This window comes from Heliconius melpomene, chromosome 6 (genome assembly GCF_056956725.1).
Source record: "Heliconius melpomene rosina isolate 202511_hmr_F chromosome 6, ASM5695672v1, whole genome shotgun sequence".
NCBI classification, from domain to species: domain Eukaryota; kingdom Metazoa; phylum Arthropoda; class Insecta; order Lepidoptera; family Nymphalidae; genus Heliconius; species Heliconius melpomene.
The window spans coordinates 3,484,124-3,725,454 of NC_140394.1; the positions used below are offsets into that span (position 1 = coordinate 3,484,124).

Consider the following 241,331-nt stretch of genomic DNA (forward strand, 5'->3'; position numbering starts at 1 on the left):
AAGAAACTTTACAATAAAATCTTATTATTTATATCTTAAAAAATAAGTTTATATACATTAATAATCCTTATGTTTATTATTTACATATAAAATGTGACTTACACGAAAATAATTTATGAAGTGATATTAAAGCTTTACGAATGGCATACACTCAATATTACAATGCAATGCTTAAATAACTAAATTATTATAACATCTAATTCATATGTTTATAGAGGCCGCCGGAGGCCATCATGGCGCAGAGGCTCGCGAGGGTACGTCTGTAACACGACGGTCGCGGGTTTATCTCCATTCGGTGGAATTATTATTTATTAATATTTTCATCGCGGCGTTGGGTTCCGCCACTCAATACGTAATGCCTCGACAAATTCGGCGGAAAGTGCAACGGAGGGAACAGAGTGTCATAACACTAGGTTCCCTCTGCTTACACTGCTACGGAACACAGCGTGAACCTAATTTGATTTGATAATATTATACGTATATACGTATTATATGCTGTTATTTCATTATTATATCGAATTTTTTATTATTTTTTATCGGTCTATTCTTATAAGTATCTAATGTTATATAAGCTTTAGAATTGGTCGTCATTATAATTTACGAGATTTATATTCATAATTGTTACGTTTCTTCTGGTGTTTACATATTTTTTTCTACGTTAATTGTTGGTTAGGTGTCATTTAATGATCGATTCTATTGTCTTAAGGTATTATGGTTATATAACAGGCAGGTAGGTAGTACTTTATAAGGAATATAATCAGCATTTATATAAATACAATTTAATAGTTTTCTTCTATATTAATATTACGAAGAAAAGAAAATGTGTATGAATTCTTAGTTCACAGATTTATAATACAAAATTAATTTTGTCTATTTCTAACATTTTCTAATCTAATGAATACATAATCATAATAAACTATGTATGTAATCTTAGAGTATTTCCATGCTTGTAAATTACATCTTAAACTTCTCAAATTAATTTTAAATACTGAATACTTTAATTCGTTTTAAATACCTAAACAAAAATTTCTTAAAACTAACTTTAAGATGACTGATTGACACACTGTTTGTCAAATTTATTTATAAAAAAAAAAAAACTCTATAGACCACGCAAAAAAGAGAATGAAGTTTCTCAGTAGGTAGTTTCATAATTAAGAATAATTATAAAACACCCTAAGGTTCATATTACAGTAGATAATTATATTATAACCTAGCCTATTCATGCTATTAATATAATTATAAAGATTATCGAACATTATAAATTAAATGTAAAGGAACAATAGTATATAATGAGGTGCGTGTTATTATTTCATAACCGTTAGACATCTGTGTGAACTTCTATTTTAATAAAGGATCTACTTGTATAAAAATGTAATTATAATTATAAAATATAAATAGTTTATTTTGCTTTTCTAATATATACGTAAAACAATTAATGTATATTACAGTATTCGATTCCTTCACTAGTAGAGCCATATATATATACAATTAAATATTTATTTTTATGTATAAATACTAAAACAGCAATACACAAATTATTGGTAACTGTAACGACTGAGCACGCGATATACTAAATTGCTTCCGTTTTCATATCAAAATCGCATTTACAAAGATTTGGAGCACTGGGTTTTTACCCAAGGTGAAGTCCCTTACAATTTTCGATTCAATCATAAGTTTGGCCAAATTGGGTGATTCTGGTGTTCCACTTCCATTCATTCTTACCGTTAGGCTCTCACGAGTGCATCTCACAAACACCAGGGTCAATGTCCCGTTGATACGTGATATGTCACCTTTGTACGACCAGTAAAGCATTTTGTGTACCTGCAAAAGATAAGAAAAAAAAATTAAATCAGCTTCCCGCTGTATTCCGCTCACAGCAGGGTAGGCAGAGGGAACATAGTGTTAAGACACTCCTTTCTCTATCGAAACTCAACGCTGCGCTTTGCCTCGACACCAGAGCGAAGAAATGGTTGTAATTTAAATAAATATTTCATTTATTTTTATTTCCCCTTGGATAGAATTCCCCTTTTACAGTTACACTTTTTACGCCACGACTAGCCTCAGAATGTTTAAAAAATAATTGTTTAAAATTGTATGGGAATGTTAAAAGATTAAGTAATTTAACTGTTTACAAATAAGTAGGTTACCAATACTGTTAGTTATTATTGGATTGAGACCTAATGATACAATTTTTTATGAGTACATATTTAATCCTTTATGCAGTGAGTCATAATAACTGTGAACATTTAAAACCAAAGGGTTATAATTTTTTTTTACAATTAAAATATAATTTTCGGTATGAGAAATGGCAATACTGTGTTGTTCCAGTGGTCGACTCAAATGCAATGGTTCTGGATACAAATTCCAATTAGGGACATTATTATTTTAGATATTTCGTAGGTGAAATTAAACAATACATATTAGCAACAACGCTCAGTTTTTGGTTGTTTTACGTTTGTAGAAATTTTAACAAATATTTGAAAAAATTTTAACGGCAATTCCGTTATTTCATTATGGCGTACTTCGCGTACCAGTAGTATTTATTTTGTTATTAATAAAAAGACCATAACATGTTTTTATTACAAACAAATAAAATTTATACAATCATAAGCGAAGTTCAATATTGAATGAACGTTCTTGATGTCACATACAAAGAAACGGATCCACTCAGAAATATTTTCTCGAAATAGTGAAGAAAAGAAAATATTAAATAATTAATTCCCCTAATAGAATAGAATTAATGAAAGAAAATTCTCCATACCAAGATATATTATTTATGAATAATAAAAAAAATAAAGGCAAAAGCAGACAAAGTCAATGGCAACTCATCAAACCACATAGATATAACAAGTAATGTGAACCGGCCCTAAATCTCAAGGACAGACCTTCCGGCCCGCACTGCTCCGTTACGTAACGTTAGAAAGTGATAATATGACGTTTCTATTATACCTAGTCGGCCTCTATGATTGCACGCTAAATTATAATAGGCATATGTATATGTAGGTTCATATGTATTATTGATAGTTTAACCAGACAGATTTTTTTAGCTTGATTTTTAGATGTATACCTCACATAGCAAGGAAGGCAGAGGGAACCTGGGAACCTATTGCTAAGACACTCCATTCTCATTAAAAGGTTTCCATTCCATTTTTTTATTTTCTCGCAATGGTAACGCAAAGCGTAGGGTTAAGTTCGATGGTACACGCTCGATGGTAATTGGGCGCTATTATTCCTGTACCTAGACTACATAATACAGGAGCAGCGTAGAGAAAAAAAATTAAACGATGTTTTGCTAAACCCTATTAGCTAGTGAGTCTAGCGGTTTTCAATATAAGAAAAGACATGAAAATTCATATATTTTCATGATCGCTCTACTATACCCATTTTGGATCAGTAAATTTATTTCAGCTTTACGCTGAAGAATTTAGAGGGAACCTAGTGTTAAGACGCTCCGTTACCCACCTTCTGCCGAATTTTTAAGGCATAAGGGGTTGAATAGAGTGAATCAGTAATTAAATAGTAAATGCTTGTTCGGTGTTTACTCTTCTTAGTTCAGATTGTAGTATTAATTTTTCTTATAAAATGCTTTTGCTTAAGTAGATTAGGAGTATAGAGGCATAGAAAAAAGTCTTTAAATATAATTAGTCATCCACTAATGTTATAGATACTAAAGTTCATTTAAAATATAATAAGTGCAAAAATAGATTTCAAAATCTGTTAATATTTTTCTTTTCATTCTTCTAAGTATATGTACTGTAACTGTAACTTCTACGTTGTTTTCTTTTGATAAACTATAAAATAGAAACAAAAAAAAACCTAATAACAATAAAAATAAAAAAGAAAAACACAAACAGAATTTCTAATAAAAAAATCCCTTTGTGACTTTGTGACGAGAAAGTAAAATTTCGACAAGCGGCCTCTGCGATTGCATACGGCTTCGTTTCAACCAGTTATCGATGCAACTGAGCAATCGCTTAGGAGTTCAATGCCCTGTGAAACTTGTTTTGAATTAAATTTGCGTTCAGTGAAAAATGGCTTTGATTTATTTTAAAGAGGGGAATTCGGAGGATTCCACCATCCACCACCATTAGAAATTTAACTGGACCACCATCAAAAACTGCATCACAATCACAACCTGAGTTAACTCAATTGAAAGAAGATATGGATATCATAAAACCAACCACCACTAAACGTTTTTCCTTTTTCCAACTTTCCAAATTCCTTGAAAACCGTCAAAATATTGCTTTGCCGGTTATGGTTCCACTAGTGCTACAAATGTTCATGGGCGGCTGCTACAGGTGGTTACCGCTGCCCAAGAAAAATCCGCGGATTCAAATCTCGTTACGTTCTTATTTTTATACGTTTTCTTAATAAATATTTTTCTTTCCTAACTGTGAAAGAACACTTTAAAAATGTTAAAAAAAATACATATAGTCCACAATTTTAGTAAAGAATAATTTCCTAAATATCAATTACAATATTAGGACGAGAATGAGAAATGGAAACAGATAGACATCTTCGTCCTTATGAATCCCGTAATATTTTTTTAGCGTCACACTGTATCTTGAACACAGAATAGGAAGGAGCCTAGTTCCCATAACATGTCAGAGATGAGTAAATAAAAACAAGAAATCAGAAGAACACAATGGAGGTCAAGAGGTAGTTTATAGTATGAGACGATAATATATTTTATTGAACCTGATAAAATTTTAAATATAATAAATTATACGAAGGTCGGTTTGTACATGGATAATGGACATACTACAACTTAATGTTTTATTGTGAAGATTGCGGCATGCCTTTGGCGTATGACAATTATTGACAAGGATAGTATTTGTAAATGTTTTTTATCTGAACTTTTAAAGGTTATCGGTGAAAATTTATACCGATAAGCTCATCACTTGCTAACCTTAACTACTTTATACTTGGTTTCGAAAATTGGTTAAAAATTAACAAGATATATATAGATATTATATTATAGATAATTGCATCCATTTGTCAGAAAATTTATTACCCTGAGGTACGTATGGATGATTATTGGCATCACATACCCTTTCAATAAAACCTTAATACGCTCTTAAGACAAAATGGATCTCTTAGTTCAGTTTTTCAAAAGACAGTATTTAGAAATCAGGCGAAAAATAAAACCCCCGTGCACCACGACTGGTCTCAATAATATTATTCTCAATATTATATTTTAAATGAATTAGTTAAATTATGTCTGTTTTTTCGTTTTGTGTTTTAGTTAATTAATATCAATTATGGTGTAAGAAAGTATTAAAATAATAAATAATATTCTAATATTATCATCATAACATCCAGAACAAATATATTTTTATTTTGCATGAATTTCATACTAAACATAAACCTATATTATAATTTGTGTATTACTCGAATTCGTTAACTGGAGCGTAAACGAATTCATTACCACGTTTCAAGAATATTCTTTGTGTCTTAACTCGAATTAACAATTATTTAAATATGGCAGTTAAATGTTTGTTAAAATTAGTATATTTATTATGTAGTAGTAGTTGCTATAGAAAAAGTAAATAAAAAAATCTTAAACAGATTTTGATTGAGTTTAGTAGACCGATAGTTTATTACTATAATTTTAAAGATCATTTCTAAATAAATATTTATAAATATGAATTTGTAACATATAAGAAATCAATAATAATAGAAATGTTCTCGATCAATTAGATACTTTCAACTTAAAATGAAATGAAATACTCGATTTTCTCCAAAAAAAATAATATACTATATATTATAAGTATATTCCAGAAGACTTAGTAGAAAATTTAATTCACTATTGACCGGATATTGGCAAACTTCCCTTTAATTGCTCTACGGTAGACTGATTTATATCACGGATATTCCAGAAGCTATTACTAGTACAAGGACTACTTCTATTACCATTATGAAATTTGATCTAGATTTCTTGGAGTACACATTAAAAGTTTTTTTTTCAGTTTCATACTGTATTGCGCATATTGCAGAGAAGGCAGAAGGAACATAGTATTGAAACACTTTGTTCCCCACTTTCTGTCAAATTTTCGAAGTATTTTGTGTTGAGTGGCGGATCTCAACGTCGCGCTTTTGCCTCCTTGATACCAGAGCGAAGAAATGTAAATATTAAGAAATAATAATTCATTTTTCCGAGTGGGAATCGAACTAACAACCATCACGTTGTACGCTTGTGTCTGTAATAAAACCTATCACAAAATTGTAACTAATCTCAGTCTCTACACGAAAGATACATGAGAATATCAACTTCTGGAGACATTTTATTAATTAGGCTGAAATTTTAGTTACAAAAGTAATTCAGATGTGAAAATAAATAAGTGTACAGTACATACGAGACAAGCCGCAAGCGGGTCGCTAGTCAATAAATAATAATATATAGCGGACAAAACCACGAGCGGGTTACTAGTGTGAAATATAAATAATAAATCATATATAATGTATAGTCCTTCCACGTCTCACTAGCACGACAAATTTGGTTTAAAATAATCGTGTTATACAACAATATAGCGTACAGTTAATGACTCTAGCTCAGCTTATATAAGGATATACCTTTTAGTCATGCAATTTAACTAGTATATTTTATTCCTAAGGCAGTTACTTATATTTATTATTAGTTATAATTATAGGCCATTAATGTGAATTTTACGTGAGATCGTTTAAATCGAGTTGACTGGGAAACAGTAGTGGTCAGATGTGAAAAGGTCATATACAAAGTGGGTTCTGTATTATTTTATTACTTGGCATTTTGATAGACGGATCATTTCTTATATCTGTGTCGAAGGAATTCTTAAAAGCTAAATATATGTATGGCAATAATATTATGTATGTAGGTAGATAACCGAAGGTTTGTTATAAAGTATTTACCCGGATTTTCTTTCGATTTTTTAATGTGTTTAATATAATTTTTTTTACGATTATATATTATGATTATACGATTTATTTAGTAATAATATCTAGCAAGTAATTTCAAATAATTATTATTTTATAATTAAAAAATTATAATTATTAACTTAGATATGCTTATTATTTTTCATATTGACAAATTGCATCATTATGTACAATAAAGTTAATTTTACAGAAATTATACTTCCTTTATGTATGGAATTGAAGCATTTAAACGTATAATTTTTCAGTAAATTTAAAGGTTGAACACTTATTGAACTTGAGGTTAGTCTTAAAATAAAGACAATACAAACAAAAAATTTACATCGCCTTTTAAACAATAGTCGATGTAAAAATAGCAAAAACGTTGTTCCGAATCAACTTTAATATGCATTACAGTTTTTAAGCTGTTGGAATTTCGTTGGAATCGACGAAAAATAAACAAGTGGCAAAAAAATGTTTTAAAAGGTTATGAAACAAAAATATAGCAACAATTATTGTAAAAAAGATAAAATATTTTAAATATTATGTTCCTGATACACCAGTCTGGTACCGAAGCCAGTTTTTATTTGATTTACAAATTAATTATTTAATTTTGTGCATCATTAACCGTCAGTGATATTTAATCAAAATATGTCATGGTGACCAAGTTTTTTGCAAACATTGGCTACTTGTATGTTAAACAATAAATTACCGAATTCTTTCATTATAATGAATAAGTCAGTCAGTTTTTTTAATGATAAACGAATACAAGAAACTAACTATTACCGTTTCGCTCAAAAGCAGATGAGTTACACAGTAGTAGGTAATTGGTAAACAAAAAAAAGAATCGTTTCATAAATACCAAAAGGGGTCAATTCGATTCGCACTCGTTGGATTAAATTATTCCGAATTGGCGCTCTTATAAAACAAATCACGGTGTTAAGTTCCGCCAGTCAACATACAATGTCTCGAATTCGGGCATTAAACGTCGTAGAGTGTCTTAACACTAGGTTCACTCTGCCTATCCTGTAATACGGGTAAGCGGGTAGGTTTTATGAAGTTGAAACTTGTTATCATTTATAATTATTATCTAATATTTATAATTTTTTTTGTTTATCCCGCATAAAAAGTGCGATGTATAGCTATATAATGATAATAAAAGAGTTTTTGATGTTTTAATGTCAAATCCATTTTAGAGATCGTGACCTGAGACTACTTTATCTGCATTTACATTCTATACTAGCGACCCCGATCGGGGTTTGGCTCGCTTGAAGCACAAAATTATTAATTAATCTGGATTATTTTCTAATAATATTATCAGCTTAAAGAAAATAAAAAGCAGTTTCATGCTGTATCCCGCTCACAGCAGGGTAGGGGAATTCTGAAGGCATTGGGTATTGAGTGGTGGAACTCAACACCGCGATTTGTCTCAACACCAGAGCAATAAAATGAAAATATAAATTTAAATAAGATATATAGATAGATAGATAGATATAGATAGATTTTGTCATATATCTTCTATGTACAGATGGCCATCAGTTTCAATTTTATTATATGTATAGATAGATATCTTTAAATAGAGGGCTTATTTGTTTATTGTAGCATCTTTAAACATGTGTCATAAATTTAAGTTAGTATGTTAGTGGCATTGTAGTTCTATCTATTAAACTCATGTCAAAGATTAAAGATTGTTTTGTTCTAAATAAAATAAATTATAATATTTACATTAAACTACAAATAACGAATAAACGGTATAAAAATAATTAACTGAACTAGTGAGGGTGCCTTGATAACAAGTTACTTAGGTAGGTGATCTAAATCAATATTGCCTTAAAAAGATTAAATAATACTGAAAGGTTTACGGAACCTAATATCGTGGTGGCTTAGTGAATGAATGATGAATGGCGACAATGAAAAATAAAGTAGATTAGTTAAAAAAAAACAACTGTGCCATAATCAACAAAAATGTCGACATTTCTTTGTTTTATTTTTGAAATTATATATATTATATTACGTCATAGAGCAGCGGCACAAGGGTGTGACTGTAACGCGACGTTTGTGGGTTCGATTCCCACTCGAGGAAGTGAAATATTTATTTACGTTTATATTCTCATTTCCTCGCTCTGGTGTCGAATGCGGGATAAAGCGTAAAGCTGATTTTAATTTTGAATTTTTATTACTTGGGTTGACCACCAAAACGATATACGAATGATATGTATATTCTATTTAATATTTAGCAAATTCATTCATATCTACTAACTCGCTAACTACATACGTTGGAGCAAATGTTGTTCTTACAAAATCACGTTGAAATACGAGAGCCAGGTTTTATTTGAAAAATCGTTGCTAAATTTGAGCTTGAGGATGTTGCAACCGCTACGAAACTGTCTTGAGTTTAGACATAGAGAAAACTGATCGCTTTCTTTATGGTGTTTGTTATATAAGATGAATTATCAACAACATAATATGCATGCATAGTTTCTGTGTCTTTAGGATCTTTTCGTTCCCCACTTTTTGTTAAGTTTTTAAGTGATGAGTGGCGGAACTTAATGCTTAGCCTTGACGTCCGTGCGAAGAAATGAGAATATTAAATATTTCATTTCCTCGAGAGAGAATCGAACCCACAACCTGTCGCGTTTACAGTTACACGCTTGTGCAGGGACGCTACGACAGCCTCAAAATTATTTAAATTATTATTTTATTTCTCCGTTCTGGCAAATCAGAGATCGGCATTCTGCTACTTAAAACATTAAGTTCTCTACTTTTCTCTGTTTACCGCTATACGTCGAATAAAATGTGCAAGTGTAAAAAAAATGCTTTAAGTTATGGGCAGGTGGAATATCTTTTCAATTAGTATCTATATATTTTTGATTAAAAAATTGTAATTAAAAAAAAAAATCTAATTTCTGTTAAGTATATGTAATTTAAGAAAGGTCCTCGAATGGCGACCCCGTCTCGGCAAAAGGAGCACAGGCCGCCCTCCAACCAGGTGGACTTACGACCTTAAAAAGACAGCGGGAATCCGCTGGATTCAAAGGGTGCAGGACCGGACGGAGTGGCGAGAATTAGGGGAGGCCTATGTCCAGCAGTGGACGTTGAAAGGCTGATGGATGGATGGATATGTAATTTTTGTCTTGTTTGTTACTGACTCCAAAAAAACGTTAACACAGTTATGGGTGATACACGAGCTTTAAAGTAGGCGATGCGTGAACTTGTTGTAGATAAGAGGAAACATTACATCCGCGTGAATAAGTCAAGAAGATTCGCTTGAGAAAATTCTTAGATTTCATACCCTTTTATGTAGAGGGTTGTATGATAAAATACCAGAAATATATGTTTATAGGTATTTTACGAATATAATTGTATGTTATAAAGTAGAGGTAGTTTAAGATGACTCTCTAATATTCCATACAATTTAGAGATATATCGTGAAACTAAAAAGAAATAATAAAAAAAGAAATACAATAAAAAAAATTAAGGAACATCGTGACAATAAAATAATAAACAATAACAATAAGAGATCACTCAATTCACTATAGCATATCTAAATCTGAATTTAAATAAGTAAACTATAATTTAATTTAGCATAGAATAGAGTTTTGAACGAGCCATAATAAGTAGCTTTAAGTAAATACATTTCTAATTAATCTAAATTTAATGATATACACACAAGGTCAAGTACATGTTAGAGGGCGCCATGGTAATGACATAAACATTTAATTACATATTGCAAAGCTTAAGCTGAAATATGCGTTTGTGTGATCTCTAAAAGCAGAGCTAGAAAGAAACAACAAGTATAAGTTTATTATTAAATATAAATAAATAATTCCAACAATTAAAAAATATCTCGTTACATTTCAGTCTCGTCTCTGTCGTTTGACTTAATAATAAATCATTCCATTGCATTGTCAAAAGTAGAAAGAAGAGAGAAGAGAGATTTTTGTTCTACTTCTGTACCGCGATTGGCCTTTACATTTCACTTTTAATAAATCGAACATAAAAATAAAATACTTATATACAAATTCATAGCTCAGCTTAGACCTCGCGAACTGTACTTCGTAATATAGATAAAGTATGAAAAAGAACTAATATTCATTTATTTTGCTTCACTCTGTATCCCATACATAATGGGGTAGGCAGAGGGAACTTTTATTAACCGGTTTATTATAATTCATAAGAAACAAAACTATTATATACGATCTAAGTAATAAATTAGAATTTAGCAAATAAAATTAAAATACTTGTATAAATTAATTTAATATTATCTTCTTTTTAATTTATAATTATAATTATCTTGTAATAAAAATTACTGATAATACGAATATAACTTTGAGCTTGGCGAGGAGGAGTAGGTACCTATCGTTCATATATTTTGAATGTTCACCAATAAAAATTCATAATATTCTAATCTACATTTATAATGTATGTACATCTAATGTACAAAACTAGGAAATAATTGCTAAGGAAGACAAAAAAATATTGTTTTTCATATAAATTACAATAATTACATTTATATTATAAAACAAACAGGAAGGATTTACGACGATTTATTCCAAAATAGTTTTTTTTATATTGTTTGATTTTTATTAAATAATGTTATGTAACATATATATTTAAATTAGGTTAATTATGCTAACATCATTACCATTTCTGTATTATTTTAAATTTTTTAAACATATATTTTGTGCAGAATAAAACGAGTTGTGATAATATAAGATAACATTTTAAGTATTAGGTAGGTATATGGAATAGAAAATAAATATACATTTCAATACTATAATCTAATGATTTATAACAATATAGTCTATTGTGTCAAGAAAAACATTAAAAGAGACGAGAGAGAGACAGAAAGAGGTCTAAATAGCAAGAATTTTGATTTTCGCCATTAAATAATATTTATTGGAATATTCGGGCCGTCGTCGTCGTAGATTTGATTTCCATTCGATGGATTGAAATGTTTAATATTTTTATTTTCTATATAAAACAAAATCAATTATTTTTCAGCTTCAGCTTCAGCTTCTTTCTGTATCCCGTATATATGAAAGAAAATATTTTAAGTAGCAACTATTTCACTTGTAAGTCACTAGTCATTTAATTGACATCACAACGATTAAATCCTGCAATGTCATTTTCTAGGTTATATTCTAAGTTCTTACTTAGATTACCGTACTTCACTTAGATATTGTATAATTACCGTTATCCTGCCGCATATGGAATGTGGCCAAGACGTATGCTTATTAAACATTCTAACATCTGTTATAGAAGGTTTGACCAAGAAATAAGCCCTATTAGGTAAGTATTACTAGACAGTAAATGAAGTGGTTATCTTATCTACTGTCTACTAAAGTTTACGTTTTTCGTTTTTCAAATGAGCAGTAGGTATGCCGCGGCCGTGCCAAGTCCCTGAGGCTGTACAGCATCACCGGGTTTTGGGAAGAGTTTTGGAAGAGTTCTGATCTTTACTAAGTAAACTATGTATGTAGACTGTTGTGGATTTAAATTTTTCCTAAGTATATTATACACAGTCCTGGCGCAGGGGTAGGTGATGGTGTAACTATAAACCCGACTGGTGATGATTTATATTTAATTTCTTCGCTTTAGTATCAAGGGAAAGCGCGGGGTTGAGTTCCGCCACTCAACACGCAATGGTTCCAGAATTTGGCGGAAAGTGGGGAACGGAGTGTCTTAATACTAGGTTCCCTCTGCCTACCGTGCTCTTTGAGGGATGCATCGTCAAGCTGATTTAATTATTTTTCATATTCTATTAAGTTGCTGCCCTTATCTTTGCAAGTGATATTCAACTTCAATTGTTAGTACTGAAAACTGAGAACTGAAAGAAGTCGCTTTTGGACATATTTCTGTGCTAATTGCAACTCAATTATACATCAATAAGGCAGGATCACTGACATTGTAAAGCTACAAATTAATAGACTACGACAGACATTCCGACATAAACGACACTTGTATACATTTTTCTTAGTAGTGTGACTTGTTGATTGCACTAATCATGTGAGAAAACAAAAAAAAACATTTTTTTAATAATTATAATAATTTTCTTATATACTATGTTAAGTTAACAAGAAGTTGTAGCATGGTCATTGTTTACTCCAGTGCCCTTAATATAGTTAAAACGAGGAAGTTGTAAATGATATTTTTACAAATTACTTTATATTCAAAGTCACCTACTTATTTCGAACTATATACGTATTCGACTTTGATATTTAAGTTGAAAATACACAATTACTTAAATAACCTTTACAAATTTTATCTAAAGCGGAAAATTAGTTGTATTATTTACTTAATTATAAAAAAACACAAAAAAAAAAAACAAATACTCAACGTTGAAATGTCGAAACTAACATCAATATTATAAAAATTAACTATTTAAAAAAAATGCTAGTTGCTATATTACGAAAGAGCAAGTCCATAATTTTATTCTCGTATTTCAACATAATATCATAATTAAAATTTTTGATATCAAATTTCCCTTTGTCATTGTTTATACTAATCATATTTTAAACAAATAGATTTTAAAATTAAAAACGTTTAATTTGCAAAATATGTAGGTAGTGTTGAAGATGGACAATAAAAGTCTACTCACGTTTAGCACTGAGTTTAATTAACATTTAAATTAGTAAACCACAATTTAACATAGTACACTATACAACAAAGTCAACCACAAACATATATATAAAAGAAAACACAATAATTACAATAATATTAACAAATAGCTGAGAAAACAATGGAACGTATATAAAGCGCATCAAGTGGCAAGGATTGACTCTGTTAATAAAATATACCGTTGACTAGAGGGTAGGCGTAGATGTTAGGACACCGTATCGGTTTGGTCGACGGTAGCGAGCAATAAATTAGGATATTGAAATATATAAATGACACCTATTAAATAAACTATAAATATAAATAGTACTTCCCTACAGTTATTATAATTTCCTAATCAAACATCTACTTATTACAAGTATACACATTTGTAGCTGTTATTATATCAATTAAGCTTTAATTTAAATCTCTGAGAGCGAATATATGATTTAGAACGTATTAGCAAAACTACTCGCCAATCATCGTATATATTACAACTATCGCAAATAACCTTGCTTATAGTAAAAAAATATATATTTATATTAGTATTTCCAAATAACTTAATCGTTTCGCATATTCAATATATCTTGAAATAATGCTATCTTTGATTATTTATTAGTGAAGTTAAAATGAATATTTAAAAAGTTTAGGAGCTGTAAAACACGTCGATTTATAAGCATTCATTTTAATTTTATTTTCAGCTTCGCATTGTATTCCGCTTGTAGCATCGTAGGCAGAGGGAGCCTAGTGTAAAGACACTCCACTTCCCACTCTGCCGAATTATGGATTTTTCGTCGTTTGCCGCTCTTTGCCTCATCATTAGAGTGAAGAAATGAAAAGATTGAATAATTCATTTCCTCGAGTGTGAATCGAACCCACAACCGTCATGCATCATAATTAAAAAAAAACTAGTGATAAATCTCTACGCTTTTCAATTTCTTCTACTCAAACTTCAAACTTGTTTCGAGCTCAGATCTGTAACGTTCATGGTAAATTGTATAGAAAACTATCTGTATAGGAGGAGGGTAGCTCCTTATTAAACATATTTTTTTTATGCGCAGAAACATAAATATCGCCATTTACTTTCGTGTCCATATAGTGTATATTATATATACATATATATCGATTAAACGAATTCGTAATTAGTTAATTTAAATTAAAAATGTAATACGTATGTATATTAATTATTTTGTTTTTTGCGTAGTTGGCACATTCTTGATAGTATGTGGTGGAAGTGAGTTCAAGGTCAGTTGAATAATATTCATATTTATAATAGAAACATCTACCCAATACAAGAAACTGCTTCGTTTAATCCCATGATAACATTAAAATAGACTAGAACTGAGAGAAGAATTGATGTAAAAAAGTGCAATAGGGGGCATGAAGATAATTCGTTATTCGTTCAGTTGCTTTCCGCAATCTCCGCCTTCCGCAGTCTTAATAAAACGAAATGTTTTAACACTATGATCCTAGGTTCTTTCCACTTACCTTGCAATATAAAAAAAATAACAAATCCCTTGTATTGATAAAATAAATGTAATATAAACTATATACTTACAAATCTATTCAGTACAAAAAACCAGCTGATCCAGGTTAAAAAGGCAACACAATATATCAGGAACGTATCGTGAACCCGAAGAGTTTCCGACTGGACGTCGACGAGCTCGAGCACGAGGAACTATTGCTGCACTTGCTGTTCTTCCTCGAGAGTACATTTTTTCGCGCACTTTTGTCTAAGAATCTGTCAAACACTTGTCTGATCGTCGAATGTTTTCTGTTGAACGGATTTGGGAACATTTTTCGTGCGCACTGTACGATGTGGTGTTGGTGAGTGTGGTACGATCAGCCGATAGTGGGGCGGGGGGGCGGTTGCAAAATTATAAGGTCAAGTTCAGATGTGGCCAGCTACTTGCTTGCTCAATACAGCTTGTATGCATTTACAAAAGTGTTGAGCCGTTTATATTTACATTTAATTGCATGGTCTATAGGTGTTTTCTTTATTTTTGCGGCGTTTCTTAATGAATATAAAATTATTTTGCTTTATTTTAAAATAGGATAAATATAATGTACCTACTAAAAGTGTTCTGTTTTTAGTTTGTAGTTCGGTAAAGTACTGACAAGGTCACCATTTGTTATTTATGGACTTTTGCTAAAATGTGGCTTGATCAGGTTTTCGAACACTGTGAAAGTGTAAAGCATTGGAATCATTTGTTGTGTCGTTATATCCCGCATTACTATAAGCATATAGAGAACGTAGGGCTACGACACTCCTATGCAACAAGTATGAAAAACGGCAAGAATGGTGGTTAAAAGAACTTATATACATACATAAATTCAGCAAAAGAGCTTTAGTGAATAATAATTATTAGATAGAATATTTGTTTCAGTGTAAATAGTTTATAATATTCATATCTTTTAAAGTTGCTATTAATTCAACACGTTACAATTCAACACCCAATGCCTCCCGAATTCGGTAGAAAGTGGGGAACAGAAGTGTCTTAATAAGAACGAAGTGTCTTAGCATTGGGTGCCCAGGTTCCCTCTGGTTTCCCTGCTATGTGCAAGATACAGCGTGAAGATAAACAAATTTTTTATAATATTTTCTTTAACATAAATAATTAAAATTTCTTACTGAAAGTACTACAACTGGAATTTCAAATGTAGTACTAGCTTAAAGTGACTAAGTGTAAGAGATTTACTTATAAATGAGCTGGACTTTATCCCTCATTTACAAAGAGATATTTAGAATCATTTTGGTGGATAAGTGTGATCCCCTAAATTGTCCCCAATTCCATATAAATTGCTTTTATATAATAGGCCCTCGTCTCATCAAGTTAACCAACAGATTTACTTGAAAACTCTATGAATATTTAATAAGTGATCTTTTCGACACTGAGAATATTATACTTAATTTTAAATACAAGTTAATTTTACTGTGTAAAGTCATACGCCATACTTTTCTCAGCTTCGTGATCTATCCAGCATACAGCAGGGTAGGAAAGCTGCCACAATGGGGTCATCCTCCTGGGTGACCCTAGTGTTAAGACATTCCGTTTCTCACTTTCCGCTGAAGTTTCGAGGCATTGCGCGCTACACCCAATGCCTCAAAACTCTCTGCATTCTCTGCGCTATGTTTCGTTACTAGAGCAAAGAAATCAAAATATTTATGAATAATAATTTATTCCTCCGAGTGCACACCAAATCAACAACCGTCGCGTTTACAGTCACATACACAGTTCATTTTGCAATGCCTTGCAAAATTCAGAGGAATGGAGTGTCTCAACACTAGGTTCCTCCTACCGTCAGCGTGAAGCTCCTACCTACTAGGAATAACTCGTGAAATTCATTTATTCACTTTTACAATAGGATTTACAGTTAAGCGCCCTCTCATCACGCCAAAATGGGCTCATATTTGCAATACTAACAAGACAATTAGCAACTTGGCTTCTCAGCGTATCAAGATTTTCTTGTTTTTATTAATAGCTTGAATTTATTAATAGCTTCTAGGCGACATATGCAGAAGGAAACCAGATTTGTATCAGACCTTCAGTAATGCAATTGCAAAACCAGTATTCACTTTAGTGTAGTAGTTGTTCAAATATCTATAAACAAATTGGAAGGGAGACGACTAGACATTATTTTAAGTTCATTAACTTTAATTGTTCCCGACTGCTAAGGGAGGGTTATGTTTTTCATGCTTATCTTGTATGTGCATATGTAATATTCTTTATTACCTCATATCTCCAAAACCACTGAACGGATTTACATAACTGAGGTTGCGTTAGTTTTGTCTCAGTAGGCCAAGTGCTTTTTTTTTCGAATATCGGTATCAAATTCAAGAGCTCAATAAAGGGATTTCAATATTCATATATGATGATATCATGATTATCATTATCATAATATTAATAAATATAATACAATGACTTTTTTTTAAATATTTATACTCGGTGATACTAGCAATCATAGCCTAAGTTTGTGGATGGTAAAAGCTGGTTCTAATCCTCACGATATTAACCTTAAAGGAAATTTTTCATTTCATAATCCTAATGAATCTTAACAAAAAAGTGAAAAAAAATATAAATAAAAACCCCGACTGCATAAAACTAAAAAGAAAAAAAACAACACCAATATTTTATTATCATTAACAGTCGGGACCTACAAGTAATTCTTCAACCAATTAAAACTTTACCAATTAAATCTTTTTTTATAATATTTAGCAAATTAGTGCAGTTTGTTGTAAAAATACAGTCGAATTGATTACCTCCTTTTCTTACAGAAGTCGGTTAAAAATACCTCGCCTACCTAATGTAAATAACTTCGAACACATCCTTGAACTTAGGAACTAATAACTTAAATAGCATATCCGTTAATGTGTTTACTCAAATGGTCAGTCTCGAGAAAATAATAATTATCGTAGGAAAATCCATATTTGTCACTTTTTTACCTGTTCATCATAGAAATATATACCGTTTATTTTTAATAATAAGGTAGAAATTAATATAGCAGAATGTCAAGATCATCACGTAGATTCCTTCGTCATCATCAGTTGAGTAAAGACGTCACAGCATTCTTGTTAGCTTCTGGCCAATTATGTTGCCCCCATTGACGCTAGTATGTACAATTAAGTAGAATTATAAAATTAATAAAATTTACAATCAAAGATAAGGAAAAGGGAATATATCGAAGTTGTAGAACATTGTTATCGTTTTTAATACCACGATTAATGATACAACGAATTGTTTGATAAATAAAATAAATTATTTCTAATGAAATGATTTTCAACGAAAATTGTTTATATTGCATATATTTTACATTTTAAATCTTTGTTATTTTCAATTTTTATAATTTTTTCAAAATATTTTTTATAAATCTTTTTAGTTTGAATTAACAGATTAAATGCAATGAAATCATATATTTTTAGTATACTTTTATGAATTGTAAGAAAAAAAAGTCATTTATACAGTTAATTTGAGTTAAATGAAATATTTTATAATTAATCTTTTTGAAATACTGGCAGCAACATAACTGTTTTAAAACGAATTTTATTATAAAAAAATAATAAAAGTGGTTGACATCTATGTCTTACAATAATTTGTTGTAAAAAAAATAATTAAAATACTTAAATAGGATAATCGTGTATATTGTAATATATACCCAGTGTACTTAAAATCTGCTAAAATCGCGAAGACTTTATCTCAATTTCTAAGTTGAGATAAACTTTCATGAGGGATGTCCGAACACCTAAATTTAACTTTTATGAGGTAAATAGGTACGGACATTCCTTAAAAATGATTGTTAAGATCGATGTTGTAACAAAACTCCTTAGAATATCTTTGCTTTTAGGTTCCCTCAGGCTACCCTGCTGTGTGCGGGATATAGCGTGATGCTAAAAAACTATTTGTTACGTAAAATTTAGTTGAAAATTCAACTAATACAGATGGTATTAGTTGAATTTTCAACTAAATTATGTCGCATTACTGAAAATTTATTGTTATTGGTTGTAATCCGCAATTATTCTGTGCTGGTTTTGAAACGAATATATGAATAACGTACATAGTATAATTTGTGATACGTATTATTCAAAATTTTGCTATTTCAGTTTTAGTCAATTTTGAATTCTGATGAGAATATTCCCATGTCAGGTAACTAGAGCAGGAAATTCGTTAATGATAAATGCAATAAATAGTTTTTGTATATAACCGCTCCTCTCAATATTTAAATGTATAGAAAAAAATAAGACTTTTTTTATTTAAAAAACTGGGCAAAGAGCTGTAATAGAACATTCTTAATTTGTTTTATATACAGGATGTCCCAGGAGTCAACGATAAAACGAAAACAGGTGATAGACCAAGTCGTGACAGTTATCAGAAAAATATAAAAAAAAATGTGTGTCATGTATTTTTCATATTATATTGATTTAAAAAAATATCGGAAGAACCGACACCCTGTGATGATTTTTCAAGTCCTAAGACTATAAATATTACTCTTTTTTCATTTTTTTTTCTGTAATGTAATCATGAGTAACCCTTCTGTGAATTACAGTTTAAGATTGAAACATACCTGCATCGGTTTTCAATAAAATACCGTGTTTTTGCCAAACATTAAATTCAAAATATTTAGTACACCCAACTTTAACCGACTGTACTATAAAAAAAATATACTACACTGTTTTTGCAAGTAACTTTAAAAGTTGGCGCATTTAATCTGGATTCCGAAATGGTACGATACTTGCTGGATTACTTCTTTGTTGAAGAGAGAAAAATCTAAATACACGATAATCGGGATGACGTTCAACGTTTTGGTATCTTTTCCGATACATTCTAAATGCAGCATTAGCATTACATAACCATTCTCCATGAATGAAATGTATATTGGCAATGTGTCAAAGACCGAGCATATGGCCTGCGAGAGCCCGGACTCGAGCACTATCCTTATAAGTCCTGGGCCAGCCCCTAAGTCGAAAAAGGTTTGGACAGTATCCTGCGATCATATACCACACCAGTGACCTCCCGCCACTTAGCCCAGGCAACGCTTATCCGACCATGGAGATCGTGATCGATGCCTCCAGACTCGTGCATGACGGATACCCGATACCCGAACTTTTTCGACTTAGGGGCTAGGGGGGGAAAAAAAATGAAAAAAGAGTAATATTTGTAGTCTTAGGACTTGAAAAATCATCACAGGGTGTCGGTTCTTCCGATATTTTTTTAAATCAATATAATATGAAAAATACATGACACAGATTTTTTTTATATTTTTCTGATAACTGTCACGACTTGGTCTATCACCTGTTTTCGTTTTATCGTTGACTCCTGGGACACCCTGTATATATTTTTTTAAAAAATGAAGGCAGTTTGCCCTAAAAATGTTAAATTTTTACGAATGAAAGTCATATGACACGAAAGGAAATTAAAAATATATTATTAATTAATTAATTAATTCTTACTGTATAAATAAAACGTGTGTTTGTACTACTGTTTGTACTTTTATCTCAAATAATTATAAAAGACTTACATAAGATGACATAATTTTACACATAATTGTCTTTGACCTTTCAAGATGATATTTCTTTTTAATTACTGTTATATTCCATGGATGAAGTAATAAACGTGAATAAAAACATGGTTTTTACAAGTAACTTAATTGCTTTGGTAATTTAGTTCAATTATTCAGTAGTTAGTGGTTAGTGTTTATCACTCCATATAATTTAACATGTCAAGATATTTATTAAGTTTTTTTTGTTTATTCTGTTAAAGATGAACGAGTGCCTCGACTGGTTCATACTACCGCAAAGAGGAAGAAGTATCCGGTGTAAAGGCTGTAAGCAAATATATTACAAAAAAATGACGATAAATATTAATATAGATATTTTAAAAATTACTAACTGTAATAAATATCTTAATATTAGGTTGAAAAATGCATCTAAAACCTCTGTAGTTTTGTATTTAAGTAGAACATTTAATATAAAATCACAACAGCTTTTCGGGATAAATTGTGAACAATGAATGGGGTATTTCCGGTTAGAAGTTTCCGACACTCCTATCCCGGTTTCAAAATTCTAATGCTCTTTAATTAAAACTTTCGCAATCTTCAATAATAATGTTCGTATCTTAGGAATGCGTGAGATTCGGCCGAATTACTATAAAGCTTTAAGTTCCCGTTTTAAAAGAAGACCTTTTAAAGGGAACTTGAGAACCTACTGTTAAGACACTCTGTTCCCATTAAGATTCTTCTGTTTCTCCCCTTTCGCCGAATCCTAGAGACATTGCGGGAGTGGGTGGCGGAGCGGCTCCATTGAACTAAGCCTTTACAAAGATCTGCATCAATCAATATTAGCCTACAATTAGTGATCGTAAAAATGTAATTTTGTTTATTTATACAATAAAATGCAAACCGCGGCGTTGAGTTCTGTGTCTCAACACGCAATGCCTCCAGAATTCGACAGAAAGGGGGGAACGGAGTGTCTCAACACTAGGTTCCCTCTACCTACCCAGCTGTGTGCAGGATACAGCGTGAAGCCGATTTATTTATTTATTTATTTATTTTTAACCTAATAATAATAAAATACCTATAAATTTTTACATGTATAGGTATTTTAACTTAACGTTATATTTACATCAAAATTAAACCATAAGATAAGTACGTTATTTGAGTAGTATATTTATTTTACGTACAACACGCGATACTGACGTATTTTTTAGATACAGTACTCTAAATTAAGATAGACGCCACTCACTCACTTCCAGAATTTGACTAAAAGTGGAGAGGGGAGTGCCATAACACTAAGCTACCCTTGGCTTTACTGCTGCATGCGGGATACAGCGTGAACCTGAAAAAAAATTGAGATAGAAAACGAATAACTATATGTACATAAGTATATATAAATATACTTAAGTATATAATATTAAGTATGAGTGCGAAATGACACTCAACTAATACATACATCGTGATAATCATGAAACAAATTTAAAAATACTCGTGAGAAATGCTAAATATAGTGACGCAAATATGGTTTTTTTCCAGTCTCATATTTATAAGATTTAAATCGTAAATTGCAAGTTCACAGCAAACATTTTATTTGGCTTACAGCAGGCGCCAAACAGTAAATATTGGTGATAATTTTAATACCTTTGTAGTTTCGATGTCGTGGTCTTGATAAATGTTGACTATCTTATATAGTTGTAAGCTGTTTTAGCTTAGAAATTCGTTATTAGTTTTTATATTTTTAAAGAAAAGAAAAATAGTTTTAAGAAAATTCAAAAATTGGAACGTAGCGGGATTTGAACCTGCTCCTCTTAGAGACCGTTCCAGTAGAAGTCCAAAATTAAATAACATGGTTATTCCCTTAAATGATTCTCAGATTTACTTATCACTGATATCTTTGTATGATAAAAGTTATCGTATGACAAAAATCAATGCGAATTAACATTATCTTAATACTGAAAATAGATTTTAGTACTTCCCCGTACAAACTGGTGTAATGTAGAATATTATAATCCCACCAAAACAAATTGATTTTGCAGGCAACATGAATACTTACTTTATTTAGGTAATTTTTAATTATCTATATCTTTCATGTTTTAGATAAAACAATAAATTTTTTATATCCTAATTTATCTATTTTTTTAATTTATACATCAAAGAAAATTAACTGATAACTTATTTAGATTTAATATTACAAAGGAACATACAAGAAAAGTTTATAAGTATAACAATGTGTGGCGGTTATTGAACACAACTTGCTCGAAAGTATTCATAAAGTTTCCCAAGTTAATATCCGAGATCCGAACGATTATTGACTTTTGAAGAAATTTTAATTATTCCTTAGATAAATATTAAAATAGAGTTACAAAATATGAAGAAGTAGCGTTTGATAGGCGAGAATTTTTCATTTCAAAAACTGGTGTATATAGCAATAAATTATATAGTTTTTTATATATAAAGAAATTCCAATATTGCAAATATACATAAATGTAGCAAAAATTTGAGCAAAAAAAATAGAACCGTTGCGTTTACAGTCACTTCCATGATTTAGAAGTGCAAAAATGCGAATTAAAAAAAATATGTAAGAACTTCAGATTAAACATGACGAGTTTGGAGTAAAAAAATAAATAATTTAAAGTGTAAATTTGCGAATTATAAGCGAAAATATTAGCGTATGAATTTGGAGTGAAAAACCTATAGACGTTAAACAATTAACACCTACGATGTAATGTATGTATTTCGTGAACATTATTCGTGTTTGATGAGGTCATGGATATTTTCCATTCAAATGGGTTAAATTGTTCGATATACATTTTGGAGTTAGTTGGAAATGTAATAGTAAAAAGATATTTTTTTATATTCATGCTGTTTCCAGCTTATACGGAGGTACGGAGGGATACGGAGAGGCAACCTAATGTTAAGAAATTCCGTTCTCCATATACCACCTAACTTTCGGTATGTTTGCAGAGTTTACAAATCAGCGTAGGCAATAGAATCATGGAAACCTAGTGTGCCCATTAAGACACTTCTGTTCCCCCTTCTGTTCCGTTACCAGAACGAGCCTCCGTATCTGATGAATGTAAGTGACGACAGATGATTCAATGATGTACCGTTTATTTATTTTGGCACGTTACGGTAGATCAGTAAAGGTCGAACGTAGATACGTTGTTATATTACAGTGACTTAATTGTTGTTAATGAATATATTTGTATTAAGGATAAGACATTTTGACTACCCTTACTTATTTTTGAATACAGTATTTTTGTGGATAAATTTTATGTTATTACTAGTGGACCCGAAAGCGGCTACGCCCGCTTGAACTATACGAATATTTATTAAATATATTTATGAAATTATTTTTAGTTTTCAATAGAGAGATGCGTTAAGCAAGCTCAATTTGGGTAACGTTGTCTAACAACAAACTTTGCAAATCGTTGCTTTGCAACGACGGTTGTTATTAACATGGCGGAATAAATTGTATTTCAAATTAATAAACATTGTAATATATTGGTATATATAGAAAATATTACAAATATGAGAAAAAAAGTGTCCTATGTTCATCCCGAGACCCTCAAGTAACTCTATATGAGTATTTTATCACAATTAAATTAGCGGTTTGGCCCTGATTGCGTATAAGACAGACAGACAGAGTTACTTTCGAATTTATAATATAGGTATGGATATACTTAAAATTTAAACCTAAATCCTAGAAATTTGGTAAAAGTAAGAATATTGCTTCTACCATTTCTCATTATAGAGATGCTCAAGCGTCCGAAATATGACTTAACTTACCTTCACGCTTTATCTCTAGCGGGAGAGTCAGAGAGAATGGAGCGCCAAACGCTACGGTCCCAACATACCCCGAAATGTGTATGGTACTATATTTTACGTATACATGGATAGGCAGAGGAAGTATTAAAACTTTAACCATTACAACTTTATTCCAATGATTTTTTGAGACATTGCGTGATGAGTGGCGTTTCTCTGTGCCGTGCTTTGTCAAGATAAATTAGTAACAAGTTACTAGAGCGAGAAAATGAAAATAATTCATTCCCATAATTTGGAATTGAACTCACAACCATTGCCTTTACAATCAGAGGTATTCGAAAATTAATATCAACACATAATAAGCTACAGAATGAAAGAATATCTACGTATATTTAAGTCCCGACATTGAATCGAAATCCAAGGAGTGCTTATTTTTATTATCCAACTGTCTCATGTCGTAGGAGGGTTCATAAAATAGTCTTATATAGTGAAGAAGATCCTCTTCGATGTTCGTACAGAATATGTGTACGTTTCAACCGGATATGAGCTAGGTTGTTCCTTTAACAATAGTCTATTCTATTTTGTTTTTGAAATTTCTCTTTATTTGTATGATATATTCTTTTTTTTAGAGAAACAAACATTAAACAATGAGCCCACAATATTTTTAATAACTCTATAAACAATTATGTTAAAAATTAAAGAAATTTGTAAAAAAATATGATATGTTAGGAAGAAAACGTATAAATTACAAGAAATACTGTAAGGAATATCTCTAAAGACAAAAGAATAAAAATAGAATACATAATAATCGTGTATTGTTTAGTTTTGTAGAAAAAGCCAAAAAAATATACAATTGTTCTGCTGTTTTTTTTCAATTGTGACGAATGCATCTTGACATAATTATTATATTATTAATGAAAATATTTCTCCGGCATACCTACATAACTTAAGTAGAGCTAATCACAAAGAAATAAGTGTAAATTGGAAAACCTAGAAGGTACCTGGGAACCTAGAGTTTAGACTCTCCGTTCCCATCAATACTTACTTTTAACCTGTTAAATAGAAAAAAACTTTATACAGTTATTCACTTATAGATGTCATGTCTTCGGTTCAAGGCTATTTCAGCTTTCGCAGTAAACGACCTTGCTAAGGTCAATATAAAATTCCAACTAAATTATTACACGTATCGTACGACATTTTTCTAGAATATTAAAAAATATTCTTTTTATTTATTTCCATTCAGCATTCTAATGCGGGTTGCTATTTAAATCTCATAAAACGTTCATTAATAAATGGTTGAAGGTATTATAAGAAACAAATAACGATCTGAGAGTCTTTGTTTATGTAAACATAATTATGGAAAATTTCAAATAAAATTGTTTTGTAAATATTTTATAAATAGATGGATTCTAATGTGAAGTTCTAATTGAATTTCTTTTTTTTAACGTAAATAAGACAAGTTAGGTAATTTTTTGCCTTATACTACAAATTCGAGCCAAGTTCACCAACACCACCACCATATGCAAGTATATGCAAGTATGCTAACAAAGAGTTATAAACATAAATTACATTGTAAATACTGCCTCTTTACAGAAGCTAAAAAAAAAAGCAAGTAATAAAAAATAAATTATCGTTAGAAGTTTCTTAGAAACATTACCACGGAAAACTAATATTATAATTATACGCATATTTTTTATAGTAAATAAACTTACAAAATAATTACTTCAATTACCGTTTTTTTCTTAGATGTAAGAAAAAAATCTAAATTATTTATTTTATCATGTACTAGCGACTCTCGTCCTCTTATACTAATACTTATACAACTTTTATTAACTAATCTGAATATTTTTTGTGTTTAAATATAATTTTAAAAATTAAAGTTTTCGAGTACGTAGAATTGCTTTTTTTTCAATTCATTGAAAACAAAGCAATTTGATCAAAAAAGCAATATTTTATTTATGAACTGATTAAAATTTAACTGATTAAACCGATTTAAATAAAACAAACTACATATTAAAGCAAGCTTGCAAAAAATATTATAGTGAAAATTGCGTTCAAATTCTTTCCCCTTAAGTCGTTTCTGAGATTAGCGTTCACAAGCGCACATACATATTTTACAAGCTAGTGATTGTCAATACGACAGGTTGTGTGTGCGGCGGGGAACGGTAGTGTTTCAATGGTTCCTAAAATCCCTCTGTCTACGTGCGGGATTCAGCGTGAAGCAAAAAAAAAAAAGATCTAGAGCTTTAGCCTTGTCATTTAAAATCATAGTAACTTAACCGGTATTCTGGCGTGCATGCGTTCACATCATTTGAATAATTTTACTCGTAAATAAATTATCATATCACTTTATTTTTATTTATGAATTCTAAGAATTTTAAGTTATAAATGTTTGGAATTAAATTATTACAATTTTACTCGACTGAATTAAAATAAAAAAGTTTATAAAATCTATAGATATGAAATAGGTGAACATTAAATCTATAACTACATATGTTAAAATAAAGTTTTGTTGTTGTTATAAAGTTTGTTATTATAAAGTTTTTATATAAATTATAAATTAATACCACGTTTCGTGTACACGAGATTAAAATTATTGTTTACAAGACAGATTATGGTGTTGTAATTGTAGAGACGTAAATATTAATGGCGCAGTTCATTTGGCAATTCATCTCAATGTGGAATGAAGAATAGGACAATTACTGCATTCATACGAGTATCATATGTAGATCAGTTAAATTATTTAGAATGGTAGAGCTCGATTCTGGCTCCTGTAGTACCATTTACATTTATTATACTTTAAAAAAAACATCGAAATTGGTTGAGTCCAAAGTTACATTCCATTGAATCTTGGCTTTAATGGTTCAAGATATATTTCAATTGTTTTACTAGAATTAAAGGTTAAAAAAAGGTAGGTAAAAAAAAATAAGGTTATTTGCTTTAAATTTATTCTTATTCAGAACTTATATATTTTTCTAAGCTATTTTTTGGCTACGAAATATTATAAACAATAAAAGCAGAATGATACGTTTTTTTCCTCCATTTTCACACTTTTTGCCGCTTAGACACTTTTAGTTTATGTTGTTATCAATGAGGGTTAATAATGTATTTGACTACCTAATGTACGAGGGAATTGAACCCATAACCGTTGTGTTTGCACTTTTACACGACACATCAACATACATGTATTACATATATACCACAAAATGGATGCTGCCTTATATTTAGATGTGCATATCTACGTATGCTAACAAAGCTATCATAGAATATACTTTTATTAAATAAGCGAATCAATTTTACATTTTTAAATACAAATTATTATAAAAAAGATACATTTAAAAATATAAAAAACCACACTTCCGAGGGCGGGACAAGGGTCCAAGCCATCGGTGGCTAGGGCTCCAGAGAGAGGAACCTCCGCACAATACGCGCCGTCTCAAGTAATACTGCCTTCTGTATCCGGTTCTTGATCCAACAGCTAAGCGATAGCCTCTTAAGGTGTTGGTCGAGGCTTTTCGCTATTAGACCGTTAACCGAAACCACTATCGGCACAATGATAGTCGCATTGACATCCCACATGGCGGTAATCTCATGGGCTAGGTCCAAATATTTAGATTGTTTTTCTTTTTCGGCCTTCACGAGATTTTCATCATGTGGGATAGTAACGTCAACAATCACTGCGCGGCGCGCCGCTCGGTGATAATAATAATAATAATATCATATAATTATTATCTGGTAAAAATCAAAGCTCTCACGAATCAGACAAGAATCTGACTATAATTTGCCTTTATAGGTTCAATTTAGGTAAACAATAAAGATAATGTATTTATTTCTTATATAACACTGAGATAATCGATCTAATAATAGATTAAAAATGTTTGTGTATAATATATATGTATACAATAGTAGTTGTTTGTCTGTCTTTCTACAAGTCTGTCCGTCTGTCAAGACTATTTATCTCACGATCGCGAGGAGGAGGAGGTATCCTGCTAAATGCGATTGTCAAATATGCTGATTTAGGGTATCTTGGATCACAGAATAAAAAGTTTAGCGTGAAGAATGAAAACTTGTAGTCAAGTTCCCGTTGAAATATAATCATAAAATTGGTACGGAACTGTCAGTGGACGACACCGACTACCACTTGACCGGTTTTTAAAATTAAACAATAAATATATTGTAAAAAATATTCTTGCCCGAGATTTTTTCTTACAATATAACAGTCGATAACAATGGATTTAGTACGAAAAGAATTTTCATATATTTTAATTTTGTATATTTTGATTTCCTTAAGCATTTTCATACTGTTTAGATTTTTAAGAACTAACGAAGAAGTAGGTTTAATTTCAATTATTTTATCTAATTCTGTTATAACTTCTTTTTCAGAATTGAGAAGTAACGTGTTTATTGTGTAACAAGTTATTTGTGATTTATTTTAATGGATTTTAATTTATATGATTCAAATACAATGTAAGAATAAAAATGAAAATATATTTAATACCAGTAGAGACTTTAATAAAATAGTTGCAATTGTAATTTTAAGGTATTTTTTCAATATTTCATATATATATTTGTAGTTAATTTCAATTTTAATGTACTAAATTAACAATTGTGCAAAAGATACAAGTACAGATTATACCTATAGGTGTTAATCCGTACTATTCACTAAGTAGGCCTTCTTTAACGTAGATAGGTAACATTTATCTCGACATTATGGTAAATTATTTTCACAATTAATTAGTTACAAACTATATATATCCAAACTATATGTTATATGATATGAAAAATCAATATTTCAATTTACTTTGAATTAAAAAAATCGCAATACATTTGCGTCTCATAAATGAACATGTGCAGTATATAAAAAAAAATCTGCAATTATATGGGGAACACAGATCAGGTTTATTTGTGATTAGAAAGGCAAAAAAAACAAGGAAATCTAAAGGTAGAACTAAATCATTTAAATATGAATTTATCATAACTGTATAGAAATTAAATAAAAAACAAAATTTATATGAACGTCTGTTTAATCGATTGATTCATTACATCTTAAGTTTCCACCACCCAATGACAATGGCTTGATGTACTGACGTCAAGGAACCAGTTCCATGGCATGACCCGACTCGATCTGCAACAAAAAAACGCAAAGTTCAAACAAACTGTTTTTTTTCGTTATACCGGTATACCCAAGTTTGTTGAGAAATATTCATTATAGTATCTGCACAACCATTCTAATTATAATAATTGTATTTGTTTCATTCAAAAAATATTTAGTAAATCTTAAGTAAGAGTTATAATCCAATAAGTATATTAATAAAGCCAATATCTAAAGTATAATATATATGTTCAAAGTACAATAGAACAATCAAAAATGATTAAATTGACCTAGAATTCAATCAGTAGCGAAGGAACTTGGTATATCATAATATACGCATACACTATGAATACAATGCTTTTACGATTAGATAAAATAAATGAATAGAGAAGAAAAAAGTTTTACAAATATTTGCTTTAATATTTAAATATAAAAAAAGTAGAATAAGACCATTTAAAGTAATAATTAATTATTTTGAATATCTAATAAAGAAATAAAAAAAAAATAGGTACCGACCTTTTTCATGAGCGGTTCACAGCGTAAATTATCACATACACATCACGACACACATTTCATCTTTTGAAGCTGAATTTTTGCGAACTTTCTGTGCTGCTCGAAGACATTGAGGAATCACTGCTGATCCGTTTTGATAGATTACTTTTCTTCCTAAAGCTCAGCCGGGTTTCGCCTTTTATTAACTTATCCAAGGCTTGCCTTAGCGCTGAGTGTTTCCTCTCAAAAGGGTTTGTATACATTTTCACGAATTAATTTTTCTTAATATTTTTTTAAAACGCGTGCGTTCCACACGAGAGTCAGCGTTGTTATGACGGTTGCCGGCGCGGCCCCCTCCTAATATAATACGAGATGACGCGTGCGCGTGCGCAGGTCAATTGACTGTCTTCCTACGTCAATGTTTTTTGCTCAAAGTATCGGTGCTTTGATTAACCCTTTTATTATTTTTCTAATTCATTAGATTTACATGATATGTATGATATGTTTATATTTACGAGCTCTAGTAAGTGTAAATGTGAGTAGATTTTTTTCACGCTTTTTTCAATATACAGTGGAGTAGGCGGAGGGAACCTGGGAGCCTAGTGTTAAGATACTCCGTTCTCATTAAGACACTTCCGTTCCTCACTTTTCACCTAATTCTCGAAGCACTGATTGTTGAGTGGCAAATCATCGCCTTTGCCTCTGATCCAGATTATTATATATATTATGATATGTTATGATATGTTATATGATATATTAGGAAATTAAAATATTTTGTTCTCTATAGAGGGAATCAAATCCACAACCGTCGTGTTTATCGTGCTGAGACGGTCTCTTTATCTATAATTAGATTTAATATTAAGAAATACGTTATTTTAGGTTAGGAAATGATAAACAGATTTAGTAGGCGGATTTAGAACTAAATGAATTGACGTTTATTAATGTTTTTGGACATTAAGGTTTCTATAAATAAACAAAATTGTCAATAATAGGATGTTTCTTTGTTCTAAATACTATTTGAGTGATTTTTATTGGTATGTAATTATATTGTCATTGTGACATTTTCTTATGGTCACCTAATATTTTATATGGCCAGTTTTATGAGGCCAACCGTGGCGCAGGAGCACGAGTATGCGACTGTAAACGACGTTGTGGGTTCAATTCCCGCTCGAGGAAATGCAATATTTAACATTTTCACTATCTCGCCCTAAAAAGGCGAATGAAAGTATACAGTAAATATAGTTTATACAGTATTTTTTTTTATAACAAAGTACATTAAAATTAATTATTCTTCGCGGTCTTAAGCCAATAGAATAACACATAGACTATTTTTCTATTTTATGTACAGATTTTGTAGGTATACTTAATGAAGAAATGAAAGTATTAATAAAAAACTAAGTCCCCTGAGAAGAGATTGAATCCACGACCACTGTATTACAGCTAGGACGGCTTTGTAATAACATGACAATGATCCTAATTTAATAAATTTCCAAGTAATACATTTCAAATACATAAATTCGATCTAAAGAGGATATGCATATAATCAGTACACCGATACAATGACAGGAAGATGCATTTCATTAACATGCAGTCTAAAGTTCAAAAGGAAATTATTGATAAGATATCGTAAGAGATTTTGTTATGAAATTTAATTGTAATTGCATAATTTTAATATTATCTTTGTCTATATATATATATATATATATATATATATATATTTATGTAGTATATGTACCTACATATGAATTTAGTTTTTTTCTACTTCTCTAAACATGAGTTATAAGGACCTCTATAACAATATTATCATCATATTTTATTCATAAATGCGAATGTTAGTTTGTTTGTTAAGATTTCACGCCAGAACTACTTGACCAATTACGATAAAACTTAGTTCACATATTCTTAGAGGTAATATAATAAAAAAATTATTGGTTGTAGTAGTTATGATATAAATTATGAATTAAATAATATAGAATAGTAATATAGCTGTGATTTTTAAAATCCCGAAATAATATAAGTAGATAACTTACATAAAAAATAGACAAAAAAATCAAAATATCTTGCTAGTAGCAAGTATAAATACAAAATTTCAAAATAGAAATGAGCTTTATTGTATTCAATTCCTAGTCCTGTAAACATAGTCACATAACTGTGAATGAAGAAGAGCTGGCTGGTCACGGCTAAAGGCACAATAAAGTGATAACCCCTAGATAACACTCATTTTTGATTTCATATTCAAAGTAGCCTTGTACAAGTTATAAACTGAGTTTATTTTCCACCACAATCTAATAAAATTCAAAATGTGACAATTGAATTGAAATTGAATTGAATTAATTGAATAAAAAACTCTATGACGCGTCGGTCTTATTTTAATTATTTTTGCATATTAATAATATAAATTTGCATATAACATAGTAAAACACTAAAATTGCACACATTTCTGATTATTGACACGTGCAGTTACAGGTGTTGTAACACGTGTCAATAATCTACAGTAAAATATTATTATACGTGATATTTTGTTGAGGCAAAAGCACTTTAAATATTTTTAGAAATTGCAAACTTATTATGTTGAAAAAAATATTTTTTTACGTAGATATTAACCAAAATATTTTTTCACCGTAGTTAGTAGTCAGTAGTCAGTAGTCTAGATATTATTAAAAATCTCTTCTATAGACAACTTGATAGTTTTTTAATATGAAAAATAAAAGATAGCGTGAAAGCTTTGAGTTCAATGTTTCCATTATTTTATATCCAATCGGTATATACTAGTAATTATGATTAAATTGTGTTGGAAATAATTATATCTAAATGATATATTCAGCATAAACAAATTTAATTATAATTATATAGAAGTATTTTTTCATTTAGAGACATCATGGCATAAGTTACACATTAGTAAGTTTTCAATTTTCTTTTTAATAAGACTATATTTATGGTAATTTCAATTGTTCCATAAAAAAGAGACGATGCAATATATGACTAATATCATAAATCGAAAAATATAAAATTAAAACAATATTATTCCTTTGAAGCAAGTAATTATAATAAAAGTATTCAGTGTGACTTCAAAAATTAAAACAAAATATCTTTAACTAACCATGTACACATCCCTGGTGGGGATCGAACCCACGACCTTTGGATTAGAAGTCCAACGCGCTATCCTCTGCGCCACAGGGACTCAATATTTTTATACTAATTTATGTATATAAGTGTGCTATCGTTTGTATTTTATACACTATAGAGATAATAGAAAAATTATGAAAGTGAGATTTACCAGTACGATTAATTAATCTATATATATAAAAGGACTTGTCCTCACTGACTGAGGTAAGACGCACGCACAGCCGTAACCGCTGATGGTAGAAACGTTAAATTTGGACAAAAGTTTACTTTCGTAATCTGGACATCCACTAAGAAGGGATTTCGAAAAATTTTAACCTTAAAGAGATGAAATAGCGGTTCAAAGTTTTTATGGAAAAAAATTTAAATCGGCACCGATTTTTATAAAATTTGAAATTTAGATTTTTAAAGGTATTTAATTGAACACGTGTTTCATCGTTTTCTAGAATTCTCCCCTCTTATTATTCCCCCCCTAGAGAGAACCTTTAGGGGTGCAAATATTCATAAATATTCATAAAACTTGAAATTCAGACTCTTAAACGTATATAATTAAACATATGTTGTATGGTTTTCTAGAATTCACACCCTAAGGGTGCAAATAAGGGGTTGAAAGTTTATATGGAAAAATATTTAAAACGCCACCGATTATTATAAAATTTGAAATTTAGACTTAAAAATATTTCATTGAACACATGTTTTATGGGTTATTAGAATTCACCCTTAAATAGGCAAGCGAAGCTGCGCGCGTCCGCTAGTCTATATATATAAAAGGACTTGTCCTCACTGATTGAGGTAAGACGCACGCACAGCCGTAACCGCTGATGGTAGAAACGTGAAATTTGGACAAAAGTTTACTTTCGTAATTTGGACATCCACTAAGAAGGGGTTTTGAAAAATTTTAACCCTAAAGGGGTGAAATAGGGGTTCAAAGTTTGTATGGAAAAAAAATTAAATCGGCACCGATTTTTATAAAATTTGAAATTTAGATTTTAAAAAGTATTTAATTGAATACGTGTTTCATCATTTTCTAGAATTCTCCCCCTAAGGGTGCAAATAAGGGGTTGAAAGTGTGTATGGAAAAATCTTTAAATCGCCACCGATTTTTATAAAATTTGAAACTTAGACTCTTAAAAATATTTCATTAAACACATGTTTCGTGGTTGATTTAAATTCATCCCCTATTGGTGCAAATAGAGGGTTAAATGTTCGTATGGAAAAATCTTTAAATCGCCATCGATTTTTATAAAATTTGAAACTTAGACTCTTAAAAATATTTCATTGAACACATGTTTCATGATTGATTTTAATTGATCCCCTAGGTGTGTAAATAAGGGGTTGAAAGTTTGTATGGAAAAATCTTTAAATCGCCACTGATTTTTATAAGATTTAAAATTGAGACTTAAAAATATTTCATTGAAAACGTGTTTCATGATTTATTAGAATTCACCCGTAAGGGTGCAAATAAGCATGCGAAGCTGCGCGCGTCCGCTAGTTATTTATATTTTTGAAGAGATACAGTTATATAGTTCAGTATTATTGCATACTTATGGACGATATTTAATAGCTAATATGGCCTCAACTTGACTGGCTTCCATTTTTTTCTTTTGAGATATGGAACCCTATAACGCTTTTATTTTATTCCACATAGCGGGGTACATACACATGGGAAATATAGCGTTAAGACATTTGGTTCGCCAAAATTTGGAGAACTTGTTGATAAGTGGAACTGATGTGGAACTGCTCCTTCACTTATAAGCATGACGAGGAAAAGAAAATAATTTATTTCTCCGAATGGGAATCAAACCCCCAACCGCCGCGTTTACAATCAGACGCCGTGCCGGTACGCAACGACGGTCTCGCATTCCAACTATCTCGAAATGTGCAATCATGTTTTTTTTAAATGTGATAAAGAATTCATTAGTTTCCTTATTTATTAATCTCATATAGTAAGAATTATTAGAAACGTAACAACTGTTTACAAAATATTATTATTTAAGTCACAAAAATATGAGAAAACAGAAAATAAACAGAAGTTATCATGGGTTTTATAATATCTGTACTATACTTGAAAACTAAAATAGAAGACACAATACTTTTAGTACAAAAATAAAATAATCGTCTATATTAGATTTCAATCCATGACCTACTCAGCATAACGGATGTGATAACGCATCAATGTTTCATCTATCCCAATGCCGCGTTTTCGTATCAATAATAAACATATATATAATGTATATATATATGTATAGAATATAGATTATATGAAAATGTTTATTTAAGCTCTAGTCTTAATATACATTATTTTTATACTACAATATTGTCTAAAAGAAAGTAAGTTCACAGAGTATAAAAAACTATACAAATGTGAGTATTTGTTTACTTTTCTATGGTTCTGCACTTAAATAAGAAATCTACTTCATTTATGTTATTGCGGCGTTGAGTTTTGCCACTCAACACACAATGCCTCCAGAATTTGGCAGAAAGTGGGGAACGGAGTGTTTTAACACTAGATTCCCTCTGCATACCCTGCTGCGTGCGGGATACACCGTGAAGCTGTATTAATTTATTTATTATTTATATTATAAAATATTCGTGAATCCATTTGAACCCTATAAACAAATAATGAACTTTACATGTAATCCATTGTATTATACAGGGTGAGTCATATTGAACTTTCCGGTTTTGGAAGGACGTTGCACGAAGAAGGGAAGGAGTAGAAGGGTGGGGATGGTGTCATTAGACGCGCCATGACATGCAGTTTTAGTGTGAGCAATGGCTTGGTCGGGACAACATCGTGCGTTCGTAGTTGAAGAGTTTATTAAAAATGGCGGCTCCGTGATCACAACACAGCGTGCGTTCCGTTTACATTTTGCTATTGGTCGACGTGATCCCATTCCCACTGGACCAACAATCAGAAATTGGGTATCAAATTTTAGAGCAACATCATCAGCATTAAAAACAAGACCACAAGGCCGAATTAGGACGTCAACGTCAGCGGAAAACGTGGATAGAGTGCGGGCTTCAATTCAACAATCCCCTCGGCGTTCTGTTCGGAAACATGCCGCTTCACTAGGATTATCTTTCAGTAGTGTCCGCAGAATACTGCATAGAGACCTTAAATTTCACCCATACAAGATTCAGGTAGTGCAAGAATTAACAGTTAGAGACTTAGACACACGAACAAATTTATGCCGCGACATTCAGCAGATCCCCCGCACTGCTGTTTTGATCTTCAGTGATGAGGCACATTTTCACCTCGCCGGAACTGTCAACAAACAGAATTTTCGATACTGGGCTGAGAATAACCCACGAAACCTACACGAACGACCACTTCACAGCCCTCGAGTGACAGTGTGGTGCGCTATTGCAGAGTTTGGTGTGTGGGGTCCCTATTTTTTTGAAGAAGATGGTCAAGTCGTCACAGTTACCTCTGCTCGGTATTGCGACATGCTTGAAACTTTTCTGAAACCGAAATTGGAGGAATTAACGCAGAATCATGACAACGATAACATCTGGTTCCAACAAGATGGTGCTACAGCCCATACATCCAGGCGTTCAATGGAAATCCTGCGACAAATGTTTCCCGGTCATCTCATTTCTTTGCGAGGTGACGTGGGGTGGCCGCCGAGATCACCTGATTTAACCCCCTGCGATTTCTTTCTCTGGGGTTACCTGAAGGAAAGTTGTACACGCATCGTCCCCGAACCATCGATGAACTGAAGGCTGCAATCACGGAAGAAATCAATGCTATTCCGCTGAATATGACTCGACGAGTAATGGACAACTTCCGGGAAAGGCTTCAGCAGTGTGTGGTCAATGGAGGTAGACATTTACAGGATATCATTTTTAAAACCAACTAAATTAAAACTGCATGTTATATGCTTTCAAACAATAAAATAATTTTTACTGCATGTCGCTTTGTTTTTAATACACACCTTATTGAAATCGGAAAGTTCAATATGACTCACCCTGTATTATTAGAGTACATTGGCCTTAATGTACCACATAAAATAATTATAGCAGCTATGTAACTATTTTAAACTTTTTTCCCGCAAATATCTATTGTATATGGAGAAAATAAAATGTTAGTAATTTCCGAGTCATTATTGACATTTTTAAAATTTTTTTATCGCGTGACTTTTTTAGTTAAAAACGTAGTCAACGTTTATAAATCATAAAATATTTAATAAATTTGATAAAAAATGTGTCTTTTTCATTTATAGTTCTATCCTAAATTTACAATAAAGTTAATGGTTCTTTTAATTATATATATATAATATATAGAACTTATTTTAAATAATATAAAATACTAACTTAATGTTTAAAAAATATGAAATATTCTTAAATATTTCAACAAATGTTTTATTTACAAAAAAGCTTTACATATTTTTGCATTTAAAAAAATAACATAAATTAATAATTTCTTGGTAACTAAAGTTAAATCCTATTATATGGTTTCGTAATAAATGTTCGGTCATTTATAACGCAGCTTGAAATAAATTACCTACATATTGAATCTAATAAAAAAATCTGTCAAGTGGGAATTTTCCTTACTAACAATTCAGTACCGTACGTATAAATTTACATAATATAAAAGTTCACAAACTCTAAAATAAAGTTGCTTTATATAAACTTATGCCTATAAAATTTCTTTCATTGTATTGTAAGTTCTCATTTCTTGCCAAATTTCATAATTGTAGGTCCACAGGACCTTACTCAAAGGTTTAGAATACAAAATTTAAAGCAAAACGATGCAAACATGATTTTGCTCCGTCCCATATTTATTTAGTTGTTCTTACAGTCAATGAATTAATTATATTATATTTATGATTTATTAATAAATTATAAATTATAAGTCTTGGGGAGCGGGCGGTAAAGCAAAAAGCGTGTGCGTAGGCAAGAGTCGTTTATTACCAGGTACGCTATCAAATATGTTATAAAAACTTTGTTAATTTATTACCTGTTTCTGAATCTAACACAAAAAATAACTTGAAATTATACGTTTTTATGGCTTTTTTTTACTTTTTTATGTTTAAGCCCTGGGTTCCCACTGCACTTGTGCGAGATATAGCAAGAAGAATATATTTTTTTAAATACTTGTCAGTAAAAATGCCTAATTTTACCCGCAGTGGCTGTGGCCTCTATATTATTTTATTTGCGTTTTCCTGCTTTGGTAGCACAAAGTGCGACGTTGGGCTCCACCGTACATTATTCAATTAAATTCTACTCTGTATTAAATATAAAATACAGAACAAAGTGTCTTGACACTAAAGACATATAAATTTGCAATTATTATTTTCTATGAAAGTATAGGGTATAGATTTGGAAAACAAAGTGATCCTATACAGGTTCCGTTCTTACTTTTTGAATTACGGAACCCTAAAAAAACTTAGAGGCTTATATGCTTGGGCCAACTAATTTCTGGGTATTATCGGTCAAACACTACACTCTAAAAGATTTGTGGCTACAATGTTTGCCGTATCATTAAGATGCTTTTACATTTACGTTGCTTAGACGTCATAATATTAGTGACATAGTTAATTTAAAAAACCCAAATTGTTTGAATTCTGTTCTAAATATTAAAGAAAACCTACCCAGTGGATCTCTATTGTGGCCTGGTTACTAATAACTATAACTTATTTATTACCAGCCAGGCCAGTCATGGCACAGTGACACAAGTGTGTGAATATTCAGCCAGCCTTCGCTTCCGTCTTTACGTAAGGGGAATGACATCTTGGTCCATACGGCGAAAGAGAAAGCCGATCTCCTGGGCGCTCTCTTTGCCTCGAACTCGACTTTGGATGACCAAGGATCAACGCCACCGACCATCCCGCGGTGCCAGAGCTCAATGCCTGAGGTTAAGTTCAGCCAAAAAGCTGTAAGGCGAGCTCTGTCCTCTTTGGACATCCATAAGTCGAGCGGGCCAGATGGCATCTCCCCCTTAGTGCTTCGTTCTTGTGCTCCTGAGCTGACACCGGTGCTAACGCGTTTGTTTCGGCACTCTTACTCAGTCGGCGTAGTCCCAGATTCATGGAAGAGCGCTCTTATCCACCCGATCCCGAAGAAGGGCGATGGTTCCGATCCATCTAACTACAGGCCTATTGCCATCACCTCCCTACTCTCAAAAGTCATGGAGAGCATCATCAATAGCCAGCTCTTGGTTTATCTAGAGGATCACCGATTGATTAATGACCGTCAATATGGCTTCCGCCATGGTCGCTCAACCGGTGATCTTCTGGTTTACCTTACCCACCGTTGGGCTGCGGCTATTGAAAGCAAGGGAGAGGGCCTGGCAGTTAGTTTGGACATGGCGAAGGCCTTTGATCGAGTGTGGCATGGGGCGCTCCTTGCTAAACTTCCATCCTATGGGCTTCCCGAGAACTTATGCAGGTGGATCGCCAGCTTTCTCACTGGGCGCAGCATCAAGGTCGCTGTCGACGGTTTTTGCTCCAAACACATGCCCGTGAACGCTGGCGTTCCCCAAGGCTGCGTGCTGTCCCCCACGCTGTTTCTTCTGCATATCAATGATATGCTGGAAGATTCTAGCATTCATTGCTATGCAGATGACAGCACGGTGGACGCTGTTTACTCCGGCCGCGCAAGTCTTTCTCGGGAAAACGCTGAACAGTGCCGAAATAAACTTGTGTCTTCTGTTGAGGCATCCCTCGAGAATGTCTCTTCATGGGGTGAGAAGAACCTGGTCCAATTTAACCCCCTGAAGACACAGGTTTGCGCGTTAACCACTAAAAAAACCCCATTTATCGTATCGACAGTCTTTCAGAACACTCCCCTTTCAGCCGCGCCCAGTATCAGTATATTGGGCCTTAATGTTTCGAGTGACTGCCAGTATCGCGATCATCTGGAAAGCAAGGCCAAGTTGGCCTCGAAGAAACTGGGGGTCATCAATAGAGCGAGACGGTACTTCACGCCAAAACACCGATTGGCCCTATATAGGGCCCAGGTTCGGCCACACATGGAGTACTGTTCTCATCTCTGGGCTGGTGCACCCCAGTATCAGCTTGACCCATTTGATCGCATACAACGTAGAGCTGTTCGAATCATTAAGGACCCAGTAAGCTGTGAAAGGCTTGACACTTTGGCTCTGCGTAGAGACGTCTCCTCGCTGTGCGTTCTCTATCGCATTTATCATGGTGAGTGTTCTGAAGAACTGTTTGAACTGTTACCTGCCGCCGAATTTTCTAACCGCACAGCACGTCACAAACTTAAATATCATCCACACCATCTGGATACGTGGCACTCCACTACTGTGCGGTTTCGTAGAAATTTCCTTCCACGCGCCACCGAACTGTGGAACGGTCTACCCGCGGCAGTATTTCCAGGTTGGTACGATATGGGTACCTTTAAAAAGCGCGTCTATCTCCACCTCAAAGGCCGGCAACGCACCTGTAGCTCCTCTGGTGCTGCACGGGGTCGTGGGCGGCGGTGATCACCATCAGGTGACCCTAACGCTCGTTTGCCTTGTCCTTTTACCATAAAAAAAAAAAAAAAAAAAAATATAAACGCGACTGGTTGTGGGTTCCATCTCCACTCGAGGAAATGAAGTATTTATTTAAATGTATATTTTCATTTCTTCGAAGCGCGTCGAGGCAAATATAATAATTTCATAAATAAAATATAAAATTCATGAATTCTTATAAAATTATTATAAGTAAAAATATTTAATGTTACAAAGTGCCAACAAAGTTTTCCCTTTTTTTTCACCGGAATATATTTCGCATGAATGTTCGTATTTCCAAGTATAAATTTGAATTTATAATATTTCAAGCTAGTATTCACATTAAGGTAGCTAGGTACCAGCTAATCTATTCTTATTTTGCGATGTTTACAATTTTTGGCTGTATCCCGCGCATCACATAGCAGAGTAGGTAGAGAGAACCTGGGAACCCAGTGTTGAGATACTCAGTGTATCATAAAATACTTCCACTCCTCACTTAACTATACAGTCTAGAGGTGTCTTGAAATCAACACAGCGTTTTGCTTACCAGGGCGAGAAAACGAAAATATTAAATTATTTTTTTCTTGCGCGGGAATCGAAACCACCACCTGTCGTACAGTCGTACGCTTGTGATCCTATGCGAGCACTGGCCTGTGGTTTTTAAATATTATAATGAATTAAAAAAACTGTAAATTAATACAATACGGTAGCTTTTATTTAAAAAAAAAATTATAGTATCTTTTTAAAGTAGTCAACAACTGTATTTAGTTGATAAGGCATCGGTGATAAAATATAGAAATATCTAAGAAACTCCATTTGTAATTGTATTATCTGAATACAAATAAAAACATTATCGTGGCGCCGTCGAGACACGTATGGTTGTACAGCATCATTGTTTTTAGTCTCATGTACCTTCTGATGTCTGAAATCACCGCATTTGAACCTGTATAAAAATAGTAGTAGTTAATACCTTCAGTAAGAGGGCACTTAACATTAGGCTCCCAGTTTCCCTCTGCCTATCCAGCTTTGTGTAGGATACGGAGTGAGGTTCATCGAGTGGCGCTTTGCCTCATTTACCAGAGCGAGGAATTGAAAATATTAAATATTTAATTTCGTCGAGCGGGAATCGAATCTACAACTTGTTTATTGCATTTACAATCACCCCTGTGCCCCCTGCGCCACAATTGACTTCATAAATTATATATTTTAACGATCCCAGGGAAATAAAATTGAATATCTTTGGGGCCAATCTTAAGAGATGTTAGGTCTCTTTCAAAAGAATTTGTCAGATAACAAAAGAGCCAATTTCTATGAATAACCTACATAATGGACTTAAGCTAAAAGGAGAACAGTTCAGTATTGTTAGCCAATATTCACCATCTATAAGGGAAATAACTTAAAATATAAATCTTTCATCCACTCAAGTTAATAGAAGCAAAATAGAATTATAAAGTCAAGCATTAAAAAAGTTTTTTTATTTAGTTTCACCTATCTATAATGAAATTAAGATAAATTAGAACTACGTACGGGTTACCGATTGAGCTCAAATTTTGCATGCATGTGTAAATGGGATGACAATACAAAATTATTATGATAAGCTGACCTGATGATGAAATTGGGAGGAGGCCATGGAAATTTTGCACAACCCCATCACGCCTTCGGTGATGCTTAGATGGTAACTAGGATCCGATGATGGACCAGAGAAAATGACTATAGGAACTCATTAATTAAACAAAAGAGTCTTACATATAGAACGTGTTCTATGTTCCTAGGTTCCTTCTGCAATGTACGAAATACAGCGTGAAGCAAAAGATGCAAATAAAAGTAAATAATATATAGAAGAAGATGGAAAAATAATATTAAAAGCGTAAAACGAATTCAAAACCTATTTTACCAATATAATAGGCAACTATAGCTAAGCATCATAAACTTCACATTAAATCGTTAAACGCTAACACTTTCGATACTAGCACGTCAATCCGTTCAACGGTATATCAGCCTTATATTTTTTATATTAATAACGATAAACCAGTCAAGACGCATGCGCACGAAGTGTGTAAATGTGACAGGTTGTGAATTCAGAATTCAGAAATGGGGACGGAGTGTCCTAGCACTAATATTCCTCTTTTTTTTAAATAAATAACAAAAATATATAAAAACAAACTATATCGATTCCTCTACGCCTACATTGCACCCTCATATTTTTTACTGTCATATGTGTGTTATTGGATTTAATAATTAAACTTTCCGTTAGGTACTCGTAAGTCATTAAGAACAGCTTTTTGTCCATAATTTTTTTTACTGCTTAGTCACATACATTTTTCTAATCTTGTATCCCTATTACTAGAATGTCAACTTTATTTTTCATTTCTAATAAATAAGACACAATAATAAAATATTAAGAATTAAACGTTAGGTTGGCTGTCGAAAAGCAGTACAAAACGCTTTATGCCAAGCAAATTTTATGTTACATATAACTTATATATGAAAGAAAAATACAAACCTCAGCTTAGCTTCACCGACTATACTATATATACCTTAATAATTAAAGTAAGATATGAAACTGAAATCACCGCATTTACTCACAAATACCAACTGCACCATGAATGGGTCAAAATTATGTTATTATACCAGAAGGTGAAATAAGTAAAAAAAAGGTTTTTTGTAAAATATTTAAATGAAAAAGAACCATTGCCGTTAAATAAACACTTCTATAAGTAGTGTACCTTTTTCAACTCTATGAGCTCAGTTCACTTTTAAATATTTCATATATTCAAAAGCCTATTTGCATGATTAATTAACGAAGTCACGAAAATGACAAATATTTTTGAAGCTAAGTATTTTCGATTAATTTAAAAACGTATTCTAATATTCTTTTAGAAACCGTTGAAAAAACATAAACAGGTATATTTAGATGATTATGTCATTCTAAATAACTTGTTACTTTAAAATTGTCTTTTCTAGAATCTAACATATATTTTGTATACATTTTTTAGCATAATGCTGTATAACACATGAACTGTTGCCTCTATTGGTCTATATTTTTATTATTACCCAAATAGACAAAGATATTAATAGCATTTGTAAGTTATTAAAATTTAACAAGTCTATGAAAATAACCAAAATAAGTCACAAGTATTAAGTAAGTAAGTTTAGTATAAGTATAAGTTTTTTACAGTATAATGTTTATAGTCAAATTGTTTATTAATAGTTTAAAGATCATATAACCAATTAGGAACTTTGGTTTGTATAGATACTTCATTCACTTAACTACTAAGAAGTGAAATTCCAAATTGAGTGGTGATTGAAAGTGTTTAATTTTAGAATCTGTGTCATTATTAATTGGAAATTACCTTTGCTTAGATATGATAACTAACTATTAGTTCAATAATTGTGTTTAAACTTAATTAAATGCTTGATTAATTGGGTAATATCATCGTTATGTTAAAATGTAGGTGAAATATAACATATTTTCAATTCTCTACAGTCTTCATAAAAATATATTTTTTAAATATAAATATTAGAAAAACCCAATACTTAACATTTTGTGAAGAATAATTCTGATCAAGTACCATTGATATAATTTCATAATTGATACAAGCATAAGAAGAATAATAAATTTTGTCCAACAATATACTCGTAATATGCATCATTTATTAAAACTTCAGTAAGCTTAGTAATAAGACTTTATTGTTATTAAAATTTAATAATCTTAACGCTCGTCTGCACTATTCCAGTTCTTCCTAGAGAGGTGATGATGAGGAAATGATTTATGTATCTGTTAAAATTATGAAAATAGGCAAAAAAATAGTTTAAATAATTTTAAATAGATATCATAAACTATCACATACTAATAAAAGGAAAGGAATTAGAGAATTATACATTGTCGATTTTAATTTTATGATTGACAATATGGTCTAGTTGTCGCAATGGTAAATTTTAACTATTATCATTTACTGGCAAGGTTGAGAGGAATCATCAAAATCGGTCAACTCGTTTGGCCTCAACGCCGCATAGGAACAAACATTTATATGTACATACGCTGATAAAACAATACGCTGATAATACATACGCTGTAGTTTCAATAAGGATTTTCCAATTGTTTAACACAGCAAGGATTTTTAGTAGGTACCGTAATTTTAAATTTGCGCTACTAATCTTTTCAAGTACTTATTAAAATATATTTAAATGACTATTTTTAAACGGAAGAAATTATAAACAAAAACCTACCTACTACTAACTACTACAAAAAATGTGAAACCAAATATATCGCGCTGAAATAATACATTCAACTCCAATTATCCAATACGTGCAAACGCATCTAACTAAATCTTCGTTGCTATAGAGGCAGCCGGGTTTTTTTTTTGAGCTTGTGGTTAATGCTGAAGGGGGTATTCTGTCCCTGATGAAAAGCAAGCACGATGTAGCTGACTGTGAGGAAAATTAAATAGAATACGTGGGCCGGGAATCGAACCCGGGCCGCCCGCGTGGCTGGCGAGCATTCTACCACTGAACCACCGATGCGTGTAAGGCAAGCGGGCACTAAAGTTCTAAAGTACTTATTAAAATGAAAAACAGTAAAAGACAGTTTTGGTCTACATTAAATGGCCAACGTAACTAATGTACTTATTTATATGCTGAGAGTAAGGGATAAGTGAAACTTGAGTAACATACGCCGTTGACACATCAACGACGGGATGTGTCAACAATTAAATGCGTTTTTCTGTAAAACTATTCGCAATTTCGAAATATTGTAAAAAGCAAATTTTATCTTCGTTTAACGTAGAAAATTAGTAAAGTATTTTAAAGGATAAGGATTAAAACCATTATGGAAAAATCTCCGTCACAATAAAAAATATATTGAAATTACTATTTTTAGACAGAAATATGATCACTACACGTTATCCTTAAAAGATAAAAATATGCTCTCGCGGACTTTTTTATAGATCTTATTAAGAGGAACAATACTCCAGTACATTTTTTTCATGTAGTACTTACCATTAAAGCAGCGCATGCGCGAAAGTGTCTCAACGGGTAGGACTTTAGACACATTTATCGTATTTATGTTAATTTACATAAGAATGTACAAATAAAAAACTATATATAAACCTTCTACGAAAAATACTCGACCTAATGGTGAAAACCGCATTATAATCCGTTGGGTGGTTTAGAAGAAGAATAGTTAGAAACAACAGACAGACACGAAAAGCGACTTTGTTTTATAAGATATAGGATAGGATGATTATAAGAAACCAAAAACCCGAGAAACCTAAAAATGGAAAAGCAGATAATAACATAGAAGAAAAGAATTTATGTTTTAAAATATTTTTATTATATTTATAATAGAAATACATATAATTATGGAGATGCGAATTCATAAGGATATGTTAAATTAATTGAATTAATTTTATTATTAATAAATTACCAAAACATAACTCAATGTTTGGTATATCTATTAAATGGAAATAAATGATATTAAGCTCACTGATTCCGTTAAATTACAAAAATATTCAACCAGGAACTTCTGGTTAAAATATCTAACAAATTAAATATTATATTTTATTTTGGATTTTCATATTGTTTTTTTTTTATTATTGCAATAGGCAAACAGTTAATTATATATTTTAAAACCTAGACCTAAAATTGCCTTTAATAAGAGCTAATAAAGTTTTAAAATATCAACCGTTATAAAACACAAGGCATTTTATTTAAACGAAAATTAAAAAAATATTTTTAAATTAATAGAAACTGTGATTTACGTCAAGATACGACCTCAATGATCTCCACGCGCGTCAAGAGTTTTCAGTAAACAAGAAGGTGTAAGTAACTATAATTAATTATAATTACACCATTATCTTAGTAAATAACTAACGCGTATAATAAACAACTTATTAGTATGAAATTTTCATAGCTGAAAGTATTTCCTTTAATTTAATTAATTGAATATTAAAGCAATAATAATTACTTACTATGTTTTTATTTGTATCATATAAGTAGAATAAATGTATGAACTATAATTAGGCGATTTTTTAAGTATTACTGATTTTTAAATTTTTAACTTTAAATTTTAAACAATATTAGGAACAATATCAATATTATAAAGTGCTATACTTTTTGTAACATGAACGATGATTTTTAAATATTAAAAATATTTTGTAAATTATAGCGATAAATCAAAAAAAAAATAACTAAAATAATAGCTATAAATAACATCCTTTTAGGTTCACGCTTTATCCGCTGGTGGGATAGCTAGTGAGATGGGATGCCTCGTTGACTGTCATCAGCGTCTCCATGAATCACCTTCCTTTAGTATCATTAATATTGTTTTCTCGCAGGTTAACTGACGTCTTTCTTTGCTTCTATTGGAAGTGAAAAAATTGATCGGACCTTAAATATAAAGATGCTGTAATTGCATACCATATTTTTCATGTCATGACTGACTATTTAAATAAGTAAAGAAAAAGTATGAAACTTTTAAAAATCGACCAAACAAAAAAGTCTATCAGATCGTGAAGCGACGACAGCAGGTTATTTAATAAAATGTGTCAATATATTAATAGGATACAACCAGATGATGTCATGAAATTAGCCTATTAGCTTGATATACGATGTAAGACATTTAAGGAAAAGAGACAGAAAGTCTTAAAATTATTGGTTTTATTAGGAACCGTGTGGCCACCAGCTCAGACAAGGCAACAAGAATACCATAATATTTTAGATCCCATCATAAAAACTGTTTGTTAATATTTTTGATAGAATTTTAGTATCTATTAATTATTCTTCGAGTCCATCTATCACTTAACGATCAATACAAAATATACTAATTTATGGAAGATTTTTTTTATTGGGTCTGTCTATCCATGTAATGTATCCCTAACTAAATAAATCAATGACATTGACCGAAAATGGTAAACGGAGTTTTCTAAATTACATAAAGAGGAAAAAAAACAATAATGACACAACTAATATGACATAATTTAATGCATAATGTTAAAATGATTCATCCAAAACATTTAATATTATGTTATATATGTAGTCCCTATTCCATATGAACGATAGAGGGGCAAATTAAAAATAAGGAAAAGGGGAATAACAATGCAAGTATCTTACATATATGGAATGAAGATATGAATCAAATATATGTACGCTTGTACGATTTAAATCATAGTATATGAGAAGTGATTAGATAACAGGTTTCTTATAAAAAATTGGGCGCGGTTATTATAGCCACAAAATATATTAATCTTATATTTATGAAAGTAAAAAAGTCCTTAGAAATTAATTAATTAAGCGTAAAGCTATTTTATTCTTAAATTGGTATATTTAGAAACCTTTGTTAAATATTTCATTCAACAAGTGGAAATAGAACCCACAACGATCGCGTTTAGAGATTTCCCAGATTTTGTACCTAAGCTACCATCTTTGATGTTCAAAGTGAATTCTCGTTTGAATAATGTGTTATCTTATCTATAGATACATAGTTCTAGTCTAGAAATTTGTCTTTTCTGTGGACTTTTCTTTAAATGGACGACAAGAGGAGAGCAGAGTGATACTTCTCTAGAGAATCTCGGAGTCGTGTAAAAATAAATAAATTAAGCTAGTTTTGATAAAAATATATTTTTTTTATTTATTTTAAAATCAAGGCCAGTCCTAGCGCAGGAGCAGGAGGCACGAGACCTTTTATTACATAAACTGAAAACTATAAAAATATTTTTTATATATGTTACCGCATTAAGGAAAATCTTATATGTCTGCTATGACCTAAGGACGTCTTGAACATTCACTAGGGGGATGTACCTTATCCTATCTCTTGTATACAAATACGAGTAACGTTCGATTGTATTTATCATTATTTACTGAGAACTGCTGAAGTATTCACTGAAAGTGGTATAACGTAAAAGTAATATAAATTTACAATGAAAATAAAACTGTTCGTTTGTTTAACGTTGACTGTAATTATATCTTCATGTATTGCTGCCATAGGTAAGTAATATTTATGATATATTATATTATAATATATTCTTAGTTGCACTAGAAATAAAATAAACAAAGAAATAAGAGTTACAGAAATAAGATTAACACTTTTCTCTCTGACATTTATTCCAGCCAGCATATGAGTGAAAGAAATATATACAAAGGAGTAAATATTTTTATTGTCACATAATTGATAATGTTTGATACTATTATTAAAAAAATAATTGGAATAGGTCGTCGTTGGCAGTATAATTCCTCCACTCAAACTAATGTCTATTCTCCATTTCACAGTAGGTTGGACTTCTCTATGCTACTATAGATAAAAAAAATATATTATCATAGTTTCATATTTTTTGTCTAAAGTTCTTAGTTAATCTGAGGAGTTTTAATAGGGATAGGAACGTTGCCTCTAAATCATTTTTTTTCAGATCGAAGGAAGACTTTGATTATATATTTTTTATTATATAGGGTAAATAAAATCTCAACTTCACTCTACTATTCAGAAACATTGTAGACTTATAAAATCTAAATAATTAAATTCGTATCGACATGAATAATAATTATTTTATTTGAATACAAGTAATATGTATGTCCAATCCCATACAGTACGATTGTTTGAAATAAAATTATTCCTCTTTTTGCGGTGTATTTTTTTGGACTGTTAAATTATTATCATAATTCATTCAGATATGGATACCAGCAGGTACACGAGTTTTTAGGTTGAGCATTTAACTTTTAACCTTCAAAAAGATGTTTCGGTGGTAATTATTAATCTCTTGCGTTATTTTTTATGTTATATAATAATATTATCTCTGGGAGTACAATGACCCATTGGATAACGATAGCTCCTTTGTTTAACCTTCCGTATACTTGTATATGTACCTAGTAATAAGTTCCCCATTTTCCGCCAATTTTTGGAGGTATTGTGTGCTGAGTGGAGCCCCTGCACCACAACTTACCTCTATAAAAATAATAAAAAGCCAATAGTAGTTTCTTAGAGGCCAGTCGTGGAACTGTGGGGAATGGACGTATCTTGACTAGAACGGATAATTAACACTAGGTCCCCAGGTTCCCTGTAACTACCTTTCTATGTGCGGAATACGGCACGAAGTTATTAAAAACCTACTTTAACCATGGGAGATTTTCAAGAATGCTCAGCTGGAGCACAGGTACTAAATGAAGTACACATTTTATATTATAATAGTTTTGTTTTCTTCAGCGGCGACTCCAGATTGCGATGAGGTACCTATAGAAAAATGGGGTGGCTCTCCTTCCAAAAGGAAAACTTATTTGGAGAAACCTGTAAAAATGGCAGTCGTTCAACATACTGTAACTCAAGAGTGCGCAAGCGACGATGAATGCGAAAAAATTGTAAATAATATAAGAAAGTTTCAAACACAACATTCTCACTTTGAAGATATCGCACAATCGTAAGCTTTTTTTTCTTTTTTAAAATAACGCTATATCGTAAGATAAATGAAAATTGTAGGGTAGAAAAAATATATCGTAGTATAAAGTAGGCTAGCATAAAAATTACGGCAGAATCTAGAGTAGATCTCAAGATGACCTTCCGTTCTTCGCTTTCCGTTATCAAGACGTCGAAGGGAACTCAACTGCATTTTGCCTTCTAGACCGGAAATATGAAAATAATTCATCTCCCCGGATATAGACCGAAACTAAAACTATCGAATTAGTAGATAGATTGAGGCAGGGTTGGCAGAGGGTATCAAGGAACGTAGGTTTATGACACTCCGTGACCAATGTGTCGAAATATTCATACAATTATCAAATAATTTCAGTTTCCTTGTTGGTGGAAATGGAAAAATTTACGAAGGCGCTGGATGGCGAGTTGGAGCTCATACCATGGGGTTCAATGACAAGTCTATAAGCATCTCATTTTTGGGTGATTTTAGAGGTATCTAAACTTTAGCTATATTTGTGAGTTAGTCCTATTTCTTCCATTCCATTATTATATTTTTAAACAAAAATATTACTCTTTCAATATGATAATATACTCGTTAATATTAATTACACCATTGTAATACAATTGTGTCATTAATATTGACTTGGACCGCGCAGAACTAAACGTGATGAGAATATTTTAGTTTTAAGCATAAGTCCCCCATATCCAATTCGAATCGTCTTGTTTGGCTTACCTCGGAGTTTCAGACTATTTTTTAGTTTGCCATAGAGTTTTGTGTTCCTCTCCAGATCTAAAGAAGAGAAGAACTGAGTGATTTATCACTAGATGTTACTGTTTACTTCTTAAGATGGATAAGGTATAATAAATATAGTCATAGAGAAGTCTATTTCTTGCAATACAAAAAACTTTTTTTTTACATTTAACTTGACACATACTAGGAAAACCTGTGAAATTCTTACGTATTTTATCTCATACGTTCCTCTTTCAGAAAAACTACCTGCCCCGCAAGCACTTCAGGCCGCTAAAAACTTTTTGAGCTGTTCTGCTGAAAACGAAAATTTAGACAACGACTACCAGTTAGTTGGTCATATGCAGCTAACGCCCACTTTAAGTCCAGGCGCCACTTTACAGCGCGAAATCGAAACATGGCAACACTGGTACAATATTAGTAGGAATTAATAAAATATTATAATTTTTAGTTGCATCTTTTAGTTAATTTATTTTTATTGAATATAAGATTAGAAATAAAATATTTACAACGATAAGTTTGTAGAAAGTATTAAAAATATAAAAACTTATTCTTGTAGTTTTATTTCTGTTGACCATTTTACAAATATTGTGCTAATTTGCAAATCTAAAGAATCTAAGGATCTGTGGACACAGTCTAGTTAAAATATATTGTGCCTGGGAAGACAAGGTTCGATGAAGCATCAACATCAGATGAAAGCAGGATAATGAAATGTTTATATATAATTTCTCTTTTCTTACTCCAGATTCAGGACGTAATAATTATATTATAATATTGTTATATTATATTATATATTATAATATTGTAGGATTAGAAGAACATGTAATTTAGATTCTTATATCTTATTAGATATTTACAGCTCGACCTTATAAAAGCTTTAAAGAGATCTTTTCATTTCAAAGCACGTAAGAGTAAGAGATAAAATTATAAATATAGTAATTTAAAACGTCGCGTGCTGCTACACGTGAGTGACCTGCGATAAAAGTGGTCGTTTAATGCATGTGTTTGACAATTATTTATTTTTTAAAAAATAAAAAAAATATTTATTTTATTTGTATAAAATAAATAAGGTAGAAAGAATCTATTATTAGGTATTGGCCAGTTCTAAATTAATAAATTAATATTTTTTTACTATTATTATTTTCTATATTTAAACAATGTGAAGAAAACTAATCGTTCTTATAATTATTGAATATTTTTATATATTTTGTTACACATTAAAAACTCTTTCAATTAATATTGTTTCAGTATATTTGATTGAAATAAAATCAGTCTTCTAAATCATCACACATTTCACATCTTAATTTTTAACGATTTTATTGATGACATGAAATTGTTCTTGTTTTAGTGTTAGTATTTTAAAATGTGTTAATATTTTAAATTTTCATAAATATTATGACATAAATTAATTGAGTTTATGTAAATTAGACCCAGGTCGAAGAAGAAGATAATGACGACCCCGTCGATGCTTTGGACAGTGGTAAAAAAGAGAGTGATAGATTGCACGTTCGGTGGAAGTTGGATAGTAGAAAAAAATATTGAAAGTAAGATATAGAAGCCTACTGAATTTCCCAATTCTAGAACCATCGTATTTCGATAGGGTTATCTTAATGGAGGCTACCGTTTTTGATAAAAAAAAACTATAGATTTAAAATTGAAATATTTCGCACAGAGTAAAATAATTAATTTCTATATAAAAGAAATAATATCATTACTTGAAGAGTATAAAAAAAATACAAAGAATTAGTTAGAAAATAAATTAATTTACAGTAATAATTAATGAAGTATGGCAACATATTCATATAACAAATATTAATTTGACACTTCATTCTTCAATTTCCGCCCAGTACACATCGGATATTGATTTGCTTAATTTTAACCGCGATGGATTCCGCCGCTCACGCAATACCTTAAGAATTTAATAGAAAATGGGGAATGAAAGAGTCTTAATGGAGAACGGAGTGTCTTGATAATCTTAAATCAAAAAATAACGAGGAAAAAACGGAGAAAATGAAAATCATTCCTCCGACCTAGCATCGAATCCACAACTAACTCGTTGACAGACTGTTCCACTACTCTACGCTGTTCTCACGTTGTTTTCATAATTAATTCAATTACTATATTTATACTTAACAAGATGTCAGCCTCGTGTTCTTTAGTTCAGAGGTGCAAGTTTCTGTTTAATATCCTATTGTATGGTAATGTATTCTGAAATAAATAATTTCATAGGTATTTTGAATTTAATTAAAAGTATTAACGACTATAGGTATACTTATATTTTTATATTGTTATTTTACCTATATAACATATAATTATATATGATTTATATATTATTCATAGAAATATATCACAATAGCTAAGCAAGTAATCTTCATTTTTCTTATAGAATATTGAAATTGAAGTATTATATCAATTTATTTAATTATCTGCTTATTTACTGTAGCTTGTTATATTAAAGTTCTGATTTTTTTTACAACATCAATATCATAATAATATAATTACTTATAATGTTACGTTTTTATGTTTATATAGGTACGACTATTCAATTTTTTTAGAGTTACCTCAGTGAAATATACAAAAATAAAATGTAATGATAATTATTATACAATACATTTACGTAGATTCTAATTAAAAATAACTCTTTCTAAGCACTTTTGAACCGTCTAATAAAAGTACGCTACTAAACTACCTCCGCCGCTTCGCAAGGCAGTCCTTCTCAGAAGAGTTCACAAGAAACTACCGTTACATACGGCTAATAACATATTAAATATGTATATCTAATATATCAATTTTTTTAGACACTGTACTGTGTCTAAAATATTTGTTGAATGCAAATTAAATATGACAATTTAAATTTAAATACTTTCCTTAATTAAGTTAAGCATTCTTTAATAATATATCTCATAATATTAAAGACCGTCAGTAGTTTAGTCTTTGGAAGGTCGAGCACGTTCTCTCGTGATTGCATTTGGCAAGCAATTCTGAATCCCTTGTTAATTTCTTTGATTAGTAGAGAATATACAGTGTGGAATAAATTATGATAACGATTTTTTTTCATTTCTTATATCGGGTCGTGAAGGTCGTGCTTTGTGTCATTACAACGGAGAAATGTAAGTAATTTAAGTCCAAAAATTACCTCGGGTGAAATTCAAATTCATACCCTTAATGTGTACTTAGTGTCAAAACACTCTGTTCCCTACTCTCCACTTAATTTTTGAGAAATTGAGAGTTGAACGGCAGTACCCAACGCCGCGGTTCATTTGTTACCAGAACGAATATGTAGTATATAGTTCATTTCCTTGAGTATGAGTCGGACCCACAACGGATGCGTTTACAGTAACACCTTCTCCTCTATCTATAATATTTTCGTATTTATAGTTTGAATTCTTTTGAATTCCATAGATTCATGGAAAATCAGTTTTTGACAACCAGCCTACACCTCTTACATATATTTTTTTTATATTTTTATTTTATTTTCAGTTGCTTGCCAATTTATAAAAGTGAAAGACAAAATTAGCTCTATTATTGTACCAGATTCAGAAATATATAACTGAAAAAGTAGTAAAAAAAGGATGAAAAATCATGGGCACAATGGTGTTCTTTTTGTTATCGGAACGTTTCATTATTAACTCAAACTATATATTAGACGAGAGCGAAAATTACTAAGATGCTATGTCTGGTGCCTCTTAAAGATACTTAAAAAACCTTTTATTGGCTATATTATTAGAGGGACTCAAATAAATGCAACACCTCGTGAACTGCATATCAATTTACATAAATATTTATTATTTTACAGTGATTAAACACTATTTCACTTAATTAATCTCCCTGGTCACGGTCAGGTCAGGTATCAATATTTAATATTATTTATATGAAAAGTACCACGAGTTGAGATAATGAATTGGTTTATTTCAATGAAGCAATTTGCTCTAGGAATATATTTTTTATATTATAGATATCTATAATAATAGAGTATAACGGAAACACATTAAATATTATCTATATTTGTCACAGCTGGCGTACGGCTTTATCATTTTATTTTTTTAAGAAGTGATAGATAATGGCTAATCGTGCAAAGTGGAGTAGGTTGAGTAGGAAGGCAGACCCTGGTAATAGCCGGGATTATGCCAGGAAGAAGAAGAAGAAGAGGAGATAATGGCTGTAACAATCATGCTAATATTATAAATGTGAATGTATGTTTGTTGTTACGCTTTTACGCAAAACTGTTCAACCGATGATCATGATAATTTGTGTATGTTCTTAGAGTTATTAGAAAGGATAGTATTTTTTTTATCTTTGCCTATAATATAAAAATAAATTTAAGACAGAGAAGCCGCTTGAGTCTGTAGTAGCTTATATTTTTACATAAAATTGCCCAATTTACATTTTTCCGGCAAAACGTGATGATTTTTTAGTGTCGGAATTATAGTAAATGTAAAAATACCAATATTTTCCTAAATTTTGATATGAAATACAAATATCCTATAAACAGAACCAGTTCCTGCTATAATTTTACAACAAAAAAAAAAACAAAAAAAAACAAAATAAAAAAAAATCCTACCGAAATTAATATTTTAATAGTGAAGTAATTACACGTTAGTAACTTGGCTGACTTTTTTACAATGTGCTCGAAGTCACGTGTGGCCCCATGTGAGCTGAACCGCTCTAGGGTCATTGGTTTAAATACAAGTTTGTATTTTTTTATTACTTACTGCCTTTTTGTTACAACTTAAATGGCCATTTTGCTTATATCTAATTGGTTACGCCAATTTTATATAATTAAAAATAATTCTTATTAAACGAATTGTTGAAATAATATTAGATTGAATGAGATGGTTTTGGGTTCAACTCCCGGTGGAAAGACTTTTTTTTCTTTTTTCAGTTTCAGTGTTAAGAGACTGCTCCCTACCTTCCGCCGTTCTTTGTTGAGACAAATTACACCAGAGAAATTATAAAATATTTCATTTAATCGAGTGGGATTCGAACCTACGACCTGTCGAGTTTACAGTTTACGCTTGTGCCCTAGCGCCACGACGACGACGATTAAAAAAATTGGTTAAAACCCAAGTTATCTCTGCTTTGTATGATCCCATACTTAAATCATTACTTAAATCCAAAAACCATTTTTTTTAATTTGAACTGAAGACGAACAAATTTTTTTAAATAGAGAAATGTAGATAAAAAATTATAAAGAAATAAATGTTTAAAATTGTCCATTATAGACACTGTATTATATAAAAATAAAATTATTTGCAGCCCGTTGTGGCTCAGTGGAACACCGTCTGAGTGTAGACGCGAAGGTTACGGGCTCACGGGTTAAATTAAACAGTGTCCTGCAAAACTCTTTGTGAGTTTGACTGCAAGATTAAATTAATATTAAATTAAAATTAAATTCAGTAATTTCTCCACTCGGGTTCCCTTTCTCTAGTAGACTGGGTGTGGTGAGTTCTACCACTCAGCTCATAAAATCTATAAAAATTAGGCTGAAAGTGAAAAACGGAGAGTCCATAACCTAACCTAGTAAGCGAAAAATAACGTGAAATTTTTAACATATTTGCAAATATTATCTTCATCTATTTATGTCTCAGTACATTACTGCACAGCTGTTGTTAGTAGCATATATTTTCCACGAAGTGTATTTATTATCACGGTGACAGGGCTCGGAGAAAATTGCATTCTGAGGATTTATAAGAGTGCTACGAAGAGAGAACGTAGAATTTTATCTAAAATGGAAATATCAGCAGTCGGAGAAATCGACCCTGGAAGATGTAATAGTTTCAGTTATTTATAAATATTTTTTTCTGGATTGTTACGGCAAGCTAGTCGGCGGCGGCTAGTAGTTTACAGTTTAAAAAGTGATATCTTCATTGAGAACTCGCAGTTAAGGCAGGAGGGGGAGGAGGAGGAGGTCTGCGGAAGCTAGGCCTATGCGTATAGGAAAACTCACAGCTTTTATGATAATACTAGCGGACGCGCGCAGCTTCGCTTGCGTATTTAGGGGTGCATTCCAAAAAACCACGAAACATGTGTTCAATGAAATATTTTTAAGAGTCTGAATTTCAAATTTTATAAAAATTGGTGACGATTTAAAAAAAACCTATACAAACTTTCAACCCCTTATTTGCACCCTTAGGGGGAGAATTCTAGAAAACAATGAAACACGTGTTCAATTAAATACTTTCAAAAATCTAAATTTTAAATTTTATAAAAAACGGTGCCGATTTATTTTTTTTTCCATACAAACTTTGAACCCCTATTTCACCCCTTTAGGGTTAAAATTTTTCAAAATCCCTTCTTAGTGGATGTCCAGATTACGAAAGTAAACTTTTGTCCAAATTCCACGTTTCTACCATCAGCGGTTACGGCTGTGCGTGCGTCTTACCTCAGTCAGTGAGGACAAGTCCTTTTATATATATAGATAAATTGTGTATAATGAGGTTATGAGTTGATAGTTAAAATTTAAAAGAAAAACTTTATTTTCTTCTTTTTAGAGCCTATAAATAAAAGGTTTTTTAAAAAAGATTTACATTAATTAATTGTTTCGGGTTAATACCCTAAAACTTAAAATATTTACGACTTACGTACGATTTATTAAAAATGTTTTTTTTTTATTTATGATAATTTTTATAATTTATTTATTACCTTTGCAAAAATGTTAATAGCTTTTTATTTAATGTATATGTATCTCACATACGTGACGGGTAACTCAATGCTAGCACTTTGACTAAGCGCCTGTAATATTTTATTTATAATTGACATGATTTATTTTTAGTATACACTTTCTTTAAGGCGCTTAGAAACTACGAAACTTAGCAGAAATGTATTAAAAATCTAGCCTCTAAAAGGTTGTCACTGAGAATTTTCCCACTATAAATTATTAAAGAAAAATATATGAAAATAATATTAATAAATACATTAAGTGAAAATGTTTCAACTTTTACTATTAACTATAAAATAATTCCCAAATTCTAATAATATTAACATTTAAATTACATTACATATTACCTAAGTACAAATAAACGACTAAGTTTAACACTATATTGTAAATTTAGTTGCAATATTAGATACCTTTGTCTAGTTTTATGTATGAAAGTTGTGAACGCAAACGTGTTACTGTATCATTCATTATTTTATAGCTATACTAGAAATGGCTATTAAGTATATGAGATAACAAGTGTCATTAAATTTCTTGTTGATAACCTCTTTTATATCAGCAGTACTAATAATCTCATATGTTATAAGGAATATGTTACAAAATAACAATATCGGGGTTTGAATGTATTTGAACCCAATATGGCGTAATGGTACAGCGCCTATATACACGTGACTATAAACGTGGTGGGGACTTCGATCCTCACTAGGATTATTTTTTTTCTACTGTGGTATTACAGTTAGTACAGAATGCGTTAAGACATTATTAATAATAATTATTATTAATCAATGCGCTAAATTTCTATTGGAATTGGAGTTTCCGTAGAAAGCAGAGAAGGAATCCTAAAGTTAGTATTTTTCTGTCAGTCCAGCTGTATTGGGAGAAAATGAAAAGATAAAAAAAGTACTATAGATTATACTACGGAATGGAATATTGATAGTATTCTTAGTTACTAGTTAAAGCTAACCTGTTTTGTAAAGGACTAGTTGTCCTTTGGAGGTAGAATATAGTGTCATTGGCCCAGGAAGCCAGTATTTTCTTTTTTAGGCAAATATTATTAACCTAATTAATCATATTTATTTCAATAAAATATAATATAAAACATATAATTAATACACTTTTTTATTTTATTTACTTGTTTAGTAAGAATTTAAATGATCAATCGCGTTCGGGTACTCCCCGTTTATATGTAGTTCTCAGAGTTGCGATAACGAAAACGTTCAATTATATTAATAAAAAAAAGACATAAAAATGTTATTCTTTTTATTTTGTGGTTCCATCATCAAATTTTTAAAACCTTTTCAAAATTGCTTATTTATAAAACTTTATTTTTTTCTTAGGAGTTAGATGTTCTTATGACAGCATAAGTTTTTTAGTTATAACCTCAAGGCAAGTGAAATGTCATAAACTATAGATATAATACCGTTTCTTCAGATAGATGTAAATTAAGTGTAACCTTGTATGTTTTAAATTCGGCGCCACGTCACCAATGTTTGACTGTTAGCGCGAGAGGTTGTCGGTTCGATTTTCACTCGAGAAAATTTTATATTTAACATTTTCATTTCTTCGCTTTGGTGGCCAGGCAAAGAGCGGTGTTAGGTTCCGCCACTCACTCACTCACTCACGCAATGCTTCAGGATTTCGGCGGAAAATAGGGAGCGGAGTGAGTGAGATTAAACCTTCCCTCTACATACCCCGCTACATGCGGGTTAAAGCGTGAAGGTAAAAAATCCATATCCTTATACAGAATTCTATAAGTAAACATAAGATTCTATCTTAAGTTTTACTTTCTGCTGCCCGATGTGTCATCGATGTCTGCATTCACCCATCTCTGTTTGCCACAAGACCACGAAAGAGATAAAATGAGGATTCATATATTTATAGCTCGAGATCTTATTTAATTGATAATGTATTCCAAGGCAGTGTCCAGTTGTGAACTTTGTATTTTAGACGCATGTAGTGCAAAATGATTAAATTAATATATATCGTGTTTTTTGTATATTTGAGCTGCGCAGACGCTGGTACGTGACTTTTTTTACTATTATTATATATCGATTTTGTCTCTCTCCTCTTAAGATACCTTAAGAATAGGGGAGACAAAGGAATATGTGTATCGTAAAAGAACCATATATTTCAATACCAGGTCAAAGATCTATCTAGGATAATGCTTTTATTATAATAATTAAATAAGATGGACAACAACATTTTTTTTGTCTGTAAGTGCGTCAGTTATGGGTTCATTTTGGGATATATACATTTTCCGAAGTGATAGAATATACTTATCATTTTACAGATTAGTTTAAGTCTTCAAATATAAATTTACATTTATTAAAGAATTTCAATTACTTTTTAGTTTACAGTACACTTTTAATAATTATATTTTAAGAAATTTACGTCATGTATGTATCTCATACAATATATCGTAGTATCTCATAAAAATATATTTAATTTCAAAACTAGTAATATTTTATTTCTAAATTAATTATCTTACAAAAAACAAACACCAATTTTATGAAATAATTAGAAACCAATACCGTCAATGAACTCTTAACTCGAATCAGTCTTATTTTAGTGTTTGTCTCTATAGATTTATTTACTTACATATTTATTTACTTACATTAAATAATTGTTCTTGGAAATGTATTATAGACAAAAATAATATAGTTTATGGAATTTCTTAATTAAGTTTAACGAAGTTAAATAATATTTATTAGGTTACATATTTTTTTTCAGTTTGCCCCGGGCTAGTAACAAAGAAGGAATGGGACGGCCTAAGTCCACTCCAAGTTCAATACCTCCCGCGACCTGTGGGCCTCGTCATCATTCAACACACTGTCACCCCCACTTGCGATAGCGACGCCAGCTGTGTTGATATAGTTCAAAGTATACAAAATACGCACATGGAAACATTGGACTATTCTGATATTGGCATGTCGTATGTATAATCATTTTATTTTCATTTATATGATTTTTTGGTTATTAAAAACATAATTGAAATATGATCTCTGTCTAACGAGAAATATCCTCTTGTTTTTTCACCTTAACCCTACACACAGACGTAAACTGTCAAGGTAGTGTTAAGAAATTCCGCTCTCATTATGACACTTCCATTCCCTACTTTCTGCTGCTGCTTTCTTGAGGCATTGCGTGCTGAGTGGCGCAACTCAACGCCGCGGTTTGCCTCGTTACCAGAGCGAGGAAATGAAATGGTTTCACTTGTCATTAAAAATGCACAAATAAACAAATATATTATAAAAAGATAAATAGGCAGATATTAATATTTATTATAATAAACAATTTTGTTATTTATTTTATAGATTTCTAGTTGGTGGTAATGGCAAGGTGTATGAAGGCAGTGGCTGGCTGCATGTGGGAGCTCATACTTATGGGTATAACAGAAAATCGATCGGGATTTCATTTATAGGCAACTTTAATAGTAAGTTAAAAAATATTGTTATATTTAAAGTTCATTATGAACTTATATACATAGAGAGGAGAATAAAATAAATAAAGTGACATAGTTACATTTTTTAAATTGTAAAATAAATAAATAATAAAACTAAGCAAATAAAAATAATAATGAAGATATTATTATCCTTTTCAGGTGATCAACCAACGCAAGCGGCGTTAAACGCTGCTCAAGAACTAATTAAATGCGGTGTAGAACAGGGTCATCTGTCTCCAGACTATAAACTAGTGGGCCATAAGCAAATTTCCGCGACTGAGAGTCCTGGGAGGAAGCTGTACAATGAGATCAGGAGGTGGCCACACTTCTTAAATGACGTTTCATCTATTAAAAATTAGTATATAAGTACAATTATACGCGATATATATATAGTTTTGTCTTTTTTATATCATACTAATATTATAAATGGAAATGCAAGTTTCTTTGTTACATTTTCACGCCAAAACTCAACTCACTCTATGACAATCATAAAACTTTGTACACAAATTATTAGAGGTATTAGAAAGGATATAGAATTTGTTTTTTGGAAAAATATTTAAAAATATATTATCCTTTGGATATAATAAATATGTTTTAGGGAGTGAAACCGTATTTGAGTATAGCAAGATATAAAATTATATGCAAATCTTTATCTTTATCTATTCAGAATATACTTTTATTAAATTAGTGAATCAATTTTACATTTTTAAATATAAATTATTATAAAAAAGATACATTTAAAAATATAAAAAACCACTCTTCCGAGGGCGGGACAAGGATCCAAGCCATCGGTGGCTAGGGCTCCAGAGATATAAAATCGAAAGGTCACTCTCTCATCACGAAATCTCAGAAACTACATGTGCTAGGAATCTTAAATTTTGCATAGGAGTTATTTATAGGACGTAGGTGCTCGCTAAGACGGGGATTTGTAATATTCGAGTTCTAAGGGGTTGTTTTTGGGGTTGAAAGTTAATATGAAACTTCGATACTACAAATGCTAGGAGTCTCAAATTTTGCATGGACGTCGCTTATAGGACGTAGGTACTCATGGAGACAGAAATTATTAATAACGTAGTTCACGCAGGCGAAGCCGCGGGCGGGTCGCTAGTATGTATATATAGATTTATCGGCAAATATATACTCGACATTGTCGATTTCCGCTATTATAATACAAACTTTTCGCACGTTTGTCAATATGTAAGCAGAACATGTTATATTGTCAATAATGGGCGCAAATATACTTGTATTATATAGGTGTACATTTGTTTTATACCCGGAAGGATTTAATATAAGACCTCTAAATTTCTATTTTAGAGTTGACAATGACAATTAATATGTATAATGAAGGTATATAAGGAGGCCAGTCGTGGAGCAGCGGCACAAGTGTGTGATAGTAAACGCGATTTGCTGTAGGTTCGATTCCCACTCGAGGAAATGAAATATTTATTTAAATTTATAGCACTATACGCCGCGTTGCGTTCCTCCACTCTACATGCAATGTCTCCGAAATTCGGTGGAAAATGGGAAACGGAGTGTCTTAACACTAGGTTACTCTGTCTAGTTTGCTGTGTGTGAAGGTGACAAAAAATATATTGATAAATTCATTAAGGAATCGCTATTCGAATCAAAAATAAATCAAAAAAATATTATTAATATTAAAATTAATTGTAGTGCATTGTAGTCATAAGACAATCAATGTTTATATTACACTAGTGGACCCGGACGCGGCTACGCCTGCTTCAACTATAAGAATATTTATTAAATATATTCATGAAATTATTTTCAATTTTCAATAGAATTAGTAAGAAAATATAAGCTTAAATAATCAAAAGAATAATAAGTAGATACACATTATTAGAAAAAAATATCTGAGTTATTGAAATGAACCAACAAAAGGATTAAAAGTAACTAAAGGATAGGTATTCTCAATATCAGAAAAAGTACCTAAAGTTTTCCGTGCGTGCGTACATAGATATCGACTCTATGAAATAACTAAACATTTCTCTCTATTAAGTAGGATAATTTTAGCGGGCAATATCAAATAAAATAAGAAGAGAACCAAAGTGTAGTTTAAATTAATTATAAACAGCAAATAATTACATAAACATTTACAATAGTTCGAAAATGTATGAAAATTTATAAAACCGTCAACGTCATCTGCCCGTTCGCGTCGGTCATACTGTGCCGCCCGTAGGCTAGGTCATTTCGAATCAGTGACATCTCCTTAATTATTTATTAGAATGTTATACAGCAAACTATAATTTCTACGACTATTATATTTATGTTCATAAGGATGAATATCAAAATGTCGCGGTAACGGTTGCGTAGCGACGCGACGGTTGTTATTAACATGGCAGAATAAATTGCATGTCAAATTAGAAAGTATTTTAAAATGTATTAGGTTATATGTGTAATGTAATGTTATATAGCCTATAGCACTTCGGAAGAATGCAGCTTTCATACAAAACAAAAACAATGAAAATCGGACCAGTAGATCCAGAGATCTTAGCGTTCAAACAAACAAACAAACAAACAAACAAACAAACTCTTCCGCTTTATTATATTAGTATAGATTTATATAAAGTCGATAAATATAATCTTTGAAACGAAATATTTTTGAAATAAAAATAAATGATGTACAATACAAATAAGCATTTTATTACCTTAAGTCCTGACGAATTTTCTTAAAAAATAAAAATAAACGTAATACATGTACAGAGGTCGTGGCGTAGTGGCAGGAGCGGGTCAACCGTAAACGCGAGAAGTTGTGAAGTCGATTCCCACTCGAGTAAATTAAATATTTATTATATACATTTCTTTATTCTGCCACTCAACACGCAATGCCTCTAGAATTCATTAGAAAATGAGGAAAGGACGTATCTTAACACTAGGTTCCCAAGTTCCCTCTGCCTAACCTGATTTATGAAGAATACACCAGGAAGCTAAGATAATAATAATAATATAGGTTATCAAAACACTAATAGAAAACAAGCCAGAATGCCATCAGCCCTCTTTGAAAACATATTTGTTTGTCGAAATCTAGACTCAATATTGAATTTCGCTAATTTCACCGAAACCCTATTTCTTCCGACAAATAATTTATGGCTTGATAATTTGCTATTTACCTTAACAACAAACAACTTCCCTAAAACATCTTTCAGAATGTTATTTTTAATTTTGTATGTATAATAAAAAATATCCTTAGGTTATTTATTTTCTGTCGTTACTAGAGATAATGTAACTTTATATATTTTATTTAAAAAAAATCTTATATATTATATTCGAATAATGATGAAACGATTATATAGTAAAGTATTTGTTAGCTTACTAAAGTTATTTTTAGTATAAGGATGACAACGAAATCTTACCCCGGTTTAGCCAGTTATTACTTTGATTATAAATCGTTTTTTAATTAAATTATATCATAGTAATAAAATTAAGTTTATACAAATAAAAAAAAGTACGGCTTTATGAAAAACCACAATGTAGAGAAGGCTAACGTCAACACGGTAACCGTAGGTTGTATGTACATAGGTATATAGCCTATGTTTGACAAGCGACGATGCATTGGCAGCTAACACAGGCATTATAAATTTACCTTACAGCCTTTGTTCTAGTTTTGATGTAATAGTTTTAAAATTGTTTCTCTGAAGGAATTTTTTAATCTAAATATTAATTTTGCTTCAAGCATTATGTATTTTTAGTAACCTGTATATTTTTTCGTAATTTTGTATTTTCGTATGAGAAACTAAATAAACAAATGTAAATCAATCTCCATTTTCACTATACTAAATGAAGACAGTAAGATAAGGAAGTATTAACGAGGCAATCATAAATGGATTTATATTTCAGTTACCCATGTCGATCTGTGATTTTGATTGTATAATTGCCATCTTTTAAAGACTTCCTCAAAATTGATTAATGTATAGAAATAAGTTTCAAGATGTTTAAGAAATTTAATAGCAACGAATGAAAGATATAAGTTTTACTATTTTTATCGCTTTATCATGTTATTATTTACTCCTGCTCTGGCAACTGCAGCCTTACTTCATAATGTGATCTGTACCAGATCCACCAACCGAGTGCGTGACGAGTGAGCGCCGATACAATCCAGCAGTAGTAGCATACCTGCAATAAAAATATTTATATGTGTACATTTATACAGGTGTTCTAACTGCCTTAAGACGGCCGTTTGACAATATATTGAAGAAAAACTAATTCTATTCTAAATTTTATTAGATAGTGGAATTAGATAGAGTGACTATAATGATAATATTGCAGTTGTAGCTATTGACCACTAGGTCACTCGCGACTTGTTTTGCGTGAACTTAGTCCAGTTTTCATAAAAATTTTGAAAAATCCTTTTCCCGAGGATTTTACATGCCACATAAAATGTGTTGTGTTTTTTTTACTATAAAAATGGATATGAACAGCCGATTATGACATACTCTCCTGTTTTAATTTATACATTCAAAATTATAAGGTCGGGTTGGGTCATTTGTAATGGTTAAATAACATACACTAAATATTAGTACATTTATGAAATTGAGTCAGTAATTTAAAGTAAATTCTAGCAGATTTACCAAACATAATGCCAAGCAAAGCTCTGACATATTGATTACACAAAGATGTCTAGTCCCAGTACAAATTTCAAATATGAAACATCACTGTAGGTGATTGTGGTACACCTCATGTATCTTTGTGCTAAGACCAAATTACTGAAGAACCATGAACCACCACACAACACCAAAATTGTATATTGTTATTATTATTATAACTTAAATTTTTCGCTACTTCTGTTCAGCAAAAATTAACTCTGTTTATTGATTGCGAGGTTAAAACAATTATTAAATCATTATTTTCACTTCATAAATGAAAATAGAAGCTATACTAAAGAAAATAATATAAATACATCAAAGAATATTATGCTATCAGTGTCTATTGTGAACGCTAAAAGGATAATTGATAGACCAAAACGGAGATGGGCTCGAGACGAGCTGGATCATTACAAACCTGACTGGTACTCAATAGCGCGAAATAGACCAGAGTGGAAGAAGTGCAGAGAGGACTTTGCCTAACAATGGGACAGTACAAGCTAGGGACAAAAAGTGTCTATTGTAAAATGTGATATGATAAAATGAAAATGCCTTCATCGTAAAACTGAACTAAACTAAAATTTATTAACTTCCTATACTTACGAGAGTCATACAAGCTAGTACAAAAGTTGAAGCCAGAGGCCACGGCGTTTCGTGATCTTGGGCAACAAGTCTAGCAAAGGTGCGCTCTGTCAAACTTGCCCCAACAACTGCTATAGGCGTCATTATCAATATGCCGAAAACATCGACTATCATCTGAAAGTAAAAAAAAATACAATTAAAAACTCAGACCCATATTAAAATATATAAATACATACATAGAATAATATAACTTAAGATTTCTTTACCAATACTTTATTTGTACTTTAATATTAAAGTTTGAACTGTCTATCCACAAATTCACTTAATACTGGCTATTGATTGTTTACTATATTAATATTTATTAAATTCTTATATATTTAATATTCTTTTGCAAATTAAAAATGATTAGTGAAATTTTATATATAATACACTTACATTTTTAGAATTATGACTAAGTATCCACATGATGAAAGCTTTGAAAATACCAAACCGATGAACCCGTTTGGTAACATACTTTGTCCCACACAACTCACATCTCGATTTCCCCGATTCAGTAAGCCACCTTTCCAAACATTTTACATGCACTCTACCAATGGTCCCTCGACACGAGCATGCCGATATGAGATTTCCCCCATCTGAAATAGCATCGCCACTGTGACATATACGGCACATGCTCCCCAAAGAATGACTTCTAATTTCTTCTTCTTCTCGATCAGTGTTTTCACCCACTTCTATTACTTTTTTTATAACTTCTAAATTAGAATCAACATTGTATAGAGTTTCTCTTGGATCAGTCATTTCAACAGTAATGCCGATGGATTTCCTTTTAACTTCTTTGCTCATATATGATACTTTACGTTTAGGACTTCTGACTACTGCTCGGTGTAAGTATTTGTCACGATGTAGTGTTCTCTCCCTCCGACAATGCTCTTTTTGGTTAGTTTTATATTCAATTTCTAATTCGTTACCAAATCCGGCATTTTGGTCATTCATAATTGTATATAGATTAATATTACTGGAGCTAGCTGTGATTTCTTTATCTGAAGTACTTATGGTGTTTATTTGAGCTGTTGTAGATGCAATGCTTTTGCTTTCACTCAATATTTGTAGCGTTGACATATTTTTTGATACACTTGGATGTATTTTACCTTTGTATTTGACTCTATTTATGTTTTCTGCCAAATTAATCTCTTCCAAGTCAACTCTGTCATAGTGAGATAAAGTTAACTAAATAGTAAAATAGAGATAAGATTGGTAAAATGTGCAAAACTTACCCAACTTGTATTTCATTTTGTTGCGTGTTTACCCCTTGATTTCTATTTTTATTTTGCACTGAGAATCGTCTTCTTCTTGAACTAGGCATCTTACTAGAATTTAGAAATTGATTTTTTAATGATATTTAGTTTATATTGAAATTAATTTGATATTATGTCAAATAATTTTTTTGTCTCTTGGCAACCAAAGAGACCAAACTAAAGAGTTTGATCAACTATCCATTGCATTGTTGATCGATCGAAATTTTTGATCAGAAACAAAGAAATTTATTTATAATATATACTTTTCGAGAAAGTGTAAAATTAAAGTCAGCAGCCTTATAAAAGAATTATAGATAGTATGCGGGAGAAGCCGCGAGTTGGCCGCTAGTATTAAAAACACGCACTAAAACGCGGTTATTGAAATAACAGACAGGCACTTATGATGTTATCACACATTCACAGAATAATAAAATAGTTAAATTTTCATATAAAAATAAGCTCCGTTAAAATTACAATTTTTATACGAAATTTTAAATATTTTTTCATTAACTGCAAAAATGTAATGAAATTTAAATCTCAAGTTTATAAGGGTATTTAATATATACTGAAGTGCAAACCCACCCTTGTTTTCTCACTCGCTCGCGGCAACGCACCCCAAAAAGCCAGTTACTGCGATAAGCTCAGAGACGACGGTCCTAACGGAAGTTAACCCGCTAATATCGTTAAGTGCGCGAGTATCGTAATAAAAGTTTTAGTGTTTTTTTTTTAATAACTGCGTATTTGAAATTTTAAACTTTGTTGTGTTTTTGTGTACATTTTAAAGTTCTGATTTATTGGGAAATTATTTTATGGTAAGTTTAATATTCATAGTTTTTGATAGTTTTAATGCTATTTAACAGTATATGACAATTGAATATGTATTTATTTTCTTGAATATTTCTAGGATTTACTTGAAATGTTACAGAAAATTATATACTAGTACTAACTATTCTTATTTTACATAGAGGTAATTGTAAACTTTTCTATCGCATTGTTATTAGTCTATTAAAAATGCACTAGAATGAATAGACAAACAAAAATGGATGTGTAAAATTATAAGGTAATATATTTTTTTTATTATTGATTTACTGTTGCTTTTTTCGACCTATAGGAATAATTATTTAATTTAAAGAAAAATTAAATAAATATTTAATTTTTCTTGAGTGGGAATCAAACCCACAATCAGTCTGCAGTCACACTTGAACCTCTGCGCCACGACTGGCCTGTAAACATAATAACTTACAATATTTAATGTTCGCTTTAATCTATATACTATAATAATCCACATATATTTCTTGTTAAAATATATTATAAAAATTTAAAACCAACATTGAGAAAAAACATTGCAAAAATAGTACTCATATTAAACTGAAGAAATGTGTAATTAACTGAAAATAGCTTTCCTTTGCTATGTTTTGATTAAAGTTCAGCTACTAAAATTACAAGGCAAAGTTCCTTTTAGCGCATCCGTATCAAATTGAAAATTTGCATAGTAATGCCTTACCAGGTTCCCTGAAACGTGATTACGCTGGACAGGTGGGAAGTTCAGATAGTAATATAGTTAAGAGACGTCAGCTGAACTAAATGTTTATTTATTATTTATTTTGTTATTTAATTTAAAAGTTAAGGTCTTCGTGGTGCAGCGACAAGTGCTGATTTATCGACCTGTTCGTATAATATATATAATAATTTAGTATTTCACTCAATTATTTGAACCAGTTTAGTTGCTCTTAAGTTGCAATGTGCCTCTAAATAAACGTCTTTATATTATTAGTATCTATAGAAGTATAAATAAACGATAAAACACAATCGTTTTTTGGTTCTTTAAGTTCTCTTTAGCTCTTTCCTCAAGTGTCGTTTATCAGCAAAACACTGTATTTAGTTTTGTAGTTCCCCAAAAGTAACTGCTGTAACATGAGGTCGACCTAAAAACTAGTAATTGGTTTCCAACTACAAGATCGAGTAACCCTTGGTGAGGTATTTGTAATGGGAAAATCGTCGAAATATCTTCTATTTTGTCAATTTTTCTTTTAGGGCAGTGTGTCAGCTGCTACGTTACTTGCGACTTTAGCTTTTATACATAATAAAATTGTTGTTACAATATTACTTATATTAGGGTTAAAATTTTCAAGCACTTTTAGCGACTTATGTGCGGTGCTTGTACAAATTGAATCAGGAATACGCTTACGCTTATATACCTATTAGGGGAGACTGGGGATGGTTGACCAGTTTTTAATTTAAGGTTTTCTACAACAACTACAGACTATTTATTTGACAGATTTTTTAAGATTTTAAACATAAGATTATAAGCTTTACTAACTGTTTAAAATATTTACGTTATTTGCTTTGTTTCAGGTACCACAGACGTACCAAGGAAGTGTATCGAGGGGATAATAGTTATGTTAGTTCGGGACAAAGTGAATTTATAAAAATATTGACTACATTTTTTTTATTGACGTATGTTTGTCAAATTATACAAAAATAGCTATAAAAACGTCGTATGAAATCCGTCGTATTAAATAAAAAAAGTACATCAAAGATTATTTGTTGACATTTTGTAAACAACATGAAAGAACATTTCCTGTGAAATGTGTAGATAAATTCTAATTAATTCTGTGTAAGGAGTTGTGCAAATAATAAAAATGAGGCTTATAAGGACACACGTGTAAAATGGACGATAATATGTTTAATATAAGCCAGTGGAGGGAACATTTTTATGCCACAAATAACTACAAAAATTCTACAGACATGGAAGACGTTGAGGTAATATATCTATTCATATCATCAAAAAGGGGTCATACAACGATTTGTATTAGTAGTCATAAATATTTGCATGATACATACATAAAATTTTATTTTTTTTAGCACGTATAGCGCATACAGCAGGGTAGACAGAAGGAACCTAATGTTAAGGCACTGTTCCACCTAATTCTTATGAGTAGAGGAACTTAATATTGCAATTTTTATTAGGAAAATGGGGTAATAAAAATAATTTAAACATAATTTTAATTTCCCTGAATGGATATCGAGTCGACCATCATTCAGAATTTTTTTTTAGTTAGGATACCTTTATATTAGTCTCAAAGTCACTTTTAAATCTGTTTTGAGGAGCATCTTAGGCAGTCGATTCTGTCTGTGTAAATACTCACTTTTACAAAGTTGAGAACAATTGAAGTTAATATGTCTGAGATTCGTTCGCTATTTGACATGAGAAAGGTCGTTTTATTTGAGTGGGCGTAGCTTACGTTTAATCTTAGATATTATAAAATTAAAAATATGATTTACACCTAGAAACTGTATTTTTTAAAGCGTTAATATACGCTACAGATTTTAATTGTTCATGTCTTGTTTCTCCTTTAGAAAAGTGAACATTTATCGGTCTATCAGTAAAGTTGACTATATGGTTTGTATTCATTAGGGCTGGTAGGGTCTTCATTCAGCCAATTAAGTCTTTCAAATTAAGACTAGAAGAACCCTTTTCGAAGATTATTTTCTGTGCGTTCCTATCTTTGATAAACATTCAGGTTAACCGTCGACCATGTTCATTCCTTAGTAAAACTTCTTAGTAAATCTACGAAAATAACATACAACCAAATATATTGTTAAAGCTGGATCGTATTAGCTATATTATTTATTATTATTAATATAATACCAAAAGAAAACAATTTTTCGTAAGCGCTATAAAACTGGTAAATTATTGGTCGCTTGGTCAAGATTATAACAAAAAATATACTACAAATTACACTTCATATTTTCTTATCTAGTGGACGAAGTAAGGGTCAAATGTGGTTTGTAAGGACGTCGACATTTTTCTTAATAGTATTTTAGGCCACGATACCTTATGTAGGTATAGGTTTTATATTAAAAGTAATAATAGGCCCGATTGTAACACATTTACAGTAACAAATGATTATATGGTCTACAAAACAGCTAAAGGTAAAATGAAATATATATTTCAACAGATATTATATAAAGCTACTTAATTATTATTAAATTTTTTATAACAACGTATTTACTGCTATTGATGTACATTCGTATATTTTAAAATGCTGAATTTATTTATGCGTATAAACTTTAATAATAAAGGCAAGCAAGCGTGACAGTAACACTACAATTGTAGGTTCCATTACCACTCGGGGACATGAATTATTATTTATTCACAACACAAACGCATCATTCAGTTCCACTACTCAACACGCAATGCTTCAAAAGTTCGGCGGAAAGTTGGGAACGGAGTGTCTTAACAGTATTAACCACTATCTGCCTTCCTTGCTATATGCGAGATACAGCTCAAACAAGCTGAAAAAGCTCAAGTTGAAAAAAAACTAGCATTGTAATCGACAATTAAATTAATAACAATTTCAAAATTAAATTTAAAATGCATAACTTTTAAAGTATTTTACTAACTAATTGGTTTTATTGCTTGTTAGTACTTGTTGCTCCTATAATAAACTAACTATTAATACCTAAAAACTTTCGAGACGTTCGAGAGTGCTGGATAGATGTGCTCACCTATTTCACGTTCCATCATGTAGGAAGAGAAATAACATTTTGTACTTAAATAACACATGATATCGTCACGATATCCGCTTTCTTTACAAATTAGTGGGTGGGAAAATGAAAATAACCTACCAAGACAATCGAACCCATAACCATCTCATTTACTATCAAACTGCACTTACCGCCGTACCACAGTAGACTTTTTGTTATATTGTGTTTAAATATTCACATCTATTTAGGTATTTGTAGATTGTGCCAAAATTTTGAATTCATTTTTACGGTTACGTATCTTTTGAGATAAAAGGAACCATTATAAGATCGCTTTATTCCTTTGATATCATAAACAAAAAAAATCTCATATCATTCAATAAACATATCTACTAGAAACACCGACATAAACATAATATATATGTAGGTGCTTAGAAGATAAATAGTTTTATGAAGGGAAAAATACCAAACATATGAATGTTTTTCATTGGAACTTCGCCAACTAAAATATCAATATGGTAAAGCTGTTCAATTTTACGATGAGGCCGTCTTTGCAGCAGCATAGCATGTGACTGTGGACGACGACGATTGTGGGTTCGATTCTCACTCGGAAATATGATTTATTATCATTTTCTCTCTCTGTTAACAAGGCAAAACGCAGATTTGAGTTTCCCATATACATATTATCTCTAATATTACGCAGAAAGTAGAGATTAGTTAGAACATTCTCTGTTCCTACTTTCTATATACGGAATATAATGGAAGTAAAAAAGAACTGGGAATATATATTCCCATTATACCACCTTATATGATACCAGGTGGTATTCCCACCTTTATAGGAATAGAACCCATAAATGGCAGGTGCTCTACCAGTGCTTTATAATGGCGAGATCATAAATTTAAGATGATTAATTCACAACTTAATGGAAAGTTGTAATAGCTCGCTCAACTTTTCAACGAATCAAATAAATATCAATTTTTAATGTAGCTACTAAAGAATTCATAATTAATGTTTATATTCGTCTAATTAGTTTAAGCAAATTAAAAGAATTTCGTATATATTTTAATTAACAGTAAAATCGAGAGTCACTTTTGATATTCAAGACGTATCCCAAGGACAGACAGAAGTTCTGCCAGTCAACACGCAATGCCTCCAAAATTAGGGAGCAGAGTGTCTTAACACTAGGCTCCCTCTACCTACCCTGCTACATACAGGTTACAGCATGAAGTTAAAAAAATATAATTTAAGGGCCACGGGACGGTGAAATATATCACATTGGAGATTACTTCTTTAGGCTTAATGAATAATATTTATTAAACAGATCTCAAGGGTAGATATAAGGGCATAGTAAAATGCCATGAAAGCTTAGGAGCATGAATTTCTTTGAATCGTTCAGTATTTTATTACATTCTGCTTTATTACATTTTGCATACCGTACCGAACTGTACTGTACTATGCTATACTAGCTTCACGCTCTATGCTTAGCGGGGTAGTCAGAGAGAAAGGAGCGCCACGGTCTTTACTCTATGCATACCTCTTTCGCTTCGTCTTGTCATCAACCTCTTCGTAAATGCTTCCCGGGGGGTCCTCGTACTTTTTACTTCCTCCAGTATCTTTAATACGGTGTTTTCGAAGGTCTACCCCAACCTCTCTTATTGCACACTTTTTTTATTTGGTACTTTTCATAATCGGGAGTGAAAGATATAAGTTTCAACCTTTCAACGGAGTATATAGGACATTGTCTGCGCTGTCTCTCTTTAAAAGTAATTAGGGTGTGTTGTCTTAGGACTAAGTTGAGCCGGCTTTAAGTTACTTGACATTTCGTACAAGCCTGTATACTTATATAGGTCTCGCAAGCAAATAGCGTTAAAACGTTGAAATTAAAATAATTATACATAATAAAATATATTTCTCTACAGTATATGCAAGATATCTTCCCTATAGAGATTGATGACAATTGAACAAGAAAAGGCAGTTTTATAGTCTTTTTTCTTCTTTTAGCTTCACGCTATATCCCACACTTGTGCTAAGTGTGGGATATAAGGTAGGTAGGCAGAGAGAGTAAAGGCACCTCCGTTCTCTACTTTCCGCCTCATTGCGAGGGCATTGCGTGTTGAGTAGCTAAAAGCCGCGGCTAACCTTAAAAAATAAATAACAAAATATTATTTCCTAGGTCATATACACATGGGAGATGGACTTCAATCGAAGCCTCCTCGGGGCGGCTACTCTCCTAGTTCCCAAGAGGCCTACACCGTCATCATCAACCTCATCCTCAATTATGCCAATCTGGGCACACAACTCCTGGGTCTGCCTGTTCGCTGCCATGCTTACAGTTGCTATTGGAGGCAACGCTATAGTTATATGGATTGTGACAGGTAAATAGAACGATGACAAAAGAAAATTCCTGATCAGCTACATCTGATCGATGTTTCCCGCATATAGCCGATTAGGTAGAGGGAACCTGGAACCTAGTGTTAAGATACTTCCGTTGTCCACTTTTCGCCGGTTTCTAGGGCCATTACGTGCTAAGTGACAATTTTCCGTTTGCTTAAGTGGGATTCGAATTGGCAACCTTTCGTGTTTACAGTCGCATGTTAGTGCCCCTGCGCCACGATTTCCCTTAAATAATTGTATATTATAATCATTGTTGTTGTTGAAACGATATATAATTTTACAATAGTGTTTATTCTATCAAAGTTTCAATATTCACGTTAATTTCAAGTACGTTATGAAAATTTTAATAAAAGCTGATGGTTTTTTGGATCTTGTTATAGTATATTTTTGGATCGCATCATTTAATTAATTAATTAACTCTTGTATAAATTTCAGCGAAAAATACAGAAACCAAAATATACAAAAATATTTTCAATACTACGCATTATGTTTTTACAATTTATTTAATGAAGCCTTTGTAGTTGAATATTTCTTTAGACATTGAGAGTGGATTCTTTCAAATACATGAATACTAAAAATATTAAAACTGTCTATTTTACAAGATTTTAGTTGGTGTGTGTTTTGCAAGTTAAATTTGATTTACTTTCTATTTATATTATATTTATATGTACATATATGGTATTGTTTCTTTATATTTATTTTACATTCTAAAATTATTTATTAAGTCACAATATTTAAGAGCACCACATTTAATTTTGTTTCAGATTAACGGTTTTATTTAGACGCAATGTCTTTTCACGCAAAAATTTGCTTCACGCTGAATCCCGTACACAGCAGGGTAGGCAGAGGGAACCTAGTATTCTTACATTCCATTATCCGTTTACCACTAAAAAAATACGAGATCTGGGTCTAATACCCATGTCATTTTAATGATGGTTAACAAATAAGTATGGCGGTTGAATGAGTGTCGCATAGAATCGTATAGATAACTTGCACGACAATTCTGACAAATATACTCATAAAATATAAATTTACTGTCAGGAATATGCAAGTAATAATGAATACAATGATACAATAAGCCCCTATATATTACGATGCCAATTGAAAAGCTTATCTTTATTTTGTAATAAATGTTGCATCTAATTTATTTTATATTTAATTGAATGAAATGGTAACTGGGAAGTATGTCTAGTAGAGGCGGAAGATACGCATTGCTGCCGGTTATGGCTGAAAATTACGCAATATGGACACTGAAGCTGTCAGACGGCAGAGAAACGTTAGATTTATTATAATAGAAGAATGAAAGAAAGATGAATGCTTCGGATGTGCGATCTTTTCATCTATATTTCTTTCCGATTCGTTTTATTCTTGTAATTTTTTAAATCTTTTTTACCTCAAAAGAAAACAGAGGACTACATATTTATACTTATCATTCTATCTCTCAAGAAGTTTTAAACAATTAATATTAGATTAAATAATTAAAATTAAAGTCAGACTGGATTTAGATTAATAATCTAGTATTTAGATAATAACCTATAATTGCTTAGAGATCATCTCATATGAAAATACTAACGACCGAGTCACGTCGACCTAATTTTCAAAGGACGTAAAGGGCGTACGGAGAAAATAAATTAGTTATATTATAACCTTCCCTAAATTACTTTCCTAATTAAAATAAATAGGACGTTTGACAAAATGTCTGGACGGTCTGAATAGTACATTAGAAAATATATTTTTTGGCGTTTTTTTTTCAAGGTTGAGCTATCATACCTTTTATATGTTACTAACTTCTACACATGATTACAGCGCACAGACGAATGAGAACGGTGACAAATTACTTTCTCGTCAACCTGTCGTTCGCCGACTTGATGATGGCGTCCCTCAATTGCCTCTTCAACTTCATATATATGCTGCACAGGTAAGTTCGCTGAAGCTTACTTAATTAAGTTAGTGTAGAAAGGACCTTTTGACGTGTCCGACCCATAAACAGAAAGTTTTCGGTTATGAGCATTTCGGTTGGTAATCCTTAACTAATGTTTGGGTACGGTACCTAAAAAGGTAAAAATAGGACCGATAGAATACAGAGTTACTTTGTTGTCCGTCTGTCTGTCTGTTGAGACCATTTATCTCGTAATCGTTGAAATTAATATCAAATATTTAAATTTGTGGTCCCTCGAAGCATAGAAAATATCAAGCTTCGAAGTAAACGCAATCGAAAGATACAAGCATTTTTGCATCGATTCTGTTGCATTTTGTATGAAATTGAAAATGCACAAGTATGTAACTCTACGTACTTAGGGAATCAAATATTTATTTAAATGTATATTTTCATTTCTTCATTCTTATTAAGAATATCAAGTTTAATATCAAGAATATGTTTAGTATTAAGAATTATTTATCACTGATTTCTTTCTGCGTGTTTCAAAAAGCAAATATTTCATAGGCAAGCAAAAGGCAAAACTTTCAAAAGCCTATCTTATCTAATATATTTAGGAGAATATAAATATATACATTAATAAAATGTAAAATTTAAGCAATATTAAGAGAAAATTTCAGGTATCCAATCTCCGTCTATTTTGACACTCGTATAATATAAATTAAATACGACCTTTCTCGCTCTCAACTTGTTAACTTTAAATATGGATAGGAATTCGTACTGGCGTTATTTCTTAACGTAATTTAAAATACATGAAGGTTTCATCTTAAACTTTTGAATAAGGTCAAAAAGTACCGTTTAAGCTTGTTTTTAAAATAAGTTGGCTTGAATTAGGAATTAATATAAGAAAATTTAGACACAAGGTTTTTTTTACAAATAGGCATTACTTAAATGACAATTATAGAGACAAATTTTTGAAAGCATTGCGTGTTGAATGACGGAACTCAACACTACGCCTTGACACCAAAGCGAGGAAATGAAAAAAAGTAATATTTATTTTTTCCGAGTGAATCGAATTCTAGTGAAGAGTTTTCGAGTGAGTTTCGAGGAGAGTGAGGTCTCTGTGTCATGTTTCGTTCAATAACGAATTTATTAAAAATATTATAAATCAATATTTATAATATTTTTAATAACAATTCATTTATATTGATCGGATCGGAGAAACATCGTATTTAAAAAATATATCATTATTGTAATTTTTTTTTTATCATTCTATAACTCTATTTTGAACAGCTTACAATAATATTTACATTATTACTATGGTAAAAACAGCGGTCTTATCTCCGCTACCCAAGGGTTGACATTTCATAAAAACAAAATTTTATGACTCCTTATACAAATTCATTACTCGATCTAGATTAAAAATATTAAAATATATGATAGTAAGTTTATTATGTTATATATTTATTAATGTTATTTGCTTCTTTTAAATTATATGTTAAGGGTTCAAATCCCATCCCAAAAGTCTCAAATTTGAACCTACAATACTGGCAACATTTTAGGCGGTAACTTCAGTTTAGTTTTCCATATAATAAATAGAAACTTTTGACAGTGTAAAATTTAAGTCCAACTTCTCGTCACTGTCATTTAGGTGTCATACTGTAATTTCAACTAAAAGGTACGTTTCCTGCCTCGGATCAGTTTCGCTCGTGAGAACTAGGATTATTCGTGCTTGTGGTTAATGTATGTATCCCTAGTACCCGCAAGCTGTACTGTAACTATGTCTTTCATCGGGGATCAAACACTATCAACACCAGATGGCAAGATATTTGAATATTGGAATATTAGGAATAGATTTAAACAAAACTGTGTTAACCTTAATTGAGTATAAAATGAGGAAAATATTTAGTATAATAATATCTGAACAAATTTCTTTTAATGTATGGAAAACTAAATTGTCAATTAATTTAAATTATAAGAAATTTAAGATCCTTAAGATACATAACATTTTTTTTTTATATTTATATATACGAACATGAATTATAATTATTAATCTCTCTAATTATAGTTTGGGATTCTTAATTTACCTCATAAATTTTTATTTAATTATATATTTTATAAGTATTACTTCGTTGTAAATGTAATATATTATTTTAATAACTATATAAAACAGGATATATGTGAAATGAAGAAAGATTATTAGAAAATAAAAATATATTTATACTTAGAATTGAATTAATTCGCTACTAAACAAACAGTCTTGAAAATGGACGAAATGTCTTAACACTAGGATCTCCGTTCTGTCTTCTCCTTATATAGTGGATAAGTGAGCCTAAAAAAATATAAGTACTTGAAACTTTTAAAATTGTAATTGGTGTCCAACAGATATCAATCAATTAAAACTTCAAATTGACTATAAGTAAACCTTTTAATAAGTAAGTTTCGAGTGGTGTTTAATTAATATTGTAATAAAAACTTTGCTAGTGTTATCTTGTGTATTTAAATTATCTGAGTAAAACTGCTGTTTTATATATTTGTATGGTATTAATATAGATCTAAAGATATATTAATGTTTCTGAGCTTGGAGCAATGCCTAGAATAGGCTTCAAGGGCCCCTTTACAAAACTTTAACACTCGCCTTCACTCATCTGGCTCAAAATAAGAAATTACGCATTTTACTTTTATTTTTACACAATTTAGTTAGAAGCATAGCTTTACGGTGAATGAATAACACTAGTATCTTTAATTTAAATGTTGTTAAATAAAATAAATATTCATAAATTATTGAATTTCCAGTGACTGGGTGTTCGGAGTGCGCTACTGCAAGCTCAGTAACTTCATTGCCAACGTGACGGTAGCGGCGAGCGTCTTTACGCTTACTGGGATATCATTTGACAGGTTAGTTAGTGTAATTTATATTCTCTTCATACATGAATGATGCCGTCGTGAGCACTTCTTCTTCCTCCTGGCATTAATCCTAGCCAGGAGCTTAGCCTTCCTACTTAACCTACTCCACTTTGCACGGTCTTTTGCGTCCTCGGTGGTTAGACCATTGGCTCTAATGTCCTGCATTACGGCATCCACTCAGTGCTTCCTTGGGCGTCTAGGAGGTCTCACTCCAGAAACTGATATAGCAAGGCACTTGCATCCGACATAGTTCTTAGGCCGGCGCGTAACGTGGCCAAACCATCTCAGGCGACGCACTTGGAGCTTATCCGCTACGTCACGGATCCCAAGACTACTGACTGACTACTGACTGACGTCGTGAGCACATGCGACTGTAAATGCTATGGTTGTGAGTTCAATTCCCACTTGAGGAATTAAATATTTAATATCTTTATTTCTTTGCTCTGGTAATAAGGCAATGGGCGGCGTTGAGTTTTGCCACTGCCTTAATATTTCGGCGGAAAGTGTTGAACGGAACGGCAGATTTTATTTATTTATTTTATTTTGTGTCGATGTTCACGAGGATTCGATGGATGCGGGAAAAAAGTAAATAAGTATAATATCAACCTTTACTTTCACCATTAAAATGACGAATGAAAATATATAAAATGAAATTAAAAGCAATCGCTTGAAAAAGAAGAATATCTCTCTCTCTCTCTATCATCCGATTAAAAGCGACTTTGAAGAACCCTTTGAGCTTATATCTCTTTGTGCATTGCAGTCAGGAAAGGTATTTCTGAAGAATGTCACAAATGCCATTCCCGTTAAATCCGTTCGATTGTGAAACTCTTTACCCGTAACGATCACGCAAGCTCAGGAAGGCTCAATATATAGGCCTTTAAAAATGGCTGAAGAATCTTAAATATTCTTAAAGTAAAAGGGAACTTAGTGTTATGACATTCCGTTCCCCACTAATTTAATTTTAAATATAGTAAATTTAAAATCTGTTTATTTTTATATGTATATTTAATGAAAAAGACTTTTATAAGCCTTTTGAATCGATGGTTGTTATTAAATTGCATTTAGGGGTCCACCGAAAACCAAGGGCGCCCAGGGCGCTGGTAAATAGATATTTGTATATTTTATGTATTATATATCATTCTAAAATATAGTAAGTTAATTGAGATCTTACACAAACAAAAAATATTACCTTTTAGAAAAATTTACATTTAGATTATATAATTTTTGATTGTGGGTGTTTTGTTGTCAATGTTGTTTGTTTCTTTTAATAAAATCAATGCAAGAATTCAAATCAAATTGTGTTAATTTGCCTTTATTGTTTTGTTTTTGATAAATTTAAAACCATAAACTAATAAATATAAATTTCTCTATTTAATTGTTTTGTCGTAAAATTTCATTCAAACAAGCAATGTTTGAAGTTCCACTAATTGTTCTTTGTCTACAAAGCGGCGATGAGTAGCTTTTTGCAGAATTGAAACTTTAATATTAAACTTTCTAGTAAAACTAATTTGTTCCAGTTACATTAATTTCCCAAAGAAATTTGTGTAAATGTTGTGAATGAACTCATTATTAAGTAAAAGACATATATCCCATATGTCTTCTCTACCTTAAAAAATAATAATTAGCATCTACATCCCAAGGCGAACTTACTCCTTCCGAAACCAGAGGCTTCCAGTGATCTTGACAAGATCATCAGTACACCTGGTGGGGGTTATGCCCAGTGAGCATCACTTAATTTTCGTGGCAATAAATAAATATTCACTTATTACTTCACTTGTTGTTTCGAAAAAGCAGAGAACTATATTACTCCAATTTCATCCTTCATTATTCTACAATTTTATCCATTATAAAGAAAAAAGTAAGAGAAAATAGAAAAGAAGACACACATATTTACATAAAAAGAGGTAATTGGTAAAAGTAAAGCAAATTACAGGTCTCGTACCATTGCGTGCCATTGTATTTTAAGTAAGGTTATTTAAGTTCCATATTTTAGTTTCATAACGTTTTTAATATACAATATTATTGAAAGAATAAGCTCTTTTTCTCGTTTAATTAACTATTATATTTGGTAAATGGAAATGTGTTCTATACTACTAACATTTATTTTTAAACTCTAACGAAATAACTGATTACTTTATAGCAAATTGAATTGAAAATCAAAAGAATTCTGTAAATATTAATCTACCAAAGTCGAGTTCTATCGTCGTAGTCTTAGTTTTAATAAATATTTCAAGTATTACGTACTTGGCGCTACAGTGAAAAGGCGCAGAGTATTTATTTTATTAGATTCATGGATTATTTTAATTTTTCATAAAAGATTTTTCTCTTTATGCCTTGTCAAGCGACGTCTACTCCTGTATCTCTTACCACTCTTACATTTTTACTTCTTAAATTATAATACAATAATAATATGTTAATAAATTAAAATATTTGTAATTTAAATACATAAAAGGTTATATTTGCAATCGACCGGCTTAGCTGTAAAAGTCACTGATCGCGTTCAGACAGCTCTGTTTGTTATTACTGTCATTAATCGCACACTGCTAAATTAATGGCCTAGACTAGTCGAAATACAATTGAAATAATACAAAATACTCATTTAGAGGCCAGTCGTGATGCAGGGTCACAAATGTGGAGCAGTTAATATGACTGGTCGTGGGTTCGATCCCCATTTAAGGACATAAAATAATTATTTAAATTTATATTTTCATTTCTTTGCTTCGGTGTCGGGGTAAAAGTGCGGTGTTAAGTTCCGCCATCCAACACGTAATGCCTCCAGCATTTGGTGGAAACTGGGGAACGAAGTGTCATAGCACTAGGATCTGCCTATCCTGCTGTGTGCGGGATACAGCGTGAAACTGATTAGTGAAATTAATAGCACAGATTAGTCAAACTACAATTGAAATAATACAAAACATTCAACTATGTATTTCTACGACAGCTACATATTTTAATCATTGTCAAGTCTAAAGGACACAATTGTAAGTTTTTAGACGTTTCTTACTACAAAGAGTGAGATTAGAGATATCATTTATAGTTAATTTGTTTCTTAATTTATCTGTTACTTAAATATTACTGTCATTAGCGCCATTCGCTTTTGTGATAATGCTTATAATCGCTTAAATAAAAAAAGGATAATAATTTATTTCATAAATTATGACATAGTTGTCATGGATGCCACATGAGGGGGAAAAAAGGAAGGGGAGGAGGGAAGAGGACGTATGTCCTTTCTGCTATACGATTCGTGATCGTATTTGTAGATTACGCACATTATTTTTAGTTTCAGGAAAACCTTGCAAAGCTTTTAAGAGAAATGCAATTTCAAATGCATTTGCTGTAGTGGATTTCTGTAATTTTTAATACTAAAAGCATCCGTTGCTCTTGATATGTTCAAGTTATTAGCCTGAATTGATATAAAAAGATAGGATATGTCGAAGAAAAAAGGAAAGAAAATTATTTTTAAACTTATACTACAACTTGATTTAAATTGAAATATTCAGAATAATTACCCGGCTTGTAAAGGCGAGAAAAAGCTTAACAAATTTAAATTTTGTTACAAATTTCAAATAGTTTTCTATACCTTGATAATCCAATTCTTGTGTAGAGTTTATAGAGTATTAATGCAGAGAGAACCTAGTATTAGGATACTTTGTTCTACACTTTCTACCGAATTTTCAACGTAGTACCGCGCGTTGCTTTATTACCCGAGCGAAGAAACATTAATATATAACAATTTACTCGAATCTATAACCGTCGCGCTTACAATCGCACGCTTGTGCCACTACGCCACTAGCGACAGTCTTATAGGGTTGTAAATTTTTATTTACTGGAATCTATTTTGCCTAAACAATTATATTACAAATATGTACTATTTTTTTAGCTTCAGGCTGTATGCCATTTATCTATAGCAGAGTATGAGAGGCAACCTGGACACCTAGTTTTAGGACACTTTCGCACTTTTCACAGAATTCTCAACGAAAAAAAATTTGTTCATTCCTGCAAGTGAGAATTAAACCCAAAACGATCGCGCTTATAGTCGGACGATTGTACCTCTGCGCAACGGTGGTCTTTGTTTTCTGCGGTATATAATAATTAACCCCCCCACAATTACCACCGTAGCATACTCCGACTACCCCGCTAGGGATAAAGCGTGAAGCTATGTATGTATGTATGTAATAATTACCAAGAATTGTAAATTCTTCATTAAGTTTTTCAATTCAATAAGGTATCAAGCAATAGTGCGACCGATGAGGCCTAGGATGTCCAAAACTTGTTCTCTCATCATAATCGCCGCCATTTGGGTTAGCGGTATGCTGTTGGCGATACCATGCCTGCTCTACTCTACTACTAAGGAATATCGGTAAGTCTTAATTTACCTATACCTAAGTTTTAACTTTTTTTCACTAGGTTAGGTGATTTAATGATGTAATTTTTATGATAAATGCGTAACCTAAGCTTAAAAAAGCCAACTTAAATCATACATGCTTTATATTGTATCATCATCATCATCATCATCATCAACAGCCATCTTTTGTCCACTGTTGGACATAGGCCTTCCCCAATTCTCGCCACTACACTCGATCCTCAGCTTTTCGGACCTATCCGCTTCCCGCCAACCTCTTTATGTCGTCTGCCCATCTGGCAGGGGGTCGTCCCACCGGTCGTTTCGTATGGGGTCTCCACTCTAAGACACGTCTGCCCCAGCGACCATCGGCTCTACGACAGATATGCCCCGCCCCTTGCAACTTCAGCTTACCAATTCAGCTTATATTGTATACACACAGTTAATAGCACATAATGTAATTAATTTAGCAAAGTCTTCAACACCATTCAAATAAAGTTATTACAAAGTAATATAACTTCGCTCTTTGATATCCCAATACTGGCAACCATTGTAAATATCTTATAAATAAACAACAAGTAAACTTTGTAAGGCCGTTATAATATAACTGTTGTTTTCCGGTTACTAAACTTTAATGTAATTTGGTGAACTTTTGTAATATATACCACTGGATATCATTTTACCATAATTTGACGTAGTTGCGGAGAGTTTGGGAACTTATATTTCTGTAATTTTGCACTGCTGGGTAGGCAATGGGAACCTATTATTAAGAAACTCTGTCCCTTGAATGGCGAAATTCAACGTCCTTCTATTACTTATAATAGTTATTTTTTTATAAGTAAGAAAATATTATAGCCGTAAAACTCTGTAAGTTGACATACTTTAACATAATTTCCTTTGTATGAGATATTAACTAGATTTGCAGAGTTCATTAAGTTTTTTACTTTACTGCGCATCACAAGCTCTCATGTTTCTGTTAAAGGAACGATATTAGTTCTAGATATGGATATAAATATATATAAAATATATTATATTTAATTTGCAAATATAAAATTAGTTGAGAATAGATAGAATATATGTAGAATTTTAGTTTAGAAGTTTTTAACTGAAATAAAATTCCCTGTCATTAAAGATTTCAAGTCCGTTTCTTAATCTTTTCTTATTACGAGATTAAGTACAAAAAAAATAACGAAAATGTTTAATTTATTAGTACAATGTTGCGACATTTGGGCAAAAAGTGGAAAACGAAGTGTCTTAACACTAGTTTTTCTTCAATTCGCGAAAATTGGGGACACTTGCTACTTACCACTAGGTGGGTGAAGTCTCACGCTATGTCTTTCAATTGTAGATATTGGACGTGCCCCACGATTAAATTTTAGTAATCATAATTTCTATGAAATTATTTTTTAGCTTTTAGTACATTTATCTGCAATATAAAACCGTTTAACTTAAAATTTTTTTTTTACTTTTTTATTTTATAACTCTATAATAGCCTTAAGAAATTGTTGAACAAATAGCCTGTATTGGTTTTGTATTAATGTTTGTTCTACAATATTCTCTTTCTTCGATGCCATTTCAATCAAGATCGTCTCTAATTTGGTACTCAGGTGAAATAATTACACGAACTCGAGGCATACCGAGTGAGGCTAAATGATGATATATAATTACTGACATTTAATGTTAATTAACATTGTAATTGTTCATCACGTTACGTTTCTGTTATATATTTAATTAAAATAGGCGCCAGAGCTTAGTGATATCTTTTTCGAAAATATTATACTTTTTTTTTATTAAAAGTTAATAGTGTACTCTTTGTGCATAAATAATGTTTTGTTAACTTTGTCAAAAAAATGTCTATAAAAGAATTTGTCAATATCTCATATATATATTATTGTAATTATTATAATAAACGTTGTATTTAAATTGTATTGTAATTATTAAATAAGACGAAGTTCCCTAAACTTAAATTTCATCATGCTGGGGGTGAAACAATTACTTTACACTATAATACTGTAATCAACATAAATCTATTGAGAGTTATTTTGTAAAGGGGCTTTGAAAGCGTTTGAAACAGACGCAACATATTTACTCTATAAATATATAAGTATGCTGTTTCTATTATGACATGAATTCTAGTTACAATAGAATTTTAATAGTTTAAATAATTTTAGTTTTAATTATTCATAAAATTAAGTAATCAAAAAGTAAGTAAACAAGTTTGTTATAATTTATAAATGATATCAGAATCTTTGTTTAACGCGTATTCAGGCTTAATGTCTACATTATTTTCACACCCTTCTCAATCATCTCAGGTTCGCTTATTCTCAAAATATGATACATAAGTAAAAATTAAAATAACATAAAAAACATACTAGTTTATGTTATTCAGTACAACACATTTTAGTGAAAATAAATTGAATAATTATTAAAATAATTTTACAATATAATTCGCTGGCTTCTGCAGGGTTCCCTTATTAATCTGTTAATAAGGTTACATTGCAAGTGGCGTTCAATTTAAATATTATTTTCATTGAATTTAATACATATTCTATAAAATATCGGTATATATTTTTTTCGCCTTACCGTCCCCAACTTTACCATATCGTTGCAATATATTTTCTATTTTCCACAGATCAAAAGGCACTCTGAAGACGGCGTGCTTGTTGTTGTGGCCTGACGGCTTACCAGACGTCTCGTATATGGATTTTATGTAAGTATATAAATAAATTTTAATAATTTGACTCTAGGCCGTTCGTGGCGCATTTGTTTACAGTCATACGCTTCTGCGTGTGATTAAAATGCAAGACGTTGTGGGTTCGATTCCCACTCAGAGAAATGTAAAATTTAATATTTTCATTTCTTTTTTATATATATACTTTTTTATATATAGTGTGTATTACACACTATATATAAAAAAGTATATGTTGCTGCCCAAATAACGTATATGTGGACTTAAATTTTACTGCTGAATTAAAAATAAGCTTTCAAATCTGGTGCATGTGATAAGACTGCAATGTCTTTCAAGAAGCTAGCATTTTACTTATATGTAAGAAGATCGAGTTACATTAAACTTTAAGGACAGTTTCTTAGAAGATTTATACTTCGACTTCTATTTGCGCTAATGGATGGCTAATATGTTAAAGAAAATTGTTCTTATGAAAAAAATATATAATAATATTACCTTTAAATTATTATTTTTTAAATTTAAAATAATAACTAAAGATCCCTAATACAAAAAGCTCTTTAAAGTTTACAAGCAGATCGAAGAACAACCTTCAAATGGCTGCTTTTTTTTCGAATCATGGCAAAAGCCTTCTCGATTAAGTTAATATATCAAATTTGAATAAAAACTAAATCAAAATTTACAAAGCCACAGACAGATATACAGATACACACATAGACATGTCAAACTTATAATATTCCTCTATTTTCGTCAGAGTTCAAAAATACACTCTTCGATTTCATTAACATACAATATATAAAAATGTTAAACTATGTCCTGCAAAACTCTTTGTGAGTTTGACTGCAGGATCCCGAGTTTCTATACATATGATTTAAATTAAAATTACATTAATATTAGATCAAAATCAAACCAAGAAGTATTATTAGTCTAAGCGTGGTATGTCACTATACGAGTATAATAAGATAGCATGTATATTTAATAATGTATATTTTTAAGCATTGGCTTAAAACAAAAATTGACATCATGGACTCGTTCATTGTATTGACTAAAACTGTGCCAATTTTTTCCCTGCGTTCCGCACCGTGAAAATATAACAAACTTTTTCCTTCACTTTATAATATTTAACGATAAGTCCGGGGTAGTTGGCCAAAGTTTTTGTTTAATGTTGTTAAAAAAAATCTTACATATTACGATAGAATCTTTTATTTATAATTGAACAATCCATTTCATGATATTAAACACAAAAGTAACAAATTCTAATGACATTTGTTCTGCGCAAAATGCGGTTTATATATTATTTAGCCGCATTGTATTGATTTTGCTTATATTTTATTCCTAAGGCTTGGTAAATTATGAATTTCATTGTAGCTTCAACAACGTTTCTGAACCAACTTTCTGTAGAACGATTTAATATTTGCTGGTGATAGGAAAACTTTTAAATGTAATAAACACTAAAGATTTTTTTAACACATTATATTTTTTTACATTTGGCGGAAAGTGGGCAACGGAGTGTCGTAACACTAGGTTCCCTCTACCTACCCTGCGTTGTGCGGGATACAGCGTGAAGCTGATTTTTATACATTTTCATGAAACCAATTTTCAAGATTAACACATGACAACTGTATAGGCTTTGAGTGAATGATTTTTATTACGTTCGTATAGCAGCTTCTAATAGAAGTTTACTATATACATACGTTAACTTGATGTATGAAACTTTATGCGATATCGTTTCCGAGTTTCAAAAATCATCTACTTCCACAAAAACTTTTTTTACTATTTATAATATCCGAAAAATTAAAATTTAGATAGGTTATCATAATCTTCATAAAGTTATGTTTGTAATTCCATTTATAAAAAAAGTACATACGCTGGCAAACTTAAGGTATTAATGCGTTTACGTTAATTATGAAATCAGTACGGAACTCTCGTGGGCCACTACCGACTTGCGCTTCACCAATTTGCTTATATAATTGTATTTTATACTGCTTTAGACCCTTTGTTAATGATATTTAAATTAAATCAGGTTGATTCAATAGGAAGCTTTTGCGTGACTTTGTGGTCTAACCACTCCCTAATGCTACCTATTTTTTTCATTTCTTCGTCTTGATGATGAGACAATGCGCGGCGTTCAATTCCGCCACTAAACTCGCAATGCCTTTTAAAGAATTCGGCAGAAAGTGGGGAGGGCAGTGTCTTAACATTAGGCTCTCTTGGCCTACCCTGCTGCATGCGGTTTTTCATATATACATGAAAAACATAGTCATAAATTTTGAATAATTTAAGCGAAACCAGAAGCAACAAATATATTTATGTAAATTCCTTGGAACTCCTAGCAAAATTGTACGTAAAAATTCTGCCCCTACAGGAGATATATTTTAAAATTTTCGTGCTAAGTTTTAAATTAGTTAGGGAATGAGAATTTTTGCGGCCACTACGGCCGTTAGAATTTGCTTATTCAGATATTTTGCGAGGCTTTTTTTACCAGAGGTTCATTCGTTTTAACAATATTGCCGCTTTTTACATTAAAGTAAAACTTATTTGATGCTTAAAGTCTTGGACACAATAATATAAATTAGTTTTGAAATTGGCGTAAAACAGTTTAAAATTTTCGAATATGTCAATAAATTCATATGATTTAAATTATAATTATATTTTGTTTGCAATATAATATTTTTTTATAAGAACTGTTATTCTAAACAATGAATTAATAGAATTTAGACATTTTAAATTTACATTTACAATTACAACAATAATTATTTATGTCGTTAGCATTAGTTAGCGTAAGTTGTAACAAGTGTATAAGAATTTCGACGTAGATTGATAAGAACGTATGTTGATAAGAACGTATGAAGAAGCTTGATGAGAACGTAAGAAGAGCTTGGTGGTTCGAGTTCCGCTACGTTCAAATTTCTAAATAACTATTTTCCTTTCCTAAGTATAATAACACTTTAAAAATATTAAACATAATTAAATATTTAAATACTAAGATAACACATATATGACAGCACACATTTATATTTCAAGCGTACGACAGCGTTAGCCTACCCACGTATTCCTTTAAAGAACTGTTTACGTACTTTTTTACTTACTTGGGATTGACAGCTAGCTGTTGAAATTTGTAATTGTTTATTTTTCACTAAATGTTTTCTTCAAGAAATTATTTCTCGAAATGTAGCGATAAAAAGAGAATGATTTTATGGGTATTTACATATACTCATATATAATATATTTTCTTCTTCCATAGGTATCAAGTGCTGTTCTTCGTGGTAACGTACGCTGTGCCAATGCTGGGGATGACATTCTTCTACTCAGCCATGGGAAGAGTTCTATGGGGATCGCGGTCTATCGGCGAGTTGACACAAAGACAAGCTGATTCGATACGATCGAAACGAAAGGTTCGAAGATATGTTTATTTTGTACAAATACGATTTACAATGGAATAACTGTTTGTAACGCGACTATTGTGGGTTCGATTTCCACTTGAAGGCATGAATTATTATCTATTAATATTTTTATTTCTTCACTCCGGTACCTAGGTAAAGCGCGGCGTTGAGTTCCGCCAGTCAACACGCAATGCCTAGAAAATTCGGCGGAAGGTAGGGATCGGAGTGTCTTACTAGGTTCCCTCTGTCTATCCTGCTAAATACGGGATACAGCTTGAAAGTAGAAAAAAAAGAAAAGGAAGGAAGGAAGAAAAAAAAACGTATTTAAAATATTTAGTTCTTGATAAAAAAAAATCTATAACACATTAATTCGAGAATTGCGTATCGCGAGTAGGAGGTTCGTGTATCAAATTTAAATAAGGTAATGAAGTTTATTGTATCAATTTGATCAAGGCATCAAAGATTATTAATTATCATTTTCATTTAATCCAATTACTGTATTTGTATTTATTGAGAATATTATGATAAATTCTTAAATAAGTAAATAATATAAAAAATATGTTAAGTATATTAACATTTTTTTAAACGAAATGAAATGGGCAAGCCATCGACCATGTCCAATATTGTTTGATGTTAGAAACATAAATGTATTTACACAAAGAATTAAAAATATTTTTGTATAGAAAATATTTTACCTTTTTTTATTTTTGTATGAGATCAAAGGGGGATTTTATTAAATTGTTCTATGGAACATTATGTACCAGTAAAGTTTATACAGGAAATGATTTGAATCAGTTACACGAGTATCCTGAGAATAAAAATGTGCGCTTTTATTGAAATAAAGTCCACGTGTAGGTGTAGTAGGTGTTATTTATATTATTTTTTCTATTTAGAAAATGAAACCAAAATGGCCTCCAGTTGACTTCATTTATTCGCTCTAGTGTAAAGTCTAAGTGCGGTGCTAGGTTCCGCCACTCAACAGTATCTCCAGACCTTAACACAAGGTTCCCAGGTTTCCTCTGCCTACTTTGCTATGTGGGATACAGCTGCAAGCTGGAAAAAAAATATTAATGTTTATCTAAAACATTGTTTCTTGAGTATACTTATTTATTACTTATTCTTCAAATAGGTAGTATAATTGTAAGTTTCGATATCTTCGAAAATAGCGTAAAGTAGAAAGAATTTCATAAAATTTGCGATAGAACTGGAATTAAAAAAAATCCCATTTTTTACACCTTTGACTGGGTACAGTCAAATATATTGAGCATCATAAAATAAATTATGTAGGTACCTTTGTTTTCTTTCATTCACGTATAAAGAAATAAATATTTAGACAGGCTTTGATCTCAATATTTCGTAGCTTTATCTCTTTTCGCCCTTAATAAATGTATTCAAAATATAAAAGCTTACACCGCTCATTTCATATATTTCCTCATTATTATGGTGATTTTCTAAAACAATAAAAGACAAACACGTGTATATTGTGATATTTTCATCAAAAAATCTAATGTCTTCTTAATTTGATATGGAAAATGAGAGACAACTGACAGCTTGTTCTATATCCGTAGGATCGATCCACCTCGAGTTTTAAATATGTGATGAAAAATTACTTTAGGATATCTATAGAGCCAAATAAATCCTTACTTTTCTTCCTTTTCATTTGCTCATCTTCTTGAGGAAAAGTAAGGTAACATTGTTATTCTTTTGTATGATAATCTAAAGATCAAATTTGAATGGAACTAGGATATTAAATCACGTCCAAGCGAGGTTTCTGAGAAGCTAGTATATTATTTTTATTATTAAAAGTAGCTAAGTTTTATGGAATGAATACTAATATACGGCAGGATAGGCAGAGAGTACTTAGTGCTAGGACACTCCATTCACCATTTTCTGCCGAATTCTGGAGGCATTACGTGTTGAGTGGTGGAACTCAACGCTGCGCTTTGCCTCGACACCAGAGCGAAGAAGTAAAAATATTAAATATTTCATTTCCTAAATTGGGAATGGAACCTGTCGCGCTTACAGTCATACGCTTGTGCCTCATGATTATTGTTAAAAAACAATGTATTTTATAGTCTTGTTCAGTTGGTTCTGAATTAGATCTCCATTAGATATTATATTTGTTTGCGATATTTAATTTTATCGTGTAACATATAAAATATCTATGCGTAAAATAATTTAAAATCTTATTTTATTAAACTTCATATTTAGTCGAAAAAAAAATAATAAAGTTAAGGAAGCAGAAACTCAATTGAGAGAAAAGTACTCTTAATTTCTTCCACAAAGCGCAGGAAATTGTATTTCCAAGATAAAATAGAATATTACGTTGAACCATTGAGAACGATTGTTTTCAGAAATTCTTGAGGAAAATCTATAAAATAAGAAAATGTTTCCAACTCTCGTAACGTTAACAGATCGAAATCTAAATCTACTATGTTAAACAGCAATAAACTGAACCACTCTCTAGCAATGGCCTTATCTACCGTGTTAAAGGATAAAGTTTTTGGAGACGGAAATACATATTTTTTTCTGCTTTTTATGGAAAATAATATCAATAGCTTGCCAAACAGATGTGAATGGAAGATGCTTCCGTGGAGGTTTGAGTATACTATTGGATATTTTATTATGTATATATGTATAATTCATCGGTTATTCCAGAGATCGAGTTATTTGCAAATGCCTAAATAAATAAGATTTGCAATTGTAACAACACGGGAGCAGATGAAAATATGGGAAACTACGTGATTGGTAGGCAGACAAATCACACACAGACAGATCATCTGCGCGCCATAATCTATATATATAAAAGGACTTGTCCTCACTGACTGAGGTAAGACGCACGCACAGCCGTAATCGCTGTGCGTAGAAACGTGAAATTTGGACAGATGTTTACTTTCGTAATCTGGACATCCACTAAGAAGGGATTTTGAAAAATTTTAACCCTAAAGGGGCGAACCAGGGGTTGAAAGTTTGTATGGAAAAAAAATTAAATCGGCACCGATTCTTATACAATTTGAAATTTGGATTTTTAAAAGTATTTAATTGAACACGTGTTTCATCGTTTTTTAGAATTCTTCCCCTAAAGGTGCAAATAAGGGGTTGAAAGTTTGTATGGAAAAATCTTAAATCGCCAGCGATTTTTATAAAATTTGAAATTTAGACTCTTAAAAATATTTAATTGAACACATTTTTCATGGTTTATTAGAATTCACCCCTAAATAAGCTAGCGAAGCTGCGCGCGTCCGCTAGTATAACCATAAAATATTTTCTGTTTTTTTCACCGACTTTTGATATCATGCAAAATAAGGCTGCCTGGTTGTTGTAGCTTTTGTGTATTGAATGATAAAGTTTGAAATCGGTAAATTATTTTCACAAGCGAAAAAAATAATCTAAATAAATAATATATAATCAATATAATAAATCATAAATAAATAATAAATAATCTATCTTTTTTTATTTTTAAGTTATAACGTTATTTTCCACGAATTTCATCAAATTCGGTCAAGACTAATTACTACAAGTATTTACTTATATTTCAAAAAAATTGTAAATTTTTCAAACATTGCCACTCAACAACTAAAAAACAATACAATATTTAGGCGGCTTCATGTTGCTGAATTAAGCACGAAAAATATTTTTTTAAGTCTTTTATTGTGCATATATAAATACCATATTTAGATATTTTCATATGTGTAAAAGTTTGTCTACATTTTATCCAATCACCTATATAATACTACGACGACGTTGAATTTATAACTATGTATAGTATACCCATTTATTAGATGATTGCAAGTGCACAAATCCATGTTATTGCCTTAGGTTCAATTAGTTTAGCATTGTCTTATTACATTTCCACACGGCTTGCAATGGCTCTCCTATATCTAGGCAACTCATGAGCGAATATTCCCGAAATTATGCAAATCGAATTCCCTTTGTTTAAGCTCTTATATTTCGCTTTCGATAAATGTCATTTTCTTTTAGATTATTTTAATCTATTATAATTATAGCAATTCCAAATATTACAATACTATACAATTTTAACTTATTAGTTTGTAATATAGTGGCAGTTGTATTTTGGTGTTTGTAAATAATTATATTTTTAAACAAAATATTTCTTACAATTAAACTCTATATGAAAAATAAATAAATAATGAAAACTTCAAATTAGTACAAATTTTTGTGGAGTTTTGAAGTGACTTACAATTTTTGCAATTTAAATTGTTACGAAAATGGCGAAAACTGCAATTTATGATGAAGCCTAATTTGAATATTCCCTAGTCTCAGTGTATGTACGAGTAGCTATTATGTTCCGTTGTTTAACGTGAAAACGAGCATGCATAAATTTACTGCGTTCTATTCTATTCGCGGCATAGACAACGACTGCTACGGATTCAACAAATTGAATTGAGAAAGCCGTTTATTTATTTTTTTTAAACTGTTAGTTAAAAGTGTTGTTATAGCTCTAAGAGTACGTAGAGGGAGAGACGGTGGAGGAGAATGAGGAGAAATAGAGTGATTAATGTACTCTTGTAATATTAAATCATACCATTATTATTAAGTACTGATAGATTATTCTCTTACTCTGACAGTCCTACATGAAATGTGAATATACGATTGAATTATTGAATACGAAATTGCTTTCGCACTCGACTCGTCATCATCACCTAAACATGACATATTCGAATAAAGCCATTTAGTCTAAACCAACAGCATAATAAATAATTTATGACAAATCCTTAGAATCTACTTGTTGCATTAACATAGATAAGATATTCATGGGTTTTTACGATTATTGAACGTATTGAATAAAATTGATGACACCATAACACAGTGGCATATTTATTTGTGCATTTTTTTAAAGAAAGGGGGGGGGGAAGTGTTGTGTGAGTGTCGTGCTAATTTATTACATCATTGTCTAGGAAATAATTAAGTCTTATAGGTAACGATCTATATTTTGCACTAAAAATAAGCAAACTCGTGTAAAAGATGGTAAATGTAGGCAAAAATGACTATAAAGGCAGTGGAATTGTCCCAAAAGGGGGCAGTTGCTAATAGTAGCTTAATTACATTATATCTATGATTAAATCTTATTTCTCTTTTGTATACAGGTGGTGAAGATGTTTATCCTCGTCATAGTGATATTCGGTATATGCTGGCTGCCCTACCATTCCTACTTCATATATACACATTTCAACCCTTCTATTCTATACATGAAGTATATTCAACACGTCTATCTCGGCTTCTATTGGCTGGCGATGGCTAACGCTATGGTCAATCCGATTATTTACTACTGGATGAATGCCAAGTAAGTAATTTAGCTACTAGCATACTACGTGCATAATATAGGATGTATATAAATAAAGATAACTAAAGATAAAATATGTATGAATAAGATAACACTAAACAGCCTTCTTTTATGAGAACAAATGGAATGTATGAAAAGATAAAAGAAAAGTCTTAACAAATACCGTTGAGTGTAAGATACTACATATGAGAGAATAAATTGTTAATACGGCTTCTGTAGGTGCTTTTTATACCTAAAAGTTTTCCTCTTTTAAATTACACTCTTTCGTTAAAAACAGTGTTTCGTAAGAGTGTTATATTATATTGTTATATTTAATGGATTAAATGTTATTAATTTAATTATTTATGTTAAATGGATTAATATTTTGATTCTTGAAAAAATCCCAATGAAAGAGGATATTTATTATTTTGCTGTTAGTAGTTAGAGGCCTATTTTGTGGTAGGAGTTTGGTAGTTAGGAATACAAATTTATATAATAAAATTTATATATTTTTATTTATATAATTTATATAATAAAAATTATATATTTATATCTCTGGGTTTGAAGGAATTATGCCTGAAAATTTACTTATATAAATTATAGATACAACACGAATATTTACTTGTAAATTTGTTAATATTTAAAATATTGTTGTTTATATTAAAACACATCAAAAAATATTAAAATAAATCGCTTACATGAAAATAGAATAGGAAGCAATTTAATAATCAATATTGTTAGTGGAGCTGGAGACTGTCACAATAATTTTCTGCGAAGTAACAGGTGTTCGTAGGCTTTTACGTCAGTGCTATAAACTTTTTTAAACTTTGCTCATATTTTATAAAGTATTTAATAACGTTTTGAAGGTAATAAATTTATTATTTGTCCTAGTTTAATTTTTAGCCCTAGTTTTCAAACCTAGTTTCAAGACCCGTGAAAGGTGCCCTTGCCGCCGATGACATTCTCTCATGCAGTCACATAGAGTTTGTACTTCCTCAGAGTTATGAAAAATGAAAAATTATTGCATGTATAAATAATATAATCAACCTGTTGGCAAAAGCAGCATAGTAAAATAATTATAGGTAGTATGCGGGCGAAGCCGCGAGTCTAAAGCTGTATATTGTATATTGTAAAAACTATCAAGAATAAGCACTTCAAAAGTGTCCCCTTGTGTAAATTCACCAATCATTAGTTCTACTTACAAACATCTAAGACAAATGGATGTGAGAGAGTGACATGTACGAGAAAATACATTAGATGTAAGAAGCTAAAAGGTCTCTTCTAGGTTCAGTATAATTCATCAATTGCTAAGGTGATGTATGATATTTGCTGAACTAAATTTAAAAAATTTGTATGTAATAGGCGAATATTATTAAAACAATATGAAATACAACAATTAAAAATTATTTCACCTCAAACTAAAATTTGTAAAAAAGCTAAGAAAACTTTGTGACGTTGACTTCTGTCACACAATACGCGATGCTGCCAGAATTTGGTGGAAAGTGGGAAACGGAAGTGTCTAAACGGGAACTGGTGTTGTGTGCTTAGCGTAGGTTCCCAGATTCCCTCTGCCTACCCTGCCACGTGCTCATTTCAGTGCAGTGGTATAGGAAATGATGCTTAAATGATAGTCCGTAAATAAAAAAAGCAATCGAAAAAGTATTCAACTGTGCTTACATTTATAATGTAATGTGAGTATGTAAGATGCTACAGAGGCACTTTTCGTAAAGTAATTTATGTGTGGTCCCTCGTACCCTTGTAACTTATATGGGCGTAAAAAGGTTATTTCTAATCGCTAAGCTATTTGTAAGCTTTGTCACTTTCGGTCGAACCATTTTCGTGATTTCTAAGTAATATATTGTTTTATTTTTAACTTTATAAAATATTTTATAGAATTATAATGTTTTAATTCGAATCTCAAGTATTGAGATCTCCACTGATTATGTAAATAATTTAAAAACATGACGTGAGAACAATTGTTTTTTTTATCTGTGGGTTAGTCTTGTTATCTCAAAATTATGTATATATTTACATTATCTTTAAGTAACCTCTTATACTATGTAGTAGGAAAAGCGCGAGGTAAGAGTAGCCTCTTTCCTCGCAAAGCAAAAGTTATTTTAATAAAAACTGGATAGAAATATTTAATTTTCATAAACTTCTATTCCTATTTTTACTACATAACGTTATTTATTATCAGAACTAGTATCTTTTTATATTTTAAAAGATACTTTTGTATTAAGCTATACAACTCAACACACTATATTTTGCAATTGGGCGGAAAGTAAAATGAAATGGAGACAGAACGGTGTGCGATAAAAGCTGTTGAAGTTGTTTATATAAAATTAATAATACTTTATTTCTATTCTTAGATTTAGATCGTACTTCAGAACAGCCATTCTTTGCCGGTGGAGGGACACGTGCTTCCGTCGGAAGCGACCGCTGCCAGAGTCACCGCCAGAATGCATATCCCAGTCGGGGAGCAGATCCCGATCAGGTTTTTACTCGTTAACGTAATTATTAAAGTGATACATTTGATATAGTTTCACTTATATTTTACATATATCGATTCATTTGCTCTTTGAAAATTAAAAAATACATATAGGCACTTTATTTCTGAATTAAGTTGTGCAGATTTTTGTTTTCGAAAGCCAAGCCATTTATTATAAAACAGTAACAGTAAAAAAAATCTATGTATTTTTTTAAATTCATCTTGATAATATCTGAACCCGTAATCATCATAACCAAATTATATATGTAATGATTTTATATAAATAGTTTTTATATTCACGATAATTTGTTATAGAAAAATGTAAATCAACCTCTTTGTTTAATAAAAAAGAGATATTTGAAAATTTATACATAGAACTAGCGCGAGTTGACAATTTAAAAAAAACGCTTGATGTGATGAAAATTCTGATGCGCACTATTAGATTTGGAGCTGAAGAGGAAAGTGGTCCTCTAGAATAAAATATTGTATTATAATTTAAGATATACATTGTACAAGCCTAATGGTATCTAGCCCTGGAAGAAGTATAAGTTCTGTAAAAGCCTTTCGTGTTTGATTTCTTTACACATACGATTTAATAACATAACATAACACATTTATATTATTAAACAAATATTAGTCAGAGTATATACTATAAACTATACGCGCCCAGCCTGCGCATCAACAGGTGCCGAGGAGCACAGAAGTTCAAGAGGAAGTGCAGCAGTCGGATGGCAGCGCTCGTGGCGGGACAGCCAGCCGTCGCAGAGACCGCGTTCGCTTGCTAGCTGCCCGCGGTGCCCGCACAGCACTTACTACGACGGTAAGGGGGTTAGGAAACATTAAAATTTATGTTACTGTAGTAACAGGTTGCGAGTTCGATGCCCACTTGAGGAATGGAAGTATTTAATATTTTCCATTCTTCGCTCTGGTGTAGACTAGACACTCAACTCACAATAACTCCAGAATTCGGTGGAAAATGAAGCTGTAAGTGATGAATATAATAGAAACTGAAAAATAATAGAGACCATTATATGAAAGAGAAGTGTAAGTGTACGTCGCCACGGCGCCAGGAATAGACTATATTAATACGAGTATAACATCAATTACTTATGTATTATAAGGGATAAACTTTAAGCACAAATATGTTTACTTATTTTCCTTTGTCGAAAACACTTAAGTAACTCCTAACAAAGTGTTTGTGTATAGTTCAACGTATTAAACTTAATATAATACGATTGGGACCAAATATTGTATACATAAAGCTATTTTCATTATTCATTTTCAGAAAGTCCTTGAGTTCAATGGTTTTTCTCCATATTGTTCATCTAAATAATATTAATTTTTAAAGGAAAATTATATTTTATATTCTTCCAATACGCTGCAGTAAGTACTACGTAAAGAATATTTTTACATTTTTGGGCACACCTGCGCGACTGTAAGCTTGACAGGTAATGGGCTCAATTCCCAATCGAGGAATTGAATTATTTAAAATTTTCATTTCCTGGCTGGTAACGAGGCACACCACGAGTGTCGCCACTTAGCATCCAATGCTTTCAGACTTCAGGAGAAAGTTTACACTAGGTTCCCACGTTCCCTCTTTCCTGTAATGTCCCGCACATTACAGGGTATGATGGAGATATAGCATTAAACTAAAAAAAGTAATAAAAATAACAACTGAGAAAGAACTAGTACATGTATAGAAGAAAAACATGAAACCAAAAAGTTAAATTTATTTGTTATTCACTAAAACAAATGGGGTTAACATTCGCTAGGTCAGTGTTCGGGAAATACGGTTTCTCTATAAAGCTTTATTAAATAGAATTTAGATTTGCCGAAAGGCGCGCGACAGTTGAGCGTTTTGGCTACACAGCGTTGGCAATAAGTCGTGTATATGGTAATTCTTTACAAACAAATAGTTTAATATATTATAAGAAAAAGTAACTAGAAAATTGTGTACTTTTCTTTTTAGTTAGGTGAAAACTGATAGTTTCTGAAACTGCCGACGCATTCGTATTTCATTGCGCGATAAAGAAATATTACGGATTGTTAATGTCACGAATGAACATTATGTCCATCTAGCATAAATAATATGAAATAATTTTTGTTGTGTTATTTGAAAATATTTTTATTTAGCTAGTTTAGGTTTAAGCTTAGATTATACTCAGTTTGGATTCCCTCTCCCAATGCCTATGTTTGTAAAGTAAGCAAAATTTATAAAGCAGGGATATTAAAAACTGTTTGATTCTGTTTGTTTTTTTTTTTTTGAAGAAAAAATTTTTTTGAAGTTGGGCAAACGTTCTTTGGTTTAGTTTCATACAATGTAACTAATTTGTACCACTTTGTAATATTCAAAAATCCCTTTAAGATTAGAATAAACTTGAAGCTGCTATATACATTAATTGAGTCTCTGTAACTGCTAGTTTATTAGCGAGAATAAAATTCTGCGGCTAATAAATTTAGCCTCAGATGTGCTGGTCTTAATTAAAGATCGTAAAGTGTTCAACTTTGTCGTTTTACTAAGCAATGTTAAATTCCTAAATGAAACTAGTCTGAAAGATAAGATTAGAATTAAAACTAGTCTTAAAAATTAGAATTTTAATTATAATTTCTGAAAATTCCGTTGCGAGTTGAGTGGCAGAACTCAACGCGCCTTGACACCAGAGCGAAGAAATGGAAATATAATTTTAAATAAATATTTCATTCATTTATTTCTGTTTCAGCATTCATTCATGGACGTAAGGTATAAAGGTGTACAGTTGTATTAGGTGACGTGATCTACAGACTCAATAGCTAGGTGTTGATAAATTTAAATTAAATTAATTAATTTATATACATATATATGTAGTAATTAAGATTAGCTATATGTTGTTGTACCTAAGTATAAATAATATATCGTAATTTATATTGTAAAAAGTTTTATTTATAAGAGAATATTACAATATTTAAAGTGGATTGTAAATAAAACTATATTAAATACTTAATATTTCATACTATTGACAACGTCAATTATAACTTTATTTTTGCTTATATAAAGATTATCATTTTACTTGTGTTATTGGTATGGTTTACTGTAATAAATTTATCTGTATATTTATCGAAATTATTAAAAAATACACTATAGTAAAAAAAAATATTTACAATTGCCACGAATTTTCCATTATCGACATCTATAAAAAAATATCGAAAGTTTTTTACGTTATAATGAAATCGGGATTCGTGTTAAAATTATTTCTTTTGAAGAAACAAAATGAACAATTGAAACGAGGTCTCATTAAATCGTTCCAATATTTATTATTCGTTGGATTTTTCCTAGCACGCGCCTCCCTTTTGTTTGAGATCTCCTTTGTCGTAAGAGTAAAGAATTAGATTATTTTGAGGGCCAGTCGTGGTACAAGAGCACTAGTATGCAACTGTAAATAGTGGGTAGTAAAGTGGGTTCGATTTCCACTCGAGGAAATTATTTAATATCTTCATTACTTCGTTATGGTAACGAGGCAAAGCTTTTAGTTCTCAACACGCCACGCCGCGTACCTCCAAATCGTCCTCTCCTTTCCTTCCTCGACGGAAAGTGTATTTATGGAGATGGAATGTCTTAACACTAGGATCCTGTCTACTGTCCTGTTATATGCGGGATACAGAGTGAAGCTAATAAACAACTAAATAAAAATTTTTGAAAAAGTAAAAAAAAATATATCAATCATAATTTTAATAGACCACCATGTCTGAACGTTGGCTACCCAAATGTCATTTACGAATAATATCGCTCTACTGTAGGCTATTATTTACATAGGACTACTGCTTTCATAATATTATTATGTAAATAACACAAAAATCAAAGAAAACTTGAAAATATATTCATAGAACGATCTTCGGCTGCGATATGCAATCACGTCACATCAAATGGCCATTGGTATGTCATTTGTAAACTTTATCAAAATTGTACATTCAATAAGATTTATCTCTTATATGTATTTTACCTACTTTGTATTATTTACAAAATTTTAAATATATTTTTGACTATTTTTATAAATTTCTGATAAATGTATATTAATTAATATTGTAAATATATAAACAATTGTAATTGTAAAATGGGCCTAACCCCTATTTGAATGTGGGATTGTCGGTATTCTGTAAATAAGCTATAAGTTATAGTAAGTAGTTAATAATAAGTTTTTCATTAACGTATGTAACTTTTATTTCAGATTGATTTAGTTACATTGTCACTATTTAATAAGTTTTCATAAGCTATATTTCATACTATAGAGTAAAACTACGCCCTGAATTTACGTTTTCGGCATTTTCGCGCATTATTCTCTCAGGCAGAAAATAACCAAAACTAAGAAAAATTCTAATATCACATCTGTCTAGCCATCTAAAAATAACTTTAGGACGACCACAACATGTCGACCTAATTGTATATTAGTTAAATTTTGAAGATAGAAAAAGTTTTTTTGACACCCTTTTGCACTTTGGTTATAATTGACTTTTTTTTAGTATTTTAAAGATAATTTTGCTATTCTTGCAAATATTTTAATAGGAATAAACGATAGTTTTGGGATATTAAATAAATTACTAAGTGACTTTTTTATTTATTCATTTATTACAATCTACTATGGACTATATATAAATGATGTATATATAGTCCGTAATAGATTTCCTTCGCTATTTACCTTTATCGTAATCTTTATGAATTAGGTTTATTTTAAGAGTTGACCAACTTCTCTCTCCTTTTCTATTTACTCTTGCAATATTTGTAAGAATAACCAGATATATGTAATTATATTAGGAATTTAAAGCATATTAGGTACCATCTAACATCTAACTAAAAATCATGATTTTGACACATACAGTCATATCTTCGAATATTTTCCATATAAATATATATATATTGTATTATATTATACTAACACTGAAGACCTTTTATAAACAATCCGTTCATTTTCAAGATTTATCCTTTTATAATTAAGAATTCGTTATTCTATGTTTTTGAATTAAAACTAATGATTGATGAGAAAGCTTGAAAGTGAACTGAATAGATTAAGTTAGTCGTAATATTATATTGTTAATAAATATGTATTATTTTTGTAAAAAAATATTGAAAAATGTTTTGACCATTAAAATTCGAATTCTGAATGTGATTTTATTCATACATTTTTTTTATTTTTTAAAATATTTTTAAAGTCTTTTAGGTACTTGTGCGGTAAACGTACACATAAAAAGGTCTTTGCGTAAATGAAAAAAAAAATTCTCACGAAAATTCTGGGATAAAATGTAGTAAGAGCAATACATACTTTTGTTGAGTCCAATAAAAACAAATATTCAAGAAATTAACTAAATAATATGTGTTTGTGTTTTAAAATTGTGCAAGTTAAAATGCACTTAAAACACACTTACTCTGAAATCACAGATATTTAGTTCTATTTTATTTATGAATGATATTGTATCATACGAAGCAATCGTGGAAGGGCACAAGCGTGTAACGCAACGATTGTGGGTTCGATTTCCACTCGGGGGAATGAATAAAATAATATTTTTTAATATTTTCATTTTCTTCATTATGGAACCAAGACAAATGGCCGGGGTTGAGCTGCGAGAGAATTCCGCCATTCAACACGTAACGCAATGAAAGTGGGGAACGGAATATCTTAACACTAAGTTCCCTCTGTCTATGCGGGATACAGCGTGAACCTAAAAAACAAATGTCTCATGTCAATCTAAAAAGGCGCATCGAGAGAAATCATAATATTTATTGAAAAAAAGGTTACCTTTTTAAATAAAGAGGCTTACAGAACGCACAAATTCGTACGTCAGATGATTTTTAACGACTTTCCTCATTTACAAATTTTATGTTTTTTTTTTATTTAAGAGTTGAATAGAATGTATTTTAACCGTTATATTTGAACTCGAAGCACTCGGTGGTTATTTTCATTTTCTTTCTCAAAGGGCAAAACGCGGTAGTTAGTTCCACATCACTCAAGACGCATTGTCTGAAATTCAAATTAAATATTTAATATTTACATTTCTTCGCTCTGGTGTCGGTATTTAGTTTTATTTCTGCGAAAATATTAATCTGCGAAGTATCCACATTTTTGGATGTATTTATAGGTAAGTACGTATAATAAAATTTGACAGACCGTTGTCAGTAGATAGAAGATAATACAATACAAAAACTATTGACGGGCACATATTATATTAATGTAAGGGAACTCAAAACAATGTTTTTTAAAACTTTTCATTTACAATAATACTTATATATTTTTTGAATCATAGGTTCCTAGCATATCATTTTAATGAGTCTGATGAGACATACTTATTTCACATTATGATCGTCGTCCCTGTGGCGCAGAGGATAGCGCGTTGGACTTCTAATCCAAAGGTCGTGGGTTCGATCCCCACCAGGGATGTTGAATTATCATACTTTTGTTACTGTTCATGCATAATAGAAATAATCGGACATTCTATATATTATAAAGAAAAAAATCGTAAATAGCTTGATAATTTTTAATATATACTTTTTTATATAAAAAGGAGGAGGAGGAGAGGTTTTAAGTGAATATTAAAATAAGCGAATATATTTCTTATATATTTTTTTTAACTAAAAACCAAGCTACCCGTAAAAGAATAAAGTATTTTGATTTTCACAAAACTTTCAACACAATTTAACTTATTCGCCTCTGTAAAAGTTAAACGTCGATAGCAGTTTTAACTTTGTTGCTATGTGCAGTAACTAAAAATTTGAACTGGAGCAGCCTCAAGAGAGCAGTAGTTGATGTAAAAGAGTATTGGAAAGGTTTTTGAAGTTTCAATAATTCTGAGATATTGAAGTGTTTATTTGTACTTGTACATTTTCTTGTTATTTCTTGCTGCAGCTGGAATGTATCGGAAAAGATACCAAAACTTTGAACGTCATCCCGATTATCGTGTATTTAGATTTTTCTCTCTTCAAAAAAGAAGTAATCCAGCATGTGTTGTACCATTTCAGAGTCCGGAATAAATGCGCCAACTTTTAAAGTTACTTACAAAAACAGTGTAGTACATTTTTTTTATAGTACAGTCGGTTAAAGTTGAGTGTAGTAAATATTTTGAATTTAATGTTTGTCAAAAACACGATATTTTATTAAAAACTGATGCAGGTATGTGCCAATCTTACACTGTAATTCACAGAAGGGTTACTCATGATTACATTACAGGAAAAAAAATGAAGAAAGAGTAATATTTGTAGTCAAGGGACTTGAAAAACCATCACAGGGTGTCGATTTTTCCGATATTTTTTAAAATCAATATAATATGATTTTTTTTTTATATTTTTCTCATAACTGTCATGACTTGGTCTATCACCTGGTTTCGTTTTATCGTTGACTCCTGGGACATCCTGTATATATATTAGAACATATAAGTAACTACATAATAGTCTACAAGAAAACCTCAACTTATGCTACAATTAATTTCGCTTAAACCCCTTATCTTATTTAAGTACGTAACATTAAAATAAACTATAAAATATTTTTCAATCCAGCATCACTCTTTATGTAAACATATATAGGTAGGTAGAGATAATATAGTGTCAAGACACTCATCTGTTTCCGCACGAAATCAAGGCATTGCATATTGAATGTTTTTTTATATTTAAATAAGAAAGAAAATTTAAACAACAAAATTAATAAAAAGTTCAGAATTCATTTAATTAATGAAATAATTCAATTCCAATGTAAAAATATAAATGTAAGCACATCACGTAATATATAAAAGGTCAGTTACATATAAATACTTTTATATAGACACATATTTTCAATCACGAGCGATCACGTTTCACAGTATTTTTATTTTCATATATTTTTAACAGTAACATGAGTCCTGAGCTGGTGGTGGAAGGCCGGAGGTTTAGTATCTAATGAATAAACAATATGAGTGGTCCTTTTAATTGCATACTTCCATGATAATCCAGATTTATACCATTTGATTAATGGACATCGATATCCTTCCAATATGTAAATAGAATATGGGTGATATGTGTGTTTTGAAACATGTCAACCAATTTATATGGAATATTGATTTTTCAACTAAAGGTATAGTATATTTTTGTTTATTGTAAAAACTGTATGTAAACTTTATTATAAATTATCTTATATTTTCAGTTTTAAGCTTAGACACAAGTTTTCTTATTTTTCAGGTATTTTCACAATGGGCAGAGATATAATTATGATAAATCACTTTGTTTTACAACTTACATTGTTTGATGTACCTTATATTTGAATTCAAATATCATATTCACATTATTCATATTATCTGAAAATAGTAAAAAAATAAACCGTTGTAAAATTTTCCATCAAAAGTTCTATTTCTTATTATTAACTTTCTTGTTGCTCTCTCATGAATGTTTCATTTTCGTTCTTGAAGCAGTACGCATCGATGGCTTTAGCTTTAAGTTTATGAATAACAATAATTTGAGAACGACGTGTTCACTTCACATGTTAAAAATCATTACATTTTACTGTGAAAATGATGCATTTTATGAAATATTATTTTACCTTTTAAATGTAGGTATGAAATATTAATATACGTTAAATTTCAATAATTTTCAACTTTTTTACTCTTAAATTAATAATCTTCAGATTATCTAACATTCATCAATAACTTTGGAAATAGTTTAGTAAAGTAACGCCTCACTTTCACATGAACACTCGAGTCTTCTTGGCCACGGGAACTGGACGACCAAACAATGAACTTTGAAATTGATTGGAGAAACTGTCAAGCCAGTCTGCTTAAAGTGTTTAAAACCGACCTGCAGTAAATACAGCAAAAAAGTACCTTCTCTATCTCCAAAATTATATATGAGCAGTTATGAGAAACGTGTGATAATTCGGTGCCTGTATAATTTTGTAGATCCAGATGGGAGATCAATTGTAAAATAATTGTAATTTTTTTTATTGAAATCATCAGCCGTCGAGTATAAATTATACTTAACGACGAGATAAATAAAATGAACATTATCGCACAGCAGGGTAAATAGAGAGAATTTAGTGTTAAGACATTTCTTTTCAAGTTAAAGTAATTTAAATCTGACTGGGTATCGAGCCCATAGCTATCTCTTCCACAGTCAGACATTGCCACGCTAAACGATGACGACCAGAATTTAACAAATAATTAGAATTCCATACAGGTTCATCGAAAAGCAATAACTGTGCGGAATCCATAATTTTATTATTGCGTGCCGTACTGACGAATTTTTGTTACATCGCTTTGGTTTTCTCTTTTTTATTGCAGTTATTTTTTTATTTTTTTTATTTCTATAATTAGCTACTCAATAGATAATCTATACTAATATAATAAAGCGGAAGAGTTTGTTTGTTTGTTTGTTTGTTTGAACGCTAAGATCTCTGGATATACTGGTCCGATTTTCATTGTTTTTGTTTTGTATGAAAGCTGCATTCTTCAGAAGTGCTATAGGCTATATAACATTACATTACACATATATACTAATATATTTTAAAGTACTTTCTAATTTGACATGCAATTTATTCTGCCATGTTAATAACAACCGTCGCGTCGCTACGCAACCGTTACCGCGACATTTTGATATTCATCCTTATGAAAATAAATATAATAGTCACTATTAACATTTTATCTAGATTGAAATTATAGTTTACTGTTTAACATTCTAATAAATAATTAAGGAGATGTCTCTGATTCCAAATGACCTAGCCTACGGGCGGCACAGTATGACCGACGCGAACGGGCAGATGACGTTGACGGTTTTATAAATTTTCATACATTTTCGAACTATTGTAAATGTTTATGTAATTATTTGCTGTTTATAATGAATTTAAGCTACACTTTTGTTCTCTTCTTATTTTATTTGATATTGCCCGCTAAAATTATCCTGCTTAATAGAGAGAAATGTTTAGTTATTTCGTAGAGTCGATATCTATGTACGCACGCACGGAAAACTTTAGGTACTTTTTCTAATATTAAGAATATCTATCCTTTAGTTACTTTTAATCCTTTTGTTGGTTCATTTCAATAACTCAGATATTTTTTTCTAATAATGTGTATCTACTTATTATTCTTTTTGATTATTAAACTTATATTTTCTTACTAATTCTATTGAAAATTGAAAATAATTTAATGAATATATTTAATAAATATTCTTATAGTTGAAGCAGGCGTAGCCGCGTCCGGGTCTACTAGTATATCTATACTAATATAATAAAGCGGAAGAGTTTGTTTGTTTGTTTGTTTGTTTGAACGCTAAGATCTCTGGATCTACCGGATCGATTTACTTTGTTTTTGTTTTGTATGAAAGCTGCATTCTTCAGAAGTGCTATAGGCTATATAACATTACATTACACATATATACTAATATATTCAAATACTTTCTAATTTGACATGCAATTTATTCTGCCATGTTAATAACAACCGTCGTCGCTACGCGACCGCGTTCGTTACCGCGTCATTTTGATATTCATCCTTATGAAAATAAATATAATAGTCACTTTTAGCATTTCATCTAGATTGAAATTATATTTCTATAGAAATTATATTCTTATATTTCAAGCAGGCGTAGCCGCGTCCGGGTCCGCTAGTATTTTTATATAAATATAAAATTCTACGGAAATTAGCCCGGACAAACAGAGAGACAGAAAAAATTTAAAATTATTTCATTATGTATGTAAATAACTACATACACTGGAAAAAACAAGTTTAGTTGAAATGACAGACAGACATTTCAATTTAATTAAATATATAGACTAGGTATTTTTGTGCATTCGTAGCTACGCCTTTCAGCTTTAACTCTTATACCACTAAAAAGATCTTAGCAACGAAACGAACAAGAAGGTCCTATTTATTATAAATAACTAAAACAGGAAAATATATTAAGTAAGTATTAAGAGTAAAAGAACTGATGGCTTACATTGTCTCTATGACTGACAGGAATTTATGGTAGCCACTTCCGAAGGTAACGACAGAATGGGTGGATACCATTGTTAAATATCTATATGGCGCCGTTCTACCGTATAATGGACCTCGGGCTTTCGATTAAGTATATAATCCTGATATAACAATATTCAATCATAAGCGATGTTATTTATTTTTTTAATGCAATATTGTCTGTTAAATGGCATAATTTAACGCCGCACTAAAGTGCGGTACGATAAATCGTAGGAGAGTGAAATATTGAATTTTTATCCTCGAGTGCGGATTACCTCCGTAAACACCGTAAGCACTGTAATGCACCATAATAAAACTACATAACATGTCAATAAAAATTAAGATACCAAAAACACCATTTTTAAAATTAATATTTATACCAAATAAAGTTCGTTTGGTAGTTGTTAGTAATACAAATAAACATTTTGACTGAAAATCGATCCAGAACATTATTATAACAGTTAAGTCGCTTCCGCCTGTACTCTAAGTCTGTTAATTATATCTTTGAAACCCAATTAAGAGCTGGAGTTGCGTAAGGTAATAACTCTTCCTAAAAGATTTCATTACCATCTAAGACAAAGAATAATTTGGGGTATTAGTGTCATTCTGCAAATGTGCTTATTGATGGGTATGGATGGGTATGGATGTATATATATTTAAAAATGATTGTTAAATGTCCTCTAAGATTTTTGATTTTAAGCAGCATTGTAGAATATAGTCCTATGATTTAAAGTTGTATTGACAAGCATTCCTAATGTTTAATTAACACTCCCATAAATTGAAAAAAAAAAAGGTAGGTATAAAAAATAGGATATTGTTATACAAAATGTACTTATAATTTCTAATCTTGTTTACAAGGTATCATTAGTATGCTAATTGAGCTTTTAATTTTGTTTCTTCCTTATAATAAATACCTTGTTCTTACGTCAGTTAAGGACAGTCATAAAACAAAATGCTTTAACAAAATCTTCCTTTTACTTATAATTGTTTAGGGCTGTTGATGCTGATGCCAGTGTCTACAATATCTTGTAGATCGTGTTAAATTAATCACACATTGGTATATATTATTAAAATATATATTTATTTTTATTTATTTATTTATTTTAAATTGGGAAACAAACGGCATTTACAATACTTTTTAGTATAATACATATCCATATTCCACCTGCCAATAAAGTTTCCACTTATACATGAAACATTATAATTAACAATTAAAAATTAAATTTACGGTCCAAAAAGAAATTAAAAAAAAAAATTTTTACAAAGGAAAAGGTTAACATTTACATTAGGTTAAGATTTACAGTTGAATTTTGTCGATAATTTTACACGAATGAAATGAATATATGATATTATAATCCAATATTCAAGTTATTTATTATTACTGTTATTATCTATACTAATATAATAAAGCGGAAGAGTTTGTTTGTTTGTTTGTTTGAACGCTAAGATCTCTGGATCTACTGGTTCGATTTACTTTGTTTTTGTTTTGTATGAAAGCTGCATTCTTCAGAAGTGCTATAAGCTATATAATATTACATTACACATATATACTAATAAATTAAAATACTTATTTTTAATTTGACATGCAATATATTCTGCCATGTTAATAACAACCATCGTCGCTACGCGACCGCGTTCGTTACAGCGTCATTTTGATATTCATCCTTATGAAAATAAATATAATAGTCACTTTTAGCATTTCATCTAGATTAAAATTATATTTGTATAGAAATTAAATTCTTATACTTCAAGCAGGCGTAACCGCGTCCGGGTCCGCTAGTATTTTAATAATCTTCACCTTTTTTTTCCCTAGCCTGCACCATCCCATTGTTGGGCAAAGGCCTCTCTCCACTTCTTCCATTCTTGTCTATTTTGCGCTATTGAGCACCAGATAAGTACAATCTTCACCTAATCTATGAAATGTAGAAAATATTTTATAATAGATAAATATTTGTACAGTATAAATTTATTTTAGTAATCTTAAAGTAAGTCTTTATGTACGAGTATAGCAATGTTCGTTGTACATACATTTTTCGATTTTTAACCCTTTTTGTAGCTTTAAAGATATACTTGTAAAAACTAAGAATTTTTATCAGTTTTTTTATATTGTTTTAATACGTAACTAGCCATATATAAGAGTAGTTAAGAATTTCAGTTAGTCTTAATTTGTTTGTTTTCATCAGTAATGTATTGTAGTCATGTTAATATATTTTCAATAATTTCAAGTTATATTACTTCAAAGTAAACCAACTTTACGTAGTTTAGAAACACAATAAACATTTACGAGTAGGTACGGCACGTGGATGTCAAAACCGAATCACGTGCCAAATTTATATTAGGTATTGGAATAGTTAATATTCTGATTTTACTAGTGAATTATTGTAACAGTTTCACTAAAAATATATTTTTATATAAACTTTGATAAGATTATGGTTTTCTATTTTATTTTATAAACATTAATAATAAGTGAAATCGAAATCGAACCGAAACAAACTTAATTAAGCATTTAAACACTTAAACATTTTTGCTGCTATACTAACTAAAATATTTAGAATTTACCAAGTGGAAGCTTTCCAAATGGTTTTCTTAATATGTTACTGTGAAACAACAACGTGAAAATACAGACGTTCTTATGTAAAATAACAATTTAGGTTAGGCATACAAAATTTAAGCAAATATACTGTACGAGTATGCTGTACTTGAGAAATATACATAGACATGACTCTAGACACGACAGTTTCCAGACACTACCTTGCTATATGCAGGATAAAGCGGGAAGCTAAAAGAATATAAAAAAACAAGTTAATATTAGTCTGTAAGAAGCATAGAGAGAGAAAAAAATTGCAGGAATTTCTAAAAAAATGTGTAATTTTAGGAGGAGCAAGATATTTTAAATTCTAATTTTAGAATTTCAGGTAGAGCTTATATTCATATTTGCTAATGAACTAGAAATGTGTTAGTTCAATTAACTTTCTATGTTTTTATGTGCAAAATTCACTTAACAAATTAGAATCCATTTTGTTTGTAGTAAAACGATGGGATAAAATAAAAATATCTTTCGAAACTGGCATAGTCGTTAGGGAATCCTTTAATTAACTTTTCCACGGAACCGTGAGGTGTTTACATAACGAGAATAAGTAAAATAAAAAAGTTTATATTTGAGTATTTTTCTTTTAATCCTTGTAGACTGGTTAAGGTTTCTTACACTGTAATTGTTTATTATACTTTGTCTGATTCTTTTCGTTTTACCAAATCATATAAAATTTTACTCACATGTGTTATAACAATAAATTTTGGTTAAATATTTATTAATCTGTTCACTTTGGAAATGAAATGACCATTCTGTCTATTTCAAATGTGTCATTGTCAAAAAAAGACCTAATTCTTGCGCTGGTTCTTCTCAGGTCTGGCAGTAACTAGTGAACCCGTAGTAAATTATTCGACGTTCTAAAAATTTAATATTGCATAATTTAATAATGTTGTTAATAATTTATTGTTTACATTTGCAAAATAAATACTAAAAAGTAAAACCAAATATTATATAATACTTTATATATAATAATACTTTATAATAAACTCCTGCACAAACTTTCTTAGCAATACATTTTCTGAAAACATTGCTTATTTACAATATTTAAGTATAACCAAATATTTTCATTTAATTTTAAGAGTCAGTTTAAAGTATTTTACGGTTGAATTTCCCGGCTAACGAAATCGAGGTGACCCAAGTGGCCATTGTTCGTGGAAATGTCATTTTACCATGTTAATTGAATGACAGCTACCTTTACGTTGGTACTCGTACACATCAATTAGTATTTTACGTTTGTTTTCTCTTTTATTTTTTTTAGCTTCACGCTATATCCTGTATAGAGCAGGGTAGTCAGAGGCAGCTTCGTGTTACAACACTCCTTTTACCATTTTTCGCTGAATTCTGAAGGTGTTACGTGTTGAGTAGAATTTACGCGGTTTGCCTCGACACCAGAACATAGAAATGAAAATATTAAATATTTATTTTCCTAGAATAGAAATCGAACCCATAACCTGTGTGGTTTACAGTCTAACGCTTGTGCCCCTGGCCTTATCTGTTGTTTTTGTTTATTTTTCTGAATCTTATATATCTTTCACCGGTATTTTGAACGGTAGGTAAGTTCTACGTTCCATATATTTTTATATAGTATATCTATATAATATTCAAAATTGCATTTTGATGAAATAAGTATAATTTCGATTACATGCACGTTTAAAAACGCATAAAGGATCTTTTTTTTATTTTAAAAATAAAATGTTAAAACTACACTTTTTAGTAGTTTAAAAGAGCGATAAAAAACATTATGAGTTTTCGTTTTCGATTTTATCTAGGGACCATCAATTTGTTATCTTAAAATGCGACATAAAAAGTACCTAATCGTTTTTGTAAAATATGATTCAAAATAATTATTTTAAATAATACCTCAATTAGCAATATATATATCTTGTACCCTGAACAACACTTAAATAATTATCTTATTCATTCATTTAAATAAATGTATATCAAAAAATATTTTAAGTAATTAAAGCTGTCAGAAAACAAATTTGCCATGTTGGACTTGACAAGGCTATCGAGACTTAAAGAGTAATCGACCTTTACGTAGTGACCTTCAATAATAATCTCCGTCTACGATATACTGGTAAGTTAAATAAACGCGACAGGTTGTGAGTTCGATTCCCACTTGAGGAAATGAAATTTGAATTTGGAAACAAGGCAAAGCGTGGCGTTGAGTTCCAATCAATGAACAGTGCCTATAAAACTCGGCGGAAAGTTGGTAACTGAAGTGTCTAAATGCCTGATATGTGCGGAATGCATGAAGCTGAGAAAGAAAGAAATATTAAAAGAAGTGAAGAAAATTTTACATTAAATATATTATATTTGTATATGTCTATACTTTTAAAATAAAAACAAATAGAACCTTTCATAGTTTCGAATAATATAAAATCTAAACTTTTGCTTGAACCTTAACACCTTGTGTTAAGAAGAACGAACGAGCAAAACAAGTTGATATTGGAGGGGAGAGGCTCTCGCGCAGTTTGACGCGAACTGCCATGAATGTACGCAGCTTAATCATTTAATTCTATAAAATATACACAATTTAAAGTGAAAGTGGTTATATTAGTTATATTTTATAGTGAGTTCAAGAAAAGTGTTATATTATATACCAATATTATATGGTAGGTTTAACAATTTTCATTTTTATATATTACTTACAAATATGGCACGCGAATGGACATGTGATTATAGTCTGTACCAGTTTAGGTTATAGACTATAATCGCGTGTAAACATATTATTTACTGCTAATGATGACTTATCTGTGTAGCATTCGATGTAATGACTAATGTATTGATAGAGGCCTCGTCTTAATTGTTGCTTAGAGATGATTTGAATATATAATTTTAAGTTTTATATTTTATATATGTTTTTAATGTTTACATATAATATTTATTGATACCGCACATAGCAGGGTGGTCACAGGAAACTGGGGAACCTAGTGTTAAGATACTCCGTTCTCATTAAGACACTTCCGTTCTCCGATTGCCGCCGAATTCCGAGGGTATTACGTGTAGAGTGGCCAAACTCAAAGCCGTGATTTTACCGTAGTTAATTATGTTTTATGCAACTTGTCTATTTTAATTTGTAAATGTAGCTTTGATGGAATTATAGATAAAAGTAAAAAAAAACAAATTTTCACAATAGGTTTTTGTAATAGTGTCAGCGTCTTTTTTATAAAAGCAGTACAACTCTTAGTATCTCTTACTACGTTTTACTTAGCTCTTGTTTCGTGTCTTAACAGTAACTATAAACTGTAAAAACATATATTTTAAGTGGGCTTGTTGATAATTATCTTTCTATTTTTTTTATTTTATTTTCATTTTGTCTTTAATATGTGATAAAGGTCAAATAACTTAAATAGAAGGAAACCATTTAAAGCTTTATACTTTACTATAGAACCCTAAATTGTAAGTTTCAAGGTAAAGTTTAAACTTACAAGCTTTGTCTTAACAGTTCCTGATTAGGAATTTCAAAGTACTTCAGCTTCTTGTTAGTTGCTACTTGCTCTATGTTTAGTTATTTTGTTATCTCTATAATTTTCTTCCATTTTTTCCAAGGACAAGTGAGGTCTATTATTGATAGCTCACTCCGTTCTCTACTTTTGATAAAGGACTGAATTATATTCAAATTATTTTTAATCATGCCAACTAAGCCATAAGGATATTTCAGACTTTAATTATTATATATAAATGATAATATAATTATTCCATTAAAACTATGTTACGTTAGAAGCGTACAATTAAATAATAGTATTTGTTCTCAATACAATAACAACGTAATATAGATAGCGGCCAGTCGTGGCGCCGAGCAGGAAGTGTGACTGTAAACGCAACAGTTTGTGTGTTCGATTTCCACTCGAGGAAATTAAATATTTATAATAATATTTTTCATTTCTTTTTCAAATTAATATATCAAATAATTAAAGTTAAATTTTACGCAATATATTTTTCAGGGTTCCATATCCAAAGAGTAAACCGGGATCCTACCACTAAAACTCCGTGATAAAAGTGAAAAGACATTTCAAAATTTCACAGATGATGTATTTCTGTTGCCCTTATAACAAAAAATAATGAACTCTACTCGCTTGGTTTCTTTCTTTCGAGCAAAATCGACATATACATATTGTATAATACTGTTAAATAAAAAATATGAATGAACCTTATTTATAAAGATCACTATAGAAGTGTAATTTAGATATTATCACAAATATGCGTGAGAAAGTATGAACGTAAGGTATTAAAAGCAAGAGGTATTTAAGGAACGTAACGCTCGCCGTGCTCTCCGTTATGCCTGACAAGCAAGAATGTTACTTCTAAGTCTAAAATACTACAAAAATATTGTAAAAAAGTATATAAAACCCAAATACTATAAAATTGCCTTATGTCTTGATTTATTCATTTGTACACCATTTGATTTTAATTAAACATTGCGATTAATACATTTAAAAATAGACTTTTGTTTATATTTTTATTTTTTTTCCCAAAAGACATTTGAATATGTATAAATATTTAAAATTAAAAGGCCGTCCGTCGTGGCGCAGGGGCCCAAGAGTGCTAATGTTGCAGGTTGTGAGTTTTATTTCTACTCGAGGCAGTTAAGTATTAGATTTCTGCGCCCTGGTAACGAACGCAGCGTTAACTCAACACGCCATGCCTCCAGAATTAGGCGGAACAAAATGACTTAACACTAGGTTCCCAGGTTCTCTCTGCCTACCTTCCTTAATGCAGAATATAGCGTGAAATTCGAAAATTTTTTTTTTATTTAATAAGCATTCTTAAAACTTCCAAAAAAGCAACCCAACAACAAAAAAAACGGATGGCGCCATTTCATCTGTCTGCTATAGATAACTTTTTCTAAATAAATTTATAATTAGTTAACTATTAACTAGTATTTGTGATAAGTAAACTAGTTTTAATAACATGTAATATAACGCGCCTTCATCAAAATTTCAAAACTTTCAGTTTTATTATCTTTGATATTTGTAATCTTTTTAAATTTATCTTTATTTTTACGATACTTTCGATATACATACAATATGTATATATCAATATAAAACGGCTCCTATACTGAATGAGTGACAGCCAACACACAGACGCAATTACGTAACGTAGAAATATTAAATTTGTCATACAAGTTCCTCGGGGAGTGCATAGGAGTACTAAGATATGATATTCCAAAATTCCTAAGGGATCTGAAAAAGGCAGAATTTCACGTTTTCAACTAACAAAGCTTTTGGTTAAGTCCAATATTGCACGTTCTAACTTAGTCGCAACGTGCGGCGTTGAGTTCCACTCAACTTCGTTGGCTTTAGAATTCGGAAAATTGGGGAACAAAAGTGTCTTAATGGGAACAGAGTATCTTCACACTAAATTCCTTCTGCATACCCTGCTATTTGTTACAGTAGGAAGTTAAGCTAAGTAAAGGTATCTATCAATTGGAATTTATAGAAGAGATATCTCTAAAATAATTTTACAATATATATACAGATATAAATATATATAATATTTTTCTTTAATACTTTGGAATATTCCCTGAAGGGCGTCGTAAATATTAGTATTTGAAGAGAAATCTAAGAGTTCCTTGTGGGAGTAAAGTAATATGTTTCAAGCAATAAAACCACGTTACTGACAGCTAAAACGTAGATTAGATTTTATATCTATTATATAAAAGGAAAAAAGAAAGGTATCATTGAAATCAAAAAGAAAATCCATTTTTTCTTTTCAGGCTCTTATAAAAATTTTCAGATTTCTAGGTTCTATTAAATGTCAGCACGCTTATCTCGATTTATTTATTACAATATTTTTTTTAATATATAAAACAATTTTAATAAAATGTAAGAAAAATTAAATTATATTTCTCTACCTATATTTATGTTACTGCTGTTTACGATTGAGTAGATTTTCAAGTTATATAAGCGGTTGTTCCAACATTTCAATATATTTTTCAATTCGAGCATTGAGTGGCCTCTTGCATAACAAACAGTTCATAAAATTGTATTTTTCTTCAAGTACGTACTTCGAAAAATAACTTTATAAATAGACTTGCAACCCGGTTAAACTGTTTCTGAGATTAGACTGACAAATACTGACTGACTGACTAACAGAGACTGACAACTTCGGTTAAACAGTTCAACCGAATTTTTTGGTCGATTTGGCAATCGACAAAAAAACTATTGTTTTACATTTTACTATAATAATACATGCCCAGAATAATACATTTTCTCATATATACGGCGACGAGGATTTGCCATTGTTTTATCCATACATAATAAAAATTAAATTGAGTCTAGTGTGGATCTAACTCATAACAAATGAAATGCCCTAAGGAAACATAAGATGAAGGTGAATTTCATACAAGTATTACTAGAGAAACTATTTCACTGTTATATAGCTTTGTTGTCATCCTACTGAATATATTCTATACAATGTTTACATTTTAAAGTATCAAAAAATCAACAATTCTAAACATTCCGAACTGCCTTCCGAACCGGTGGTAGCTTTTTGTTCATATGTTCATTCGACGATTCAAAAGTGCTTATTATATGTTTATTTAAATAAAGAATATTTTGTATTTGAATTAAGCTTAATTAAATTAAATTAAGCTTTTCACAATAGCAATAATATAAAACTTGTAACAATATAAACGACGTTTAAAGATCTCATAAGTTTAATAGAAATAGATTTGGGGCAGTTATGGAGCAGTATGTCAGCGTCGACTATAAGATGTTTGTAGATGGGCAGAATGGAACCTACGTTAAGTCACTTCGTTTCCCACTTTCCGCAGAATTTTTGAGGCACTGCGTGTTGAATGGCAAAACTCAACACCACGCTTTGCTTTCGTACCAAAGCTGATATATTTAAATATTAATAAGTAATAATTCATTCCCCCGAATGGAATCAAACCCAAAACTGCTGAGTTTACATTCACACGCTTTAGACACTACTCCCCGTAGGTTAAACTGACATATCACGTTTGAGCTGAAATATCCCGATCAAATCGAATTTTCTAGGTGTCAAATCTATTTAAGGCTGGCTGTGTCAAATAGAATGTAATAAAATATATCGTGAAATTTTGTCAATCCGATTTTTATAGGACAATGTTATATTCGATGTACTACACTGAGTATTTATTACTTCCAATTTATTTTTATCTACAGCTAATATGGATTTTGGAACCTAAATTGGCTGACAAGTTCCAAAATGTATGTTTTTATGTAATTGTTTTATCATATAAGTATTATTATTATTAAATTTTTTTCATTTTAAAATCTCTTCGAAGATGAAGGTAATGAAAAACTAAGTACGGGCTTAGGCCAAGTGCATAGTTAGAATAAAGAAAATATGTATTAATTTATTATTATTATTATTGGCTTTATCGATAGAAGTCTAAATATAGTAAACTCCAAAGGATTTTGTTACTAGTTTGTCATTCTCTCATGCTTTTTGCAAAAAAAAAAACAAGTTTATTTAGCTCAATCGGAAAAGGTTAGTTTGTAAGGAAATCCGGAATTACACGTATTTGTTAGTAGCTTTAACTTATTTAGAAAACGACTTCCCTCCCGCCTTTCACAAAATTTTGTAATTTGAATAACTCTTAGTTTTCTATAAAATATTAATTATTCTATTTTCCATTATACATCGTTAATGAGTTGTTTAGAATTGTATCTCTAGGGAAATTTGGTGAGACATTTGTTTTAGTTTATTTTCTAAAATCAGTAAGTTTCATGTTTGTTTTTTGACAAAACGTCTTCGATATTCTTCTGAAATTATTTGTGTTTATATAAAGTTATCATTTATATCCAGATTCAAAGTTGGCATATCATTTCAAATGAGGAATTTTGAGAGACTAATTCTTTTTCTTATGAACCCGGGTTCAATATTCAATATTTTGGCGTGCGGCATAACGGAGTCTCACTCGGGGGAATGAAATATTTTCATAAAAATATAGGATATTTTTTTTCTATACACTTTAGTAGCGATTTTTATAGTCTCATAACATAAACACGATTTACAGTAATATTATTTATACATGTGAGCGATTGTAAAGTTCAGTTTTTTATTAAAAACATATAATATTGTTTCACTTATCAACAAAGGCCATGTTATATTGCGTTAATCCATGATATTTACGAATCCATTATATTTGTGGTCCTCGATACGAACGCTTGCTTGAGCACTTAAACGTAATACTAAGGCCCGTATTCATAAGCCGCTCTCAACTCTGAGATCGATCTTGAGATGGAATATAAACGACATCTTAAAATCTGCACTAAACGGCGGCATCGAAAATTTCACACTCCGTTATGCTAATAATAATATGGATGAGATTATAAAAATGGCTATAATAATAAAACCTGTTAAATAATATTTCAAGATTAATGACAAATAGTCACAGATACCTCTTTAATTTACCGCCATAAATCTGTGTCCAGAGAGGATTCTACTATATTATTACCATCTCTTAGAATTATATCTAACGAGCTTATATTAACCGGCTAATAAACATTGGCATACACTCAGACAAACCGACAATGCATTCCTAGAAAATCAGATTATGGCAACACCACAGAGCATACCAATAAAGTGTTGAGTAAATGCTTCTAGAGACACTCGTCTTAGCTTAGTGTTTATGTTTAGCAAACTCCTTAGGCCTGCTTAGAACGGCACTCACGTAACGTTTACTTTCTCAAAACGTTGTAAAGGAAAATCGATCTTAGTAACGTGTTATAGTACGACTTTTGAGTTTAAATAGTTGGTTTGTTTTTAACGTAATTGTTTTAGAATATTATGAACTTTATTTCTAAGATAATAAGTGTTTTTGTTTGGTGGACTGTCCAGTGGTTGGGTAAGATCCGTCTATAAATTTGATGCATTGACGTAATGGTTTTTGTTAAGGTCGTTTTGTACGGATGTTGGTTGGTGTTGAAAGCGTTGGGAGTTATGAAATAGGATTTCCATCCCTGCGACTAACGGTAGTTTTATATTCATACATTTTCCGGGCTAGGTAGATTATATCGTAGGTAGATTTAAAAAACTGAATTTGATGTGACTGTGTTATCATAAAATTTGGTTATACATAGGTTGGATGAAAATTGTATAATATGGTACCATTAAGCTGGTCTGATGGTGGAGTCAGGACCTGAATAGTGGAACTGCTCAAATTTACCAAATAACATTTGGGTTGGTATAGTTTATAGCTACGAGTATATTCATAGCAATGCACAATAGAAGGCTGTTTTTGGATTTTTTTAATTATTTTTAAAATATTTTAAATGTGTATCTTTTCTTAATGTACTTACATAAAAAAAATGAATCATCAAACGACTAAAGTAACTTTCCATATAATATTTTGTATAATAGTAAAATTAAAATCCTTTGATTACCATTAAAATATGTCCCCGTGTCTAGCTAGGATCATTGAACTCTATTATAGAATTTGAAACCCCACACTGAGTTCGTTCCATTGACCGATTGATTAAATTGACTTATTATCGTTTCTCTTCTTCTCTCTCTCTCTTATTAACAAGAAAACAGTCAAATGGAACCTGAAATCTTAATGTAAAGACACTCGTTACCTATCAATAATAATTGTATAAATAAAACCAAGGCTTTACTGTGTAATAATACTAACCAAGAATGCATAAGAGGTAAAAATGTATGCAATTGATATCAACTACCAGTATTACATACATTGCTAGTTGATATCAATTATAATAAAATTGTGTGAAAAGAACTGTTGAGTTTCTTGCCAACTCAGTAGAACTGCTTTACTGGCCGGTGGTGGTTTTATGTTAATTCGTTCATTTGATTGTATATTTCAAAGCGTATTTGAATAGACAATATTTTGAATTTCAATTAGTATGCGATGCGTGTGGCAGTATTTGGCCGTGTATGCGATGATTAGATGAGTAGATCCAATTTTCGTTTCTACCATTGAACATCAATGTTTTTGACAATTTTATTTTACAGTTAGGAAAGAAAAATATGTTTTCCAAAAAATTGTTCCCTGAAATCGATAGGAAAATTGAAACGAAACATGGTTGACTTAACACGCAAAATCCTAAAAAAAAAGATTGTTTGAGTGACTTGGTTCTAGCCAAATGGCTTAAGAAAATACTAGCTATAAAAGGTACTATAGCCTAACTTGCCCCTACTATACGAATATACGTGGAAAAAATAAAAAGCTAAAACAACGAATTCCAGAGTACCTACAATTCCAGCATTTATAAACGTTCTATTTCTATCTCACGAATTCGTTTGTGTCTTTGAATAGCCATAGAAATAAAAACGAGTCGCTTTTTCTACTTTCATTTGGTTTCATTCACCAATTGTTAGTACTACAACATACACATCTATGCTACGAATAGATAGATAAACATGTTTTCTTTTTATATATACTGATTTGGATTTCGGTAAATATTTTAAGAGCTTTACAAATTAATGATTATGTTCATTAACTCTTACTCTAAAATCATGAGATGGGAGAACCATTTACTCATCTCACTCAACGACCATTCTTTTTTACTATTTTTCGTCCATCTAAAAACTGTGCATATTAAATGCCAAATGCAATATCATTATTAATGAAACCAAAGAAATGTAAATTGCCTCGAGTAAGAAACGAATCTACAACAACTAGATACTAATTCTTATTCCTTTTGACGACACCGCCTTTAGCTACTTGTGTTTATAAGTTGCAATTTTTAGATAAATTTATAACAAGTTAGTAACACTATCGAAAAAATTCGGCGGGCAAATGGGAAATAGAGTGTTAACACTAGATACCCCGTGCCTACCGTGCTGTGTGGATATAACGTAAAGGTTATTTAATATAATTTAATTTAATAAATAACGTTATTTATACACGAATATGAGATTTATCAAATGTGGCGGTATCCTTGTGAAAATTAAAGGAAATTTACAAATTCTCAATACAATACAGTCTGGGTACACCCACGTACAATATGATGCAAATTAAATCCGATTACTCTTAAGCCATTGTTTGGATTATTTCTAATTCATTGAATATGAATATTGTTAATATTAAACGCTTTCTTTGTGTTTGTTTACCAGTTAAAGCTTCTTAGAGTAAGTAATAGTAAATCTAAATTAACATTTTAATAAGTAGATATATACTAGTTCTTGAATTTTATGGGACGTGTAAGAAGAGGATAACAAGTGAAAAATTAATGTATTTTAATGTCATTTTTTATATCAATAAATGTTTTTTATTTATCACACATATTTTACCTAAAACTAAAGTTATTATATGTTACATGCAAAAACAACATATCATACAAGAAAAATTTGGTAAAATCCTATATCTTATTAATCACACAGCAGGGTAGGCAGAAGTAAAAGTAGTGTTAAAACACTAACGAATTCTGGAGGCATTGCTTGCTAAGTGGCAGACGTCAAAGCCACACTTTGCCTCGACACCAGAGCGAAGAAATGAAAATATAAATTTAAATAAATATTTCATTTCCTCGAGTGGGGATCGAACCCACAACTAGTCGCGTTTACAGTATTTTCGTATATATTTGCAGACTTTGTCGTAACGACTTAATAAATTGAAGCATTTAGCTTGGGGAGTCCAAACTCAGTTTTGCTTCTTATCATAAACTAGAACTATTCAATACAGCATTTGTGCTAGTGCCTTTAAACATAAGTGGATACATAACATATGCTTAGATTGGACAAAAGGCACCATACCATAGATAAAGCTTTTGTACTCAAATAATGTTAAATTCATATGTAATTGTCGGGCTCAATGAATATATTGTTATGTTTCATTTAGGTTAATTTGAATTAAATATTGTGTTTAAGAGGAACCGTTGTGGCGCAGGGGCTCAAGAGTGATTTGATTGTAAACGGTACAACAGTGGGTTCGATAGCCACTCGAGGAAATCAATTATTATATATTAAAATTTTCATGCCTCAAAAATCGGTGGAAAGTAGGAAACGGAGTGTCTTAGCACTAGGCACCTCTACCTATTCTGCTATATGTAGGATACAGCGGTAAACTAAAAAAAAAATGTATAGTTTGATATTATAAATTATGATTTAATATTTCTGTGTAAGTGATATAAATTTAAATTAAACAGTTTTAAATATAACGAGGCAGTCGTGGTGCGTGGCATAAGCGTGTGATTATTAAGACGATAAACGTCAATTAAACACTAGGTTCCCAGGTTCCCTCTACCTACCCTGCTATGTGCAAGAGACTGCAAATCAATACGCTTTTACTGATTGGCCTTATAAAATTTAACCCGTTAACATATTTAAAATACATACAAGAAGATACTTTCATTGTAAATGTAATAAAAAATAATGTTATCTGCGTAGGAATTTCTCTTTTTGAAGTAATAACTCACGACTTCGTGACTTTAGATAAGACGCTGATCAACTTTCTTTACTACTTTAGTTCAGTCTACGTCTATAGTAATAATGAAACTAACGGGAATTAAAAAGTGTGCATTAAATGTTTTTTTGTACGGTTATCTTTTGGCTAGTTAAAAGTTTTAAAGATTCGTTATATTATACAGATGGGTAGGCAGAGGGAACCTAATTTTAAGACACTCCGTTCCCCATTCTGGATCACTATTTCATTCCACTTTGTGCCCCTGCGCCACGCCGCCACAAAAATACATAGAGGCCACAAGCCTCTATTTATTTTAAAAAAATCATAAACTTCGATAAAATTTATAATAATATGAGACAATGGATCTCTAGAAGATTGCGATATTTCTTCAGGATCTAAATCAATAACGATTAAGTGATGCATGAGTCAAGGTGACAGTCTGAGTCCTTTATGGTTTTGTCTAGCCCTAAATCTTCTTAGCACATTAAAGGGTTCAGGGTTAAGCATTCAACTTAGAGGTAGGGGTAAGGTCATGTCTGTCTTATGCCTAGGTTCCCTCTGCCTATCCTGCTAATTTAAAGGTTAATGCGTGAAGCTGAAAAAAAATATGATTGAAACTGTTAAGTTTATTTAAAAAAAACTGTGAAATGTAAAATATGATAGAGGCAAATGATTTTCAATATGTTACTCTAATGATAAACACTTTCTTTCGCTAATTTCTATGATTTGAAATTGACAAAAACCAACGCCATTTTTGTTTAACGAGGGAAATTCTTTTGTAAAAATACTAATGTAGTAATTGTGAGTTTGATTTCCATGAGTGGGGAACAAAAATGTCTTAATGGGAACGAAGTGTCTAGTATAACCTTCCCAGGTTCTCTCTGGATACTCTGCTATATTTAAAAAAAAAAATCTTTTAGAATTTGAACCAGCAATATTTAAGCAGCTTGGTTCATTGAACTAAGGAAGTGTCAATATAAAAGTATGTTTATGTTTAAAGACAATGACCACTTAAGCTTTAGGTCTTGAGATATTTGCAAAATACATAAAGAGGTTATTACAATAACCGTCGCTTCGTGACGGTGTGAGGCGTGAGATAGGAAGACTTTAGATGTTCGACTAGTGCTTGAGAAGTGTCTATATTTTAATTCAAAGAATGATAAAAATGTACATTATATTAAGTATATTATTTTTTTTAATTAAAAATAAAAATATACATATTTTTACACTAAGGAACTTATAACAGTATTGTTTTGAATTTATAGCAAAATTATCGGAGTATATATCTATGCGTAGATATAGAGAGAATAATAGAGAGAGAAAATAATATCGTCGTCGCTGACTTGTCATTTCTTAGTCTGGTAACATAAAATATGTGTAGAGTTTCTCCACTTAATATTATTTGTTGGACTTGGTAGGGTCTAAAATAAACTCATAAAATACGTCTAAAAATTAAATATTTATATATTACTAGTGGACCCGAACGGGGCTACGCCCGCTTGAACTATACGAATATTTATGAAATTATTTTCAGTTTTCAATGGAGAGGTGCGTTAAGCAAGCTCATTTTGGGTGACGTTTTCTAACAACAAACTTTGCAAATCGTTGCTTAGCAACGCGACGATTGTTATTAACATGGCGGAATAAATTGCATGTCAAATTAATAAGTTTTTTAATATTTGGGTATATATCGAAAATATTACAAATATGAGAAAAAAAGTATCCTATGTTCAACCCGAGACCCTCAATTATCTCTATATGAGTATTTTATCACAATTAAATAAGCGGTTTGGCCCTGATTGCGTAAAAGACAGACAGACAGACAGACAGAGTTACTTTCGAATTTATAATATAGGTATGGATTGATTAGAAATTCAGTATAAAACCTAGTCGTTTAATTATATGTAATGATAATAATCTAGCCAAGATGATGCGAAATGTATGTATGTCGGTCAGAGTCTGAGATAGGCCAATTACCATTCCGATGACGACCTTACACAGTGAAATAGTGAACATATGGTAAAATTATTCAGCACAGACTCTTTAGAATGCGATAAGATATCGTACATGTTTTCAATAGGACCCAATTTTATTTAGGTTTGAATTATATCTTGAACCTTAAAATTGTATAAACCTAAACAATTATTTAATTTAAAATAAATATAGGTAGACATATTGCATACAAAATTGAGTTAAAATAAAAAATAAAAAAATCTCTATTGAAACTAACAAAAATTTTAAAAAGTTCTTTAACCGTGTTTTTGTCATAAATTTTATAAGAATTAAAAATAACAGTTTTAAGGAACTGAACGTTACATATAATATATACTAACTTAGAATAGGCTTAGTGTTTATCTTCTTCAATCATTGAATTTCTTATGACCTGTCTCAATACTGCTATTCAATGTCAATCAATGCCCACTACTAGGACTTTGCTCGATACTCGTTAGCGAGAATCGAAATTATTTTCATACTCTACTGCTGCTTATTTTCATACTTTCACTGCTTCTATTGAGCAGACTGACATTCCAATTTATTCTGACATTATGTCTAATAATTTACACTCTGTTGACATTTCTCAACATTTAAATTAATTTCTCAGACAACAGGGGTAGCAACCTCTAGCTCTAATTTATTATTAAATATCCATTTGATCCAGCCAGCTTTACAATTAAATTACAATAATCACGCACATTGCACATCATCACAATATCTGTGCAAAAATAATAATAGAAATGTTAATTCTATTAGATTAGTTCATCAGAACATCTGTTGCTTGACGGGGGGCAAGCAGCTAGAGCTGGAATTATTCATGAACTCGGAGGAAATTAGTATTTTGTGTATTACTGAACATTGGTTAAAGGCGAACCAGCTCATGTTTAATTTCAGAAACCACCGGGTAGGAAGCTCATTCTGCAGAATCAACACAATACACGGGGGGTCGCTTATAATATTAAACAAGAACCTTAAGTTCAAGGAACGTAAAGATATTGTGTCCCTTTCTGTAGAATGTTCTATCGAATTAGCGTGTGTTCAATTAGAGCAATTCATTGTTATATGTGTATACAGACCTCCCTCCGCCAATTTAAAATTATTTTTAGAAGTAATGGATGAGGCCTTAAGCAAACTTACCAAGTCGGGTAAGCCTTTGTTAGTGTGTGGGGACTTTAATGTTAATATTTTGGAAAGTTTTAGTCCCACCATTAATTTATTAAGTCTTTTTAAGTCACACAATTTACTTAATTTATTTATGGAGCCAACCAGAATAACTCCTACGACTAGTACTTGTATAGATAACATATTTACTGACATTATTCCATGCTACAAAAGCATTATTAATAAATTGGATTCTGACCACTGTGGTCAGCTAGTAGAATTCTATAGTAAGAAAAAACAGGTGGCTAAGAAAAGAATTGCTGTTGTACCTGTCACAGCTAGTCGTTTGGAACGTATGAGAGTTAGTTTACTAACTAATTTACTAGTTTTAGATATAACTTTACCTCCCAATTCTTTGTACAATTCTTTTTTTTACTCTTTTATTAATAAATTTCATTCAATATTTACTCCCAAAGAGATTACAATTACTGATAGTCCTATCTTTGGAGACTGGGCCACAGCAGGTATTTATAAGAGTAGGGAGACACTGTATATGTTATATTATGAAAAACAGTTTAATAGTGGTGAAGAGTTTAAAGAGTACTTAAAATCTTACTCTAAAATTTTCAAAAGAGTTTGCAAAATTGCTAAATCTTTATTTATTAAAACAAAAATCAGAAATAGTAATAATAAAATTGAAGCCACTTGGAAGGTTGTTAATGCCGAGACTGGGAGAACTAGGGTGAAAGATTCTAATTTTAAACTTAGTATTGACGGTCACATTGTTGATTCCGATTTGGAAGTGGCCATTGCATTTGAAAAGTTTTTCTCTACTTTCCCAGTCAGTCTAACAAACGATTTAGGTTCTTCCACCACTATTGCAGAATCGTTAATTAAAGACAATGTTCCCGAATTTTATAATGGTTTCGTTTTCCGTCATGTAAATTATTCAGACATTAGTGTAGCTTTCAAATCAATTAGTATGAAAAAGACAGCCGACTTGTGGGGTGTCTCAGTTAATATCATAAATTCTTTAATTGATATTTTGATTCCTGATTTAGTTACAATTTTTAATAGATGTATTGATTGTGGAGTGTTTCCTGATTTGATGAAATATAGTAAAATAACTCCATTGTTTAAATCAGGTAGTACGCAAGACCCCACAAATTTCAGACCGATTTCAGTACTACCTACGTTTAGTAAAATTTTTGAAAAGCTGATACTCAGTCAGCTTCTTACTTATTTTAATAAAAATAAATTACTGCACACAGGTCAATTTGGTTTCACTCGTGGAAGGTCAACATCTGATGCTGGGGTCAAATTATTAGAGAGTGTATTCGCGGCTTGGGAGGAGTCACGTGATGCCTTTGGGGTGTTTTGTGACTTATCCAAAGCATTTGATTGTGTGCAGCATAAAACTCTTATCAGGAAGCTACACCACTATGGTATAAGAGGCATTGCTTTGGATCTTCTCACTTCTTATTTAAGTGATAGGATTCAAAAGGTAAATGTCAACGGGAAACTATCACACGGGTCACCTGTAGCATTGGGGGTGCCACAAGGCTCTATTCTGGGTCCGTTTTTGTTCCTTTTGTACATTAATGACTTACCTCACCTTATGAGAGATATCTGTGAAATGGTGTTGTTTGCAGATGATACATCTTTAGTTTTTAAGGTTAATAGACAGCAATTGGAAATTGACGATGTAAACAATGCTCTTTCTAGGATATTGCACTGGTTTAGTGCCAATAACTTGCTTTTAAATAGTAGTAAAACTAAATGTATCAGGTTCTTTACTAAGAATGTTCAACAAGTAGAAACCAGGGTTTTGATGAACAATAAGGAACTTAAAGTAGTTAATGAAACTGTTTTCTTAGGTATAACATTAGATGCTAAGTTACAATGGGGTCCGCATATAGAAACTTTATCTGGTAGACTTAGTTCGGCAGCGTATGCTGTCCGCAAGATTCGTCAACTGACCGATGTTGACACCGCGCGTTTAGTATACTTCAGCTATTTTCATAGCATTATGTCTTACGGCCTATTACTTTGGGGTAGTGCCGCTGACATAGATACCATTTTTGTGCTCCAAAAACGGGCTGTCCGAGCAGTCTATAAAATGGGTCCACGGGAGTCACTAAGGAATAAATTTAAAGACTTTAACATCCTCACACTACACTCCCAATATATTTACGACAACTTAGTATATGTGCATAAGAATATTAATAAATTTAATAAAAACAGTGACCTCCATCAATATAATTTAAGAAATAAAAATAAGCTTGCTGTGCCCTTCTCTAGGCTCCATAAAGTGTCTCACTCATTCGTAGGTCAAAGTATACACTTTTATAACAAACTTCCAAACGACATGGTTAATTTATCACTGAACAAATTTAAAAAAGTGGTAAAGCACAGGCTCTGCCAAAAAGCTTATTACTCTGTTAAAGATTATGTTCGCGATAAAGATGTTTGGAAATGAGTTGCTCTATTTCTAAGTTAAAATTGTTAATTGTGATTTATAACAAATGTTGGCATTTAAAAAGAGTGGCCATGAGTTTCTTTGCCTGTATCTTCTCATGAGCTCAACCATTTGAACGGGCTTTTTTCAAGTCAAAATTGCACATTTTTTTTGGTTATTTTGTTTTCCATTTTTTTTTATCTTTTATGACATGTCCAAGTGAATGTTAAGCATTTTTATGGAATAAAGATATTTTGACTTTGACTTTGACTTTGATACATTCTATAACCCTTAATTGCCAGTATTGGCTACTACTATAGTTGTAGTATCGTAAAAATTCATAGTAGTTTTACCTCATGTTTTAGTAACTTGGTGCTTAGCTTGCATGCTCACGCTCTGGCCACTGACTTTTCTAACGGTAACGTCATCGTCATGGCATCTGAGCACGAAGAATTCACTAATCCTCTATATTAGAAGAAGATAAATTGTGTTTTGTTGTAAAGGGTTCAGCAACTACTTGATTAATTCAAATAATTCTTTCATTAATAAAAAACCACATTTGAAAAAAGTATGTCGATCATTTTACGCTAATATAGAAATAAGAAAATATTCTAAAAATTTCCTTTCTTTCGATGCCAGTAACAACTGATATTATATAAAAAGTACATTACATATTTAACATTGTCATTATTTTTTTTCTCATTATTAAAAAAAGTCCACAAACCAATAATGTAGTTATTTTAGTTGTCTTAAAATAATATCGTTAATAATTAATATAAAATAATAATCGTTAATTTTTAGCTTCCCGCTATATCCCACATATAGCACTAAGGCAAAAGATAGATAGTGTTAGGACAATCCTAAACACTTTTCGAGAATCTCTCGAAATGCCTCAACACTCGATTGAGTGTTGAGGCAGAATTCAACATCACTATATATATATATTTTTTAAATTAAAATAATCCTTTCCCTTAGTGGGAATAGGAGACTATAGGAGTCACTTAAACTACAGATAAGCTTAGTTTAATATGAAATCTGGGTAACAAAATGAAAATCATAATAAAGATTATCAATATATATTTGGTCTAAATATAGAATTTAATAATAACACCAGCAACACAATGTAGCAATTCCGATAAAATGGACGCGGAAGAGGAAAATACTGTGAAGAAAGGAACACTGCTAACAAACGTTCTCATGTGGAATAATGACAGTTTTGTTCAATTGTAACGACGATTACACACTAGGACAATCATCTTAAAGATTATCACTTTATTTAATTTATATACGTAGATAATTCGTATTTTTTTATTTTACACTGTATAGCAGAGTAGCAGCAGTGGGAACTTGGGAACCTTGAAGACACCTCCTCCTCTTCTCTTCACAGAAATTACGAACTAGAAAAATGGAGTAAATAGGGATAACTGATGTCCAATTAGTTGTCTTTATTTTCTCTGCTAGTGCAACTAAAATAAAATTGACTAAAATGGGTTCTAATATATAGAAACAACATATTTAACTAGACAAAGACTAAGCAAATACAATAATATTTTTTCTTATTTCCAGAGAATCGAACTGATATCCATAAAGTTAAGGCACTTATCCACTACATTATGATAGCGTTAAGCTTGCTAATATTTATAGTTTTTCAGTATTTGTATTTTTAGTGTGTAAACACAGCTAATCTGCATGTGTCGACGCAGGTGTAAAATTTTAATACATACATCATCATTACTTTCCAAATTCCATACATATTTGCTATACAAATATAAATTCAATTACCTAGCTTAACAAGTATTAAGGTATTATAGTAGAAATATATTATGTTTTTGGGTTCACATCCTGTCTGAGCAAATTTTTATAAATTATGATTTCATAAGGATCTATCGTAAGACAGCATCTTATAATAAATTGACGACGATTGCGGATTCGATTCCCTCTTGGGGGATAATATTTTTTTCGCTCTAGCAAAAAGACAGCGTGGCGTTTGAATTCCGACACTGCAAGTGGAGAACGGAGTGTTTGAACACAAAATTAACTCGACCTTGGTTTTACAATTAAATATTTTTTTATTTATTATATTGTTTTTTAACTTAATTAGGACAGACTATACAGGAATAGTATTATTAGTTAGGATATAAAGTCACGATCATCACTGACGATATCAAATACTAAAAGGATTTGATAAAAGCTTGAACTATTCTTAGATAATTCTTTCTATTATCCATGGATTTGTTTTATAATGCTTACAGCCTCCATCCCTTAGGGAGGAAATCCAATTTTCTGACGGTGCTCAGTCAGTATCTAATACAATATGGAAGATTTATTGTAACAAAATATATTTCTTATATATTATATTCAACTTGAGTTTATTATCCGTATATGTATTTACCTAACGGTTGCTTATTTTCCTAATAAAATAAAATATGCTTATTTATAAAAAAATCATAATATTAGATGATAGAGTCTGCACATACATGAATAATAATGAAAACAGCAATATTTTTTAAATAATATATTTGAAAATAAAGCAATAAGCATAAAGTAATAATCTTATAAGGTAAGCCACACAAGACGTATAGAAATAAGAAAAACAATAAATGCTAGTTGCCACAGAGACCGAACCTGTGTTTTCCCCAATACGACGTCAACCTGCTAATTCTTGATGCGAAACGAATCCCACAGTACTATATTAAACTTTAATAGTAAGATAATAAAGTTTATTTTTCTTTAAACGATTTCACAACAAGTAGTGGGGTTTGATGACATTGTCATGTCTTAAGTGAGCAGTCAGTCGCGAGATCCGGTGCGCGTGCGCAGTCTGTCGCCATTTTATACTTATTTTACTTTGAAGCCTTCACTTATTACGTTTTATTGTTAAATAAGATAAATAAACTTTATAACTTATGTTAATACAATAGTTAGAACTGTGATGGAATTTACATTGTGATGTGATAGTGCTTTTAGAGATTTTATTTTTCTGGATTACGATTTACTTATACGTAAGTGGTTATTACAAAAAATATTTTCTACTCTTAACTGACTACTAACTTAATATATTACTTTTTCTGTATAATAATTAACTCATAAGCAAAGAAAAATATGGAAAATTATGATAAATTACAAATATTTAAAACAAAATCAGAACAAGTATCAATAAAAGAAACACATGTCGCGATCAATTAAATTGAATATGTCGATACCATAAAACTTTCTATTGATTAATGAATGGAAGTTGAACGCGAACCAACGACGGCTTTCCACCGCGCCATTACACTTTCTCTAGACGTTGCGTCATTGTGCATGAGTTCGGTAAATTACTATATGGTACTTTTGAATTATTCTTCGTAAGTACATATGAGTTTTATATTAATTAATATGGGATTTATTAATATATTGCCAGGTTTTATTTTATTAAATATATTAATCAGTTTGATTTACTATTCATTCAAACAAAGACTTCGAGAGTTACAGAGTTTAACGCCGATCTTTAAGTACTCACAATAAGGAAATGGGAATAAAATATTATATATAAATGATAAACACATATATATAAAAAATATTTTTAAAATTAAATCTTAGCTTAATTTATTTTGTAAAAATCACTTATGTTGAATATCAATTTTATAAAACTAAATTGTACGAAATAACGAAAATACTTTAATGAAAAATTAGGTTTCATAATGAGGCTTCTAAAGAAGCATTCGCTCCACTTACTCATTTTAGTCTTCTAAATTGCATTCTACTATAATATATTAAGATTAACAAAGTGTATAATTGAAATTCTTACATAAATTATGTTATACGTTGACAAGTATTTGGTTTGACAGCTATGCTCGAAACTTCAATAAAATTTTCAGTTTTAATAACTTTAGAATTAAAATTTTAGTTTTAAAAAAAAAAATAGTTAAAAATATTATTAAAAATTTTTTGGAGAATTTATTCATTAAAATTAATATTTAAATTCTGCTGTAAATTCATTTACTGTGAATATATTTTACTTTTAATGTTAATTTTAAGCAATAATAGTTACAATAGTTTTAGTTTTTTATTTTACGTATATATACACATATATTTATAATCGATATTAGCTGCATAGAAGTGATAAAGAAAGATATCGTGTGATGTAATTTGTGAAGGTTATGCGCAATTTTTAAGCTGTCGCTACAAAAGTCCTAAATAACTTTCATAAAATATTATTCGATTATATCAAGTATAAAATAAATATATTTAATTATTTATTATGTCCAGGAAAATCAGGAATTTATAGTAAAAAAAACGAATGTTGTATAACAAATTATAGCGAAAGCAAAACCGAAGACAACACAGATAGTATTTTTCACGGTTAACGTCGTACGTTAGATCGGTTAGACATACTCGTGAGTAGCGTATCGGCGTTAAACTAATTTGGTCTGAGGTACCTATATAACTGGTTTCTATTGGAAGTTGCCAATACGTATTAGAAATATATAGAATCATCTTAAAGATTCATGCCATTTTGGATTTTTTGTGTCTGGTTGTTTTTGTTTTCAACGACACAAGTAACGTTTGAAATGTAATAATTATATTTTATTTTATGTTTATCGATACATGACTTTTCCTTATTAGTTCTAATACATATTACACAGACAACTTTGAATTATTTTTTTTTATTGTTGATAGGCAAGCATTTGTCCGCTATCTCACCCGGTGGTAAGTGACGATGCGGACGAAGGTGGAGCATGCTTGCCTAGGTAGTGCCTATTCACTTGTTCTTTAAAGAGGGCCTTCTATAATTCTATAATTCTAAATCATCTATAATTTACAATAAAACATAATTTACAATAAAATAATATAATAATTTGCTGTTTATTACTACTACTATAACTAATAATGTTTATCTGGAAGCTACAATAAATAATACTAAATACTTTTAAGCCAAGAATAGATATTTATTTAAATAAATTAAATATTCACTATAAAAAAGTTTTCAAATTTATATTATTAAAGAAAAAAAATCTTTGGATATTTTCAGACGATATAGTGATTTACAATTTTCCTGGTTTGGTGGGCAAAATGTAAAACATTTAATATTTAATTATTATAAAAATACAAAGAGTTAAGTTAAAGATATAAGGAAATTGTAATATTCTAAGAAATATAAATTAGGTAGAAACTAGGGAACAGTGTCTTAACATTAGGTTTTCCTTTTCTCACAGCTATATGGGGGATATTAAATATATTTTAACAAATGTATGTTTGTTGAGGCGTGTGACTGTAAGTGCGACAGGTTGTGGGTTCGATTTCCACTCGAGGAAATGAAATATTTCATTTCTTCGCTCTGGTGTTGAAGTAAAGGGCGGCGTTGAGTTCCGCCACGAGGTAGGTAATGGTTTAACTTATCACTAGGCTACCTTGTACCTCGTGGTGGAACTCAACTCTATTTCTGGCTACCTTGCTATATGCGGGATCGTGTAACTACAAATGTAACGTAGATGTAACATTTATGTGCTATTTTTTGGATTAAGTGTGTAGCGACTAAGATAAAGAAAAAAGCATATACATTTACATACAAAACTCCCAAATAACGACATTAAAATACAGTATTTAATCTTTTTGTTCTATCAAAGCATTCATTTTATAGGCGTGTAATTATGAGAGACGTTTTACAATCGACTTCTTTAACTCTATTGCTTAACGGTGAATATTTTTTATTCAATAAATGCGCAACTAGATTCCAGTGGGCGGTAATTGTTTACTGTTAAATGGTCTTTAAATATATAAATAAATATATTATATGAAGCATTGTTTAAATATTTCTTTTGTTTTTACTACGTTTTTCTTTACTTCAATAGTAATAATAGTTTTATGTCTTTTGTTAAACATTTTTGTTTGATTTTCAAGTCTTTTGTCTATACTGTTACCTACAATAAGCATTAAATTTAATTTAATTCATTAATTATGGTGTTCTAAGCGCCCTAGGTATTATTAGTTCCCCAATTTCACGTTGTATGGCTTACATATCCAGGACTTACTTTAAAATAAGATAACGTTACACAATAGAAACATGCATAAGAGAAAAAGAAAGGAGACACAATATCTATTTAATTATAGTAGTAGTAAGAGAGTAGTTTAGTGATCCGTCAATCCATTCTCCTCTTCTAGTTATATTAGACGAGATTTCTACGACGCACAAGATGCTCGTCTTTTCAATTATATTGTCTTGGAAACTAATAGCGAGTTAATTTGTCACTTTATATAAAACCTTTATATTAAAATAGGAAAACCTACAAGATTTCACGTATTAATATTACCGAAAATTGTGTGAAGAGAACAGTATGAAATTTGGCACTGTTATAGCTTATATGAAGATAAAAAACACAAACACATATAAGCGTTGGTATTTCATTTTTTATTAACTATAAAAAAACACACACACTAGTATATGTTTGACAATATACACTTTTGTATAAAGTAAGTTTACGTTGCTAATGGCCCAAAAGCCAAACCAAGGTAGACCCTCGTTGCGTCATAAAGCCTGAAGGTTCCTATGCACATACACCCAGCACCGTAAATTGTGTTATAGTTTAACGAAAGTTCGTATTTTATGTACTTTATTTAACTAATAACTGCTGAAGCAACCACCAAGCAAACTCCATATTCCCTAATAGTACTTACCGGTGTTGGGTGTACATGCACAAAATCTTTCAGGTTCGAAGATCTGGCTGCTTTTGGCTCCTCCTACATAAGGCAAAGCGTTTGATACGCGTCAATTCATTCCCTAGTACCTATAATTGAAGTAAAAATATTGTACATACATTCATATACCAAAATTATAAGGCCATAATCAAAAAAATAATAAGAAAAATAAATAAATTATGTAACTGCTCTTAAAAGACTTGGACTTGGCCAATAAAAAGGTAATTATGCAAAATCACGAGGTAATTTCATTTTACATCTCTGTTTGTCAACGCGGAGTTATTACTTGAATATTAAGATATCTTTTCTCAATTTTCCATTCATTTTCCATTATCACAATATATTTTTAATATACGTAAGTTGACATCACTTTTTTGCTTATTTTGTTATGCATCGCAAAGTATTATTTTGCAAGAAGCATTTTTTTTTATATTAAGAGAAATCACCTATAGAATGGGGAACGAAGTGTAAGTGTTCCCTCTGCCTACCCTGCTGTGTGCGGGATACAGCGTGAAGCTGTTTTTTTTTTATTTTACCTATAGAAGGAAATGTTGCATCGCTACAGTTTATAATCCACGGAACGAAGACATAAAATATTACCAAATTGTTCAAATCTGTTCACTAAGCATCAAAAATCAAAATATAACCTATGTAAACGAAAAAGCATGTTCCATAATTTTTTACCATGAAACCAATGATGGATGACGTCTCTTGGGAAATCGATTCCGATCGGCGTAAAAACTAATAGTAAATCCGGGTTATAAATCGCGTTCGTGCAAAATGCCAACGCCGTCAAAGCCCTTTGATTTTGTACCAAAGTATATAAATAAGTAATAATTGCTTTTAAAGAAATAACTACCATAGAATATATATGAAGTCAGTCGTGGCGCAGGGGGCGTACGACTGTAAGCGCGACAGGTTGTAGGTTCGATTTCAAGTTGGGGGAATATATTAATATTTATTTATATTTAATTTCTTCGCTCTGGTACCAAGCCAGAAGCCCGACGTGTGAGAAAAGAGAGTTACGCGACTCAACACGCGAAATTCGAAAATTTCGTCTGGAAGTGGGGAAAGAATTGTCGTCATTAGATTTCCTTTGCCTTCTCTGTTACATGCAGAATACAGCCCGGGGCTGAAAAAGTCAAGCTAAATCTAAGGTTATTTACTGGAATTTCTTTATTATTAACATAGTTGTTTCCTAATAGAGAGATTTTCTCCATTGACACTTTGCAAGGCTTTTGCAAGATACTTTTGGTGGGATACTTTATTATTAAGTCTGTAAAATCGGTCCCTAAAAGAAATTAAAGGAATAACCCATTCTCAGTATTACGTTCATTATAGTTGATTGATTTCAATCAGAAGTATTAGCTGTGATTATAATCACAGACTGCATGAGACATCGTCATCGTATTTTAATTGTCATAGATAATTACAATACATCCTTTTATTTATTTTTTCCTATTAAAAACATAATTACTGAAAATTCCTTTACGCCATTGGATTTTACTGTTAGAAAAACCTACAGTTTACCTATACATTTTTTGTTTTTTTTTTTATCTTATATTATCTTATTTTGTTATATATATTTGGCTTTGATGGCACAGTAACACAGCATCTGACTGTAAATGCGATGGTTTTAAGTTCGATTCCTACTCGGAGGAATAAGTTATTTTGATTTCTGTGAGTGGCGTGTTACACACATAAATATTTAACACGAGTATATATGTTTCTTGAATAGAATAGTAATAATATAAAACTATATAATAGGTAAATGAGGTTAACTTTAATTTCTTGTTATTCTTGAATTATATTTTTTTTTCAATAACCTTTTTTTAAATATGTACATTAAAATAATAAAAAAATGTAATTGAGTTTTTTACACTGGCAATTTTGCTGCGTAGCTGTAAAAATATCGTAAAATTATATCACAGTATACCGTTTTATGGACTTTAATTATTATTTTACGCCACATCAAAGATAAAAACCGAAGGGCTGGGCTGCTCAAATAGTTGAGATGTTCGCCTTGGGCCATACCTTTTATTCTCATGCTTTATAAATTGAAAAGGAAAATATTATTTTATATAATTTGAATTTGACGCGAAGCTAAAAAGAAAATATATAATTTAATTGCCTTATGAACTATGGACGAGAATATTATGTACACTTTAATATTTGAGTGGTAATTAACTCAATTAATCTGTGTGATATCAAATGACAGAATAATTAAGTTTGTTAAATATATACATACTAGTGGACCCAAACGCGGCTACGCCAACTTGAACTATTCGAATATTTATTAAATATATTTATGAAATTATTTTCAGTTTTCAATAGAGAGATACGTTAAGCAAGCTCGTTTTGGGTGACGTTTTATAATAACAAACTTTGCAAATCGTTGCTTAGCAACGCGACGGTTGTTATTGACATGGCGGAATAAATTGCATGTCAAATTAATAAGTGTTTTAATATATTGGTATATATCGAAAATATTACAAATATGAGAAAAAAAAGTATCCTATGTTCATCCCGAGACCCTCAAGTATCTCTATATGAGTATTTTATCACAATTAAATTAGCGGTTTGGCCCTGATTGCGTAAAAGACAGACAGACAGACAGAGTTACTTTCGAATTTATAATATACTAGTGGGCCCGGACGCGGCTACGCCCGCGAAAACATAAGCCTAAATAATTAAAATAAGTAAAAAAATAGTAATAAATGGAGATTTATTATTAGAAAAAATATCTGAGTAACTGAAATGAACAAACAAAAGAATTAAAAGTAACAAGTAAAAAAAAGTTCGCGTCAGTCATACTATACCACACGTAGGCTAGGTCATTCCGAATCAGTAACATCTCCTTATTTATTAGAATGTTATACAGTAAACTATAATTTCAATCTAGATAAAATGCTAAAAGTGACTCTTATATTTATTTTCATAAGGATGAATATCAAATTATAGAAATCATCAAATTTTTGTTAATGTATACAAATCTATATCGGCGCGCGCCATGTACGCGTTAAGCAAACTCATTTTGGGTGAAGATATTAAATAATTATTAATTTTTGCGAACAATATTAAATAAAATCTCAAATGATTAAAATTACGATATTTTAAGTGTATAACATCGGTATAGATAACCGAACTGAGATAAATTAATTATAAGCAGCAAATAATTACATAAAAAATAATAGTAATTCGAAAATCTATAAAAATTTACAAAATCATCAAAGTCATCCGCCCGTTCGCGTCGGTCATACTCATATTATGCCGCCCGAAGGCTAGGTCATTTGGAATCAGTCACATCTTAATTATTTATTAGAATGTTATACAGTAAATTATAATTTCCATCTAGATGAAATGCTAAAAGTGACTATTATATTTATTTTCATAAGGATGAATATCAAATTATAGAAATCATCTAATTTTTGTTAATGATTTGTATAAAGAGATTTGTATAAATCTATATCGGCGCGCACCATGTATGCATTAAGCAAACTCACTGTGGGTGACGTTTTCTTAAAACAGCAAACTTTGCAAGCTGTTGCTTAGCAACGCGTAGCGACGATTGTTATTAACATGGCGGAATAAATTCCTTGTCAAATTAATTATTTTAATATATTGGTATATAACGAAAATATTACAAATATGAGAAAAAAAAAGTATCCTATGTTCATCCCGGGACCCTCAAGTATCTCTATATGAGTATTTTATCACAATTAAATTAGCGGTTTGGCCCTGATTGCGGAAAAGACAGACAGACAGACAGACAGACAGACAGATAGACAGAGTTACTTTCGAATTTATAATATAGGTATGGAAGGTATGGATGTAGGTATGGATTATTTGATTTTATCTAATACATCTGTTTTACAAAAGAACTTTGAAATACGTTGTTCTTTTAACTTTGTTATAAAGTACTTCTACCTTTTTTATTTACAGGACAAAAACTTTCCACGTGGCAGGAAGTTTTATTGCAAGGACTTTCAATTTATTAGCTAACAGTTATTTGTTAGGCTGCATATCAATTTTCAACGTAAAAGTTTCACGGAATTGAAAGTAGTTATTTTATTTTGTTTTGATAGTGTTTTTAATATGTTTTCCTTTATTTATTGTTTCAACGCTGTATTCCACATGTACCAAGGTAAGGTTAGGTAAAGGGAGGCTATTGTTAAGACACTCCACTCACCACTTTCCGCCGAATCCTGGCTGCAGTGCGTATTGAGTGGCGGTACTCAACGCCACGCTTTGCCTCGACACCAGAGCAAAGAAATGAAAATATTTAATATTTCATTTCCTCGAATGGGAAGCGAACCCACAACCTGTCGCATGTTTACAAGCAGTCACACACTTGTGCCCCTGCGCCACTACTGGCTTTCTTATCTCAAATTCTACGTTTAATGGTTGTTATGACCAAAACTATCTCACAATACAAAAGTTAAAAGTACCTACTTATTTATGTTTTAAAATTAAACATTTAATAAAATTGCATCTCGTTTCATTTTAACTCGGGAGCTTTGTGTACTTCTGAGTTATTTGATATCTACTTTAATAACGAGTTTATCTAATTTTATTTTCATTATCCTGAAATAAATATTGCATTTTTAATCTATTTTAATAATAAATCCTTATATTAAATTTGAAACAGCTTATTGAATTTAAATATTATATATTTGAATATTATCTATTTCATTTTAGTATGGAAAACTTTGAAAACACCTCATAAAAATACTGGTATTGTTATTAATGTACAATAGTCGGACCTGCAACGTTGCAACCATTCATCCCGTAGTCAAATTCGTTCTACTTCCACTATGGTAACAGCTTCACGCTGTATCCCGCACACAGCAGGGTAGGCAGAGGGAACCTAGTGTTAAGACACTCCGTTCCCCACTTTCCGCCGAATTCTGGCGGCAACGCCGGGCTTGACAATGGTAACGAAAATAATAATAATATAATAATATTTATCATATTAAAGTTTAGAATATGATAATAACTTAAGTAGATTGTAACTGCATTAGGAAGTGTGCACAATAAAGTGTAAATAGATAAATAATATGAGTATACATAAAATTCAACAAATGTTGAAACACTTTACTCAGAAATAAATAAATAACAAACGATTCTTGATCGAAAACCCGGTTTCCACCACAAATAAGAAATGATCGGGTAATATGTAAGAACGGACTCCTTTAAAATTAAATAGGTTTACATTTCCACCAATAAAGAGTTTTATTTATTGTAACTACTTCGCTCCGCTCCCTAGAACTGAGCGAGTTCATTTTAACCCTTCCACCTGGTATGGTCCTTTCCACCCCACTATTCATAGTACTATTTAAAATACTTTAGTATCGATACACCATTATTATATATCCTTAAACTAGAATAATACTACGACAAAAGAAGAATTAAAAAATATATATTATTCAATGTGAAATTGACAAAAATATAAGATATCATCGTGTCTTAAGAGAAAGCAGTACAGCACGCTCTAATGCTTGTGGTCAAGTGGACCGCTAGAGATTCGTTCATTGTTGGAAATGCATAGTTTCTAATTATTAACGGTTTTATTTATAGTTTTTTTTTATTATCCTTTTTTGTTTATATTTTTAAAGATAATTGTTTAAAATATGCTTTAAAGTATTTTTATTTATTAATTTACCTGTGAATAAATAATTATATTTGATATAGAACGTTACTCCTAATTCATCCTTTCAAAGAAAGCAGCAGCAGCTTCTCGTTTTTTCCCATTTCAAAAACTTTGCATACTGAGTTATAATAACACATAACCCCTCCCTTCATAAACGAGAAGGTCTCTCACTTCGTACCAGAGTCTACCTAGTATATTAAATAAACATAATATTTCTATGGTAAAAGATAATCGTTGTCGATACACTAACAGTGATTGATAGTGGCATTTTCATGGTAATAATTGGATAATAAATAATAAATAACCATGTAATTTGATGTATAATCACACGTTAGTTGAATACTCACAATTATTTACCTATTTACTTTTCACGTTATTAATTTTTGCTCTTATATTTTTGGAAAATTTCTAACTTTTAACAAGAACGCCGAATCCATTGCCTCAAATTATATAATTAGTATAGTTTGTCTCTGCTTCGGTATATGTATACCAACAGTTGCCCGATCGCTAAAAGTTAACTTCGAGTTTAAAAATGTTATTAAACTCTGTTGAGAGTAAATTAAAAACTTTGCAATCGAACTGATTCGGATTTAATCCGGTTATTTCTAAGTTTGCAATTTTGCGACTGTAAACGTGACGGATGTGGGTTCGATTCCCACTGGAGGGAGTGAAATATTTAATATTTTTGTGCCTTGAAAAAAAAATTGCTTTTAAATATATTTAATACGTACTATTAAATAACTATTAAACATAATATTTCAAAGCTAAATTATAAACATTAATTGTTTTTACACCCGACGTCGTTAATCTAACATAAATGTCATCAGATCTAGGATATGTAATAGTTTTTAACGTGTCAACCGCTTCAATAGAAATGATTTCTAATGAACTTGTGAAAGTATGAGGCTTACCGCAACTTGGTCAGATATCTTTGATACGACATTCCTTCAATTCATTTACTTTACTTTTAAAGGATATTTCTAAACTTTTTAAGCTTTTTTAGTTTATTTAAATGGTATAAAAAATCGTTAAAAAATCGTTGTTTTAAAGATAATACATATGTGTAACAAAAAAATTATTCACAGATTAATTTCATTTTCTTATTACATATGTAAAAAAAATTTTAAACAATAAAAGAGAACAAATTATTTACTTACTTTAATAAAAGATAACAATAAAACAGAACATATTATTAATAAGCGTATGTTTTTGTTTCAGATTAAGAAAAAACATACACTGGAATAGAGGTGCACAAAATATATATATTTTTTAATATTTATTACATGTCTAAAAGTGAAATTCAAATAGTGACATTACTGTGGAGTGACTCGTAGTGTCCAGTGACTCTTAGTGAACAGTGGTCAAGTGATGAAGATTCTTGTTTTGTGATGTTGTTAGACCGAGGACCAATGAAGCGACGAAGGCGTTACATATTCTATACATCTATTCAATGAAATCTTTCACAATGATTTTTGCCATTTGGATTTTTACAGGATGCATCGCATTAAGTAAGTGAAATTATTTCTTTTTTCCTAAATTTACTTATTTAAAGAAAACGACTTAACTTATGCGGGAAAAGCGTGAAATTTTGAATTTAGATTATATTTAGTTTTTTTATCTTTATATATTTAGAACATTGTAAATGGAATCAACAAACATAACAAAAAATCTAAATGCAATATATTGCTTGTTCAGTATAATAGGAAAAAGGATCTTTTTCTCCCAATATTTGTTTTTATATTTCCACAATTGTTATTTGTACCAACCAAATCTTGTAATAAAAGATTCTCTAAATGCGCCGTGACAGGCTGACATCATCAAAAAGATGATTCAAAGAAAAATATATTTTTCATTAGCAAAATTAGTACCTACCTATTAGAGAAATTTATCAAATATTCATGCTTCTTACGCTTTATGTATATTCTTCTTACTATAATTATGTTATACATATAACATAATTATAGTAAGAAGTTTAATTATAGTAAGAAGTTAGTTGTATAGTAAGAAGTATGTTATACATAATTATAGTAAGAAGAATATACATAAAGCTATCTATTTAATTAGTTTTTTGTGTTATTATGTTGTCAGCAGAATTAATACAAATCTTATCTGGCAAAGCTACTTAGTGCTAATTAACTTGTTTCTCAGAAACGACTACAATGTCTACAATTTCGACCAATTGAATTTTATTAGGACAACTTTAAGTGTTCTTACATTATTAATATAGAAAAATGAATAGGTACAGTTTAATTTTCACTTTATTAAGCCACATTCGTTTCTCATCCCCGAATTTTTAAGGCATTGTGTGCTTAGTAGCGGAATTCAACGCCGTGCTTTCGCTCGTTACTCCGTTCGTTGAGAATCGAACGCACAACCATTACGTTTACAGTCGCATACGTGTGCCTCTGGGCCACATTGTTTTCGGTACTTTGTGAAAAAATTGTTCTTTAAAAAAATAAAAACGAATTACTCAAAATAACAGTTAAAACTTTTTGGCAGTTTGGAAATAAAATACCTCTATCTGGAAAAGAATGATTGAAAAAAGCTTAACGAAGCTTATTCTTCTTTTTGTAAACTGCGCTCTATCGCCAGCATTCGAAGCTGTGTTTTATTTTATCAAGCAATTATTTTGTTAATGGATTTTTTGAACCTGTGACTTTAAAAAAAATATTAATAAAAAATAAACATAAAAATGACTTATGGGTCGCTATAATATTACAGTACATATAATATTTTTAATATAAAACTTACTAGAACGCAGTGCTACTGGGCGAATAATGTTCTAACAGCCATTTATTACATATTAGAATGGTAATCAAGTTATATAAATTAGACAATGGCGGATTTAGTACCGAATAATACATATTAATTAATTAATATGTCTACAATATATAGTAGTAGTAATTGTTTATTAATATTACTGGGTATATCATAATTATGTGTTATTATAAAATATGTTTATTTTAATATAATATAGGAATATAATTTAGAAGTAAATAATTCTGTCGGTATTCTTCGCTTGCTGTTTATTATTGATAACTATTATCAATGCCAGCAAATATAGAACTATATCGCTTGTTATTTCTTTGTAAATATTTTATGAAAACATAAATGTCTAATTTATATAATGTCTTATTTTCATTAACATAATATTTCTAATATCAAAATTATTTATAGGCTATGGGACTTTGACTTTAACTCAAAATGTCATTTTTTATCTGTATCAATCGATACACAACACACGAGCCAGTTCTAACAACCCGAGTATTAGAATTCCACCAAGCATTAGATGTTCTTAGAAAGTACTAGGGTATAAGAAGTTAGCAGCAGGTCTATTTTAGCGAACCGTATGTATTCGTACACATCCACGTCCAGCCCTCACGTACACATAGAGTTTTTCTATGACTATTCCGTTTCACTCACGCCTAGATTCAACTAGATACGCTGGAATGAGATGGAAGATCTAAGTCACTGACACACAAGTCCCGTATGTCTCTCTTCAGTGAACTCTACATTCGTATGTGAAAACGGGATACAAGTAGGCTCTGTGGTACAATATTAGTTCAGCATGTTACCAAGACAGCATATCTGTAGAGGAGGTTTGACAAATTTGATTTGAAACGTTTAGATATTTGTACAAAAAACAGGAACGGAATATAGATATTGCCAATTTATGTAGCTTCTAACATTCTTCATATATTTCAGTATTACGAATGTCTAATATTAACATTATTTTTATATTATTTCTTTTCTTTTTTTAACCAACTTCTGTATGAAAAGGAGGTTATCAATTCGACTGTTTTTTTTATTTTTTTTTATTGGACAGTCGCTTACTAATAAAAATATACAAAAAGCGTTTATCGCATTACTTAGATTTCTTTGTATTACTTCGTTCTATTTTATTGATTCAGATTAAGAAAATGATTTCCGCATTCCAGAATTGAATTTTTCCTCCTCCATGGATCCATCCATCCAAAAATTACGCTTTTTCAGTTAAAGGAATCCCTTAGTAGTATTTTTAATACACATTCATGAAAGACGTTGAATCGTGATTAAGATTCAAAGACTTTAGTAGTAGACGGTTTTTTTAGCTTCACGCTATATCCCGCATCTAGCAGGATAGGTTAGAACCTAGGCATTCTGAAGGCATTGCGTGTTAAGTGGTTTCATTTTCTCAATTGGAAATTTACAAACTAATACGCTTAGAGTCGCACGCTTTTCCCCTGCGCCACGACTGGCTTCAACCCAGTTTTTTGATGATTTTATAATAAAGCAGCTTTTATCTGTGGCATCGTCTGCGTGATGAAATGGAAATAAATAAAAGCTGTGACATATGTATGACATATGATACATTCGAAGTGCCAAAGGTACCTGACAGTGGATTATATAAATGGAATATCCAAAACAAAAATTCCAAACCTTTTGAACTTCCAAAGATTGTTTCAATCCAAACCAGTACTTAGCGATATCAGTGCTATCAACCAAAAAAACAATTCAGCTTTTTTATATTAATAATATAAAATAAAAGTATAATACATACGAAATGTGAAAACCGGGTCATGGTTTTCACCGGTAGATATAATTAAAATAAATTATTTGAATTTTTCTTTTCTCTTTAGAAATAGTCATGAATTATAAGTAGAGAAATTTCCATGCATATGCTAATAAACAATAATTTCCTCTTTTTTTTAAAAAAACGTATACAAAATAAAACGTAGTGGGATTTGAACCTGCACCTCTTGGAAATCAAAAGGCCTGTATTAAAAAAATATATTAAAAACGATAACATAATTCATATAAAGTAATAATGGCGGCTGTTTCAAAGTTAAGCCAGATTACACATAGATATATCGACAATAACACTCTATTATTATAATGTTAAAGTACCTTATTATCATAAAAATATAATTTAAACCTTTTTTGCTTGTTACGTTTACGTTATATTACTTATCAGAGCCTGTCTGTAGTATAATAAGCCAACATTTTAAAATGTTTTTATATTGGTATATCGTATTAATATTAAATTATTAATTATTTATGAGCCCATCGTGGCGGAGAGGCGTTTTATTTCTCCGCTTTGGCACCAAGGCAATATGGCCGGCGTTGAGTTCTGCAACTCAACACGCAATGCCTCAAAAAAACCGGCGGAAAGACTAAGTTTCCTCTGCTTACCCTGCTTTTGAAAATTTCGAAAATTTTGTCGAATAGATCACGATTCTAGACGCTAAATTCATCGCCATTACCATATAAGGTATTAAAATTTAATGAAATTACAAAAAAAAGCCAATATTTATAGCTTCTTTACGATAACTTTTTGTAAAGTTAAACGATAAAAATGAGGATAATATTGGATATTAAAGAAATGTAATAGGCAAAGTTCATGTCTGTATACCGTTATAAAAAGTCGGATTTAGTTAAGTTACATAATTAATTATTTTTCTTAGGGTCACACTACATCCCACACATAGCAGGGTATGCAGAGTGAACCTGAAGACCTAGTGTTAAATCACTCCGTTCCCCATTAAGACACTTCGTTTCCGCACTTCATTCCCCAACTGGAAATTCAACCGCTTGTGCCCCTGCGCTACGATGTCTCTATAGTTTTATATTAACGTTAGTATATATTAATTAAAACTTGTTATACTGAATTAATTACAAGAAATCTAAACATAATTAAAATATTCTTAAATGTAAAAAAATACAAGTATTTACGGAAATGAACCTAAATTTTGATAATAAGCAAATCGACTAGACATTAATTCTATTTTTTGGCAGTATTTACCTTTAAATCAAGTGACATTAGAAGGCATCGAGAAAAGGCAATTTATAAGTAAACGGCGGATATCCGTTCGATAAATTAAATTATAATATAATTATTTCATACTTCCGTTGGCGGTGTATCGTAGAAACGTTAAAAGTTAGTCTAATTACCATTATTTTGATGATAGATTTTGGTTTCTAATTTAGAGAATATTATTAATTTATCAGATCTTGACCCATATCAGGTTTAAAGTTTAACATCTAATATCAATAAAAGTTTGTCTTATTTTATTGGAAGGATTTTATTCTGTTATTAATTCACTGTTTTTTTTTATTTACCCGTGGTTACCAGTGGAAAAATATAAAAAATAAACATCTTTTTTTTTCATATCCACACATAATATATTTACTACTAATATTGATATATTTCCCTAATGTATAAGTATGATTATAAAAAAGCAACTTGCATCCAGTAAAATTTCTAATAACTATTATAAAAAATAATTACCGCATAAAATATTTCTATGCGTTTAAATCAAATCTTGATAGGCCATCAATAACGTTTAATACTGCGAAACAGTAAATACTTGACAAGAGATAAAATGTTAAGGAATGTCAAGACCGGGCAGCCCACGATCCTACCATTTTTATGACTTAGTAGAAAAGTGGGAAAATATTCTTGTATGTCATACAGCCACAGGTGAAAATTGATTCTACATTCGTAGCACAAAAGAAGAATGTGAAAATAACTTTAACACCATCAAAATAGAGTTTGAAATTAATTGTTCTAACGTTTTGGACTACTTCTTGCTCAGCTCCTAAAGCTTTAATTAAAATGTCACCCTAATATATATGTAATATGGTATATTTTATAAAAGCAGCGTACTTTAGTATTCCTCTATGCACTTCTGCAGTCCTAGTACAATTCAACGCACACATATCGCGGTGGCACGGTTCCATATATCAAGGTCAAGTTATCTCTTTCGCACGTCTCATCAAATTATAGGGTAGACGAGGTTGTGTATACATCCACACATACATTTTGTATGTTGTGTATATTTTATGTTTGTGTATATAAATATATATGTGTATATATTTTGTGTGTACGTGTGTATGTGTATATATTTATGTGTGCGTTGCAGCTTTTGCGTCTCCATACGCCTGTACGTGTACTTCATTCATATGAATGGTGTCTACGATCTAATGAAGCTTGTTTATTTATTACTCTTTTACGATAATATGTTGCCAGTACTATTTTTTTTATAGTTTTAAGAAATTTGGCGAAATTTTGGTTGGTACTTTTAAAAAATATATGTGCAAAAATATTTTTTAAAACTTTCAATATAATTTTCTGTAACTTAGTTCGTTATTTTTAATAGAATACCTAAAGGTGCAGTTCGCGAGGCATAAACTGAGCTTTACGTTTGTGTGATCACTAAAAGTAGAGCCAAAAAAAACTTTTAAAAATTAAAGTTTATTAGTAAATAGTACAATTGTAAGTTTTATCATTAAGTATATATTATTAACATTGATAATATTTAAAGTACTATTATTTTTTTATCTGTGGTATCTGTACCTTGTTATATTTATTTAAATAATTAATTACCTTAAAACTTTATTATAAATGTAATAAAGTAACCATTATTTAATCTAAAGCTATAATCAAATTACTCTAAAAGTAAGCAATAAAGGTAAAGTAAGCAATTCAGAACTATTACTTGAAAATTGTTAAAAAGTAATAAACATTTCATTTCACCTAATTTAGTGCTAAAAGTACTGAAACAAAAGCTATTAACAAAATATAGCTTCTCTAACTTTTTCAACTAAATATATAAGAAATTATTTTACTTTAGAATTATAAATAATCTTTATTTATATACAAGACTAAGATTTTACATGCGACTTTGCCCGTGTGGTCAAATGAAAATAACTAAGAGTTGTATAGGTATGACATTGTAGGTAACTCTGACCGTAGGTACAGCGATCTAAATGAACTTTCGAAATCTAATATAGCCTGTAGCCTTTCTCGATAGTTGGAATATCCAATACAAAAAGGATTATTTAATTGAAATCAGTTGTTCCTGACTCGATTTGATTGAGATTAGCTTGCCCGAGCAAACAAAGTTTGGTTACAACTTAATAATTTTAGCATAAATTATTTAACTTTTATTCTAAATTGTATTAAATACCTTTAAATATTTAACAAAATTTGTAACAAAAAAGAAATCTATGCTAACAAAATAAAATGGCCGAGGTTTAATAGTTCTCGCAACGGTAAAAGTGCGCCAAGCTCACCAAATTCGCAACTTTCTCCATATAAAATATTTTACAATGTACATCAAAAGCTGAAATAGACAATACCAAATCTGTATTAAATAGACGCCTTCACAAAACGTTAAATGTAACGATCACCATAAAATTATTATTACATTATCTCGTAAAATCGTCGTTATGAAATATCTAAGGCAATTCAGACTTAATTGTTTAATTCAAATAATTAAAGATGGTCTAGTTTAGTAAGTAACTATTAGAATTGCTTTTAATTTTCAATGATTGTAATTTTTTTAATATTTTAGTAATTGTTAATTAAATCTCTGAAAAGTTACCGCTACCGTTCCAAATTATTATGAAGGTCTGCTATCGCTTTAAATCTCATCTAAATATAATATACTTAATACATATTATATATTAATTACGTCGGGATCCTCCTTTTAATATCCCTCTTTGAATTCAAAAAGGAAAATTAATACGACTTATGACTAAGTTCTTTTTATTAAATCTTACTTAATTTCTTATTTATTTAAATTTAAATTTTCATTTCTTCGCTCTAGTGACCAGGCAAAGCACGTCGTTGAGTTCCGTCACTTAACACGCAATGCTTCCGGAATTCGGTGGACAGTAAGGAACGGAGTGTCTTAACACTATTTTCTCTGACTCTGACTCTCCTCCTGTAACTATCCTCCTGTGTGCGGTATACAACGGAAAGCTGATTTATTTTTTAGTTTATTTCCGTCCAAGCAATCAAAAATTCCAACCCACATATTATACGCGTAAAGCAAGTTAATATTAGCTAAACATATTAAACGATTCGACTTTAAAACTTTTTATATAACACATAAGGCACAATAGCATATAAGAAAGATAACGTAATATCTTTTTAACTTTCATATCAGCGTCAAAATTAGTTACAGCACGTTCGGCACACGCAAATGATAACGTTACGTGTGGTTGGTAATCCAAGGCTGGGTGAAAGTCACTTTCGCTGGCTGCTTGTTAAACCAGTTGGTTATCCTTGAGTTTTTATATCTATATAAACCATTTTTTAAAGCAGCCCGGGGGCACTAAGTGTGACTAAATCCGACTGGTTGTGAGTTCGATCCCCATTCGATGAAATATATTTCCATTTTATGGCTTTGGTGTCGAGGTTTGGTGGCGTTGAATTCTGCTCTTTAACATAAAATGCTTATAGAATTCGGTTAAAAAATGGAGAACGGAGAGCACACAAATTTGCCCTTTTGCCTATTCTGCAGTTTGTGGCATGCACTATGAAGTTATAAAAATTAAAAAAAAAAAACAATAGTCTCATATTTAGAAATATAGCATGTATGGTGATCTCATACTCCGAAGTGTTTCAAATCCTATGTGATAATAATATCCATAATATCTGAAAAATGCCTACTTGGATTGTATAATAAAAACAAAAAGTAACAAAAAAATATTTATTTTTATTCAATTTACTTATCAGTTTATTTAAATGGAACCTAAATTACGAAACAGTTATCTCATTCCATCGTACAAATTACAAAACAAATTAAAAAGTAATTTATCGTCATTAACGATATATACGTAGGTAAGTACAAAACCTGACTTTAATTATATAAGTATTTATATAGAATAGATTGTAAATTGTTGAGAAGTCAATGCACTCATTGTGAAGAAAGAAATATATTTATATACAGCTTTCTAATGAAGAATGTAAAACAATGACATTTAATTATTACTTTGAATTCAATGGTTAGATGTAGGGATAAGCATTTCTTAATTATAGACTCGTGCTGGTGACTAATATGTACTCATATGTGAATTAGATGCCAGTTATGGCGCAGGGGCACAAGCATGTGCCTGTGAACACGACAGGTTAGGGGTTCGATTCATTTCCTTGCTCTGGAAACGAGATGAAAGAACGGCGTTGAGTTCCGTCGCTCAATACGCAATGCTTCCAGAATTCAGCGGAAAACGAAAGTGTCTTAATAGGAACGGAGTGTCTTAACACTAGGTTCTCTGCTTACTCAAATATCTGATAAAGCATGAACCGTAAAAAATATATATATGATCAAGCACAGAGATCTACTACGTAGTACCTGTTCCTCAAAGTTGGCGGTGAGGATATTTAAAGGAGTTAAAGTACTCCATTATTCAGTTAAAACTTTTAACATAATACAAGAACTTTCAGATCTACGGAGAATTTTAACTTATGCCCTGATGATTTGTTGCCTCTAGTGTTTTAGTTTTCCATGTTTTTAATATTCTTACTAACTCAGAAGTTGTTTGATTTATTTGTCTTATAATTTACATCACATCAATATTATAATTGATTTTATTATATCATAAACAAATGCTTATACTTATTTAGACAACCAATTAAACAACGATGTGTTAACAACTGTCTATATTTTTTACAAACATAAATCGTCGTTGTTGATGAAGCAATTTAATAAACTACTCGCAATTAGCTATCGAAGGCTCGAAGCTAGTACTATTGACTCTAATGAATTTATGATGGCTATGAAAGATGATTTTAACTGTTTTTTTTAGAGTTCTATAACAAGCTCTCTGCATTCGCTTTTTATAGAACGACATCGTTCTTTAATAATTAGGTAACATATTTTTTAGAAATTTGCTTTCGCAAATAATATAATGTAATTATTGAAAAGAGTAAAAGAAACATTGGGTAAAGAAACATTATTTCCAAAGTACTGCTGTACTCCTGACCGAGTTCAATACCTGTCAATTGTTAGAAACAACTCACTAAGGATGTTTTCAGTTCAATGAAATGAAAATTCAGTGCTCTCAAGCTAACAGTGAAAAAAAGCTGAAATTTCCTTGACAACTTAAAAATTGCAAGAATAATTATGAAAAATACATTTTTGAATTTTAATAATATCAATGTATTTTTTCCATTGATTTCCTGAAATATACTCAGCAATAAAACAAAAAATATCATCTAACTCTTCAAAAATATCTATACAATATATCTACTCCTACTACTTTTACCTTGTCATCACAGGCTACCTATTCTTTCGTTACAAACACAACCAGTGGAACATCCGCCTGACATTTGCTAACTTTGAAATGTCAAAAACTGATTGATGAGAATTATAAGTCGAGGTTGTACAAAGGAATATTTGATTTAGTCATGCTACATCTTCAAGCGTGGAGGTCAAGGAGAAAATCACTTAATGACAGCACTCGTTGCATCCCGCTAGTTTACTTCTTTGACATTCTTTGACATAGTAATTTGCTATTTTTTCCGTTGCTTCCGTTGATTGTTTCCTAGTTTAAAATATTTTAATCATTAGATATTAAAATATACGATTCAATTTAATTAATTAGGCGTTTAATTAACATGCGATGTACATAATTATCGAAAATACAATTAGTTAGGCTCCATAAAGTGTCTCACTCATTCGTAGGTCAAAGTATACACTTTTATAACAAACTTCCAAACGACATGGTTAATTTATCACTGAACAAATTTAAAAAAGTGGTAAAGCACAGGCTCTGCCAAAAAACATATTACTCTGTTAAAGATTATGTTCGCGATAAAGATGTTTGGAAATGAGTTGCTCTATTTCTAAGTTAAAATTGTAAATTGTAATTTGTAACAAATGTTGGCATTTAAAAGAGTGGCCATGAGTTTCTTTGCCTGTATCTTCTCATGAGCTCAACCATTTGAACGGGCTTTTTTCAAGTCAAAATTGCACATTTTTTTTCTGGTTATTTTGTTTTGCATTTTTTTTCTACTTTATGACATGTCCAAGTAAATATTAAGCATTTATATGGAATAAAGATATTTTGACTTGACTTTGACTTTGTTTCTAAACAGAAAATAAATTCGATGTTTCTATTTATTTATGAAACTGTTAAATAGCATTTTTTCTAATTCCTTAGATATATTACTTTAATTATTGATGCCAAATTATATTAATGAAGTACTAATACAGTTTAATAATATGTAATAAAAGTTTTCAAGATTCATTCGAGCAAATATGATTGCAATTAGGTAAACATATCAAAGTTAGCGGAACTCTGCCTGTACTTGCAGTGTTTGTTTTGCTTGCTAAATTTATCAATATATTATATACATGTAGATAACAGCTGATACTATTGAACTTGCACTCAATCAAAGGTAAATATTTATAATAACACGCTGTATCCCGCCGCAAATATTTGAAAATATAAAGGCTTTTTTTAATTTTTATTATTCCTTTATACATTACTTAACAAGACTTAAGTAATTAAATAGATAAATGTTTCATAAGAGAATTCAGTCACTCTTGTAAAAACTTTACTATAACTATGTAAACTTAACCTACAGGGATAAATAAAGTTAAAATTATCATACTCTTTATCGCCATTTAATTTAAATTACAAGATCCTTTTGTTTATTTTACAGCTTTATCACAAATGCCACCCGGCTTCAGCATACCAACAATTATTCACGTCGACCGCAATTGGTTCGTGATGTCCAATGACCCAATCGGTGCCATCGTCACCAGGGTCTACACTGACAGGAGTGGCTCCCAACCAGTTACTTATGGGCTGGAAACGAGCGGACCTCCTACTCCGTTCACTATCGATCCTGTGTCTGGTACTGTTTCAGTCAATGACACTTTGAAAGATAAGGTAATTTTATAAATTTGGAGAGAATAAATAAAATTTAAAATCTTTTATTCTGAACAAGTAAAGAATTTGTATCATCAATACAAACATACTAAAAACCGCTTTTTTATCCATTATTTATTTCGTTTTATTTTTAAAGTAAGATAATTTAATACTAAAAACGTGGTAATTCTGAAAGTTAATGAGCAAAATAAAGATTTATACTTGACAAAATATTTTAAATTAATCACAAAATTTAACATTACAGGAAAATAAATCTTTCTCATTATGGGTAACGGCTTCCGACGGAACCTCTATTCCACAAAGAACAGAAGTTTTGGCGACTATCACAGATAAGACCGGCGCGCGCCCAAATGTGCCAAGACCACCTCCGTTTCCCATACCAAGCTACCCAAGCGTTCCACTGCCACCAAAGTATACAACTAGAATTCCACAAAGAACTACCAAAGCACCAGAATCTTTTATTGAAGAGATAACTGTACCTGATACAACGACTACTACGACTACTAGCACTACTACTGCTGAGCCTATCAAAGAAGAAAAGAAGAATGAACCTCATGAAAATAAAATGGTTGGTCCAGAAGAGTCAAAACGCAACAATTCGAAAGAGGCAGTCAATGAAAATCCTGTTATGAACAGTGTCCCGCTAACAGTCATACCTTTTGTTGTTGTCGGCACACTAGTAACTATAGTAGCAGGAGCTGTCATATTTTTTTGGAAGAAAAACGAAGCCAAAAAATCTAAGACAGAAAAAGATGATATGGTAAGTTTTCTTATAACACACTCATGTTTGTACATGCTTATTATTATTTATGAATAACGAATTTACTAATCATTTATGTAAAGTGTTATTATCATACTTATTAAAATCAATATTAAGTTAATATTGAAATAAAAAGTACCGCCTTTAACTTCGAAATTAGTAGAATTCTCATTTTACAGCAAATCCTTGTTCCAATTGTCCACAGAGCAAAGACTCGAGTGGTATCGTGCTACAAGACCCACATGCCTTCAATATGTGGGATCGCCCACGAGCCTATTCAAATCGTTATGAGTCCTGGGATAACAACCATTTACAGGTCAGGTTTTGACCTTGTCTTTTCCTCATTAAATTCCTTTAATATTTTTTAAATGACCTTGAAATTCATCTTCATCTTCATATATAAATATATTTTAATCCCAATATCCTCATAAAGGTATTTACACTCTTTTTAAATTGTTGTGTCTATATATATTTACAGTGTATCTAATTATATTTATTCATACTATATTATAATTTAAAATATATTATGAAGAGTCGAATTTCTTATAAGTCTTAGGGAAGTACTACGCCTAAATAGTACCATTAATAGTGCAATATGGCTTTTAGATGTGTTGTCTTTTTTGATGGGTTGAATTTCAGAAAATCTAATGATTAGTCACTCGTGAAGATTTCAACTCTCATTAATTTCATCTCTCTCTCTGTCTCTCATTAATTATCCCGCCAGTCAAATATCTACTTAATTAAGTATAGAAAACAGATCTTAACTCCGCAGTGACAAATTAATTTAAAGATTTTTTGCTACTATGTTTCTATAATCGTGACTCCGAAACGTGAGTAACAATAAAATGCTCGTTACGTTTTCTTCAAAGCATAATAATTTCTATGATTGCAGCGCAGCGTTATACTTAATGTATTTTATTTGTAGAATATTTGTTCGTTTTGTTTTAACGTTCGTGGTCTAGAGGGGTACTAACTAACGAGTTAATATTTCACATAGCCTTAATATTTGTATCCGTATGATATATTTTTATCATTACATATTTCTACTTAAATATTTAGGCTGTGGTCATCTACTGTTAAGATATCTTTCCTCCTTTTCCTTTTTATTCGCATATTCCTTTAGTATTCGCATTTTAGAAATCTTTGGAACATTACATTATTATTATTATTTCAATTATAACTTCGTTTTAAATAAGAATAACAATTTTGGCTTATAATTAGTAAGAACTTTGTACTTTTGTCCCTTTGTATATCTGTTATTCAAGTACCATGAATTGTAAAGATTTTTTTATATTAACATATCTTGAAGCCTAATTATAAATATTACAAAATAATACAGTAGTACTTTTTTAAAAAAAATACCTAATCAATTTAATATTTTACAGCTCTCTGAAGAAACAACGATAAGCAAAGAGGAAGCTCGGGATGAATGGGAGTTCCCAAGACATCGAATTAGAATATTTAATATCGTTGGTGAAGGAGCCTTCGGCCAAGTGTGGCGAGCTCAAGCTATTGACATCGATGGTATGTGAACATTTATCATATACCAGCGACACGCTCGCGGCTTCGCCCGTTTGAACTAAACGTTTATTTATTTACCCTATCCCAGCTTAATTCAGTCTATTCCTACACAAAAAGTAAAATAATCAGACTACAAATTATTTTTCTTTTGACATCAAACATTAATTGTCTGTACATAATAAATAGACAATTTACCCAAATGGAGATGAGCCCTTTATCTCCGGATGCGATTTTTCACTAATGACTTTCCGGGACAGTTAAATAAATGAGTTCATTTTACCCGGTTCTCTTTTCTTATTTATTTTCTTTAATGTTTCTCCTATCTACAAATTAATTTTGAGAATTGAGAAGAATTCATAGTCATTTACCATATCAGACCTAATTTTAAAAAAAAAATCTTAGGTTATATCGGTTATGACTTAATTCAAAAAAATCAGGCTAAGTTCAAATAAATGAAAATAATAAAAAAAGAGATTGAATGACAATGAAATGTTCATTTATTTTAATATAAATTTCAAATAGCCAAATATCTAAAATATATTTTATTTTCAGGGAAGAAAGGTGAGCAAACTGTTGCTGTTAAGACACTCAAAGAAAATGCATCAGAGAAAGAGAAATCTGATTTGCTGCAAGAACTAGACGTGATGAAGAATTTAGGACCTCATCCAAATGTAGTTAGGCTTATAGGATGTTGCACTGAAAAGGTACATTTTATTACTTTTTTGTAAATAATTAAAAGTAAAATGCACTACATCATGTAGGAGAGATGATGAAAGATAAATTAGAAAAGGCACACTTACATTAGTAAAACATATTTACAAATGTTTGATGCTATTCATGGGTTCATATTATTATAAGAATCCTATGTCAACCCATATCACATGATTCTTTTTAAGTTTTTCTATCAAAAGTTATATAGAGACCGCTACATTTACTTTCACCCTCATAGGATGTCAAAAAAGCACACAGTAGGTACATGTGGTGTTCTACCTTTTTCCATTATCGAACAAAATATATTCGAAAAAAATTATCATGAAATTTCTTATTATTAAATACTATTACAATTTTTCAATTAAAAATAAACCAATTGCGCCGCTTATTTTAGTCTCTCAACATCTATAAATCAATTTGTATAACATACAACAGGAACCTACATTCGTTATCATGGAGTTCGTAAGCCTCGGAAAGCTGCAAGAGTTCTTAAGGGACTCTCGGGAGGAGCGTCACTATGGGAACACACATGGCGGCAGTCAATTTCTTACTTCGAGGGATCTCACTCACTTCGCTTTCCAAGTTGCGAGAGGCATGGATTTCCTCAGCTCAAAAGGGGTAAATATAACATTTAATGCTTCAATAGTAGTGTTTCAATGTTCCACCACTCATTGAATGCCTCCAGAATTAGGCGGAAAGTGGGGAACGGAATATCTTAACACTACTTTCCCTCTGGCTACACTGCTGTGTGCGTGAAGCTGATTTGATTTTATTTTATAACAGTGCATTTTGTAATTCAACTTGCTACCTATTGAAAATTCAAACAAACAACTATAAATATAAATAAAAATTCACACATATATTTTCTATATAAAAGGAACGAATATTATCTCAATTCCTGGTATATTGAAAGCAGGAATCAAATTCTACACCTTATTGCACGAACCTTTGAACGAACACATTCAAAGTAATATGCACATCAGAAAATACCATTGAAAATCAATTCTTTGTTAATAAAGAAATATAAGCTAACATTTTTATAATATGTATGTCTATAATGTATATATTGTTTTTAATTTTCTTTTTTAAATATACAATTTTTAACTAGATAATTTTTTAACATGCATTCTCTTATTTAATTATAATATATATTTTTGTCGTATACAATCCTCTTCGTGGGTACAAAACGACATCCATAGAAAATGACATTGGCGAAGTAATTTGTGCTCAAATGGCACGTTCCTAATGTCATAATCAAAGATCAAAATAGAACGAACAAACAGTTTGAATTCAATAATAATTTTGCGATATTTTAATAAAAAATGTATTTGATTTCTTAATCATTTAACCTTTAGAAATGTCAGTGTAACTATGCAGTGATCCTATTTCGCGGAACCGCAGGGTTGTTAGATAAAATTAATTGGATTCACAGCGGATTTCACTCGGTTGGGAAAAGGAAAAACTTTGCTTACTCTTCTGGATGGCTCTTGTTTCAACTTTACAAGTTTATTTCTTTTAAAGGAACTTTTCGTTTATTTAGAAAAACGTGTTTAAATATTTGATAATATGACTTAAGTGTCGTGATAATAATTTTAATTTGAAAAATCCATTTTTTTTTGTAAATTATATCAATTTGTTAAAAATATGTAATTAAAAAATTTATATAGCTTTCACATATTTTTGTTATTTTAGAAAAAAAATAAATACGTTTATATCGACGGCGCATATTTTATAGATAACTAAAACAAACATATTTTTGCTCAACATTTACATCATTTCACAGATAATACATAGAGATCTCGCTGCACGTAATGTCCTCATCACTGAAGAGAGAACATGTAAAGTTGCTGACTTCGGTTTCGCGAGGGACGTGGCTGGTACCCACGTCTATGAAAGAAAGAGTGATGGACGTCTACCTATAAGGTTATAAAACTTATTTGTACATTTAAATTTTGATGAAAGTTTAAGAAAAAATAGTTTTGGTGAAATAGGACAGTGTTTGATTGTACTCGTTGGTTTACGAATCATTTTCAATTTACCCGTCTAGTAAGATAAAGTGCGGCGTTAGGTTACGCCATCCACCCATAGCCCAACATGTCCAGAAATGAGCGGGAAATAGAGAATGTATGTCTGAAACAAGACTCGTTCTGCCTGCTCTACCATATGCAGGAAATGCGAAACCTTTTTAATTTTAATTTACTTAACAATTCTAATATCAAAATCCTTCAAATGAAGCAGCGTGAATTATTTTATCTAAAGCTTTTTCTTCAATGAATTTTATATTGAGTATTAAGTGTTTTGTTTCTAAAAACAAATTAATTATTAAGTAAATGCTCATGAAATATTTTACTGTGTTGTAATATCTTCTAATAAAATATTAAAATACACTTAGAATTTTGCTATTAAAATTTTTATCTTAAAGTATGTCTAATATTTTTACAGATGGATGGCACCAGAGTCGTTGTATGATAATATATTTAGTGTTAAGTCTGATATATGGAGTTTTGGAATACTTTTATGGGAAATCGTGACGTTAGGCTCCACGCCATATCCAGGCCTTTCTGCTGGAGATGTTATGAGAAAGGTAAAAATGATTTATTTATTATTAAATTCAGATTTTGTAAAAGAGCCCGACGTAGCGCAGAAGTGCAGCGTGTGACTAAACGGCACGATTTTGTTATTCTGTTATTCAATTCCCACCCGGAGAAATGATATATTATCATTTCCCCTGTGTGATAACAAGACAAAGCGCAGCGTTTAGTTCCGCCACTCAACACACAATGTCTCGAAAATTTATTGGAAGATCCCCATCTTCCCTAAAATTAATTAATATAAGTATTTGAAGTATTAGAAATAAATTTCCAAAATATTAAATAACAGCTTTGATTTATAAGGCTACATTTGGTGTAAAAGTAGAAGAAAAGATTTTTAATTAATTAAGACGAAAAGATTTTTAATAAGTATTTAATAATTTACTACTTACGTATAGAAAGATTAAAATGTTCAGTTTGTCATTTCTAAAATCAACAATAATTTAATTTTTCACAGGTTCGAGATGGATATCGTTTAGAAAAACCAGAACACTGTCGTCGTGAGCTTTACAACATTATGTACTATTGTTGGGAAGCAGAGCCAAGTTCAAGACCGGACTTTAAAGATGTAGTATCTCTTTTAGAAAGGCTATTAGGCACCGAAATGGACTATATAGAACTGGAACGCTTTCCTGATCATTCTTATTACAATGTACAGCATTTGGATGGTGAAAAATTATAATTTACTTGATAATTATAATTTTTGTCTGTTTAATTACTATGAAATTTACTTAACATTTTGATAAGAAATAATAATATTACTGATTTTTTGTTATTAGAAATATTTGAATATATTTTGTAAAAAAGTTTTTTTATACATATTGTTTTGTACATTACAGTATAGAGAAGTTGAAACGTGAAAATGTTTATTTATGTATGTAATTTTTCAAATGAAAGATATTAACAGAAGTTCTTATAAATATAATTATTGTATAATATTTTAAAAAATATTTATAGATTTTGTGGGTTAGGCTGTGTTATGTTAATCAGTATACAGTATATCTTATTGTACAATTAATAATTACATATTACGTGAAGAAATCAATTATTATAAACACTATTCTCATACGTATACGCAAAAAAGATCGTTAAATATAAACAGTTTCAAATAATTGCAATAAAAGTCACATAGTGTTTTAAAGTTTGATTTTATTGAGTAACGAGAGAAGTATTTCGATATAAGCAGGTTTTAATATTAAAACCAATTTTTCTACAAACAATATTACAAAAAATACATTAATAAAAATATTTGTATATTATTGAGATTACTTAGTGTATGACACTTAAAAAATAAAGTAGGTTCTAGTCTTGTATCTAACTATAATTTAGGCTCGGATTTAGTTTATAAATACTTTATGTATTTAGTAATAAATGTTGACTTAATATTGCATTTTTCCCTCATTTTCCTTAACCTTACTTTTATTTACGTATATTATAAACCGTCTTAAAAGTGGTAGATATTGAGTCACTACTTATGAATGTTAAAAAAATAATTCACATTTAAATGGATTTTTCAGATTTTCTTTTGTCTACCCTGCTTTTGGCAGAAATATCAAAAGCAAAAATATTTTTTTCGCTCAGTTAAAAAAATGTCTTTAAAACTTTAAATTATATTTCAAAATATAGGTAAATAGATTCTGAAAATGTTTAAAGGTTTGTATGCTTGATTATCCTTAATTAAGATTTAGACAGTATGAAAAATTAAATTCGAATTTTTATTTATACACAATTGAATGTATATACAAAAATAATATAAATTATCTTGTAAAGCTATGTCCCTTCTTTCTTTGAGGACCTAAATGAACCCGAATGCCAATCGAAATTTATATGAATACCATATATATATATATATATATAACTATTCTCTTAATTAGAAAGAAGCAAACATTATGGTACCGCTAGGTTGACCAAAAACAAGCCAGGCTGTAGCTATATTTAGAAATCAATTGAAAGCTTTACTTGAAGTTTACAGTAAATGCGCTTAAATCATCGGAAATGGTATTTCATTATTATATTGTATGTAAACAATATTAAACTATCCACTAACTATATTTTTAGAAACTATAACATGTAATTCTAATAATATAATTAAAAGCAAAATAAATTTTAATTTAACATCTGTAAAAGGATTAGTTAGAAAGTCTAAGTTCAAAATTCATGAAAAGAAACTATTTTAATGTTTAATTAACTATAATAATTTATTTACCTTTTAATTGTCGTTGACGGCTAGTATACGAGTATGTGGTCGTTGACAGTAATTCAAAAATTAAAACTATTAAACCGCCAAAAGCCCCCACAGCCAAAGCAAAAAATCCCCCCTGTAAATGTTGAACCGATAAAGCATAAAATTTTCCTTCAATTTTCGAAGTATTGACTAATCTGGATCGTTTCCTCATACTTAGAACATTGAAATAATTCCTTACCTTCGCATTTATACCCAACTGCTTGTATTTATTTAGATCACGTGATATTTCTCTTATAAAAGGGAATCCTCTTAAAGCAATAATTTCTAAAGGAACTGAAAAAGCATTCAAAGGAAATGCATAGTAGTTATTGTGACCATTACTGTCACTAAGTTCAGGTAGAACTGAAGAAAGATGAACGAGCTCGAAACGACTACATAGTACAGACAGATTTCTATTAACAACAACATCGTGCATTGCTTTTGTCATATTAGATATGGTAATCCACTTTTTGTCAATCAATTGGTCAAATGGATCCGTAGAATTATAAAATAAATCATGTAATTCTTCAGAACCACCTATTTTCAAATCTGTTTGCATTAATTTTTCAACTGTATCAATTTGATCTTGAAATGAAGGATTTTGTAGCATATCTATTAATTTTGTTTGATATGCTGTGAGAAAGATGATGCAATACAAGTTGAGGAATACAAAGAAAACACGCAAGCTCTCCTTATTTGGACGAACGTAAGCAACTAGACCTAAGAGACATAACCACGTATTGAGAAAGCAGTGCCCAAAACTCTGATTATAATTGGAATCTTTGCTTAAGTGACCTAGAAATACCCAAGTTAAAACACACGTAATAAATCCTGCTATAGCAGAAAACCACACAAGATTTTGAAATATTATATGTAAGGAGACCCAAGGTGGTGAAGGATATGCTCGCGGTACAATCCACGTATATGAATCGGATAAGTATGAAGAACTGCACTCGAAGTCTTCGTGAACATCATAATCAGGAAATATACCTCCCAACAGAATGTGCCCTTTTCGTGCTGACAATTCCTTCAGAGCGCCGTTCCACAGTCCTTTTTCATTTCGTTCACCTCTAAATGCATTAATTATCTCATATTCCACACTGAAGTTGAATTTTTTAAATAATAAATTAATAAGCCACTTTTCTATGTTTGGATCAAATTTATTTATGCTAACAAAAGGTTGTCTTTCTAATGCTAATATACGTAAAGTGCATCCTTGCATATCTAGTGGTAATTTATTTATCCACAAATCATTTACATATTTAACTTTTCCATTTTCACAGTAGTTTAAAACAATTGTTCTGTTTTCTGCGGTTTCGTTGAAATGACCGCAAAAATTTGGTGGATCATACGGTTGCCAACTGTAAATAAGTGTATTTAGAACATTTTTCATACTAGGAATGCAAATAATAACGTTAACAACATTGAATTTGAATAAGCAGCTTAAAATTCTTTCTGCTGTTCTTTTATTGTTAGTGTCAGTATTATTTAATTGAAAGAGTATTATTATAAATTGTGCTTGAGGATTCCAAAATCTGCTTCGGATTATTTTTCTTGCTATATATGTAAAATCTTCATAATTGTCTAAGATAATTAAGAAATAGTCAGCAGTCGGAGTGAAATTAAAAGGATCAAAGGACCAAAATTCGATATTGATATTTACATTATTATTAAAAATTGGTATATCATCCGGATTAGTTATTTCTACAGCATATTTTTCTGTTTTATGTAAAAATTTCAATACATCTCTTCTTATGTTGAAAATTTTAGCACTAGGTTCTTTTGGGCAAGCTAACACCAAGAATCCAGGGTTGATAAAATTTTCTTGTATTATATGTTTTAAACAACTAGTTACTGCTGTTGTTGACGTCCTTGAATATGTTCCATGAATCGTTTTTTGCATGTAAAATGACTGGGTAACTCCAACTCCTATCGATAGCAAACTTATAATGTTCAAGATATTAATCATGTCGCGCCTTGTCACGTCGCTGCAGTCGAGCTGGAACTAATTACACCATATGACGCTACCAAAGTTAAATTTTCTACGAATATGTAATACTGTTTACGTGTCCAATGTTATCTAGAAAGATCTAAAAATGCATTAAGCATTTTAACTTTATTATATGGCATGATGTTCAATAAATGTTTGATTTATTATTGTTGTTATTATTTTGAAAATTGTTTTAGCTATTATTTAAGACTAAAATAATGTTCACATGCATATAATTTGTAATTACTTGCAAAATTATATGTGTAATATTAGTTTTTTATTTCTATAGAAAGAAATCATATGTATGTGCCATATGAAATGAATGAATACTAAATATTATTTTAATAAAAAAAATAATGTGTTTCTCGAAACTAAATTACATTTATTATCTGTGGATAGAAAGTCTATCATTATTACATGTATTTTTTTATTACTTAAAAGTTATTAGTTCGTCCATATAAATATTATAAATATTCTCTTATCGACAAAATTTGTTACATATTTTGTCGATAAGAGAATATTTAAAAAAAAAACAATTAAAGTACAACACGCTGACAGCAACGTTGTATTTCTATAGTACGACTACTATTAATTAGATTACAAACAAATAAAAGTTTTAGGTTTCGCATAAAGTTTGAAATCCTGTAAAAGCAATTTTGTACTGTAAAAGTTTGCAAACATTGTAAATTAAATACTTACTATTAAAAAGTTAAACGTTCCCACAAAAGTACTACGATGGGACAGAATAAAATATGGCTATTTTTACAGTAGCAATTTAATTTTTTTATGTAACTTGTATAAAACAACTGTATATCTTTAACTCTAGTGAAATGCGCTGGAAATTTAACACTTATACAGAACTCATAATGAGAATCACTCTTGAAATTTGGCCTGGCTACAGAATATCAAATCTGCGGTATGCTGATGATACCACCTTATTTTCAACCAGCATAAGATATATGGAAGAACTTTTGCAAAAAATGGAACGAGTAAGTCTCGATTTTGGACTCAAGATTAATAAGATAAGACAAAAATTGTGATTGTCGATCGTGCAAATAACAACTCGCCAGAGATTAAATATATCGCGAATTGTGATGTGGTACAATCATATGTCTACCTCGGAGCGCTGATCTCAAATAGTGGAAGCCGTGCAGACGAGATCAAGCGACGCATAGCAATTTCTAGAACATCGATGAGTAAGTTAAGGAAAATATGGAGAAGCAGAAACATCACGAAAACTACTAAAATTCGATTAGTCAGGACTCTAGTGTTTCCCATATTTAGTTACGCTTGCGAGACATGGACGCTTAAAAGAGTGACGAGAAGAAGATAGACGCTCTTGAGATGTAGTGCTGGAGGAAAATGCTTGGAGTGTCTTGGATGGAATTTAGAACGAACGAGTCCATACTCCGGGAACTCGGCGTAAAACAACGGTTGTCCTCCATTGTCAAAGCACGGATTCTCACTTTCTTCGGACATATTTATCGACAAGAAGATATTTCCATGCAACGCCTTGTAATTCAGGGAAAAGTTGAGGGTAGCAGGCCACGCGGTCCCCCATGCGATGGACAGACAAGTCAAGGCTGCCCTCAATGACCTACGAGTGCGCTAGGCAGACAGTCAACCGGGTAGAATGGCGTCGGACTGTGTGGCGCACCACCAACCATTAAAAAAAAAAAGACGACCACAACCGCTCTGTCAAGAGCGAAACGACAAAGAAGAAGAAGAAAGTTCTTTTTTGAGATTGTGTGTCAGGAGTGGCTACAGATCTACCTTTTGGCTTGCACTCCCACCAGCGCAGCGTTGCTAAACGTACCAAAAACGATTTTAAGCCCATAATTTTAATTCCCGAGCGGATAAGACATGGTCCCTCTGTTCAAAAATTATTCTACGCATACTCAAACGAGAAGTCTTTTTTAGTTACTTTATTTCCTTTTAACAAAATCTAAGAAGGCTGATTCCTACACCCATACCTATAAGCACCTGCATCCAGGAAACAAAGTAAATTGGTAAATCATTACGCTACATAATAATTAACATTTCTAATCCGGAAAGGAAAATCAAACAAGAGAATGTGTACCAATATAATATTTATTGTAAATTTGTCAAAGTTTCGCCTTGACCTGTTTCACGTATATAACAGAGTGTCCGGGGGGGTGGCGTTGAGTTGGCCTCACGTTCCTCTCTATGGGAACACTGTCTGCTCCCTCTAATTGTCTTAATAGCCCCAACTGTTAAATAATAGATTATATATTAAAAACAATATTAAATGTTTAACGCTGTAAAATGTATTTTTTGCAGCTTCACGCTTTATGTAACAGTAAACGCGACATATTGCAGGTTCGATTCCTACTGATGAAAATAAAATATTTCATATTTTCATTCCCTCCCTTTGTTAACGAAGTATTAATAATATTCACACAAACAACAAAACCATTTAAGTTAGGCTTTAATGAATTAAAACATTTCGAGATTACAAGCTTACAATACGGTTGGGACGAGGTCCATTAAATTAAGGCCCTTTCAGTTTGACAAATACCCATTTGAAACTAAAGACAGATGTGTACAGGAAATTGGAAACTGTGCCTATATAGACGACGACATGTATCAAATAAATATCGTATGACTTACGACTTTTGGAGCAATTTATAACGTGCTCGCCATAAATTTTCAAAATATGGCAAGTACGTTTTAGATTACCAATTAGGCATTTGCCAATTATGGTCAACACGGTTTTTCAATACAGCAGTATTGGTGAAAACTATACTATATAAATATATCGAAAATGGAGAACGGAGTGTCTTAATGCTAGGTTCTCTCTGTCAACACTGCTATAAGCAGAATACAGCGTGAAGCTGTCAGCTTTTCTTAAAATTATACTTAAGTCAATCTATGAGAGCTACCTTTCATTTTCCTTTCCATTGCTGTCTAGCAATTTTATTATTTTCATTAACGGCTATCTATCTAGTTAACTAATATTGGACATACTAATCGATTTTACTTAATTCAATAAGTATTCTGTGTAAAATATAAATTATAGATTATTATTGAAAATATTTAAGTATATTATGTAGATAAAAATTAAACAACGTACGTAAATGTAAAGCAAACAAATTAAACGAACGTAAACTATTATCGCATGTTTTTTTTCGATAATAATCTACTTTAAATAGATAATTTATAATACCATTTTAATAATAATACGTATTTAAAATTAAAAAAAAAATACCCTTCATAAAACGAGTTAAAAATATGACTACATATGTTTATTTTCTAAAGAAATTTTGAATATACCTTTGTCTTTTCATAGTTCACATTTCACACTGTATTGTATATAAGGACCTAATCTTATCGTACAGTGATACCCAAAATATTAATTATTCGATAATAAAATTTATTAGAAATCAATCATTCGTTATTTCATTTAATATAATACTATTACTAGCATTGATGCTTTTCATGTTATTTTTGTCTCTTAAGTTATGTTATATTCCATTACAACTGTCGGAAGCAATATTTTATTATATAAATGTTATTATTATTTAAGAGAAATATTAGAGATTATAAAAGTGTCCAGTAGATTTTAACTTTAAACTCTTAAGTCCGTGTTTATAAACCAATCTCAACTCTAAGCTCTCTCTTAAAATCGATATCAGTTGAGAGCAGCTTAGTCTAGTACCATTGTTTCTATAAAATATATAAAAAATATTAAAATGTAAGTGACTTTTATATTTTTCCTAATGCTATCCATATGGAGCAGCATAAGAGGCTCCGAGGATAGCCTCGCTAAATGACTATCCAAAACAAAAGCATTTATTCAATTGGAACCAATAATTCCTGAGATTACCGCGTTCAAGCAAATAAAGTTCTGCTTTATAATATTAATTATAACGTTATAGATATTATAGACACAAAGCGGAGAACGGAGCCACAATAGAATTCAAATATATAGACAATATAACATTTAATAATATTACATTACCTGTTCAGATCCAATTTGCACTGGTTTCTCATATATGATCCAAGTAACGCATTCGGTGTACGGAGGCGTGGTGAGGGATCCTTTGTATGTAACGTAGCTCCCTGAGGTTACGTCCTCGGCGTTCATCCAGGCTAACGATTCTGGAAATACCAATAAGGCTATATTTAACAAGAGTGTTATATGTTTATTCATTTTTAGGGGTTGGTACCTCTTAAGGGTCACTTGTCTGTCCGTCTATCTTCCTTAAACACAAGAACCCTTGATCGGACCGATGCGCTTGTCCAGTTTCTTTATCTGTATCCTACACATAGCGGGTTTGACAAGGGAATCTAGGAACTTAGTGTTCAGATGGAAAGGTCTCTTTTTAATTAAATAGGTTTACGTTTTCAACAAGAAAGAGTTTTGCACTTTGTAATTTCCGCCTATAAATGAGGTAGTTCATTTCAACTTCTTTGGCTCGCGCGGTCCTTTCCGCCCGACTATTTATTACTGGAGATTTTTTATTTATTTATTATTTAAAAGAAATAATCAAAAATTATATAGTTGTATATAATGATAGAGATAAATCAAAACAGCTAATTAATATTGTTAACAAATATTATAATTTATCACAAACTCGTGTTTATTAAAGAGCGTTGAAGCAAAATTTGCTATTATATCTCGTAACATCATGTTATCTTATATAATTAAGATGTTAACTTTGAGAATGTTGAGAATAATGGACTTAAATTGAAATATTATTACACATATTATATTCGATCACAACAAAGATATCTCAAATTCTATACAACATATTGTAGTCAGATATAATTTAGTTTGCCTTTTATCTTTTGTCTATTGAAACAGATAAAATTCGTTGATTTGACATAATACCTAATTATTATTCCTAACTGAAAATATACAAAAGATATAAAAAGATAACTTTTTTCTGTGTTATCGATATCTAAGCGATTTTAACAGATTTTTCGGTACCTCACCTGCAGAAACTACCACACTGTGTTCCGGTTTCCTTATTTGCTCTAATCCCTCTACAAACTTGTCAAAGCTAGGGTTTGGTGCGTCCACAGCCTCTAGTAGATATCCAACGACGGCGAGCCCGTCCGCGTGCGCCACCGCCGCTTCTAGCGATTGGTATTTGCTGTTATAATGTACTAGGTGACACTCTGCAGCATATCTAGAATTGAATATAATTACTTAAATTTTTATTAATAAAAAAAATAAATTATCTTTTATTTTTTGATATTTCAAAAAATATATATTTTTTTTTGTTGTAACGTCATAGGATAATTTAAGAGCAGGTGTTATTCGTTATATTAATGGACACATTCCATTTAACATAAATATTCTTTGTTTAAAACATGTTTTCCTTCTGTAAGACAAAGTGCGACAACGGAATAAATTCGTAGATAATTAACGCTATAACGCATAAGTAAAGCTAGATATGTTCAATCGAGAACCGTTGTAGCGCAGGGGCACAAGTGTGTGACTGTAAACGCGACTGGTTGTGGGTTCGATCCCCACTCTAGGAAAATATTTATTTTAAACAAATATCTCTGGTGTCGGGGCAAAGCGCATCGTTAAGTTCCGCTACTTATCACACAATGCATCCAGAATTTGGCGAAAAATGGCAAACAAAGTTTTTTAACACGTGAAGCTGATTTGATATATCCAATTTTGTAAAACAACTATTCCATTAATAAAGCATCAAGCCAATAAAAAAAATAATTAAAATATTTAAATAGTAATATTTTCAACTATCATCATGATTTACTCTTTTCTTGCCTACCAAACAATACAACGTTTATCTATTATTTATCCTTTAAACTAATATACGATTAGAAATAATTTTAAAATATGTCACTATTGTTGTAAAGCGTCGATAGATGATCATTTTAATGGTTAGGACCTATTGAGTAAAGTAAACTAGCATAAAGAAAATTGAAAGTTGAGTGCTACGCGGCGAAATACAGCTTAAAATATGAAATAATTTTAAATGTAATAATTTCACCAAACGGGAATGAAATCCGCAACTATCACGTTTATAATTAGATGCTGTGTCACTTTGCCATAACAGCCTCTACTACTATACGCCTAAATTTTAATATTACAAACAAACCAAAATTATCTGTTAAATTCAAATTTAAACTATCAAATAAATTGTAAAAATACATACAATACGATAAACAAATCACAGGTTGTGATCGATATTCTTATACTGATTAATTTTACAATATAACTAAATGGTAGTAATACCTATAACATTGCATTCTGATTACATTGATAAAAATGCCTTTCGGCATATTTCAAAACGTGCTTTGACCTTTGATAAAGGACTGTAATAAATAGATAAGAGTTCTTTGAAAGGATTTTTTTAAATCTAGTATTCGAAATATAGAAAAGTTTAGTATACTTAGAAAAATTACATGAACGTTGTCCGTCTGTCAAGACCTTTTATCTGAAGATCGCCATTAGTTATCAAGCTTAAGTTAATAAATAGCAAATTTACGGTATCTACGCAGTTAAAATATATGAGCCTTTTGTATAAAATTAAAGTAATCCATCGTTATCAAAACCAAACTACAGGATACTTTTCCGAAACTTACAATAATGAAATTGATACGGAACACTCATTGGCGAGACTGACTCGCAATTTACCGTTTTTTTTTGTTTTTTTATTTGTTAAAGACATAAAAAAACTTGACTTACCCGTGACCATCGAGCACGTGTTCACAACCAGTAAAATCGTCTACGGACCAGTGAAAATGCATCTGTTCAAAGATATATTCGCCAATCAATGGACCTCCACTAAGACAAGGGCGTGTTTGGGAGTCCAATGTAAAATATGCTGCAAGACATAAAATACAGAGATGAATGTAAATAAAAAAAATATATATACATAAAAATATCTAAAGAAACCGGAAACAGGTGCGAGTCGGGCTCGTCCACCGAGGGTTCTGTACAAAAATTGGAAGTCTCGCGCTTTTTCTGAAATTCAGGCTTAGCTTAGCCAGAGCAATTTCATCTTATAATTCATTTGAACTAGCATCTTTAATACCAAATTTTGCCACCGTTTTAAGGCTATTATTTTTTAGGATTAAACACCACAAATGTACAGTTTTCATTTTTTCCTGAACTAGTACTACCTGTAAGTGCTAGCTGCCAAATTTCATAACTTTAGGTTAACCAGAGTACCGTATGAATTTTGATTCCCTTTATATTGTCGAAATACGCGTTTTATTGCGATATCAACGGCCATATCTTTTTTGTAAGTAAATATACTAATATGTTTTTTATTAGTGTCTCCTCTCCTTCCGCAGTCGCAGGTGTTCGATGCTGGATGTTGTGACGGGGACTTCACTGTAGGGTTTTCGGAGTGTGAGGTTGCCTCAGTTATTAAAGAAATGGTTAGAGGTAAGTCCCCCGGGCACGACGATCTCAGTGTCGAGCATCTGAAGTACGCAGGATTGCACTTGCCGCGAGTTCTTACAATGTTCTTTAACTTATGTATGAGTCATTGTTATTTACCGGATAAGTTAATGTACACTCTTGTTGTACCTGTTGTAAAGAATAGAACGGGGGATGCCTCCGACTTGTCCAATTATAGACCTATATCCTTGGCTACGATTATAGCTAAGGTGCTGGACGGTTTGCTTGACAGAAGATTGGCCGACAGTATCAAACTCCATGACTTACAGTTTGGTTTTAAGCCTGGTCTGTCTACAGAGAGTGCCATTTTCTATCTCAAGCAGACTGTGCAGTACTACACAGCTCGAAAAACTCCGGTGTATGCTTGCTTTTTGGACTTGTCGAAGGCATTCGATTTAGTTTCTTACAATTTATTGTGGAATAAGCTACAGTGTGAAACCGGTCTGCCTCTCGATTTTATATCAATATTTAAATATTGGTATGACAACCAGAGGAATTGTGTCAAATGGGCTGGAAAGCAGTCGAATGATTACAGTTTGGAATGTGGAGTGAGGCAGGGGGGATTGTCCTCACCCATGCTTTTTAACTTTTATGTTAACAAGCTGATCGAGGGGCTCAGCAGCACCTTCATAGGATGTCATGTAGGAGGGACGTGCATCAACAACATCAGCTATGCAGACGATATGGTGCTGCTGAGCCCGTCGATCGGTGCTTTGAATAAGTTGCTGCACATGTGTGAAGAGTACGCGGTGGCCCATGGGCTTAGATATAATGCATCTAAAAGTGAGTTCATGGTTTTTCAGGCGAAGGACCTGAGGAGTCAACGGACAGTAACTAGTGTTGATCTAGGGGGCACTCAGTTAAAAAGAGTTGACCGATTTAAATATCTAGGTCACTGGGTCACTGAGACTTTGTCAGACACGGTGGATATAGAAAGAGAGCGTAGGGCGCTGTCTGTCCGCTGTAACATGTTGATTCACAGATTTGCGCGTTGTAGCCAACAGGTCAAACTGACGCTTTTCAAAGCCTACTGTCAAACGTTCTACACGTGCAGTCTGTGCGGACATACGGCGCACTGCGCGTTCAATATAATAATGCTTTCAGGATGTTGTTCGATCTGCCGCGCTTTTGTAGCGCGTCGTTGATGTTTGCCGAGTCGCGTACCGATTGTTTCCCCGCGATTATTAGAAAGCGGTGCGCGTCGCTGTGGGCGCGAGTGCGCGGAGCATCGAACACCATCCTGAGCACGTTGGCTGACCGATGGGACTCCCCATTGCTTAGTCACTGGGCTAATCTTCATGCTCCTGCTACCAACTACAGTCAATAGTGTAGGAGTCTCAACGGAAGCCAGTTTTTGTTTGTATATGTGTGTGTTTGTGTTTGTATTAACATAGGGTAAGTTTTAATTGTTACTAACAAGTGGACTAATGTATTAAATAAATAAATTTATTATTTATTATTATTATTATTAGGAATTCATGGGGTACGGCTTCATGATCTAGAGATCATGTAACGAGACAAAGTGCGGCGTTGAGTCCCACCACTCAACACGCAGTTCCTCCAAAACTCACCACTAACACATTAACCATAAAAATCTTTAAGTTATAAAACAAAAAAACTATACTAATCTATCATAAAATAAATTCCAATGACATCATAGAAACGACAACAAACAAAATTGATCATACGTAAAATCCCCTAATACTCCTTTGACAGTTGGTCAGCTGATAAACGTTTCAAATGTCGTTACCAACTTTGGAGCGAGCACGTGTGATATCATCTTATCGATGGACAGTAATGTGCATATCTCGTAGCTATTTTATCTATTTAGGAGGCCGTTATGGCCCAAGGGGACGACGGTTGCGGGTTCGATCTTTCCTGGCGGATATAAATTTAAAAAAAAAAGTATATAAGTATGTTGTAAGTGTGTTTTTAATAAAAAAGTGCATAATTTTATATAGTATTTTTGTTTTCGGGGTAAACTTTTTGAAAGCAAAATTTTTGGGGTGGACATGGACCACCCAACCCCTACTCCTACCCTCATGAAGATACCCAACACATTCACAACTGACTGAACACCACCGCTTGTATTTTTTCTTTCAAATTAAAGTACACCCACTACGACCACAATAAATAATAAAGACTTATAAAGATAGATTAAAATATTTTTCAATAATATTACAAACCTGTCTGTCCTGTATTAAGGAGTACTCCGTTGGCGTCATTGTCCCAGTACCGTTTAAAGCGAAGAGGTTCAAGGGATGACCAAGTAGGGCATCGAGGCACGGATATCGCGATCGGGGACTGCGATGCTCTCAACTTTGATATTTGTTCAGCTGTCAAGGGAACATAATATTGTTAGAATTTTTTTTTTTTTAAATATTTGTGTCTACAAATTAAGTTTTAGAAGAAGTTATTTAGATTTATATTTTTTATTTAATCTAAAACAACACCCAAACCCACGACTAATTTTCAAATAAGGCATATATTCATAAAATAGGATTCAGGATAGGCAGAGGGAACCTAGTTTTAAGACGTTGCCCACTTTGCCCACTTTCCGCCCAATTCTGAAGACATTGCGTGTTGAGTGGTGGAACTCATTTTATGCCTATCTTGCTGTGAGTAGAATAAAGAGTACCGCTACAAAAATAAAACAACACAATTCTTATTAACCTTGGATTAAAGTTCCCTGTATAAGTACTTTACTTATCAAAACTTTATTATCTTTTAAATAATATTTCATATAATATAATAATAACATGGCATAAATTACGTTGGAAAATGTATTCCTAGAACATTTTAAAGACTTAATTATGCTATAATATTATTGTTAACTCTTGCTTCATTATCAAATGTTTTCAGAAATAATAACAGGGCTTATTATGTTCACAGTAAATCCTGAAAAGCTAGTACAATGTAAAATGGCTTTTACCATTAATTATTAATAATCATGAATGTAGCGCAAGGCCAGCCTTGGCGCAGGTGGGTTCTTTCCTCATATAAGATAGATATAGGAAAAAAATGATATAGATTATATCATATTAAAAATAAATCATCAAAATCAGCGTCACGCTTATCCCGTAACTTTTTTTCCGGTAATTAATAATTAACTTATTTTATCTACTAAGACAGCGGGAAACCGCTGGATTCAAAGGGCGCAGGACCGGACGGAGTGGCGAGCATTGGGGGAGGCCTATGTCCAGCAGTGGACCTTAAAAGGCTGATGGATGGATGATCTACTACAACCAAAAAGTAATTATTATATAACAATAAAAATAAAAAATAAAACAATTAAATTCCAATAGAACATACCATTAGACGCTGCTGCATTTGAAGGGCAAACTTTTAGTGACCTTGACTTCAGTGGCATTGTTACAAAAATATATTTCCTAGGAAACTACAATATGTACACTCTACCCTAATGTATTAACTAGATTGAAATTCAACTCTTAAAAGAAACATAAAAGATAAGATAAAAAAACCAATATCTTTTGACAATTGTTCGATAACGAAATTATTTAATACAATATGTTATGAGGTAAAGAAAACATGACGAATTATATGAAATAAATATATTTTTCCAAATAGCAATGCTCTTTTATCATTAGATAAAATGTGTAAGAAGATTGTAGAAAGTTCTGAATTTGTAATATGCTCGTACATACATATTAAAGATATAATAAATATTTTCTTTAATATTTCAAGCTTAATTATTTGTAAGTAAAAATTCTTGGTTAGGCACCTTTGGGCACTTTGGGATAAGCACATCGATATGTGGTCGAGAAGCTATCGAAGAAAAGAGAGCTATGTTCTTTTTCCTCAGCTTTATTTACTCTTTAGATTAGATCCGATTTATAATATTATACACATGGATATTTGTATCGTTACTCGTAAAAACGTTATCAACCTATCTATCATTTATTATCAAAGGGTATTTATTTTGAAGTAAACAAAATTCTGATAAAAATTCCTCAGTAGCACCATTAAATAATCCTATTTAAAAGATTCATTCTATATCACTGATATGTTATTATGTTTTCTATATGTGTTTTTTATATAATCATTTAGCCTGCCGTCACTTCGTTTATTTGGTAATTTTTTTCTATGTTCACGATTGCCACAGTTATAAGAGAAAATTTGGAGACTTTTCATTTTCTTTTTTAATTTTCTTCTTTCTTTATAATTGAATTAGATAGATCGCTTATACTATTTCATTGCCATTAAATTTAATTGAATACTGCATTTTCCAGTTGCTACTTTTAAGTTCTTATATTGAGTCCAAGGAGCCACTTATTAAGGTAGTATTACATATATTTTATATTGACCGATGCTCTCGGCTTAGTTATGTAACGCTAAATGATTATATCTTTCTAGCAGGATCAATATAGAATATTTGTCATGTAAATTGCAAAAATTGTAGGAAATAAGAACGAACCTACAGTCACTGAATTGTGCTATCAGTTTCGGAAACCCTGAAACCTCGATTTTTTTTATTAAGACTCACATATATATTATTATTATTCTCATATCTGCTTTTAAACACATAATTCCATGCCTTATAAAGTACTTAATATATGTACAATAATAAATATAAAATTATTTTTTTAAATTTTTAATTAAAATAATGAGGCTCATTATAAACCCTATTTAATAACTTTGGTATGAAATGTGATAATAAAATAAAAATTAATTTTAATTTTCTTGTATGTATATACCACGTATATATTGTATGTGGCCCTTCCTTAAGGTGATTACCAAGTAAATGCAAAAATAATAAGCCGACTATAGTCAACCCCGAGTTCGACCTCTATACCATTAAAATAAAGTTTATTTTAGTATAAACGACAATGAATTGAAAACGCTTCAATAATTCAAAATATCTGATCGATATTGACTTTTGTAACTGCAGTCGTCTTCATACTTCATAGAAGCTTAATTAGGTGGAAAAATGGAGAGCAGAATATTTTAACACTCTATATTTTATTCCTACCCGTGGGTATACAGAATAGACATGCTGAAGGCAATCTAATTTTGAGCATAAAGTCCTTGCAGTGCCTAGCTATGGCATCAATATGTCATTTTCATTTCGGTAATGGACCGAGTCTCCAATATGAAACTATAGGTTTACTGTATGTCTGTGACATACGATGACGACCCTAGCAGTCAGCCAGCCCTGACGACATCTGTTCATACGTAACTACTATATTACTATTAATATACTGAATACACGTGTGTATCTTATATGCAATTGCAGTAAACATATGAACATTTTTAGAAAATATAAATAAATAATGTTATTTCAAAAAACCGCCACTATATTATACTATGAAAATAAATAATTAATAATTTAAATCTATTATATATATTTAATTTGAACTAGCTTAATTCATATAATAAACTTTTCTATCGTTAAGCGGGTGCAATTGACGTATAAGAGGATTTCTCTGTTCATTTCCGAATAAACTGCTAGCAGCCGTGATAGCTTCCTGGAATACAAATATCAATATTATTAAATTTTATCTAAAAGGGTGTTTTCGAGGAATTATTTAAATTACGTGGGAAGCATTTAAGTTTATTTAATTGATTTGGCCAGTCGTGGCGCAGGTGCACAAAAAAACATGGAGTATCCATAAACTTAATAAAAATAGTTTCCATTTTATTTTAGTAAAATTCTTATAGATAAATCAAATTAAGGGAAATAAAGAGAGTACCTTACATAAAGAGAGTTCTTACCCTCGTAATAGGTAGAGCTTTTGCTCTTACAAGCCACGACACAGCTTCAGTACATGGTGGAAAAGTTAAAGATCCATGATAGCACGCATACTTTGTCATTGGGGGGTTGAAGTATGCAAGTGGCATCGGAGACATCGATGCATTTGAACTTGATGATGTATGTTCCACTTGGAGCAAATCAGCTAAACCTTTTTGAGTGTGATTTTTGAACTGAAATGATGTCGAGGAAAAAACTATACTTATTTCTTTGTATTATTTTATTATTAACTAGTGTCTTCTAGCATAAAAAGGAGCTCTTTCGTTATTTAATACTTGTCGTTTTAAAGGCCTACTGCTCAGTTATCCCGAACTTTTCTGTCTGATCTTTTTCAACAACGAAATTTGACTGTAAATCCAAAGATCCATCCATCCATCCATCTGAACCATCAATCCATCTGAACCATCGCGTCAGATAAAAAATGTTAGGCACATATAAACAACTCTCACATTCAATTAGATAACATTATTTAAATTTTAAGATTTACTAGTCAGTTAATGCTAATATTCCATATTTATAATACTTAATTACCCTAAGCTTATATCCCTAAACTAGATTCCTTTCATTTTAGAAGGTGTTAAGTAATAAACTAATTAAGTATTCTGTTCGTGAATTTAACAATAGAAACAGAGATACGGCCTACGGGACACGTGAGAATGATATTTTATAATAATCTGATTAGGAAATTTACACAAACATTATATTAATTGTATTATGAAAATAAATATAAATCATTTTATAATTTAAGCAACAGTATAATTATTCTTAATTTTAATCGTGTAGGAGAAAGCGAAAAGAAATGCTGAAAAATGTTTGTATTTTAAAGATTTCTATCTTTTTTTATCAATGAAGTGAGCGAAGCTAGTGGAGCTGACAAGCGAAAAAATAATTGTGTTACAATAACAGACCTCCGGAGTAAGATTAGTTCTTCTAATTAATATTTAATTAAAGGAAATATAAGTACTTTGATGTAGCAACATTTGGCTAAAATTTTATCAAATAAGATTATTAGGTACCTAATTAAAAAACTTTAACAATAAAAGATATTATAATTAGACTTTGATTTTTCGTGATTTATTGGGGGTGGGGAAATTTTATATATTATGGTATAATGAAATGAAATATGGTGAAGATAAATATATCAAAGCTGGTTATTTTTTCGTTCAAGCATAATCCTAAAGATTTTTTGTTTTAAGGTACGTACTTCTATTATTAGCAGGATAAACATAGGGAACCTAGTATTAAGCCATTCTCTTGCCCAATTTCCGCTATTTCTTAAACATATAATTTCGCTTAAACATATAAAATAAAAATACCGTATAGAAATTAATCATCCCAACAATTGCTAAGGAATCACTACGTGAAGCACCAATAGCGTCTTCCAATGTTTTATATTCTGCAGATACGTGGATAACTTGGCTTTCGAGAGGGTATTTAACACCGCCTATGTTATGTTCGGAGGGCCAATGTAGGATCATTGAGTGAAATATATATTTTCTGCTGTGAGCTGTTCCACCATACAAGTATGGTTGGTGATTGTTTTCCCATTCACCGTAAAGGACCACTGGAATGATAGTTCTGGTCAAAAACGTTAAAAACTTATAAATAAAATTAGAACTTTTTAATTAACACAAATATATTAAAAAAATATAATTTAATGTTTTTCTGTTCTTTTTCAGTTAACATTTTTTTATTAAATCATTTTGATATAATACTGTATATAATACTGTAACTTGGCTAGACGAATTACAGTATAATAATATAACATTACATATGACTTCTGATTAGATAAATAATAAAAAAAAATAAGATCCATACCTCTTTTACCATCATTTGTCAATGTAAGACTTCGCGGGTACACATTGTAGTTTATAAAAGACAACTCTCGATATCCTTTGATTTTAACTAATCCAGTGTAAGGAATATCAACTGGCGATTGTGACTGTCCTCCGCAACTTGGATATGCCTTCTGCCATTCATTTTGATCTATTTATAAAGGGAAAGAAAAATGTTCCTATATATAAGTATTGCAGCTATCTAAATTCTAACAACATATAATTGCTGCCTAATAGAAACCAAGAATAGTAGATATTTATCACATAATTTTTATCATATAATTTTTGTTATATGAACAATCTGGTCACAACAGCTATGTTAGAAAATATCATATACAATAGTATCGGCTTTTCATAATTACAAGAAAATATGTAAATTATTTACAAACCCTTGTAACTCCAATCGCTTTTTCGTTCCGCTAAAACAGACCACAATTACATTTTATTTCTCAAAAATAAACTAAAGTAATAACTAAATTAAAACATTGAGCGCTAACAGCGAATATTACTTGGGTTTTTAGTTCTTCGGAAAATATTCTGAAATAAAAATAAATAATGAATCGTTTTTTTTATATATGTAAGTATATAGATTAAAATATTTATTTAAAATAATATAATAAAACTAACGAGACGTCTTGTGTATCTCGGTAATACTTTAGTAGTTGCTTTAGGCAGGTGAAAAATCCATACTGTTTTAGGCTGAAAATAATAAATTATTTCATTTTCTTTTTTTCTTGCTTCTTCACGCTTTATCCCGGGTATTGTAGAGTCAACATTGCATTTACAGTCACACGCTAAAGTAACGTGACGATAGCTCCTAACAATAAAAAATTCTTAATAATTCATATATATAAGTTAAAATGTCCATTTTTACTTATATAAATTAATCTTGCTACATAGACGTTCATACAATAAAAATGAGAAAAAATTCTTATCAATGGAAAATTCATTTCAATATGAAAGAATTGTAAAAGAATCTATTGAACATTTTTTTATAGAATAATTACCTTCCCTAAAATCATTCTGTCTCGAGCTTCATTGTCCAATTGTCTTTGTATATCGTCCGCATCGTCGGATAATGTGTTTGGACGCGTAGTCGTTCCATCTTGGGTAATGGCTATTGAAAATTCATATAACATCTTCATAATAATGCTTACAGATTCAATATAGACAATATGAAAGTTTATAGAGAAATTCTCTTATATATAACTTAATTGGGCCATGGAAGTGTCTTACATAATTTAATTAATACAAGAATAATAGTCTTTCTGTCGTTGTCGTTGAGTTAACCAATTCTAAATTAATTATGTCATACCTTTATAAGCATGGCTCGTAGCAATGACGAATGTTAAAATTACATAACATATTACATAAATATTTTGTACCATAAGTAAAGTCTTACAATTATCATTAAAATAGATTTCAATGTTTTATTAAATAGATTTCAAATTTTATTAATTTTGATTATGTTAATCAAAATTAATAAAATCATTACACAACTGCCTTTAAATATTTCGGTAAATTTATAACAGAATTGGTACTAAAATTACTTTACTAACTGATGTCAAGAATGATTGACGATATAGTAGGTCGTTATGTTGGAACTTTTTGGTACAGAATATAGTATATTATGTGCAATATGAACAAAATTTTAATAAAATTACAAAATACATTAATTATTAATAATTTAATTAAATTAATTTTAAAAATAAAAATGTAGAAGATATTCCTAGATACTTTTTAGTTTACTTATTTATCTATCATTACTCATAGCTTGTATGTGCATTCAAAGATCTAATTTTCCATTATTTAACAACTTAAATATATTTTTGACCGATTAGATTCTCTCTGTAACCGACAGTTCTGCCTACCCTAGGCAGATGGATCCTAGGAACCTAGCGTTAAAACACTCTGTTTCCAGTAACACACTTCCGTTCCCGCTTTCCTGCACTTTCCGCCGAATTGTCAAGGCATTGCGTGTTGAGTGAGTTGCCTGAGCGATGAAATGGAAATATTAAATATTTTATTCTCCCGAGTCGACGTTCGAATCGAACCCATAGCCGTCACGTTTACAGTTGCACACTTGTACCTCTGCACCACGAAAGACTCACTCTTAAGTAAATATTTAGAATATAAGTAAATGTTTTAGGTAAATTGTTTGACATGGAAAAGCAAGGCTTATCAGCAACCTTTTCCTATGCATTTAATAGTCGGATCCTTTATTCGAATTACTTGGACTCGTGATAATAGCTTTGGGAGTTTCTCGGTGTGATTAACACTCTATGTAATTATGGGAAACAGTAACATTTACAGTTTCCCTATAAAAATATACCATATATATTTTTTGTTTCGTTAAAACGATTGAAACAATTCCTTTTTACATTACTTATAGTAAATAACATTGTCGAATTCGAAAAACTGTGAAGATTTTTTTTCTTATTTAAATCTTTTTAATCATATCGTAGGTATGTAACGGGATGAAATAATCTATTCCTTAATATTATGTATGTTATATTTTAAGTTTATTTTGGGAAAAAAATATAGAAATATATAGATTTAATAGAGTAAGTAGAAGAAAAAAATGAACATGCCTTAAGTGTAAGCTATTTTTAAATAATTATATTCCATGGAATTTACTTCAAATGTGTTTATTAAAATAATTATTACTTTTACATTATTACATATAAAAATAAGATACGACAAAAATTATGTTTGGCAAAAATCAAAATCAATCCATCTATTCAAGTCTAGACTACTCAGAACACCCGCACACAATTCCATTGTTGTAGCAACGTGCTCATAAGCTCTTAGATAAAATATATTTTTAACTAATAATGGCACGTTTTCATATTGTTCCCCTATAAAATATTTTGACACTCTTATCTGACTTTTATCGTTATTTCCTTCAATTTCCATTATATTAACATACACTTCATCAAATTTATCAGCCATTTGTCCGAGAAGTAGGTTAACAGCATTGTATTTTTGTTCTAATAAATCTTCAGTTTCTTCATACGGTTTTACACATTCTCTGTGACTACTCTTCAGAAGTGTAAAGTATTTCATTCTATCATCAAAATCTTTATTTATCATTGCACGTCTCCAACTAGATATGGAGAGATCCCAAACTTTGTCTGGAACCATTTCGTTAAATAAGTCGTTAAGCTTCAACACTTCAGACTGGTGGTAATAATAGACTGGATTTTTCATAATAAACATTTCAGATTCTAATAATAATTTCTTATATGGGTAAGTTTGGGGTTCTATGCTTGTAGCTTTCATAAAGATTTCCTGTAGTAAATCTCGCATCATATTTTTAAGAACCTTAAAGTAAATTATATTTTCCAAAGCTTCTACTTTTCTTTGCATTTTTATCATATTTTCGACTGAATCGGCATTTAATACAACAACTAAGTGTTTATCCAATGTGTCAAAGAAATTAATGTTTATAAATTGTATCTCCCATTTCTCTGAATACGCTCCAGGCTCGTTAGATAGAAAAGTAAAAAGAAGTTCTTGTTTTTGTCCTGGGCTAATAACATTTTCGTTTTTATTAAAAAAGAAAACAGGTCTCTCGTAAAATTCAGAGTGTGGACTGTTTATTTGTTTCCAGCAATACCGAAGACTAACCGTTCCTAAATTTTGAAGACATAATTTGCTTCTTCCAATATTTCCGACAGGGCAGTTAAAGTAGTACGACCATTTATCACAATTTACATGCCAATGTTCTCTTTGCATTGTTTTAAAATGTGTAAGATTTTGGTCTGAATTATCCTTGTAGAAAATCGTGTCATTTATTCTAATAGCATATACGGAATACAATTCATTCTTAACATCTTCATAATTAGAGGTAATATTTATAATTGGCAATAGTGCTCTTTTTCGTTTTGGAGTTTTAGGCTTACTTCCTACTATTATTAATTCATCTATTTGTGGCCTGTCGTCAAAAAAAAATATTACTATATGTATAGATTTTAGTATAAACAAAATAAGGCTAAACTGATACACTACTATTTGTAATTTGTACGTGTGAATTCTGAATCGAACAAAATTTTTAATACTGTCTTATGAACACTTACCAAGTCCTTGAAGATAATATTGTAGTATTGCAGTTTAGTTAAATAAACGCACAAGATATTTTAAGGAATTAGCCGTAATAACAACTAAAAAAATATACCTGAAAGGATCAATCTTTTTAATATTATTTTCTAATTCCTTCTCCTTCTCTTCCCTATATCTTTTGTATTGAGCATCTAGCTTAACGCATTGTTTTCGACTCGGTCCCACAATTCCTTCTTCATTTTCCTGTATGTAGCGTGGAACACCAATATGCTCTATTATGCGAGGTCGCCCTAACTCCGCACGTGTTCTATGCAATTCATATACTGGATCGTTGTAACATTTCTGCTTTAATCTTGCAGGTTGGTCCCAAAGACTCTTTCGAACTCCACATTTCTTTTCAATTTTTGCTTCTTCTAAAACAATTTTCCTTTCCTTTTGTGCTCTAACACTTTTTAATGTATTCATAGCTAATTGAGCCTGTGTACGTCCAGTTCTGTTGGCTAAGTGCTCAGTCTCGTCTTTTCTAATTTCAATCCATTTTTGCCAAATCAATAACTCATGATCTGGATTAATGTCATCGTTACAATTTATTAACGGATTCCCCTTTGAAGTCATTATAATGATGTAAAATCAGTGGAATTAAAATTGAAGTTAATATTTCTATTTAGCTAATATATGTCATACACAATTGACAGCTTTAATTAAACAAGAAACAAGTTACTTCAAACGAATAAGGATCTAGTTTGGATTTTCTTAAAGCCTGCGTGATTTAGGTACTGTTATTAATCTATAGTTTATGTTGTAAATAAGCTGTCATTAAATTAATCTGAAATTTATTTTAATTTTGGCAAATTTTTAGTGAAAATGATGTAAAATTACTGCAAAATATAATAAAAATTAGCAAATTATGTGAACATGTTAAAATTAGTACAAGCAGGTATAGTCGGTAGTAGTAGTAGAGTAGGTAGAAAGTAAGTTTAAGTACTTTACTCTCAAATAAATATACTAATTTTATATTTGATAACATACGCAGATGAAGAAGAGCAGCAGCCAGAAGAAGAAACCAAATATATTCCACCTTTTGGAAGTATAGAATGGATATATTACCTCAGTGAATTAGAAGGACACTTACCATCTCCTATTGACATTTGTATTACCGAATCTATAAAATGTTATTGTCCAGAACTTGTCTGGTATAACTTCGATGTCTACCCTCACAAAATTAAACTAACCAATACCGGATATACAGGTTAGCAATTTGAAAAATCGTATTTCAATTTAGGGCAAACGCCATTAAAAAACCAAACAGCACAAAGGATTTCGATTTACGAGTAGTGCTTACGAGTATCTTTTATATGAAAATAAAAAACGTTTGCTTAAAGGTTGAGTTTACATTTATTTCGTATTATATGTTAACCTTTTCTGATATTTTATTAAATGTAGGTACCCTATATTATACATGTATAATATAGGGGTGTCGGCAATCTATTAGGGTTGTAGCTCGAGATAAGTTATTGAACTTATATGTATGTACCTCATAAATATAATATATTATATCCATTCGTATTCAGTTTATCTTTGATAGCCGCATCCTAATCATAACTTCCACCCACAAGTTTCGAGGACGGCAGATATCAGAAGAGATTACTCAGTACTTTTGATTTTAGATTAAATCTTAAATCTCAATTAAAGTTGTGTCACTTTGTCATGTGCCTGCGAAACCTATAATCTCTATGGCTTAGACTTGACATTCATATAATTGGTACAGTTAGAAATCCCGGTAGAAGCTTAAATACGTAATTTAATAAAATTAGCCTGTTTGACAAATTACTTTTGCAAATATATCTATTTGTATTTCCCACTGACGTGTAACTCATTTTTTTTTTCATTTATTTATGTACCACACAAGAAAGAAAGTACAGAAAATTTATGACAACAGAAAAAATGAGTACAATGGATAACTTATCTCTAATAGAGATCTCTACCAGAAACCCTTGAATGTAGGAGATGTTAAAAGAAATGATTCGGGTGCTCTCTTTTTTATCACTTTTTTTATCAATTTCAAACTGTAGCTGTAGGGTAGCCTAGTGCTAAGACCCTCCGCTCCCCAACTCCCCGAATTATGGAGACATTGCCTCGATACCACAGCGAAGAAATGAAAATATTAAACGCGTACAGTCGCACACTTCTGCCCCTGTGCCAAGACTGGCCTCTATACAATATTTAAAAAACATAGTTTATGCTTATTTATTTATTTAATAATTATGCCTAATTACTGTCATAAATAACTTTCTCGCCGTGGTCGTGAATTAACTAATATAAGGATTATGTGACACAAACGGGACCTGCGCCTTTCTAAATGCCCAAGGCAACTCTAACCGCAGGTACCCTACAATTGGTTAGGATTAATATAATTGTAAAATATCGTCTCTAGATAAATGGACTATCCAACACAAAAATAAGTTTTCAATATGAAACAAACTTTTTACGTTTGTAATATAAGTATCGATAGTATAGATTATAAAATTAATATAAATTTTATTATTTTTATTTTAAATAGTACTTCTCGGAGCAAAATGGAGAACAGAACGACCCTATTTAGAAGGTGGACCCTTTGCAGAGAAACACGTTTTTTCTCAGATACATTTTCATTGGGGGAAAAATATGATGGAAGGCAGTGAACATTCTGTAGATAAAAGAAAACATCCTGGAGAAATGCAGGTGGATATTGATACCTACTTAATATATCTATATTTAAATATATTATAATAACGTAATATCAAGGTCGTTGAAGCATGGCAGGATAAGTTCGTGACTGCAAAGTGACGGTTGTGGGTTCGATTACCACTCGGGGATTGAATAATTATTTATTAATATTCTCATTTGTTAGCTCTGATCCCAGAAGAAACGGATAACTCAAGTTTTAATTTTTTTTTGTATCTCACTTTTACATGACTACAGCCAAATAAAAAAAAATAAAACTTTTTTTTTATTTTAAATAAATATTATTGTCTAAAGTTAATAGCACTAAATTAAAAATATCAAATATTTTAAGCAAATGACTATAAATAGATATATTAATTAAATTAGAAGCCATAAAGGTATCATAAGCTTTGAAATATTTCAGTATGAATAACCTTTTACGAAAAACAATAAAAACATTTTCGGCATTACCGTATAAAATTTAAAAATATCAATGATTTTGTTTTAGGCTACTTTCTTCAGATCTGAATACCTATCACAGCAGGAAGCTCTCCAACATCCAGACGGAGTTGTAGTTATTTGTTATATTATTAAGGTATTTTTTTTAGCTTCACGCTATATCCCGCACTGTGCTTGGTAGACAGAGGAAACCTTTTAGCCTAGTGCTAAGAAATTTGTTCCCATTAGGATACTTCCGTTCCACACTTTCTTTTATGTTGAGTGGCAGAACCCATCGCCGCACTTTGCCTCTTTACCATAGTAAGGAGAAATTAATTATTTTTTATTTTCACGTGTGGGAATCGAAACCACAACAGCTTCACCACAACGGCTTCAATTATAAATTAGTGCAGTTATAACGGCACCTATAGGTAAATATTACTTACTAATATACCTATTAACATTAAAGTTATAAGTATTAAGAATTTCAAAATATCTTTTAAAAACCCAAAACATTTATTACTACTGTAAAAATTGTTCTATTTAGAAATAAATTTCAGTACATATAACAATCCTATAAGCACAACATTACAATACGTATAAAACGTCGACACAAACTAAATAAGCTTAACTTCATATTATAGTATGGCGTGAACCCCGATGACCGTCTCCAATGGGTCATAGAAGGCTTTCAACGTATTCAGGAGGCTAAAACAAATACGCGTATAGGACCCTATCCCCTTTCACGTCTTATGCCAATGTTTTTTGAAGATTATTTTCTTTATTGGGGTACTTTAACTTCTATTAAAGGTGACAGTTATGTTGTGAGGTGGATGGTACCGAGGACGGCTTTCTACGCTTCATTAGAACAGGTTTTTTTTTACGTTGAACATAACAAATAATTATTTTAAATTGCAATTTTGGTTCTTTTGATTATATTTTCATTTTTTAAATTAATTATAACAATCATAATTAGGTACTAAATAGTGACTTCTTTAAAATGAATAAAAATGTTTCAAATAAAAAGTAATATTTACAGATGAAAGAATTTAGAAAATTATGGAACCCTTGGGATGAGCCTAACTTAGGTAATTTTAGACCGTTGCAAGAAAAAGGTAATAGAAATTTATTATTTATTAGTCCGCACTGGTGTCAGTATAATTCTTTGCTGCCTATGCTTCGAGTACCAGAACCATCGATATCAATATTGTCATCAGCCTACCGACTTAATTTGTGGATGTTACCATCGCAAAATGCGTACATGTTACCTGAGACTCAAGAAAACGCAGGAGATAAAGAGAATAAGCAATAAATATAAACCAATGGAAAATGGTGAAAATTCTAATATACATGTACATAATGATTACACTTGATTACTTCTCGCAATTTCTAATCACCCCAGTTTACTGGTATTGTGTACCTGTGCTCTTTTGCCATTTGTTAATCTGTGCTGTAAAATATTTGAAATTAGATGTCACTGTCAAATGTCAATGTCAGCTGATTCAATTCAAAAAATCCGACTAGAACTTGTGAAAACTAAAAAATTGTGTGCCTTCGACATGTTGAGGAGTATTTTACGTACCAGTCGCTGCCTGGTACGAAGACAAATCAATAAATATACTCTAGCTCCATCATTATGCTTATATCCATTACAAAAAACCTGCAAAACGTGGAGTTTAACATCAGCAACACGAGAATTTTCTTCGAGTTCTCAAGAAATTACTAGTTCTGAAAGTGTAGACCCAGTAGAATATGACAAAATATGTAACGAAACTCTAGAATCTCTATATGAATACTTCGATGAATTAGTAGACAAGTCAATAAATTTAAAGGGTGCTGATGTAACATTTAGTGTAAGTTTTTGTTTACTCTTTTTTTATTTGTAACTATGAGAAAATTGTTATTCATTCAAATTATTATTGATGTATATTACCTTTACATTTATGAAGGTATTAAACATAATAAAATATATTGATATTAAGCCTAAAATAAACTATAATTGATTTCAATATAACTAAAAAACTAACAATCAATTCTATATAAAGCCTTATTATTATTATCATGTTTATTTTTTCTTGAGTATCTTGAGGTTAAAGGAACCTTTTCTTTTAGAAGGCTTGTATAGAATATAAAAATGTTTACTGTTGTTATAATGGAAAAATGATATAAATTATATAATTAGTGATTATATGGAAATTTTCATATTTATTTGAATTGTTATTATTATAACTACTTCTATGCTGCTTATTTTTTCTTATTTCAGGATGGTGTATTAACAGTTTTTCTCGGACCTAGTTATGGTACATATGTAATAAACAGACAGACACCAAATAAGCAAATTTGGTTGAGTTCTCCAACATCAGGCCCAAAACGCTATGACCTTATATTAAAAAATGGTGGCTATTGGATATATAAACATGATGGTGTAACGTTACATAGTTTATTACAACACGAAATATCTAAAATTGTTAGCGAAGCAGACTTTAATAATTGTTCCCATTGCCTTATGTAAAATCAGCTTTGTAAAATAATAATATAAGTAGGTATTTTTTTTATTTTGTGTTTTATTTTTATTTCAAAATGGAGGTAATTGAAGATGGAAATATTATGGATAGAATTCCTATCCTACTGCAAAGAGATCTAGAGTATTATCAGGTACTAACTTTTTTAGTTTCAAATATTGTTACTGTAAACACATCTGGGTTTGGATTGGCAGGTGGGCATTAGGGCAGTCCTTGGGGAATGGATTATATTAATACTAGGTTTTCAATGCCTACTCTACTAAGTGCAGGTGTTATATATAAACATATTATATTTAACAGTTATATATAAACATATTATATAAACAATGTGTTATAGAAAAATCAAACTGTACTATCGGAAAAAATCTGCCGAGGAGTTGTGGGTGGAAGATTAGACTTTCCTAGAAGTGCATCATTTGCTGCTGTCAAAATTGTCCTTTGGTTAGAAGAAGAGTTCACAATAGCATTTCAGTGAGTGCATTTAATTTATATACTTTATACATAAACTTTTCTACTAAATGTTTTTATTTTGCTGTGTAGCTTCATTATATAAGTTAAACTTGATAGTGTTGTTGCAATAACCATATCTGGTCTGGTCCCATTAGAAATTGAGATCGGTATATGTAGTTACATATTTTCCATACTTCAGTCAATAAATAACTTAAAATATAAATAATTTTCTTTCAGACACGGCTCTGGCATTTTTGTGACACTTGAAGAGGAAAATGTAGAAGGTGGTGTAGCTAAAACTTCTGATCCTGACAAGTTTGCTCAGCTTGCTACTAAGTCCAGTGATTCTTTGTTAGGTGTAGTATAGATATACATTTTTTTAAGGTAGACTAGCTTTTACCTGGTTTCACCTGCATTAGAAAATCAAAATAATAAAAAAAATTGACTGAATGTATATGACACAAGCTTGTTGTACTGTTGTACATATAGTTAATTGGTGCAACAACAGCTATACAAGACATATAAACACTCTTTTTACAATTACCAGTTTCGGAAAGTAACATGCAAGTTTCATATGTTTATCCTGCAAGCCCTTTATATTTTCTATTTCAGAACATTTGCACGTATTAGCTCAAGAAGCCTTAGATCACGCTGACTTGCCAGTTCTCACTGCAACTTTAGGTGCGGCCGCTTTATTGGAAAATAGTCTCTACTGCTATGTTCAGCATGTAGAAGATTCTGGCAACACCGAAAGGCATTCAATTTTGCAGGTAATTATTCAATCAATATTATTGTACAGTAATATATATATTAATTGTGTTTTAACACTACTTTTCATTATTTGAAACATATTGAATAACCTCTTGCATTGTGGAATAATAATATAGTAGTCAGAGTGTCTGGACGGTTTCCAGGAGGCGAGGGTTCGAGTCCCGCTACGTTCAAATTTTATACGTTTTTTACGTTAATATAATAAATAGCATTCTCTCTTGCCAGACGATAGTTCTTAGCAATTATCTTTCGGTAGCGTAAATTTGTAAAAATCTCCCTAAAGAATTTCGACGCAATGTTAAGTTATCTGACTGTAAACGCGATTGTTGTGGGTTCGATTCCGTCTGAATCTGACACAAATGTAATTGTGTAACAGGCAGCGTACAAACGCTACTCGACAATGTCAGAAGCGGTAGGAGAGAGAGTTCTAGATCTTCACAATAGAGTATTGTCACTATACATTTTGCAAGATTCAGGCGGAAGGCCGATAGATGATCAAAGTAATAAAGTACACGTGAATGGAACTCCGTCTGTACAAGGATGGTGGTTGTATATGAATGGTACGTAATAAATTAATATAAATTAAGCTGCTTCACGTTTTTCATAGTAGGATATAAAGAGGTGATCCACCACTCAATACGCAATACCTCTAGAATTCGGCGGAAGGTGGGGAACAGAGAGTCCTAACACTACTACTACTCTTTCTCCCTGCTGTGTGCAGGATACAAATAGAGATGAAGCTGATTACTTCTAGTGGAGATTAAATTCTTTTTTCTAATCTTTCTTTAATAAAGTAGAATATTATCAATATAATGTCCTTACTTACGTATCTATTTTCAAAATAGGTAGCAAAAAGGACCTCTGGGACACAGTTCCTCCTAGAATGGCGCAACGAATTTTTGCAGGCATGCTGAATGAAACTTTGACAATACTCACTGTTAGATATTGTCAGGTAAATAGTTTATCTATATATTTATTGCTATTATCGAAATACAATTTATGGGATAAAATTGTCTATAATAATAATAATAAGGCCAGCTGTGGCTCAGGGGTGTGCCACGTGACTGCAATCACAAGCGCTGGTGGATTCGATTTCGAGGATATGTAATATTTAATTTTTCTATTTCTTCGTTCTGGTGTCAAGACAATGCGCGGCTTTCAGTTCAGCCACCCAATACACATTGCCTCTAAAAAGTGGGGAAAGGAAGGGTCTTAATGGGAACAGAATATCTTAACATTAGGTTTCCAAAAGCTAATTCCTCTTCATTTTTAGACAAACACAACAACAACAACCACGCCTCTCCTAATAAACGATATACTAAACATACTACTCTGCATATCACAACTCTTGCCCGCCATTTGCAACAACGGCGCTGACTTGGCCGGTCTGGAGGTGACTAAACAGTCACGTGACGTCAGAGACGTGCACGCCAAATGCAATGAGCTGTTCAAGTGTATGGTCTATAGGGGCTCGGTGTTGCATTATTTACATCAGGTATTTGGAAATTGCATTTTTAAGGTTTTTTTGTTTTTTTATCTTTTTAGCATTTGACAATGTTTAACTTGTTATTTTTTTAATTGTTTTTTTAAAGTACTGTATCCTGCATGTAGCAGGGAGCAGCAGGCTCAACTCAACGCTGCGCTGTACCTCGTTACCAGAAGAAAGAAATGAAAATATTAAATAATTCATTTCATTTAGAGCAGTAGGAATCGAACCCACTACTGGTCACGTTTACAATCGCACTCTTTACCCCATGAGCCATGGCTGGGTTGCACTTATTAACTTAATACATTAATACATACTAATACACATTTTAATAAATTTCAGGCGTTTACAGAGCAAGAAGATACAAAATCCTCAAAAGATACGCCCTTTCCTTGGTTTGTTTTTGTAAATCCTAATCTTTTTGATGGTGTGGAAGATAAAAACTCTAAAACTACGCATCAATTGTCAACTAAAACTGCTGTGGCCTTGGAATTAAAAGTGTTACTAGCGCAGCCTCAACCTTCATGGTCTTTACTTGTAAAGGTTGTATAAATGTTATTTACGTACGTAGAAGTAAAATAACCATCCGCCTTATCACACAAGTTCAATTCCCACTCGATGGAATTAATTATTTCCTAAAATATGAAATAATTAATTGTCTCGCTCTAGTACCAAAGCAAAGCGCTCCCCCACTCTACACGCAATACCTCCAAAATTCAGCGAAAAGTGGATTATGGAGTGTCTTAACACTAGGTCCTTCCTGCTTTACTAGGAGGGTGCTATTGCAGGATATAAAATTAAATAATATATGAGTATATATTTGTGTTCTACCTTATATTTTAGGCATTAATGATGCGTAACTGTCATCTTATGCGTATTTTAATAATGCACGCGATTCGTAATATGTCTGTTGACAATTCAAGATGGCCGGCCGACGGCCTTTGGTATAATGTGGACGGAATTAAACAGAAATGTGAAGGATTTTTGTGTACTGCTGATGGATTTTGTAAATTTAAGGGTGATAATGATGGTGAGAATATTTCAATATGTCATGTTTTTTATATCATCGTTCACATACGTAAAAAAAATTAAAAGTAAAATATTTTTTTCTAAAACAATTTTTTATTATGCTAAATAATTTAAATTTATAAACTATTATTTTTCCCTTTAAAATTTTTATTACTAACTAAAATTTTAATAACGTCATTATACAATTTATGTGATTTAAAAGCTAACTCCATTTCTTCCAGCAAATTTTCTATATATTGCATATTAAGTGGCGAAACTTTTGTCTTGTTACCATATCCAGGATTACAAAATATTTCACTCCCCAAAGGGGAATCGAACCTTTAACAGTCACATGTACATTAATATTTTTATTTTTCTACAGCTGGAGAAGAATACGCTCGGGCAGTCGGCGCCTTGTCATATATTTTAGCAACTATTGGCAGTAAAACAGAAATTAAATCGACACTTTGCTATGCTTTAGAAATATCTGGCAGGGATTGGCATGCTTGTTTAGATAAACGACAGGTAACTATAAACAAAAAAATAATTTAAACTTATATTAAATACTAGTGACACAAACGTGGCTTCGCCCGCTTTCACAATAGTTATATTATACCCAAATTATATAAAATATTTATAAAAATTGTAGCCTATATATGGTTCTGGTGTATAGCTTTTTTACTATAAGGTTTCAACTAAATCGATTCAGATGTTTTTGCGTGAAAATGGACATGGTGGTGTAATGGGACATCGTCAATATGTAAATCCGATGATTATGGGTTAGATCTCCACTCGAGGGAGTGAATTATTATTTTTATCCCTGAATTGGCAAGATCACCTATTGACTGACTATAGACTGACTATAGACTTGTTACCAGAGTGAGATGAAAATATTAAATATTTAATTCCCTCGAATGGTATTCGAACGCCCTACTGCTAAGTTTGCAATCGCACGCTTGTGCCTCTGCACCACGACGGTCTCTAATATTTAATGATTCCAATTTTTATCTGCTCATATATTGTACTGTGACTTAGGTATGGTGTGACAGAAGGCCGCCATGGCTGGCTGGAATATTGGCAGTAGTTGATACTTCATTGCAGTTCATTCCGCCTATACTTGTAAATGCTATACAAACTGGTGCTTCTATGTATCAGGTAAATATATAATTGTTTATAAGAATATTTTTTTAGTTTCACTCTGTACTCCGCACAAAGCAGGGTCAGGCAGAGGGAGCCTAATGTTAAGATACGTGTTCCTCACATTCAGTTCGAATTCTGAAGGCAGCGTCACGCTATGCCTCAACACCAGAGCGAAGAAAGGAAAATAACGTATATTTAATTTCCTCGAGTAGGTGTCGAACCCACGACCTGTTACATTTACAATCACACGCTTGTGCCCCTTTGTTAATAATCTAATTTTTATAATTTACTTAACTTTTAATTTTGACAAGTTGACTTGATATGAACTTTCCAATTTCAGACAATGTCTCTATGCCTATCATGTATATCTAGAACATTAGATTGTATACCAAAATGCTTTAAAAATATCTCAGCCATATTAGAAGCGAGTTTACCTTCACAAATAAATCCGGTGGGAGGTTCTGTCTTGCTGCAAATGCTTATAATTGTAACTTACGAGGAATTATTAAAATGGGCCAAGAAAGAAGTTTTGAAGGAAAAAAGCGGTAATATTAATATAGCTTTATGTAACTGTACTTTTCTTTAGCGTTGAATTACGCCATCCAATACGCAATGTAACGAAGTTTAGCGGAAAGCGGTGAAGGGAGTATTATATATATATATATATTCCCTCTGCTTATCCTGCTATATGCGGGATACCACGTGAAATTGAAAAAAGATACTTTATTACTCAATGTAATTTTATTCATACAAGTTAATTTTTTTTTATATTTAAGCTAAGAAAATGCTGTAACTCTAAAAAGTAAATGTATTAAAAATATATATCGGATTTGAAAATAATGTATACATATACATGTTTTATATTTTTTTATAATATTTATAGTGACCAATGGCGACGCTCACGATATGAACGTGAAACAAAACAAGAAACCAAAGCAAGTGAGGATTGTATCGTTTAATCGAACGAGTAAGATTTTCTTATTTATAAAACTTATAGCGTAGGCATATAGAAAGGAAGTATTTAATAATGCTGTTTGATTATAGTATTAATAATCACCTAATAAGTTAATTAGTAAATTGAGACGAGTTATGATGCACGGGTCATAACTCATGCAGGGGTCGATACCCAATCGAGGATATAGAACATTTAATATTTTAATTTCCTCGCTTTGGTAACGAGACGAAAATTCTATGGTAAGAGGGGAACAGAGTGGGAGTGAGAAATAGGTTCCCTCTGCCCTCTATATTTAGGATATAGTGTGAAGCTAAAAACAAATTGTATTCCAGCAACTTCTTCGATATCCTTCGATGGATCCCACAGTCCTCCATCATCAATAGCTCTGGCAATCGCAGAAGCTCTATGTTCAATAGACGAAGACCACAAACACACGGCCGAAATAGAAAAACTCGTGGCACAGAGTAAAAATGTGTACTCAATCAGTGATTGTTATGGTTTGGAAGATTTCCCGGAATTTGCTGAGTTTTTTGAAGAGGTCAGATTTGGAAAAAATTGGTCAAATTAAGGAACGCGTACAGCGATCCTTAATAATAATTTGTAAAGTTCTTGTCGAGATTTAATCTATGTATTAGACGATATATATTAATCCAGTTAAAGATTTTTTTTTAAATGTCAAAAAAATAATAATTTAGTATTTAGCTGTGAATTAGAACCCATATTTTACCACGGTTCTATGATATATCTTAGTAATTGATATTTTCCAGGGTAACGTCCCAGCATCGAATGCAGAACGCGAAAGCGACTCCGCCGCCTTGACCAGCCAAATACTTATGACGTCAGCCGGTAGAGATAGTTTGAGGGTAATAATATAAGAAATAATAATATACTGTTTTGCTTCCGGTTTTGGTCACATTATATATACAATTATTGCTATTTTGCTATTTTCCACTTGGATTAAAGTTCCACTCAAGTATTGTGTAATTTTATGTTTCAAATCTTTGATATTATCTACATTAGTCGAATATGTAAAATATATCAATATTATTATAAACATTCTAACTTTTCATGAAACCCACAGTAAGAACTGTCACATATATCTCATAAGTTAAAATAGAATTTGTATTTCTAAATATTTTTTATACTCCAATAAATGAACAAGAAATAGACACAATTTGTCACCTTTTTTATAGCGATAATTTAATAATATATTTTATTTCGTTTGCGTTTATTTGAGGTAAATAATAAATTTATTTATTACAGGTTATATATGATCATCTAATTCTTCATTGTGAGAGGATTTATAAAGAACTAGGAATACAAGAACAGGCAGAAGCTGACATATCACTGAATAAGGCACCTTTACTCTATATCATGTTTCATATTGGAAAACAGCCTTTTGATCAAGTAAGATAACATATTATGCATGTCAGTGACGTGGACGACCCGCGGGGGGTTCGCCCGCTTGTACTACATAATTATTTAGTAATAATATCCTTTCACAAACATTATTTACTTATATCAGAAAGAAAAATTTCAACCAATTCAATAGAACTTTTATTTAAAGCAACTAAGTGTAAAAATATTCATTAAAATGATATAACTTTTTTATTTCGAAGCCGATTGCTATATAACAAACACAAAATGTTATTTCTGAGATTATGGGCTGAGTAAAATATTAAAAAGTCATTTATTTCCGTATAACCTATTTAGTTTACTAAATATATATAAAATATTACTTTATTTTTCAGTATCTACGAGGCGACTGGATAATGCCATGGAGTAAATTAGTTGCAATAGCAAAAGAATGGTCGGGGCTCGAAGGCGCCAAAGTACATATATGTAGACGTACAGACGTACGAAATGTTAAAAATACCAAAAACAAACAATTATTAGAACTTTATAAGTTGTTTAAGTCGCCACCTGAAGGAATACTTTAAAAATACAATAGAAATTCGATTATTCAGTAATACAGATCTATCCGTCTAATATTGATCGATCTGTCCTATTGTTGTTTGCTCCCCTTAGTTTCCATGAAAAATAATTTAGAGTATCTTCTTTTTCTCCCTGGCATCAATCCCGTCTATTGCCAGGGTGTGCCTTCCTACTTAATCTACTCCACTTTGGACGGGCCTTAGAGTTCTCCTTTACCTATATTATAAAAAAATAAATAATTAAGTCAGCTTCGCTTAGCTTGTTAATAAGTAAATATAATTGCTATGAAATGCTTTATTTGTAATTGTTTTATTTATTATTGTTTTAATTGTTACTATAAACAGAAACAAAAAAGTAAAGAAAAAGATACCTATGGGGCAGCATTTGATCATATATTGTCATTACCAGTCTGGTGAAAGGATCAAAGCTCTACATCGAGTTACATCACACATCATCTCTTACACTAACTCTAATTCGGGCGAAAAGTGTTCATAGGAGGTCTTGAAATTAGAAGGCGGGATAACGCTTGAAAAAACATAAATTTTAATATAAAATTAATTTACAAATAATTCATTTTTATATCGGATCAGTACCTTAACATTAGGTGCCCAGGATCCATCTGCCTATCCATAAAGAACAAATAATATAGGTGAATATAAAATAAGTTTAATTTTTATCTCATGAATAAATTCTAATCTTGAATTATTTAATAGTTTGGCCAATTTGGCATAAATTATGGTGAATTCTACATATTATAAGTTTTATGATAATAACGTTTAAGTTGCATTTATATATGTAATAATTACTATCATAGTTGCATATATTAATTACATTTTATTACATTTTATTAAGTCTGCTAATTGAAATGTAAATGTAATGAAACTAATTCTTATCAAGGGAAAAATACGAATTTGTTATACTAATTTATAGTTTGACGACTTCTAATATATTATGTGTACAGTTGTAGGTACACTTCAGGTCAAAATTAACAGTTCACTGAGAATTTATATAATTAAAAAAAACAGGAATCTGAAAACTAAAACAAGGCTAACAACATATTTAGATATACGAAGAATATGCTATCAATCTTAGAAAGCCTGTTGAGCCCCTTAGAATCTGAAAAGTTTTACCCTTATATTGAAAACAAACTAGATGAGACAATCAGTGAAATGTAAATAGTAGAGAGCCAGTGACAGCCACACCTTCGTTATTTTTTTAATATTTATTGAAAATTCCTCTGCGCATACAACCAATACCTAGTAAATACCGGTTTTCATTAAATAACCTAATAAAAATATTTATAGATTAAAATGTAACTTTGCTCTGTGATGTACGTAGGCGTTTACAATTTATTAGGATTTCTGGGGGATCTGGCAGAGGTTAAAACCATAAGCTAAGTGTTTGGCAATGGATAACGTCATTCCTATTTATATACATGTTCAAAAAATTATTTAAATAATTAAATAATAATAATATGATTAATTGCGTCTGCAATTGTATTAGCGATGAATAAATTTGAACAGATGTTTTTATATTTAAAGTAGCATTTTCACATTAGCTATTTTGCGGCAGTTCACCAAAAATGGCAATGATGTAAGTTTTATTAACATTTTTTTAAATTTTAGCATAATATTAAAATTTATTTTATGAAGTATACGTTAAGTGTTGTTACCGCCACAACTTCCTTACTGTGACGATTAATATTTTTTTGGGTTGCAATTTCAAATCAGAAAATCAATAAAATCGTATTAAAACAATTCATTAGAAGCCAAAGCTTTTCAAAGAGCTTAGATCGCGGCACACCGTAGGACTCTATACGGGACAACTGTGAGTCATTTCTCTCTCTGGTGTCAAGACAAACCGCGGCGTTGAGTTCTGCCATTCAATCCGTCTAGATCCGAGAAACCGAGTGTCTTAACACTAAGCTTACTCTGGTTACTTAGCTATATTAAATAATTATGTATATAGGGGGAATAATTATACAGTTGGAAGATAGATAGATTAAAATAAATAGTGACAGAAAAAGAACCATTTTAAGAAAATAATATATATTTAAATATTTATGCTATATCATCACATTCTTCATTTACTATTATTCGTTAGTGTTTTCTTTTTAATTTAAATTTCAAAGTTATAGAATTTTGTGCGTAGCAATGTGCATAAAAATATATAGATAGATAATATCCTAATATAACTCGGTATTAACCTATGACGGTATTTATTTTTATTTTTATTTAATATCCGGCCTAAATGATTAACATATTTAAAATAAGCTTAAATATTACGCTACTTAATTAAGGAATACCGGCGGAAAGTGGATAACGGAAGTGGGAACCGGAACTTAACACTAGGTTCCCTTTATTTATCCTGTAAGGCGCGGCATACAGCGTGAAGCTTAAAAAAACATTATGGTGTATTAATAATTATACACAAGTAAGTATGTATTCTGTCACTTATTATCACGTTTGTCTAAATTAGACAAGTTGTTTAAGAGACAGATACGAGTTATCAATTATCAAGACAGCCAAGCAAATAGTTTTGATAGAATATTAATGATATTTAGTTCAGGGATCAATTGGACCTACAAAGATTTGTATCAAAAGTTAAGGTCATTAGGCCTTTCTATTCATAATCGTGATAGTGTAAGCTGTGAATAAGCAAAGGAGTGGTTTTTGCATGACTATTTCGAGTTAATATTTTTACAGGGTTTTTTATTATTTTCGTGACGTATCCCGAAAATCGTATTTTTGTAAAATCTATTTAATATTTTCATATCTTCGCTCTTGTGTCGGAATCATAGCGGAAACGTTAAGTTCCGCCACTCAACAGGCAATTTTTTATATACTTAGTGACTCGTAGATATGAATTACAAATAACAATAATTTAAATACTATGTGACCATATATTGAATGTCTAAAAGACTGAAAATATAAGATATTTTTCCGTGTAGGTTATTATTTCAGTTTATCTTCAAAAAGGAAGTATTTAAAATTCTAAACATAACGTTAATGACAATATAATTTAAACTAGCTACTTTAGCCGCCATATCAGTGTAATATGAAAAATTGTCAGCAATTTTTTTATTTTATTGAGGCCGCCGTGGCGCAGGGGCGCAAGGGTAACTGTAAATACGATGATTGTAGGTTCGATTCACACTCAGTGAAATGTAATATTTAATATTTTTATTTCCTCATTCTGCTAACTAGGCTAGGCTAAAACTTCGCAAAAAAGGATTCGGCGGAAAATGGGGAACAGAGTGACTCAACACAAGTTCCTTCTGCCTACTCTGATACGTGCGAGATACCGTAGTAAGCTCAAAAAAATCATGTTATATATCCTAAAATTGGTTTATTGAACAATATGTAATTGATAAAGGTTAAGCTTTCCTTAGTTCCGGTTAGATAGTCGTCACCATTCTTATATAAACAGTTTCACAGTTATTATTATTTTAGTTTCACGCTGCATTTCACATATCGCACGGTTGGTTCCTCCAGGACATCTTCGAAATATAGCGTGTTAAATGGCGGTGCTCAACGCCGCGTTTTGTCTTATTACAAGGGCGAGAAAATGAAAACAATCCATTTCGAATGGGAGTCGAACCTACAACCGTCTCGATTACAGTCAGATGCCGCTGCGCCACGACCACATTAGTTATAATGAAAGGAAACGGTCAATTAAGTGATCAATTACAAGCAAGAAATTGAATTTAATGTCTAACCGTGTCTATATTTGTACTAAAAAAAGATTATATAAAAATACAGGATTAAAATGTTATAATATACCTATAATATGTATTTCCAGTCGTGACGTGACAGGTCATGGATTCGATTCCTACTCGAAGAGATGAAGTATTAAATAGTTTCATTTCTTCGATCTGGTGCCGAGAAAAAGCTCGGTGTTGAGTTTCGCATCTACAATTCGGCGTAAAGTGGGGAGCGGAGTGTCTAAGCACTAAGCTCCATCCGCCGCAGCTACAGCGATAGGGGGATACAGCGTGAAATTCAATAAAAAAACAAAAAATATGTTATACAATAATTGTTAACCATTTTCTAAGCAATTCTAATAGATGTGAATAGTATTGCAACGCCATTGTCGAAATAATTCGTTCTGTCACATTAATATATTGAGAGTTTAAGAAAGTTAGGTATATAGTCCAAGGTCCCTTACGAAGTGTCCACGGATTGTGTTAAAATGTCAATTCTGTTCGATAATAGTTGTTTTATGAGTGTTTTTTTATGGTCTATTAGTGAGAGAACAAAACGTGACTTACTTAAACATAATATGTCGCATACTAAAATAAGTATTGGTAATGATTACAGGCTGAGTGTTTCAATAAAGTGTTTACTAAACAATAATTTAAGTTACAAAAATAAATCAGGTTCACGCTGTATTTCGCATACAGGATAGGAAGAGGGAACCTAGTGATAAGACACTGCGTTCCCCATTTTTCACCAAATTTTTAACCGACTTCTGTAAGAAAAGGAGGTTATCAATTCGATTATATTTTTTTTCGAGTTATGTTCAGTGACGGAACTTAATTCCAGGCTTTTGCCTTTGTGTCAGAGCGAAGAAATAAAAAGATTATTAATTATAATAATTCATTCTCTCGAGTGGGGTCGAAAGTCGATCCAGTCGCGCTTACAGTCGCTTACACACGTATGCCCCACTAGGTAAATTTAATCTAAGCCAAGCTATCAGAAACAGCTTTATATAATAATAGTTTCTATTGTCTACATTAACAAAAATTTGATAAACATTTTGTTTTTTACTTTTATTGAGTACTCGAAATCGAAAATTTAAATTGCATTTGCATATCGCCAATACCTATTAACCTAAATGATAAACGCAGAATACTAAAACAATTAAACCATCACAACGACTATTATCAATTAACTTGTATTCACATGTATGAGGCCAATCAGGCCAGAAGGTTGTGACGGCATTAGGTTCCGCCACCCAGTAATTAAAACATATCAATTGGGTGATTTCTTCACCCATCCAGTATAATACTTTATCTAAATGTTACACTTTTATTAACAATTTATAGCTTCCCTTATCTTGAGGCCAGTCATGGCGCAGGGGCACAAGTGTACAAGGGCGCTGGGTCTGACTATGGGTTCGATTCCCTGCTTGCCTTTCCTTCTATGTACGGTATACCGCGTAAAGCTTACCTCAAACAGTCTGCCAATTTTTATTTGCTACACTTACAGGATTTAAAAGCTGAAATTGGTGATATTGTTTAGCATCATGATTTTTGCGGCACCTTTTTCAGGTGAGTCAGACAGAACTCACTCACACTTATTGGCCTGTTTTCATGAGACATTGCGTAATCAGCGGCGGAACTTAACGCCACGCCCTGTCTACGAGAGCGAAAAACTGAAAAGAAAATTCTAACGCTAATGTATAACTAAAACTGAACAGATATGAAATATTTATTGCTTCATATATTTTTCCACGTGATAATTGTAATTAAAACAAGAGCATTCAGCCAGGATGCCATAAAATAAAAAAAACTTAGATAATCTTTATAACTTACACTTACGTGATAATGACAATCAATTTGTTGTATCGAATCTATTAACAATGAAATTGTGTGAATAATTTTGCAACAGTCCTTCGTGAGCAACCTTCGCTGCTTCAGTACTGTATCTGCTGTAGGCTGTCGTGGGCTGCTATTCTGTGACACTTCTAAATATTGGTCATACGATATTTATAGAGTTCAACGGTTTTATGAAATTTGGATTTAGTGATTTGTTTAATATGTCTCGGTATTAGTGACTTATCGCTGGTTATTGCACAGGAAAAATTATGAAAATTGACATGAGTTGGTAAGATTGTTATTTTAAAGTGTGTTTATAATAGTCACCTAGAAATAGAACCTTTGCTTCGTAATTTTTTTAGTCATTTTTTAATTATATTGGCAAAAATATATTTAATAAAGTGTAAAATGGAATAAACCAGTCTTACTTAACTAACAATGGAAAAAAACAATAAAAATATATTTATTGTTTTTAATTATGTTATAAATGTGAAGAGGATGTAACGAAACAATCAACTTGTTTAATCGATTTACACAATAAACTCAATATTTTATGCAATTTCATTAAAAAATATTGTACAAAACATTTTTTATATACGGATAGGTGAAGAAAATAAAATAAAACACAGGCAAGCCTGTAGGGTAGGTTGTAGATTCTAGATTTAGCTTTTTCACGTTGTAAATGGGGAAAACCTGATTTGGCACATTCATTTAAACGAATCCAAACCGAGGAAAATGATATTTTTTCAGCTTCATTCTGTATACCTATTATACTGCATAGTAGGCAGAGGATACCTGAGAACTTAGTATGAAGATAGTCCGTTCCCCATTCAGATACTTCCGTTCCTTGCTTTCTCCTGAATCATTGACATTACATATTGACTGGCGGATCTAAACATCGCGCTTTGTCTCATTACCAGAGCGAAGGAATGAAAATAAAAAAATAAAGTTAAATAGTTCCCTCGAGTGAGTTTCTAACCCATAACCGTTGCGTTTACAATCACATATTTGTGTCCTTGCACCTCCATGGTCTCGAGGAAAACAAAATAATATATTTATTTCTTACATATTTATATTTTTCAAACTATGAATCACATCTACAACCATCTCTTGTATTGTCCAACATAATGTTAACAAATTTATTTATGGTATATGAACGTAAAGTACTCGGAATATTTAGAAACAAAGATCTGGCAAATTCAGTAATAATCATAAATAAATAAGAGATAGAGATTTGTCATAATTTTGACCTCGCACGAAACATTAATAATTTTGTAAGTGACATTGCACTAAAAAAAAGTTCAATTCTCATTCTCATATTATTATCACAGAGGAGATAATAGTCAATGTTACGCTTGCGCCTATAGTAATTTGGCAAGTGTGGCAACGTCTACACGCGACAGTAAGCACATTGATAGAAGTTAGTAACTAAGTTAAGAAAAATTATATAATTGTATTTGCATGGTTTGGTTCCATTAATAGATAGAGAACTGTACAATTAAATATCATCATAGTAATCTATTAAAAATATTAATTGCCATTTCTATTATCTTTCAAAAGAATAGCACTTAAACTTGTTTTATTTTATAAAAGAAGATTACAAAAAAACGTACTAGAAAATTCTTGGTAAAGTAGAGAGATAGAGAACCTAGTGCCAAGATCAATCAAATTTTTTTAAACGCGACAGGTTTTGGGTCCGATCCCACTCGATGAAATATTTAATATTTTAGTTTCTTCGGTCTTTTGTTGCGGCGTTGACGACATGCAATGCCTCGAGAATTCGACGGAAATGGGAAACAAAGTGTCTTAACTCTAGGTTCCATCTGCCTACAAATTAGTCTATAATAAGTCTACAAATTCAGCAACAACCCATATATAAATTTAAATGTTTATTTCAGCTGGATATGGCTGACTCTATGCCTGCTGTGCACATGTGTGTGTGGATCGAGACGACCCAACATTCTATACATAATGGTTGATGATATGGTAAATATAAAATAAGATTTTTTTTAAGGGACCGTCGTGGCGCAGGGGCTCTACGGTTTGACTGTAATGTGACGGTTATGGCTCAGATCCCCACTCGGGGGGATTATTTATTATTTACCTATTAATATTTTCATTTCTTCGCTCTGGCACCGACGTAAAAGCCGGGCGTTGAGTGCCTAGCAATGCCTTGACAAAATCGGCAGAAAGTGAGCAACTGAGTGTATTAACACTAGGTTCCTTCTGGCTACCCTGCCATGTGCGGGATACTGCGTGAAGCTGATTTTTTTAAGTACTTTTAAACAGAAAGATATGAAATAATTAAGTTTTCCGTTTCACGCAAATAATAGCTACAACATCCCGAGCGGGATGGAACCCACTACTGTCGATTATGCGCCAGGATTATGTCAATTTATATCTTTTAATAATGTCCCAAATAAATTTGAAGATTAATATATTTCTCCACATAGTTTACGGAGAAAACAAAAAAAAAACTGATATATACAAGTCAGCTTTTTTTATGAGAAAATTGCGTGATCTTTTTTTATTGTTATCTTGATTTAGTAAGTTCTAAACTTGACCTCGGTTGCTGGCCTTCACTTATATAAATGTTTATATATCAATGAATTCTTATAATATACTTGAACAACTGGTTTACGAAAGTGGTATCGTTGATCTTATGACACTAATATGATAATTGAAAGTGTACCTATAATAAGATTCCGGCGTTGTGTTCCGCAACTCAACACGTAATGCCTTGAGCTAATAATAGGTTCCTAGGTTCTCTCTCTCTACTCTGATATGTGCGAGATAAAATAGGAAATTTTTCAATTTTTTATCTTTTAATGTAAAATTTGATAACACATTATTAAATAATGTGTTATCAAATTTTAAAAGTAAATTTTACTCATTTTGAAAACCACTAAGCCATACATTTGAACTTAAGGCTTAGTGGTCAGCGCGCTTGGATGGTTTTCAAGAAGCACGGGTTGAAATCCCGCTACGTTAAAAATTTTATACGTTTCCCAAATAAGTATTTTTCTTACCTAAGTGTAGAATAACACTTTAAAAATGTAAAAAAACATATTATTTTCCGGAGAAACTAACGATCTTGTACAACGAGTGCATTTCGTTGCTTATTTTGTTTACAATTTAATTAAGACTAGACCTCAGGCTTGTTGTGAAATTAGATATAATTTACTTGTTCAGTAGGCACTATCTGTAGCAAAACTCTTAGTGAAATTAATAATTTTATTTGATTATTTTTTGTTGGTCGGCTTTACAGAGAATTGCAATAGATAGTTATAGCAAACTAATATTACTTCCGATTATTACTTAAGTGCGACAAAAAAGTAATTTAAAGTGTCTGGCGTATGTTAAATTATAAATTTTTTTAGCTCAACATTCTATCTCGCATATAGCACTGTAAGCAGAGGGAACCTAGTCCGTTCCTCTTTTTCAAGACAGTTAGTGTTGAGTGGCAGAGTTCAACGCTGTGCAGACATTTCGTTCTTAAATTTTCACCCCAATTTCGAGATATTGCGCGAAACTTAACACTGCGGTTGGTAACATGACTATGTGCTCAGAGCTAGGTAATGAAAATTTTAAATAATTAAATTCCCATTCTTTAATTCTTTATAATAATTTTATTAAGAATTAAAGAATGGGTTCAAAGTTTAATTTATTAATAAATACAAAAGTAACACCATTATAACTGTACCATTGTGATTATTTAAATACAATTTTGTTTCCAGGGATGGAATGACGTGTCATACCATGGCTCAGATCAGATTTTGACGCCTAATCTCGACACACTCGCTTCTCAAAGTGTTGTTCTACAGCACTATTACAGCGAAGCGATATGTACTCCGGCCCGCACTGCGTTGCTTACTGGGAAATATCCTATGAGATTAGGTAAGTAAATTTTAGCGAAAAATGGAGAACGGAGTGTATCTACACTAGGCTCCCTTATCTACCCTGCTCTTTGCGGGATACAGCATGACGCTAAGAAAGAAAAAATATATATACAATAAAAGTATAATTTGCACAAATTGAAAAAAAATAAAGGCTTAAGGGCTCCTTATATTTTACATAAATAGATGAAAATTATATTATATAATATTTATTATAGGTATATGAATAAAAGTATCGATTTTGCCAATTACGACATAAAGATATGATTGGAATTTTATAACAGTGGCAATTGTGGGCATTGAACACTTAAGTCATTTATCTACATATTTTTATCTTTATTTTAGGCGATTTAAATTTTAAATTTATTGTTAAAATATTTTTCATATCTTTTTATGACTAAATAAATATTCAGTCAGTCGTGGCTAGGGAGCACAAGCGTGGACTAAACGCGACAGGCAGTGGGTTCGACTCTCAATCGAGGAAACGAAATTTTTAATATTTTCATTTCTTCGCTCTGGTGTCGAGACAAAGCGCGGCGTAGAGTTCTGCCACTCAACCACAATACCTCCAGAAATCGGCGGAAGATGGTAAACGGAATATCTTAACACTAGGTTCTCTCCACCTACCCTGCTGTATGGGATACAGCGTCTAGATATTATAAATATTTTTAATAACTAAATAAGATAATTATGTATAGATTTCTATAGCCTTTCTGATTTCGACACTAGTTGTTCCACGCTTCACGCATTACACGAGATGCAATTTAGATCGTTCTCGGATTTGTAACGGCTTATGTTGAAACGTTCATTTGTTTTGACAAAGGGATTTTGAACTATTATTTTGCATATTTAACATATATATAATATATAATTCTCTAGTATCGAGTAAAGTAAGCTGAGAATTTGTTTATTTCAGTAGAGTGTTAAAATGCAATTTTAAATATAACAAGATGATACTCATAATTTAATAAGTTTATCTTTCATCAGAGGCCAGTCGTAGCGCAGGGGCACAAGGTGTGACTGTAAACCAACTGGTTGTGGGTTCGATCCTGACTCGAGGAAATGGAATATTTAATTAAATTTATATTTCCTTTTCCTCGCTCTAGTGTCGAGGCAAAGGGCGGCGTTGAGTTCCGCCACTCGACACGCAATGCTTCCAGAATTCGGCGGAAAGTCGGGATCGGAGTGTCTTATCACTGGGTTACCTCTGCCTATTCTGCTATGCGCGCGATACAGCGTGTAGCTGATTTATTTTGTTTGATTTTTAATTTTATCTTTATGGGATTTGAACTCATAAGCATTTTGTGTATTGGCAATAAATCTAAATTACCTACATTATAGAATAAAATATGATTAAAACTTAAAATTCTGTTTAACTTCAAAAACTAGGATTTGTCACCGATGTGTGCTATTTATTTTTAAAACTTACACTTTAAAATATAGTAATATATTGCATTACAGTTCTAAAGTATAATAATTATAGAACAAACGTAACTAAAAAAACAACATGTTCTTTTTTATTTTTTATATATCTGTTACAAATTAAATATTATCAGAAATATAATCTGTACACCATAAAAATTAAATATAAGAGATATCTTTAGAAAAATAAATTTCTGATAAAACTATGCATATCGTTACATTGATTGCAAGAAGGTGATAAGTCTTCAAGTAGTTTGTTTAATGCCATGGGAATTTATCATTGCATAATATTTAAGAACAATGAAAAGGAACTATTAAGAGTTAGACAGCTGCTTTGTTTGCTTAGAACTGAACTTAATAGTTAAATTTATGAGATTATTTTCATATTATAATATGTATTTTTATAGAATCCGTTTTTTGTCAATAATATATAGAAGAACATTTTACAGAATATTTATAGAATAGTGGAAGAATAGAATAGTGGAGTTTTCTACCTAATTTTTGAGACATTGCGCGATGAATGACAGAACTCAACGCTGCACGGTTATTTACATATATTTCAAGGATAAACAATATATTATATTTACAGGTATGCACGGAATGCCCTTATACAATTCCGAAGACCGCGGTATTCCGATAACAGAAAGACTCCTTCCAGCGTACCTAAAAGATCTAGGTTACTCCACACATTTAGTAGGCAAGTGGCATGTGGGGATGTCCAGGCATCAATACTTGCCTTTGTCTAGAGGATATGATAGTCATCTAGGCATGAGAGGTGGTTTCTTGGATTCTTATACTCATGATAAAGTGGAAGCGGTAAGTGATATATTTTTACACTATATTTCTCCATTAATGATAAAAATAAATAATTTCTGTGCATTTTTATAATTGAGCAAAGATTTCTGTAAAGTTTAGTGTCACAAATGCCAAATGATAATTTCTAATGTTGAGCAGAGAAAAACATTACGTGAGCACTACAAGAATGACTTAATAAAACGACATCCAACTCTGATATCTCAAATACCTGAGGTAATTCAGTAGAGCCTAAGCTCTACTATTAAATATTCGACCACAGAGGATCTCTTCTCCTTCTCCTCGCGCATCCATTTCATTAAAATATGTATGTATGGTACTTACTCGTGAGTATAGCTACTTAGCTATAAAGATACTATTTTTCGAGAGGGCGAGTCGAAAAAAACAATTTCAATAAAATTTAGGTACCCTTTAGGTACCCGTACAAAGATATAGAACTATAGAACCTGCAACCTATATAATTGTGTAGGGTGCGTAATATATACAGTTATATATTTAACTATGTTACAGTAATTTAAATAATATTTGTCTTTTTGCATCACCGCCCATGAACTTGACATACATACATACATTGACATCAAATATTCTTTCTGTGTTAATTAATACAAGTAATTTTTTTACTTATCACGCGATCGATGCACAGTTGAAACCGCCATTTTCTCGTATCTCAAAAGAATCTTCTTCTTTGCCTCGAAATAAATATATTTTAAACTTATACATATATTCTATATCAATTTTAGTAACTCTACACTAAAAATATTTAATACCGTCAAATATTTAAAGTATTTCAGTTTCGCTTTTAAATAACTTCGCACAAAGAAACATAGTTTGCAGTTGCTCGCACTCTCCTCGCTCGCATAGTTGACTACGAGAGCTTTGAGTGCATGGAATATTAAGATTTTCATATAAAATTTTAATTTTTGAGGCTATCGTGGACGAGAACAGGGGTGTGACTGTACTGCGACGGTTGCGAGTTCGATTCCCACTCGGAGGAATTAATTATCATTTATTAATATACTGGTAACATCTTGTTATGCCCTCAAGTAAATAAATCTTTTACGAGTATGGGTCTAATTACATACGTCTCTATTGCTTGAGTATATAGTGGTGCAGCATTAGGTACATCGTCTCATTTTAAATGCAATTGTTTCGGTTCCCCATTCGGATAGACAACGGAGAAAAAAGACTTGGCTTGTTATACAGAATTAAGAAAAATAGAGAATCACTTAATATATTGTAGAAACATCTTAAATATATTCTACTTGAGTAATTCTTGCGTTTGTTTAAGCAATCGCAAATATTAGTGTTTTGCTACATATTAATAAAATTTACATTACTTTTATGATTTATAAGCATTTACAGCAATATTATTGCAATATATATGACTATTATATAATATAGGTAGTATTGCAGTCTGACGTAATGATAACTTTTCTATTTTATTCTGCATAGAATCTTTTCTCGTTGTCTCTCCCTTCCTTATTTATTTTATCTGAAAATATTTTATGAGTGAAAATAAAAAAAAATTATAAGCCTATAGTAGCATAATTTCTGATTAAAGTTCTTTGTTATATTGCATAGCTATATTTATTAACAAATGGCAGTGGTAGTCCGAGCCAATGGAAAAATAAGTAATAAAATCAAAATTAAACCTTTTAAACGGTGGCAGCTTTCTGTAGTGTGCCAACACTAACTTCAAATTTACAGTCTGAAAGGTGTTTGCATAGGTCGTATTTAATAAAACTTTTTCACTCTATTTACTTACACTCAGAATAAAAAATCAAAAGAGGCCAGGCCAGTCAGTCCAAAGGGGAATAAGTGTGTAACTTGAATTTATATTTTCGTTTAACTTTACAACACTTTCACTCAACACACAATGCCTTTGGAAAATAGGGGAAGGAGTGTCTTAACACTAGGTTCTCTCTGCCTACTCAGCATGAGCGGGATAGTGTATGAGGCTGATTTCATAAAAAATCGTCATTATTGTTATACTTTTTTCTTATTACCAACTCTTTCTTGTAAAGCTTAGAAGTTCTTTAGAACTGAGTAGGCAGATGAAAGAAAAACTTGCACAATTGAATACAATGTAAATTTTAACATCATTATTTCCCCAAACGGGGATAGTCTCACATCCATCGCGTTCACAGTGAGATACTATCCTAATGCAACAATGACATATTTTTTATTATTTTATATGTATGTTTTTAAATTTTAGTGGCCAAATGGAAGGGAATTCTTCGGCTTAGACCTGTTCGACAACGACATCCCACAAGACGAAGAAGACCGATACATTATTGATGTACTAACTGAACGAGCTATTAATTGTAAGTTATTTCTTCTTCACGCTTAATACATCATAAGTAAAGAAAATCTAGAGAATTTAACTAAGACGTTAAGTTGCATTTATAAAAGTAAGGATATTTTTTTTGTTAGTAAAATTTCTGGGGGTGGACAAAAGACTATACTGTATATGAATTTGAATTTTATTTAGTGTTTTTATGCACTTTATGGTATATGGATTAAACAACGAATAAATAAAGAATCCATTATAAAACTGCCTTAAATTAAAGCGAAACACATAGTAATCTGTTATTTAAGATTTTCATTGAATTGTTACGAAAGAGACTGCACTTGGAATTTCACAATCTACAAGATCGATGTCTGGGCATTAATGAACGTACTCTCGCTGTCTAGTTTTATAGTTGTATGTAAAAAGGAAAAGTAAAATTTACATAAATATCTAATGTTTAGTCTAAAGTGTGGCACCGAAGTGTTTTAATTCAAATTCAAATTCAAATTCAAAATATTCTTTATTCAAATAAACTTATAATAAGCACTTTTGAATCGTCGAATGAACATATGAACAAAAAGCTACCACCGGTTCGGAAGGCAGTTCTGCTGAGAAGAGCCGGCAAGAAACTCAACAGTTGCTCTTTTCAAAATCAATGGTACAATAACAATCTGTTACATTAGTTGGCAGCTATCCTGCATTACATTCAATAGACATTAATTTCATACATGTTTGTCCTCTAAGTATTCTTGAACAGTGTAATAAGCTTTACTTGTCAGAATTTTTTTTACTGATATTTTAAATTTTGGAAGTGGCAAATCTAGAATACACATAGCAACGGATACAGGGTTTAACTACAAAAAATCTTTCTATAGGAACTAGGCCTAATTTTATCTAAATCATCATTATTCGTGTATTTGTATAGGTATTGTTCATAGATTGGTACTCGACTCCTGTATAGCTCGGTATTACGCTTGCACACCTAATTTGCGTGCGGTGGACTGGCCTTTGTTAGTAGTAGCTGAGTAATAAGCTGGCGATTGTTCCTTGTTTTTAGTTTGTTAATAGAATTTCTTAGTAAATATTTGGATATAGATAATTTTATTTTGGACGAATGGCGTTTTTTATGTTATTTACCAGTATAATCGACATGCAAATAATGATTATTGATATTATTAACAATTAGGTATTAAGATGAGGCCGTGTGGCTCAGGGGCACAAGGGTGTGATTATAACGCGAGGATTGTGGGTTCAATGCCCACTTGGGATATTATTATTTACTTATATTTTCATTTGTTCGTTCTGGCACCAAGGCAAAAGCACGACGTGTTATCTGACCGTAATCCATGCTTTAGAGCGAGATGTAATGCAGCGTTGAGTTTCGCCATTCAACTCACATTGTCTCGAACTCATGCCTGGACAATCATTAGGTCATCTACATACTGTAGATTATTAATTTTAATAAATAATTTTGTTACATAAGACTAAGATATTGAATTAAATAAAGCTGAAATTTATTTCTAACTAAAAAGTATTTCATTTAGTTTAAGCGAATGTTCTAATTTAAGCTAGTAATTACATTCATAATATTAATACTATTTTTCTTTTTTATATTTAATTGTAAGCGTGACATGTTGCGGGTTCGATTCCCACTCGAGAAAATAAAATATTTAATATTTTTATTTCCTGGCTCTGGTATGGAGAAAATCAAATACCTTCGGCGGAATAAATATGTACTGAGTTAGGGAACTCGGCGCCGTTCCGCCTGTGTGTATATTATTCTTATATTTACTAAAGGAAGGAAGGAATACGATCTGAATATCTAAAATAAATAATTTTGAGCTTAGGTTTCCCCGTCCAATTAAAAGACTGTAGACTGTAGAGATCTACTCACCTGTTGCATTATTTGTTTATTTTTTGTTGATTTGTAATCATTTACGTAAGAGAAACTTGACCTAGAAAGTATCTACTCGTATATTATCATCTCAGTAAATGATTAATTCCTTATTTAAAATGATATTTTATAGTAACATTATTTTTAGTACACACTGTATCCTGGACCATAGCAGAATAGGGAGACACCAGGTTCCCAGGTTCCCGGGAACCTGGTGTTACGATACTGCATTCTCATTGAGACACATAATATGTACATTTCAACTTTCTGGCGAATTCTAGAGGCATTGCGGATGTGGGTTCGATGATTTCTACGGGAGCAAATGAAATATACGCACCACTTAACACGCATTGCTTCCAAAATTCTACAGAAAGTAGAGAACGGAGTGTCTGACACTAGGTGTCTATCCTGCTACACGCGGGATATATCCCGTGCTTCACGCTATAACATATAATATAAAATATCCTAATATAGTATCCTAATATAAAAATGTATTCTTATAGTAATACACCACCACAACGACTCAAATCCATTCTTCCTGCATCTGGCCCACACGGCGCCGCACGCCGGCAATGAAGGCGGGCTATTACAACCGCCGCTAAATACGACTGTCAAGAACCGACATATAGCCCACTCGGATAGACGGCTGTATGCAGGTATAATATACGCTTTATATATATAGAATTTATTTTATTTTTTTCTTAGATTCCTCCGTAACATAAAAAATAACAACTAATAGGTAGTTAAAAAAAATCATTCTCTGTATCTCTATATATCCTATTGTGTATATCTGCGGATTTTGTAATACTCTCTAATAATTTACTCTCTTCGCTCTCTTCTCTACAGGACAGCATAAACATGGGAACCTAGTGTTTCCATTAGTGTTTTCCATTCATTTGAGTGGAAATCGAATCCAGAACCCCCTTATTCCTTTATCATATGTTAATTTTACGCAATCCTCCTGACTATTATGCACATATTTTACATTTATTTTCTCTTTAATAAATCAAGGCGATATAGATGATATAACTATTTACAATGCTACGTTCGTTTTTAACGAACCTTTGCAATTTAAATTTCGAAACGCATTGTTAAAATGATAAAACACAAATTGAACGAAATGTATTGTATCCGATTTGCCCAATTTTGTTGAAATTTTTTATGCAGTAACCGTTGCATCAATTATTATTCAAATTTTCAATAGACTCCCTCATGCATAAATTTAATTTCTTTTTCCATTTCTATTCTTAATTATTTCATCTTTAAATCATTATTATATCAGAATCGCAACAGCCACATTATATAACATTTTTTTTTGTCTTACAGAGATTGTTTCCTATTTGGACGATAGCATTGGTAAAGTTATAAGAGCTCTCGCAGACAAAGGCATCTTACAAAACACTTTAATAGTTTTCGTATCAGATAATGGAGCACCTACAGTAGGCCAGTTTAACAACTGGGGGGTAAATCTACCGTTTAGAGGTAAAAAACAAACTCCATGGGAGGGGGCGGTTAGAGTGCCCGCTTTTATATGGCATCCGACCCTTAAACCAAAAGTTTGGCCAGGACTTATGCATATCACTGATTGGATGCCAACTCTTTTGGGCGCAGTCGGTGGCGAAATAAAAGCTGAAATAGATGGAGTTAATCAATGGGATTCCATATCTCTAAATCGAGAATCTCAAAGAAAGGAAGTTCTTATAGCTATCGAGGATAGTTCTACAAATATGTACGGCGCGTATCGATCAGGAGACTACAAGATTATTATAGGCAATGTGTCAGGCCTGAGTAATGGCTATTATGGAGCAGAATTTATGAGAAATAAAGGACCACTTCCCGATTACTTCCCGGCTCTTCGTAATAGTATAGTTGCTAAAGTTTTTGAAAGATATGGTTTCACCTTAGATTATGATCAAGTACTATCTATGAGAAAAGCGACTGTAATCAAACAATTGGACCGTGTGAGAGATTTAAATCGTTGTGAACCAACTCTAAGTAAGTATTATAACATATAATTAGTTTTCGTACAACTGATCATGGTAAAGTTAAATAATAATTTAAAATGAATATTATCACTGGGGGCCAGTCTGGACATAGAGGCACAAAATGTGATCGTAAAATCGACTGGTTGTGGGTTCGATCCCCAGTCGCAATGCCTCTAAATTTCGGCGCAAATTGGGGAATGGAGTGTCTTAACACTAGGTTCCTTTTGCTTACCCTGCTGGATGCGGAATATAGCGTGAAGCTAAAAAAAAATATTATAATTTGTGAAAATCTTATTACTTAAAGAGTTATAATAAACAATTATTGTTTTCTTAAACATTTAATCTCAATTAAATTTTAATATAAATCCCTTATTCTTTATTATTAACAACTATCAGTAATTAATATAATTCAACATTTCCTTATCAGGTCGTGGCTGCTTGTATAATGTAAGGCAAGATCCTTCAGAAAGTCACGATCTTTGGAGTCGTGGTCCCAAAGTAGCTGCCTTATTAGTAAGTAGATTACAAGCATTATGGGCAATGCAATTAAGAAGAGGACCTACACCCTTAGATGCCAGAGCAGATCCAGCCAACTTTGAATATCGATGGGTTCCTTGGCTCAATGATACAGACCCTGTAGTTAATAGCACTAGTAATGATAGTCCATCATTAAATGATATCAATTTTGAAGCTGTAGAATTAAATCGAGTAAGAAATACGTCTTCGTCGAACATCCCAACGGACGATACAGTCAGAAACTGTGACAGCACATACGGGTTCAGAAATTTATTTTGTATATTAAGAAGTGTTTTCTAGTTGCATTTTGTTATTAAGTTGTGAATAGTTGTTTAATAGAAATAAATTATTGTTGATATATAAAAAATGTTTTTTATATAATTTTCCTGGTATTATTAAATAGGGCAAAAATATTGTATTTATGAGGCCAGTCGTGGCGCATGCCACGAGTGTGTGACTGTGAGGTCACTTCGGGAAATGAAATATTTATTTGAATGTATACGAGGTGTGTTCAAAAAGTAAGGTGACTTTTCAAATTTGGCGGGCAACGTACTTTCGATTATCGATTTTTTTATTTTGTTATGTTGGTACACTCTTCCCGAACATCTGTACCAAGTTTCAAGTGTATAGCATTTTTTGTTTGGTTGGGAGAGGCGTAAAGGTTATAAGTGTTTTGCGTGCTCGGCGATTTCTTGCTATCGAAAAATATGGATCAAAGGATTTGCATCAAATTTTGTGTAAAAAATAAAATAAAGTGCTCCGAAACACTTAAAATGTTGACAGTGGCATACGGTGAAACTGTTCTGAGTAAAAAAAATGTTTACAAGTGGTACAAACTCTTCCAAGATGGCCGGGAAGATGCCAATGACGAGCCTCGCTCTGGACGCCCAAGCACGTCAACAACTGATGAAAACGTTCAAGCAGTGAAGAAAATTGTTCTGGAAAATCGTCGAATCACTATCAGAGAAGTTGTTGAAATTTTTTCTAACGTTTTGGGCATGAGACGTGTGTCAGCGAAGTTTGTTCCGAAATTGCTAAATTTTGACCAAAAGAACCGTCGCATGAGCATCGCTCAAGAACTGTTGAATGACGTCAACGACGACCCAGATTTACTGAAAAGGGTCATAACTGGTGACGAATCATGGGTATATGGTTATGATATCGAAACCTATGAAAGGACGGAGATTTGCAACGATTGAAGAGATAAAGACTGCATCACTGGAAGAGCTCAAGGCTATACCGAAAAGTACTTATGAGAAGTGCTTTGACGATTGGAAAAACCGTTGGCATAAGTGTATTGTATCTGAGGGGGATTACTTTGAAGGGGACAACATAAATATTGATAAATAAATAATTTTTTTTTTCTTAAAAATACAAAGTCACCTTACTTTTTGAACACACCTCGTATTTTCATTTCATAACTCTGGTGTCAAGGCGTGCAAAAGCGTGGATTTTAGTCCCACCACGCAGAACGCAGTGTCCAGAATTCGGCAGGAAATGGGAAACGGAGTGCCCTAACACTAGGTTCCCTCAACCACTTTTAGACTGGCCAGTGGTATTAAATATTAAATTAAGTCATTTATTTAGCATTGTATGTGTAACAGAAGAGGCAATCCTAGTGAGGCTAGTGTCTGTGTGAGCTTAATGATGGTGAACTAGCCGCCTCATTTTTCATTGATTAATTCTCATCGTCACTACCACTCGTTCATAAGCCCTCAATTTATAAAATATGATTTTTTCACGCTGTATCCCAAACACAGCAGGGTAAGCAGAGGGAACCAAGTGTTAAGACACTTCGTTTCCTATTATTCTAATGAAGAAAACATATATTATATATAGATTACATGTGCGCATGCATATGTATATATAAATGTATTTATAACATGCTCACCTTATCACTCTGTAATCTGTAACGTTATCTTGATGTACTCTATATTTTTTAAGTACCGGTTAAACAAGTTAATCGGTCGGTCACTATATATACAATACATATATTTTATACTATGAAATTTGGTTATAAGATTTATGTAATTTGCAAATACTCAACTCACTATATTTTTTTTACATTAATAAAAACTCTATATGTTGTGTTTTTGACATGGGAATCAAATGAAATGACACTCTATACTCTATTTTCCTTTTTAAACGGAAAAAGTTTTCTTGATTAGCTTAATGAAATAAAAATATCTTACCCTTAGCGCGCACTGGTGACTTTTGTCACGGTGACAATAAACTTTTTGTCACTGACATGTCACCATACTTTTCGCCACTGCGCGCACTTGCGATGACAGTGACGAAATTTTTTACATTTGATAAAATGGATCTCGAAGAGATGGTTGTCTGTGCACTTATATTAAGAAATAGAAAAAAAAGCAAATGTAGAAAATATTGGCTTTTAACTTTTCATTTGTCATAGAGCAATGGCCTCAACTCAATTTCGTCAATCAGTATTGTCATTGTCTATTTCATCTTCATGAAAACACACGTTTTGCCTTGGTGATGAACTTGACGCAATTATTGACATAAAAATTCTGTGCTGCAATGCAACACGCTGCTGTTTCATGTTTATGCGGAAGACGACTAGTATGGAAACCGCAAGGGGGAGGTGACATTTAGTTGCTAATGCGCGCACGGGCATACAAATCTATGGACGCGGTGACAGTTGCGTCACCGGCGTGTTGCCGGCCTCCGCGGACAAAAAGTCACCCAATTGTCACGTATCCAAATGCGCGCACCTTCATTTAGTGTAATGTACACGGTGACAGTCGCGCAACAGTCACGGTGACAAAAATCACTAATGCGCGCTATACCTTATACAAAAATATTAAACAGGGAACTGAACCCACAATCATTGTCATCGCAGTCACACCATACCAATAACGACAGTTTCCACAATACATTTCAACCAAAGTTTAATTAATATAAAGCTACTACTATTAATATAATAATAAAAAATTTAACAAAAAAAAAATATTTAATATTTATTTATTCTGTAGTTATCATATGAACACTTGTTGCAATCTACCGGCCATTGGGAACATGTTCTCGGGTCACGTGTAGAGCTGTCAATATGCTCCTATCGTTTTATTTATATACACACGTTTACATGTTACGTACGCTTATTGATTTTCCTGTGCGATTTAGCGAAGAAAAAAATATAGGAAAACCGTAAGTTTTAATTTTTTATTCTTATTTATTCTTTTAAAAAAATTATAGATATAGATTTTATTGTTTTTGTTCAAAAAGATTTTTTTTATATACAAAATAATAATATATTGTATAGCAAACTTTCTCAAAAGTTATATAAAAATGTCCACATAATTGCGCAATACAACGATGTAACGGAACTCGTTGGGTAACTTATCAAGTCTATATTAGTACCTACATATGTCTGTTTGTATATAAACAATAGATATATATATATTTTTTATTTTTTTACAGATTATGATATTAAATTTAAAATGCTTGGGCTGTTTAATATTATTACTTATACTAAAAAGTTGTAATGGAACGTCTAAGCATCCTAATGTAGTATTCATTATTGCTGATGATATGGTAAGTTAATAATTTAAACTGTTAAGATATTACAAAGCTAAAATTAAGACAATTATAAATTAATAGAATATTTGTACGCATATCAAAAGCTAGTATATTAATGGATTTGAACTCGTGATTATTGAATGATCTCCTGATCTTTTTCTTTTATTTTCACGCTTTTTTAAAATAGTAATCCATTTACCGTTTGTCCATTTTCTCTGTTTTGAGCTTGTCATCAATTGCAAATAATAAAAAAAATATATAAGTTACATTTATGTCAAAAAATATATCAATATAATTGAGCTGCATAATTATAAAAAAAATAAGTAGCCGAAATCGAACCCGTATATTTTCAATGTATACGGTTTTAATAATATTAAAAAAATTCTATGACTGATATATTCCAAAATTGTAATATGAAAGAAATTAATTTTATGTATTATTTTAATATGCAGTAAGTGCAGTTCAATATAGAATAAATAAATCATGAAGTCATTAAAAGTGATATACTCGGGATGATTATGTAAAATATTCTAATAAAAGTGAAATTTATTGTCTGTGTTAATATATTTTTAATAATTTCGCTTCACTAGTAACTTCACTTTTATTGCGAGCTGAGCACTAATGAAACTTCCTGAATAACTGTCAGTATATGGCATATATTACTTGATATACATATATTTTATATGCATTGCTTAATAACAATGTAAGACAAATAAGAAATATTTATTATAAACATAAATATATATTTTATTTCAATAGCTGTTCTCATAAACAGACCAAAACAATATTAAGAAACGGTCTCTTTATATTTTTCTTTTTTATGAGTGAAGCTTCTAATACAGTGATTTGATATAAAAAATATAAAATAAGTATTTAATTTCTATGTAAATAAATCCTAATAGTGTTTGACCATAACCGAATGAATATAAAACAAAAAAAAATCGCTCTAATGAATCAATTATAGAACCTACGACTAATACAGAACTAAACGACACAACAAATACATATTTGACTGTATATTAATGTGTCAATATTATTTATAAGTGCTAGAAAACGGAGGGCATAGTGTCTTTACTCTCTCTCTCTGCCTACCCTGCTCCATGTAGGATAGCGTGAAGCTAAAAAATTTGCGAATAAATAGTGATTCACAATGTAGTAATATAAAAAAATAACGTGACAAAATTAGAGTTACGTTAAAAGTGCAATGACAGACAATTCGCTACGAATTTTTTGCTTCCAATTCACGTTTGATTATAAAAACTGATTAATTGTAAGGCTTTTCCGGTTTCGCTTATTAGGCTGCCAAAAATAAATATATAAAAATAATAAGACTTAATCGAGATATAATAGAGAAATATAGATAACAAAAAATATATATGTAGGCTTTTTAGGTAGTTACCAGTTCAAAGAGAAAGTGCACTATAATACAATAATAATCAATATTAATACAAATGTTATAGTTATTTAACATCCTTATCTTTTAAGTATTAGTTTGCAAATGAGGTACTTAATTATAATTTACAAGTGATAAATTATCATAGGTACTTTCTGTAAGATATTATAAATATTTTTTTTTCAAGATTCTATGTATAGGTGAAAATTGCATAAAAATTAGTTAAGCTGTTTCGGTCTATAGACCGGAAAACCAGAAATTAGACAGACATACAAATATTTGAAAATTGCTTGTATTTTAGTATCGTGATCTCTGAATTTTATTTATATCTATATATAATATTGACAAAAACATTACTCTAAGCGCAATCAAACCCACAACCACCGTGGGCACAGACTAACATTGTCAAATGCACCTGGAAGATGTCAAACTCTTCAATATATTTATTTTATCAAAAATTTAAAACTTACTCGTATACATAAATATATGCATTAAATGATGACATCGATATTGCAGGGTTGGGACGACGTGAGTTTCCACGGATCAGATCAAATTTTGACACCGAATATAGACCTGCTGGCGTACACGGGGGTGGCGCTCGAACGATATTACAGTCATTGTATATGCACGCCTTCCCGTTCCGCTCTGCTCACAGGGAAATTTGCACACGTGACTGGTATACTATTATTTTCTCCTTTTTGTTCAGCTTAACGCAATGTCTCCAGAAATCGGCGGAAAATGGAGAACGGAGTGTCTTAACAAAAGGTTCTTTCTGCCTACCATGCTGTGTGTGGGATATAGCGCAACGATAAAAAAAATATCAATTGAAATATAACATCTTTATCTTCTTCTATATCTTAATTCGCTACTAACTTTGCAAACATAACTCAATTATAAGTAACTTTGCTTTCCACTTTCGAATATTGCTTGAAATGGGATTCCAAAGTTGTATAACTAATCTAGAAAAGCACTTGTATATATAACAAAAGGATAGCTTTTCCGGTTAGTGAGATTAGAATTTGAACCAACGCGGTAGTATGACTTTATATATTACTGTTTTAGAGGTATATTTTATGAAAAATACGATTGTTAGAGTAATTCTAATACTTATTTTGTAAATAAATATTTAGTATGTATTAATTGTAACCCTTTTTTTTTAAGTAAAACTATAGATATTCTAATAATGTAAGTATTAAGAGTAATTTTTCAGATATCCAAGGTTATAAAGAGGTAGTTAATGAAAACAAACAGATAATGGCCCAATAATAATGAAGCTTAGGTTAGGTTTCAAGAAAGCCTTTTTGTTTTCAAGTTGAATAGAGAATAATAGACTCGTCCCATACCGTTCAATTCTTAGCGTCTTGTAAACAAAAGATTCAAAGATGGATAATATAACCTTTATAAAGTTACCTTCTATTATTGATATTTGCAATATATATAACATCAATATTAGTTTTCAAACAGTGAAGTTAAAATACAAAATAAATTTCTATTTGTCACAGTAACAAGTTGAAAATGAGCTAACTATATGTAGATATCTAAATTACTTCTTTACTTATTAATTTAAAAAGCTTTCGGAAACCTTTAATTTAAGAAGATGTACATATATCTTACAGGGTAGGTCAGTAGTATAAACTCAAGACACTCCGCTCTCACATTTATTAGAATTCTTATTTCACGAAAAAAAATGTTCCTGCTTAATATAAACTCGCAAATATCTCATAAAATTATTATCATTATAATACGATTTCTTGGATTTTATTTAATAGTTCATATATTTACAGGTATGCAAGGATATCCCTTAACAAACGGCGAGGACAGAGGCTTACCGGTAACGGAAAAAATTCTTCCCCAGTACTTCAAAGAGGCGGGCTATGCGACACATTTGGTCGGCAAGTGGCATATTGGTCAATCACGCACTGAATTCTTGCCCACGTCGAGAGGTTTTGATTCCCATTTCGGTCACAGAGGAGGGTACATAGATTATTATGAATATACGCTTTTGGAAACGGTTAGTTTACACGCCATTTTTTTAAAGTTTTGGGTCTAGATTTTGCATTGAATTTCGATTTCAGCTAGTTTCAATAGTTAAAAGAACAAAAAAAAATGTAAAATTTACAAATTTCTATGATAACCACGTAGAAATTAGATACTACATTGAGATAGCTATATAGTTTGAAGTTAATTACATAAAATTTTAAATTATAATTTTGCTTACTGATAATATATTTCTGTACATCTGGAGTTTTAAGTATATTTTATATTAATTTGCTTAGTATTTTTCAGTAAATTAATATTTTTACATTTTTCATATAATAGTGGAGCATTGGAGACGTATCAGGCCTAGATTTATTTCGAAATGAAACTGCAGTTTGGGATTTGGAGGGATATATAACCGATATTTATAACGAAGAAGCCAAATCAAGTAAGAGTTAAGTTGTTGTTTATTTTGTCAAATTGCTATTTTACTACTGTGTATTTTTAAATATCTTAGAAATTTGGATAGTTAGTTATTTGGCTTTTGTTCAAATACAGTTAAGTATGTCATGTTTAAAGTAAAATTAAATCAACTTCTACTGTATCCCGCACACAGACTGACCTAGTGTTAAAACACTCCGTTACCCACTTTAGAGTGTCCTCGACACCAGAGCGAAGAAATGGAAATAATATATTTAAATAAATATTTCATCTCCTAGACTGGGATCGAACCCAGAACCAGTCGCGTTTACAGTCACACTTTGAGCCCCTGCGCCACGACTGACCTCAGGCTTAAAGTAGGTTAAGCATAATTAATACCAACAACTGATTATAATATAATAAAATAACATTAATTAGATAAAATAATCTCTATCATTTGTAGAATAAATTTTGATATTATAATTATGATACAATCAGTTATTAATAACAGTGAACTATTAGATAACCGTGCGATATTATCAATATTAATGTAAAACTAATTCCGCATGGGAATGCCATATTTAAATATTGAGTTACAAAAGTGTGACAACAGTAATTTGTTCATGTTCTGAATTATTTTTATTACCGTAGCTTACTGTATATATTTATTTACAATATTGTATGTATTTTCAATCCATTTTTAGGTTTTATTCTAAAAAATATCTAATAACAAATTTGTTTCTTATAGTACCTTGACCCCGTAACCCGCACATAGCGGTGTAGGCAAAGGGAACTTGGGAACGTAGTGTTAAAAAATCCCGTGCCCATTAAGACACTTCCGTTCTGCACTTTCCGAGTTTAGTGGCCGAACTCAACGCGCGTTGTTTCTAATAATTTAGGATTAATTGATTCTTCATAAATATAAATGCTTGAAGGCACCCTAGAGGGAGAGTGTCAAAGAAGATAAATAAACTATTTCTTCTATAGATACCTACATTAGAATAAAGAGATATATTTTTATAAGTTTCTACATTTCAGTTATCTCGTCTCACGATGTTTCCAAGCCATTATTCCTGATGGTCGCCCACAACGCGCCACACTGCGCTAACGAAGGGGCCCCAATGCAAGCACCGCCAGATGTCGTCCGCGCCATGCGATATATTGATTTGCCTCAAAGACGTTATTACGCGGGTAACCTTTCTCTCTTTTTTATCCTCACCCTATATCCCACATATAGCAGGGTAGGCAGATAGAACCTAGTGTGAAGACACTCCGTACACACTTTTCGCCGTATTTTCTTGGCATTGAGTGTTGAGTGGAGGAACTCAACCCCGCGCTTTTGGCTTCATTACCATGGCGAAGAAAATGAAACTACTAATGAATAATATAATTCACTAACCTGAGTGTATTGTTACAATTTGTTCATATATTAGACTTATAAGAAGATACTTAATAATTTTGTATACTCCTACAATATTTAGGGCAAATTCTATTTATTCTTAGGTATTAATTCCGCTGTAATTTTTTCACAGCTATGGTCAAAAAACTAGATGACAGTGTAGGTGATATAGTAAAAGCATTATTCGACAAAGGAATTTTGGAAAATACAATAATAGCATTTATATCTGACAACGGCGGTATTACGTCACAGGAGTTAGCTAATTACGCGTCCAATTGGCCTCTGAGGGGTATTAAATTTAGTCCATTCGAAGGAGGTATTAGAGTAAATGGGTTGATATGGAGTAAAAACTTGACGGACTCCAAACATTTATGGAAAGGATACATGCACGTTTCTGATTGGACACCAACAATGCTGAGCGCGGCTGGTATTGAACCACCTTCTAATATAGATGGTGTTGATTTGTGGGATACAATAAGAAATAATGAAGAATCTATAAGAGAAACCATTATCGAAATCGATGATTATACTGGGTACTCGGCTATCATAATTGGAGATTATAAACTGGTTACTGGAACAGTTTTGATTACTCACAGCAATTTTCAAGGTCATATTTATAAGGGAATTTTAGGTTCCCCTCCATCTTATGAAGACACTATTAGAAATAGTACAATATACTCTTTACTACCTCATATAGGAATAGATTTTAAAATGTCAGACACTGATTTGAGAAACAATATTAAAGTGTCATGTAATAAAAATGTAGATACGACAAATATTTGCTACCCTGGTAAAGGTAAGTAAAATGAAATATAAACATAATTACGTTTCATGTTTCGCTTTTGGAATTTTAAAAAGCTTTTAGTGATTTTTGTTTCAACTCACAGTCTTTTGTTTATACGTCAACTTTTTCAGCCAACACGCAATGCCTCCAGAATTCGGCAGAAAGTGGAGAACGGAATGTCTTAACACTAGGTTCCCTCTACCTACCTGCTGTGTGCGGGATAAAGCGTGAAGCTGATTTCGATTTTAATTTTTTCAATGTTTTTTGACAATCTATATGCAATTGGCCATCGTTTTATTGTCCTAAGTTGGGACTTTTGTTTTCAACCTCCGGAAACCACACACAACCTGTTGAATTCAGACGAAAGGTGGAGAACGAGTGTTTTCATACTCATTTCTCCCCACCTAACTTAAAGCTAAAAAATAAAGACAACACATTTATACTGATGAATAATAAATAATAACACATTTTATTTCATCCTTCATTCCAGGTACTTGGTGTCTATTTAACATAAAAGAGGATCCGTGTGAATCACAAGATATATCATCCAGTTACCCAGAAATTGCAAATCAATTGTACGATCGATTACAAACTGAACTGAATCGAACGATACCTCGAACGGTAGTGCCCCATGAATCAAACTTAAAAGCTAAACCCAGTTTACATAATAACGCATGGGATGTATGGCAACCATCAGAAACTTTAGTACCTAAATCTTAATTTAAATAAGAATTAAGTTAAAAATAGTAACTAATATTAATTGAGTAATTTTAAGTAAATATAAAAATAAAATATTTTTGTATTTTTCTAGTTTTGTTTTTTTTGTCAGCTTCAAGCTGCTAATAATAATTATTTGAATTTTAATACACTTTCGTTTGTTCTTTCACAAAAAATATTATTCTTTATAACAATCTTTGCATAACAAAGCTTTGCGAAGATCTTTCTACAGAGTTGCTAACAACAAAAGTTATAATAACCTTATAAGAATTTAAATATAATATTAGTATTTCTACTATCCAGTCAAAGATACTTTTTAAACCTGTTTCTGAATGTTTATTTAGCAAAGTAGGCGGAGTGAATCTAGTATTGAGACTCTCTGTTCTTGCCGCCGAATATAAATTTAAAATATAAATTTAAATAAATATTGTACTTCCTCGAATGGGGATCGAACCCACAACCAGTTGTATGTGTCGTGGCCCAGGAGCACATGCGAGTGAAAAGCGACAGGTTGTGAGTTGGATTTCCGCTTCCGCTCGAGGAAATGAAATATTTAATAATTTAATTTCTTCGCTCTGATGTTGAAAGCATGGCAAACTGGTGTAGAGTTCCGTGTAGAATTCGGCAGAAAAGAGAGAAAGAGTGTACCAACACTATGCACCCTCTGCATGTCAGCGTCAAGCTAAAAAAATATATTTTAGTCAATTCTGAAAGTCCCATACAGAAGTAAAGCAAAACAAAAAATCTTACAAAAAAATATAAAAAAGCAACACGTAAAAGTGCGTGAGAGCACGTGCTGTCAAGTACTGTCTGCTGTAAATTCGGCCCTACTCATAACATGTCTACAGGCCAGCTTTTGTGCTATGTATTATTCCTGGCCTTCCTAAGTCCCTGGACCGTCTCTCTTTAAATATGTAAGGCGCAGGAAAACGGTAACCGGAATGGTTTATGTCTTGTTTTTCATTTTTTCGTTTCCAATTCATGTAGATATTTAATAGGATTTGGAGAAGACAGTAAGTGACGCGTCACTATAATTTATTGTATACTAGCGACCCGCTCGCGGCTTCGCCCGCTTGAACTAAACAATTATTAATTTTCTCATCCGAATTACTTCGTGATCTATTCCATTTTAAGGCAATTTACATTGATAGCTAATGTTTCAGCCAATTAAACAAACCAATTATTTTATAGCAATGCTGTCGCATGCTATTTACAAATAAAACAAACACTACACGTAACAAAATAAAAACTGTACTTAAATCGGTTCAGCCGTTAGTAGCCGGTATTCTCGGACTAGGGTGAACAAACGCACAGACAAAAAAATCCTTCCATCTACTCACGAGTTACAGTAGTAATATATGTGTACAGTAACAATATTGTGTTAGCTAAAACAATTAAATTCCAAAGCTTCTTAGTTGTTGCGGCGACTGGAGAAAGATTTGTTAGTTTGGACACTCACTGAGAATTATGGAACTAAATCTGTTTTAGTAACTTCTACTGCCGCTTACAGCCTCTAGGAACCATAGCAAGTGATGTTTATGTCCACTTATAGAGTAATCTTAGTCATGATATATCATTTCTTTTTTTTCACGTTGTATCCCGCATATAACAGAACCTACTGCTAAGATACTTCTTTCCTCATTTTTCGCTGAATTTTCGAGGCGTTGCGTGTTGAATGGCAGAAGAAGTTACCGAAGAAATAAAAATATAAATTTAGGTAAATATTTCAATTCCTCGAATGGAAATCGAATACACAACCAGTTGCGTTTATAGTCACACTTTGGTCCCTGCGTCACGACTGACCTCAAATAAATTTACAATTTTTTTTAAAAGTATTTCAAAGCAAATTTGCGTTGCAAAAATTGTATAAGTAGTCAATGTTTTATTTAAGCTTTTTACAATCACCATAAGTGTGTATAATTTGTGCACATTTAAAATCTTCAAAGCAACTTAACAAATGTATGTATTTTCATAATTTTTCTACTTAAATTACTTACTTATGATTATAGAGACAATCAGTAACAACTCGTAGTTCACGACAGGTGTTTTTATTTTTTTGTAAGCTGTATACATTTGAAAATAACAATAGAAAATTAGAATTTCTTTTTTTCCCTATGTTTTTTGTATTGTTGTAAAAAAAATATTAATATAATAAAAAATAAAGATATCCATAGGTAGTTCCAATTAGCAATAGGCAAACAATTCGTGAACATTACAAAATTATTCCAGCAAAATATTGCATAAATTTTACCTAACTTTTTCTTAATGTATCACTATAAATAGATTAATAATATAAATAACATATTTTTTTTTAACTATAATAAGTTATTAATACTTTTTAAAAAATATTTTATCATGAACACTCCCCTGTTTTAAAGCTAACTCTAATTTTGCAACCTCGAAACGCCATCCCCTAATCACAATAATTATAACCATTTCATTTTGCTAGGCAAATTAACCTAAAGAAACTTTATAACGTGTTTAGAACTGGAACAGGCAAAATGTCAGCCAATTCTATTGACGAAAAACCAAAACATTTGAATATAAAATTTGAAAATTCTTTTCAATTCATGTTACGAGCTATGGATATAAGTCAATTTCATCCCTATACTAAGAAAGATATAAAATGGGCTAGTAAATTACTTTCTTTGTACTTAACCTGTCTAGCGGTCATATGCGTAATAGTCTACAGTATTATCTTTATAGATCTAAAAGTTAAAGATATCACACAAGCGTGTTCTAATGGAGTAATCTGCTTTATATTTGCTGTGATAACATTACATTATTCTATAATGTTTTACTATCAGAAATTAATAGTAAATATGATAGAAATAATGAATAACGACTATACGAAAGCTGAGGAATACACAGTTGAAGAAAAACATGTAATTCTAGAATATGTTGATAAAGGGAAATTTATTGTTATTTTATGGCGTAGAATATCTCTGTTTGGCGGTGGTTTATTTATAACCAGGCCTATAATTGTAATGGTTTATTACGCCGTTTTTAGTGAGTTTAAACCGGTACATTTATATGAGATGGTTTATCCTAGTCCCATAGAAGAATTGAAGGACACATTCAGTGTATACTGCTTTTTATATATTATATTTATTATTTTTACTTTCTGCGCCATGTTTACGTTACATGGATTCCAACCTCTGGGCCCTATATTTATGGTACACGCTTGTGGCCAGCTGGAGGTTGCAAGAACAAGAATCATGAAAATATTTCACGATGATAATTCTGTGGAGGAAATAATCGTGAAATTGAAACATGTTGCTGTATCGTTGAAAAACATATACAGGTATTTTTTTATTATTATTGTCGTCTTATTACATACAAACATTAATTTGCATATTTTTTACATCACGATAATAAAAATATGTTTTCTATAGCTTTATAGATAAAATCCAAACATGTTTCAAGATATTTTATGAATTGATTTTGAAAACAACGATTTTAGTACTCCCCATAGTTATCTTCCAAATACTTGGGGTATGTATTATTATTACATAGAGGATAGGATTAATTAATTAATTTAATTAAATTAAATTAATTTTAATTAAGATAAAATAAAATAAAATTTAATGGTTCAGTCTTTCAGTAATGGTGAGTTAAAAATAGAATTTCTATCTATTATTGTTGGAGCAATAACTATGAGTAGTGTTCCATGTTACTATAGTGGCATGCTTATGGAATCTGTAAGTATTATTTTTTTAATAGAGACTTCAATTATATTATAAAAGTTATAGATAAATTCATTAGTACAATTTTCTCAGGAGTCAAGAAAATATGTATATGAATGTAGACCGAGATCCCAGGGCCCCCAGACCTATGTCATTTTAGCAAAGCTGAAATTTCTGAATTCAAGCTCTGGGATTTTGGGCTAATGTAATAAGCATAAACGCAAACTATTTAAGGCTTTTGATCACATCTAGTCATTTTTTATCGGTGAACAACGAAAGCGATGCTTTATTTAATACTGAGCTTGATTCCCATTTCACATATATTGTTTTATCTTTTAACGTTTGAACCATGACAAGATATAGTACTAAATCATAAATTTTATATATAAAATGTTTGTTTAACAGGGAGAAAATCTAAGACTCGCCATATATTCGTGTAGCTGGGAGAACCGTTGGGATCGTACATCACGTACGCTTATCTTATTGTTACTGTTACGAACTACGCCACCTGTTACCATACGGACCATGTTCTGTCGTTTAAGTCTGGACGCACTTGCTGATGTAAGATTGCTTGTTGTGTTCTAAAATTATACCTATTAAAAAAAATACTTATAAATATCACTTTAGATTATAAAAACACAATATTATAAAAAAAAAATATAATTACATAAAATAAAATATCTTTTGGACCATTTTGTTTTAGTTAGTTTAGTTATAGAACTTTTATAATATTCTGCTAAGATAATGTTCCTTATTGCTCTAATTTGCAATTAGCTATTATTTATCACCTGTATAATGTATCAATGAAGAGACGAATCGTTTGTGGTCAGCGTCTCCATTGCACATGATTGCAAATGCATTAGGTGCATTTCATGCTTCTACAATGCCTTTATTTTCATTTTACGATTTTTATCCAATGCGGATGCGGTTATCCAATGAACACCTATTACTAGAAAAATATAGTCGAATTGATAACCTCCTTTTCTTACAGAAGTCGGTTAAAAACTATTAAACGTTGCCGATTTGCCTCTTTCATTGTGTCTGTGTGCGTCATTATTAACAAATGGCGTTATATTATATTTTTGGCAAAATCTCTTTAGTTTTAATTGTATTAAGCTTTTATAGACTAATTAAATTGTGTTTTCATTTAAATTGGTGATTTTTTAAGAATTTGCCAAATAGAATTATTCAAATTCATATGTCAGTATTTATTTTTGTATAAAAACAGTGTTATTATAATAATATTTTATTTTTATTAAATATTTCAGGTATTTCGCCAGGCATACACTATATTTAATTTATTAAATGCAGCCTACAATTAATTAAGTAATAATATTTATTGTCTATAATAAAAATGTTATTATGCAATGTTAATTGAAGACAAAATAAATATTTTTAAGCACAATTCTATAAGAAAAACTATTTTAATAATGTATAACACTTGTTTTACTTTACCATTTCTTATTACCGTAATATTAAAACATGAAGAGTCGATAACATCAAATAAATAAAGTAGTAGTATCTATCTGGTTTAAATAACTTTATCAGACAGACAGTTCAATAGAAGTTTTACGTATAGATCTATAAAAGCTTAGATGCAAAATGCTTATTACACCTAACAACTTTTGTTAAAGTCAGTATTTCATTAATATTAAATGATTCTACCACAAATTCCTTTAGAGTGGACTGAATCATTTAGGAAATACCATTTTAGTCTGTATAAAAAAAGCCAATTTATCTATATTGTTAATGTTTGGTCTCTGTCAACTTGTTCTACACTTTATAAGTATATAAAATTGTTTTTACGACTCGGTCGTAAACTCTGATACCTACTTTTCTACGTCTCATGGAATAAATTTTCGTTCATCCCCTATTTTGTTAGCTTACCTATATATTGTACGTAAACAAAATTATATTTACTATCAGAATAAGTTATCTTTGGATTTCATTGTTATTGTTGTAATATAGAGAGTGTACTTTATATTATTTTTCTACTATTACAAGCATAGGTTACGAATATAAATTTATAATAATAATTACACTTTAGTAACGTTATTGTATTACATTGCTGAGTAAACTTTTTTGTATCAAAACTGACGTTAAAAGATTCGCCGCCTTAAATACATCATGTCTAAGCAAGAAAAAGCTGAAAGCAAGTGAAAAATAGAATGACTATTGATTCTATTAAGTTAATGATGATTAAATAATAATATTCTTTATAAATACTCGTGGCCACTGTGTCCATGTGAATTAAAGTAAGTCCTCCTTTTTTCCGAGCAATCTTCTTTAGTGTCCTTACAAGGCACCTACATGCCAAATTTTGGCGTTCAACGCCGAAAGAATAGTTTTGTTTTTAAAAGTCTAGTGTAATGGAAAATATTAATGTGAAGAAAAACTCTTATCCTGTGCACAGCATATTTTACTTTCCGTTCTCACTCCGTCCCACAGTTAAATTTAAAAATGTATAATTATTAAAATCATAATGATATCTATATGAAATTAATCAAAATGAAAACGTGAATTTCTTTGTTTATCTGCCTCTGTTATTCACATTCACTAAATATTTCGTATTTATAATGCAAAGTAAGAATAAATAATTAAAGTCAGTGTAAGATTTCAATTCGGTTGGATGTTGATGAATGAATGTTGGTATTAATGGTAATTGTTTTGTATTTTGTAGATCTTTTATAATTTCGATTAATTTAAAGGTACTTCTTGTTCTAAATTTATTAACATTTTGAAATACGTACCGTTTTTACGTGATTTACGACGTTGTTAGATATTTGTATAATGAGAGACGTATTTTTTATTTGATTGTTTTGTGTATGTATGTATGTAACATACATTCTTTTCCTTTTTGCATTAAAATTCTAATGAGAATCATATTTTGCACATTTTTAATTTTACCATCGATTATTTGGCAATGCCAGTAAACGTCTTGGATATGAAAAAGCATAGTTGAACATTTTCATGAACTTTTCAAGAAAATCTCCAAAAAAAAACCAAAACCAAAACGCAAAAAAATACATAAAAATACTCTACTTATTAAATATTTTACAACAAAATTGTAAAATTACTAACGTTTATGATTTTTTAAGAATATTAACATTAAAGTAGGTTAAAAAGGACCTAAATTGAATTAAGAAAAAGGCTTTCTCAACTCATTTTGTATTCAATTGATGGGTCAGGCGAGAAGTAGTCGCGAATTTCAAATAGACAATTTTGTGTTTGAATATTTAATCCTATTAGCGAATAAAAAGGTCTATATTAAAATTATGACCCACCCTTACATAATTTGCAAAAAAGGAGGAATTTTTAACATCAGTCCCTTCTCTTACGTATATTGAGTAACTACAGTTCATATATTTATTTTCGATTTACCGATTAAATCTCTTTTCGTATGCATTGTATTGGATAGTAATAAAGAAAAAAGTAGTGGCGGAAGTCAACGTGTCGCTTTGCCTTGTTACCAAAGAAAAATAATGAAAATATTAAATCAAATCTACTTCACGCTGTAGGTATTATATGTATTCAAATACATAATGTTCTTAGAAATATATAACAAAAATGATAATAATAATTTAAATAAATTTTTAATACATTATATTTTCGTAATCACATAAATTAGATGAAAAATTGGCGAAAAACTTACTGTTTTGAAAAACAAACGCATGCAGTAAACTCGTTGATCACTCGGTGGACTGAAAGACTGACGCAAAATGGTTGTCTATAAACAAAAGCAAAATATGGCCAGTGGATAGGTATATTACTTGTATATGTGTGGCTGTTATACATCACATCTCAATTAAGACCCCCTATCTCCTTCTCCTATAATTACTTAATCTTAAGCATGAATTAAATTTTAAAAACATCAGCTTCACCCTGTACATTCCAGAGGGTAGAAATGAAAATATAAATTTAAATAAATATTTCATTTTCTCGAGTGGGGATTGAACCCACATCACCTTACCCAGTCGCGTTTACGAGCACACTTTTTTCCCCTGTGCCATATCTCGCCTCCAAGTTCTATATTTCAGATTGAATATAAATTAATAATTAATATAAAATAAAAAGACAAATTTAGATTAAATCAAATATAAGACATGTGTCAAACTTTTAAACAGCTAGCAGATATTTAAATAGCCTTTTGAGGAATAGTTGCGAAGTAGCTTTGTGTAAGCAAGTTACGGGATTATGAATAAAACAACGGACTAAAAAGTTTGTAGAAACTTTCCTTTGAACCCGTTTCGTTGAAAATTCATTGAGCTCAGTTAGTCATTGCCGACAAGTATGAAAAATAAATTAAAATGCTCCAATACTAGATGTATAAATTCTTTTTTGTAGAGGCTTTCTCAATTGTCACATTAAGAGAGACAGACCAAATTCAGTAAATGAAATTCTAAAGGTATTTTTAAAGATGTATTTAAAACGTGATTATTTTGTAATGCGGTTAGTCGATTTTAGGATATAAAAGAAATGCAGACGAAATATTGATAAATGTGACTGTCTGTGGGTTCGATTTCCTCTCCAGAAGTGAAATATTTAATATTTTCATTCTTCGCTCTGGTAACGAGGCGATGTGTGGCTTTAAGTTCGCCGAATCCGAAACATGCAATGCCAGAATTTGATGGAGAGTGATGAACGCATTTTAATACTAAGTGCGGGATACAGCGTGAAGCTGGAAAAACATGCACCTAAAGTCAGACATTTTACAAGCGACCTACGACGATTCAATTTATTATCATATATTATACCTTACATATATATATATGCCTAGATAGTTTATATATCTATGTAAGTTTAGAATGGTGAAATGAGCAAATAAAATTAATTATGCCCTGCTAATTGAATAACTCTGTATAGGATTGGAAGCTTTCATTAATTATTCTCGGTTTGACCCTTTTCATTATTCATTTTAAGATTCAACGTGGACAAATTAATTGACTTTTATAAGTAGTACCTAGTTGTAGGTAGGATATAAACTAAAAAGTTTAGGATATAACGTATACTGAAACATATATTATACATATACTATCAGTGCTCGCAATGTCTCGAGAATTTGGCGGAAAGAGGGGTCCGCAAGTGTTTTAATAGGAACGGAGTGTCTTAAACCTAGGTTCCCTCTGCCAGATTCCCTCTGCCTACCCTGCAATATGCGGGATACAGAATGAAGCAAAAAAAGCTCATCACGCGATTTCGGTTGTTAATCTAATAAATCAATATCTTTGCTATGAACAGGAAGAATTAATTAAAAGGCTATGTTTCGCATCTTAGAACTTAAATAGCTTTGCCCGGAGCGAGTGGGACGGAATCAAACCCACAACTCTGACTCTGACTTTTGAAAAGTATATATTGCGTTACACATTTTAAAATAAAAATATAAGCGTACCTCTAAATATATTTTGAATTAACTGCGCAAACGATACAAAATAGTGCCAAAGTCAATTTAGGTCACTTCCAGAGAGACCTCACTCTGTCACTTCATTTGTATTCTGTGTCATCCTCCCCCAATCCATGTTTGAATCACAATATCCTTACTTCTAACTGAGATGATCTATCAAGCAATCGACATAATATTTGTATGTGAAAGTATACCTGTAGAAGATATTGGGCTAATCTATTTGTTTTAAACGTATTTGTCAAAATATGAAAAAATAAAAAAGTCTGTATATATATTATATTTGTACAATTCTATGACATTAAAAATATGCAAAAGGATTTTCCTATAGATACCGTCGTTAATAATTAGCCTTAAAAATATAATACTGTTACTTTACCTGAATCTTAGTATAATCCCAATCCTTTTTAATTTTACAAATTGCAAATGTAAACTGTAAAATTTTTTTAGACAACAGTACGCCAAATATAACATTATACGATACAGTCTTATACAGTTTATTCTAGCTTCAAAATTCTATCGCAGTTTTTTCACTTGCAAGCGAATTCATAATTAGCATACCTCCGAAGTGGCTAACGAAGCTGAAAAAAGTATTAAAATGTGAGGTATGGGTGCTCTTATGCAAAGTTTTATTAGTCAGGCCTCGAGTTTTACACCCATTTACATTTAGTAGTAACAACTGTGGCAATAACCTGTTAACGTACTTTACCCACGTTAACTGCAGTTAAACGTAGTCACGTAGAGTTATTTTGCATATGAGTTTTAATTTAATTATTTTGACATTATTTTTGAAAATATAAGGCAAACGAGGGTACGGGTCACCTGATGATAAGGAGCTATAGGTGATGCATATTTTGAAGGTACCCACATGGTATCGACTTGGAAACTCTGCCGCAGGTACGTTATTCCATAGTTGCGCGGCGCAAGGAAAGGAATTCCTACGCAATCCTACAGTTTTGGAGTTCTATGTATCCAGAAAAGGTCGATGGTGCTTGACTTTGTGATATACTGTGCAGTAAGAAAATTCAGCGGCAGGTACGTGGTTGAACAATTTAAATGTATAAATTATTAATAGAGTAGAATTCGAACGATTTGTTTTTTAAAAATGTGATTAACCTTTTCAAGACTCTTTCTTAAGATTCTGTAATTAATAAATTTAACCTACCGACAGTCGGTTAGAAAACAATTTTGACCGTATTGCAATAATTTGATACAAGATTTCTTTTATAAAGGATGCAAGTCTTTTATAAAAGTGATCTTTACCGACGCCTACATGAACTCAGTATCGTTTATAAAATATGTTTACGATACATTGTTTCCCCATCCACAATGATTATGCAAATGACAAAATAAAAATAATGAAATCCCCTTTTCTTCATAAGCACGTATCTTATAAAATCGTATGCAATAAGGGAAGTATTTTAATATTTTTTTAGCTTGTCGTTTTATCCCACAGACAGGTGTGAAGAGAGCTTATGAAGAGACTTAAGTCACTCCGTTGTTCACTTTCTGCCGAGGCATTGCGTAATAAGTGGCGTCTAGTATACGTGTTGACATTAAGGCCGTGCACGTCTATGTCAGTTTTTTATTATTTCTTTTATTTAGTTCATAAGATAGAAAAGTTTCTTAGGCTTAAGTTTTATTTCTTTTCGCACAAAACCGTAATATTTTAAAGATATTCCATTACTAGGGCTTCCTACTGCAGATAGGTTGGGCCGCCTCACCCTATTCCACTAACCTTTTATTGCTGACTCACTAGGTTACCTAACTCGGAATAGAGTTAAACGAACTATTTATCATTTTTAGTTAAACATTTTCTTGTTACAAAAAGCATGACAAACTAAAATCTGTACGACTTCCAACTCACAAGTAATAAAAAAGTTATAGTATCTTAATCATAATTGAATTATAAACAAAGCGACGTTACGACTATCGTAATACGGATAGAACGTACTCGTACAATGCGCGAGGTCTAATTTGAGCTTTGCATATGTGTGAGTGTTCATTTATAGTGTAGGTGAAACATTACTTCCATGAATCAAACCCGCTTATACTGTAAAGTAAACTTCTTTTGTTCTGACTAGTTCATCTACTTAAAGAAATTCATTTTCCATCATTGCAATATAATTAAGACAAAAAAAAATGAAATTCTTTTGTAAAACATTTTTTTAAATATTTTTTTATGTATAAAGTTTATAAACAACCTACGATAAATACAAAGTTAAAGTTATATTAATATTTTTGAAAGTTGTTAAAGTTTCAATTCAACAATATTTAAATTAGGACAAATACAACAATTAGGACATACAAACCAGTATATAGCAATATGTTTTTAAATATTAATATATTTAAATATGCTTCACAAAATAACAAGTGAATTTCCATAAAGTTTTAGTTATAAAGCATAGTTAAAGTACACAATATTGTGAGGTTTACTTAACTCGACCTCACTGTCATCGTCGACACCTCTGCATAGAATGTCAACAATATTGGATATTGACGTCGGTCCTGTCGGCTTTTCAATATACTTAACATAAAATAACATTTTAATAATGATAAAAGTCTTTTAATTTATCTACCGCCTACCTATTCGCTTGCGTATTTAGGGGGTGAATTCTAAAAAACCATGAAACACATGTTCAATTAAATATTTTTAAGAGTCTAAATTTCAAATTTTATAATAATCGGTGGCGTTTTAAAGATTTTTCCATACAAACTTTCAACCCCTTATTTGCACCCTTAGGGAGAGAATTCTAGAAAACGATGAAACACGTATTCAATTAAATGCTTTTTAAAATCTAAATTTCAAATTTTATAAAAATCGGTGCCGATTTAATTTTTTTTCCATACAAACTTTCAACCCCTATTTCTCCCCTTTAGGGTAAAAATTTTTCAAAATCCCTTCTTAGTGGATGCTCAGATCACGAAAGTAAACATCTGTCCAAATTTCACGTTTCTACGCACAGCGGTTACGGCTGTGCGTGCGTCTTACCTCAGTCAGTGTGGACAAGTCCTTTTATATATATAGATAGTATTTTTTACAAGTTTATATGTTTTTGAATTGTATTTTTAAAGTATAATCAATACTGCTAATGTATAATCGATACAAAACTTAAAATAATAACTAAAAACGAAAAACTAGATATTTGCTATAGGATTTTTTTTCAGCTTAACGGTGTATCTGAAATCTGCATAGAGCATAGGATAAGCAGATGAAACCTAGTGTTAAAACACTCCGTTTCACACTTTGCACAAAATTTTTGAGACATTGCATGTTGCTAAGAAATGAAAATATTAATTATTTCATTTCCTTGAGCAGAAATCGAACGCACAACCTGTCACGTTTACGCAAGCTTGTGCCTCTGTACCACGACGGTTTTTATAGTAGGTTAATAAATTGTGTAAAATTATTTCTGAAACTAGCAGTTATTATTTCAAACAAAAATATTTAATAAACATTCGAAGGTAAAGTAACAAATGGTGTGGAAACATCATCATTCACAACGAGGTTTCAGAAAAACCATTTCCTATTGTTTTGCTGTGTTTTTTTCCAATAAACTGGCTCGCTTCAATTAGTGCTGCGGTCTGTCAGACCGGCGGTCATCTATCACCATGTGTCGGTATGATCGACGTTGGTGAATTTCTATTGACGATTTTATCTTTATACCTTACTTCGTAAATTTTCTATGATTGAAGAATAGTTTGTTTTTGATTTTTTGATTAGATTCAGCTTCACGCTTTATCCCGTATACAGCAAGTTAGGCAAAGGGAACACTATGTAGTGTTATGACTCTTCCCGTGTTATGTATTCCTTATTTTCGAGTGGCGGAACTCAACGAGACGCTTTGTGAATGCTTTGTGACACCAGAGTGAATTCCGAGTACTTATATCTAATACTAGCGGACGCGCGCAGCTTCGCTTGCGTAATTAGGGGTGAAATCTAATAAACCACGAAACATGTGTTCAATGAAATATTTTTAAGAGTCTAAATTTCAAATTTTATAAAAATCCGTGGCGATTTAAAGATTTTTTCATACAAACTTTCTTATACAAAGTTATAAAATATCACCGTACATAATATTTTTGATATCACACCTACAAGCTAATGAGAAATTTAATATTTTTAATCCTTTTTACACTGTTGCTACAAACAAGTTTATGAACTTGTAAAATCTCTTGTTCCTAAGAAAGTTTAGAACTTTTACAACGATAGCTTCCCAGCGCTTAAAGTTTAAAGAATGGCTATAAATTAATAAATAAATTATGCTTCGAGCGCATCTAGATCTAAAGTGATTTATGTGTGTCAGTGTCAGTGACTGTGTTTAATTGAGTTCTAGTGACGATTTATTGTTCGAATATAAATGAATTCTGTAAATTATTAAATATTATGAGGCCAGTCGTGGCGTAGGAGAACAAAGTGTGCTGCAAAATCGACTCGTTCTGGGTTCGAACCCCAGTCGAGGAATGGAAATATTTATTTAAATTTATACTTTCTTATTTATTTCTTCGTTCTAGTGTCGAGGCAAAACGCGGCGTTGAGTTTCGCCATTCAACATAAATATAATGCCTGCAGAATCCGGCGGAAAGTTGAGAACGAAGGTATCTTAACCGAAACGGAGTATCTTAACAAAGGTTCCCAGGTTCCCTCTGACTACCCCACTAATATTAGATATAATTTAATAACCCCAATACTAAATATCACACCTACACACCTAAGTGTTGGTAAGAGGAGAATTTTTAAATAAATTCGTTCTCATCACGTAGTAAACTCAAATTGTGTTGTTACAATGAATTTTGCGGTTCACTGGCTTGTTTGAACTGTCTAAAATAGACTTTGTAGGTGCAATCCCAACTAACTTCGTAATATTGTGTTCGTACATTGTAAATTTATATTTATTTGTAGGTAAATAGGCGACGTTAGAAACGAAAGTTTAATTTGTTTCTTGATAGTCCTAATATTAGTTGTAATTTTCATTTATTGTCACATTGTTGTACTTTTATGTACCTATTCAAAATATAAATTAATTAACTAAAATCTTTAAGATTTTTTCTCACTTGGAGCAGGAACCCTCCGCTCTCCACTTACTGCCAAATTCTGGAGATTTTGTGTGTTAATTGGCGAAACTCAACGTTAAACCTTATTTGTGAGAAAAATATAAAGATGAACAAAAATGACTCGCTTATATGCATCCTGCCTATATCTATATATATAAAATCGAAAGGTCACTCACTCATCACGAAATCTCAGAAACTACATGTGCTAGGAATCTCAATTTTTGCATAGGAGTTACTTATAGGAGTTACTTGTAGGTGCTCGCTAAGATGGAAATTTGCAATATTCGACTTCTAAGGGGTTGTTTTCAGGGTTGAAAGTTTGTATGAAACTTCGTAACTACAAATGCTAGGAGTCTCAAATTTTATATAGACGTCACTTATAGGACGTAGGTTCTCATGGAGATAGAAATTAATAATAAAGTAGTTCGCGCAGGCGAAGCCGCGAGCGAGCCGCTAGTTTTAAATAATATCTAGATCGATATTGAAGTAAATCTCGATGAACAGTTCCCCTATAGTTCGAACTAATTTGAACGGAGGCTAAACGCCGTGTCGGCAGCTCAAGCCAGAGGTGCTAAAGTTTTAATTAGTTACTAACTTTCAAAGTCGCATTAAGAGTTCCGCTTGCTTCGCTACGTCGCGCGTCGGAACTAGTAAATATGTTAGATTCACAGATGACTTATCCTGCAAGAATGGGATCTTAAATATATCGATTTGGCAAATTTTTATGGGCAAAAACATATTTTAATACTATACTATACTTTATTAATTGGCTTGATATAAAGTGACTACTTATATATTTTTCTGTTTTGCGAGGACGAGGCCAGTCGCGGCACAATTGTACAAGTGCACGACTTGTTGCAGGTTCAATTCCCACTCAGAGAAATGAGATATTTAATATTTTAATTTTTTCGCTCTGTAAATGAGCGCATACGTAGTGAAACGGGGTTGAATTTCAGAATTCAGAGGATAGTGAGGATGGAAAGTGTCATAATAGGAACGCAGTGTCTTAACGCTAGGTTCCCAGGTTCCCTCTGCCTACCTCTCGCAGTACTCCCGCAGTACTCTCGCAGTACTCTCGCTATGTACTCCCGCAGATACAGAGTAAAAGATTTTTCTGAAAAAAAGTCTCAAACCTATGTCCCATGTTCTCTCATAATCAATTGTGGATCAGTGTTAAAAATGCATAACTAATATTTAGAAAGACTAATACAACTCTAGTCTTCATACGTAGGAAATATTGAAGATTTAAGATATTTTTCATACGTTGGTATAAAAACTGTAAATTAAAAAATATAATCATAATATAATAACATAAAAATGGGGAACAGAGTGTCTTACCACTACGTTTACTCTGCCTACCCTGCTGTGTGCGGGATACAGCGTGAAGCTGTTATAATTTAGTAGGTACATTCAGATATTTGTGTATTACTATGAAAAGGAAAATATTGAATTGATTTTTGATTTTTATGAAGTCGTATTCGTAAAACGAATTTTAAGAGTCGTCGAAAATATTCACGAGCTTTTATAAAAGGCTAGTGGAATTTTAAATTAGTACACATTTGGGGGCACGATTACTCTTATAAATGTCGATAGTGTTTATTGCTTTTTGTTTTCACTATAAATATTTTGTTACTTTTAAAAAATGTGAATGTATGGAAACTTATTTAGTAAATTATAAATTTCTTTCCTTTCACTAAATTGATTTTTGCCCATCTATTTGGGCTCGTTGTTTATGAAAATATATGATGTTCTTATCTTCACCTTTTCTCCGCATCTATAAGAAGTAAATGGTAGGCAAAAAAATGCGAGTACCTACTCTCTTCTCTACTTTTTAAAATTTTTCAGTAGCTGATTTCAACGACGCGCTTTGTCTATGAAAGTTTGTCTACTTAGCGAAAATAGCTTAATTATAATTATTTTTCCGAATCGGGATCCTAGGGATCGGGTCCTAATTACAAAAATATATTAAGCATAGAAAAAAAGTATTAATAGTGCAGATTTTTATGTTTTTTAGATATCGCGGTCACTTTTACTGAAACAAACTTTATGTTTAATAATTATCTGAGCAGGTATATGTTTTGTATATAATAGCAGTTAATTAAATTAATATTGCTTTTAAAAAGATATTTCATTTGCTCTCATTAAAATGATCGAAAATTTACACCTTTGTGCATTTTATAAATTGAAATAATTAATTTCAATAAGTTTTGCATTATTTATGAAGTATTATTTAAACTACTATATCCAATAAATATTGCAAACGTTCATTGCGTAATTGGAGGTGTTCAAATATGGGTTAATTATGAATTTAATTTTAATTTTCTTGATCATAATTTGAGCTTAAATACCGAATATATATTGTGTAACATATTATGTATATAAAATACATATCTCACATAGTAGAACGAACGTAGTGGTTCAACACTAAGTTCCCTCTACCTACCCGACTGTGTTCAGGATACAGCGTGAGCTTAAAAAAAAGTTATAAAAATATTCATGGATTATGTACATACAAAAAACTAATTAATGTGAACCATAAGTTTACATTTAGATAATAGAGAGAAAGGGTAGATACCCTAGTATTCAGTAGATACTGAAGATATATTAATTCAAAAGGTGACTTGACGAATTCCCATAAAGTACCAGCAATAAGAATTAATGCTGGGACTCTAAGAAAATAGTTTTATTATACAATATTACGCAGGGTATAATGAAGTGATATACACTACATAAATAAAGCGAAGTTTATTATTATGTTATATTTTTCATATTTTTTCCTGAGCTAGTACTATCTGTAGATGCTAGCTGCCAAATTTCATAATGACTAACTATGCATTTTGATTCCCTTTATAGTGTTGAAATATGCTTTTTTGGCGATATAAACGACCAAATCATTTTTTAAGTAAATATAGAAATATGTTTTATGTGAGGAAATCATGGGGATA

At 31.2% G+C, this 241,331-nt stretch overlaps 16 protein-coding genes, 2 long non-coding RNA genes and 2 other non-coding genes across 23 annotated transcripts; 12 read left to right on the plus strand and 8 right to left on the minus strand.

The window, feature by feature from the left end:
* Positions 1-234: 234 nt before the first annotated feature.
* Positions 235-15,407, minus strand: LOC146538101 (uncharacterized). Its single transcript, XR_014878078.1, has 2 exons — positions 15,044-15,407; positions 235-1,821 (listed from the first exon to the last, which is right to left on the minus strand). It is a non-coding gene; the product is annotated as an uncharacterized LOC146538101 (long non-coding RNA).
* Positions 15,408-29,243: 13,836 nt separating this feature from the next.
* LOC146538102 (uncharacterized) lies at positions 29,244-30,461 on the minus strand. Its single transcript, XR_014878054.1, has 2 exons — positions 29,846-30,461; positions 29,244-29,362 (listed from the first exon to the last, which is right to left on the minus strand). It is a non-coding gene; the product is annotated as an uncharacterized LOC146538102 (long non-coding RNA).
* Positions 30,462-32,929: 2,468 nt separating this feature from the next.
* On the minus strand, positions 32,930-33,002 carry TRNAR-UCU (transfer RNA arginine (anticodon UCU)). Its single transcript has one exon. It is a non-coding gene; the product is annotated as a tRNA-Arg (tRNA).
* A 15,221-nt stretch (positions 33,003-48,223) lies between these two features.
* LOC146538104 (peptidoglycan recognition protein-like) lies at positions 48,224-51,095 on the plus strand. 2 transcript variants are annotated; one of them, XM_085187372.1, is made up of 4 exons: positions 48,224-48,383; positions 49,594-49,804; positions 50,174-50,289; positions 50,786-51,095. In XM_085187372.1, the coding sequence occupies exons 1-4, from the start codon at positions 48,317-48,319 to the stop codon at positions 50,974-50,976; spliced, it is 585 nt and encodes a 194-aa protein (XP_085043498.1). In that variant the 5' UTR covers positions 48,224-48,316; the 3' UTR covers positions 50,977-51,095. The 2 variants fall into 2 exon arrangements, with proteins under 2 accessions (XP_085043498.1, XP_085043496.1); XM_085187370.1 differs by having other exon boundaries at positions 48,248-48,383; positions 49,579-49,804.
* A 7,964-nt stretch (positions 51,096-59,059) lies between these two features.
* Positions 59,060-61,034, plus strand: LOC146538105 (peptidoglycan recognition protein-like). Its single transcript, XM_085186804.1, has 4 exons — positions 59,060-59,218; positions 59,931-60,132; positions 60,515-60,633; positions 60,802-61,034. Exons 1-4 carry the CDS (start codon positions 59,164-59,166, stop codon positions 60,999-61,001), a joined length of 576 nt encoding a protein of 191 aa, XP_085042930.1. The 5' UTR covers positions 59,060-59,163; the 3' UTR covers positions 61,002-61,034.
* Positions 61,035-64,578: 3,544 nt separating this feature from the next.
* LOC146538106 (uncharacterized) lies at positions 64,579-67,182 on the minus strand. Its single transcript, XM_085186805.1, has 4 exons — positions 67,094-67,182; positions 66,255-67,023; positions 65,841-65,993; positions 64,579-64,770 (listed from the first exon to the last, which is right to left on the minus strand). The coding sequence occupies exons 1-4, from the start codon at positions 67,180-67,182 to the stop codon at positions 64,660-64,662; spliced, it is 1,122 nt and encodes a 373-aa protein (XP_085042931.1). The 3' UTR covers positions 64,579-64,659.
* Positions 67,183-67,758: 576 nt separating this feature from the next.
* LOC146538107 (tachykinin-like peptides receptor 86C) lies at positions 67,759-97,999 on the plus strand. Its single transcript, XM_085187164.1, has 11 exons — positions 67,759-67,926; positions 69,470-69,877; positions 73,777-73,978; positions 75,804-75,915; positions 78,670-78,771; positions 83,006-83,140; positions 85,755-85,832; positions 89,050-89,200; positions 94,297-94,493; positions 96,842-96,982; positions 97,646-97,999. Exons 2-11 carry the CDS (start codon positions 69,785-69,787, stop codon positions 97,743-97,745), a joined length of 1,311 nt encoding a protein of 436 aa, XP_085043290.1. The 5' UTR covers positions 67,759-67,926; positions 69,470-69,784; the 3' UTR covers positions 97,746-97,999.
* Positions 98,000-103,291: 5,292 nt separating this feature from the next.
* TRNAR-UCU (transfer RNA arginine (anticodon UCU)) lies at positions 103,292-103,364 on the plus strand. Its single transcript has one exon. It is a non-coding gene; the product is annotated as a tRNA-Arg (tRNA).
* Positions 103,365-112,957: 9,593 nt separating this feature from the next.
* Positions 112,958-160,348, plus strand: Cad96Ca (tyrosine kinase receptor Cad96Ca). Of its 3 annotated transcripts, none has more exons than XM_085186835.1 (11): positions 112,958-113,094; positions 141,935-142,224; positions 153,153-153,382; positions 153,627-154,142; positions 154,348-154,458; positions 155,528-155,666; positions 156,216-156,367; positions 156,810-156,992; positions 158,158-158,297; positions 158,817-158,958; positions 159,423-160,348. In XM_085186835.1, the coding sequence occupies exons 2-11, from the start codon at positions 142,167-142,169 to the stop codon at positions 159,645-159,647; spliced, it is 1,896 nt and encodes a 631-aa protein (XP_085042961.1). In that variant the 5' UTR covers positions 112,958-113,094; positions 141,935-142,166; the 3' UTR covers positions 159,648-160,348. The 3 variants fall into 3 exon arrangements, with proteins under 3 accessions (XP_085042961.1, XP_085042960.1, XP_085042962.1); XM_085186834.1 differs by lacking the exon at positions 112,958-113,094 and adding an exon at positions 131,167-131,390; XM_085186836.1 differs by lacking the exons at positions 112,958-113,094; positions 154,348-154,458 and adding an exon at positions 131,167-131,390.
* An 815-nt stretch (positions 160,349-161,163) lies between these two features.
* LOC146538110 (uncharacterized) lies at positions 161,164-163,158 on the minus strand. The gene has a single exon (XM_085186727.1). The coding sequence runs from the start codon at positions 163,156-163,158 to the stop codon at positions 161,164-161,166; it is 1,995 nt and encodes a 664-aa protein (XP_085042853.1).
* A 2,094-nt stretch (positions 163,159-165,252) lies between these two features.
* On the minus strand, positions 165,253-174,047 carry CAH3 (Carbonic anhydrase 3). Its single transcript, XM_085187162.1, has 6 exons — positions 173,900-174,047; positions 172,774-172,923; positions 169,868-170,006; positions 168,139-168,335; positions 167,162-167,301; positions 165,253-165,410 (listed from the first exon to the last, which is right to left on the minus strand). The coding sequence occupies exons 1-6, from the start codon at positions 173,955-173,957 to the stop codon at positions 165,285-165,287; spliced, it is 810 nt and encodes a 269-aa protein (XP_085043288.1). The 5' UTR covers positions 173,958-174,047; the 3' UTR covers positions 165,253-165,284.
* A 90-nt stretch (positions 174,048-174,137) lies between these two features.
* On the minus strand, positions 174,138-179,331 carry LOC146538112 (carbonic anhydrase 1-like). The gene is made up of 6 exons (XM_085187019.1): positions 179,200-179,331; positions 178,702-178,729; positions 178,176-178,343; positions 177,674-177,921; positions 176,321-176,530; positions 174,138-176,073 (listed from the first exon to the last, which is right to left on the minus strand). Exons 1-6 carry the CDS (start codon positions 179,329-179,331, stop codon positions 175,969-175,971), a joined length of 891 nt encoding a protein of 296 aa, XP_085043145.1. The 3' UTR covers positions 174,138-175,968.
* Positions 179,332-180,898: 1,567 nt separating this feature from the next.
* Positions 180,899-182,869, minus strand: LOC146538113 (MYCBP-associated protein). Its single transcript, XM_085187174.1, has 2 exons — positions 182,370-182,869; positions 180,899-182,129 (listed from the first exon to the last, which is right to left on the minus strand). The coding sequence occupies exons 1-2, from the start codon at positions 182,867-182,869 to the stop codon at positions 180,899-180,901; spliced, it is 1,731 nt and encodes a 576-aa protein (XP_085043300.1).
* A 300-nt stretch (positions 182,870-183,169) lies between these two features.
* Positions 183,170-186,866, plus strand: LOC146538114 (carbonic anhydrase 1-like). Its single transcript, XM_085187020.1, has 6 exons — positions 183,170-183,191; positions 183,288-183,503; positions 184,815-184,975; positions 185,466-185,552; positions 186,040-186,267; positions 186,435-186,866. Exons 1-6 carry the CDS (start codon positions 183,170-183,172, stop codon positions 186,705-186,707), a joined length of 987 nt encoding a protein of 328 aa, XP_085043146.1. The 3' UTR covers positions 186,708-186,866.
* Positions 186,867-186,868: 2 nt separating this feature from the next.
* On the plus strand, positions 186,869-187,950 carry fh (frataxin). The gene is made up of 2 exons (XM_085186865.1): positions 186,869-187,248; positions 187,659-187,950. Exons 1-2 carry the CDS (start codon positions 186,880-186,882, stop codon positions 187,905-187,907), a joined length of 618 nt encoding a protein of 205 aa, XP_085042991.1. The 5' UTR covers positions 186,869-186,879; the 3' UTR covers positions 187,908-187,950.
* On the plus strand, positions 187,913-195,959 carry LOC146538116 (uncharacterized). The gene is made up of 17 exons (XM_085186864.1): positions 187,913-188,050; positions 188,255-188,388; positions 188,605-188,723; positions 188,980-189,137; positions 189,515-189,698; positions 189,984-190,090; positions 190,412-190,633; positions 190,967-191,167; positions 191,468-191,654; positions 192,015-192,157; positions 192,668-192,787; positions 193,113-193,317; positions 193,656-193,739; positions 194,060-194,265; positions 194,495-194,590; positions 194,991-195,134; positions 195,479-195,959. The coding sequence occupies exons 1-17, from the start codon at positions 187,976-187,978 to the stop codon at positions 195,665-195,667; spliced, it is 2,574 nt and encodes an 857-aa protein (XP_085042990.1). The 5' UTR covers positions 187,913-187,975; the 3' UTR covers positions 195,668-195,959.
* A 5,305-nt stretch (positions 195,960-201,264) lies between these two features.
* LOC146538117 (arylsulfatase B-like) lies at positions 201,265-214,384 on the plus strand. The gene is made up of 8 exons (XM_085186455.1): positions 201,265-201,490; positions 203,100-203,187; positions 204,939-205,098; positions 207,109-207,335; positions 209,548-209,656; positions 212,020-212,172; positions 212,843-213,511; positions 213,929-214,384. The coding sequence occupies exons 1-8, from the start codon at positions 201,471-201,473 to the stop codon at positions 214,315-214,317; spliced, it is 1,815 nt and encodes a 604-aa protein (XP_085042581.1). The 5' UTR covers positions 201,265-201,470; the 3' UTR covers positions 214,318-214,384.
* Positions 214,385-214,790: 406 nt separating this feature from the next.
* On the plus strand, positions 214,791-215,216 carry LOC146538118 (protein GVQW3-like). Its single transcript, XM_085187021.1, has one exon. It carries the CDS (start codon positions 214,791-214,793, stop codon positions 215,214-215,216), a length of 426 nt encoding a protein of 141 aa, XP_085043147.1.
* Positions 215,217-217,027: 1,811 nt separating this feature from the next.
* LOC146538119 (arylsulfatase B-like) lies at positions 217,028-224,340 on the plus strand. Its single transcript, XM_085186456.1, has 8 exons — positions 217,028-217,185; positions 217,459-217,572; positions 219,467-219,626; positions 220,735-220,961; positions 221,270-221,375; positions 222,386-222,538; positions 222,880-223,542; positions 224,021-224,340. Exons 2-8 carry the CDS (start codon positions 217,462-217,464, stop codon positions 224,248-224,250), a joined length of 1,650 nt encoding a protein of 549 aa, XP_085042582.1. The 5' UTR covers positions 217,028-217,185; positions 217,459-217,461; the 3' UTR covers positions 224,251-224,340.
* Positions 224,341-224,609: 269 nt separating this feature from the next.
* Positions 224,610-229,336, plus strand: LOC146538120 (odorant receptor 13a-like). Its single transcript, XM_085186457.1, has 5 exons — positions 224,610-227,551; positions 227,643-227,742; positions 227,844-227,948; positions 228,339-228,494; positions 229,202-229,336. The coding sequence occupies exons 1-5, from the start codon at positions 226,749-226,751 to the stop codon at positions 229,253-229,255; spliced, it is 1,218 nt and encodes a 405-aa protein (XP_085042583.1). The 5' UTR covers positions 224,610-226,748; the 3' UTR covers positions 229,256-229,336.
* The last annotated feature ends 11,995 nt before the right edge of the window (positions 229,337-241,331 follow it).

Excerpts from the sequence above, each read along its gene's own strand:
- LOC146538104 (XM_085187370.1), top strand. The coding sequence starts at position 48,317 with ATGAAAATAAAACTGTTCGTTTGTTTAACGTTGACTGTAATTATATCT. Across the intron at positions 48,384-49,578 it reads TTCATGTATTGCTGCCATAG|TTTTGTTTTCTTCAGCGGCG; the intron begins GTAAGTAATATT and ends ATATTATAATAG. Across the intron at positions 50,290-50,785 it reads ATTTTTGGGTGATTTTAGAG|AAAAACTACCTGCCCCGCAA; the intron begins GTATCTAAACTT and ends TTCCTCTTTCAG.
- LOC146538105 (XM_085186804.1), top strand. The coding sequence starts at position 59,164 with ATGATTAAATTAATATATATCGTGTTTTTTGTATATTTGAGCTGCGCA. Across the intron at positions 59,219-59,930 it reads TTTGAGCTGCGCAGACGCTG|TTTGCCCCGGGCTAGTAACA; the intron begins GTACGTGACTTT and ends ATTTTTTTTCAG. Across the intron at positions 60,133-60,514 it reads TATTCTGATATTGGCATGTC|ATTTCTAGTTGGTGGTAATG; the intron begins GTATGTATAATC and ends TTTATTTTATAG.
- LOC146538106 (XM_085186805.1), bottom strand. The coding sequence starts at position 67,182 with ATGCCTAGTTCAAGAAGAAGACGATTCTCAGTGCAAAATAAAAATAGA. Across the intron at positions 67,024-67,093 it reads CAAAATGAAATACAAGTTGG|AGTTGACTTGGAAGAGATTA; the intron begins GTAAGTTTTGCA and ends TCACTATGACAG. Across the intron at positions 65,994-66,254 it reads TTAGTCATAATTCTAAAAAT|ATGATAGTCGATGTTTTCGG; the intron begins GTAAGTGTATTA and ends TTTTACTTTCAG.
- LOC146538107 (XM_085187164.1), top strand. The coding sequence starts at position 69,785 with ATGGACGATAATATGTTTAATATAAGCCAGTGGAGGGAACATTTTTAT. Across the intron at positions 83,141-85,754 it reads TCTACTACTAAGGAATATCG|ATCAAAAGGCACTCTGAAGA; the intron begins GTAAGTCTTAAT and ends TATTTTCCACAG. Across the intron at positions 85,833-89,049 it reads GTCTCGTATATGGATTTTAT|GTATCAAGTGCTGTTCTTCG; the intron begins GTAAGTATATAA and ends CTTCTTCCATAG.
- Cad96Ca (XM_085186835.1), top strand. The coding sequence starts at position 142,167 with ATGAAATCTTTCACAATGATTTTTGCCATTTGGATTTTTACAGGATGC. Across the intron at positions 153,383-153,626 it reads ATGACACTTTGAAAGATAAG|GAAAATAAATCTTTCTCATT; the intron begins GTAATTTTATAA and ends TTAACATTACAG. Across the intron at positions 158,959-159,422 it reads CTGGAGATGTTATGAGAAAG|GTTCGAGATGGATATCGTTT; the intron begins GTAAAAATGATT and ends AATTTTTCACAG.
- LOC146538110 (XM_085186727.1), bottom strand. The coding sequence starts at position 163,158 with ATGATTAATATCTTGAACATTATAAGTTTGCTATCGATAGGAGTTGGA.
- CAH3 (XM_085187162.1), bottom strand. The coding sequence starts at position 173,957 with ATGCCACTGAAGTCAAGGTCACTAAAAGTTTGCCCTTCAAATGCAGCA. Across the intron at positions 172,924-173,899 it reads AAATGCAGCAGCGTCTAATG|CTGAACAAATATCAAAGTTG; the intron begins GTATGTTCTATT and ends TTCCCTTGACAG. Across the intron at positions 167,302-168,138 it reads CAGTGTGGTAGTTTCTGCAG|AATCGTTAGCCTGGATGAAC; the intron begins GTGAGGTACCGA and ends TGGTATTTCCAG.
- LOC146538112 (XM_085187019.1), bottom strand. The coding sequence starts at position 179,331 with ATGTTATATGAATTTTCAATAGCCATTACCCAAGATGGAACGACTACG. Across the intron at positions 176,531-177,673 it reads GGATGATTAATTTCTATACG|TTCAAAAATCACACTCAAAA; the intron begins GTATTTTTATTT and ends ACATCATTTCAG. Across the intron at positions 176,074-176,320 it reads AAGCTCTACCTATTACGAGG|GAAGCTATCACGGCTGCTAG; the intron begins GTAAGAACTCTC and ends TTTGTATTCCAG.
- LOC146538113 (XM_085187174.1), bottom strand. The coding sequence starts at position 182,869 with ATGACTTCAAAGGGGAATCCGTTAATAAATTGTAACGATGACATTAAT. Across the intron at positions 182,130-182,369 it reads AAAAAGATTGATCCTTTCAG|GCCACAAATAGATGAATTAA; the intron begins GTATATTTTTTT and ends TTTTGACGACAG.
- LOC146538114 (XM_085187020.1), top strand. The coding sequence starts at position 183,170 with ATGTTAAAATTAGTACAAGCAG. Across the intron at positions 183,192-183,287 it reads GTTAAAATTAGTACAAGCAG|ATGAAGAAGAGCAGCAGCCA; the intron begins GTATAGTCGGTA and ends TAACATACGCAG. Across the intron at positions 186,268-186,434 it reads TCTACGCTTCATTAGAACAG|ATGAAAGAATTTAGAAAATT; the intron begins GTTTTTTTTTAC and ends TAATATTTACAG.
- fh (XM_085186865.1), top strand. The coding sequence starts at position 186,880 with ATGTCAATGTCAGCTGATTCAATTCAAAAAATCCGACTAGAACTTGTG. Across the intron at positions 187,249-187,658 it reads GTGCTGATGTAACATTTAGT|GATGGTGTATTAACAGTTTT; the intron begins GTAAGTTTTTGT and ends TTCTTATTTCAG.
- LOC146538116 (XM_085186864.1), top strand. The coding sequence starts at position 187,976 with ATGGAGGTAATTGAAGATGGAAATATTATGGATAGAATTCCTATCCTA. Across the intron at positions 188,724-188,979 it reads GTCCAGTGATTCTTTGTTAG|AACATTTGCACGTATTAGCT; the intron begins GTGTAGTATAGA and ends TTTCTATTTCAG. Across the intron at positions 189,699-189,983 it reads ATGGTGGTTGTATATGAATG|GTAGCAAAAAGGACCTCTGG; the intron begins GTACGTAATAAA and ends TTTTCAAAATAG.
- LOC146538117 (XM_085186455.1), top strand. The coding sequence starts at position 201,471 with ATGAAAATTGACATGAGTTG. Across the intron at positions 205,099-207,108 it reads GAAATATCCTATGAGATTAG|GTATGCACGGAATGCCCTTA; the intron begins GTAAGTAAATTT and ends TTATATTTACAG. Across the intron at positions 207,336-209,547 it reads CTCATGATAAAGTGGAAGCG|TGGCCAAATGGAAGGGAATT; the intron begins GTAAGTGATATA and ends TTTAAATTTTAG.
- LOC146538118 (XM_085187021.1), top strand. The coding sequence starts at position 214,791 with ATGTTGACAGTGGCATACGGTGAAACTGTTCTGAGTAAAAAAAATGTT.
- LOC146538119 (XM_085186456.1), top strand. The coding sequence starts at position 217,462 with ATGATATTAAATTTAAAATGCTTGGGCTGTTTAATATTATTACTTATA. Across the intron at positions 219,627-220,734 it reads GAAATTTGCACACGTGACTG|GTATGCAAGGATATCCCTTA; the intron begins GTATACTATTAT and ends ATATATTTACAG. Across the intron at positions 221,376-222,385 it reads TAACGAAGAAGCCAAATCAA|TTATCTCGTCTCACGATGTT; the intron begins GTAAGAGTTAAG and ends TCTACATTTCAG.
- LOC146538120 (XM_085186457.1), top strand. The coding sequence starts at position 226,749 with ATGTCAGCCAATTCTATTGACGAAAAACCAAAACATTTGAATATAAAA. Across the intron at positions 227,552-227,642 it reads TCGTTGAAAAACATATACAG|CTTTATAGATAAAATCCAAA; the intron begins GTATTTTTTTAT and ends TGTTTTCTATAG. Across the intron at positions 227,743-227,843 it reads TTATCTTCCAAATACTTGGG|TCTTTCAGTAATGGTGAGTT; the intron begins GTATGTATTATT and ends TTAATGGTTCAG.